The sequence below is a fragment of the Protomyctophum parallelum genome (assembly GCF_964188405.1).
Source record: "Protomyctophum parallelum genome assembly, chromosome: 18".
In the NCBI taxonomy this organism is placed as follows: Eukaryota; Metazoa; Chordata; class Actinopteri; order Myctophiformes; family Myctophidae; genus Protomyctophum; species Protomyctophum parallelum.
Genome location: NC_139716.1, coordinates 21561097 through 21849454, shown reverse-complemented (window position 1 = coordinate 21849454; position 288358 = coordinate 21561097). Strand labels below are relative to the sequence as shown.

The window sequence follows — 288358 nt, the reverse complement described above, 5'->3', positions numbered from 1 at the left end:
TTGATGTATGCTTCTGTAGAGCCACACCACGGCCTGTCGGCTTGCATTAGACATGCAAGTGTGGGTTCACTGTTTTATTGTGTTCCGTCTCTATAGTCTAAGTAATCTCTACTCTTTTTTGATGGGCAACGATGAGCTTATATGGGGCTGCTGGGGCACCTGTGTTAGATATGAGGACTGTCATCCTAAATGGTGCACACTAGAGATGCGCAGATTGCGGTTTTAGCCGTGCTTGCCGCAGGTGGGCCCAGTTCGGGTGGATTTGGTTCAATCAAATATAATTAATTAATATTGGAGATAAACCGCAGGTGAAATTATGCTGGAAATTAATGACATCTATCTATAGGCCTATTATAGCTTTTAAAACGCACAAAATGTCGGCGGGTGTGCGTTAGTAGTATTTTAATTATCTTATCATACATCACATTCAATCACAGCCAATCAGATCTTTATATTCCGTGCTACATAAACACACAAAGCTGTGCATAGGAGGGGCTAGCGCCCAACAAAAAGTCCAGTTGCGCATCTCTAGTGCACACACATCAATATCAGCATGGTATATGTACAGTATATATCCCTCTATGTATCAATTTTGTATCCATTTTGACCTGATTCCTCAGGCTTGAGGAAGGTCGCAAGGTCCTTTCCACATTGTATATGCCTAGTCATCATCGCACCTGCTCCAAATTACCTACCAGGTGTGCGGAAGTCATCTCTCTATTATTAATGAATGAACTGACATCAGCGAGGAGTTGTCTTACTCTAACAGTCACAGTGTAATGCTGTCACCTACATGTACGTATGTATGCCAGCTGTAACAGTCAGTGCACGGCTGCCTTGAATGTCTGTAAACCGAGAGGTGTGCTTTACATTTATCCAGTTACACACCATTTGAAGAGATCTTGGAAGCCTCATTTCCCAATTTAGCTCTCAGCTCCTATTAACTAACACCAGTGATTAAGAGAGTAGTTTATTTATTTTTAATTTGCACTAATAGTGTATCTTTTCAACAAATGGAGCTCTGGGAGAGACTAGAAGAGAAACGCAATAGGGAAGAATTCATTGCACAGTGATATATTTATACCATTTTCATAATGAAAATAAATCAGAATTGTCAAAAAGGTTTAGGAATATCATCAAGCCATTGCGATGTGAATGCAACATCTGGACTGTTAAATTGGCAAATGTTTAGTTAGTTTTCCTTTGGTCTCTATGAAGCTATTGCTTTGTTCCTTTTGTGCAACAGACTTTTGGAAGGAGTTGTTGCGATATGGCACGATGTGTTTCCTCTCTGAACTTCTCCAGACCTATACTAAATAACTGACAGATGTTTTGTTGGACCAGCAGATTCAGCTGATCTGACCTGTGGCATCTGCTGAGCTGGAAAAAGCTTCAAATGTGACCGACCAGGAACAAAGACCAGCAGCTTTAGTTTTCAAAGCAAGTCCCTTAAGGAGATCGATCACAAAAAAATAAAAAGCCAAGTCATGTGTTTGTTCCTAGATTGAGAAGTTTAGCAAAATCACTGAGAACAGTCACAGGGCAGTGACTGTATGGAATTATACTTGCTGATGGCAATGGAGTGGGATTATGTTTGTGGATTGCATTGTATTGTTGAAAGCAGTCAACGGGGGAGTTTAGCATTGCTTCACTTTAATAGCAATGATTGCGTAGACTTAACAATAATTTAACTCTTCAGAGTGTAAAATGACCAAATGGACCTGTAACGATCCATTTGGTTTCATTTTAGACTCTCAAGAGTTAAAGATCTTACAAACTCCATCATTTAGCTAAGGACCACCTGGAAACCCCTCAAGGACCACTGGTTGAGAAACACTGCCCTACAACAAAGTAGTGGTAGTACTAGTGACCTCGGTTATACAGGCTTAGTATACAGTACAGGCACAGTAAACTCCTCTGTGTTCATTGAAGTCTGAGCGTGCCGTGCAAGAATAGACCCAAATGGGCCTCATTCAGGCCTAAGGCCGATTGTAAAAACGCCTCTAAATCCTGACCTAAGGTTTCTGAAAAACTTCAAATATTGATATAGCAGATTTTTTTTTTTTACATTTTTGAATACTGTACATACTGTACAGAACCCAAATATGGGTGCCCGGCCTGAGGGGGTAAGATACAAATAGGGGTTCCCGCCCAGAATGGGTTAAGTAGTCCAGAGTTAACCACATTCAACCTGGTGTCCTCCCTATTTTGGGCATCAGCCTAAAATAATCTACAATGTCACAACACAACATCATTGCAGCGCGTTGTGAGCTTGTCGATTTAATTTCGACACGCAGCACACCATTGTGCGACAAAGTATAAAAGAGGGCTTAAGTTAAATCAACACTGAGGATTTTACTGTTCATGTTTGCAGGCTTTCCGGATGTTTGCAGAAGTCTTTTACCACTACTCCATTAATCTTTTTTTTGCTGTTGGGTTTATGTAATATTATACATGATGCAGTTATTGCTTGTCATGTCTGTTGACCAATTAGACATGCACACAGTATACCTTACATTGTTGGCTTGCTTTTTTAATGACAACGGTAGTCCCTAGACACTAGACAGTAAATGTATATTGAGCTTCAAATATTGCTCAAGTAGAACTGTTATTGTATTTCATAGTGAATTGTGAATTTGACTCATTAAGATTCATGGCAGCCAATAGTCAGCCCGTGGACTGTCTGGGAGATATGTTGACAAGTGACAGATGACTAGTCTTCACATTGACTAGCGCTCACAGCAGGGATGCCATCATGGCACCGCCACATGATTATTGCAGAAAGTATTGGAATTGCTTTCAGTAAGATGGCTGATTCGCTGACAACAGTGGGAAACGATCGTGTCAACACTAATGACATTTCTTTGATTTCTTATGGCTTTTCTGATGACGAAAAGAAAATATCGAGGGGGAAAGTATTGAAACAGCAAATCGACACACATGATTGGATAGGGAGACCAGCCAACCCTGTTGGCTCCTTTTAATGACTGACCAGAATAAAAATGGAAGAATCTACTGTTCTTGGGACCAATTTTATTCTACCGTAGTATTAGCCTATAGGCCTACATATAATCTGTCAGTTCTTATTGAGAAATATGGATTACCCTGAAAACTCAAACTCATTCCTAATATGCTTGGTATTTGTTCCTGACCTGTGGTTGCTCAACAGCCAGATCTGACGTACATGTACAAGTTTGTTTATCACCCGACAAAAAGAGCATCTGTCTCACAGCGACGACCGCTTCAGCAGAACAACAAGCATTGTGTTGAAGAATAATCACACTCTCTTTTCGTTTTTATTTGAATCTCTGGAGAATTAATTATGGTGACGTTGGTTTTGCTCATTAATTCAGCTGTGATTAAACTCAACCAAATGCACAATGGTGAGTGGAGAGAGTGAGGGCAACGAGGAGTGACATGCGAGGGCAGAGTGCGAGGACAGCACAAGCATGAGAGATGGACCGATATACCTAACTTATGCTCCGCCGTACGACCAGAAATGGCAGCTCCATAAGCTGCTATTAGGGATGCTCCGATCCGGGTTTTTGGGACCGATAACAATCACCGATTTGTTTTTCTCATTATCGGCCAATACCGATATGTCCGATACCGATACTGATCTTGTGAAATGTTGCAAATTTTAATATTTCCAAAATTATTATGTCAAAACCAATGTCAAAACTGTTCCTGTGTATGTGGGGAGGAAGGGGAAAATGTTTAGGCCTGTCACAACAATGCAAAATTATGTTCTACTATATATCTGATTGACATTTATACCACTTAAATGTGTAAAAGATCAGTTTCTCCAGATTGGGTAAATTGCCGATCACAGATAGGGTAAATGCCGATTACCGATCAGAGTGAATATTGGCCGATCACCGATCGCTGGCCGATTATCGGAGCATCTCTAGCTGCTATTTCTGGTCCATGATGCCGTCATGAGACAGAGTATACAAAGACGGAAGAGAGAGAGAGACAGAGAGAGAGAGAGAGGGGGAGGCAGTCATCAAAATGCTAATGCTTCATGGGATATTTACCGCAGTGTTAATGTAGTTTAAAGCAGGTTCTTTGTCCTGCACCCCATCACCAGGGCACTGTTGAGCCCTAATAAATCAGCCATTAAAAGCTGATGTGACTGGAATAATACATACCGGTACGCAACATACGTAATCTGGGACTGTCGCTCAGCCACATTTGGAGCATTTATGAAGATGCTGCTCAATGACCCTCTAGGCCTAGCAGAGGACAGAAAGCCTAATGTGAAAAAGTGTCATTAGACATGTCACTCAACACAAGTGACAGCATGGGATGTCTAGGTCTGGTTTTATCCAGTGTATTTGCTGATGTGATTATTTTAAATAGCCCAAAATATGTTGTGGAAAGTTATTCAAGCCTGCTACTAATTTGTGGAAGAATAATAATTTCCCAAGCTACATATTCTGATAAAACATTTGTGTTATTATACCTATAGCTTGAGGTTGTCAATTGAAAATGGTATTTATTTTATTTGTTTGCGTGCATAACCGAAAGATTAAGGTCGTGACCCACAGTGGCCTAAATGGCATCTCTTTTAGAGATGGGGGTGAGTTCAGTCATGCAACAGAGACTTGGAGTAGAGTCTTCTTTGCCTGGTAAGGAGCCAGCTTAGGTGGTTCGGGCATCTGGTTGGGATGCCTCTTGAGCGTCTCCCTAGGGATGTCCTCGATGCACGTCCCACTGGGAGGAGACCCGGGGCAGACCAAGGCGCAGTTGGAGGAAAATAATTAACTCACTGGCCTTGGAATGTCCTTGAGATCCCCCAGGAGGAAGTTATTATATAATGTTGCTCTGGAGAGGGAAGTCTTGGAGCTCTCTGGTGTAGCTGTTGCCCCCGCGACCCGACTACGGATAAGCGGTTGAAGATGGATGGATAGATGAATGCGTGCATGATATGTTTTAGAGTAGACCCTCCCTTGTGTAAGCCTATGGGTGAATGAAAATTGCAATGGACAGAAACGTTAAAACCATCAACTCCATTGTCGTCTACAGAGGTATATTCACAAATGCAATGCCATTATACCATGCTGAAGTAACCATATCTGGCTCTTCTACTGATATGAAATGATTATAGTCTCATGAACCACATTTCAACAGAATTCCTCTTCTCTCTCTCTCTCTCTCTCTCTCTCTCTTTGTATTCGCAGAATAGATCGTGGTATTCTCCTCTGGAATGTGATGGGCAGGATTTGTAAGGTGCCTCGCTGAGAAAACGTCCAAGAAGCATACACATTCACCGTGAAGGTATGGCAAGTCAATCATCTTCAAAGGATGTTTTTGTACTGTAATCTTGTTTTTTTCCCCCCCGTCCTCAGAAATTGCTAGAGCCATGCGTAACCAGTGTTAAGCTCGCAGCATTGCCTTCCTCCACTAGTCAACATGTTATTACAGTGCGGTACACTGTGCACTGATCTAATACATCAACATAGAGGAAAAATACCTGACGGCAGAGACGGTCCTGTCTCATTGCATATCATGAATATGCTATGAGCAAGAGAGCCTAACATTAAACACACAATGAAGTCCCCCTCACCGCATCACACACATAATACACAACACAAATCCTGTGTCGAGAGGATTCTACATTATGATAATCAGACGACACTTCCCAACAATGCCTTCTTTGACCAGAAATGGCAGACCTATAACAACATGTCGCTTATTATTAGATCTGCTACGATATTCTTTTTTTGGCTTTCGTCTTTTTTCTTTTTATTGATAGAGGGATAGATGAAAGTAGGCTGACAGGAAATGGGGGAGGGTGACACGCAGTAAAGGCCGTCGGGATCGGGAGTCGAACCCGTGGCACACTGCCAGACTGGATTACCAACCAAGGTGCTGGTTTGCTACTGTCAGTCCATTAATGCAGCATGGTACGATCATAACGTTGGTAATATCGGCCCATGTCTCATGCATGTCTCATGCCATCCTCTCTCTCTTCTCTTATGTAAAACTCCCTGTGAATGTGCCGTTTCACGCGTTCCGTCTCCATGTTCCCGAAAGTGGTGGCCACGTTGAACATCGACAGATGAGTTTCCCTCATTTAATGAAGCGCATTCATGCAGACCATTTGCCGTTCTTCGTGTGCACTATAGGGGTGTTTATATGAAAACGATCTATAGGGTGGTGTTCATCCTCCGACGCGGAAGCTGCGGGAGGTCGCCGGCGCTCCGTTAATTTGTGCCATCAGTGACAAGAAGGGGTCTCTTTGTTCGGTCACCATGCTCTATGCACCAAAGCATGTTTTCTTTTCCATCCCTCATGCAAATTAGGTTTTCAGTGTAATCATGCAAACGCACAGCTGGCTTCCATTTCTCTATGTCTACAGTACATATACACTAGTAACACTACATTACTCCACCCCCCAATAGTCATTCTGTCCTTTCCCTTCAAACTCTACTGTACCTCTCTCTCTGGAGCGCACACACACACACACACACACACACACACACACACACACACACACACACACACACACACACACACACACACACACACACACACACACACACACACACTCTCACTCTTTGGTAGTTGCCGTGCTGGGTAAAACCGACCCCTCATCAAACTGTACTGCTCTCTCTGTGTGGCTGCATGGTCCCTCCATCTCTCTCTCTCAACCCCCTCCACTCCACTCCACTCCACTCCACTCCATCTCGGATGGAGTCGCTAGCCTCGATGCATCCCGCCGTGAGCCTGGATTCAATTCAATTAGGGAGATTGTTTGCCCTCCAGAGTCTACCAGAGGGCTCTGCAGATGACTACTGTAGGTAGTCTGCCTGCTGAGGATAACCTCCCACCCCCAATACGCACGCACACACACACAGTACACACACACAGACACAACCCTATTTTCATTTACCCCTTTACTTCCCACATCTAAGCCCCCCATAATTCCTCTACCTCTCTCTCCTCTGTTCTTCTACCGTCAGCACCTTAAGGGGGGGTGTGTGTGTGTGTGTGTGTGTGTGTGTGTGTGTGTGTGTGTGTGTGTGTGTGTGTGTGTGTGTGTGTGTGTGTGTGTGTGTGTGTGTGTGTGTGTGTGTGTGTGTGTGTGTGTGTGTGTGTGTGTGTGTGTGTGTGGCCGATGAATTGACTTTGTCTCATAACCTACAGTAGTGCAGCACATTGGGAGAGGTGAATTATTATACACTTTTATCACACTCTCTGGTTCCGCTCATACGGCAACACCTTGTATGACTGTCTCCTGGCGGCCGGGTTAAAGGACTGAGACAATTTGCAATCCCAGTCAGGGATCGTATTATAAACCCGCGTAGCGTTCCCAGTTGATGTGAATTACTTGGCCCTCTCGGGCCAATCATTGTTCAGCATGTGTCGTATGAAGAAAGGACAAGGAAAGCTGCTGACTCTGGTGATCGTCGTGTTCGCTGCAAGGTGAAAATAGAAATGTGCTCTCATTTGAATAACATTGAGAGCAGTGGGTGGTACAGTAGACGTGTGCTGTGTGCTGGCTTGTGCTTTTTCGGATTTGACGTGTAAGTCTTGCCACATACACGGAATATATAATAAAGACCTTTATCCTCCTGTTCTGCGTAGAAACATTCGAGTCTTCGAATTCGCAACCCGCTGTGAATTGGTACCGCTGCCACTGAGAAGTGGCACCTTGTACAATCAAAAGCTGTATCAGTGTTGAGGGATGTCAAATTAATTAATGGATGTAGATCGCTTCTGTGATAAAATGATCTTAATGGATCCTGACGTTGGAATTAAGATCTCCATTTGACGCACCTTCTCACTTGACGTGTGGTCACTTTGAATCAAGTCTGATCTATTGCAGCGAGGTGGGTCTTTAGGGAAGGTGAATAAGTAGGTGGAACTTTGGCCAGACGGGTTTGTTGTCATTGCATTGTCAGTGACAAGGTTAGGCAAAGGTTCCATGGGGATTCCTTGTCCACCAATTGAAGTCATGGTCATTGTTGTTGTTGAGCGACGGTCTGGAGGTTAATCTATCAATCAGAATCCCTTACTCAGTCCCCTTCAGTCCTCATTCCAGCCCGGTCGGAAAGTGAAAAAGCTTTCCTTTACACCCCTCCCAGAATGCTTTGCATACCCAACATGCGTTGCCCATAGCATCAGCAGTTCAAGGTCCGTTTGACCACAATGGCCAGTGATGACATTGGCCCTGCCAAGATCGGGTTCTGTTATGTTAGAGCTCCGTGCTTTGTTTTCACAGTCCCCCTATTCCGCCCGGCCCGCCTCCGAACGATGCAAAACGAGTCGTTTGAATGGAGAGGGGAGAAATCCATTTCGCCGATGTCAGCAGTGTTCTTGGATTTGAATTCCGCCCAGAGGTAGTTGACTTTGCAGGTCTTTGTTGGTATTTGGGCTAACCAAATGATAGGAAATGAAGCGATCAGGCTCCATAATATCAACCAAAAGACAAAGCCACTAATTGTATATTCTAAAAGCCATGACCACAGCACAGCACCAGTGCCAATAAATCTCTATCCTATACTATTGCTTGACAAAAACCAAATGTAGGCCTATTTACTTTCTGTGTAAATTGACATTAGTAATCTTGAAATGGTTAAAGGAACATTCTGGCATCAATACATGTAATTGTATATGCATAGCTTTGTACATAAACAGGCCAGTTAATGGCTTTATTTATTTATTTTTAGATTTAACTTCTGTTAACTTCTCCAAAGTCATTAAATCGTTACCAAACCTACCTGAATAATTGAGTCAATGTTGGGCCAAACATCATGCTGGAGTTTATAAGCCATGGATGTTTACTAACCTTAGCCTAATTTCATTCGTAAATCAATCTTCTCTCCGGGGTCTATTTTCGGCTAAACGGTTCCCATCAATCTGTGCTTTAAAAATGCATTGAAATACAAATAACGCAATTTAGTTTTTAAGATAATTCTTTGCATCACTCCTGCTTTTTTTTTGTGACAGTGAAAGATACAGGAAGGGCGAGAGAGAGTGTAAAAAGCTGGCAATGGCCTCGGGTCGGATTAGAACTTGGGTCAGCTGTGGGAAGGATGCCACACAAAACTATAACTTTTTACAAAATATAATGTTTAGCCTGTTTTATTAACTCTTTTTTTTGAGTCCCTGGAAAATAATTCTCCTACCGTGCTACTGTGCGCTATAGGGTTGTAGCTATCGATTATCTTAACTATTATTCTGATAATGATAATGCCATCTAGTCTTTTTCACTTCTGTTGTTCCACGAAGGAAACAGATTTTGGCTACTTGTGCCTGCCTTGTTTATTGTAGATTTCAAGTGGCTATCATCAATCATAGTTAAAAATCATAGCATTCCGTTCTGTTTGCTCCTCTTCTCCTAGGCAATGGTGCTTGTTCAGCGTGTGTGTGTGTGTGTGTGTGTGTGTGTGTGTGTGTGTGTGTGTGTGTGTGTGTGTGTGTGTGTGTGTGTGTGTGTGTGTGTGTGTGTGTGTGTGTGTGTGTGTGTGTGTGTGTGTGTGTGTGTTGTGTGTTGTGTGTACACCCAGCACAACCCCTCTGGCCTTGCTGTGTTGCTTGCCAGGCTATTACTGAAACGAGGCCTGCACCACTGTTCCTTAAGCCTAATATACGCTCCGACGGAGCAGACCTGTAAGCTCACAAAGCACTGCGTATACGACGCTGCGTGAGCTTGTAGGTCGGCTATTCTAGGCCTGCGACACCGACCGGCGTGCGGCTAACGTACGAATCGGGCTTTACCCATTTCCCGTTTTCTCATGTAAGCCCTGCCTCCTCTCATGCAGTATGCATGTCTTCAGTGCTCCCTGCCGTATAGTTGCCTCAGATTCGCCTCGGATATATCACCATACAAGCAGATTTTCATTTCTGCACCAATGCGTTTTTATAACCTGCTGCAAAACGGCAAACGGCATTTTCTCCCATGATCTCTAAAGGCACAATTTGACATGAGCTGAGCTGCATGTGTTCGTTTGTTCATCCATGAGCACATTCATGCTAATCAGTAGATCTGCTGTTTAGTTGTAGTCGAGGTGCTCGTCAGTGTTAACGTCTGCGTCGTTGCTAATCCTGTGTAGTGATGCGACAGTTAATCAAACTATTTTGGGGTAAGAAATATGTTAAATGTTTCCTCTAACCCATTCTGGGCGGGATCCCTTTTATGGTGTTTTTAGAGAGCTTGTAGATCTGCTATTTTTGAAAAATCATGAAAATGTGGCACAAATCTTTGAATATATATATATATAACGTTTTCAACTCAAATCTTTGCTTCTGTCCCTGGAGCAACATATTTTCAGATGGGGGTCGGCGGCCAATTTCATATAATTTCTGGGATCCTCCATGAAATAGTTTGAGAACCACTGGCACTGACATAGAAACATAGGTTTTTCAGAAAACTTAAGTTAGAAGACATTTCGTAGAATCGTCGTTGGGTATAAATGGGTTAAATATATAGCAGATCTACAAGCCTGAGCTTATAGATCTGCCATTTCCCCTATTTTTCTTGGACCCTATTAAACCCGTATTAAACAGGGCTTGTGGTTAATCAGACTAATCAGTTTAGTCGACTCATAAATAATATGAGTAGACTTGGAAATCATGAAAACGTGCCAATATTTCAAACCAATGGGTGATAGAAGTCCCTGTTGTCCATATTTGTGACCAGATTTGACTGAGAGCCTGCCATCGTGCAACCTCCAACTTTTCACCAGAGGAGAAAATCGACATGTAAATATGAAATAAATGTAGCTAGGTGTAATCCACAGAAGTGAACCTTTCAAGCCTGTTTTCTCAACTCGCTGTTTTCTGCAAGACATTACTCTATAAGCCATATCTCCAAAACTGGTGGGTCAAACTGAACAACCAATATGTCAAGTTGAAGCTATGATTCCCTGACGATTTTAACAGTCTATGGTTGAGCATTACTTTTTTTCTTTTTTGAAAATGTGCTATTTTTTTAATTGATTTGATTCATCGAAAAAGTAATTGCAACCCTGATCCTGTGTCCTGATTGGCTGCAAACGGTACATAACAAACGCTCTAGGAATTTGCTATTTTTATATGTGCACACACACACACACACACACACACACACACACACACACACACTGAGACGTTGTCACAGCACACCGCCTCCAAACGGACAACGCTCTGCAGGGGTGGGTTCTGCTCAGCTTGACCGGTCGTCCTACAGCCCACCTCCAACTGCGACATCCCCCCAAGTATGACCGACCGACAGGGAGGTGGGGAGGGTTATTCGTTGGTATAAAAAAAAGAAAATCGATTTAGATTAAGCTATCCCTGCATGGGGAGGACGGGACGGGACGGGACGGGGAGAAGGAGAGGTGTGGAAAAGAGACCTGTCACGTGCCCGACTGCTCTTCTGATACCCATGTTGACAGGTTGGGTATCTTAATAACACAACATCCACACAGCACAGCACTAGCTGTCTGACTTCTCATCGTCTTTGGCTATTTCTCTCTCCTTCTCTCTCTCTCTCTCTTCCCCCCTGTCTTCCTCTCTCCTCCCTCCCTCTCTCTCTCTCTCTCTCTCTCTCTCTCTCTGCCATTTATCCTAATGCAAATGAACAGGACGACTTGTTGATGGCGATTAGATTCTAGTGCCCGTCATACCGCTGGGGGCCGTGCTGATATCATCTGATATGACAGAGGAATCTCAAACCGCCATGGACCTCATTCTATCCACGCTGTTGTTATTCCAGCTCTTATAGGCGTTGGCCGAAGACATCTTGTAAACGGATAGGACTCGACAGTATAGTACGCGGAGCATGGGCAGTGATGTGACACTTCACACCATCATTTTGTGAACGCCATAACCCGTAGATGTAATTTCAACCATTCTTCCGAAACAAAATATTATAATGTCCAGCTGTGTGTGTGTGTGTGTGTGTGCGCACGCGTGTGCATGCGCCTGTGCATGCGCGTGTGCATGCGCGTGTGTGCGTGGGGCTCCTAATTAGCCATGTTTGATATGCACAGGCAGCAGGCTTTACCGGTGAGCCAAGATCTCTCAGGACATTAAGGGGAGAGGAGAGAGAGGAGAAGAAGAGATTACTGCTGGTCTTTTTATAGAGGATCGCTCCATCTTGTCTTTTTAGCTCACTCATTAGTCCCAATCCCCCCCCCCCCCATGCGCTCTCTCTCTCTGTGTGTGTGTGTGTGTGTCTCTCTCTCTCTCTCTCTCTTGGCAAGAGCTCTAGACGACATCCCAACACTTTGGCAAGAGGCCTGTGTTTCAGTCGATCAGTTAACCAAATATGCCATCAGTTAACCCACCCTTCCCATCGCCTGTACCACTACTTCAAAAATCACTTTAAAACTGAAAGTGAGTCAGAGGGGAATGATTAGAGCTCGTACGATATATCAGTGTGGCCAATATATCCACCATTATTCTTTTTATTATTTATTTTAAATAATTTCAGTATCAGCAATTATGTGGCATATACTGTATGTTTCTGCCACTTATACTGTAGAGACTTTAGTGGTTCCATCGAATAAAGTTCAGTTGTGCAAATCAACGGATATGTAGTCGGATGCTCTTGACAGTGGGTTAAGATAAGTTGATTAATTTACTGCCAGAGTTTTTGTCACCACGATGTTCCGTTCTTTAGTTATTGGTGGTTGAATATAGCTTGTTTTATTTTATTATTATTTTAAATCCTATAATATTAGACTAAACCGGCTTTTATTTAGATCACTTCATTTCTGGTTGTCCTCTTCTTCGGACGTCCTAGGATCACTCACAGGTTGTGCAAGATAGCCCTCTATCTTAACAATAAAACACCAAATGACGTATATGTGCACCAATGGCAGTCAATGAGTTCATTGTACTCAATGAGTTCATTGTAACGGTAATCGAATCGAATCAAACCGCTTGGTTTTTTCGTTGTTTTTATCGGTCAAAAATCTAAATCGGAATTGGGCCCAAAAAAGTATGGGGAATCAGTCCGGCTGTCGAAGATTACATTAATGTTACTGTGTTGGCAGCGGTGACTATGGAGACACTGCCCCCCCACCCCTCCACCCCCCTGCACCTGTGAATTCCCATGTGGAACTGGACGTGACAAGCAGCCGCACCCCACTGTAAGTAATCAGGAACTTGTCAGATTTGAAGGGTCCTCCGCCGAAACCGAAGGCCAGCTTCGCCTGCGGCCGTCCAAGATAAATTAGGACCCGTGTGGCTCAGAGCATTACTGTGGATGTCGAATATTTATGGTCGGCAGAAAGGCACCAAGGGGATCCCGTTAGTGCTCATCGTTCCTACTGTGCATTTGGCAGTGAAATGGTTGTTTTAACCCATTTTGGACTGAGGTCGATTAAAAAAAAGGCTTCTAAATCCTAACTTTTTTCTGAGAAACCCATGTTTCTATGTCAGCGGTGCTCAACCTTTTTCATGTCAAGGACCCCCAGAATTATCTCTATTGGGCCCCCATCTCAAAATATGTTGTTCCAGGGACCCGCCAGAAGTCAATATTTTAGTTAAGAATGTTCGCTATATTTAACCATTTGTGCCACATTTCAAAAATAGCAGACCTACAAGCTCGCTCGCTATGAGCTTGTAGATCTGCTATTTTTCAATAGCTAAATTATAACCTAATGTCTAAAACACCAAAAGGGGTTCCCGCCAAGAATGGGTTAAGTGAAGGGAAATAGAATCCCAACTGTGCAGGGCCGCTCCCAGCCTAACCCCAGCCCAGTTGCGTGGTGGAAAGCTTTCAAGGCGCGCGCGAGCGAGCCTCCCTCAGGATCTGGGATTACTCTGAATAGCAGAAGGATGCGAGCCGGGGTCGTGTTCCGTTTTCCCCACGCGGGTCAAAACTTCTTGATGTTGATTAATCCACTTGGCCGCCAAACGCTCTCTGCCGTAGCCGTCGTTCGGAAGGGGAAATTTCCGAGTCTCTAAAAGATACAGCTGGAGAAGATGATGGATTTGCAGCTGGTTTTCTGGAGCGAGACAGAATACTTCCCTCTTGTCATCATCAGCCCCCCCCCCCCCCATGTCTGCCCATGAGAGCCCTCAGGGTCCCATCGTGGGCGTCTGTCCTCCTTAACGACGGTGGCTTTAAACCCCGGACAGGGACGGAAATCTGTTTCCACCCGCCCTGGAATTTTATTATAAACCCCGTCCCAGCAATAAAGCCAGGAATTTACGACGTCGTTTTTAATTAGAAATAATGTCTTGTAGGGTCTAAGTGATGGATGGTTTAATCAATATATAGACTGTGGCTGGCCAGATGACGAACGTGGATATTGACAGCTTGCCGAGTAGCCTAACTTAACACTTTGTCTTTCAAAGAAATATGTTGTGTTTTCTTGAGGAAAGGGAACTGTTTCCTACCTCTTATGTAGTCCATGTCTCTCTCTCTCCCTCCCTTCATTTCATTCACTCGTCTCTGTCTTCCATTTTATTCTGACTTGATAACCTGTCGACTTTTCTCAACATTCAGCATTTTCTCCAGATTGCGTCAGCGTCCGCTGTCACACGCTGCATTTAGACAAATAATTATTTCTCCCCAGCGTTGTGTACTACTTTTGTTTTCAGTTTAAATAGAATAAACTGCTGAAGGTGGGTTTCAGTGAATGGGAACTGACAGGCTGGGGAAAGTTGAAATTCTCCAAAGGGCAGCGAATGATTTTCTATGTTGTTCATGAGAGAGAGGGAGAGAGAGAGGGAGAGGGAGAGAGCTAGAGATGAAGTATTTTCAAATAGAATAATTGAATAAGAATGTATGTACTCTGTGGATGATCTGTGTACAACACCAAAATGGATAAGAATGGAAATAAGTCCCTTGGCAACTGCAGTATTGTTCCATGACTGGCGAATGGTGACAGGGCTGCCGGTGCACGTTTGTGCATCAGATGATCATCCGCAGTTACTTTGCTTAATATTGTAATCACGATTATTAACTACTTAAACTCAATATGGTTGAACCATATTGCCCTCAGGGCTCTGTACTAGTGTATTGTATTATGTGAAGGCTTGTGACGCGTAATGAGCTTCCCGATTCGCTATTTCCAGCAAAAGCTTTCTCCAACAATAACGATGCTGCATGGGGTTTATCTTTGGTGGAAAATGATGGGTTTTCTTTTTTTTCTATTTTCTCAAATTGCTATAATGTTTGGTGCTCATTGCGCTTATCAGGACCATGCTGATATGGTTGCCGTCTACTAGATTATTATGTTTTTGCTCATTGTGCAGCATCGGACAACGTCTGGGCACAGTTTTATCTCCCAAACTCTCTTCATCAAACAGCCATTGTGCAGCATTGCACATTCCTGCTGTAAAAAAAAAATCAGACTTCTCAATGCACCCAACCATCCCAAATGGGCATGAAATGGGTCTACAGTACTCTGTATACAATGACACTTTCATTTGATACCACAGAGATTGCATCCTGATGATGTGTGTGGGGGGCTTTATAGGAGGAGTGGGCAGTTACTGAGCCCATCAGTGCAATGAACTACCTGCTTACTATCAATATTTGCATCCTTGCCTTCCGTGCTGTCTAATCCTTTTGAAGCAATCCCTACCTAAATCAATACACATTTCACTGAGAACATCAGAAAACAGGAATGGAAAACGAGAATAGCATGAATCAATCTCCCATATTATGTAATTGATGCGTGAGGTATTAAAAGAAATCTGTAACACAGAAATAATATATTTGAGATTCTAAGAAAAGAATAAAAAGTGTTGGTTTGAAGTTATATCACTGTAAAATGATGAGGCGTCTGATAATAATGGCTACACGGATTGGCCTACTTTGAGTAACAAAAGCTTGTGAGCAAATTGAGTGCATCATCTATTCCCTACCATCTCAAATTATTTTCAGTAAAGGGCACTCTTTTTTTTCGTTATCAAATGTTTTTTATTTTAAGACAAAAAACACAATAAGACACGTTAACATCATAAATGACTTAAAGAAAACAAAACACATATAAAACAACACATAACAGCAAAAGCAAGAAACACAAAAACAAACAATCCCACCCACCCCTCTCCCCCGAGACCAAAGATGCCACAAAATGTCATTACTCCTACTACTGTGCAATGGAAACAAAAAATAAATAAATAATGATAATAATAATAATAATAATGATTAAACCATGCCCTTAACCAAATCTGCAATACCAGACCAAATCTCAATGTTTTCCTCTTTTGCACCATGCAATCTTGCTGTAGACATTTCTAGATACATGATGTCTAGAAAGGTCAAAGCCCATTGGCGAAATGACAATGTATGAGGCGGTTTCCAGTGCGAAGCAACCATCTTCTTTGCGGCCGTTACGCCAGCAAAGAAGACACGAATACGGGTGTTATTTAATGGCAACTGGGATACATCATTTAGTAAAGGGCACTCTTGTCAAAATGAAAACCATTTATTGCAATGTGTTGTTTTTGGTGGTGTGGCTCTGCCTCGATTCTCCATAACAATCTATGCAAGCGTCAGACCCACTAAACTCTAAGCTCAGCCTCACAACTATGAAGCAGAGCCTAAATATACACATCTTAACCACTTAAACCCTCTAGTTTTACATGAAATGAAAGTTTTAAAATGGTGAAATAAAGGTTATATGCCATATATTATATTTTGTAAAACAGTCCTAAGTTGCAACTGTGCTTTTGTCCGTCTACACCAAATTACTTCTGCAAAGATAGTCGATCTACAGTACAATCTCGATCTGAGCTTATACATTCACAGAAGGAGAAGAGACTGGAGCAGCACGGACATTTAGAGCCTTTTATTAGGTGCTAAAGTATACAAAGACTTTACACTTTAGCAAAACGTTTTGACCTTGCGGTCTTCATCAGAGTCAAATGATTCTGATGAAGACTGCAAGGTCGAAACGTTAGTCGTTTTTGTATACTTTAGCACCTAATAAAAGGCTCTAAATGTCCGTGCTGCTCCAGTATCTTCTCCTTATGCAACTCATGTCCTTGTACCTGTGAAGCACCGGATCAGCCGTTTCAGGCTTGAGGCGCGTTGGTAGACTCCCTTTGTTCTTATACATTCACACTCACAATGAATGATATGATATGCTGGCATGGACAAGTCCTAAATGCTATTACTGGAGACTGGGTGGAGGTGGAGGACAAGCTGTCATTGTGGTAGTGGTCGAGATTATGTTGAGTACAATAAGAGTGAGCGACGGTCAGCTTAAATAAACAGCGTAGTTGTTTCATTAAGATCGTGAACATAATTGTGATTGGAGTGGAGGGCGTATGAGGAGCGTGGGACAGGATCCACTTCCCTCTGTGGCTGTCTGAACTACCACGATGCTCCCATTGTTGTAATGGGGAATGTGGTTAGCCACTAATATGTAGACCACCTACATAAACCAATCACTAATAGGCGTGCACACACACACACACACACACACACACACACACACACACACACACACACACACACACAGGCGCGTGGCCGTGCGCGCACACACATCTCTCAACATAGTATCCCCTCTGTTCCAAGACCCACCACAAGGTTCCTTTCTCATTGATTAGTGTTGCATTCACTGCCCCGGGCAGGTAGAAAGCCATAATAATGACTTTATGCTTTGTTTCCATGGCCTCTGGAATAGAATAACCATGAATGCCATTGCTATGAGGCCCTCCAGTCAATGGTTAACTGTTCTGCAACAATTCGGAGCATTCGGAATCTGTCACAACTGACCGCACTCTGGTTAGATCTCGACCTGGGTAACGTTTTCTTAGCCCCTGCCCTCCTTCCCTCGCCCCCCCCGACCCCGGTGCCCCCACCCATCCCGTCCTCTCCTTTTGCCGGCTTGTCCTCGCTTATCTGCCTCCTTTGTGCAAGCTAAGCCTGTAGATAAGCAGTATTGGGCCCGGGTTACTCATGTCAGTCTTGTTCATTCATCAGGATCCTCCAATTCCCGTCAGAAGCCTTTTTTCCCCGGGCAGCAGGTGGCCCGTGTCGCAACACGGAGGGCGCGGCCCGGCTCGCCAAAGCAAACACAGACATTTAGTCACCCGCCGCCGCTTTTGTACACAGAGTGTGTCGGTAATACCTCGCAACTGGATGCATACACACCACTAATCCATCAGACGGTGGAAAACATTCCGCTGTCAGGTACCATTGTTGAGATTAGCCGCAAAGTCCGGCATTATTCATCTGTTGTTTTTTCCCCTCCGTCTCTTATTGTTGACAGACTGACAGGTTGAATTTAAAGGATATAACTCTTACCGGGATGTTGAACAACGGTTATCCGGAACGACTGTAAGGTGTGCAGGTTTTAGCGTGTGGGTTGGTTACGCATTTTTGGGAGACATGTGTAGCTTCGGGGGTTTCACGGCAGCTTTCTCTAAATCCTGTCCCAGTTGTTGGAAGTACATGATACAGTATTATGGGAGATGGGGGACGGGGGACGGAGGGGGTTGTCTTACCTGGGGAAGGAGTAGTAACAAACCTGAGCAAGACTAATGCCTTGAGACCCTGGCTGGTCCTGTTCACAAGAACAGGGTCACAGCCATACATGATCTCTGTACCTGGCGGTTAATTAGGAATTAGAACATGGCATGACCCTGAAGGATGTTCTCCACGGCTTGAATAATGAACACCTGGAAATGTGTGAGAGAGAAAGACGAGAGCGAGAGAAAATAAAGATATGTTTAGCCAGAACACGAGTCATCCTAATAAGACTTTGAGCTCATGTGGCCTTTATAATTAAACACCAGACCAGATTCCTTTTGTCAGTTTTTATCCGTGTAATTATTCATATATCAGATGGCTTTTGAATCTACAAGAGTACCGTGAAGAGAGGAGGTGTAAGCATTTCTCTTTGATTTGATTCCTATCTTGGCATCCATCGACTATAATAGATAATGTGAATTCACTGAAACAGACGGAGCTTTGGTTTGATGTGATGCAATCCAATGCAAGGCAAGTCTAATTCAGATTACATTCGATATTATCAAACAAAATGTATTTGTAATTTTGTATCCAAATCATTTTAAATGCAGTCATTTGGGATTTTTTTTTATAGCTGTCAGTTGTAGTGTAGATGTAAAAAAAAAAGAACTAACCCTCATTTTATTTAGTCTTTTGAACAGTCAAAGAAAGGGGTAGGAGACTAGGAGCGCACACCAATAGTGGGGAGGTAGTTCTTTTGAACAGTCAACACAGCAACCATTACATTTGAGAGGATATGTGATGTCTTTGTGGTCGGGTGGAAACCTTGTACGTTCAAAACTGGAAATATCATTATTTGTTCATTAATACTTTTCATTAAACCAATGAAAATATTAAGAGCTTTAATACTTTCATTGGTTTAGTAGTAGTAGTAGAAGATGTACAAGCTCACGACGCAACATGTGAGCTCGTAGAGCGGCTATATTTGGTACTTTTGCGCTACCACTGTTGTACAACAAGGTAGAAAAGGTAAAAATAAATAACGGCAAAAGAAATAACGGCATAAAAATGTTGAAATGTGTTATTTGGCTGACAGCAACGATCTGAGGAAATGCATGAGAAATGTGAGGCATAAACAAAGCTGTCCAGGCAGACGACTAACCTGCATGTTTGCTAGACGTAGACCGTTTGCTCTCTACATCCTATAACCTGGAGGGACGTTTGACCTGCAATTCACTAGTCCATTATAAGGCCAACCGGCCGACCAATGCTGTAACTTCATCACTCACTCACTCAGTCAGTCAGTCAGTCAAAGACATGTCGGTTCAATAGTGCTGCTTCAGCCAAAATATACTCCCATTATTTATTTTGGGCCATATCCTTCCTTCCCTCATTTGCAAGTTATTGTGGTTTATGCGGATTTCATCTTTTAATTAATGAATTCATTGTCAGGGTTTTTTTTCGCCTGACAGTGGCGAGATATTGTTCTGGTGGTTTGACACTGCGTACCTCTGAGTCTGGACTGGATTACGGTATGCAGGTTATTTTATTTTCCAGCCTGCAATATCATAAACATTTTGGCCCAATGCCCTGATTTGAATCAATCCGTTGTTAGACTTCCTCCCCCCAGGGATTGGGTGTGATAGAGCAGCTCGCGAGGCTACAATATATTATTATATTTCCGACTGCACTTGCAGGTCACAGTGCGGTGCAGAAGATGGTGTTTTTCCTCCTGTGTGTGCTAACGCTCCGGTACACACAGTCCCTAGATGCAGTCTGGCAGGCCCAGTGAATCATCTTCCCGTCACAGGTGCAGGAAATACAACAGCGGGATTGGCAGTCCAAAGGTGGCATCTGGCCTATTGCAGAGCGAGAAAATTATTTCTTTTTCATGCAAGACAGGGAAAAAAATGTATCAATTTCCCTGGTAAAGAACTGACACTGTAGATGACATATAAATATTTGTGAGAGGAATGTAAACGCACGCTCAGTCAGTCAGAAGCAGGCTTCTTGCATGCGTCAGGGACCAGGTTATTTGCTTGTTTGTTTTCTTTGTCTGTGTGTGCTTGCCTGCGTCTATTCTGGCTAGTGGCTGCGAGTCTATCCCTTCTTGTCTCTTGTGCACAGCGCACTGAAAACCATTCATCTGGGCTTGTGTGAGGAGATTGTTGCGAGGGCAGCTGATCAAAGGAAGACTCCTCAGGGCCAATGAAGTCTCGGCGCGAGCAGCAGATGTTTCCCCATCTCTGTTAGCGCCTCAGTTAGAGCTATCCTTATTTAACCAGTTTCTGCTAATGGCCCTCTCCACTGTTGGATACACCGGATCATTTTTCCGCACTCTTTTGTGTGCTTGAACACGGGAAAGGGCCAGGGATATCTTGTTCCTCTGCATTGCTCTCTCATTGTGCTCCTCTGCTGATTTTTGGCCGACAAAACCCTATTCACAGTAATTGGGTGTGAGTGAAACACTTGTGCTTTGCCTATTGTCTCTTTCGGCATATCCCCACATTCAGGACAGAAGCTAAGCAAGCCAAGACAGAGGGCATGAAGAGCGGAGAGAAATGAGTTGGAAAGGAAAGCAAGGAGAAATGAAAAAAGATCAAGAGGGAGAGAGAGGATGTGTGGGTAACTAGTAGAGAGGAGCATAACAACAGCAATGGAAGCTGAAGAAAGGAGCTGTGTGTCTAAAGTTGGGGAGTACTTGAAGCATTTTCTTCTTTTCCTTTTAAAGCAAGTGAGATTTGGAAAGAGATGGCTTGAGAGAACATGATGGAGGGTCAAGAGAATAATGAGGTGTACGTGAGCGAGAGGAGGTACAATAGTATGATCGAGCGAGGGGTAAACTTTCGTTTCTCAAACCTTAACAAGTCCAGTTGGCATCGCAACACATCCTCAGCTCGTAGATGTGCCATTTCTATTTTTGAAAGAAGAAAAATAAATCGTGTAACCCATAAAACGGGTCTGCGACATCATGTGGTATAAAATGGTATAAACGTTGCACACACAGCAACATTCACTGTTGATTTCACTCTTGAGTAAAGAAATTGACCCTTATATACAGTACTCCCAGAGTTACAGCACAGGGGACTGATTGAGAGATTCAGAGGCCTAATTGTGCCACACCATCTGCCCGTGTCAGGGAACATGCCAGCCATGTGAGCCCTTCCAACAGGCTCTCTGTAAAGCATATGCATGTGTGTGGATGTGTGTCCCTGTGTGTTTAGGCTTTTCACACTCTTGTTTGTTATTTTGCCAGTACCTTTTGGTGTAGTATGAAGTCAGATCTCGCTTTAACGAAAGGACTACACGGTACTTGAAGCATTATTTTACTGTTTCACTTCCCCTTCAGTCGGCTGGCAAACAAACCTGGATCGCAAACGAAAATACAAAAGGATACAGATGCAGTGGTGCATATTGAATTATAGATGAGATTCAGTAGATTGCGACAGCTATTCAAAGACTTGTCCTGTCAGTGAGTGTGTCCTAAATGAAAGTGCAGTCACCACAATATGCCAACTGCGTGGTACAGCGAGCAGATATAGAATGGTTCTCAGTTGAACGGTCAAAGCCAGGAACGTGCACACATAGGCATCAAAGGGGGCTTCAGCCCCTGCCCTTTTACCCGTCTGTAAAACAAGTGCCCTCTCCAGACCACGGATGCAGCATTTACTACATGGTGAAAGAAATGCAAATGCCACACTCTTTTCCATGCCATGTCGGAAGGCAGCATTCAGGAGAATAGCTTTTTTTCCCGAAGTCTCCTGAACGTGAACCCAGTATTTTGCGTTGAACAAATTTGTTTAGAAATCCAGGTCGTACACCGCATCTCCACTAGCTAAAGAGTGCTGGGTTGCGCCCCGAAAATAGCTGATCTACAAGCTCTCAACGTGTCGCACTGCAACGCGTTGTGAGCTTGTAGATCTGCTATTTTAGCTATTTTTGTCCAAAAGTGCCTTCTTAACAGGATTTCAGCCCCTGCCCCTCTAACACTCTGTGCACATCCCTGCAGGTCAAAGCCAATCAATTTATCTACTGTATGTCCCCACTATAGAGATCCCATAAAAATAAACTATTGCTATGGTTAGTTAATCATTGTTTGACAGTCTTTATCATAACATTCTTCAGAAAATATTAGCGTTGGCCCTTTTTTCTAGAGCCTGGTCAATATTTTTGTTTTTCTGATATTTAAACCCATGGCATCCCTATTCTGGGCATGAGTTATTTTGTTGTGGGCCCATGTTGTGGGCTCATCTTATTTTTTTATTTTTTTAATAAAATAACATTCTGGTTGTTTTCATGAAGTGTTGCATCGAACATGATTTGTTACGATTCAAAATGTTGATCTCCAACCTGCATAAGACCTCTGTGACACATTATCAGCGCAACATGCCAACAATATCAAACAGCCTTCCCAGACTCTGGAGGCAGTCCAGAGTTGCGGTAGCCAGGCTAGTAAATAGTTATTATAGTCCACGGTGCGTTTATGTGACTTGTATTCGGTTGTTGCTCTATTAGAGGCAAGCCTCTTGTCGCCACTAGTCCAACTCCATAGCTGATATGTATTAACCCTTGGCCTTAAACCTACATTTGATCTCTAATACATCTGACAGGGAGGAGGACAGATGACTCCAACAGCATGCTGTGCGACCACACTCCCAATACATATGCATGAATAGTCTTCTATGTCCATCTGCTCTGAGTCGGACCACACATCGAGTGGGGAATAAAGCTGCGTAAGGTGGTCTTGTAGGAGAATGTTCGAGTCCGATCATCTTTCCAAACAAAAGAATAGGAGAACTACAACGGTTATCATACACTCATGGATTGATAAATATTCAGTGACTTACTAATTTAACCACTTAACCACCCTATATACTTCATTGACTGGGGCTATACCCAGTGGTCTGTACTTGGCACCCTTTTTTTACCCTCCACATTAAATCTATTCATTGAAAATTGCCCATCTACAAGCTCACAACATGTTTCTCAATATGAGATTGTAGATCTGCTATTCTTTGCGGAATGTTCATCTATTTTCGCCCAATGTTCGCCTATGACGCCCAGAATAGGGACACTTCATATGTGTCCCTATGTGGTTCATATGGCTCAATACACTCACTTTATTTTGCCTACAGTCTCCTTAACAACAGGGCTGAGTGTTTACAATCACGGCGTGGTGGTGACAAATTCAGCAAAACAACTAATAGGTCATCAGACAATCACAATCAAAGGGTGACCCCTCTCACCCTCTCTCAATGCAAGTGCCCTTGAGCAAGGCACGTGACACCCGACTGCTCCTGTGGAACTGTATATGAGACTGTGCTTGTACTGGGAAGCTCCCAGGAGTGCATGTGTGTAACTGTATGCGTGTGAAGCAGGGCATTGCTATAAAAGAGAACCCACTCTCAGTCTCGGCAAACCTACCCTTGATAAATAAAGGTAAAAAAAAAGTACCATCAGTCCATCACAACTCGGCACAATGCAGAAAAGAGACAGAAATAATAGGTTTCAGTCATCAATTTAAAAAGGTATCAGGTGTTATTAATATCTTTACTTAAAAGTTTATAGAGCTTATCTGACATTGGACACTGTTTATCTGTGAGAACACAGGGTTTGTGTGTGATGTACTAAGACATGTAACGTACCAAAACAAAACTGATTAAGAGCATCACATGCCTGTACTGCAGGGGTAGGCAACCTTAGGCACCAGTGCCAACATTGGCACAAAGGAGGGTGATCACTGGCACACTGGCAAGTGTGTGAGAGAGTATTTTTGGTTTTAAATAAACTTTTAAAAAAAATGCAGTCAAATAAATGAAGTCCCTCACATTAGTGTGTAAATTACATCCTGCATTCTACATTCATTAAAACTGAACTCTGCCCTGAGTCTAAAAAAAACTGGTTGCAGACCCCTGCTGTACTGAATAGTGAATTTTCTGAGATTTTCCAGCAGCTCTATCTTTAAAATCCAAGTGAACTCTGTTGTTTGCAGCGAAAGAATATTTAACAGCCTTATTCATTGAGTTATCAAGCCACAATATCCGCGGCTTGCGAATTTACATGAAATCCTCGTAAATGTCTAACAGCCTTCCAAGGCACTAAACAAGGCAATAAAGTAATGCATTGTTAATTTATTTGCCAGACTAGTGACTTCACTGGTGTCAATCCCGAAGATGAATTTTAGAATATGAAGGCTTGAGCGGTTGTTGCTTATTATCATACATAAGGGATATATCCTTTACAAAGTCAAGCTTTGAGTGTAACAACATACGGTATACAACAAAATATCCTACCCATTAGACAAAGCTGGAGCTTGTCTGTGCTGCTCAGAGTCAGCACTTCACACATTAGTATTACATAAAGTACTTCAGAGTTCAGAATATTATCTCCAATATCCCCAAAAAGCTTGTTTATATTTAGTGCTTCTCTCTCTCTCTCTCTCTCTCTCTCTCTCTCTCTCTCTCTCTCTCTCTCTCTCTCTCTCTCTCTCCTCTCTTCTGATTTGGCCTCCTCCTCTGATGAGGAACATTGGCATCCGTCTCATATTCTGCATACTCATATCCCCAAGTCCCTCTCATAATTATTATTCAGTAGATGCATTACTTGGCACAAAGACAAAGTTTTGCATAATTTATGCAAGACCGTCATCAATTTTTGAATAACGACCTCTGCAGTTTCGTGTGCTTTTAGCTAAATAGACTCACTCTGGCCTTGAACATAAACCACAAGAATAAAATGTTATTTATACATTTACCTAAACTTTGAACCAATAGCTCAAGTTATATATTTCAGATGTATAATGTCCAAGTCAAATAAAATGACTCAGATTTTAATTCTAAGCACCCACTATTTGAAATAGGGCTTAATGGTTAATTCATATTTTATTTTGTTAGTTTGGTTGCAAGAAGTGTAGTGGAGTGCATTTCTATATATGAAATGTTGTCATGTGCTTACAAAAATAAATACAAATAAAAATACTTATTACAGTACCCAAGTAAATGCACATATTCTCCAGCACTGCTTGAAGGTATAGCTGCATTATTTTCACATAACAGAGTGGGATATGGAGCAGGAGTATTAAGGAACAATGTAGTTCCCGTGAGACTTTACCCCAGGGCTCCCTCTCAGGAGCTCGGGGGCTGCTTTCTGTGCAGTGCTCAAAGCAAGAGGTCCGCTGAGAGAAATGGGAGGGCCGTCTGTGTTAGTTTTCCACATCCCTGTGATGATGCACAGCCCTATATTTATAAGATCCTTAATGAAGAAGAGGGACAACGTAAATAGTATCTCGTTATTATGTGCCACTTCTAAGGCAGCTGTGTGGTCCATATTATTTTCCATTCCCCTCCCCGTAATCTAAGACATAAACATTTTTTGTCCCTCTCCCTTTCTCCCATTGTATCGTTGGTTAGGATATCAACTGTGTGCGGTTGGCAGGCCATTGCAATATTGTTATGTTGCCAAAAAACCCAGGGATGGGTATTCAGGTGTAACCTTTTCTGGCCTCTGTCTGTCTACAAATGCGGAAACTAAGAAATGTCGGCTATGCTGTAGTACTTCTAGTGGAGATTCAGTGGAGAGAAAAATCCCCCGCACTCCGCTAGTAAATGACTATAGGCTGACTGATGTGCTTTCAGACCCTTTGTTTGACCTTTACTGTCTGCAGTTCCAGTTACTTTATAACAAAAGACATGCCCTTTTCTTTTCCATTATTTAACCCGGGACGTGATATTCTTATAAAGCTTGCCAAAGCCATATTTCAATCTCCCTAACATATTATATCTTGATTACATTAGTGTAATGGAATGGAACATTTTTCCGTATGGTGGCTGTTTTTAATCTATTTCTACAATTATGATTTGATTCCTTGTTCTGGAGCCCTTGAACGAAGACAAGCATTCCTTTTAATTTGTTGAGCCACATTTTTTGTCTGACATTTGTTGCATAAACCAAAGAGATTCTCAGATAAATCTTCAAATCTGCTGCTTTATTACATCTGCCTGACTAATGCATTAATCGTACAGAAAATATTTACCACACTGCTTTTTTTTCTTTTTTTAGACAAATTTCAAGCAGTGCTTGTACCAGTTATTTGGGGGCAGCAAATTTAGATTTAGTAGTTTAATACATTTTTTTTAGTTTTAGTCACCTGGAATGTCTTAGTGTTAGTCTAATTTTAGGCGACTAAATATCATACGATTTTAGTCGACTAAATGTACAGTTGATTTAGTCGAACAACATGTATTTTGGCAGTGTGTTGTGTGAGCTTGTAGATCTGCTATTTTCAGCATGCAACTAATTGTAAAATGACTTATAGTGGATCTCTTGTCCACTAGTCCCTTCCTAACATTTTAGTCTAGTTTTTATTTGTTGATGAAATTGTCAATATATTTAGTCCTAGTTTTAGTCATCATAGCTTAGTTTTCATTTAGTTTCCATTTAGTTTTCGTCAGTGGAAAAAAGGTAGTCGACGAACATTTTTTGTCTTAGTTTTAGTCGACGAAATCAACACTTCTTGCAATACCTTGCAGGTGGAGAACAGCTGATATACAGCGTTGTTCACATGCAGATGGAGCTCCTTTTTTTCTTTTTCTTTTTAAAGATATTTTTTGCGGCTTACGCCTTTTTTATTGTTTTTTTTTTTGAAGGGACAGACAGTAGGCTGACAGGAAACGGGAGAGAGATGGGGGAAGACATGCAGTAAAGGCCGTGTCGGGCTCGGGAGTCGAACCCGCGGCACACTGCGACTGGATTACCAGTCGGGTACCCAGACGGGTACTCTTAAGAGTGCTATCACTTTTCTCTTCATGCATGGCAAACGTTTCCATTTAAACCTGCTGTTTCTAACTGTGGAACACAATCAATAACTCCAGCAGAGAGAGTTGGTAACCACCGTTGAGATGAGGAAAGAAAATTATGTTCAGTTTGATATAAAAAGGAAGTTATCATACCATACCGTGAAGCTGTTGAAAGGGTTTATATTTGACCTGTAAAGTTGTTTTGCTTCCTTTTCTTGGAGACAAAACCTTTGTTTGAACTGAAACTTAAGTAGGCCTATCTCCAGGGTGTGGAGAGTTACCGTTTGGAACGACAACTCTGTATAACTTAAGGGGTGTGCCAATGACTTATGTTTTTTTGCCCAACTTTTCAACATTTTATCCAGGACAACAGATCAATACGTTACACTTGGTTAGAGGCCCCTGGTGATATATTACTCGCCCCTGACACGTGCCGTTGCCAGGACTTTCTTCCCTTTTTTTCTTTCCCCCCAGGCAGATGAATTCATAAGCTCTTGTGGTGAAATGTATCGCACTTCCAAACCTCACCTCCCAATGCGGAGGCGGGGTTGAATACATACATATTAACAGTGAATAATGTTTGGTCTGGGAGGGAGTCCTCTGACATCTCACTGAGTCCATGCCATCCATTATTGTGTTGTCAGATTTGAGCCTAACCATCTATTACAGTCCATAATACGCTGATGCCAGGACAGTGATGTAGGACCCTGCATACCCAACCACATTTCTCATTGAGCTTCACATCAAGATAAAAGGATGTGGCCCCAGTTCTGCATCTACTACTACTAGAACTACACCCAAGCAGCTCTGCTTAAATGTTTACGGTGAACCTACAAACAAACCTTGTAGATTATGGCATAACAGAGAGCAAAAGCGGCAAAATATTTGATCGGGACTTTTTTTTACTGCATGATCAAAGACCAAGCTGTCTAGAGAATGTATATACTATTACTAACTGTATAATCTTTGTATCTATGTACAGTACATCTGTCTCCTCAAAAGTAGACCAAACACTGCTACATAGCGTCATGAAGAAGAAATGCCTGAAGTGAAAGTCATGAAGAATGCGAAAGTTGGGAAAATAAATGAATAAATTAAATTGGCATTCACAGAGGCTGTGTGTGTGTGTGTGTGTGTGTGTGTGTGTGTGTGTGTGTGTGTGTGTGTGTGTGTGTGTGTGTGTGTGTGTGTGTGTGTGTGTGTGTGTGTGTGTGTGTGTGTGTGTGTGTGTGTGTGTGTGTGTGTGTGTGTGTGTGTGTGTGTGTGTGTGTGTGTGTGTGTGTGTGTGTGTGTGGTTGCTGCTTTCTCAAGAGAAACATTGCTGATTCTGAATGTGGACAGGCATGGAGCCTTATGGGACTCAAAACACAGAGCACTTGGTGTTAAGTGCTTAATATTTCATTCGTACATGATGTCTGTTGTATGTTTAATTCATTAGTGGCTAGACCTAGGGTTGAAGTGGTTAACATATTATGTTCCTACTTCCTTGACTGGGGTGCCCCAGGGATCTATCCTTGGCCCTCTCCTTTTCCCCCCTACACCAAATCTGTTCACTCTCTACTGTATATTTGTTAGATCTGCTAGATCGCCACACGTTGGTCCCAGAATAAGGACGCAAGTGTGTTAAGGGCTTAACATTTCATAGGGAGCAGTATGGGTTGGTGCCCCAGACTGTGTCTTCCGTGAGGAGGACACAGCCCACGGTAAGGCCTTTAGGAGGGCCATTCAAGCTGCAAGCGGAGCCTGCACTATATTAAATTAGGTTATTCTTTTTTGTATTTTCGGACTGACAAATCGGTTTTTTAGTTCACACACACACACACACACACACACACACACACACACACACACACACACACACACACACACACACACACACACACACACACACACACACACACACACACACACACACACACACACACACACACACACATATATATACATATATATATATATATATATATAGTGTCTACTGCATGTTTAATTCATAAGTGGATATACCTGCTCCATAATATGTTAATGGTCACAAGTATGAATATTTTACTTAACTTGTGTTACATGGGTTATGGACGGTGATGCCACCATAGAATCGTGTAGGATTCCTTTTCTATTTGATTTGCTATAAGAAGATGTTGGGGTTAAGTGGCTATAAGCACACATTTCATTATTTATTCATTAACATTGATTTCTGGCCATGCCTGAGTGTTTTTCTTGCTTAACTGCATGGAAACATCATACAGTATAGGATTCTGTAGTTCTGCAGTTTGGTGAAAGTGATTTTGACCAAATCTTGACCACTTAAACCCTCTACTCAGACCTTACAACTGTACTGTTCTTTTACACTCTTTTCCACAAATAGCCCCAATATTCCCTCCAGAGTATGGATGCTGGGATTTCATTTCAAGTGGCTAATAAGCTAATTGTACTTCCAGTATGTGCTCTGAAGTTATATCTGCTAATCGTTCCACAATTTTACCGGAAACATCCGGTTCTCTACCTATACCCAATTCTCTCTAAATATCCAATTTGTGCAACGGTTTGAATGTCATGAAATGTCATAAACCTTTTGCAACCCTTATTTTCCAAAGACATTATGCAAGTCGTTTTACAATTTACAATTTACAATTTACAATTTAGGCATTTAGCAGACGCTCTTAATCCAGAGCGACTTACATTTAAGCAAGAACAAAAGCATGGGAATACATCACATAAAAGCATTTATCATGAAACATGCGTAAGCTAAGAAAGTAACAGTGGGATATCTATATAATGAAACTATACATACACTATACATATAAACTATACATATTTACTACTATGCTATACATATGTATATGGCGTGCTATGACTATATACAATACAATTATAGTGCTGTCTACATAACATGCTATAAGTCTGTGTCAAATGCTATCTAAGCCAACTTTACAGTGAAGAGGGCCTCACAGTCACATACACACGCACGCACGTGCGTGCACACACACACACACACACACACACACACACACACACACACACACACACACACACACACACACACACATATGCGTGCGTGCATGCACACGCTGCAAATGGGGTTGTTTAGATATCAGATGGAGCTCTGCCTCTGCCTCTATGCGGATAACACTGACATGCAGCGACCTAACCACTTAAGCCCTTATATACTTCATCGTACGATGAATAGTGAAAATAGCCGATCTACAAAACTCACAACGGATTGCAGTGAGCTTGTAGATTGCCTATTTTCACCTATTTGAATTAATGAATAAATTCAGCAATCTGGGGACACCAGGGTCAATGTGGCTAAGCGTGAGGAACTAGGAACAGTGGCCTCTGGGCGTTTTCATCACACATACAGACATCTTCACACGGCTGAGGTGAGAGAAACGAGGCGCAGAACAGTGCATATTCTCCTCATCAGTCATCTCACAAGACAGTCCCTCCGTCTGGAGCGAGAGAGCATGAAATCCATTACACATTTAGGCTTGTGACTACACCGCATTCTGAATGAATGTTCTTCAAAGCAGGCGAGCCGTCAAAACGAAATCCATCAGGGAGAAATTTCCCCATCTCCCAGGCCCCCGTTGTTATGAAGTGGAAATGTTTTATCAAAATGGCAGAAATTCGCAAACTAATTTACGACGTGTTTGTGCCTTGCCCATATGCTGTCCATACCGTCAACCTTCATGATCAGAGCATTGCCCGGTCTGGTGGGAGTTATTTTTTGCTATCTGTTATTCTAATGATCCTGAGTGTGAATGTTTTTGCATGCACAAATTTGCCCTGAACTAATGATATTGTTTTTAGAGCAACAAGGGGGGAAAAATGCATAAAGCTCTCAGCCCAAATGGCTGCACTCGCCTACATTATCACACAAATGTACACCATTTAAATTCACTAATTGGTTTGGGTACCGTCCAACCAGTTTGCACAGGATAATGCTTTTATTTCCCTATCTGCGGAGCAATGCTGCTCATTTGATTTCATTTTATAAGTAGGCATAAGTGCAGGGTTTGATGAAACCCCTTAAATTCAAGATAATGCCACGTTTTTTTTGGAGAAAATGCCAAGCCCCTCACTGGTAGAAGTGGGGCAAAAATAGCACCTCTAACAAGCTGCTTTCAAGCTCACTTGTGAACTTTTATATCTTAAATATAAACTGAAATTAACCATGACCATTCTAACTATGTAAATTCTTACTATTCGGCACAAACTTTGTGCCAATGGATATATGGGGTAATAAATACGAGCTCCCCAATCAATGTCTAATGTTATTAGACTTGCCAGCCTGGCTGAGGTATCAGCTGTGTGTATTGGACGTCTGTCAGTGTATAGACACACACCACGCCACACTGCGCCCAATGGGCTGAGACCAACTGGCCCAGGAGTTGCATGCCAGATTCCCCCAACCAGGCCCACAGATTCTCCTTCTTCATCTTCACGTCGGCTGCCAGCAAGTCACGAGAGAGATTCCTGGCTTTGCTCTCCCCTCTCCCCGGCAGTCATCCTACAGAGGCGAAACTTCTGAAATGAATTTCCCCCCTTCCCATGGCCAGCTTGAACGGAGAGAGGGGCGGTAGGGCTGGTGGAGATGGTGGCTGAGGATTGAGTTTCTGAGTTTGCTTTAAAGATTACCCGCACCCACCATCCTCCTCCTGATGGCCTGTTGTGCAGGCGGACTAAGATTCCCCTGTCAGATTGATGCAAGGGAGAAATGAGGAGAATCGAAAGAGAAAGGCCGGAGGCTGAAAAAGTGCCCCTCACTCTGGCTTTGGGCACCCTACTATGACAGGGCGCACAGCGGCAGCCAATGGGACCCTCCCCAAGAAATAGGGTCCATATTGTTCCATGGGAGAGTCAGAGTTTCTGTGCGAGGCTTGATCAAAGGGGCTGGTAGACGGTGGAAAGAGGGCCTCTCTGAGATTAGTGACACAAAATGTTTTGACACGGATGCCACTCAGCTGCCACACAATCCTGGATCCCCCCAAAAAAAAACGTTTAAGTGAGACCAGATGGGAAGGCAAAGGAACCTACTGCTATACCGGCACCATTCTTTTTGTCTTGCAGACCCTTTGCAAAAACATCCTTTGGCACAGAGGAGCTGACGAGAAATCTGATTAACCACCACCAATGAATAGAAGAACCAGTGGAATTTCAATGCTAATGTATTTCATTCCGGTGCTGTTGTTGACGGTACGACAAGTCCACTTTGACTAAGGATAGTTTAAGGTTAATGGTTTCACATTACTCTTAAAAGGAAAGAAGTTACAAGCTGACTAGCCTTTAACACAGCCCCGGACATTCTCCTGGGCCAAATTAAATACAGGTTGTTCTCAAGTCCTGCATTGGTATGCCTTAGCACAGTATTGATCGGACCAGGGCGGCCTATGCCATCAAGCGAGAGTCTTCTGTTATCCTGTCGGCATAAAAAGGGGGCAATCTCATTAAAAACCTACTCTGCTGCGAGTAGGTTTGCAAAACGTCCACACACTGTGGGGCCTTTGGTGCTCTCGAAAGTCAAAAGCAATCATTGACTTCCTTGCTTTCAGTCTTTTCTGTGGAAAGGGGCGGAGAGGTGCTTGAGGCCATGACATAAGTGAACGAATAACATTACAACAGAGGGCAATTAGGAAGTGGACCTGGGTCACAGGGCGAGAGCATTTCAAGGTGTGTGTGTGTGTGTGTGTGTGTGTGTGTCTAGTGAATTTAAGTATAGTAGAATTTGCAAAATAGACATTGTAAGGACAATTTTCCTGTTTATTATTATTTTGGTTGGAGGGAGGGAGGGAGGGAGCAATTCAGTGACTGGAAGTGCAACCTTATGCGAGTGCCTGAGTGAGTGAGAGAGAACGAGTGAGCTATTGTTTGTGTAAGAGCATAATTTTGGAGGGCAAGTGGTGTGTGCACTTCCTTGTGTATTCTGTATTCTATCCAATTTCCTGACTGCCACACCGCACTGCATCGCATACAATATATCTAGGTGCTTTACTGCTATACTCACACTGTAGCTCATCTTAATGCTCTGTCGGTTTACCGGTATATGTTCTTAGTCATCCAATAAACGATTGACAGGCCTATTTCCTCACTCAGACAGTAACCAAAGTCCTTTTCAGAATAAGATAAGATAAACCATCATTGACCCATTCGTGGAGGGAAATGCAGGTGTCGCAGCAGTGGAAGTGCAAATGGAACACAGGAGAGGTATAGGTACGAGTAAGAGTTGAGCCAAACCAAGACGAATAATAAAGATAAAATCTAAAATAATGCACTTCTCCAGTGTATGTACAGTAAAGCAATACATAGATGAGTGTGAAGAACGAATGTATGAATGAATATACATAATTATGAAAGGATAGGTGCAGTCTATCAACAATGAGTATATGGGTGGATATACACTGTCCTTTCAACACTGATTATTATGAAATGTCTGTCTGTCTGTCTGTCTGTCTCCTCTCCTCTCTGTCGCTCTCTCTCTTTATCTGTCTCTATCTGTGTGTATACAGTGTACGGTAGTTTTTTTGGGCGAAATGAATGCTGTGCTTCACCACACAAAAATAGTGCAAATAGCATTTCTACAAGCTATCTTGTAGAGCCGCTATCTTTAAAATCTTTGAAACATTACAAAAAAAAGGACCGGTTTTGGACATACATGGTTTCCACCAGACAGCAACGATATTTACTCTCTATCAACAGTATAGCCAGTGAATATAAGTACAGTCTCAGACAGTTATCCTTAACAGGCCTCTGTCAAAGTTGTACAGTGAACATCCTAGTAGTCCTAGTATGTGCAGGTGTACCGTGTATGCGTTCACACGAGGCATATACAAAGATGCAAAGATGACAGCACATTTGTCGCTTTGTATATATATCTGTTGCTCACACGGTCGTTGACGTCATCACGCACACGTCCGTAGTGATGTGTATCGGAGGTGCGGCGCCCGGGGGAGAAAAAACTAAAACAATACAGCATAGAGTCTCCTATTGTTTCCTATGCATTATATGAACTTTATTACAGGCTCGTGGCCCACAGGGTAAGACAGTACATCACAAATACGAGAATACAAAAGAAAAAAAAAAAAATACAGTACATTTACCCAGCCCAACAGGTTACTACTCTAGGCGAGGCACTTATACCAGTGTCCTCTGATGGTAGAAGTGTACCTTACAGAACTACGGCCTGGGTCTGTCAACTGACCAATGAGTCCATTCAGTGAGCGATCCAGCCTGCTCATGAATTTAAATGTCAAGTTCCTCAACAGAGCCATGAAAGTAGTGAGTCCCAATGAACAGAAAAGCCCACTGGCTCTAGTGCTCCTTGGTTTTTTTAACAGTATACGAAGACAGTCATTATAGGCTACTTGCAGTTTGCGTAAGATTTCCTTCTTGTACTTTACCCACAGTGGAGCTGTGTAGAGAGGGGTGCAATAAGCTCTAAAGAGGTTTACCTTAACATCCGTAGTACAATGGTGAAATTTACGGACCAACATGTTGGTTTGTACATAAAGCATTCTCCTCTGTCTAAACATGTCCTCGTCATCCTCTAAGGTATCTGTTATGATATGCCCAAGATATTTTGTAATTTTGGACACACCCATAATTTGACCAGACAGATGAAAGGCAGGAAACTTAAGTTCCAGATCTTCTTTATTATTTATATGCATAGGAAACAATGGAAACTGGCTAGAAGAAGAAGACACCGCTAGCTAGTTTTTGTCACTCAGAACAGGGTGAAAAAAAGCAGGCAGGGGGAATAAAACATTGCAGCTATAGTTGTAGCTTTGTAGCTTTGCATCTGGAAGTTGAACGCAGCTCAGCTTCAGTTTGTATCTTTTGCAGCAGCTACAAATGTCAGATTTGCTTCGTAGCTTCACGTTGCTGGCTTCCATTAGCAATGAATGGTAGATCTATCTTTGCATCTGCCCGTGTGAACCCACCAATAGTCCAAGCAGGAGTCAAAGGTGAGGTCAGTGAGAGACTATAGGTCAAGCTTGTTTGTGGAGCCTGAGGGCTACTGGCACAATAGACTGGTCTATTATAGCCGGCGTTTACATCTTGCATCTGTATGTACAGTATGTGCATGTACGCCCATGCATGAGCTTATATGGACCACATTTCTGATCACAAGGCGCCTGAGGCTTGACATTCGCTAACTGCATCTTACTGTTATGTGGCTGAGCCCCCTAACACCCCCCCCCCCCCACACACACACATACCCCCCCCCCACACACTTGGATTTTGACAGGTTGCCTGCTGAGCCAGTCCCAAATACATTTTCCTGCTCATCTGTGAGCCATGCCACAAGGTGGCGTGCGTGCGTGCGTGCGTGCGTGCGTGCGTGTGTGTGTGTGTGTGTGTGTGTGTGTGTGTGTGTGTGTGTGTGTGTGTGTGGTGTGTGGTGTGTGTGTGTGCGCTTCACGCGACTCCCTGAAGCGTATATCATGTGCATGAAAAAGCAAAACCATGCGGCCTCCCGCAACGTCTCCTTCACCACCGCACCGTGCCACAGATGTACTTCATTTACATTCTGACATGATGCTTAGAGCAATCGCACCTCCCCCCTGCACGCCATGCAAAACACGGCAACATGACACTCTCACTGATGGCTCCAAGACTGGTGTCAATGTGATTCTATCTCTGTGGTCGGCCCTGTTCAATTCTCGGAAAGCCCTGCGTTAGCAGATTTGTACTTCAGACTAGCTAGTGCCTTAATGTCTTAATTAGCGGTAGTCGGCATCATGCATGAAAGTACACCGCTACTTCCTAAATGGCTGTTTCAGTTTGTAAATAGTACGGCTTGGGTGTCCCGGCTTAGTGATTTCCAGTAGAGCACATGTATGCAGCCTATATGTCACTTAGGGTATGTATCCCATTTCATGCTATATGCCGCTGCATGTACTATAAATCTTGAATCACTTTTCGCCATTCACTGGATATTGTCACAAGAGCTTTAAAGAGGTGCATATTGTAGCTGATCCTTTTGTACCAAAGCTCACTTTGTGAATCGATTTGAATTAATGTCACGTAATACTTTTATGGACAGAATGAAAAGCAGACTGAGTAAGAAACTGTTTTCACACACAAGAAAGAAAAGAATGTGCAAAACCTTTCAGCTCAGATAGTTCGCCTGAAATCAAAGTCGATATGTTTACCATTTGCATTTCAAATTACTAAGATGGCCTTATTTGGTAGATTGGTAAACCATTTTCATATCTATATAGCACCTTTATCCAAAATGCTTTCATAATGTGCAATACGTTCATCAACACACTCTTACGGTGGGGGCAACCATGCAAGGCACCAGCAGCTAGGGCTTCAGTGAGTCGAATCGATCCAAACCGCCCCTCTGCTGCCTGAGCCACAGTCCCTGGTTCCATGTTGAAGTATAGAACATTCTGCTCCTGCTCTATATCCTGTCTGCTATTTGCAACTCATGACCAGACCAGACATGTTGAGCCCAGCTGTGATTGGTCAGACCTGAGCACATTCACCTCGACAAGAGAGGGTAGTATTGCCGTCTCTGTCCCATGAGTGTTCACCAACTCCCAGACCAATCCGAGTCCTCATCAAACTCTCATTCGAAGTGGTCTGAAGAGTAGCCACTTCCTCCTCTACTTGTTACTCCTCGTCTGACACCTCTCTTGCCTCTGGCCTGGAAGAACAAAATTTCCAATTATAGATGATTATCTCTGAGCATTTTCTGATGAGTTGGGTTCAGGGAGGAAGTGAGGGGTTGGCAACCCCAGTGATCTTAGCGTGGGGTGTGACTTGAACCATAATGATTCTGGAAATGGTTTTCAGGACTTTGGCAGCACTGCCAGCTGTTTCTAAGATAGATGATTCCAAGTTGTGTATGGGCTCACTTGACCAAACCTAAGGGGTACGTAAGAATGACCTGGACTTGTCAGAGTTTAGCATCATCGTGAGTACAAGTACTTCCTTATGCGCGATGAGGCGAAACAACACTTTTGTTGTCAACACAAAAATTCAGAATTGTTTGGAGAATTACAGTACACAGTACATACAGTAAAGTATTTTTGTCGATTCAAAATCGGTACGGTTTCCCTTTTTAAGGTTATAAAACCCTTCTAGTATTCATAAAGTCACTTGACAGCAACTTTTGAACTTTGGGTTAAATAGGCCTTTGCTCTTCCTCAAGCATTCTGTTCACCGTCCACAAATTCATCCTTGATGACTTATTGATCAGCCAAAAGGCAGGTAATTGGGGTCTTGGATTATTTTATCATTTTGAGAAACATTTCAAAAACCAACATTTTCTGGTCCATCTCTGATCTGAGCCCTTTATCTTTTCGTTTGACTTTGACTTCTTTCTCCTTTCACTTGACTACTAAACATTACAAAATGCTTCATTCATCGTCTCGTCTTTGATCATATTTCACCCATTTTAACCTCCCTACATTGGCTGCCAATCTCTTTTAGAATGTATTTAAATTTGTACTCATTACGTCCAAGGCCAGGTCGGGTCTCGCTCCTTCCTACATTTCAGATTTTCTTCCCCCCCCCCCCCCCTATGTGCAATCGCGCAGTCTGAGATCCTCAGGCAAAGCATTTCTATGTATTCCAAAGTGCAGGCTAAAGACAAAAGGAGACCAGGCTTTATCAAAGTTCCTACACTTTGGAAATGCCCTGTCCCTAGATAAAATCCTAAAAACTCAATTTTACTCATTTTAACTCTCTAACCCTAGCTGTTAGCATAAACCCCAGCTCCAGGGGCCAGCGACCTACAGTCGCAATAAATAATAATAATATATTGTAGACAAAGCTTTTTGTTTCCTTTTTCTTTTTTCTTTTAGTTTTTTTTAAATCTTTCTGTGGTAGTTGGTGCAATTCCATGACAATAAACGCACGATGCAGTGGTGGATGATTGAAATTGTGGTGAGAAATGTTCCCTCCCCTAAATTCCCCTTCCCTGAGAATGTTCCCTTCCCTGTTACTTTGTGCTTTGTGAATGTATGCCACCACCTCCCACTCATTCAGTTATGAATTGAAAGTGCGCGCGCGCACACACACACACACACACACACACACACACACACACACACACACACACACACACACACACACACACACACACACACACACACACACACACCTGCAGTTATTAAATCTCTCTGTCTCTCTCTCTCTCTCGCTCTCGCTCTCGCTCTCGCTCTCTCTCTCTCTCTCTCTCTCTCTCTCTCTCTCTCTCTCTCTCTCTCTCTCTCTCTCTCTCTCTCTCTCTCTCTCTCTCTCTCTCTCTAATTGAACTGCAGAGTGTAGTCCAGGTGGAACTCATTTGAATTCCCTGGGGTCATGACCACTGTGGTTGTTCGTAACACAGTCATAGCCCTCGTTTCCAGACCATTTACAACGTATTCCTGTTATTGGTAACACACATGCTTTAGTCGTCATCATGCTACCCAGATGTACGCTAGCAAATAAATGGTACGAAGAAAATGTAGCACAGATATGCATGACATTGTGGGGCAATAAAAATGAACAAATTATGTTTAGTACTGTATGCTGCATGATTGAATCGCATCCTTCATAAACACGCGCGGCGTAGTCGCATCGCTACAACATTTACCCCTTGCAAGTAAGGACTCCAGCAGGTGACTCGAGTCTCTGGGTACAGTATCAGATAATGATATTGAAATGCATGCACTGCTGGGAACAGTGTTGTTCACATCGGAATAGTGTAGCTCGTTTCGGAGGCTGAGCTCAGATTGCTTGTTGCTGAAATATTTTCTCTCCCTCTCCTTGCCTTCCCAGATCCGGCAAGGGACTGAAGGGGGTAAAAACAGTATGCAAATGTGATTGGAGGGAATACAACATCATGGCAAGAAATTAAGTCCTCAAAGTCAAAACGGAAATAAAGTAGCATTCAGTAGCATTCTTTAAGCCTCGGCCTTTAAATATTGCTCAAGCTCATTTTAGGTTGTACCCAAACATCGTATCGTAACGGAAGTAATTAGGGAAATAGGTGAGCTTTGTTTAAAAATGTATGTGACCCATATGTTGTTTTCTTTGTCAGCCTTTGGAGCTCGGTTACAGTGCTACCTGTGGTTTTCAACTGACTCTTGACCATATGCTGTTGATCCTGATGACTGATAAGAAGTTGACATAACCACTTAAACATAATTTACCAGAGTCCCTAGGTCCCTAGGTCTATACAAGGCCCCAAAATGGGGCCACTCGGCTTTATGTGGTTAAGAATGCCCCTCATCATTTACAAATCAGCGGTATGTATACACGGCACCAATGAACACACACACACACACACACACACACACACACACACACACACACACACACACACACACACACACACACACACCCCTTACTGGACGAACATACAGTGCAGTTTAGTTTTCATTCCAGATCTTGAATCCCAAATCAAGCACAGTGTGGGAGCGGGCAGACTTGGCATGCCAGTAGTGTTGGTGCCAAATGGGCACAGCATGCCAATCGCTCCCGGTAGGTGATTAGTGGCCAACAGGTGAGGTTGTCATGGTAACATGCCTATACCAGCCACTATGATATAATGACACTTGAGTACATTGGAATTAAGTCAACAGTATATGCCTCAAACGCCTCTCTCTCTTTCTCTCTCCCTCCCTCCCTCTCTCTCTATTCCTATCTCAATCTTCCTCCTATTTATCTCACTCATCTCGCTCTCTCCCCTCTCCCTCTCCTTCTCTCTTTCTCACTCTATCACCTCCCTAACTCACCCTCACTATTCATTCTCAATCCCTCCTTTGCAACCCCCACACCCCTGCCCCATCTGTCTCCCCACCTATTTTCTTTCCCTCTTATGTATTCTGTGCTATATATTCTCTCTCACGCGCACACATTCTCTCCTCACTCGCTTTCTGAGATCCATCGGTTCCGCATTGAGGGGGGGAGGGGGGAGAGAGAGAGAGAGAGAGAGAGAGATTTGAGCCTTGCCTTGGCCTTGCCCTGGCTTTAAACCATGACTCTATCTGCATTTATTCACTAACTGTATGTGTGCCTGGCCTTCCATTCCCCTCCCCGTTGAAGCAGTGTAACCCACCCCATTTTGTACCCCCACATAATATTTGTAATGGTAATACTTTTGTATTTGTTTGCCAGCTGTTGTTTTCTTTCTATATGGCTCGCTCACTAATGGACATGTGTGTTTCAGTTGTCGCATGGTTGGAATTCGTTGAGTGTCAGGGGACATTGTAATTTCTCTAATATGCGTGTTTGGGAGGGCCACTGTTATTTAAGCAGTCACTCACACTCAACAAGGCTGTCACGAAGCACCATTCAGAAAAGCGTAAGGGCTAAAGTTAGGGTCATTATCTGTCTGTCAGTGGCTAGCTGTCTTGAGGGCCTTGTGTGAAAAAGCAAATGAGTGCAAAGTGAAACGGCGAGCCCCTAAGGATCCATACCATGCCATGAGAAAGTACCTAACGCCTCCTCAGAGAACCACATTACCGTAACCTTATTTTGTCCTACCTTGTAATACTGGAACGGCATCGTTTTGAAAATCCAGTCCTATAATAGCATACAGCATATAATGCAACAAAGATGGCAGTCAGAGGGCTTGCCTTAAACACAATCAGGATTGTTTAAGAAGCAGAATAATTGTGCTGAAAGAAATGTATTTGAAGGTAGACTGTATTAAAAAAGGAACAGGGCCTTTAATCATACTGGCCACATTTTATGATGTGGGAGTTCATCAATCAACATGTTGAAGACAGCGCGCTTGATTCATATTAAATTTATGCATGACCTGATTTGCATAAACATTGTGTCTGCCTGTTAAAAAAGAAAATATGAAGCCCTCCCTATAGTCCCTACTGTCTTGATAAGCATCTAGACATGGAATGTACAAAAATCTGAGCCATGCTATTTAACCCGGGCAATATGATCCCACTTCATTACATAGCGTTATGTGGGAGGGATTCACACAGGCGTGACGTGTAACATCATACTTAGCTTGCCCCCATCAGATAACATTGAGGGTCGGGTTTCACTTTGTCGCGCTGCCTTTGTGTAGCCTATAGCGTCCCTTCTGGATTCATGACAGACATCTTTGGTTTCCGTATAGTGTAGGTGAGAGGGGCTGACGTTAGGCGGTGGCACACATCTTAGATGTCAGCAAAGATAGCTATCTCCACAGAGCTGGGTCGGAACAGGTGTTGTTGTGTCTGACTTTGTAATGATATCGAACATTTAAAGGAGCATTCAGTGATTTGGGTGATTTGGAAAATCCCCCGGTCCTCCTCGGTAACAAGATGTGCACATGCACACTACAGTGACAGGCCAACAGCACACACACCAAGGCCCGCCCCCGCTAGATCATGATTGGCAGAAGGCCCCTCTCTATCCTGATTGGATGAAAGCTGGGCCAAAATCGAGACAGGGAGGAACTCCTTATATGGTCAGCATATATATGGTCTCTATAGTAGAGAGGATTATCACAACAAAACAAAAAAAGTGATATTTGAATTAAGTGAAATCACTGAATATACCTTTAAGGTGTTTGCAGACTGCTGCGTCTTCGGACCCGAATATCGCGTCAATTTGCAAGGACCGCAACGGAAAAATGCAGCTGTGTGCAAACTGATTTATACGATCTACAAGCTCACGCCTTGTGAGTTTGTATAGATCGGTTATTTGCTTTGTAAAATGCTGATTCTAGTTCCCAGACAGACATTTTAATTGGCCATTGCTTGTTGTTGTCGACTTGTGTGGAAGCTATTTACTTGGAGATAAATACCTTTTAATTTAACTGTAAAATGGATCGTCACAGGTCCATTTTAACACATTTTACAGTGTTGGTGTTCAGTGATGCTGTTACACGGTGTTGCTGACGATCACGGTTTGAGAGCCAGTGACATGCAAACCAGTTATTGTGTATTTGAATATGTAAAGCTTTTGTAAAGCAGTTCCATTTGCCATACCTAATTTAGGTTTTTATCCCCTCTCATAGCCCAGAGCTCCTCAATGAGGTGATGAGGTGAAGAGGGACTTAATAGTTGCAAGTAAAAAAATTACAGAGGATGTTTAATGGCCTTATATCATCTGAGTCATTGAATGTCTCTAGTTTGAATACAATTTAAGCTGTCCTTGGAGTGGTATTGTTGTGGATTCTAGCTCTAAAGCAATCATCATTTTAATTTCCTATGAACCAAATAAACAGGGCTTCTTTTAAAAGTTATATTAACCAACAAAAGACGAGGGCACAATGCCAACCCCAGACATAATGCCCTTCATTTTGTTTCGCTGGCACACCTGACAGGTGCCTTGGAACAGGAGGCTGTTTTTATTTAGGCCTAGCATTTATTTAGATTTCACGCTGAGCCCCTCCTGAGAAACAGCTAGTGTTTTGTTGCGGGCGTCGTGTCATTGACAAAGCACAGCAGCTCAGAAAGCCTAATTGCAACACAGCCCGTTTGACTCTCTCCTAATATCATGCTACTTGTAGGAGAACAAGGGAGTTATCACTGTCAAGTTAGCAGGAGGTGTGTAACGGTGAATATCCAAGTATAATTATTATTTTTGTTTTGTTCCTTTTTTCGTTGAAATATTCTATTTAGCCGTGAACCGGTGCACCCATGAGCACTTCCAGCGGGGGGAGGAGCCGGGGGAGGCCTTATTATAAAGGAAAATCAATTAGCAGAGTTCATTATCTAACCGTGTTACTTGAATATTTAATGGAAATGAAGCAATGGGTGAAGAACTTGACCGTGTAGAGATCATAATTTGAATAACAAATGGATGATCTATGATCCATTGACTTGATTTCTTTGTGCTTCCCCAAATCTCCATCATTTTTGTTCCAGTTTCTTACCCCCAAGACTTTCACCGATGATGAGAAGGGAAGAAAAAAATATACATAAAAACGCTTTGTGTTTGAATGACTACCCTTGAAACATCAGTGCCATAGTGTATCATAAGACTTACTTTTTTTTGGCAATGCTGGGCTGCAGTTCCGTCTTGTACTACTTTTTTTTTCTGGCTTGAACTAGGTCCAAGCCCTACTCATAAATATGCATTTTATGATCTGTGTTCTTTTGCCGCTTGTGGTTTGTTCGTGTGCCTAAGCTCACACTTTTTCTTTTTTCTTTGTTTCCCTTGTTTTTTTTTGTCAAGAGCAAATTTAACTACTGTGATACAGAAGTGTTTCAGTGCCAAGTGATAATTTCTAAGCAACGCTCGTCGTGCAAGCGTACTTAATGTGAGATACGGTGGAGTCAAATACATAATACACGGCCGTGCTCACGCACACGCACAGATGCCGCTCGAGCTCTGAGACACAATCTGTTACGCCCACACGCATACACAGAAACATAGACTTTTGGTTCCACAGAGCCAGGACGGCATTGCATTGTCATTGTCTTCTATCATACGCCCATAAGCCCATGTCTCCGGCTCCAGCTTGGTTTTGCTGTGTTTTTGTGACCCATTTGGCATCAATGCCCTGCAAAAAAGGCCAGTTGTCAAAGCTCAGGCTATGTGAAGTGTGTGATTCATGTGATGTGAATCTGTGATGGTGTCTCCTTTGATATAGCCCAGAGGTTCCCAACCACTGGTACTAGTACCACTGGTGGTACTTGAGCCCCCCTCTGGTGGTACTCAGAGGAGTCGCCCCAAAAAAGGGGAAAAAAGACAAAAGTGGAATGAAATATTTAGTCTCCAGCCGTGCTGAAATGAGTATGACACGGACAGCACACCTAGCTGTAAAGGCTCATACATAGTCTGGATTTTCTGTGGTGGGGTGACCACCGAACTACAACATGACGTCACGAGCCGCGGTGAAGAGCAAACCACCGCCACCGCTCCAGCCCTTCTCTCTGTTTTTACTCACCACCGCTCAATGTTATTTCGCGGTGGTCGCGGTGGTCAGCTCACCACCGAAAATCCAGACTATGAATAGGCCTTTAATGTAGAAGATTTGAGAACGGATTAATCACATTAGAAATATCATCAGTTGTGCTGCTTAGTGATTAGACTTTGAGTTTTGTCAGAGCAGCAGCATTATTGGCTTACTGTAGGAATGGAACAAAAAGGGCAGGTCTACGCTCCTGTATTTTAACATCAGTTATTATGGTGGTACTTGGAGAGACAAATATTTTCTGAGGTGGTACTTCAGTATAAAAAGGTTGGGAACCAATGATATAGCCTACTGTATACTGTATCTAGAAACTGGGTTTGTATGTTTGTGCTGTATCTATGTCGTTGCTGTCGGGTAGAAACCTTGTATGTCCAAAACTGTTTCAGGAAAGAAACAAGTATTTAGTCACAAGCTCTCGTTAAATACTTTTCTTTGGTTCAATATTAATAAAACCCACAGACGCACTTAACCATTTTCACTATAATTGTGTCTAAATGAGCACAAAGTAGCAGCTCTAAAGGCATTACGCCATACCTGGCGAAGTGAATGTGAAGATTCATGAAGACTGAAAGGTGGATTATAGTTGATTATCTGCATGTAAAATCATATTTTGATTAATTTAATCTCTCAGTTACACCAACATCGTTCTTTGCTTTTGTAATTGGACTGGAAGGCCACCCTATTACAGACATCTTATTCTAATACGTTGCCCGAGAATTCTTTCGGCATTTCGTCTGTCTGTTACCAATTTGGAAAGTGTCTCAACAATAAGCGTAAGGGCCAATTTGCTGTCTGGAGTCTGGACAGCGCGTTTGAATTTCATTATGCCACCGCATGTGTCTTTTCAAGTGTTTTGGAATAACATTTGGACATAGTTCTTGTCAAGTCGGTCCAAATTATCTGATTTCATGCCGTATTTCCTTTCCCTCCCCCGGAGCTCTCAGGGCGTTTTAATAAAAAGTGCCGGTCGCTTTTGAGGAGGATATCTCCTCCATCGAATAATAACAGGCTCTCTCACATTGCTATGCATTGGTCCTTAAAAGCCCTGCAACCACGTAAACATTGTCACTGTCGGGCAGAAACCTCATATCTCCAATTGTCAGTGGTGTAAAAAAGTAATCAAATGTTTTTACTTATGTATGGATATCAATACTGCAATGTAGAAATACAAACATAAATGATCTATAAGTGTTGTGAGCTTGTAGGTCAGCTATTTTCCCTATTTAGAGTTTGTGAAAGTGATGTGTGTGTGTAGTTTTCATAAATGTGAAGATTATTAACAAGAGCTTGTAACTAAAGAATAACTACATTGGATCGTTTGGAACACAGGCAATTATTTTCCTGAATAGTAAAACTTTTGGACATATGAGGTTTTTCCGACAGTGGCGGTATGAAACATATAAAGAATTATAGACAGGAGTGAATGTAGTGCTCGGTTGCCAGTATATTGAAGCTGCGGCACTGTACCGGGGCCTTGGCTTCCTGCCAGGTCTTTGCTGATGACTACATCAACCTCTTAATAATCTCCAAATGTTCTGCTTATGCGGTGACGGCAATCGTGATCAGCTTGCTGTCTTTCTCTCTACCCCAACCAACAACCAGAATTATGCCCGTTCAAATCTGATTAAATGTGGAATCTTCTAAATCAGGATTAACCACATGAACCCCAGTTTATTTTGGGACACTGGGAATGTCGTAATAGGCGTCTAGATTGTCTATTTTCCGCAAAGAGATGTGATGTAGTGAGGAAAAACGAGGGGACCATTATAGACCGCAAGGAGACCTCGGCTAACAAAAGGCTATAAGCCGTATACAGGTTGCTCCGCGCCATTTTGGAAGTAGCCTAGAAGTAGCTAGATGTAGCCAAAACACCCCAGAGGGGATCGACAACAACGGGAAGTATGATTACTTCTAACGCGACAAGCGACGGGACCGTGATGGGCCATCAAAAACACAATCTTTGGTTAGAATTGGAAGCATTGATTTAGATCAAGAGTTATTCACGTTTTAAGCTTTTTCCTCCCATCCACTAAAATGGAGGGGGACCACTTTGGATGACGTCCCAACCGGAAATGTTGCTTAATAGATGCTACCAGCATGTAGACTGGTATGCTCCGTTATGATATGATTAAAGACGGAACTTTTGATTAATCTCCGTCCTGGGCGCGGAGTGGGAGGTCCTTCCAAATCAGATTTTTATAATCAGGGATTTTTATTTTTATTATAGGATTAAGAGCCATATTATGAGATGGCCAAAATATCATTTCATGTTGTGCCAGAATGCAGTTTTATCAAGCTAGGAAGGACATGCACAAACATGGGATGAAAACATGAATTGGTGTAGAAGATTTAGTCAACGAGTGATATGTCATTAGAATTTAGCATTGGCTCTTTTATTGGTGCCCATTCGGTTTGTCCAGCTGTGTAGGCACTGCTGTCCTTTGCTTTGCGGTTTGACCCCCCAGATTGTCTGACGTCCTACAATGGAGTTATCTCCCTACAGTAGTGAGTGGAATGAATGCCTAATGCCTTTCCAAGGGGACATTGGTATTGGGCACGCTCTTTGAATGTCATCATTCATTTTGGACATAGATATTACCCCAGATACTGGTCAATACCAGATAATACAGAGGGTTTGGATTGCTGAATCACCAAAGCTTATACTTAACCATAATATGATGAGATGGTTCTGATGTGGGATAATCATTGACTCTCATCTGGCTTACTACAGGACTGTTGATCGCTCATCCAGTATGTTCGTACTTTACATAATAGCTCATGGAGATGTTAAACCTCTGTAATGTAGTATTTAGTGAACAATGCACCGATCGGCACATCACAAGTGTTATCTTTCACAACAGCCACGGGCTCATGTAGCATACGCGAGACACATTTTATGTTAACTAGCTTGTCGGTGATGTCATTCACTGGTGTCTGGGTGTGCACCAGAGTAGGCTCTCATGAGCTTAGCCAAGGTCAAAGAGACACGTTTGACTCATGTAGCCGAGGGAGTATCCATGGCAACCATTTTGTTGTGTGGGCTGTTTTCCGGCATTTTCACATGTACTTACATTCACAAATCACGCTAGAGTGATGCCAGATTCTTGGATCCGATCCCAATTTTGGAGAGTCCTAGACCACGATTATTATGTTTGGCAAAATCTTGAAATATATTCGATTCCATTTGATTCGTTTCTGTTTGACAAGATTTCACTATAAACTAACGAACCCATACAAATAAACACATTATATTACTTATAGATTGATATATCAGTGGATTTCTGATTCTAAATACATTCACATTCTGCTGGATCTCTGATGGCAGTTACCGTCAGATCTAACAAAAATATACATGCATGCAGGGACGTGCACACATATACATCAAAGGAGGCTTCAGCCCCTGCCCTTTTACCCGTCTGTAAAACAACTGCCCTTTCCAGACGATGAATGCAGCATTTACGGTGAAAGAGATGCAAAAATGCCACTCCTTTCCATGCCATTCCGGAAGGCAGCATTCGGGAGAATTGAAAAGTCTTCTGAACTTGGAACGTAGCATTTTGCGTTGGGACAAATTTGTTTAGAAATCCATGTTGTACACCGCAACTCCAGTAGATAAAGAGTGCTGGGTTGCGACCCGAAAATAGCTGATCTACAAATCTTGTAGATCTGCTATTTTTGTCCAAAAGCGCCCTCTTACGGGATTTCAGCCCCTGCAGCTGTAACACTCTCTGCACGTCCCCTTATTCACATACAGAAACATGGACCACAATGATGTGTGGTTCATTTCCCTCCCTCAGTGGGGGGAGGTGACACTTCGACGGGCGAACGACAACAACAGACGTCCATAAATGCGTATCTGCGGTTTTGCAGTCGTAGTGTGTGGTTGATCACACCCTCTGTGGGTTTGGCCGACATGGGAGCTTGAGAAACTTGTTTGTCAAGGGGTGACAATTTACAAGATGACTTTATTTGTCCCTAGGGAAATTTGCCTTGGACATAACGGCTGCCACATAAAAAAAAAATACATACAATTAGAGTGCAGTACAGTGCAGACATGAGTGCATTCAAGTACATGCAACACGGTCCCTCATTTCACACGGTTCTTGTGTCCTGAGTTTTGGACAGTGGTTCCCAAAGTGTCGTCCGGGGACCCCCAGGGGTCCTTGAGGAGAGTTCCAGGGGGTCCCCAGCTAAATGATAATTAGGAACCAAATGGACCTTTATGGGTCTGTAACTCTGAGAGTGTACAAATGGACAATTGGACCCTAATGGGTCCATTTGTATCCATTTGTACACTCTCAGAGTCAGAGTTAAATTAACTTTGATTTTATAATACACATTGGGGGTCCCAGAGATAGAAATGCCATTAAATGGGGGGTCCGTAGCCTATAATTCAGGTCAAACTGGGGGTACTTGAAATGAAAATGGTCGAAAATCACTGCTAGAGCCGTAAAAACCTTCTCTTATGGGGGTCCCTGGCATATATTTTCTAATGGGGGTCTGCTGGCTAATTAGTGTCAATTTGGGGGTCCTTGACATGAAAAAGTTTGGGAACCACTGGTTTAGGAGATTCACTGACGACTAGGGATGAAACCTGTTTTGTATCCACATTCAGGTATCTTTTCCTGTATTTAATTGGAACCCAGCAGAGTCTACCTGAGGGCAACGGTTCATATCCTTTGTACATGCAGGAACGTGGGAAGGGGTCAGTCTCCTCAAAGAGCTTTGTGCGGGAGGGATGTGCTCCCTCACCCCTTTCACTTTCATCGCAACTTCAAACACGTGCAAACTTTAATGAGAGCATGATGAAACAATGATGCATTTAAAACGTGCCTTTTCTTCAGAGAACGAGCGGTAAAGGTCTGCGGTTGCCTGGGTGGCTACACGGCACAGCGCTCCACAAATAATACATGACAGCCTTTATTGTGGGCTCGAGAAGCAAGTCCACTGTTGTTATCGTGATTATTCCCTGGGGCCATTTGGCCTCTGGGCTGTGACATCATGTGTGGGTCTGACGGTGTTGTTTTTAGTTTTTAGTCCTAGTCGCTTGAATGGTTTTCATTTAGTTTTAGTCACATTTTAGTCACCTGGAATGTTTTAGTGTTAGCATACGATTTTAGTCGACTAAATCTGCAGTTGATTTAGTCGACTAAAATGTATTTTGGCGGGCCTTGATAGTCGTAATGTTTTACACACACGGCTATTTTCAGCATGCAACCAAGAGCGCCCCCTACTGTAACTTCACACAAGTGTGATTCTTTTTTTTAATATATTATTTAGATTTTAATAATGAATTGAATTTGACCTAACCAGAAGAATGTTCTTATCTGTTCCCTCCTCCATAGGCTTTGGACGCCGTCATCCAGCCAGTGCAGCGGGACCCACGGTGGAGGGTGTTGTGGCTCACGCCAGCATCGTCTGACCGGACCCCTCTACTGGGACTAGATCGGGCAGTGGGCGGTTAGAGGAGGGTGCCATGTGGACCGCACGCCTGCTCCTCCTCGCCAGCCTCTTTGCACCAGCCGCTCTGGGTAAGTCTGGCTCCCCGGAGCTGGCACACAGTTGTGTGTCTGTGTCTGTGTCTGTGTGTCTGTGCGTGCGTGCAAGAGATTTGAAGCAATAGCTGAATCTCAACCCACATACACACCATTTTCATTTTCTACATTTTGTCAGCCAATGATAAAAAGCCTTGCACTCTGGAGCCTTGTTGTACTTGAGTCTTCAGTCAGTGTCTCTGCTGCTGCTTCTCTCGCTAATTAGCGGTTTTTAACAAACTCCACTCAACTTTTTTTTCCTCCCTATTTTTCATCTCCATTCTTTGCTTCAATCTCTCTCTCTCTCTCTCTCTCTCTCTCTGGCTTCCTATTTTTAGATCTGTCTCTCTTGGCTTCGAGCTCACTCTCCTGGCTGTATAATATGAACTGAGCCATTAACTGTATGTTGGGTTCCACTTTTCTTTTCTTTTTTTCCTCTCCTATTTCTTTGGGTGGGGGTGATGGGGGTGGGGTGGGTGGTGGGGGTGTGAGAAAAGCTCTCAGGCTTTCATGGTGTCACTCATTACGTTAAGAACAGGAACCCTCCATGGTTTCTCTCCCATTAGCCGTGTGTGTGGAGTGTAAAGTCAATTAAGGCATTTTAATTCTGATTTAAAAGAAGTCAATGATGGAGGTGTGTGTGTGTGTGTGTGTGTGTGTGTGTGTGTGTGTGTGTGTGTGTGTGTGTGTGTGTGTGTGTGTGTGTGTGTGTGTGTGTGTGTGTGTGTGTGTGTGTGTGTGTGTGTGTGTGTGTGTGTGTGTGTGTGTGTGTGTGTGTGTGTGTGTGTGCGTGTGCATGTGCGTGTAGGAGGCCAGAGGGGGTCAAATTCAAGTCAGCGTTTCGATGTTCACAGTATTGGGAATGGGGCAATGGTCCATAAATATGCTAATTACACAGCTAAAACCATTAGTATGGGATTTGAAGCTAATTGAATTGTTTTTTTCCCCACTTCTTTGTGTGTGTGTGTGTGTGTGTGTGTGTGTGTGCTGTGATATCCTAAGGAGTGCATGGTGTGGTGGTTGTGGTGGTGGGGGATGCTGGGTGGGCTATAGCTAGCTTGCACTAATGAAAACAATAAGCCACATTGACGCCATTAGTTCTTCTTCAATGCTCAGCGGGAGCGGGTCAGGTGACAGCCATGTGTCGCTGTGGTCCTCCTGCATCCACGGGGGACGGAGGAGGTTGACGCCGATTTACTTCCCTGGTTAGAGACCTGTGGGGAGATCACAATATATATAGGTTGCATATTTAAACCGCAAAGTGCTGTAGTTGTCTCTCAAATTACACACACCGGGATAGGGTTGCACTGAGAGCTCTGACACCTTTTAACGTGAATTACGGCACTGTGCATACATAAACACACGAACACGCTCGTTCGCAGATTTAGATTAGTGATTATCAAAAGTATTAATCAGAAGTCATATATTCTTTTAATAGCATATCTACTGCATCCAATGTGTTCTTTTTTTGCAAATATCTGTTTTAACAGGTTAAGTAACAAATCCGAGTACTTCTTCCACTACTGGTTTGCTGCCTGCCACCACTCTCCTCATGGGATTTTGCTCTATATTGAGATGTTGCCTATAACCTCCTGTAGGCTATGTTGCCTGAACACCCGATTAAGACGTTACATTGCATAACCAATTCGATTATCTCTCCCAGTCGTCTTGAGATGCAGCAATCCCCTTTAACAGGCCGTACACGCTGCAGATGCTGAACGCGGACAGGGCCAGATGTTGCCAGTGATGTCTATTTTGGGATGTTAAGCCATGGCGTGTCTTTGTGTGTGCATCTCCCTAAGAGTGTTGGGAGCGGGTACTCTAGGGGGATACTGGCCTACTTTGGGATGGTAATCTAGAGGTCCCTTGTTTCTCCATGCGCGCGCATGCACATGAGGTGTGTAACATAATATGCGTTAGCATTCTTATACAGATGCCTTTCCTCACACACAGGGCTCCATTTTCGTCACCACTAAACCCCTTATACTTAAACTTCTTTGCCTATTTTTACTATTTTGAAAAACATTTTTGAATAGTTCAACTAGCCAATCTACATTGACACGTTGTGAGCTTGTAGACTGGCCATTTTAACTATTCAAAAATGTTTTGCAAAATAGTAAAAGAAGGCAAAGAAGTTTAGGGATAAGGGGTTTAGCAGTGACGAAAATGGAGGCCATAATGTTCACACCATTTGCACACACGAGCGCACGCACGCACACACGCATGCGCACACACCCACGTGCGTGCATAACTCATGTTACAAATAAAGTAACATTACTGTAAGTAATATTGCTATTTGGCACTCCTCTCTCATATGAGATATAATATTACATAAATATGAATATTGCATTCGCTATTCAAATTAATAATCCACTTATTACGTCATCAATGACCTCTATCGCAAACATTAGATTAATCCAAATGAATCGAAAGCACATATTCTTTAGTCTGCACAATATTCATTGCAGTAACAATGTTTTCATGTGTCACAATGATCCGACACATGCGACAATCAATTTAAGTGTGTTTATTTTGGACCTGACCTGTATAGTATTTGTGTCTTGCCTGTATCGATTTGATCTGTGGAGAATATTGGCTCCATTAGTCAGTTGTCAGCTGCAAAGGTGCTCTTACATCTTGCTACAAATAACATTAGTCCAACATGGGATGTCAAAGTAAGTCCAAAATAGTTGTTTGTAGACTCCGAGTCCACAGAGTAATGCAACAATTTAGTTTTTCTGCTGCAACAAGATAAAACTATTTCCGTTCTTTTCCTGTCTGCTTATTGCAATCGTTAATACAATAGTGAATAGTGCACTGGTAGGCAATAGGCGACGATACTATCTGGCCTGGCTTTTTAGCTTGTAAATAATTTACGATATCTGCCTGACAGTCCCACGCATATATATATATATATATATTTAAAACATATGTTTATTGATTTATTTTACAGTACAAAGAAGTATTTTCAAAACAATTGACATATATTTTTCCCCCCCACATCCCCATGGCAGCACAAATACAAATAAAATATTATCACGAAATGTTTTGACAATAATAAATACAGAACACAAAAATAAATAAATAATGACAAAACCAAAAGGAAAATAAAACACATTGTCCCACGCATATTTAGGCTATAATGTCCACCTGTACACGAAGAACGCTTATTGTAACGTAATTGTATCCATGTGAAAATGGAATCTTGTGTTTCACATGCCTGAAACAATGGACCGCTTCTCCCCCCGAAAAGACCTTGAACAATTATCGGCTCCCGTTCTATGAAAGAGATCTTGTTTCTTATCTCTGTTTTTGGAAAAAGGAGTAAGACTGTCTCCAGATAAAACATTCCTTTAATGTTTGTTCATTAAAGAAAATAAGAAAGTAAAAACACATAAAAAGATGTGGTCTGTACAATATGATCATAGTAGTATTTCTATCTGCAGATGTAACACACTGGGTTGTATCGGTTTTCCCTATGCAGTCACTTAACTTTTATAGCAACACATTTATTATTGCAAAGATTGCCACATGTGGCCCAGGCCGTAGCGTAACGGTCTGGGCACCGGACTGGTGATCCAGTCGCGGTGTGCCGCGGGTTCGACTCCCGGACCCGACACAGCCTTTACCGCATGTCATCCCCCCATCTCTCTCCCGTTTTCCTGTCAGCCTACTATCTGTCCCTTAAAAAATCAATAAAAGGCGTAAGCCGCAAAAAAATCTTAAAAAAAAAAAAAAAAGATTGCCACATGTTCCGGTTCTTAAATTAGCCATTAATTATATTCGGCCCTGAGGCCGATCTTACTTGCCGACCCCTGTGATAGTACTGATGGCTGCAGTACTTGCTGCTCCTGGGTCAGTTGTGTCTGACCGCCACTTCCAGGCATCTTCTGGAGACCAAGAAAGAGACCTAATTTGTTTGGTCGGCTAAGTTCCAGGCATCTTCTGGAGACCAAGAAAGAGACCTAATTTGTTTGGTCGGCTAAGTTCCAGGCATCTTCTGGAGACCAAGAAAGAGATCTAATTTGTTTGGTCGGCTCACCTAAGCATTATGCCATAAATCTCCTCCTTCTGACTGGTGGTTGTAGCCTACTGTGTACAAAGAAGCTAACGCACACCAAAGTCCTTGTAGCGGTGCCGGCACACGGGAGAAAACTGTAGAGGAAATCTTGAAAAAACAAGAGGGTTACCGCACAGGCCAATGCCAATATTTTATTAGGCCACAGGTAAGACAAAAATGAATCCAACGTTTCGGCGGTTAAGCCTTCATCAGGGAAAAGGGTGGTTGTAGCCTACCATTAATTTTTACTGGTCATGATTTCAACAACACCTGGAATGTTTTAGTGTTGGTCTAGTTTTAGTCGACTAAACATCATAAGATTTTTGTCTACTAAATCTACAGTTGATTTAGTCGACTAAAATGCATTTTGGCAGGCCTTGATGCCATTGTAATGGTTGATTTACACTTGCTGAAAATAGCTGATCTACAAGCTCACAACGCATCGCAGCGTGCCGCGTTGTGAGCTTGTAAATCTGCTATTTTCAGTGTAAAATGAATTATACTGGATCTCTTGTCCACTAGTCCAGTCCAGTTTTAGTCTAGTTTTTATTTGTTGACGAAATTGTCAATATATTTAGTCTTCATTTTAGTCGTCATAGCTTAGTTTCCATGTAGTTTCCATTTAGTTTTCCTCAGTGAAAAAAGGTAGTCGACGAACATTTTTCTTCTTCGTATTAGTCGACGAAATCAACGCTGCAAGAAAGAGACCTAATTTGTTTGGTCGGCTCACCTAAGCATTATGCCATGAATAATTGTCCAAATCTCCTCCTCCTACTAGTCATGATTTCAATCCCCCCAGTCTTTTCATTCCAGCAGCAGGCTTTATGAATTAGTCTCTAGGTCTGTGCATTGTTTCTGTGCATCCCCACCGTGCTGTAATAGTGTATTAGATTAGTGGATCAAGCCCTGAGAGTCTGTGCAACTGAACGTGTCGTGCATTCTCAGCAACTACTGCAGTTGCCTTCTGGGCTGGCCCTATAGTCTTCACTTGTACATAGTCTTGTACCCGACTGTTGCACAGTTTTGTCCTGAGAGGAAACTGAAGAGACAGACACTCTGGGATCATCTTGACAGGGTCAGGAGGGGTGTGTGTGTGTGTGTCTGCGTGCGTGTGTGCCTTTTTGAATAAATGCAAGGGATGTGGGACTATAGACTAACTTGTCAGCGGAGATACTGTTGGTGAGTATAGGAATAAAAGAAATGCAAGTGAGGAGGAATCCTCCTCATCACGGTAATATGGAATAACAGTGGAAAGCAGTGGGAAATGCGTGGCCCACAGCTAAACAGCACATTCATCATATGTTTTCTGTTGTGCGCGCAAAGTGCCCCCAGGATGGATTAGTTTATTCATACCATTCTGTGGAATCAGAGACACATACGGCGTAATGGATGACACCCCACGGACCACTCCAGGAGACCGAAGCACGAAGCCTGCATGGCGAAACATTTTTCATAATCACAGGCCAGTGCATGCATACTGTACATCACAGAAATTTTTGCTATGCCGATGGAGTGGGGGTGTGCAGGGGCGGAGGTGAACAGACAGTGAGGTTGTGATGTGCACACGATCAGTACATACGTGTACGCATTTGTGCTGTTGCTCAGAACAACGTTAGGTAATTGACCACTCTGCCAATTACATTCAAGGGGCCACCCCAACTCACTCAATCACTTTGCTGTGACTCGCTGTTGCTCACTCGCTCAAATATTCAGACGGGAGCGCTCTCTTGCTTTGCCGGCAAACGCGTGGTGTGCGAGCAAGTACGTGCACCGTAGGAATGAATACCTTGCGCTGCGCGGTTGGAGCTATCCATCACGTGTATATGCTAATGTTAGCGCTGGCCTACCGTATGGCGTCAGCCAAAAGTCTGGTATCGGTCTCAATGTTCCCAGTGTGTGTGTGTGTGTGTGTGCGCGCTCGCCCGTGTCATTTTATTTGATCTAAAATAAAGCACTCTCTGCGTGCCCCTCTAGGTTCATAAGCCTGTGTGTTTCTATTCCATTTCATTTGCAATGACAGACAGGAGACTATAGACTCATTTAGAGATGCGGTACATTATACAGAAGATAAACACATTTTTGTGAAACCGTAACGTCATTTATTTATTTCGTTTTTTAAAGGTGCAGGTTAAGTCGTGCTATTTCACATTATGAGAGAAGTGAGTTCGTAGCTCATTTGTATACCCATTAGTCATTACCGGTCCGGTATGAAGATGTGATTTCTGCAGCCCACAGGAAATGTGAACTAGTTTTAGTAGCGGATGGTTTTCCATTGTATTCCTGGCAGACTTGAAAATAACCCAATTTTAATGCTTGAACAGAAGCCTCTCTATTTCCTTTTTATTGGTAATAGGTTCTGCTTTTCCTCCCATATAGGCCAGTCAGTGTGACTGAAAACAGATAAATTGCACTGCGGTTATGGATAATTTACTTCATTTCTAAACTCTCCCTCAGGGCCACCTCCACAGCTGTCACTTGGATGCCAACTTCTTCCATTATCTGCCTGCTGAATGCAAATTCAAAAAATTGCTTTTTGTCATGTGTAACAGTGTTTCCGGATAGTTCCGCATAATATTGTCTGTTCACATGACCTACTTTTTTTTGGAATGATCATTTTGGGCCGTAAACTAAGATACAGCGATGATGTGATGTGTGCTTGTTAGGGGTGTAACGATATATCTTAACCCATTCTGACCTGAGATGAGATTCATGCGAGGTTTCCACTGGACACACACTGGTCTGATTAACAGCGATACGATACGTATCGCGATACATGGTTGACGAATGATGATACGAATACGATACATGGGCGATATTGGTTAATTATGGCGATACGATACGATTCAATGCTTTGATATCGATACAGTAACGATTTAGCAAATGCATTAAATATGTGTGAATATTGTGGATGGTGCAGGTTTTTTCAGGGAAATATTTATTATTATGGATATGAATATCAATCAATCAATCAGATTTTATTGTCACTTCCACAATAATTATATACACTGGGCATACAGGGGAGCAAAATACAGTTCTATACAAATAAGTAAACAGTGATTCTCTGGCAAATAGATGGACATTGTATTTGAACACATAATTATGGACAAACCCACGCCTTGACATGAACACAGAGAATACACACATATATCGATAGACCAAGTGTAGTCATATGGAATGGAAAAGTAGTTAAACCATGGGAGTAATGGTGATTTTAACAAAAAACGAAATAAAAACTTGTTTGAGTATGAAAAAAAATGTATGAGTAATGGTGCAACATCCACACAGAATGTTGCACGGTGATGAAGCATCAAAAGCATCGACCTGTTTGAATGAATCATGAGTCATCAGATGAATACTGTAGTTCCATGTGAAATACTCTTGAACCAAAGAACCTAATAAATACTGAGATGCTTTTCCCAGATACTGTATCTGCACTGAATCTTCTGAATTAGCGAGTGAGTGTCCATACAGTATGTACTGTACAGTCTGTAAATAAATGCAGTGTAAATGTCAGTGAATATATGAAAGAATATGAATATACATTAAGTCGCAGTTAACTATGGAATCTAGCATTTCCCTGTGTGTGTGAGTGAGTGTGAGAGAGACAACAGGCCTGAAAATTAAAGCCCGGCCTCATCAAACCCTGTACCCTCAAGAGAATGAAAGCCCGGCCTCATCAAACCCTGTACCCTCAAGAGAATGAAAGCCCGGCCTCATCAAACCCTGTACCCTCAAGTGAATGTTCCCGCTTGTCACGGTGCGACAAAATTGGGACCCAAATGCAGAACAGACAGACAGGCAGGAGCAGAGCTTAGCAGGTCAAATGAACAGTGATAGAAACACACAGGAACAGGACTGGAACATGACACCATAAACAACATCTATACTCAATGAACACTGATATAAACACACAGGAACAGGACTGGAACATGACACCATAAACAACATCTATACTCAATGAACACTGATAGAAACACACAGGAACAGGACTGGAACATGACACCATAAACAACATCTATACTCACACAGGAACAGGACTGGAACATGACACCATAAACAACATCTATACTCAAGCAGGGAACACAAGGAACTGAGGGTTTAAGTAGACACAGGATAACAATACACAGGTGAACAGAACTAACACTCAACACTGGGATTGGCTGGGAGACTAACAGGACACAGGTGGAGAAAACAGGGAGGTGAGACAAGACCAGGGGGGCAGTCAGACAGATATTTAGTGAAGCCACTAAGGAAATCGTAGTTCATATAATGGCCTGTTGTGGCGCTGTCATTGGACCCAGAAAAACCCATATCCCCATAGAAGTCCATGTATTTGGGCCCAACTTCACCTAGACTGTATTACCTTAATAAACATGGTCATTAATACTTTCTGCTTCCAGTCACTAGTTTAAAGTCTCATTTCTCATGTCATAATATTGTTTTTGGAAAATTATGGTCCCATTAATTAAAAAAATTACCATAAAGACGTGTATGTTCTGAGGGGCGTGGCTACCGTTACAGTCTATGATCGGGATTCCCCTCCCACTCGAGTCAAAATAAAAACCAACGGAGAAGAAGGGGGGACGTCCCGCCTCGTTGTCTGGGCCAGCCAATGGCCAGCTGGGCCAAAACGGAGCCAGCCAATGGCCAGCTGGGCCAAAACGGATCTAGAAAGATGGCGACTTACAGTGCAGGAATAACAGGCTTCATTTTACGTTCATGTTAGACCCGGGGAACGCTTTGTCCATATTCTTTACAGTCTATGGACAAGACGGGCAAACACCACTAGGCAGAACAGGAAACACTAGGGCATGACTGCATAATAAAAGTACACAGATCATAGTTCATGACAGTACAGTTTGTGACACTGTTCTGACTTCATCAAACCCTGTACATTCAAGACATGCTCCTTATATGGCCAGTGCAGAATTCATTCCATGTTGTTCTGACCAAAGCGCCAGCGCTCGTCCAGCAGTCTGCCGTCAACGAGGCGTGTGAATATGATAATTAATACTATATAGCTTCAACAGTAATAATGCGTTTTTGCAATCCACTATTCCTTAAACTCAAATTAAATGTTAGATGCTGTGTAATTCCTCTAGTAACTTGCATCCATCTTGCATTGCATGCTCGCATGAGATACGAGGATCTCCATCTCTTTTTAAGCTCTCCCATAATGATGAACAAATCGATAGCTGGTTGGTACTGTATACAGGAGGAGTGGAAAAGTAGCTTTCGCTGCTCGTGGCGCCCGTAGCCAACCGCCTGCCGCTGCCAAGGCGCTGTCAGTACTGCAGCCCGAGCGAAACGAATGACGGCAACATTATGCATTGCGCCTAGCTTTCGCCCCACAGGGTTAAATACCTCTGGAAGGTTTTATAGGTGTTCGTGCCGGGGTGCCCACGTATATCTTCTGAATAAATGAATTAGAGGGCCCTATCCACCCACCCGGGTTCCAAAGGCATAATTTGGTAAGCGTCGAGTGATGCCATTTAGAGTGGACTCGCGGCCGGCCCAATGGTGTTTAATGAGGACAGATATTGACAGCGGGGGTCAAGTGGTGGTGGATGTTAGTTTACATTAGGGCTGCATAATTTGTGTGGGTGCGCATGGCGTGCTGATGCGTGTACGGTGCCCGGGAGGCCTGGAAGGAGAGAGAATTACAGCGCTAACCTCTAAGTGCCAGCCCGAGGGGCAGCAAGGGTGGGCGTGCATTGTTCTGCCCCTCTGCCAATGGCAAGGGCCGAGGAGTAATTTGAGGTGTGGGCGGTTCATGCCGTGAGAGTGTAAGCAAGGGCAAATGTGCAGCGGGACAATAATGGAAGGCCCACGCTTTAGTTCAATTTCCACAACTAATTGCGCTTCCTTTATTCAGAAGGCCACGGTAGGAAATTGTACACCGACAAGATACAGTACATGTTTTATCCCATGCCAAGTTTTCTAAATCCCGATTCATCCTCGCTATGCATTTACACAATGTGACATGTTTGCATTCTGAGGACACAGTAGGTGTTATAAAAAGTCGTCTGATGAAAACATGCCGCGCGGCGATGTTATGCACTCTGCTTATGCAAATCTCTGAGCGTTATTGGATCGTCTGCCTATAAGCCCAGTCTCTGACATATGCTTTTCACATTCATTGACGTGGGTGGTAGGATCAGGGAGGAGAACAGGACAAGGCTGTCCTTTATGTTGCCTACTGCATGACGATGTGTCACTGTGGTGGGCTGCGATTGATTGTCCAGGCCTTGCGGCCATCGTACACACTCCCTAATTACATGAATTACAGTGTCCCTATCTGTGGTTGCCACATTTGATAGGGGTTGGGCCCTGCTTGCGTTGTATGGCTTCTTTAACCACAGTCTGTTGACAATCATCCATATAATACAGGGATTAAAAAATAATGTTTTTGCTTCTGCAGATAAAAAAAAATCAGCAATGGGTAGAACGCTCCCCAAAAGAATGTAGTCTCTGTGACACATCTAGGGGCCGTAATCTGCATTCAAAGTTGTTTCCTAGAAGCTTTGTCATTTTGGGAGCGTTCTACCCATTGCTGGCTGTCTGAATACCAAAAAAACTAAAAAATAAACAATTTTGACATATTATTGCTTTATAGCAGCTTTAATTAGATTTTTATTATTACTTAAATGTTTTGGAATTCTGTGTGATATGGAGACATGGCGGTCTCTTGAGCTAGCATAACGTGCTGCCATGCTAGGCCGCTGATACAGCAACAAACGGCAAAGAGCTGCATTATTTTATTTGTTCCCTTTGTGCTTCAACAGCAAAAGCCAAAAGGCAATTTACAGTAATGCGAAACATCAAACGCGTAACGACGCCCTATACGCTGAAAATGAGCTACCCAAACCAAAAATGCAGCACCTCCTGCTACACAGTAGCAGGATTTTAAATTGACAATGAGCTACTCCAATCAAGTGGTCCTCTGCTTCCATGTGTTTATTGTACTGATCATAGCCCTCTGCTGTGGGCTGAATATATTTCACAGGGACAATTGGGGGCATTACTCCACTGTAGAGAACAATGGCCACGGATATACCTTTTATGTGACTCAGAGGACACTTTGAGAACAATATGCTTCCTTTTCTTTTACCAGCAATGGGAAACGAAAAAAAGGGATTAATTAGTAATCTTTCAATTCAATCTCTCTCTCTCTCTCTCTTTCAGTCTCTCTCTTCCCCTCACTCGCTTTCTTTCTTTAATTTACCACTCAAGCTGTGTGGAAAAAAAACTTTAAGGTTTAAGGTCTAATTACATTTGCCTGAAACTACAGTTCACCAAAGCAGCCAACCAATTAGCAGCAACACAGTCTGCATCTCTCTCTCTCTCTCACTCTCTCTCTCTATCTCTTTCTCTCTTTCTCTCCGTCCCAATCTCCTTCCCCCCTCCTCTTCCCCATCTCTCCCTCTCATCGAATAAGCGAGGCGTGCTCGAGAAGCACCCGCTCTCGACTGGGTCAATCGATATACTGAGTATTGTAAAGTCTGCATTTGGAGCAAAGGTGCAGGATCAAATGTTACTGTGGCACAGATTAGCCCACGGGACCTCCTCCAGGATAAGAGAGGATAGGATAGGAGAGATGTGGCGATAAAGGTGTGGAGGGTAGGAGGGGCTGAGGGGGTGTTTTGGGGTGGAGTGTCAAGGAGGGATACTGGAGACGGGCCTTCGATATGGCCTAGTGGCCTGCCCGGGCCGGGCCGGGGGGGAATTCAATACTAGCTATTGACAAAAGACGGCCTCCATTGTGGGAGAACGGCGCCCTCCGTCGGGAAGCGGTTCCATTTCCTTATTAATTGTGCTCATTAGAATAAAAGGAATGAGGAAGGTTTAGAGAGAGTTACAGTATAGCTTTATACTCAAATGGACCTCTGGAGTTAAATTGTCACTTGAGATTTTGCAGTGCATGGTTAAAGCACCCGGGGGAAGTCGTAGCATTGGCTGGCAGTGGTGACTGGTGTATGGGCTGAGGGTTATATACAGTAATATGCAGTGGTGACTGGTGTATGGGCTGAGGGTTATATACAGTAATATGCAGTGGTGACTGGTGTATGGGCTGAGGGTTATATACAGTAATATGCAGTGGTGACTGGTGTATGGGCTGAGGGTTATATACAGTAATATGCAGTGGTGACTGGTGTATGGGCTGAGGGTTATATACAGTAATATGCAGTGGTGACTGGTGTATGGGCTGAGGGTTATATACAGTAATATGCAGTGGTGACTGGTGTATGGGCTGAGGGTTATATACAGTAATATGCAGTGGTGACTGGTGTATGGGCTGAGGGTTATATACAGTAATATGCAGTGGTGACTGGTGTATATGTACGGGCTGAGGGTTATATACAGTAATATGCAGTGGTGACTGGTGTATATGTACGGGCTGAGGGTTATATACAGTAATATACAGGATAGTAACTATACTGTATACCTCGCATACACACACGCTGCATATCGAGGTACACACGCACGCACACACACACACACACACACACACACACACACACACACACACACACACACACACACACACACACACTTTTCTCTCGTTATCGTTCTTCCCAGCCCTCATGCTCATAACACTCATTACCTGCTATCCAGTGCTCTGCAGCCTGTGTGTGTGTGTGTGTGTGTTGTGCATGTGCATATGCATACAGTGTGCCCTCACTCCAACAATCCAGCTGTCAGCCGCCGCATAGATCGTCAATTTAATCCATTGATGGATCGGCTCCTCACATGCCCATGGGAGGGAGAGAGAGAGAGAGAGAGTGTGTGTGTGTGTGTGTGTATGTGTGTGTGTGTGTGTGTGTGTGTGTGTGTGTGTGTGTGTGTGTGGAGACGCACCAGGCATGAGCTGGTTCCACCCCTACGTATGGGGGGGCTGGAGCGCATCATATAGCGCATGCGCCATGCGCAGCACTATACGCATCAAATGCACCACTAGTGCCTGACAAACAGCGCCTCTAGTGGTGACTTGACCAACGTCATGACACCCTACAATTCCCATAGCCGTACAACGGTTACAACGGGGTTGTTGTGTGTGTTTCATTTTGGTCTGTCAAGCGTACATGATGCTACACATTAAGGTGTATGCAAACACCAACGCTATACACCTGTACATGCATGTCCAAAACATCACAAGCTCTTGTTAACACGCACACACGCATGCACGCACGCACGCACGCACGCACACGCACCATCACACCAAGGGGCCACATGTCAGATAAGATGAAGAAGCCAATGAATTATTGCCATTTGGACGTCCAATATGACCTTTACCTCACTGTTAGTCGCTTTCTGCCGTATGGATTTTCAAGGCCATTCTGAGCTTTGTTTATGTGATGCAGCCGTTTCTAAATGGTGGACACAGGAGAGATGCATCACTGGTCCTCTGCTCTGCTCCGTGTGAATGTCGCTGCTGTCGGGTCAGAAACCACACATCCATTAACTTTGAATGTTTTTATATCTTCATCATACGAGATTGTTGCACAAAAGTGACAATGGCATATCTACGAGCTCGTAACGCGTCGCGTTGTGAGCTTGTAGATCGCCTGTTTTTCAATTCTTTTTAATAATAATACAAAAATAAGGACATACAGGTTTCAACACAAAGTGCTCAACCCCACAGTGGGGCTGCTCAACAGTGCCACTTTAGGTCACCCAGCGGTATTGCAGCTGTCTCGTACCCCAGTCTGACAGACAGACGTAGATACAGACATACACACACAGCCAGTCATCGGAGCGGTACCGTTAGACACTGCTCAAAAATCTATAAGATCTATATCTACAAGCTTAATGTTAATGCACTTTTCCCCTTCCCTAAAAATGCAGTGGAGTGAAGGTCATGTGTATACAAAGATCCAAACACCCAAGTAAAGTTGATACAAAAATAATGTTCTTCGTTGCTGTCCACCACTGGTCTCGTCCCAATTAGGTGAGAGAAAGCATCACGGTTAAGATGCCCATTGGAGTAGGTAATAATAATAATAATAATAAAACTTTATTTGTATAGCACCTTTCATGACATGAAATGCAGCTCAAAGTGGAGAACAGAACAATGGAGAATAAAAGAAAAGCAAGGCAACGACATTGAAAAACAAGCAGTAATGCAATACAGTGAGGACATGAATAACAAAAAATAAAGAATAAAAGATCAATTAAAAGCAATGTTGTAGAAGTGGGTCTTGAGCTGAGCTTTAAAAATGTCTACAGAGGCTGCCTGACGAAGGTACAGTGGGAGCATGTTCCATGCCGACGGCACGTAGAAGCAAAAAGCTGCTTCCCCGTATTTTTTAGTTGCCATTTTTTTAGGCAAAGCGAGCAGGCCAGCAGTGGAAGACCTTAGGGGGCGGTTTGGGACATGTTTAGGCAGGCAGTCATGTAGGTAGGAAGGTGCGAGACCATTGAGAGCTTTATAGACAAGTAAAATAATTTTTAAATCAATCCTAAAAACAACCGGAAGCCAGTGCAGTGATGCCAAAACTGAAAAAGGTAGAAAATGCCCCTTCATCCCCCTTCCGCCCTCAAAAATCCCACAGAGATCCTTCAGTGTGATTGGGTCAGGAAGAGACAGAGATCCTTCAGTGTGATTGGGTCAGGAAGAGACACTACAAAAGACCAACTATGTCAAGTGAAAATTGCAGGTGTACATTCCCCGGCAGAAGCACCCCGGCCCCTCCTTTTCCCCTTTCAAATTCACGTGTGTGTGTGTGTGTGTGGAGTCAGGCAGATACACATGCATGTATATATGTGAGGCACATGCACGCGTACGTTCAACTTAGTCGCGCGCCAGCGCACGTACACAAGCGCACGCATTCAGACTCCGTGATCACTGGCCCGCGCTCAAAGGAAGGTGGTGGTGGGGGGGGGGGGGGGGGTTTTAAGGGCTGGGAGATCCTTTTTCACTGTGATAATGCACTCCTTTCTGCCATCCGAAACAGGCCGAGGGTATAGGATTGAAATAGGAGAGTTGGGGAGATGGGGGATGTCATTCCACAGCACCCACCATCGCAGCATGCCATTTCTTATAATAATGTCGGGCCCAGTGGGGGTATAGAGGCTTTGACAAACGCGTTTCTGCAGTCTCGGCATGCCGCCGCATGCGAGATCCTTTTGTATGTGGTGGTATTTATAACAAGTGCATACTGCATATACCGGTATATCTCTAAGCGCAATGCCCACTGGGCCCCCCCAATGTGTGCTTCCAAGAGATATTTTTGTCAGGAATTTGCAGTGGGGCAATTTGTCGTTTCAAGAAACTGAAGCTTCTTTGTCTCACCCCTTAACAAGTTGGCAAATAAACTCAAGATTGTTTTTGTGGTGGTGCAAAGTCTGCCTCCATGCTGTGTTGTTTCACACGTCACAGCTCCACACCTGCTTGTGTCAAACCATGTGTGGCGTGTGACGTTTCCCTCCGGGTCTCATATTCCTCATTTCCTGCCCCTTTTTTTTTTTTTTTTGTATTGTTGTTTTTTTTTAGAATTCCAAAATGTCAGGTTCTGCATCATGCATATCCCATTCTGTACTGAGGTTGATAAAAAAAAGGCTTCTGAATCCTAACATTTTTCTGAAAAACCCATGTTTCTGTGTCAGTGGCGCTCAACCTTTTTCATGTCAAGGACCCCCAGAATTATCTCTATTGGGCCACGGACCCCCATCTCAAAATATGTAGTTTCAGGGACCTCCCCAGAATCCAATATTTTAGTTAAAAATGTTCGCTCTGAAATATATATTCCAAGATTTGTGCCACATTTTCACGACTTTTCAAAAATAGCAGACCTACAAGCTCGTAGCGCGCTATGAGCTTGTAGATCTGCTATTTTTGAATAGCTAAAGTAGAACAGAATGCTTGAAACACCAAGAGGGGTCCCGCCCAGAATGGGATATTCAAAGTCGATTATCTTCCGCACAATAACCCTGCTGCGTCTGATTACCTGACATTTCGAATTTGGAGGCAAAACGGCATCAAAGGAGATCATCCCTGCCTATGCAGCGTGTCTCGGATGTAGCGTAGCCACCCAGGCTAATTGCCCCGGCGTTGGCACTGAGTGCGTGTGGGGAATGCGATTAAGGCTGATTTATACGGTGTCGCACGCCGGTGTCGCCCGGAAATAGTAGATCTATAAGCTTGCAACACGCCGCGGTGGCGAGGCGCTGTGAGCTTATGGATCTGCTATTTCACCGGCACACGCCGTTATACGACGGAGCATAAATTGGACATTATGCTGCAGTGCTCTGTGGGCGGTTGAGGAGACAAATTGTCACTTTCATCCCCCCCCTCCCCTCCCACACACCGCTGCGATCTTCGTTTCCCGAGCGCCTCCTTTCCTTTTGTTTGCCGTCTCCCCTTGGGTTCACAACCGCTTCTGTCTCTTTTGTTATTTTTAGTATTATTATTTTGCAGCTCCTCCAGCGTTGCCTCTTTCCCTCACAAAGCGGCCCTCATCACCACCTGTCTTTCTCAAACACCTCCACATCTCTCTCTCTCTCTCTCTCTCTCTCTCTCTCTCTCTCTCCTCATTTTCTCTGCTCTTTCTTTCTTCTCGCCTCGCCTCACATCCATCCCCCCCCCTCACCCTCCAACCTCCAATCCATCTGCCTCTCTCCTCACATCTCTACCCCCGCTTCCTGACTGGCAGTCTGTCACTGCTAATCATTAGCGAGAGGCTCCGTCTCAAGCTATAGAGCAATTAGCTGCACAGCCACTGTGGGGGGGGGGGGGGGGAGTATAGAACCCCACCAATACCACGCGCTTGGGTCCGATACCGATCCCAGTGTTTGGAGAGTGCTAGGCCACCAATTAAGGATGCTATTACGGACCGGATACTGTGCAAAATTTTGCATTTGATGCATATTTCTCTTACAGATTTGAATACATGCAGCAAAAAAAATCATAACATTGGCACATCCATTTCCATTTCCATTGTCAAAAAAGTAAATGAATTGGCCAATATGTCGGCCAGACTGATATGATGTATCAGTGGGGCTGTGGGAGGAGAGTGCAGCCACACATTGCCCGTGTCAGACATGTGCAGTATATAGGCCTGCGGGGGGAAGAAAATCGCATAGCCTATAACGGTCCATATAATAATAATAATAATAATAATAATAATAAAACTTTATTTGTATAGCACCTTTCATGACATGAAATGCAGCTCAAAGTGCTTTACAGAACAATGGAGAATAAAAGAAAAGCAAGGCAACGACATTAAAAAACAAGCAGTAATGCAATACAGTGAGGACGTGAATAACAAAAAATTAAAAATAAAAGATCACTTAAAAGCAATGTTGTAGAAGTGGGTCTTGAGCTGAGCTTTAAAAATGTCTACAGAGGCTGCCTGACGAAGGTACAGTGGGAGCTTGTTCCATGCCGACGGCCCGTAGAAGCAAAAAGCTGCTTCCCCGTATTTTTTTGTTGCCATTTTTTTAGGCAAAGCGAGCAGGCCAGCAGTGGAAGACCTTAGGGGGCGGTTTGGGACATATTTAGGCAGGCAGTCATGTAGGTAGGAAGGTGCGAGACCATTGAGAGCTTTATAGACAAGTAAAATCATTTTTAAATCAATCCTAAAAACAACCGGAAGCCAGTATAGGTAATATAGGTAAGGTAAGGTAAGGTAAGGTAAGGTAATTTTATTTATAGAGCGCCTTTCAAAACAGTTGTTACAAGGTGCTGTACAATAAAATAAAAGGAATAAAACAAGAACATCTCAATCAAAAAATAAACCAACAATGAAATAAGAAACAGAGCAGCAAAGACAGTATACCTAGAAATAGATAAGATAAAACAATACATAGAAATCACTGGAGCAAGCCAAAATGTTGGCGGTACAAATGCGTTTTCATATAGCCTATATACGTATAGCCTATATATAGCCTATATCCTCCATGGTGCAGTGGTTAGGGCCGGGGGTTGGGGTGGTATTGTAGCACTCGGGAATCGACTCAATCAGCACCCTGGCCCCCTGTAGATGTTGTGTGAAAAGCATTTGCGGCCCCAAGGGCCAAGGGGTGAGTGGAGGCTACAGAGACAATGACAGAACAAGGGCTGCACTGTGCGTGTGGTTGAAAATTGCCTGCATCTCTTGAACAGAGTCACGTTTTGTGTGCATTAGTGAATGTACCGCATAGGAGGTGTGCACCCCAGATACTAGTACGCTTTACCCCTTAGGGGAAAGACACCCCCCCTCCCCCAATGCATTATGTATGACAGTGAGGCATGCATACTAACACACACGTTCTGTGTGTACAAGCATGCACAAACCCCAAGAGAGGGAACAAAAAAGACGCGGTGGGCCGGTTGGCAGTTAAGCACATACAGTTCCCCTCCTAATCTGCCGCGCATGATGCCACCCTGCACAACGGATTGCCACACTTGTTCAGCGCCATCCCTCCCCGCGATCGCACTGATATCTATAAGGCATTCTAATCACTGTTTGGGGTGGGAACGGTCAGCTGTCTAATCCATTAGGAATGGTGTCACCTCCTTATTAAGCTTCACAGCTACACCATACATGCCTCCTACTACTTACACACCCTCCAGTGCCCAAATAGTCATCTAGGATCAGTAAACTAGGAACCTATCATCCAGTCTAACAGTATCGAATATCTGTATATTGAAACTATACTTTTGATTGATTGATTGAAATATTTATTAACAGTTTGCAGAATTACAGTACATTTCAAGCACAAACTCAATACAAAGACTGTTAACTGTGAGTGGACGACCCAATTAAGCATTACACTTGTTTACAAGAGGGTCCACCTTGTTCAATTCATCAAAACATTTAGAGACGTACACATAGACACTTCTATATAGTCAAAGAACAGAACAGGAATTCATCATGAAGGAGGTATACACACACACACTATATAATTCCAGATCAGTGATGACCTGGCATCTATCTACACGCCATGCTATTTGAATAGCATATTTTAGTCTTTGCATAAGCCTGGCAAGTGTATACTGCATATATGAATTAATAAAAATAGAGAGAGCAAAAATATATACAGTAGGTCTATATTATACACACACACTACATCCATATCAAACAGATTTTAAAGTACAAGGACATTTTTTGTTAATTTAGTTGGAATATATTTATCGCACAGATTAATATTTAATTTATATTTTCCTATGCATGAAATCCCATTTTAAAATGTGCCACTTGAACAAGTTCTTGTTCTTCATTATGTAAGTAAACACTACAGCTCAAAGCCTTAATTGGTATTAATTCATGCTTTTTCCCCTTCGGATGTTCCGCTGCAGTAAAAGTTACATTAAAGGACAACTTCACACCTTTTTTCAACCTTATCTCCATATACTGTAGCCTGTGGGTCCTCACATAACTGCAGAGAGTGTTAGAGGGGCAGGGGCACGTTTGGACAAAAATAGCGAAAACAGCAGATCTACAAGCTCACAATGCGACGCATTGAGAGCTTTTAGATCAGCTATTTTCGGGGCGCAACCCAGCACTCTTTAGCTAGTGGAGATGCGGTGTACGATATGGATTTCTAAACAAATTTGTTCAACGCAAATACATGTGTAAAACGTTCAGGAGACTTTGGAAAAAAAAGCAATTCTCCTGAATTCTGCCTTCCGGCGTGGCATGGAAAGAAGTGTGGCATTTGCATTTCTTTCACCATAGTAAATGCTGCAACGGGCAGGGGCTGAAGCCCCCTTTGATGTCTGTGTGCACGTCCCTGCTCACTATCACACTAACAGGACAGTACCATTTATGACTTATTCTGTCTTTCAGAGTTGTGCTGTGGGTAGCTTTTAAACTGTTTTAGAAACTCCATCCTCACTCTTTTGGGATAGTTAACATGCAAAAATAGAAGCCACATCAAAAGTTTGAAATCATCATTGTCATTAGTGAGTGCATTATATTCTCGAACTATCCAAAGGCAGCCCACATGTGAGATCCACTCACTGTGAGAAGATGGAAATGGTACCTTCCGGTCATATGGCAAAGTACAGTATATACTGTAAGGCCTGACGTCAAATGTATATACATCATCATACATCATCTCATGAACAACTGAATTTATGTGATTGGTTGGTTAAATTTACGTCTCATTTGGCCCCTCAAAAATGCCCCCCCCCCCCTGTTTGCTTACAAATTGAACCCTGGTACCATATATATTATTATTATTATATAGTGAGTTAGAAAGGGCTTAGGAGACCTGGCCTTCCTAAAGGAACATTAACAGTTCGGTTATTCAAATGCGATAAGTCTTTGAGCACCCAGGTTCATATGGGGACACTTTGGACTGAGCTTCCATTTCATGCCTGCCATTCACTTAGAGCTGTGCAAATGGCAAGGAATTTGAAGGATTGTGTCATTTGTCTCTACTTGCCACACCCTCCACAAGTTCCAAACGAGCATGTTGCCACATATTCTTGCACAGCCTCCGACACAATTGGAGATTGCATCTCTGGATTTCATCAACAACCAATACGTGGTTTCATGCAAAATGTATTATCGTCGTATACACATTCTGCTAGCTCTGGGTTGAAAAATACACTCAATTCTGCCTCAGCCACCTACAAAAGACTGAATGTACAATTGAGGCGCCATCAAAAGTGTGCAGTACAGTGGTTTCTGGTATTTCATTTAAATGCTGCAGCGGCGACTGATTAGGGAGGGAAAAATCTATTTTTATTTTACTGTCGCCTGAGGTAAACAAACCACAGGTGGGAAAAGTCACTCTCTCACACACAATATCACACATACACACAAATACAGTTTAATCATCGCTGTCAAGAAACCTACTACTTTGCACACGAATGTCAATAGAAATTGATCTATTGGATATTACGACTTCAGTTTCAGTTTTCAGTTTATTTCTTATTTATAGTGCAACATCACCCCAAGGGGTCTCTGTGCACTTCACAACACTTTCAATTTTGTTTTGATTGTATTGTTCCACTTTTGTTCACAATGAAAAGTATGAACAAGATTTGATCCATTGGAACTCATGTTATTTTTTTCCCCATTTCCTCTACAGCAGCGGTTCCCAAACCTTTTTGGCCTTGCACCCCCTGTTACCTCCTGACCTTGCTGACGCACCCCCCACATGGAAATATAAGTTGCATACGCTATATAGAGACATATATTTCCTATTTATCCATATATATGAACCTGAATATGGCATATATATGCAGCATAGGCTATATTCTGCATATACTTTCCATATATAGGCATAATATTTTTTAAATAACATAGCACCACCATAAGCCTTTTCATGTCGCGCATCCCCTAGAAGGCGTTCGCGCACCACAAGGGGTGCACGCACCACAGTTTGGGAACCACTGCTCTACAGTAACATTTACCTACATACAAGGTTTCCACCCGACAGCAACGATGCATACTGTACAATCACCTGTCAATACACAGCACGGCGTACTCTATCGATCATATTATACTCTGTGACACAAAGCATGACGAGAAGAACATCACAACCGTGTTGGACCCGCAGTGAATCATTCACTAGTTTATTCTTGGCGGTGTCACTATTGACATAATTACAGCAAACGGGGCCCTTGGAATCCATTCCGACACAGCCATATTGTCCTGGTTCTCTTATTTATAATAACAGACAATGCTTATTTTCCCCCCATGGGTCTTTCTCATCAATTCATGTTGTATCTTGTGTGGAAAGCCATTTATCTCACGGAGGAGGCTGCGCAATGCCCGTCGGTTACCCGGGCAACGAGCGAGGTGTACTGGGGTGTGTGTGCAGTACAGTATGGGGCTGTTGGATGGACACGGAAGACCCAACAGTACGTTACAAATCCATCTTCTCTGCATTTGATGTATTACCTCATGTCACCCGTGCTTACAAAGTCACTCTGGATTAGAGGGACTTTTCTTTTTGTGTGTCAGTTTCTAGGTTTTTTTGCAACCATACTGTAGGTCGCATTTTACTATGAAAACCTGCAAAACCTGTCAGTCCGTCACGCCTTGTGACACGCTCCATATATGGCCAATGCATATATGATATATGACCTCATCAAACCCTGTACACCCTGCCCCCGCTGCCACCCTTGATCAAATCACTCAATGCTCCTTTACATTGATTAGTCTGATTTACCACTTACCCCTATATTGTGCATTGTTGTACAATGGCGGTGCGCAAAAACTGCCGAAACAGCCCATCTAAAGGCTCACAATGCGTGCATTGTGACGCGTTGTGAGCTTGTATATCGGTTATCTTGATAACTATTGTTCTCTACTTTTTTTAATAATCCATCATTAATCATGAGGCAACATTTGCAGTAATTTTGACGACGTGTTGTGAAGTCATATAGCCCAGCCCTAACCTACTGTACAGTACATGATGTAATCCAGCCATTGATGCTTTGTGAGATGATGAAGTAACTAGTGACGTAACAGATTACAGTAATCCCCTTCTGTTGACCATGTCATGTTGCTATAAATCATACCGCCATAACCACTCCAACTGATCATGCACGTCATGCACAACAATACAGTAGTACAGTATCGATTCACAATACAAGCTGTTGTTGATAGAGCTTCATTTTAATGTAATACTGTATTGATCATTGAACATTAACCTAGTATTGACATACATACAGTACATACATACATACATACATACATACATACATACATACATACATACATACATCCTCCTACTTCTACCAGTTTGTAGATCGGCTATTTTCAGCAAAGAGAGTAATGTACTGTAGAGGGAAAAAGATCCTGGTCAACAAAGTATACAGTATATTGTTTAAGTAGTAAAGAATGTCTCTCGGCAAGTTACGCACCTGCTAGCTAGCTGTTATTGATTTAACAGCCAACATTGGAATTTGTTGGAATGTATGCGTGCATAGATTCTTTCCCAGTTGACACTAGCGATGGCCGATACCACAAATCTCAAAACCAGACACTGCTTGTAAAAGGTTTTTGTTGACAATCCTACATGAATGGTATTACTGTAAATGATCAGACTTCTCCCTTTGATTTCTTTTTAATAACAGCAGTCGGCAAAATAAGATTGTTAAACAAATGTTCGGTTAGGTATTATACTTCAGCAGTCATTCTCAACTGAAAAGAAGTGGGACAATAAAATACCTTACAGTGCAATGTTTGTTGGGAGTAAAATAGCGACACGTTGTGAGCTTGTAGAAAAAAAGCTGTCCAAATACAGACACGTTTACTAAGTATATAGACTTTCTAAAGTCATGATTGATTCCCCAAAATAAGGAACAAAGTGATCCCCCATGTCAGTTCAATCAAGGACACGTCTATTAGTTACCAAATAAGGGATATTCAGTTTTCCTAAGGTGTGTGTGTGTGTGTGTGTGTGTGTGTGTGTGTGTGTGTGTGTGTGTGTGTGTGTGTGTACATGAAACGGAGGGAGAAGGCAGAAGGGAAACAGTATTTGATTCTTTCACTTGTTGACCTTAGATACACATTCACTTTCATAAGAAAAATCAGACCAGTCTGAAGTGAGTGGTACTGTACTGTACTATACAAGCCCTCGTCCCTGGCTATGTGTGTGACAGCCACACACATAGCTGTCTATAGGAGTGGTTGCACCACTGAAAAACATATACATTTTGATTAACCATTTTAATGCCCACATTTTAATGTGGGCAAGGAGATTTTACAGTAGTTCAAGTATTGATACTTCCAGTATCGATACTACATCCCTAGTTGACACCTTATGCCTGGTGTCATGAATGTTAAGCAACCTCCATTTTGCGATGGCCTGTAGTGTGGATACATGATTTTTCACTGCAGTTGGCATGGGTTCAGGGTGGTAAATATAACCATGCTCTCACCTCTGTGTTGTGGGCGGAGTGTTGCTGGTTGATGTTGTGTGGCAAAGCTAAAACTTGCGAGAAGGACAGCAGTGTTTAGTTTCGCTTTTTGGACCTCAATTAAACTGTGTCAACACGAGGGGCATGTGGAGTCACGCCGGCTGTAGAGTGTGTCTGTGTACTCATGTTGCTATACTTTTGAGGGCCTGCCCTAATGTCCCCACAAGTATAGTAGAATTTGAGAAATGGACATTGTGAGGTCCATTTTTCTGTTTCTCACAATAGAAATGGTTGCTTTATGGTTGTAAACGATTTTTACAGGCTTACAATTAGGAAGAGATTGCGGTTAGGATTTTACATTTAGAGGTCAGGTTGGTTGGCGTTTGAGTCTGATTTATATTTGTTTACACGCCGGTGTCACACGCCATAAATAGATGGTCACATGCTAATTTAACTCTTGAGAGTGTACGAATGTGGACCATTACATGTACAGTATACTAATGTAACCAAATGGGGCCCATTCTCAGAGTTACAAAAGGCTCCATTCCTTTAACCCATTTTGACCTGACGTTGAAATAAAAAAATGTCTTTTTTTAAATGTATTTTTGAAAAACCTCAAGTTTCTATATCGGTGGTTCTCAATATTTCATGTCAAGGACCCTCAAACATATATGAAATTGGCCGCTGACCCCCATCTGAAAATGTGTTTCAGGGACCACCTCCCAGAAGCAAAGATTTTAGTTAAAAACGTTCGCTCTGAAAGAATATATATTCAAAGATTTGTGCCACATTTTCACGATTTTTCAAAAATAGCAGACCTACAAGCTCATAACATAATGTTTACAACACCAAATGGGGATCCCGCCCAAAATGGCTTAATGAAATTAACACGTTGCTGGTGTTATTTGTAATGAACACTGGCGACACAGTTCAATTTAACCTCAATAGTGTTTTAAGAGCCGTAACTGAGGAGAATCGCTGAAACACACCAAAAGTTGGAGAGCGTAATTGACCCCAAGAAACTATTGATACAATTTGCACACTGGAGTGGGTTTTTAACACAAGACCTTGAATGGGGAAGAGTCACTTCCCTCAATTCAACTTTCTGGTGCTGCGGCTCTGCACTCAATTAATTGAAGTAGGGATTCATTAAGTAAAAGAGTTCGGAAAAGTCACTTCATCTCTTGTATTGAGCATGTTACTCAAGTCTTTATTAGGCCAGCACTCAGGCCACATGTTTAACATAACATAACATAACACAACAAAACACGTGTATATAATTCACTGCGTACAGTAAATGCAGACTTGCTGTATTATGCATATCTTCCTCGACTAGCAATGGATTTATTATCCTCTCAGCATGGCAAGTCCCTTATTCAGCTGTAAACCACAAAATTGTCCACTTTGCTGTGGAATGAAAGCGTGGCTTTATGCTCCTGTGCGGTCCTCCTCCCTCTATTAGCCACAACCAACCAATACCCGCCGCCGCCGCCGCTGATCTGGCATTCTGTCTTGTCCCCCCTCTTGTAGCACACCCTGGGCTCATTTGTTAATGCCAGGGAGCTAATTTCCCTCCAGGCGCGGTAGGCAGCCTGAGTGACAGGTCGAAGTGCACGTGTTTGGGACTCACCACCCCATGGAGCGCCATCATTTTCTCCCACGGCTGCCGGGGCGTGTACGATGGGTCTTGGTGTGTTGCCAGTTGATGTGTCCAAGTGTGTGTCGGGTGGTGGATGCGAGTGGAAACTAAATTAATTGCACCTTCATTTAGCATGTTGAATGGGTTTCTGTGTCCCTGTCATGGCGGCCGATGCTAATTGCACTTATAGCAATGCCATTGGTCAAGTGTCAAAAAGCCATGGGGCGGTTGTGAAGTTTGTCAGGCTCACAGTGTCCGTGGTCTACCCGTAGCTTCGTTGATTCGTCCCAACGGAAAATGACAAATGGAAATTGAGCCTTCATTTTCTATTTACCTTTTGAAAGCCCACACTGTCGTGGGACACTTCCCAAGAAGATAATGGATTTCACCAACTACAGTACATCTAATGGCTCTTTATATCCTATAAACATTGTTCTATTATCGTGGCACACTTGCATGAACTGTTAGGATAGTTATTTTCCTACTTGGTTCCTGTATCACTTTGTGATGTATTGTTTGAAAGTGTTTTTGGTTGCCTCAGGCAATACTGTATGTAAAGTTAATTTACTTTGGATGGGGGAGCAATTTTCCTGAAATGTATCTCACGTTACGATAAATAATCCCCCATGCATTATTGAAAAATGGCATACTTTTCAGAGTCGCATTTCGATGAGCAAACATTTGCTCCAAGCTCTGCAAAATAGCCCACCACAGGTTATTTTCTTCATTTAAAGAAATCGAATTCTCTGAAAAGTAGGAAGGGTGCGTGGCAGACCTCCCATCTCTCTAATCAAATAACGGCATCTAGATTCATGCGCTAATTAATCAGCGGCTTTGTTTATGTTGCGACAGTAAGAGAAAGAGGTTAGAAAGAGAGACATTTGATATGTTGAATCAGCACTTCCTCTGTCTCTCTCTCTCACTCTCTCACTCCGTCTGTCTCTTTATCTCTCTCTCTGTGTGTCTTTCTCTTTCTTTCAAGCACCTCACCCTCCCTTTCTCTTTAATTCAATTCATTCTGAGTTCATGAATGCCTCCTCACTCTTTTTTGTTTGTGCTGTCCAAGGCCGGAAATGAGCCTGCCTCCATGGAATGAAATATACATATATATATATAATATATACATCTCTTTGTGAGAATAGTCCTCAACATTAGGTATTGGACCCGTGTTGGGCACAGTTCCAACTTTGCAGGCGGCCTAATTGCAGCTTTATTGGGAAATTATGTCTGTCAGCTTATGCACTTCACACAAGGGATGCTGTCTCATTTTGATAAGCTCAATCGTCAAATCAAGTCAAACTCCATTAGCGTAGTGCATTTCACGAAAAGTGAATGAGCCCCACCGGAAGTGCGTGATATTTTTATCTGTAGAAGAAAGTATGTCTGTCTGTCTGTCGAGAAAATAATAATAAGCAACAAGGGAGGTATATACACTGTTCATCGAAACACCTGAATAAAACTGTGCCTGACTTTCCAAGATCAGCCAATGCCACCATTAAAACTCCTCTTGCGTCCACTTCTGAGTAATATTTAAAAGCCCCAGTGAGTGCTGGCATTTTCCTACTGTCCATAATTCTTTTCTTGACCTTTGCCGCAACTTTTATTGGAGAGTAATTGAGCCTGTTGTTATCATTTGTGCCCTTGCTGTAGGTGTCAGTTGATTTAGAGCAGTGATGTAATGTACTCTAAAAGATATTCGGTCCGTTTCCCCACCCAATTTCATCAAATTCATTTACTTTTCCCCCCAAAAAAACTAATACATTTCATCAGCGGCATGCTTGTCAGAAGAATTATCCAGGGAGAATCGGCAGTGGATTGAACATATTTTTAGACGTGCTGCACCAAAAAATAGCCTTCTGAAGAATCCGGCAGTTAGGGGAGAAAAGACAAGAGAGCAGGTGGACGCCCGTGAGATGAACACAGGCGTCTAGAAAAGCAGGACAGGACTTTCAATAAGACTCCATTAGGTGCTTTTAGTTTGACAGCTCTGTTGATGAGACGAGAGGCAGACGGAAGTTAGACGGGCATCACGACGGGTACATGGGGAAAGGATGCTGGCATGTGACGAATATGAGCCTTATCAATCACTGCCTCCAGGCACAAATGTAATTACACCGTGAATCGTCGACTAGACTGGTAATCCGAGACACCACTGGCACGTGCTCTCTTGCTTACATTAGAGGGATTACGGGTACAGAGGGTTAGAATTGCAGCACCTGCTATTGTCTGATTTTTTTTTTTAATGCAGCTTTTGTGGAAGTTGACCAACACGAATTGAGCCTCTTTGCCCTTACAGGGTTACAGGGTTTGTCTGCGGTGTTCCCAGGTTACAAATGGATGCCCATGTAATGCTTTTTTCATTTGACAGCGGGCCACCGTGATCATATTTGTTGCCATTCAGGGGCGAACAGCGGTGTCATATTATAAATCATTAATAAGACTTTCCGAGGGTTTTATCTTTCACCACACGTTGGCGATGCACCTAAATGAGCCCAAATCTGTATATGCACAAGGATCAGTATCACAGAAACGGGACTCGCCTCTGTCATAAGCATTTTTCTTTCCCTTCACCGTTTACTCCACTTTTGTAATTTAGCCTCGGTGCACCTACCGTACCTGCCTGTCATGTCGTCGTCGTGTTCTTTTTATTTTGCCTTCCTCAGCCTAAAATACATTTGATTTGACAAAGACCAATAGTTTTCAGAGAGGGAATAAACGATCCCATCATGGGGGGGGGGGGGGGGGGGGGGGGATAATTGATATCTTTCATCTCTAAGCCTGGCGGCAATTATTCAACAGCCTGATGTTCCAATGGCGTGGCCTTCTCAGTGTCGGAGCCCTGAATGATTTATGAGATGAAACGAAATGACACAATGTTGTGGCAGTTTCTCCTAATATTTTGTATTTATTTTTGGTTTCCCTCGCCGCGTCTTGTAGTGGTACAGACTAGAGCAGACTCACTGTGAACTCATGGACTGACTGATCTGCAAAGGGTGACACACAGAAACAGCTCTCATGAAACGTGTCTCCACCCTCACAATTTTCTTTCAATTTGAGTTACTATGTTTTGCTGGGCACCAAGGTGAATCACAGCAATGCCTAAGTGTAGCAGCATTATAGCAGCATTGCACATTATTGTGAATGTATTGTCAGTTTTCAACGCACGCACGCACACACACACACACACACACACACACGCACAAGCTTGTGCACACACAGGGCCAGTCTATCTTGTCGTCTATGATAAATGATGGTGGAACACAGTGTCCAGAGGGGGCTCCCCCAACACAGACACTTGTGTGAAAGGGTGTTTATGAAAATCCATAGCTGTCGCTGCACTACTACGGTCTCTCAATGCAACGTTTACGTTTCCTGCTCGTTTTTCATTTCCACGGTAAACAACATGGGAACTCCTTGTGTTGTGTGGTGTGCGTGCACACACTGGCGTGGTGTGTGTGTTTGTGTATTCATGTAATATGCATGCACTGACTTGTGTTGCCTAGAGAGGCACGTGCATGGGTGTGTGAATAATTATGTGTCAAGGAGATGGAAAACAGAAACAGACGGACCGGCAGTCGATGCTTAGTCTCATATCTCTTGAGTCTCTGCAGTAAACAACAACATCGATATTTTGCCTGCTTTGGCTGGAGGAATTAAGTGGCCCCTTTTGAAGGGCGACTGTGGCTCAAGAGGTAGAGCAGGTCGTCCAATGATCCATGGGTCGGCGGTTCGAATCCCGGCTCCTCCTGTCTACATGTCGAAGTGTCCTTGGGCAAGACACTGAACCCCAAATTGCTCCCGATGTGCTGGTTGGTACCTTGCATGGCTTCCGCCGCAATCGGTGTATGAATGTGTGTGTGAATGGGTGAATGTAATGCACAATCTATGTAAAGCGCTTTGGATAAAGGCGCTTTATAAATGCACCATTTACCATTTGAACCCCATGCTGTCACCTGCCCTTGTTTTAAAATAGAGCATCTCGTATTGCAGAGACAGCCGAAGAACCATGTGATTGTTATGATTCATACATTACACATTCAGGAGGGATGTTATAATGACTTGGATCAACCATGCGCTCACTCTCTCCGTCTCTCTCTCTCCGTCGAGTGCTCTCATTTAATCTCCCTCTAAAGAAACTGCAAAAAGAAAAAAAGCTTTGATTCCATGTATTAATTTATGACCAGCAAACTCTTTTGCTATCTTCACCTCCCTCTATTTGTCATTATTTCTCTCTGTCTCTCTGTGTCTCGGTCCGCCACCCGTGCCATCTGGGTCCCCTGTGCCATCGCTCTAGACCAGGGTCGGCCAGCTGCTTGCATATGTCTCCATGTCAGACCTTTTTGACACTGACGCTGCATTAACATGGAATCAGGCAATCAATATTTACAGTATATTCTGTTAAAATTGCCAAGCGATGGCCTCTGCAGGGGCTAAACATCTTTATTTTGAAGCAACACTATAGAGCATCGCAGTCCCGCCCCCTTTCATGACGACGCCAGGCCCAGGAAATGGTTTCCAATGCATTTTTCCCATAGACATTTCAAAACCATATTTATTTAAAGACCTTATAAGCGTCTTACAAAGCCAACTCTTACAAAGCCAACTCTTGACAAATCATCACAAAGAAGAAAAAAAAAAAAAAGGTGTAACCTGCCGTTTTCTTCTTCTTTCTAATTATTTGTTCAGCCCGAAAAATTTTGTTTGTTGTCATGATTTGTCACGACAAGAGTTGGCTTTGTCCGCGGCGTAAACGTCTTTAAATAAATACTTTCTGAAAAGTCTATGAGGAAAATGAACGTGGATTTCTTTTCCGGGTCTCTCGAGGGGGCGGGACTGCAGTCCCTTTAACACTAGAAGGTCTGAGAGGTCATTTTGACCGTTGAAGTTTATTATCTTTGCCCATGAAGCTTTCAGAAGGTTCCCCTTCCATGAGCATCATCATCCATCACCATTCTATCATCTCAGAAAATCTTGACATCTGAAAAAAAATCTAAATGTGAATTTAAGCACATGCAAATTTAGCTGATTTAATTTTTTAAACTTCTGCTACAATTTGTGGGCCATGTGAGGATTTTACGCACAAGGCATTTTACTTCCGACTTTTCTGTGTTGTGTTGTCACATCTGACACTACTTTCTCTCTGTTTTCTCCATATAGCTTTCAGTCGTGCGCCTATCCCCATGGCGGTGGTGAGGAGGGAGCTGTCATGTGAGAGCTACCCCATCGAGCTACGATGCCCGGGCACCGACGTCATCATGATTGAGAGTGCCAACTATGGTCGCACGGATGACAAGATCTGTGACGCCGACCCGGCTCAGATGGAGAACACGCGTTGCTATCTGCCCGATGCGTACAAGATCATGTCTCAAAGGTAAGACACACACGTCTTTTGCTTCCCAATGTAATCGTTATGCCAATTTATTCATTGTCGCTGTTGTATCCTACTGACATACGCACGGGAGTCCTACTTCTCTTGGTCAGGTTTCAAGTTTTAAATGGGTGGCCATGGATGGATACAGCTATTCTCCTCAGCCATGGGAACTGGCTAGGCCTCATGCTCAACTACAGCACGTGTATTAGTTACTAAAGACAAGGCGGCGATCCGAGCACTCAAAAAGTTAAAAATGAGGAGTGGGTAGGATAAACAGGATGTACCTTGTTTATAAAAGTTAAAAGAAGCCGACATGTTTCGTCTCTAATAAGTCTTCATCAGGGCAAGTATGAGTCTCATACTTGCATGGCAGGTTCGTTCAGCAGCAGCCATGTTGTTTCTGCTACGAATGCTCTCCTTGTGTCCCCTTCAGATCTGGGAGAATGATCTCCACTTGGACCCCAAGTGGCACAGAAGGTTGAATAATACCCTCCTGTTGGGAGGTTCTTGCCTGCACTTTTCCTAGCACTTTATATAAACGCTGAGGAACTTACTTTTTCACATCCAGACAGGCAACAACCAAATGGTTTATCAAATCAGCCAACAATATCCAGGCAGTGTAACGCGTAACTTGCATTCCCTTGCAATCAAAAATAATTTGAGCATTATTATCTTCTGTGATTGATTGATCATATTTTCAATCATTGCCTCATCCCAAATGCCATCTTGTATGCCACGCACTGGGGTTCAGGGCATACACAATCACACATGTTGTTAGGACAAATGAGCAGCGCCATTTTTACAGATTTGCTGATGATTGCTGCATTTCATTGTGCAATTTGTAAAATAGCTTTGCCATTTATTGAATGAATTGTCTTCTTCCCCTGGATGGAAAAGGATCTTCGACAGAACGAGGGGAGAATAAGACATTGTGATAAGTGCTGTTGTACAGCACCTGACATCAGTTGAGTGGAGATGGAATGAATTGCGTTCTCTTGAGAGGAGAGATGCATTTCCACTTTAAAAATGGATACTTAATATGGTGGTTGCCCTAAGGGCAACCAGACTAGTAATTGCAGTACTTTATTATTTATATATTATTCCAGTTATTTATTATTCCATACACTTTTTAGGGTCCTGTGGGCCAGGACATCATTATCATACATCATCATCATACAGACCCAAAGCTCGAAATTGTCGGTGCAACCACACTTGCCGTTACCCAGAATTGCGCCTTTCTAGTATTTGTATTGATCTCTTAAACTCTGAAGTAAGCATTTCTTTCTATTGTATGTGAAATACGACTGTTCAATTTTGAAATTCCAGTAAGTTCTGTATAACATCCGACATGATTTATCATAAGGGCGTTGATAGACTATTCAGGAATACGAATAGTTGGGATGAATCCAAATTCAGGTGTATTTTCAAATCTTTCCTTCTCTTGATGATAAGTGATACGTTTATAAGCTGTATACTGTCTCTCTGTTTTAAGTAAATGGATAACATTTACTTTTCTGGGGAATATAATCCGCATGAGTGTAATCCCACCATGCCTATAGCTCTAAATTCATATGAGTCATAAATTTACCTCCGTGGAAATCAATGTACATTTTCAATGATTTGAATACATTATCTCTTATTCGTGTAAATAAATAATCTCCCTGTGAGCTCTGCTGCCAGATATGAGTGTTTTGAGCAGAGTTATGGCTATGCTGTGCAGAAACCCCGGACATGGAGACCTATTTGTCAGGGCAGACAGAGTGTGGGCTTGCTGCACTTGGGCAGTGATTTAGGGATATAATTGATTGCCAACATTAAGTTAATATACAAGTATCGGGGAATCAAGCATGCGGGTTGTGATCAAGACAAATACAAAGTGCTCATGTCTGCAGACTAATTCTGTGCAGAGGACTGTACGTCTTGTCTCCTTTTGTTGATTTATTGCAGCACTTGGAGCAAAATGACGACCCCTGTCTCTGAGATATCATTCTCTGCATATACCGTACATTAGCTTGGAATGATCATCACCATGAGGTCAAAACACCCTTGAGCCACGGAGTGGAGACGGGCTTTATCTAAATTGCTATACGGTGTCGGCATCCTGCTATTATTTCCCAACCTAATGTTCCATTTTGGATGTGATTCTCTGAGAATACTAATGGGATCCGCGGTGCGTTGTGTCTTGCTGTGCAGTACAACAAAGGTGAGATAATCACTGGCATGGAAAAAAAGCACCTGATTGAGCAGGGTGTTTGTGTGTGTGTGTGTGGGGGGGGGGGGGGGGTGGTTGTCAGATCATTGATCCATCCCGTAGCTACAGAGTTCTCCCGCCGCCCACTCAGAACAGAAAGCCTAGCGGGAGCGAATCAACGGTTCCTGCAACTGTCAAGAACACAAACCTTACAAAGCCCCTGCAGGGACACAGTGGGCCCTTTTTAGCCTCACGGTGGCCGACTGGTGTGACCGGTGCTGATTCAACCGGCTGCTTAAAGGTGACTGTGGCATAATTCAGAGCCGTGCCGCTTTGTGTCTTGGGGGCGAATCGGAGAGTGGATGAAAGTTGTGAGCAGAAGGAGGTATCAGAGTGCAGTTGGTATTTGTGGCTAGGCGAAACAGCATTAGCATGCAAAGGTTAGCACGACAACGAACAACAACCCCCCCGCGCACCAACCGTTGCAACGGCGAACTGTCACAGCTGTTGCTAGGAAGTGGTGGATAAGCTCATTAGGGCTTCATAGAAGAGACAAACAAAAAAAAAAACACAAGAAAACAAGCCATACCCTCTGAAGAGAGTATGTGACTTTAGATTATTATTAAGGCTGTCACACGTTGAAAAGTCGGGACAGAAAAGCCGAATCAGCTGGCATGTTTGGGCTGTGGATCACATATAGTTTTTGTGAAATGACAAAAGGATGGATCGCTCACGGATGCTATGCTAACTCCATACTTTAATGTTTTTTTTGTTTTGTATTCTCCACAGGCTCCATTTTTGATCTGTGTAGGCTGTGTCTTATGTGAACAACATTGGCACAGTATTTAGCATTTTCTGGAGGAGGAGAAAAATACATGACAAGTGATTGAATTCAATGTATTCACTGTCCCTGTAATTTTCAGGCACTTGTTCCTATCTTATTCATTTGGTGTGGTTTATAGTGAGTGAACATCAGCATGGGTGCACCCTGCACAGCCTACAGTACAGTATGCATCCATGGTGCAGTTTTCTTCCCCCCATGTGTGATAAGTCATCTTCCATGGCCATGGCTCCTATGCCTCCTCCCCACACCCACCCACACCCACCTCACAAACTTTTCCTCCTCTGGGATTCATTCCATGTTTTTTTCCCTCTCCCCCAGCCAGTTCTAGTAAAGGGCATTGTACGGCAGTTAGCTTTCACATCCCATCAGAAGAAGAGCGGGGCTGCAGCCGGCTTAACCCATTTTGACGTGAGATCAGATTCTAAACATCCTGACAGTTTTCTGAAAAAGCTATGTTTCTATGTCAGTGGTTCTTCGATAAAAAAATAAATAGCAGACCTACAAGCTCGTAGCGCGCCACTCGGTGGAGCGCTATGAGCTTGTAGATCTGCTATTTTTCAATAGCTAAAAGTACAACAAAATGCTTTAACCCATTTTGATGTGAGATCAGATTCTAAACTAGAAAAAGTGCCCTTCTGGGCACAGGTCTCCACCAGGATTCTTCCTCAGCCTAGTGGGAATATGCGTGCACAGTCTCATCGCAATGGGACGCTGCGTTGAGGAGTTGTGGCGATTTGTACAAAGCGGGCTACTCCTGAAAACTGTAGGAGCCAATCGTGGCCAATCAGGATGGAATATGAGAAATCAAACAAACCTGTCTTGATCACATGACTATGGAGATCATGTGTACCGATTTGCGTGAAATTTGGATAAAATCTGAAGGAGTAATAATAGAAAATGTGTTTACATATGTCGGCCTCCTGGTGGCGCTATAAAGAGCAGATGTGAAAAATTCCAGACAAAGGTTTTTCCTTGGCCTCTAGGGAGTTGGCATACAAAGTTATCCACAGATCCGTGCAGTTAGAGGTAAAAACACTTTTCGTCCAGTTATAGCGCCACCTTGAGGCTGAGTTGAAATTGTTCATGTGGCATTTCGTCCTCGGCCTAGTGGGAATGTGGTTGCACAATTTCAGGGAAATCACGCGATGTGTTCATGATTTGCAGCATTTTGTTTGAAACTGAGCTGAACTGAACTTTGGAAGCCAATGTTAACCAATCAGGATGGAGTGTGAGAAATCTGAAAGACCCGTTTCGTTGAATGGCTCTAGAGAGACTGTGTACCAATTTGCGTAATGTTTGGACAAAATCTGTAGGTGTACTGTGCAAAAACTTGTTTTGCACAAAGCGGCCTCCTGGTGGCGCTATAACAGGCCGTTCTGGAAAGTTTGGGGCAGAGGTTCATCGTTGGCATCCAGGGAGTGTGTGTGCAAAATTTGGCATCGACCGTGTGGCCGAGATTAGCTGCTCACGGACACACGGACGGACGGACACACGGACACACGGACGGACGGACGGACACACGGACGGACGGAGTGCAAAACATACTCTCCCCCCATGCCTTCGGCCTGGTGGAGACAATAATTATGTCTTCTACATCCTGACAGTTTTCTGAAAAAGCTATGTTTCTATGTCAGTGGTTCTTCGATAAAAAAAAGACCTACAAGCTCGCGGGCGCGCTATGAGCTTGTAGATCTGCTATTTTTCAATAGCTAAAGCATAACATAATGCTAACACCAAAAAGGGTTCCCGCCCAAAATGGCTTAAGCCCCCCCCCCACCCACACACACACACACACACACACACACACACACACACACACACACACACACACACACACACCTCCTCGTCATCAGCCACTAGAAGGAATGGCCATTTTATATTCAACAACGAATGCCCAAAGCCTTACCCGTTCCAATTTAGGTCACTCGTACGGTATAAGGGCCTGTTAGGTGTGTGCAGAGCTCCTTTAGCAAGGTGTTTGCTTCCATTACGGCCTTTTAAGCGAGGTCTAATAGCGCCCTCACATCTGAATGATAGCTTGCTGCTGAGCCGGTGAGTGCTGTAATGCATCTCAAAATGAAGGCTGTCTCCCACCGCGCTGTGACAGGATGAAATGAATGGCTCTTAGTCATTACCCATTCCCGCCTGCGTGCCTCTGCCATTATGCTCCTGCAAGGAAAATCCAGCCGCTGCTTGAAGAGCACGTCACCTGTGCACGTCGCTTCATCGTGGCGAAGGATGCTGTAATTGAAGCTGTTGACATCATCTGCCGGTGATGGTGTTTCACACAGTGACCAGATGTTATTTATTTTTTAAAGCTCTGCTCCCCTATCCATCCGTGAGTTCTGTACACTTAACTATTTCCATGACTGGCCCCCACCATCTGTCCGGCACCCGTAACCTCATGTCCCATCCCATTGTTTCAATTCGCTAGAGAAGCTGCGCGAAACGCGACTATATCCAACGACATTGCCCGCTTTCCGATCAGAGGCCCAAGCAAACTGTGTTTCCCCAAGGCATGGCGGCCTTCGCGGTCGGTAATTACATGCTATATCAAAGCTGTATATCACGCGGCATCTCCGCAAAAGTCAACGAGCACCTACAGGGACAGCTGATAGCTTTGTGTCAGGCTTGTGCATGACCCCCAAAGCATAAAGCGGGTCACGGCGGAGACTCCCCGCGCTCTTTGCCAATTGTCTTTTCTCTGCACCCCGCCCCTCTTTCACTCTATTCCATTGCCTCCCTTATTGTATTCCCACATTTCTCCTTCAGTTTCCATATCGCTCAATCACCCTGAGAGCCTTACACCTTTTGATTAGCTGTTTCTATAGTGTTTTATAGTGCTATAGTGTTTAGACTTGTTTTTTCCTTCATCTCATGTCACCTTTAGGTTTAGCCTCCTTTCATAGGGAACTTGCAAGGATTTGACGGTTTGTTTTGTAAATTCTGTACATTTCTATACGTGGGGGATTTCTAACTGCTGACCTTGTGTAAGCACTAGGCGGTTGACAACGTGCCTGTTAATGAGTAACAAGCAACCAGGTCATTATCCACATTGACACATTTAGTGCACAAACGCTTGAAACAAATGAATCGTCCTCTGCCGTAATAAAGTCGTGATGACAGAGGGACCAGGAATGAGGGAGAGATAAAGGCTAATTGTACTTTATCGCATGACTGTGTTGCGTGAAAAAAAATGTCATTTTTCAGTTGGAAGCACATCACTTTTCCAGAAAGGACACGGTCGTGCAACAAATTATAATTATGGCCTTAAAGCGATGTCGAACTTTGGTATGACCTTCAGTTATTAACTACCTGATGGAAGTCAAAATATTGTTGATAATCTGCTGCGTCTGTGATGGGGGAACCTGAAGTGATTCCTTTATCTCATTGTATGTGTGTGGTGAAACAGGTCTTTACAAAATCAACCTTTTAAGATAGACATAGACAAACTCATTTTATTCTACCAAAATACTATATTTCAAGAAAAAAGTCATAGTAGTAGACCACGTATATGGTGCACACACCCGACCATGTGCCATTATGTGAAATAGATTTGATCATAATGGAAGCCATGTTGTGAGCTTGTAGATCGGCTATTTTCACTACTACTTAGACATTTGTCTTCTAATTTATGGAATTTCTTGTTTTTGTTGATTTCTTCTTGAAATTATACTGGCCTTTTTGGGATTTTATTTTTAATGTTTTGAAATAGCAGTAATTAAAAACAAAATGTAGGAAACAAATAAAGGGACCCATAAAAAATGACCCAGTGTTTGGGAACCAGTTGGTATACTACCCAAGATTCTACCAAAATGCGACACCGCTCCAAGAGAGCTAAAACGAGACTGGAGGATTCCTTACTTCTTCTCACCAGTGGTCTTTTCCATCTGGTCCAGGCCTCATTATCCTTGGCATTTGACCTGATTTCAGAGTAGAAGGATTTGATGAGATATTTAGCTGAGGGAGAGCGTGGGGGGGGGGTGGGGATTAAGTGGAAGAATCCCCCTTCACTTCCTGCGCCCATCCTCAGCCAAATCCCCTCATCTCGAGCGGGATGCTGTGTCATGAGAGAGGATATTTAACTGACAGGAGCATGAGCAGACGTTCTCCCTGCCTGCCTCCATGCATTCTTCTGTTGATCAGTGGTGGAAAGAGTACTCGCATGTTTTATAAAAGTAGTAAACCTTGCCATGATCTGGATAAGAAATCAAAAAATACTGCTCCAGTGATTAGAAATGTATAATTCAAAACATGCTCCTCATTGACTTCGATTGGTGAAAGGATGGCAAAGTTGGATAGTCTCAACGGGTGCGTTTACTTGCTCCAACACCGTGAAAACTATGAAAAAATGAATGAATACCATTACCATCAATTTAAATAATTTACTAGTTTCACTCAACAATAAAAATCAGTGCATTTAAATTCATCACTTTCGTACAATACAACAATAAAATTACCAATTTATAGTAGATTGTAATTCAGTGATGCAAGGACACTTGCACGATTATAAGACAAGTAGCCTACCAAAAGAAAATGCACAATAACCAAATGTACCCTAAACCAAAACGAAATGCCAAACAAAATATAATAATTAAACCCCCCCAAGGGAAATCATGAAAGAAACTCCAAACAAAAAAACACAAAAGAAACACAAAGAAACAAGCATGTACCTCACACCGCTTTAGGGCTGTATGAACCACTTGGACCTCAGGGCACATCAAACAGTCATGGTGCTTCATCAATGGTCAGGCACTGTCAAACAATATAAACAACTTCAGTGTATATAGTTCACTAAAACTGTGTCTTACAGGCAACCTTACTTAAAGATGGAGTGCCGTGATTTTTTTCCACCCTAAAACATGGTCATCAGGTCTTATTGTTTTATAAGGAGGTATAAGTAAAAATAAATAAAAAGTATTTGTTAAAATGTTGTTTTTATGTGGGCACGCCCACCAGTTCATTAAGTATGCCTGGTTTGCATGGTGGGTGGTGATCCACCTGAACTGAAGCCGCATGCACAGCTGTAATTGTATGATAAAGGGGGAGGGGTTAGGGGAGGGGCTGATTGTGTGATGACACTATATTACTGTTTATTTCATTGGCCCGTATGACTGTCAAGGGTTCGGCCTCCAGGAAGAAACCCTAAATAAGTTAATACACCATTGCACACATTCATGTCTAATGAAGTACTGTCACCTCATAGACACATGAAAAACTGGAAAAATACAAACATCACGGCACCTATACTTTAGCTATTGAAAAAAACAGATCTACAAGCTCATAGCGCGGCACTTACGAGCTTGTAGGTCTGCTATTTTTCAAAAATCGCGAAAATGTGGTGCAAATCTTTGAATATATATTAGTGAACGTTTTTAACTCAAATATTTTCTTCTGGTGGGGTCCCTGGAACAACATAATTGTGATGAGGGTCGGCGGCCAATTACATATAATTTTGAAAATGTTTGAGAAAGACTGACATAGAAACATGGGTTTTTCAGAAAACTGTCAGGTTTTAGAAGGCATTTATAGAATCGTCCTCGGGTCTAAATAGGTTAATTGAGTACAGTACAAAATGTGTACGTTGCATAAAAGCAATTAAACATTTCATTTCATGCCTTGCTGTGCAGTGTAACAAAAGACTGTAGTGCAGCAGTGAGTTTCTCCTCCTGCTCCCGTCCATCTGGTCCCTCTCGGGCAGAGACAATGTATTTTTCTGACCGGAGCGATATGCGGACGGGATCATCGAGATATTGAAGCTGTGCCACAGTGAAAATGTAAACAAAAGCTAACAGGACTATAACTCGAAATTTTTATGGAGATATCATAATTTTTGTCCCGCTGCTTCCGGTTTATCGTTTCTGCTTGAGAGAGACCAGATCCAGGCAGGAGGAGGGAACTTTTGAACTCAATACTGCTGCAATTTGGCGGAGTCAGGTTAACTTTCCACCACTGCAGTTGATAAATCTACAAGCAAGGGGAGAACTATAGGACATCTGAGATTTGTCTAGCTTAATTATTTTGTGTTTATTTCTTTCAGCTTTCAAAACTCTTTATCCTGAGAGCTGGCGCTTTTCACCACTTACCACATCACAGTCTGTTGCCATGCATGCTTTTCTTCATACAGTAGTAGGTGACGAAAGTAGCAGCTCATAATAAGGCTGCTGCGCGTTATGGTGAAATATTGTGAGGTGCGATAAGCTCGTTGGAGTTTCAATGGTGATATATATGAGATGTGATAAAAACTCAAATGTATTATTGTAAGTGTGTGATTTCAACGTGTCTCTCATTGTATTTTGTACATGCTGACCGAACTGTTCTCAGTTCTCACCTTTGTCGACAAATAGTGCTGTCACGCTACTGGAATGTCTTATCATCGATACAATATTACCTAGAAGAATAAAGAGCATCATTTGAGGGAAATTAATATATATTTTGTACTTGAGGTATGACTTGAGGTCATTTGCATTCCAATAGACATTAAAACACAGAGGAAATGGGGGCTGTATAATTGGCCTCATACCACTGATTATTAGTGCTACAAATTGTGTTAACAACTTTGTTTGCTAATGTGCTGTACTAGCATGGCTAGCATTATTCACAAAGAGTGAACACTACTGTTTTGTCTCTGTGCGATGTGCCATTCGTCAAGCTAAATCAAGATGGAAAGATCGTAAGAAGCACAACCTCTTGTTTGTTAATCGAAGTCGGTGAACCTGCAATTAAAAAAAGCCGCAAACTAAAATAACACCTAGACCAGACCCACCAACTATTCTCAAATGTAGCAATCGTGATGAGTTGAGTGATGAGAGCTGAGGTAGTGACACCATGAGTGAGAGGCGGGACTGCTCTGTGCGTGCATGCGGGCGTGCGTGAAAAGTAACGTGACATGCAAGTTTCCAGAAGGACATGTGTTTTACATAGGACAATTAAAAAAACGAGCTGAAAATCGGACTTACACAGTACAGAAATTTTAATTTCTGATAAAAGGTTCTGATATCACCGATAACATCATCACAGAGAAGACTGCAATCGTCTGTCTAATACACATCTTAAAATTATTGCGATTGCATTTGGCTAGTTTGAGTTGCAGTTGCGGTCAGGAAAGTTGCATTACAGAACATAAATAAATGATCATCTGGGCATAAAGACAATTTCTGTTCCAAGAGTAATTGGTTTGTTGGAGTCGTTGGTGTCATTATACCAAGTGAGTGAAAAGTCCTCTGGCTGTGTGCCAGTGTATTCAACCATACTATTTTAAGGAGATGGTTTTCAGTGTTGTACAGTAACAGTAAGAAAGTACATTTGCTTGAGTATTTTGAGTATTTCCTTTTTTAGGAAGGGAATAAGTACATTATGAATTAACCTTTGTCTTAATAACTTAAGCCCTATTTCAAACCTAGTGAAAATAGATGATCTACAATCTCACAACACAGCGATGTGACAAGTTGTGAGCTTGTATATCTGCTATTTTCACTATTAGTGATATTTTTGTACATTTGTACTTGTGAATAGTGAAAAGTTTTTTTTTAAAGCAAGTAGGCCTACTCCAGACCTTTTAGGTCAAGTACAAATTTGACAGAGAAACGCCCTGGAGTATCTGACTAAAGTACTGGAGTTGAGTACTTCCACCACTGATATTGGGAGAGGGTTTTATTGATCATTAAAGAAGGCAACTACTTTACTATATTTAAGTATTCAAAATGCTTCTGTGCCATTATTGTAGTCAGCAAATAAATTGACAACCCTCTTTTTGATTTGTTAATGTTTGTTGGCGTGCCACAGGCCTGCTTCCTCCGAGATAATGATCATTGGGTATTACTCTTGAATCGCCCAATTATACTTTTTTTTCTTCCAAAAACAGTACATCTAAGTGTTAAAAAGCTGTATTTATGTTGACACATCCAACAGCTCATTAAAATACTGGATTCAACCTTCGTCTCACCAAAGCATTACTCTGGCTATACCTGGCTGTTTCTGCTGCCAAATGGAAATGAAAATCTTTGTAAACCAGTGCTACTCAAACTTTTTTTATTTCAATGACCCTCATAAAGGGTGTGCAAATGGAACCAAATGTACCCTTATGGGTCCATTTGGTTCCAATACACACACCCTCAAGGAACATTGAGGGTCCCTGGAGTCTACTTTGACCACCACTGCATTTCAACACTTTCTCTCCAATTAGTAAAAAATGGCTTCACAACAACAAATAATATTATAATGATTTATATAAAAATATTAATAATAGGGCTTTGCACTGATGCAGTGCTTGGGCTTTAAAAGGCTTTTTTACTGTACATAGTACATACATGGATTATCTAGAATTCCACATTTTCTTTTGTTCATCATTTCATGCATGCATGAATGTTTTTTGTGACACAATTCAATAGAAACACACACACACGTACAGCAACTGCACACATTTTAACCACATAATGGTCTAGTTATCTAATGTCAAGTAATGAAAACAAATTGGTAGCACTACTTCATAATTATTGTAAAAGAGTCTCTGAGTTGAAGATGGCAGAGGCAAATTTCTATTTTAGTTTGAATCATCATAGTCTCTTGAAACATTTTCATTTAGTTTGAGTCACATTTTAGTCACCCAGAATGTTTTATTGTTAGTTGTCTAGTTTTAGTCGAATAAATATCATCATATTTGAGTCGACTAAATCTACAGGTTATTTAGTCCGACTAAAATGTATTTTGGGTGCCTTGATGCCGTCGTAATGGCTGATCTTACACTTGCTGAAAATAGCCGATCTACAAGCTCACAATGCGTGGCAGCGCAACGCGTTGTGAGCTTGTAGATCTGCTATTTTCCGCATGCAACCAAGTGTAAAATGACAATACTGCATCTCTTGTCCACTAGTCCCTTCCTAACATTTTTGTGTAGTTTTTATTTGTTGACGGAATTGTCAATATATTTTGTCTTAGTTTTAGTCATCCTAGATTAAGTTTTCATTTAGGTTCCATTTGGTTTTCGTCAGTGAAAAAAGGTAGTCGATGAACATTTTTCGTCTTAGTTTTAGTCGACAAAATCAACACTGGTTGACACAGGGCTTACTATGCCAAACAGACCAGAGAGCAGTGCTGTCGTTATCCATGCATAACCCTCAAAGCCAATCCCCCAGTGGCTTCCCCTTGTTTAAAGTGTAACTCCCCAAACAATGGATGCCAGATGAATTCATGCATGACTTTAATGTGTGGAATATGAAATACCAGCAAGCATGTGGTGCCTTTATTCCGCCTTACAGAGATTCTAATGGATTAGTGGTTCAGGAGATCTTCATATGGCAACTGTGCTGCCAGGGTTAGGATATGACATTAATATGCATACCTGCACAAAAATGCCTGCACGTGCACACTGGATAAAAAGTGTCGTTGGAATGCACATTTCAGTGTTTAGTGCACATTTGACATACCGTACATTGCATGTCAAAGTTCCCCTGCTGTGTGATTCTCCTTACATTTGTAAAGTAGATCTGCATTTCTTACCCTGCGTATAGTTCGTTGGGATAAGGTAATTTCCGCCGAGGAACAATGGGCGTGTTGTGCACCTGACAATTACGGAAAGGAAACATGATCATTGAGCCTCTGCATTGAAATAGTTGTGTGCTGCAGAAAAACAAATGGACAAAGAATGAAAGGAGGTCCCTACTGCATTCAGTCAAGTAATCCGAGAGAGGGTAATAAGTAAAGTAAAGCTTTGACAGAAAGACCAGAGGAGAAATAACTCCCATCTGTGATAGCAAACATGCAAAGCAATAAAGCACAATTCAGAGTTCCTCAGATGAACTCGGCTTCTGTTTTCATCTTTTGTTTTCTCAATTCCTCAATGTTTTTCTTTTCTCTCCCTCCAAATTTATGATATACGTCCTGTTGGATGACATCACCTGGCACTCATTATATACCGTCCTCTCATGTTTCAGCTCCGCCTTCTCCATCGCCGGGTTTGATAAGAACCTGCTGCATTCCCATTCTTGGCCCAATTATGTCCAGTAACTGTACGGGCTTGGCAGACTTGTACGCTTCCGAGGCTGCCTTGGGTCTCCTGACCCGGCCCTTTGTGCACCAGAGTGTGTGGTGATTAGGTGGAGCACAAGACCCACGGTGGAGTTGGGTGATGTTTTTACCAGTGTGCCCATGCAGAGCAGATTCACTTCTCTCAAGGGATGGAGATAAGAGAGAATCCGATTGGCTTCAGCCGAGGCCGATGGTTTGAATCAACCGTAACCACGTACATTTTGGGGTTTCTGAGCTGGATGCCCCACAGGGCATTATTATACACCAGCAAGTTAAATCATAATGCAGACACAGAGTAATACAAAAGTTTGAGTTTTTTTCTTTTTCTTTATTCTTGGCTTGTTTCATGTTATTCCTCAAGAAACATTTATTTTTTAATTAATAGTTCTGGTGGCAGGTGAAACACAGGGAGTTGTAATGTAATCAAAGGGGGGGAAGCCTCAGCCCATTTGCCAGACAGGGGAGTGGGTCTCACTTGGACGAGCCCAAACAGTAAAGAATGGCTCTAATTCAGACAGGAGCAGGTGGTTAGTTGGCGTGCAGGGAGCAGATTCCTCGCTTCTGCACTCGCTTCACTTTCCTCCATCTGATGTTTGCCTTCATCTGCTCATACATGTATAGGTGTGTCATCGTCTTTTCATCTCCCTTATTCCATCTCATTCCAGCGTCGTTTCTTAACACAATCTTTGCCGCGAACGCGGGACCTCTATTTTCTCTCCACAACTCGCCTCTGCCAGAACGAGGGAACTCGTCTTTCTTTAATTTAATTTAAATCCAGTAATTAAAAATAATATTTCTAAATATATTTATTTATATTTTACTCGCATGTTAGACAGCCTACATACGGATCCGACGTGCACGCGGGCACGCATGCTTTTTCTGCTCAAAATGAGACAATCTGGGATATTTAGGACCTTATAAAACATGAAACAAGCTAAGCTAATGCTGATGCTACCGCCGGGCGATGCTGCTCCTCCATGCGCAACAACAACAGCTGTATGGGGGATACACGTCCTGGTTTCTTCTTCTTTGGTTTGACACACATTTTCCTGGCACTGACCACAGTCTATGGCACTGACCAAGCCCCCAGTAAGGCTATCCAACGTTGAAGCTGCCACTACCTACTGGCGAAAAGTGGAACTGCAGCACGTTCATGGAGGTGGACGGACGTTCAGTGACGTCACGTGCATAACGTGCGTCATCCCGGACCTCAAATTTGAGGTCTGGAGTGGCTTAACTTCCGCTCACTCGAGCCATTGGGTTATAATTATACTTCCGGCAGTCTTCCAGGTGCTTCAAAACACCACTGAGCAACTTCCATCGAAATGAATGTTTTCCCTGCTTCAAGCAACGTGAGAGACAAATTATACTGACCTTTAACAAAATGAGCTTGCTTTTCATCTCTCCTCCCAGACGGAAGAATAGGAAGGGAAAACAATCATGCTGATTGCTGAGTGATTCATAAATCAAATTATTACTCAAGTTCTTTTTGGCTTTTTTTCGACTCCCAACCTTTTGACTCCCCCCTGCCCCAAGTATCACTTCGTGCTGTTGGAAAGTCCTTGCCTAATCACTTCACAGTACTGATCAGAACATGCTTTGATTGAAAATTATGAAGGAATTGTACTGTATACACAGTTAGCATGCTTTTATATAGAATCCATTGTTCTTGAAAGTAAAACATTTGAAATCTTGTTTAAAACCTGCCTACCGATGATGTCACTGGTAGATAGGTTTATGAACTGAATTAGGTTGAAAATGGATGAAGTGGTCTTTTAATCATTTCTTCAGGGTAGCGTACAGATTCCGACCAAGTGTTATGGAAATCCGGCAGAGTCTATAGCTAAAAGTCGGACTTTGACCTTGATTGTGACCTTGGGCTTCTTTGACCTTAACCCACAACTTGATACATGTTCTAATTGAGCTGTAGTTCATTTGCATGTCAAAATACATCCGTGTGGTTTTATTCAAGCTCGTCTTTGTACCGTTTCAGACGATCGCTCCCTCTCCACGTCTCTGCTGCTATGATGCAGTGATGGTGAATCATTCATGAGCACTGCACAGTACACCTTCCTTCCAATATGCAGTGCTGCATTTGGATGGTGTTGGTTTTGTTTTTCTCCCCCACCGTAGTGCTGTGTTTATGTGCCTGTAGTAGTGTATACTGTATGCATATGTGATTTTCTGTATGTTTATTTATATTTATGTTTTTGCTTCCCCGAGTGCTGGGCGTTGAAGTCATGGAGAGGTTGCAGTAAAACGAATGAAAGAAATGCCTCCAGTCGCAGCTCAGCTCTCTTATGATGAGGCACTCATACTCTGCTTCTCTTAATCCTCCAAATCCTGTTTCTTTTTTTCTCCTTCTCAATTACTATTATATACTTGGAATCCTGCTTCTCTGGGGCTCTCTAGGTATAGTAGCTATACGTATCTATTACTGGGCCTTCTTTTTATTCAGTGCCCTCTTTCCCCTCTCTTCTCTCCTTCTCAATTGTTTTCTGATGGGCTTAACCCATTCTGAACAGGAACCCCTTTTGGTGTTTTAACTAAGCATTATGTTATACTTTAGCTATTCAAAAATAGCAGATCTACGGCGGGGTGTGAGGGTATGTGAGGCGGGGTGTGCCACCTGTTTGCTTCGTAACCTGGGCAGAGAAGTCAAGAGAGTGAGACGATGAACAGCCTCTCTATTTCCTACCTACCTCTCTCTCTCTCTCTCTCTCTCTCTCTCTCTCTCTCTCTCTCTCTCTCTCTCTCTCTCTCTCTCTCTCCTTCTTCCGACACATGGTGGACCATTCCCAAAGGCTCTGTCTTAACCAGGCCTTGTCTGGTTCACCTCTGGGTCACCAGTCTACTCCTTGCTCCCTCCACTCAATTCTGGCAACAGCATGTACTTATAATTGTGTTTAAGATGTCAGCGGCACAGGTTTCCCCCAAAGTAACGCTTTCCAGACATGGCCATAAAATGGGATGAGAGTGTGCGTGTGTCGTGGTTAGAGAGGTGTGATTGCTTTCGCAGACCTCCAGAGAGCCCTATGCCTTGCATGCTTTTATTTTAACAATCTCTTTTATGGAGACAGACCTGGTTTAGAATTAAATGGATTGGATGTGCGTAAAAAAAACATTTCCGATCGTTTCGGAAAATCGGTGCCCTGTTTTTAAAGCTAATAGATTGACCACATGAACCCTAGTGTCCCTATTCTGTTGGGAATAGGGGTGTAACGATATAGTAACTGCATCGAAAAATCGATTTTATTTTCAAGAATCGAAGTATATCGAAATGAAAACAGCAACATTGACTATGTATCGTATCGTTTTGCAATGCAAATAATCGGTATCGAATCGTTTTGCTATGCAAATAATTGATTGTATCAATACTACATTTTTGTGTGTGGTATTTAGCAATTTTTTGAAGAAAAAAAGGTTTAAAATAATGTCAATGTATTGTAAATAGTTACTGTATCGATTTAAAATCATTGAATCGTATCGCCATAATGAAGCAATATCATCCATGTATCGTATGGTCAACCATGTATCGTGATACGTATTGTATCGCTGTTAAAATCTATCGTTACATCCCGAGTTGGGAGCATTCAGTGAAAATAGCAGATCTACAAGCTCACAACCTTTCACAGCGATATTGTGAAAACAGGATAGGGGCAAGCTCTAAGTGGTATTGAACAGATGCCTGTGTTTGATCACAGGCTAGTGGAGTCTGCTGCCCTCCCATTGTCCATGGTCAGTAATATGAAAGGGGATGCGGGGACTTGTATCAATCTGAATGCTGGAGAAACACTCCCCTGTTATAAATGTTTCATAGTGCAATTGCATAATTGTCTCCACCAGGCCGAAGGCATGTGGGGAGAGTATGTTTTGCACTCCGTCCGTCCGTGTGTCCGTGTGTCCGTGTGTCCGTGTGTCCGTGTGTCCGTGAACAGCTAATCTCGGCCACCGTTAACCCGGTCGATGCCATATTTTGCACACACACTCCCTGGATGCCAACCATGAACCTCTGCCCCAAACTTTCCAGAACGGCCTGTTATAGCGCCACCAGGAGGCCGCTTTGTGCAAAACAAGTTTTTGCACAGTACACCTACAGATTTTGTCCAAACATCACGCAAATTGGTACACAGTCTCTCTAGAGCCATTCAACGAAACGGGTCTTTCAGATTTATCAGACTCCATCCTGATTGGTTAAGATTGGCTTCCAAAGTTCACAGGAGTGCTCAGTTTCAAACAAAATGCTGCAAATCATGAACACATCGCGTGATTTCCGTGAAATTGTGCACCCACATTCCCACTAGGCCGAGGACGAAATGCCACATGAACAATTTCAACTCAGCCTCAAGGTGGCGCTATAACTGGCCGAAAAGTGTTTTTACCTCTAACTGCACGGATCTGTGGATAACCTGGTGGAGACCTGTGCCCGGAAGGGCACTTTTTCTAGTTCATTCTGATCCAGCCCGCATGCACACCGCTGAATATTCATATACGATTGGTAGCACTTGAACTTTCTAATAAATATTTGAGTACGTTATCCATAAAATACTTACTTTATGTGCTCACAAATTGATTATTTTCTTGCCGATAATACATTTCCATCGATTACTTTTTGGATTTAATCAAATTAGCAAGAAGCATATTTAGATAATCGATTTTCCTAATAATGATATCGTGTGTAAAATAGGTTTTACTGAAGTGGTTAATGAGACTAATCAATTTAGTCATGTATGGTTATCCAGGGTTAGATGAGGTCAGTGTCAGTGTCATGATCTTCATATATGGAGATGGCCATATACAGTATGGTTGCGTGTCACGAGGCGTGATGTGACGAGGCGTGAGCATATATGGAGACGTGATGTCACAAGGTGTTACCATATATGGAGACGTGACGTGACACACGGAAATGCAGGCTTTCATAGTGAATGTGATCGCAATGAAGAAAATCTGCTTCTCGAATATTCTATTAACTATATCATGAGAGCAAGACGAGAAGTCAGTGAACATTTCTAAAAGTCAGTTTCAATATTCCTTCAGTTAATTGCCTAGCACTGCTGTACATCTCTCATCAGCGTTAGTGGGATATCTTTGGCTTTCCTAATAGTACAGTGTAATTCATACCTCGAGCTGCATGGCTTTTACAGTCAAATCTAATCGTTTTCCTCCTGCAAGATGCTGTACAGTACATATTCAATAACATGCATACATAGGCATATCTGACATAGACTTCCTCTTCTGATGCTAAACATGGCTCGCCTGCATTACCCAAAAACCCACTTTCCTCCCAGAGTGTGCCTCCCTCCCGTCCGCCCGGCCAGGCCCCGGCTGAAACTCAGCAGCACAGCAGTTCTCTCCGGTGGGTTGCATCGGGGCCTGGAGTGGCCCTCTCCTCTCGGTCCCCCATACTTGGTTGTGCAAGCTAATTATGCAGGGCTATTTTCTGACCGGGGAGCATGTCAATATGGCACAGTGGGAGAGCGCTCGCTTTCCTCTGCGCCACATTGTTATTCATGAGTGTTAATTCCATCAATGGCCTCCTCAGCCACTGGACCGTGGCCTTCTCCCTGACAAGGGTGGGGTTTGTTGCTGCTGGTTGAAGAGCTTGTTGCCGCCTGGCTGAGTCCTGGAATGATAAAAATGTGTCACGTTCTGTCTCGAGGTTGTGGGCGTGTGTGTGTGTTTAGGATTTTTGGCAAAAAATGTGCAGCTATAGCAGTTTCCCAATCCCCGTTTTTATAGGGTTGTGACTTGTGAGTAAATATTCTCCCCATTTTTTCCCCCCTTTTTTTCCTTTCTTTTTTAAACCTTTCCAATTATTTTTTTCACAAACTAATTTGACAATACAACATCTTATAAGCTTGTAGATCTGCTGTTTTAACTATTTTTGATCATACATGTATAGTTTTAGGTCTCCCTCTGGGGCCTCGAGCTGGAAAGGTTTGGGAACCCCTGAGCTAAAGCAACTGGCACAGGGACGGGTGAGGAGTGGATGAGGTGCAGTGTAGCAGGATATAATGGAGGAGCATGTCATTCTTTATTACCGGTCAAGGAAATAGTAGTAGTAGTCCGTAAGTATTCCTGGACATGATGCTAGTATGCCCTCAGATCTTACCCACAACCCAATCCTTCATGCTGAGTTTCAAGCAGGGAGGCATTGGGTAGCAGTTTAATAGTCATTGTAATGACTTGGCCAGGGAAATGAACTCACAATGTCAGGGCGGACACTCTAACCACAAGGCCACTGAGCTAGTTACTGTGGCTGGTTACAGCCCTAGTAGTCTGTACTAATAGTGAATAGCCTGATATTATTCATCAAAAGTTATATGACTAACTTCGGTTTCATACATATTGAAGAGTCTGTTAGTATAGGCGATGGTTGCACAGTGTTTTCATTTGACATGATGGCTTCAGAAACGCAGTCTTTCTGAGCTGATATAATCATTTATTCGAAAATGTAGTCCAGAGAATGAAAAAATGAAGCTTAAACCAGAGAATGTTGTTTGCCAGCTTGAGACTTGTCTGAGACTTTGCAGTGTATTTGAACCACTGCTTCATCACATCGCTGCTTGCCCTGCAGCGCTGCTTTGAAAAACACAAGAATGCCAATATTGTTCCGCGTGCCTGACTGAATGCGGGAGGGCACACTCACACCCAACAAGGCATGCAGAACAAAAAACTCAAATTCAATGTATAGAGTAAGAAAGAAAGAAAGAAAGAAAGAAAGAAAGAAAATACAAATCTGCAAGGACAATGTGTCTCTGTAGCAGACCTTATCTGGAAAGAGGAAGGTGGCAGGGAGAGAGTTAGATTGTGAGGCAGCATTTTAGAATCACAAAGCTACCGAGACAGATGTGTTGGAGTTGGAGATAAATAGATGCTTGCATCCAAACGGGCCACCACAGCCTCTACCTATTACCCAGACAATGCCATTGCCTCTCTATCAGATTTTGCTCCCATGTCACCTTGGGAAGACAGCGGAATTAACGCTGTGTCCGTGGCTCCCTAAATATTGTTATTTACAACAGCGTGGCTGGGACATATTGTGGTGTCTGATTAGGTACGTGTCGTGTACGTGGTAGGGCCATGAATTAGTTTTGACAGCAAAGATTAGGCATGTTGGCCCATGGGCTGCCGCCGCTGCTGTTGTTGTGACCGTGGGGCGTTTTCATCTCAGTGTTAAAAGTTTTATGAATGCCAGAGGACAGACAGTCCCTGTGCAGCTGGACAAAAGGACAAAAATCTTGTTGTTCTGCGTGCGTGCGTACGTGCATGCGTGTGCGTGCGTTTGCAGGCATCCCAGAATGTATATGATATGAATACCAGAGGGCAGCTGGACAAAAGGCCCTGTTATCTTGTCAAATCTTGTTACAGGTGTGTGTAATTTCTTACGTGGTTGGGTGGTTGCGGGCCCCTTTTTAGTGCTCTGCGATTTTACTTCAAATAAACATCACAGTTATGTCAGACTTCTACCTAGATTATAATTAATAATGACCAAATATTTGTACTGAATCTTTAAGCGGGCGCTAGCCGCTCTTATGCACAGCTCTGTCTGTCTGTCTGTCTGTCTGTCTGTCTGTAACTTTGCTTAATTAGCTCTCTGCACTCACTACTATACAGTAAATATAATGTACAATTTGTAAGCCGCAAATTTGAACATACATCTATTACCTCTGAATGGATGTCTTATGTTCAGACTATTACCAGTGTATCTGAGGCTGATATTATGTACAGTGTCAGCTAGACAGAACATATGGGGGTCATATGGGGGTGATATTGTATATAGATGGGAACATTGTATTGGTTTACTGCTGCTAAATGCTCCTACAATGTCCAAGGAGCTGGACAAAAAGGAGTTTTACTATCATGTACCTGTTCACAAGACATGTACACAATGCGTAACAACGAAGATCACCTTCACCTTGACCTCGACCAGGCTTGTTTGTGGAGCTTAATAGCTATGGCTACAAAGGACTGACCGAGAAGCTTTGTTTTGTGTGGGGGGACGATTAATCTGTGGAGGAATGTTCTCCTTGTCTCCACTAGACATTTGTCGCTGTTGGGCGGAAACCTTGTACTGTATGTCCAAAACAACGGTTCCCTTTACATTATTTTAAAATAGTGAAAATAGCCAAACTACAAGCTCATAACGCGCTGCATTGCAAAAATATGTAAGAAAACAACACAAAACAAGGAAGTGAGTTGATCAAATAGAATCCATTTTCGGGTACTGCTAGTCTCTTTCTAGCTCAAATGTTTTCAAAAACATCTTTGAGAGCAATGTTTAGCTGTAAATGACAGTGTTTACATGGCTGTCATGTTGGAAACGGCAGTAAATCAAGTGGGCCGCAGCCGCGCAGCTGGTGCTCAGAGGATTTGATTAGGCTGTTATAGAGCGGAGCGGTCTGTAACAACACACCGGTGAATTCAGCGATTGACCAATCAGAATCAAGCATTCAACCAAGCCATGTAATAAATATAAATAAGACACGTACTGACTATTACACTGACTACTGCTATAGACATCCACCACCAGGCATCCTGGTTTGGCCGGGATTGTCCCCGTCTCAACAAATATCTCTGAAACACTCAAATTTGGGTGTTTACATAGACGTTTATCACCTTCTGTTCTGTTGCAAAGTGCAGTCACTAGTTTTGCTAAGCACTACAATAATTGTCTTACATCCTGAAGAAAATGCCATGTTAAAAAAAAAAGACAGCAGGGATATAAAATCTCATTTCATATAGTCAAAGTTTGCTAAAATAGCTGAACTACAACGAGTCATTTTGCGACACGTTGTGAGCTTGTAGTTGTAGATCTGCTATTTTGGCTTAAGTGATAATGGTCCCCGATTTGGGTGTTTGAAAATAATGTAAACCAAATTAAGGTACATTTGGGTGGGCGGCAGTGGCTCAGGGGTAGAGTGGCTGGATGGTAACCACAAGGTTGCCTGTTCGAACCCGGGCTCCCCCAGAGTTAGTGTCGAAGTGTCCTTGAGCAAGACTCTGAACCCCAAATTGGTCCTGATGTGCTGGTTAGTGCCTTGCACGGTTTCCGCTGCCATCGGTGTGTGAATGTGTGTGTGTGTGACTGGGTGAATTGATCCACAATCTATGTAAAGCACAAGGCGCTATATAAATGCACCATTTAAAATTTACATTTGGAACAACCTAAAGGAATGCAGGGAGTCCCTGGACCCTACTTCTACCTCAAGTTCTCACCTTGAGCTCGGGTGTTCAAATGCAATATATTCGGGGATAAGAGTCTGGCTAGAGATTAGCGAGAACAAAGCATATTTTGTTACACTAGATTGCATACAGTATACAGTGCATGCACACATTGAAGCCAACGTGCCATGCAGAGTGCAGTGTGCACTTGTCATGTCATATTGAAGGATATGCTACTAAATATAACAGTATAACAGTAATGTCATGAAACAAATCGAGCAAAAACCACGCTGTTCTTCTTTTCCCCCATTTTGCACTCCCATCCCTCCGGTACTAGAGCAGTATCTCGAGAGGTAGCCTGGGCACCATTCCATTTCGGGTTTATGAACCGGTCGGGAGCGGATGATATCGCTACGTCATGTTGTAGTATTGTTTTGTAGTCATCAATCTTCCGGAACTTCCTTTTCCCTCAAACCGATTTTTCTCAATAAAAGCTGCAGGCTATGAGAGCTTTTATTGTTATTCTTCCGGTTTGAGGGGAAAGGAAGTTCCGTTTGATTGTTCCTGCCTGACGACTACAAAACAATACTACAACATGACCTAACGATATCATCCGTTCCAGACCGGTTCACACGGCACTTTTGGAACAGAGACCAGGCTTTCCTCTGAGGTGGAACGCCTGCTGAGGCGAGGTTACTCTAGAGGCATTTTTTGTATTGAGGGAGAGTTAAAAGGACGTCCTGGTCACACCTGACAAATTTGACGGGGCATTGCTGCTGCATAGGGTGAGCAACAACGATACAAGGGCCGCCTTGTCACCTGTGCCAGCGCAGGAGAAGCAAGAGAGCTCTGTCACTGTCCCTACTTCCCTTGTTCTTAGTCGTTCACCTCTCTTGAACCTCTTTGGTCTGTCAAAGCTGCGAAGTGGCTGCATGCAGTACAATATTTTACCAGATTGACCCTGCCGTCCTCATTTTGGGTAGGTTGTTGTAGTTGAAATTTCATACAAATAACCTAGGCCTATAAGATGAATGTATACATATCGTCAGTGGCATGCACAGACATTTAGAGGGGCAGGTGCTCAAGTGGAAAAAAGGGCACCTTGTGCAGCGTGAGGAACCGGCCGGTTGACTTAATAGTGTGACATTTATAGATTTTGGGGCACAAATAATATGTTAGAAGCTTTTTATCAAGAATTGATCATTGTCGCCATGGTCCACATACTGTACAGTGTACACTGTACAAAAACAAACAAACAAAAAAAAAACCCCCAAAAGGGTTGCTGTCCAGAGGGCAAAGGGCAGGTGCTCTAGCACCACCTAGTGTCTATCTGTGCACGCCACTGCATATCGTATGCCAGTGTTCAGCGAACATATGGCGATCTACAAGCTAGTACTGCAGATCGATTGCCTATATCCATTGCATGACGCTGTTAAAGTTAAAGTTGAAGAGAAATGAACTATGAGGAAATTTTACTTAGCATGCATATTATAAAGTGGTATATAGGCCATTCTTGAACATAGTAGTAAAATATAATGTATTTTTGCTCTTTGTAATGACACTGATTCATTTCAGACCTCAGCCTGATGCAACTTTTTGCAGCTGCTTTCGGCTAACTCACAGTAGCCTACCGTGCAGTATAAGCCACCACTTAAAAAACCGATACAAATCATATATTAAATATATAAAATAAACAAATAAATCCATATTTTTAATTAGTTACCGCTGCACCTAATCCAGCCCCTCTCAAGTCCTTTAAAGCCTGTTTTCCCCAGCACTCGCACTCCACATAACAAGTATGTCTCGTTGGGTGAATTAAGACCTTCATGGTCAGTGAATTACTTTCCCCTCACACTAAAGGTACGCACAGTGAGCGAGGGACCCTTGGGTAAATCGACGTCTGGGAGACAGCAGCGCTCAGGCTGGCCCAAGCTTTTAATCCCAACCGCGGATCCCTTGCAGGCAGTTCCTTAAGACCCGAGGTGATTTCCAGCATGCCAATGCAGGGCTGGACCCTTGCCGAGCTATTGACGCCTGACCCCGCTCGGTATCGAACACCAAGGTTAGTTGTAACCCCCTCTCGCCTTTCATTATTGAGATGTGAATGAGGGAGGTCAGGAGGTGGCTCCCATCGATCTGTCAACACGGGAATATTTGATTGTTGCGTGGAAGGATGGCTTTGCCAAGAGAAGTAAGGCTCTTTCCCGTCACGATAACAAAGGCAGCCATTTTGAGTCTGGAGAGCGTTGAGCGTTGAGCACATAAATTTGCAGGGCTGTCAAGTAGCTGCTTGAGAAAGAAAGAAAGAAAGAAAGGAAGAAAGAAATACTTAAACGTTGCTGCTTTTATTGTGCTATTTGTCTTTAAGAATTATGAGAGTGCACCGCCAAAGGGATTTCTTCCCCCCCCCCCCTGTGGCTCATACAGATATATAATAGATTATTAGTGGGTGTTATTAGAAATGGCTTCCATCTCCTCTTTGTTGGCACAAAGTAATTAGCTTCTCTAAAGAGCCACTAAAAGCCAGCTTCTCGGGGTGACTGTTGGTGAAGGAATGCGTTTTTGTCAGTGGCTTGCTGGTTGTGGGGAGGCCTTTGAAAGAGGAAAGTGCTAGAAGTACACACACGCCCAAGTCGGACATTGGAAGTTACCATGGTGACAGCAACTGGAAATGAAAAATCTGAGCATAAAGGCAGACCTACATGCGCGTGTGCGTGCGTGCGTGCGTGCGCGCGCGCGCACGTGTGTCGCACGTACGTGCGTGCGAGTGAACAAGAATTTCTGTTCACAACTATCGCTTACAGTTTAATATAATGCAGGTGTTTTTTTTCTCCTGTTTTTGGACTATTCACTTGTGCTCAGTTAGATGAATCGTTGTCTGGATTCCTTGGCCAAATGCGGGGATGGACCTTGGAATAATAGCCCGGGGCTGGGATTAGAATCTTTGTGTTGACACTGTGCATCCCCATAGCGTTCCCTCCACTCCAAGCCGCAGCAGTCGCTGCTCTTTGTGCGTAACAAACGCGACTTGATACTTTGAAAAAGTCAAACGAATGGCATTTCTGTATCTCTCCTACCCCCCTCCCTCACTGTGAAGCCTGTCACAGCGGTGGCACTATTGAGTGTCTAGTGTGGAATCTCAGGCTTGAAGAGGAGCTCTTGAGTTCGGCTTAGCATCTCAACAGGATGGGTTTCCAAAAGCTAACCCCGGTCAGCATCCCTGGGGTACCGTCAATGGAATACTGCAAGATGGATCCCTCTGTGCTGTTAGAAAGAGTATATTGAAAGCATGTGTGCGTGTGCAGTGTGTGCACAAGTCTTCCTGCAGTGATGCTGGTGTGGTGACCACACAAAACACACAGCAGTCAATTTCGCCATAGTGCCATGACGCACGCACGCACGCACGCACAAAGAAAGAAAAAAGAAACCGGATCCCGCTTCACACCTTGCATGTCAAATTATCGTTTCCCCTCGAGATGTGACACGCTAATACATTCATCTGACCCCGCTTATGAAAAACACAATGCAATCCCCACCTTTACAGTGTGCCGCTGGAATGAGGCTTAGCTTAAACTGGAGCCGCTGCATGTGACAGTCCCGCGGGCCTGGCGGGATAAATCAAGCGTCGGCAGGAAGATAGGGAGCTGCATCATTTATTGGCGAGAACAGAAAAATTCATCCTGGAAATCATAAATCATTGTCCAAGTGAATGAGCCTCTCCTACCAAATAAATCGATTCATGGGGATATTTCACATTTCAATCCTGCCATCTCCCTTATTTGTAGGCACCTGGAGAGAGACTGTGGGCGACATCATTTATATGAAACACACACAGGAATTAAAAGCTCATGCTCTCTGACAGATATTTAAATGATTCCGTTTATACATTCTGTGTAATACATTTTTAACAGAAGGCTTTGTTTTTGCATCTGGTTAATTTCAGTGTCAGCGGGTTAGAGTTATTCTGTGCACGTGTGTAAATTAATTTGCATAATATATATTCTTAATTGTGTTGTTGTAAATGATTATGCTTTAATACAGCAAATACTGGAGTGTTAATATATATCTGAAAGATTAACAGATTCGACTGTGCTTCCAAAAATCACCGGAAAGTACTTCCAAAAACACAAAACAAACAAAAAAGGAAAATATGTATGACTATGTACTGTATTAGGAACCACTGCTGTAGACGGTATTCAACACAAACCAACCTAAATCACTTTGGCTCCCTGCAGCTGTTCTTGGAAACGTGGTGCTGTCTAGCACAGTGGTTCCCAAAGTGGGGTTCGGGGACCCCCACAGGTCTTGGAACCAAATGGAACCTTAATGGGTCTGTAACTCTGAGACCCATTATATAGACAGAGTATACATTGTGGTACGTATATATACGGACCTGGGATATGACGACACCTAGAGTCAAGGGACGTACGTATATACAGACATGGGAAAGAAAATTAAATGAAGGTCCTTGAAATTACACGGGTTGAGAATCACTGCTAGAGCCGTAAAAATCTGTCGATGGCATGTCTTTTCAAAATGGAGGTCCGCGGGCTAATTGGTGTCAATAGAGCACCGAAGTCCTGACGTAACTCGCTCATCCCGACGATTCCCCTGGTTCGCGGAAGTAATTTCTCTATGGAGAATAACATGGGGTGATCTTAATATCGTCTACTATAAGCGTTGTGGTCCAAAAATAAACAAGCTGTCTCGGCGTTATTGTCTGGGAGGCGTCTCTGTATCGTTTGCAACACTCATATAATGATACAGTCTGCTTCTAGCGAAAATGTAACTAATTCAGCAGCAGTAACATTAGCGTTTTCTCTCAGTCAGTTTATTCTTCATATCCATATGAGTGAAGCGGCCGGGGTGACATGTTTATTTTTCAAACACAGTTCTTATATGAGGCGATCTAAAATCGCCTCAATGGGGATTTCAATGCAACTAAACAAATACATGAACCTGGGGACTGACGCCCTCTACTGAAAGTGACGTCAGACTTCGGTGCTCTATTTGGGGGTCCTTGACATGAAAAGGTTTGGGAACCAGTGGTCTAGCAAACCGGCTCACGCTTCCACCATCTTTAAATGGATACGCCATTAATGGAGATGCGTACAGCCTTCAGATTGATAGACCAATAATGTATTATTTATCCTGGGGGGGGATTCAGTCGTTAATGACGGTTAATATTTGAAAGATAATGCATATTGTACAATTTAAGCTGTCAATCAGTTATGAATGGATATACCGACCGAATATTTAAGTGCACACGAGGCTGATTTGTGTTAGAAACATATGCACTGACATGCTGAGGAGGAGCTGCAACGCATTCATCCTCTTAGGAATGTATACAGTATGACATACATTGTACTCACTGTTTCGTTTTACACTAACGGAAATGAGGATTACTGACCTTTAAGAGACATTTCTTCGTCTCCTCACATCACCATAAATCCCTGTGTGATTAAGCTTGACTAAGGTTGTAAGTACTGTCATAATAAAAGAACAACAATACAATGATTGACAAGACTTTGTTTATTCCCGGACCCTGAGTGGTAAATTACAATGATGAAAAAAAGTGCTTAACGAGTGTAACCACTGTAACCCGAATAGCCAGGACTGTTAATAAAATATGAAGCCATAATTTGTGGTGATGGTAGGGCAGGCAACAACGTTGTCCCTGACTGATCAGCCCGACTGATATTCTGTTCATGTAATTTGATTTTTTGTTAGTGTGTAATTTATACCACGTAAAACTAAGATTAATCTTGCATGGTGCAACCAACCAAAGACACAGCTTTAACTACCACTGCACTCCCCACCCCACCCTTTTTTATGGTTTCTTTGATTGCTTTTGCCATTGGTTCCTAGTTCAGGGCAAGAAAAACAAAGTATTTTTTTGTATCCAGTTCCCGAACCAAATTTTATGGTTCTGAACCAATTATTTTCAGTGGACGTAGTCCGAACAGGTACTAAATTTGGATTAGCGGTTAAAAGAGGGCAATGGCAATGTTGGTTAAAGAGTAACTCTTTCTTTGATTTCGGAGCACTCTATGACAAAATTGACATAGTAAAGTCTCCTTACTACGAATTCAACCAACCCCAGTTCATGCATGGTCAAAATTAACTAATTTCCTACCAGGCTTTAATAGTTGGATGTTTACAGTTTTTAAACTGTCTGTTTTAAACTTGAGATAGGGCAATCACCTCAGAGACATCTTACACATTCATCACCTATCAAAAACCAGGGAAACGACCCCCCCTGAGGAAAGGATTAGGTGATATATTTTACAGATTCTCAGTTGTCACTGTCAGCCCCACTCCCCTCTGAGAGTAATCTATGTTGCTCTGATGCTCTCTATTGTTTTAAATTCATATCTCATTCATACTGTGGGGTGAGTCATGAGTGGATATATTGACAGGACTTCTCTCATGTCTGTTTTGATTAGCAGGATAGCCTGTTTATCATGCTGTATGAATTCTATCGCAGTGCATGTAAGAAGACATAATTTACATACTGTATCGCTCTGTGTTCCAGCTTTCTCGTTTCTAATTGTTGCCGCGGCACAAGGGAAATGATAGTAATTTGAATTTAAAAGGCAACATTATTCCAATATACAATAGAAGTGCTGTAGATTTGTTTTAGTCTGAGGACTGAGCACGAACATAGGGTGTCGATAATAAATTATTCATGGGAGTTTCAAGACTGGCTATGGGGTTGCATTCGCCTGCAGATGAGCCTGTGTGTTCGTGTGCAGTATGTGTGGCTAGTGGAGATTGTTTTTTAATACAGACAAAACCAGCACTCTTAGACATTAAAAATAAATATGTTCTAAAAGTCAAAATGATTTAGAAGTTTAAACAAAATAGTGCCGCTTGCTGTCTAATGAGAAACACAGTTTATTTTAAATCCCTCGAGGTCGATGATAGAAAAATAAAATATATCTACAGTTACTGTAGTTATTAGAGTATTTATAATGGACACTGTATATTTAGAGGCAGTGTTATTTTGATGGGTTTACCATTGCCCTTTGGAAAATAAAGCTCTTAGAAGCCAGTGGCTGTTTTCAAAAGACAAGAATACTTGCTATGGCCAAGAGACTCAATCATCTCTTTACTTGGTACCAATTATACGAAAGGGTCTAGTGAATGACCCTGTCTGGCACATGTCCAGGCAGATTAGTCATTATGTAAGACGCCTACTGTATTTAAATAGTTTGTTTTAGAAAATTCAAAAGGGTGAAGGTGAACTGTATTTATATGATCTCATAATGTCGTTTTTATTCTAGGATCATGGTATTACATCTGTGGTTACAGGCTGACAGCTAGGGTTTTGTTGATTTGTCTCTAAAGAAGAACATGAATGTTCTTGCATTCTTTAGTTTGGTTTTGAATAATGGCTATGGAAATGGGAAACAGGAGATAAAAGCAATGGTGGAGATTATATAACATTGTTTTTATTATATAAATTCATCTTCGTTCTTGTGTCCTATACAGTACTTTACATTCAAAGGAACAGCTCAGATACTGTATACACAGTATGACGGGGCACACACCTCACCAGTGCTGGCACTACTCTCTAGATTGGGGGTGTCTATTTAAAAGCAATATCTTAACCCAGAGACCAGATTCTATAAAATGTCTTCTAAATTATGACATTTTTCTGAAAAAGCCATGTTTCTATGTCAGTGGTGCTCAACTGACATAAAAATATATGTAATTGGCTGCCAACTACCATCTGAAAATATGTTGTTTCACGGATCCCCTCAGAAGCAAAGATTTGTGTAAAAACGTTTGCTCTGAAAGAATATAATATATTAAAAGATTTGCAACACATTTTCACGATTTTTCAAAAATAGCAGATCTACAAGCTCGTAGCGTTTTTTGAGAACATATAGAAACAGGGTTTTCAGAAAACTGATTTAGAAGGCATTTGTAGAATCGACCCATTGCAAGATGCTGTACTGTCATCAACCCTAAGCCTTTCCAGCCCGTCAAAGTGAGCAGGGGTGTGGTGGGTTTGGGGAGTGAGGCCAAGTAGTAGGCTGACCAGTTTGTTTTGGGAAGTCTGGAGCCTTGTTTTAATGGCCTTTGAGGTGCTGTGGTACCAAGAGGTGTATGCATAGTCGACAGCCCTTACTAGAGTGTCACTTGTTTAAGAGTTTAAGTTCCTAGGTTGTTTTGTTTAGGGTGCTTTCACACACAAAGTTTGCTTAGAAGGTCCGGATCAGGGACCAAATGTTTACATTTCTAAACACACTCACACACACACACACACATACAAACACACATAAATAGTGAAGGCCTTAAATACACACACACACACACACACACACACACACACACACACACACACACACACACACACACACACTCACACACACACACACAGAGACACACACACACATACGTACACACACACACACACACACACACACACACACACACACACACACACACACACACACACACACACACACACATTGGACATTCCAATGTTCTAAATCAGCACAGAGTTACTGAGAAATGTAATCCTACTACTAGCATTGGAACATCATAGCCACGATTCAATGCCAACGTTTGACAAAAGCAGTCTTCCTCAGGGTTATAACAAGCCTCCAGTCGACATTTCTCAGTGACTGAATGGCAGTTTTCTACTATTTGACAATAACCCTGATGAACCACAAATATACAGTAGAAAAGCAAACTATTCCTTTCATAGTCGTGGACTTTATTCTGTTGCCATGTAGTATACAATCCCTAGTATAAAAGATTTCTGAGTGGATTCTTCATCAGGTTCATGAAACTGCGTCCCCTGTGGTGCCTTTCTTTCATCTTTCATCATATATACCCTCAGACTTATAGCCCGAGGGGCTTTTTCTTTTCTTAATACCCAAAGGGAATGTCTATGCTGTGCGTGAAACCTTTTTTTATCACGTCTTGTAGTTTCTGTCATCATTGCTGAACACGTAGCCCAGAATGTGGGTTCATTGTGAGTTCAAATAGTCTAGAGAATGTAGAGATGGCTATCGTGTGTTCCTGGGGACTTCTTTGGATGGTTTACTTAGTGATGGCATAAAATACACAAAGACCACATGACAGACCATAAAACCAATCATGAGCGCCATACGTTCTGCACGACTCAATAAGGCGGAGAACTGCACAAATGAAACAATTCAGAGAGGGAGAAATGTTTAGAAGAGCATCGGCTATATTTGTCTCATCCATCACTTCAAGCTATAAACCAGGCCAACCCCTTGTGTTCCATTCCAAAATATGGTTTCAGTCATCGCCTTGGAGAAAGTGCCCACTCTTGCAAACATAGAGGAGCGAGGAAGAAAATGCATATGTTTACCAGTCTGAGCGTTTTCCTCGACTTGAATGTCTTGGACCTTTGCCATGACAAAAGGCCCCACTACACATCTCCATATGTTGCCATCCTTCCAGAAGGTCTGAAGTAGAAGAACGCAAACACTGAAGAACTCAATGTGGTCTAAAATAAATGACTACTCGAGTCCACTTTGTGTTCTTGTCCTTCTTTGCTTTGTTTTGACGTGCTGTCGCCTCAGGATGAAATGCAGCTTATCTTCTGAATACAACGTGGTAGAGATGGGGGATTGTATATAGCGTAAACAGCTATGAAAGCCACTAATCTGTGTTGATGTCTAAGGGGGATTATACTTGGAGGAAAGGAATAAAAAAGTGGGTCCAAGCTGCTCAATTTCTGTAATCAAAGAGAAGCTGCCAGGGACAGTGTTCGTGACCTTGGTCTGACCGTTTCTAATGACCCTGTTGCTCTTTTCTAAAGCATCTGCACGTGTGGTGGCAAGGACAAAAAAGAGAAAGAAAACCCTCAACCCTCAACCCTCCCACCCATACTGCTCAGTGACACCGCATACTATAGAATGAAATAGTAATAATAATTTGAAAAATGGAAAACATCTGAAAAGAAAATGGCGTACAGTCAACCATATCAGTGGTATCCTGTCTATTAATTGTTTCTACTCAAGTAATGGACAAGGGGCAGCCAAACCTTATCAAATTGTCTCTCCCTGTTCCTCAGGAAATACCTTATTCTCTCAAGATGAAGCGTACTAGTTTGTGTGGTGGCATTCAAAGTCACACACAAAAATGGAAGGCATATCAGGTTTTGTCGCATGTACTGTAGTGTTTGCATAAAGCATAATCATTAGATGTCACTTGATGTGTTTGCGACTGCATTTTTCCGCCGTTTAGCTGATTCCATCCCAAACAGCCAAGTCAGCAATAGTTTATTGTCATCTTTAATATGCAATCATCATCATCTCTGCGGTGACAATCCACATGAATCATTCATAGGCCAAGGATGCGTGCACGCGTGTTTGTGCATGCACACTTTAGACAATTTGCGTATTTGCATGCACCATGGGAGTTTATAAGCGCTTGAGAACAGTGAGACCCCTTCAGCAATGCACTTTAAATCCTCAACGCCCACAATCACGCCTATATTTACAGTATGTTGTTTGCATTCATTCCCCATCTATCTGTTTCTTGGCTTTTTAATCTTCATTGAGCCTCCCTTTGTGTCGTTTGGGAACAAATGGATAAAGAAAACATGTCATCAGCTGTGCGGTGATGAAGACTATGGGGATTTCTGTGATAAATGAATGTGTGGATTAATTGAAGCCATGATATTAGTGTGTGTGTGTATGTGTGTGTGTGTGTGTGTGTGTGTGTGTGTGTGTGTGTGTGTGTGTGTGTGTGTGTGTGTGTGTGTGTGTGTGTGTGTGTGTGTGCGCGTGCGTGTGCACTTCCACAATAATGTATGGACTGGCTATGTACTGCATATACTGTGTGTACAGTAGGCCATGTCTTCATCCGATGGTTTCAAGTTTTGGTGGTTCATTTGATAAATTAGAAGTAGGGATGCACAATATTATCTGTAGCATAATCGGAATCGGCCATATTATCGTTAATTACAATGCCATATCGGTATCGGAACGCTCTCAAAATAACCCTGATTATTTAATCGGTTTTCACCAGCAACAAATAAATACAAATTAAAAATGTAAAAACTCATCAATGAGTTCAATATAAATCAAACGTTTCTAGTACCTCTAGTCTAGAACAAAAGCCAAATCAAATATGATGTAAAATCTTAAGTAAAATCATTTTTCTACATTTAATTTGTGTACTGATCTCATTCAGTTGTGAAAACAGACTATAGGCTATTGATTTATTTGATTGATTGATTGATTGATTGAATACTACCCATTTTGACCTGAGATCAGATTCTAAAAATCCTGACAGTTTTCTGAAAAAGCTATGTTTCTATGTCAGTCGTTCTTCGATTTTTGAAAAATAGCAGACCTACAAGCTCTACAAGCTATGAGCTTGTAGATCTGGTAGATTGTGGTCCTCTGTATAATATCGGAATCGGTCAGAATCGGTATCGGTAGATATGACCCTGCAAATAATCGGACATCGGATATCGGTCATAATTTCATATCGTGCACCCCTAATTAGAATAATATCAGAGTTCATTCTATTATGTTGTTTTTAAAGGTTTTCATATAGACTAGCAATTTGCAAACATCAGAGGCAGCGTGTGACATTTTATGGAAATAAATAACTGCTTATTGGGATTAATTTGTTTCTATCAGCACTGGGGACATCAAATGAGTGATGCATACAGACTACAGAGGATAAATAATTGTACTTAAAACAAAGTCTTAAGCAAATTTTACCTCGACGCAGCATATTTAACCAACTATTGTCAGCGTTCACACAAACACATTACAGTGGAACCTAAGCTGATAATTGCTCCAGTATCTTCATGAAGCAGCCACACTAAAGCATTCAGCAGTCATTTGTTTTGAATATCGAAACAAAAAACCTTGCATCTCCATATTATTTGAGCCCCCCCCCCCCCCCCCAACAAATAGGAATGCCCGGTTGAAAGTGGTTTGAACTCCCTGTGTGTTTTATAAGCATTTAACTGATGAAATGTATTAACAAGAGCTTGTTACTGAATGGTAACTATTTAGGATCACCGGTTATTTTGTCCCTTTCCTGAAAAGTAACAATTCTGGAAATGTAAGGTTTCTTCCCGACAGGGATGAGGTGTTTTGATCATCATTGGACCATAGGGGGTCGTGTCAAGCTCTAGCAGTGATTCGGAAACATATTAATTTCATGGACCCCTAGTTTCACACACATTATGCTACGGACCCCAGATTTAATAGCATTTAAATTTCTGGTACCCCAATTTATATTGTAAAATCACTGTTAATTTAACTCTGAGAATTTAACTCTGAGAGTGTTTCATTTGTCCACTCCCATAAGGGTCCATGTGGTTCCTAACTCTTTCTAATTGAGCTAGGTACACTCTGGAACTGCCTCAAGTACCCCTAGGGGTCCCCGGACCCCACTTTGCGGAACCACTGTGCTAAAGACCATGATGTTCCACCATCTTGTATTTCAGTACTTTCGGGTGGAAAACTGGAAACCTCTTATGCCCAAAAGCGCTTCAATAATAGGAGAGATCACACCAATATGGAATAAGCTAATGTTTATTATTTTGGCAGCAATTTAGCAAGCAAAATGGCGAACGTTTATAGCAGAAGATTTTGGCGATTAGACTTCGATTGCATTTATCAAATAAGATTAGCTTTTAATAGGGAGAACCCCCCATTGGAGCATTGGAGTCTAGACGCTGGTGGTGGCAGCTGAGCAGATGAACCTCCTTCCTTCTCAACACTAGATGACAAGGTGGTGTTGGGGGTGGAGGTGGGTTGCTTGTTGCAAACTGAAAAGAGAATGGCTAAGTGTCAGAGGCAGTGATATTTAAAGACGCAGTCTAATCACCCGATTGGCTGCTGCAAAGTGCTTGGATTTGTGAACAGATTTTGACAGTGTGAGAACAGAAATGGCGAGCTATGATAGGCCGAATGAAAGCGTTGGTTAAGATCTTCCTTATTGAACCTTCGCTAAAAGCTACATTACATGGAAATTGAAAAAAATAAACCTGTGTTCCAATGGCTTCAATGTATTCTTTTTTAAACATGTTTATTGATTTTTCTTTACAACATAGCAGACAATTGTTCAAGTCGCTCCGGTCCGAGTCCACGTCGAGTCCCAAGTCATTTGGTCCCAAGTCCAAGTCGAGTCCCAAGTCAATCCAACCCTCAGGTCCGAGTCCCAAGTCGAGTCCCAAGTCATTTGGTTCCAAGTCCAAGTCGAGTCCCAAGTCTTTCTGTTGTGGGCAAGTCAAGCCGAGTCACAAGTCGAGTCACAAGGTTGTGTCAAGTCTAGGCATGCCACGGTATGAGATTTTACAGTACGGTACGGTGCCGGTATTGATAACCTATACCTCGGTATTCCACTGTATTTATATTAAATAAAAATCAATAAAAAAAGATTGCCCCCCACCTATGTCTAGTGACTACCCCCACCTCCTTATAAGCCCTTCTTTGTTCTCCAACTTGCAGGCCTACATATCTTATTTTTTTATGATAATTTGAATTTTGTTATTTGTCATGTAACTTGTCATGATTATGAATTGATTACCCAGGACCGAATGGAAACAAGACAGCAAGGACTTTTTTCAGTGATCCCTTTGTGATGTGTTTGACTGTACCCTATACTGATTACATTTCTGCCAATAAATTATTCAATCAATGAATCAATAGATATTCCCCACTGTATTTCACTGTACTATGGCTCCCCCTAATGGCCGTTTTGTACCCTTTACGTTTTAGCAGATGTAGTGCAATCTGCACATGCTCACAACTGTCACTGTGTGCCTCCGTGTTGACAGTAGTTCACTCTTATAGTAAATATGTAAATATGGAATATACAATTGGATCTGGGTGTCTTTCAGCAACACTAACTCAAAGGTAGGAAGCAACTTTTCAATCTACTGCAGCTGTGTGGTGAAAATAAATGTTTTGCCTTATTCTGCGAGTGGAGTTGCTTTGCATATGCGCAGCATGCGCCGCCCACCGACGCTGTATTAAAATACCGTATGCTCGGAAACAAAACAAGTCACGAGTCATCTTGTCTCGAGTCGAGTCGAGTCGGGAGTCATTGGCTAGCAAGTCGGAGTCGAGTCTCAAGTCTCGTTTGTCTTTTACCTTCCAAGTCCGAGTCGCAAGTCGTCAAATATGCGACTCGAGTCAGACTCGAGTCGAGTCACTATGACTCGAGTCCAATTGTCTGCAACATAGTATTTTCAAAGCAATTATTCACATATATTTTTCCCCCACAACCACATGCATGGCAGCACAAATACTAAACAAAAAAAACACATTACATACAGTTAAACAAACAAATGCACAATGTCCCACAGTTCCCTACCCCCACCCCACAGCTGACTACTCTAATTAACCACTATACATCCAAAGCCTCTTCAATATCACCTCGCTTAATGAAGTCCAAGAACTTCTCCCATATCTTATAGAATACAGCAGGTTTCTTCCTAATTACATACGTTAGTTTCTCATGTGCCAAAAGCCAAATCGTAGGGGCATTGACATTCTTCCAACATAGCGCAATTGAGCGTCTGGCCTGTAACAGGCAACGGTCATTATTTTTGAGTGGTGCAACCACTCCTACACTCTAGGTCGTCCTCAGACGAGCCCTCCATCGTCGTTTCCAGTCATCCCGATTCTCCATACATCCGGCCAGTTCGTTGGTACTTTGCACTCCTGCATCGCTCTTGAGTACATCCACGTATGTTAGCGTGGGGCGTCCTCTGGCTGGCAGTTCTTGATGCCTTTGGCAGTGTCCTGCTAGTCTCATTCTCCTGGCTGCTATTTTCTGGCACACTCTTGGTAATCCCTCATACAGAGTCTTGTTAGTGACATGTACAGTCATGCTGATGTTAAGCACTGCACGCAGCATTCTGGTGTAGCACCCGTCAAGGGACTTCTGCAGGGTTGGCTTCAGGGTCCAGCATTCACTGCCGTATAGGAGAACACACTCCACTGTTGCGTAGAAGAAGCTGAGTTTGATTTGTCGGGGGAGATTGGAGTTCCATACACTGGTCATGCCATTCAGGGCCCTCCATGCAAGTGCCTTCCTCACTTTCAGATCTTTCTCGGTTGAGTTGACCCATGAGCCCAGGTACTTGAAGTCCTTGACTTCCTTCAGCACCGTGCCTCCTGTTGTTGTGAGAGGTGGATGTTCCGGTGAGATGTTGTAGGTGATAACCTCAGTTTTCTTGGCATTTAGCCTAAGGCCAACTTTGGTACACTCCAGCTCCACTCTGTTCAGGAGTTCCTGAGCTTGTTCCACGCTGTCAGAGAGCAGGCCGATGTCATCTGCATAGTCCAGATCTGTCAGGACTACCTTGGGATGTCGTCTTGACCTCCTTGGTGTTAGGGTGAAGCCAAGATCCTGCTCTCGTCCACTGATGGCTTTCCTGAGTGCATAGTCCAGGACTATGATGAAGAGGAAAGGGGCTAGGGTATCCCCCTGCATTACCCCTGCCCGGATATCAAACTCCTCGCTGTTACCATCTGGGGTCACCACCTTGGCCCTTTTTCTTGCATACATGGACTCTATTGCGCGGAGCAAGTTGGAGGGGACACCGTAGGCCTGAAGGATCTTCACCATTGTGCCTCTGTGAATCGAGTCAAACGCCTTTTTGAAGTCGATGAAGCAGAGTACAGCAGTCAAGTTATCCTTCTTCACCTCCTCAATCATTCTCCTCAGTGCCAAGATCTGTGCTACGGTAGTTCTCCTACAACCAGCTAGCAATGTCCGTGTGTATCATGTATCATGTATCATGAGCTCGGTTCACACAGGTGTGATTTTTTCTTTACTATTTAGTGTACAATTTAATGGATAAATACTGAGTATACATAATTTAGAACAAAGAGGAACCTGATGTAATCTGAGAGACATAATGGACCACAGACCTACAGAATGTTTTAATCTCCTCACATTCCCATAAGCAATGGAATAGTGTACCTTTATGTTCACTACATTTATAACATGAATCAGGAATGTTTGGATCGAATTTATTTACTTTCTCCGGGGTTATATAAGTTCTCATTATCCAATTATACTGAATTAGTCCTAATCTAGTATTGATAGTTTGTGTTTGTTTCAATGTAGTTATTAATTAGTCCCAATTTATGCTCTTGATAATTATTGTAATTGTTTCAATAGCAAAAAAAGGAAAACATTAAAAACAACAATACAGATTGATATTCTTTTAATTAATAAAATGCATCACCATAACTGCTACGGTATGCAGTGTGTTGCATTCTCATCTTCCCCACTCATGCCATTTAAACCTGAAATCTTGCAGCTGTCTAATCTGTTCGCAGCAGATTTTTAAACCATCAGTCAAAGACATATGGCCCTTATAGCAAAACGACATGCCAATGTTTCCTCAAGGTCATGGAGATTTATTCCACACCACCATTGAGCTTGTAGATTGCCTATTTTGTTTGCTATTCTTGTGGGCGGCGGTGGCTCAGGGGTAGAGTGGCTGGATGGTAACCACAAGGTTGCCTGTTCGAACCCGGGGTCCCCCGTGCTTTCCGATGCCATCGGTGTATGAATGTGTGCGTGAATGGGTGAATTTAATGCACAATCTATGTAAAGCGCCTTGGATAAAGGCGCTATATAAATGCACCATTTACCATTTGTGTTCCATGGTTGTACAAAAAAGGTAGGGTACCGTATTCATTTAGGGGGGAAAAAACAGACCTACACGGTTTATGTCTATGACAATTTGTTTAATTTAATTTAAAAAATCATTGAGGACGTTTTTTGTTTTTTGTGTGCCAGAACAAGAGACAGGCAAAATGAGAAAAGATAGATTATGCGTTGCACAGCTGGTAAACATAATGAATGAGGCCTGCAGTGGGCGGCAGAGAACATCACTATAAAGTTTAATGGGTCCCAACAGAGGGACCAGACCTGTCGGTCACTTTCTCCCTCCCTCCCGTGCAGAGAAATACAAACTACTAACACCACTGTGTACTCAGCCCATTGACCTCCCTGACACACACCCTGACACACACACACACACACACACACTCACACTCACACTCACACACACTACACACAGAGCCCAGGCTAAAGTCGGCTGCGAGCGCCACTCGTCAAGTCTCAAAGCACATCCTTTTCTCACCTCGCCTCTTGAGGCAATCTAATAAAAACAAACTACTTTGTAGCACTGGGGGACAGAGGGAGGGTTAGGAGAGATAGATAGATAGATAGATAGATAGATAGATAGATAGATAGATAGATAGATAGATAGATAGATAGAGGAGGGGTACGAGGTAGAGAGGACGGTATAGGCATGAGAGAGAGAGAGGGGGGGATGGGGGGATTCTTTCACACATCTAGGAGGGCACTCAGGACATGTTTGCTCCTTATAAGTGAAACCAAATGGAGAATTGGCTGCTCAGGGAGCGTTTCCCCTCAGACTATAATGTGAACTGTGAAAGACGTTCACCCAGGTCCCCACAGGAGGATGCCATTGCCAGCTCCTTTTCTTCTTAGACTAACTCCAGGCAAAGTTCCTTGAGGGGGTCGTCTGTGAGTGATCACTCAAATCCGTTCTGAATGCTGGAGGGAGACTGCAGTAACGGCGTCTGGCTGCGCCACAAGGATATTTTGTCTCAAAGCCATGTATTTTATTTTTTATTTTTTATTTCAATCGGCGCCAGTCCTTCCGTCCAACCGGCGGACAATTAATTTATTCTGATATGAATCAGCCGATGGATTGCTGAGAGGGTACACCGCTGTGTGTGCACACCAAATCTCTTTTATTACCGAGCCGGTGCGGGACCAAATACACGCGCCTTCGACAGCAGCTGCTGCCGTCCCTGTCACCGGAAAACATGAATTGCTTCCCCCCCCCCCCTTTTTTTCTCCTCTTCTTCTTTTTCCTGTGTCAGTCTGTGTGGACGGTCAGCAGACTGAAAGGACTCAACCCACTTATTGTCATCGGTGGCAGCGGTGGGCTCAGCTGGCGATTATAGTGATTACAGTTTGTGCTTACATGGAGCTCTGGTGCTTTGTGCCACATCGCCCCACGTCAGCTGGCAGTCTGAGCTGTAATCTGCCAGTTATAACAAACAGGAGGAAAAGGGCAATGATGATGCAGGCGAGACTGGGGTGTGCGTGGGGAACAACAAAGATGGTCATATTTCACAATTATCAGCAACTCATGGTTGCGATTGTCTGACTTCTCTCTCCTTCAGTACAAATCTGATTGGATACAATTTGTAACCTGACTTGAACATTTCTTTTCTGTTTATACTAAAAAGGAAACACCTTTTACGTTACTGTATAAAGACTATAGCAACTGAGTTGACTGGAATTAATTGAATTGACTTTATACTACGCAAGTACTGAGCAACATAGCATTGATTCTAAAGGTTGCAAAAAGTTACACGTCTATAATTATTGCAGATACATTTTAAATAACTGTCTCTGAGAAAGGAGTTTATCACCAGTTTAATGTTTTATTATCATTTTTCATTTCCCCACTGATTTACAGCTGCCAGCAAACCAGATAAATAACTATATTTTTTGCTGGCACAGGCTCCTGATTGCCCTCTGTCACTTTGCGCCCACGGCACAGTGTCCTAGACACGTGGGCCAATTATTAATTAACATATTTGAATCATCCATTCCTTGCTAAGCCATTTCCCTCTACCCTAAGTTCAAAGGCCTCCGTTGGAGCCAAGTGCTTGATGAAATCTTGATTACGTCCTACTTGGTAATTGCAAAGTATTAGTGGCACATGGTGTGTGCTATTGATTCCCTCCTACTCTGCAATTGATTAGCAATTAATTCATTTAACAATAATATTTTTTTCTCAGTTTTTATTTCCATCTTTTATCCCTGCCTTCAGCATCACATGCTAAAGGGAAGCTGATATGTGGCTGCTGTATCCACTGAGCAAAATGCACAGTGATGCTATAAATGGATTTTGAATATGGGTCAAGATAGATGTTAAGGCTGGGATTAAGAGTGCACACCCCACCCATGCTGATGTTTAATCCCTCCAAGAGGGAGTTATTACCAACTGGGATTTCAAATCCCCCATGAGACCCTATACTCAAACTCATCCAGCACAATACAAAAAAGATTGATATTTGGCATCTGAAAAGATTTTATGCCATTTTTGATCATATTCATTTAAAAATAGACTACTATTAGAGTACTGAGTGACCTGTATGAAGCAAGAGAGAGGTATGTGTGAATAATCACAAGCAATCAGTTATGCATCCATAACTCACAGATGGACTGTGCCTGACATGTTATGCCGTAAACAAGTGTGTTCCTGTGTGTTTGTGTGCAGGCTCACGTCAACATATACGTAAACAAGTGTGTTCCTGTGTGCTCGTCGTGTGCAGGCTCACGTCAACATATACGGGCGACGTGTGCAGGCTCACGTCAACATATAAGGGCGACTCGGCCACCTCTCACCAGTTACATCCCTTCGATTGACCTCACTTTCTAATTCCATCTGACACTCCATCTTAACTCCAGTTGTCGCCCAAGCGATTACAAAGCCCCCGACCCCTAAATGGAATAAACCAGAGAGGGCAGTGAAAGGAAAGGGGATCTCGAGATAAGGAGGGGGAGCCGCTATAATTGTTTCCCAGCTTCATAGGATCGACCCCTTATTTATTTGACTGGCATTTTACCGCTGAGGAATTAACTCTTCATAGGATGGGACAGGCCCTCGGACAGGTTTGCTGACCGGCGTTCTCACCCCGTAATCTGGGTGAGTGAATGGTGTGCGGGAGGGGGGGGGGGGGGGGGGGCTGGGGCGGAGGGGGGGGGTACGGGAGGTCGTGAACCCATAAAACCGGGATGGGAGCCGCGCGTCAGACCAGATCTCATTAAGGAAGCCAGCTCGAGATGAGATGGGCCCTTTTCGCTTGTCTCTCACTGGGGCGATTGATTAGCTGGCAGCCAATCAATGTTAATTAAGGTGTAGGGAACCCTTTAATTGTGGCTTATGAATCATTGTGTCAGACCCCGCCTTGACCTTCCAAGACCTACACTGTGAATAGCCTTGCTGTAGAATAAATACGTTTTATATATGGCCAGATAATGGCAGAGCATTAATGGCTTTGGATTTGCTGGAAGCCGGTGCATATTATAGTCTGTACCTGGTTAACAATAGGCCTCATCAAGGCCCTATCCACAATGTGTCTGGGGCTGTAAGCTGAACAACGCCATCCCAACAACCATCCCATTCGGTGCAGCTGTGGCTCAGGAGGTAGAGCAGGTCGTCCAATGATCCCTGGGTCGGCGGTTCGAATCCCGGCTCCTCCTGTCCACATGTCGAAGTGTCCTTGGGCAAGACACTGAACCCTACATTGCCTCCAATGAGTTGGTCGGTGTGAGCTTGCCACCATTGGTGTGTGAATGTGGGAAGTGAGGACGCTGGCGTCGACTGTTCGCCGCTTCACCTCCCAATGTATGAATGAATGAACCATTGTAAAGCGCCTTGAGCACTTGGAAAAGCGCTATAAAATGCAATTCATTATTATTATTATTATTATTATTCTGCTTTACCTTATGCATGCCATATGATGAGCTCAAGGAGATCAATACCTGTCAAAAATGTTCCGTTAATGTTGTGAGGTATAAGTGCTGCCGTTATGGCCGCGAGAGGCGCATCATGAATGCGAAGTGGGCCTTTGATTGATGACTGCCAAAGGTAAAATGGCAGACGGGGACACTGCCGGAGCCATAATTGTGTTTTTAATGAAGACCCCCATTTCACATCCAGAGCTGATTTTGCACTCGGTTGACTGTGTCTGCCCCCCCCCCCACCCAACCAACCATCCGTTACGCTGTAATGGCCGGCCCAGAAATGCTGCACGCCGTCCAAGCCGTCGCCGTCGTCTGTGTGGCCGTGGCGTCCAACTCGTCTTCCTTGGCCTGACGGAGGATCTTTACTGATGACAGCTCGGCAATCACTGTTTACTGAACCTGAAAATGTGTGGACTTTATAATCTCTGCCAGCGAAGGCAATCCTTTCGACTTCATTAAGCAGCCGCTAAACGGTTGGCTGATGTGCCGTGGCATGGCGCTTCTGTGGGCTGGGATTGTGTTTTGGGTGCGATCTTGTATGGTTTAATTTGACCTCTCACCTCTGTCTTTCAGATGTAACAACCGCACGCAGTGTGCCGTGGTGGCCGGACCGGATGTCTTTCCTGACCCGTGCCCCGGAACTTACAAGTACCTGGAAGTCCAGTATGAATGTGTGCCCTATAGTACGTATGCTTTTAATTCTCTCGCATTCTTATTATTATAGAGCTTCTCTGAATGTCATGTTTTTTTTCTAATTATGCTTAACATGACCATTTCTTTAACAGAACATGTTATAGAAACATTATACCACAGGTCGTTTCGAGGAAGCAATCTGATTGGTTGAAACAGTCTTCTAGCCGTGGATCAAACCAGCACTGTTCACCACCTGATAAAAACAAAGAATTCAGCTGCTCTGTTTTCCCAGAGCGCTAGCAAACTCGGTGGCTAGGCTAGCTAGTTTCTTGGGACATTTGTGGTCGTAGTGACTACATATGTCATTAAAAGCGATTTTCTTAGTTTTAAGGGTAACTGTTGTATAATTGCAATATTACAACGTGATTATTGCCACTTCAGTGTTGCTTGCGGAACTCGACTTCGTCTCATTCCTTACCGCATCACTGTCGTGGCAATAATCACGTTAAACCACATCCTCTCATGTAATATTGCTTAATTCTCTCCCTTTTGGAGAATGATGCCACTTCGTTGTAGCATTGTTGTGTTCTGAGGCAGCGGCGCGTCTACGAACAATGTCTCGTCTGTAATTAATGATAGTGCATTGTATGACATCACAACATCCTTTTTCAGCTCTATCCGGAAAGAATGGTCGCTGGAAGACACTCCAGTCTGATCATTAGCTTATTTTTTTGTATTCTTCTCCTTTATTTTCCCCCATTATGTGTCTAGAGTTTAGACGTAGTGTAAAGCTGGCCTTCCATGTTTGCTTTGTTTGATTGGATGTTAATGCTTCCTTTATCTCTCTTCAGCCTGTGCGCTGAAAATGATAACAGTATTCTGCCTTACAGTATTGTGCTTTTTTTCGTCATAAGTAATATCTTCAATTGGTTTTCGGGTGTGCACAGTGTTCAGGATTTATTATGTGGATTTAATATATGTAGTAAAATTACACTTTTATTGAGCTTCGCCACAGGATGAGTCCACTGTTATCCACAGCAGTCACAGTTTTCTACAGTTACACAAGTCATTATACCTGTAAAAGCCTTTTTTTTAATATATCTTAAATTGTTTATACCTCACCACTCACCAGTAATAGTAGCTTAGCTCTACTATGAGGCACTTGGCGTTGACATTCTGTTGAGCTCATACAAGTCAAAACACTGTCAACTATTAAACATTATGAGCTTGCATGGAGAACCCATTTAAAATTAAACAGATTTGTTGTGCTCAGTTGGACACTACTTACGGCTTAGCCGAGGTCTCGCTAAACGAGGGCTTCTTGTTAATCACTTAAGCCCTAAGGTTCCTTTCTTTTCATAACCTCAGCTCTCTAATATTATACTTGGTCACCACACAAAGTATCTTTTTTGCCTGAATGTCCACGCCAGAATAGGGACACTAGGGTTCATGTTGATGACCTCTCTTCCAGGCCAAGGCTTCATCCATTAGGAATGGATTACATTCGCATCTTCGATGTATTTACAAACTCTCAACTTCCACAGAAAGTGGAAGTAAGGAAGTATAGGCAAATATAATCATCGCTTTACAACTAATAAATACCTGAAGGACATTTCAGTCAGTGCTGGTATTCACTCTGATTGTAAGCACATTTCTAGACAGTGCATTTGGAAATTAAATTGCTAGAAGATGCTGAAGTTGTGCTACCATTCACTTACTGTAAGTAAGTCACATTTATTTCTAGTGGACATACAGTACCAATTGAACATTGGTAAATTCAATTTAAATTGAATATCACTTCTTTGTTTTTGTTCAGCTGAAATGTATTGACCTTGGACCAGCCAACAAATTACTGCATCATGAATCCATTTTGCGTGGTAATGAATGACCTTTTGAAACACACCACAGAGCATGAGTCACGTACAGTATACTGGTGTTTGTTCTCTACAAAATATCACAGACGCTGAAAGGTCAATGTTAAGTGATATAAAATTGCTGATATTTAGTATTTGGGTTTCGTGGGAGCAGCTTACTGGTGCTCATTCCACTATAGCACTAACTTACTTTTATTTATTCGTCATTATGCGAATATCCCCCAATTTTCACATCTCACATTTGGACAATGAGCACCTATTATGCTGTAGAGACAAATCACTTATAGTGACTAAGTACCCAAAGGGGTATAAACAATAAGAACAGATATACAATTAGTGTAATATCACAAAGGCTTCACTCACACCTGCACAACAGATTGTTGTGTAGCTGATGCATGAGACTTGTTGACTGATGCAAGCTCGCAATTCCTTTCCAATGGGAGTCACATGGTTTGACACAACATTTTTGTTGTATGAGGGGGAGGGGGGCAGTCGAAACACAGCCGAAAGCCGTACAACAAAAATGTTGTGTCAAACCATGTGACTTTCCCTTGACACTTACCCTTTGTTTACATCTACCATGCAACATTGTTGTATGCTAGATGTATAGGTGTGAGTGAGGCCTTATATGGCATTGGCTGACCAATTGAAACACTTTTAAACCCATTTTTAATGGGTTTAAATTCTTAGTTAATTCTTTGCTTGCAATTACTGCACTTTTGCTCTATTTTCTAGGTTATGTTTAGTCTTTGCACATGATCTGCACTTTTATGCTGATATTTGTCCACAATGTGTGGATTCAGTAGAGCGGCGTTACTATCGGTTACACTCCCGTTGTTTCTATTTTGCTCTCTGAGAGCCTGCAGTGTATTGCGAGAGGCAGTGCAGAGGCGTTCAAATTGGCAGTGTACGTGACTGCACAGGCGAGCCATCTTGCCTGGATGTCCTATGAATTCAGACACTTTCCAAATGAAGCAATCAGATCAGACCCTCCTCGATGGGAGCGAGATGCATTCACAGCTCTTAGTATTTCGTCCCTGCTCCGGTGGAAACCTGTCTGGAAACGTATTATTATTATTAGTAGTAGTAGGCTAGTATTATTATTATTAGTAGTAGTATTAGTAGCAGTAGTAGTAGTAGTAGTATTACATTTTAATTGTATTATTTATTATTAATTTAGGAGTAGAAATATCTAGATAAATAAGGTTTCTGAGCGACTATAACGATTTGTTGGTGCATTGCACGCATGTGAACCAGTAAGACGCCTGAGGGTTAGAAGCGACCTCGCTATAAAGGGCGCATCCGCCTCGTTGAGGGCAGACCGCTGGCGCTTTGGCATGGGGGGGGTCAGATCAACATGGAATTAATTCTCTACTGGCCATATAAGGAGCATGTCTTGAGTGTACAGTGTTATGACCTGGCTCTTAGGCCATAGCAAATAGGAGGAAGACACACGGCTGTTTAAAAGTGTACACAATGATATATTTAAATAATTTAATATAACATAAATTAACTTAAATATGCATCAAACAATACTAAAGTAGGGTGTGTTAATCAGTATGATCAGTAGTGTAAGTTAGTGGTTGTGTGGTAAATGTAATGTGGGGTGTTGCTGGCTGCAAACAAATGCTGCTGCTCTCATGGACACACCCAGCCTTTTATAGTGGACCTTGGGGACACTGGCCAGGTGCTCCCAATGCACCTGATTGGCAACACAGCAGAACCTGTGGGAAGCAAAGACATAGGCCTAAACCACAGGAGACTACACATTACACATTACACAACCACACAGGCCCTAGTAGGCCAACTACAGGGGCTGTGACAACAGGGTTGATGAGGTCAAATCAACATATGGAACAGGTCAGCTCCATACAGTATGGAGATCTAAGGGTGGTATAGGGCCCAGGTAGGGCCGCGCCTTAAGTTTTGGGCCTGTTGAGAACTCTAGTTTTCGCTGCACTAACAACTTTGGGGCAGGCCCGTCTAGAGTTTGAATGGACAGGTGGGCCTGTTGAGAACTTTATAGTTTTCGCCGGCTGCCGGGCGCAGCTGCACTAATAACTTTGGGGCAGGCCCGTCTAGAGTTTGAAATTTGACTTACAGGTATACTGTAAGTCAAAGGGGAGACATAGAAGAGGAAGGATGGATGGGGAAGGATCAACATATGGAATGTCAGAACAGGTTCTGAAATGTATCCATATATGGAGATCTAAGGGTTTGAGGTCAGATGTAGAGTTGCTGGCCAATAGTGATGACTGATGACATCAGGGATCTCCATATATGGGCTTAACTGCGACAGCAGTCTCAGAGACAGGGTCTCCACATCTCCATCCCTGATGATGTTTGGGTGTCAGGATAGGAAATGCCTCGTTCTAAGGTGACTGCTAAACTCAGAGTTATATTGAGAGAGCGGGGGGTTATACTGGTTCCAGACATGGCAATTCAGCGCCGTTTGGCACCGCCGCCCACTTTCCGAGTCAGGATTTGAGGGTATAATAAGGGAAGCAGCCACCCATGACACTTGTCCTCCAGCAGTGAAGTCAGGAAAACGTATATTGACAGTTGACACAGCGACTTTGTGTCACCAGTCAACATGTGCAGCGGACTTGGCAAGAGCCCATCCATCGATTTGATCGTGATATCACCATGACAACCAGCCAGCAACCAATAAAGCCGTGATCATGGTCTAGTGTCCACTGACTCGGTCATAGCGGAGCACATTCAGACGGCCGTCCCCTCGGGCTATGTGATCTAAACTCTACACTCTGCGGGAGATGGGAGATCCAAAGGTCACGGCAGTGATTGGTGAGTGAGTGTCGGGTCGTTTAGACATTCGGAGTGCTTGAATGGTCACCATTTGAAGATTCAGAGCGCAGCAGAGCGCTTACTAGCCACTCCATTCTGAGTGCAAAGTCGGGTTGTCTGAGCGTCTGAACAGCGGTGACAAACGATGACTGAGAAAGAAATGTGATGGTTGTTTGTTGTTGTTGCTTTTTCACATATTGGCCACTTGTTTTGCTAGTCATATTATTTGTCATCATGCATATTATATGCTGCTATATATCTTTGTAATTCATATATATATTGATGTAATTCACATTTTAATACTATTCATAATGTATGTAATGTTTTCATATATGTCGAGGCGCACTTTCACAATGTAATGATTTCACATTGTGCATGCATGATTTCCCCCACTTTAAAAAATGATACTACACCCCTTTATCCCATTTTGGGCGGGAACCCCTTTTGTTAGCATTATGATATGCTTTAGCTGTTGAAAAATAGCAGATCTAGCTTGTAGGTCTGCTATTTTTGAAAAATCGAAGAACAACTGACATAGAAACATAGCTTTTTCAGAAAACTGTCAGGATGTAGAAGACATTTTTAGAATCTGATCTCAGGTCAAAATGGGTTAAAAACCCCTGTGTACGTGTGTGCACGCACACATGTACACCCATCCTCTTCTCCACCCTCTCTGTCCTGTTCCCCGTCCCCCCTTCCTGCAGTGGACGTTTTCATCTGTATTCTGCCCTAGGAGCTGATTCTTCTCTGTCAGGATAAGTTACAGCCCTCCCTTCCATCTCCTCATCAGACAGCAGAATTGCACCATCAGATCCGCCTGTAATAGCATCAGAGAGAGAGAGAGAGAGCGAGTGTGTGTGTGTGTGTGTGTGTGTGTGTGTGTGTGTGGGGGGTGCTAAATCGATGGACACGTCACCATGGAGGAGATATTGATTTTATTAATTTTGCAATTTGATCCGCTCCATCAGTCGCAAAAAAAAAAAAAACAGGTTTATGACAGTGTTATGCTTGGCTGATTGTTGGGTAATGCCAGCCATCAGGGTTTCATTCAAGCTGCCGCACTTGAGTAATCATTACATGCGAACTGTGGGGGGTCTTTTGTATGTGGAAGCATTGGCGGGCTGAATGAATAATAAGGCTTCACTGAGCTTAGATAGATATTATTTTACACATGCAGCACTTCAGAGCGCCCAGACTTGAACCAATAGCTAAATCAGATGTGAACGTGCTTAGCCTCTGGGCCCATTATAAGGTGCATCTGGAGAGCCACCATCGTCTCATGTCACAGTGCTCAGTGTTGTTTTTGGCAGCACATTTTGCTTTTAGTTTTAGTCATAGTCTCTTGAATAGTTTTAATTACTTGCGCAAGCAGAGCGCGCAAGTAATGTGGTCGGCCTGGTCCATTTGTCGTGACAGCAAAAAAAACGTTCCGCCATTTCAGGACCCCCCCAGAAAAACATCAAATCTGTGCCCGTATTGCTGGACCAATGATGACGAAATGACCATATCTCTTACGTCATCATTTAGAGCTGGTCATACACGTATTTCTTATGTCATCATTTAGAGCTAGTCATACACTCTAATAGCTCATAGCTCTAAATGATAACGTAAGAAATATGGTCATTTCGTCATCATTGGTCCAGCAATACGGGCACAGATTTGATGTTTTTCTGGGGGGGTCCTGAAATGGCGGAACGGTTTTTTTGCTGTCACGGTTTTTGGACCAGGCCGATCACAGAATACCGCTAATCAACTTACAACTACACACTTTATACAGTATAGAGTATAGAGTATATAGATATATACTGTGTATGACTAGCTCTAAATGATGACGTAAGAAATACGTGTATGACCAGCTCTAAATGATGACGTAAGAGATATGGTCATTTCGTCATCATTGGTCCAGCAATACGGGCACAGATTTGATGTTTTTCTGGGGGGGTCCTGGAATGGCGGAACGGTTTTTTTGCTGTCACGGTTTTTGGACCAGGCCGATCACAGAATACCGCTAATCAACTTACAACTACACACTTTATACAGTATAGAGTATAGAGTATATAGATATACGTATATAGTATATGCGTATATACGTATATAGATATTGTATAACTGCTCTCAGTAATGACGTATGTAATACAACATTATGATTCTGGAATGTATAAAAGTCACAACGTGTCAAAAATGTTACCATAATTAATAATATTAGTGTGGTTTGCAAAATTAAATATATATCTAAGTATATAATTATATATGCAATAACTAAGTTATAATATCGCAAGAAGCTCAGTCATTTAACACTCTCTGAGAAAGACGCAGACAGACTTGGCTATATCAACAATCCAGATCATTTGACACATCCACGGGGGAAGGCTAGAAAAGGTAGCTGGGGTGACTCTCAGCCAAAGACTCTCAGCTGCACAGTGAAAGAAGGAAGATATTGAAACCAGGACTCAGTTAGCTGGGGTGACTCTCAGCCAAAGACTCTCAGCTGCACAGTGAAAGAAGGAAGATATTGAAACCAGGACTCTCCGAGGAACTCTCAGCCAAAGACTCTCAGCTGCACAGTGAAAGAAGGAAGATATTGAAACCAGGACTCAGTTAGCTGGGGTGACTCTCAGCCAAAGACTCTCAGCTGCACAGTGAAAGAAGGAAGATATTGAAACCAGGACTCTCCGAGGAAGACGCAGACAGACTCGGGCATATCAACAATCCAGATCATTTGACACATCCACGGGGGAAGGCTAGAAAAGGTAGCTGGGGTGACTCTCAGCCAAAGACTCTCAGCTGCACAGTGAAAGAAGGAAGATATTGAAACCAGGACTCAGTTAGCTGGGGTGACTCTCAGCCAAAGACTCTCAGCTGCACAGTGAAAGAAGGAAGATATTGAAACCAGGACTCTCCGAGGAACTCTCAGCCAAAGACTCTCAGCTGCACAGTGAAAGAAGGAAGATATTGAAACCAGGACTCAGTTAGCTGGGGTGACTCTCAGCCAAAGACTCTCAGCTGCACAGTGAAAGAAGGAAGATATTGAAACCAGGACTCTCCGAGGAAGACGCAGACAGACTCGGGCATATCAACACTCCAGATCATTTGACAATTTCACACGGAAGCCTGTTGTAAACACAGATCTAGATCAATAGGACACCTCCACAACGAAACATACAGAAAAACAATGGAACTATCTACAGATATACCCCTTTCAGTTCAAGAGCAAAGAAAGGAAAGAAAAAAACGTTTGGAAGAAAATAAGCAGAAGAAAGAAGAAAGAAGAAAACTTAACAAACTAAAGAATACACGTAAGAAAGAAAAAGCCAGACAAAAAACCCCAGACAAAATCAAGAGAAATCACAGGAAAACAACAAAAGAAAGGAAAAAACATGACGAGGAAAAACGAAGTGAAAAACGAATGGAACAATATAAAAACGAAACCTATCAAGAAAAAAGAAAACGACTTTCAAAAAGACATGTTTCATATATTAAAAAGGATCTGCGGGGTAACAAGAAGATACAGAATGTTAAGGACAACAACAAACGAAGGACAAAACGTTGGGATATAATTAAAAAAGAAGTAAAGGATGTGCTAGAAAATCAAGCTGAACTGACAATTAAAGAAATGGAAGAAAAACGAAATGAAGAATTGAATATACATAAGACGAAAATCACGGAGAGGAGAAGGAGAAAACAAGAAGAGATCAACGGAAATAAATCACTGCGTTCTCAAAAAATGATTGAAAAATTCCAAAATGCAGTAAAAGAAGGACCTGTTTACGTCTGTACATGTTGCCACAGACTTCTATATCGACAGACTGTCTCAATATTTAATGAGATAAAATACGAGAGACAGCGAAATGCCTTCACGACTGACGACCTATGTCGCGACGTATATTTTTCCGTCGCAACGTATATTCGAGTACGTCCTGGCGTAAATATCAATTCGTCCCGGCAGAACGGACTCGTCGCGGCTATATCTACCCGTTTGCGACCTAGTAGTTTGACTATTCTTTTACGTCGCGACAGAACGGGACACGTCACGGCTATATCTACCCTTCTCGACGTAAAAGGTAATTCGTTGTGGCGTGTGTGGACTCGTCGCAACAGAACGGAACTCGTCGCGGCTATATCTACCCTTCTCGACGTAAAAGGTAATTCGTTGTGGCGTGTGTGGACTCGTCGCAACAGAACGTGACTCGTCGCGGCGTAATGGTTGACTTTGTTATATGCCCGGTGCGCGGTGCCCTGCGCGGTGCCCTGCGCTGCCCTACGCCCACCGCGTGCACCTTGCCGGTCCGCCCTGCGCCCTGTGGCCTGGCACGTGTGCACGTGTGCCAGGCCACCGCGTGCACCATGCCGGTCCGTGGAGCCCTTCGCCGTCCCCAGGCGACCCTGCGTTCCAGAGCTGTCACATGCCCACCGAAAATAGCAGATCTACCAGCTCCTCTCCTACATACGGGATGGCCCGACCCGCGTCTGTGGACCCCTGGGGGGGTGTGTGTGTGAGCGTCTGAGCTCCTATCTGTGTGCCTCCCCCCCCCCCCCCCCACCCCATGTGGACCCTTGCAGGGGGGGGGGGTCGGGGGGGTCCCCCTATGCACTTTGTGTAGATGCTGCGTATCGCCTCATACTGAAAAAATTACTATTTTACGCACAGCGCAAGGCAATATGTGATTACGATCGTCCTTCTGGGGGGGGGGGGGGGGGGGCTGGCCTACACAATAGATAACCTACCCTGGCCAACACAATAGATAACCTACAAGGACATATGAATTTAATTTATATACACGGCTATATTAATTTAGCCGATCATCAAAGCTCACCGCGCTCGTATAGCGCATTGACTGTCTGTCTGTCTGTCTGTCTGTCTGTCTGTCTGTCTGTCTGTCTGTCTGTCTGTCTGTGTCTCAATGACTTGCCTTAGGCGGATAATATAGACTACAAGTACTTTATTAAAGTAAAGTAAAAGAGTTCTCTGCGTCGTAGCGCATGCAGATAGGCAGATAGGGGGGGGGGGCAGTTCTATAGGCAAGGGCAGAAGGTTCCTATAACGACAGTGGGTGCGTGCCCACCTTAGAGTAGCCTATATATTTTAAGGCACCCGCCCCGCAACTTATTATTATTGGCTTATTATTTTGCCACCAGCGGAGTTGACGGTTGACGCCGTTGTCTAGTATAGACTATAGGCCTGTGCCAGGATGATTTTAAATAAATATGTCTCTGTCTCTGCGTCTCTAGAGCTATAACATATATACTGTAGCACACATCATGTGTGACACATGTGCACACACACACACACACACACACACACACACACACACACACACACACACACACACACACACACACACACACACACACACACACACACACACACACACACACACACACACACACACACACCGAGTACTAAGTATAAGTAGCATATAGGGTACGGCTCTAAAAACATTAAATACTGCGGGAGCATTACACTAAACAAAGTTGGATTTGTACATTGCAGAAACGTAACATAACGTAAGTGTTCTTATTATTGTCCGTCTGGGTTTTATAATGCAGTGTGAGTCCGCTCCGCGATAGCCGATCTGCAAGCTCACAACGCGTTGCGCTGATTGACAGTGCACGTGCAGCAGCTACTGTATAAAATTATATTTAAGTAGGCTACTTTTTTGTGTGACGTCTGTGTGTTATTGACTTCTTGTTCCTTAATGTGCAGGTTTATCAGAGCGATATAGTGCAGCTGTGAGTGAGTAGGCCTATAGCTGCTGCTGCTGCGTCCGTGCACCAATAGAGCGACCGCGGCAGCGGCACGTATGAAATATTAAATAAAAATATGTTGGGCTTCCGGGCGTCCGTTTCTGGACTGTACCAACGGGCTTAGGGCCGGACGGTCCCTTAACTCCACGGGCCCCTATATTTTAGGCCCGTGCAGGGCTCTAGTGTGTGTGTGTGTGTGTGTGTGTGTGTGTGTGTGTGTGTGTGTGTGTGTGTGTGTGTGTGTGTGTGTGTGTGTGTGTGTGTGTGTGTGTGTGTGTGTGTGTGTGTGTGTGTGTGTGTGTGTGTGTGTGTGTGTGTGTGTGTGTGTGTGTGTCGCATGCGTGCGTAAAGTTAGTAGGCTATCAGAAGCAGCAACCATGCAGAGCTATACCAATCAGATTAAATAGGCTATATGCCTTAAACGTTTGACAAGCAATATTAAAAATACAAATCCACAAGCTCGAAAACCACCTGACGGGCCGCCCAAACGGGTCCGGGGACCCCCGGGCGGTACGGGTCACCGTGGACCCTTGGGGATCAAGGGGGGCCACGGGTGTCCACGTTTGCGGAGACGCTGCCTTCATATTAGCCTACTTAAATAACAAGCAGCTGATCTACAATTGACAATTTGACATGTCATTGCGTCGTATTCTGTCTTTCTTTCACGCACGCACGCACGCACGCAGACATGTCACAGACCACCACATAACCATATTTGTATGGCCATATCGTTTATAGGCCTTATAGCTGAATAGCGCCGGCCGTCGGGGGTTCATTTGGTTCCAACCGTCCCATTATGGTCAACACTTATGATATGCTATTGCATTCTTCCAACTAAAGATTTAAATATTAATCTGAAAAAATGACATGGCACGGACTGGCTCAGAAAATCTCCCTGCATCATTATATCAAAACCAGGCCTATACTGAATGTAGGCAATTGAATTCCATGACTTTTGTTTCAATCAACTGAACTAGACCAATAAAATAGTAGGCTAGTATTTATGTTTTTCGTTAATAATAATGCATGCTAATTATTATTGAACGGTAAGTACGCTGGTATGTATACGCTATGGTATACACTATAAGCTTGTAGATCTGTTTATTTTAAGCATGCCGCCGCATTCTGTCAGAATCTCGTGTGTGTTATTATTGAACCATTTCATTTCATGTCTGTCTGTCTGTCTGTCTGTCTGTCTGTCTGTCTGTCTGTCTGTCTGTCTGTCTGTCTGTCTGTCTGTCTGTCTGTCTGTCTGTCTGTCTGTCTGTCTGTCTGTCTGTCTGTCTGTCTGTCTGTCTGTCGGCATCTGATCTACAAGCTCACGCATCGCAGCGGACAGCGGTTGATTATCGCTGGGCCGCAGCGGGTCTATATCGCCTAATGTATCATACAGCGAATGAAAGCAAACGTGTGTGTGTGTGTGTGTGTGTGTGTGTGTGTGTGTGTGTGTGTGTGTGTGTGTGTGTGTGTGTGTGTGTGTGTCGCGTGTGCGTGTGCGTGCGAACTTCATGACAGTGGTGCAGCATTACATTGTATTTTGATTTGAAATAAATAATGATGAATAGATGTCTATACTGTTGCTTGTGTGTGTGTTATGCTATAGGGTTAGCTGGAACACACGCCCTGTATGATCTGTGGTGCGCATCTACAAGCTCCAAGTGTTGCGTCCACATGCAGCGCGTTGTGAGCTTGCAGATCGTCGGTGCCCCACTATAGAGAGATGGTAGGGTAGTGCCCAAGCCTATTCCTATATGATCTGTGGCTATATTAAAGGCCTTTTATGTGATCTCACATAATGTGCGAGTCAGAGCTAACGTTACTCAATGATCATTTGCGTCTGATTGATATCACAGCACAGCGTGTGCTGAGAGAGAGAGAGAGAGAGAGAGGGGGGGGGGGGGGGGTATGCTCCGTTCATTGGCTCTATATGCCGTGCGAGACAGGATGATTTTAAATAAATATGTCTGTCTCTGCGTCTCTAGAGCTATAACATATAGCACACATGTGTGCACATGTGATGTGTGTGTGCGCGCGCGCACACACACACACACACACACACACACACACACACACACACACACACACACACACACACACACATACACACACGAGATTCTGACTAAAATAAACAGATCTACAAGCTTATAGTGTACCTTAGCGTACATACCAGCGTACTTACCGTTCAATAATAATTAGCATGTATTATTATTAACGAAAAACATAAATACTAGCCTACTATTTTATTGGTCTATAGTTGTTTGAAACAAAATGGTTGCTGCTTCTGATTAGTTACTAACTTTATTAGACCAATTTAAAATAGTATTAGATGTTTTTCGTTAATAATAACTTATGCTAATTATTACTGAACCATTTTAGATGTTTATATTTCACCAACAGGCATGATAATGCATTTATACTGCATGGCAGAATAGGCCAGTGGCCACCGGCCGGCGCAGTACGGCACAATCACAGCTCAGTCCATTTTAATATCATAGCGCAATTCCATGTTTATATACATCTGCTGGTGGGGGGTGCTGCTATATGTTGATTGCCCATTTGTATAACACATTATATAATATAGGTGCTTGTATGGTGCGTGTATATAATAGGCCTACATTTAAATGACCACATTTAACACACACACACACACACACACACACACACACACACACACACACACACACACACACACTAGAGCCCTGCACGGGCCTAAAATATAGGGGCCCGTGGAGTTAAGGGACCGTCCGGCCCTAAGCCCGTTGGTACAGTCCAGAAACGGACGCCCGGAAGCCCAACATATTTTTATTTAATATTTCATACGTGCCGCTGCCGCGGTCGCTCTATTGGTGCACGGACGCAGCAGCAGCAGCTATAGGCCTACTCACTCACAGCTGCACTATATCGCTCTGATAAACCTGCACATTAAGGAACAAGAAGTCAATAACACACAGACGTCACACAAAAAAGTAGCCTACTTAAATATAATTTTATACAGTAGCTGCTGCACGTGCACTGTCAATCAGCGCAACGCGTTGTGAGCTTGCAGATCGGCTATCGCGGAGCGGACTCACACTGCATTATAAAACCCAGACGGACAATAATAAGAACACTTACGTTATGTTACGTTTCTGCAATGTACAAATCCAACTTTGTTTAGTGTAATGCTCCCGCAGTATTTAATGTTTTTAGAGCCGTACCCTATATGCTACTTATACTTAGTACTCGGTGTGTGTGTGTGTGTGTGTGTGTGTGTGTGTGTGTGTGTGTGTGTGTGTGTGTGTGTGTGTGTGTGTGTGTGTGTGTGTGTGTGTGTGTGTGTGTGTGTGTGTGTGTGTGTGTGTGTGTGTGTGTGTGTGTGCACATGTGTCACACATGATGTGTGCTACAGTATATATGTTATAGCTCTAGAGACGCAGAGACAGAGACATATTTATTTAAAATCATCCTGGCACAGGCCTATAGTCTATACTAGACAACGGCGTCAACCGTCAACTCCGCTGGTGGCAAAATAATAAGCCAATAATAATAAGTTGCGGGGCGGGTGCCTTAAAATATATAGGCTACTCTAAGGTGGGCACGCACCCACTGTCGTTATAGGAACCTTCTGCCCTTGCCTATAGAACTGCCCCCCCCCCTATCTGCCTATCTGCATGCGCTACGACGCAGAGAACTCTTTTACTTTACTTTAATAAAGTACTTGTAGTCTATATTATCCGCCTAAGGCAAGTCATTGAGACACAGACAGACAGACAGACAGACAGACAGACAGACAGACAGACAGACAGACAGACAGACAGACAGACAGTCAATGCGCTATACGAGCGCGGTGAGCTTTGATGATCGGCTAAATTAATATAGCCGTGTATATAAATTAAATTCATATGTCCTTGTAGGTTATCTATTGTGTTGGCCAGGGTAGGTTATCTATTGTGTAGGCCAGCCCCCCCCCCCCCCCCCAGAAGGACGATCGTAATCACATATTGCCTTGCGCTGTGCGTAAAATAGTAATTTTTTCAGTATGAGGCGATACGCAGCATCTACACAAAGTGCATAGGGGGACCCCCCCGACCCCCCCCCTGCAAGGGTCCACATGGGGTGGGGGGGGGGGGGGGAGGCACACAGATAGGAGCTCAGACGCTCACACACACACCCCCCCAGGGGTCCACAGACGCGGGTCGGGCCATCCCGTATGTAGGAGAGGAGCTGGTAGATCTGCTATTTTCGGTGGGCATGTGACAGCTCTGGAACGCAGGGTCGCCTGGGGACGGCGAAGGGCTCCACGGACCGGCATGGTGCACGCGGTGGCCTGGCACACGTGCACACGTGCCAGGCCACAGGGCGCAGGGCGGACCGGCAAGGTGCACGCGGTGGGCGTAGGGCAGCGCAGGGCACCGCGCAGGGCACCGCGCACCGGGCATATAACAAAGTCAACCATTACGTCGCAAACGGGTAGATATAGCCGCGACGAGTCACGTTCTGTTGCGACGAGTCCACACACGCCACAACGAATTACCTTTTACGTCGAGAAGGGTAGATATAGCCGCGACGAGTTCCGTTCTGTTGCGACGAGTCCACACACGCCACAACGAATTACCTTTTACGTCGAGAAGGGTAGATATAGCCGTGACGTGTCCCGTTCTGTCGCGACGTAAAAGAATAGTCAAACTACTAGGTCGCAAACGGGTAGATATAGCCGCGACGAGTCCGTTCTGCCGGGACGAATTGATATTTACGCCAGGACGTACTCGAATATACGTTGCGACGGAAAAATATACGTCGCGACATAGGTCGTCAGTCGTGAAGGCATTTCGCTCCACCTGTAAAATACTCTGATTATGTTAAAGAGAGGAACAACCTGACAAGATTGGTATTTGATCTAAAAAACAGAAAAAGAATACGGGGAAAGAATGAATGGATTTGTTCTACATGTAATAAAAATTTGAAAGCTGGTAAACTACCCAGTCAGGCAGTGGCCAATAATTTAATACTTGAAGATGTTCCAAATGAACTTCTTGGTTTAAACTCGATGGAAATTAGATTAATTGCTCAACGTATTCCATTTATGAAAATGGTTGTCTTACCAAAAGGAAAACAAAAGAAGATTGTTGGTCCTGCAATCAATATTCCTAGTGATCTCACTCCAATTTGTACTTTACTTCCAAGATTACCTTCTAATGCACAGATACTTTCTTTGAAGTTGAAAAGAAAATTGACCTATAAAGGACATTACATGTATCAATATATCAGACCAGAACGAATTATAAGTGCATTAACTTGGTTGAAAGATAATAATCGACTGTATGACAATGTTACATTCAAGGATGATTGGGAAAAGGAATGGAAGACGTCGGATTCGGATATGTGGGAAGCCTTTATAACTGACCCTCAAGAAGATAAACTTTACAAAACTAAACCTGGAGATGTAATCGAAACACCATTAGTAATATCAAAATCAGATAATCCTTTGGAAGATGATGATAAATATCCAGTTATTGATGAAGCACATGTCAATTATTATCGAAAAAGGGGTTTTAACGTTGTTAATGTTGAAGGTGATGGAGATTGTTTGTTTAGTGCGGTTTGTTATCAACTGAATTACCAAAATACAAAAAAGATGAATGGAAAAGAATTAAGAAAACTACTTATTGAATACTTCGAAAAAAATACCACAAAATATGGAATACTTTATGCTAATTTCTTAAATAATGAAAAGAAGGATGAAACTCAAGATTCGAACCAAGATGTCCTATGGAAACGTTATCTGGATGAACTGAGAAACAACGCCTGGGGTGATCATATAACAGTTCAAGGTTTAAGTGAAATGTTGAATTATAATATAGAAATATTTACAACATTATGGAAGAACCCGACAAAAATTGTTCCATCAACTAATACTGCAGATCAAAATATGTGTATTGGTCTCATCGGGCAATTACATTATGTAGCCTTGAGAAAGATACATGAAGAACAAGTGAAGGATGGAAATAAGTTTGACAATGACTACATAGATGACCATCAGGAGGAAAAATATCGTAGTTTACAATACGAATCATGTCTTCAACCAGAAAACTTGGAGACTGAAAAATACACTTTTTCCTTAGCACCCGGAGAAAATGGAAAACCTTTACACTTATTAGACGATGACAATTTTGAAGTAATGGCATTTCCTAATCATTACCCAACCGGAAAAGTTTCAGGAATCAGACCTGTTAAATTAACATTTCGACGATACTTCCAACAACGCCTTTTAAATGTTGACACAAGATTTGCCAAGGATGTTGAATACCTACTTGCCAGTCAGTATGGTGTGGAGTGCAAACAAGTATGTGACAGTGCATCGATCATGTTACGACAGACGAAAGGAAGAGAAATTAAAGGTCTAACTATGAATGCAGGATTTAAAAAAAAGAAATATAACGTTGAAGGATTATTGAGAAAAGATCATGCTTATAGATTTCTGAAAGATATAAGAGGATCTAATGTATATTGGCAAAAGACACTATATGATCTGCTGGGTTATCTACGTCAAAAAGATATACCCGCCGTTTTTTTGACGTTATCATCAGCTGATCTCCGATGGCCGGAAGTTATACAGATCATTGCTCAACAACATGAAATCAATCTCACCACTGAAGAAATAATGAATATGAGTTTTGAGGATAGGAGCAAATGGTTAAGAAGAAATCCTGTGACTGCTGCAAGACAATTTAATTATAGATTAGAAACCTTTATACGAGATTTTATAAAATCTAAATTAGGACCACTAGGAGAAGTTATCGACTTTGTTTTCAGAATCGAATTTCAAGCAAGAGGTTCACCTCATGCTCATAGTATTTTATGGATCAAAGATGCTCCGAAACTAGACGTAGATGACGAGGAAAAAGTGAAGAGATTTATAGATGAAATCATAAGCTGTAGTTTACCGGATGAAAATGAAAAACCAGAGTTAAGTAAATTAGTAGAAACATTACAAACACACGTTCATTCATGTGCATGTAAGAAGAAAGGAAATTGTAGATTTAATTTTCCAAAACCACCAAGTCCCTTAATTATAATTGCAAGGGAAACAGATTCGGATGAGGATTTAAACCGAGCACGTACTATATTAAAAAAAGTAATGACATTTATACATGAAGACCAACAACCAGAGCATATGCAGTTGAATGAAATGTTAACATTACTAGAACTTACAGAGGACGAATACAAAACAGCTCTAGCCGTTTCAAAGAGAGGAAATACGGTTATACTAAAAAGAAGACCAAGTGAAATATGGATCAATAACTACAATCCCGACATTCTTATGGCCTGGAAAGCTAACATGGATATACAATACATTACAGACCCATACGCTTGTGTAATGTATGTAGCCTCATACATGATGAAAACCGACAAGAACATGGGACAACTATTAAAAATTGTATCAAATGAAAGCAGAGACATGGAATTCAAAGATCAAATAAATAAAATAAAATCAGTATTCCTCAACCATAGAGAAGTTTCAGCACAAGAAGCAGCATACAGAATACTGTCAATACCTTTAAAGAAAATGAGCACTAAGGTAATATTTATAAACACAAACCCTAAGAATTCTCGGGTATCAATGATGAAGCCATTGAAAATTATTCAAGAGATGCAAGATGATGAACAGGATATCTTTTATTCTAATATTATCGAAAGGTACGCTGCAAGGCCAGATATATTAGAAGATATTTGTTTAGCAGAATTTGTTGCTAATTACAATAGACAAACGAATGACGATGACTCAATAGAAGACGTAGAAATTGAAAAAAAGGAAGAAAACCAAAGAAATAAGTTCATAGTTCTAAAACATGGACTCGGTATTATGTACAAAAGATGTAAAGAAGCTGTCATTCGATTTCATAAATACAATAAAGAAACGGAAAAGGAAAAACACTTCCGTGCTGAGTTAATGTTGTATTTACCCTGGCGAAATGAAGAGGATGATCTAATAAGTAAATACAATAATTATGAAAATCATTATAATGCCAAGATTGATGTCATTTTCAAAAATGAGAAGAAATACAGTATAAATCCAGAAGCAATAGATGCAGCTATAAGGAACCTTGAAACTAATGGTCCACCGGAACATGCTTGGGAAAATATCGCTCCTTGTACGGAACACGAAGAAATACTTATACGAAAAGAGGATGAAGAGACGGAACGAGAAATAAGTCAAGAGGACCTGGATGCTAACACAGAACTTGTATCTAGCAAACAAAGACACTACACAAGGGATCTTTTCAAACAAGAAGTTAGGAGAGATATATTATCTCATCAAGAATATTGTAAAATGATGAGATCATTGAACCAGAAACAAAAACAATTAATGGATTTCCATCGTCAATGGTGTAAAAATACAGTTATTGATTTAAAGGAAGGAAAGAAAACTGTCCCATATCACATCTTCCTTAGTGGATCAGGTGGGGTAGGAAAGAGTCATCTTATTAAACTGATCCATTACGACTGCATGAGATTATTCAAAACAGCCAACTTCATACAACCTGATGACACTATTTCTATGATTACGGCATCAACGGGAATAGCAGCTTTCAATATTAGAGGTGTGACACTCCATTCAGCTTTATCTTTAAAATCATCGAGATTTGGAAATTCTTTCTTACCACTGAATCAAGAAAAAGTAGCATTACTAGAAAATTCCTTACAAAATCTGCAATTATTAATTATAGATGAAATTTCTATGATTGGTGCAGACATTTTTCTCCAAGTACATAAACGATTGAGTCAAATTAAAGGCACAAATGTTATGGAAAATGGCTCAAAGGTACAAGAACAATTTGGCAATGTATCTATTTTAGCTGTTGGAGATCTATTCCAATTACCACCAGTAATGCAAAAATACATCTTTCAAGGTACAAGTAATGCAATTGCAAATATATGTGGTAATGGATGGGATTCATTTAAATTGTTGGAACTTAATGAAGTAATGCGCCAGAAAGATGATTTGAACTTTGCTGTAATGTTGAATCGAGTCAGAGAAGGAAAAATAACAGATGAGGATATCCAACAGTTACAATCAAGAGAAATAAATGCTAATGCTGATAATTACCCAGAAGATGCACTTCATGTGTTTGCAGAGAATAAATCTGTCGATGAACACAATAACTACAAACTTGAAAAATTGAATATTACTATTTATCATATAAAGGCAGAAGATAGTAGAAAAGATAAAGACACACGACTATTTGATCTGGATTGCACAAATAGGAAACTATCACAAACAGGAGGTTTACCAACTACACTCAGTATAGCAATTGGTGCACAAGTGATGTTGACTACTAATGTAATGGTATCTGATGGATTAGTCAACGGTATCAGAGGATTTGTTGAGTATATTGACTTTGGGAAAAAAAACACGTATGTTACAGTAATACTCGTTAAATTCCAAGACAAATATGTTGGTCTTAATGCGAAGGCTAATAGTACCTATAAAAAATATCCAGAAGCAGTTCCAATTTACAGACATGAAGCTATCATTTTCCATGGAGGCAGAAAAACAGGATCAACAAATAGATTTCAATTCCCGTTGACATTAGCTTGGGGATTAACTATTCATAAGGTCCAAGGTTTAACTATACAAGAGATTGTCGTATCTATGAAGGGCTCACATTTTAACCCGGGACAAGCCTATGTAGCATTCAGCAGAGTAAAAAGGATAAAAGATCTATATATACTTGACTTTAATCCTACGAAGATCAAAGTAGATAAGAATGTAGAGATAGAAATGATACGATTACGACAATCTCCTCTTGAAAATCCTAATATACGTAAAATAACTCAATTACCATTAAAACATTCATTAAATATTGGATTATTGAACGTCAGAGGTTATCTACCACATTTAGAAGATATAAACTCAGATTCCCAACTCGAAATGTTGGATCTAATAGCTTTTACTGAAACACACTTAAAGAAAAATAATAACATTACTTTTAAATTAAAAACAACGGACACGAATTACAATACAATGAGGAATGACAGAGAAAAAGATATAGGTGGGGGAGTTATGTTTGCTATAAAAGAAGATATTTCCATTGAAAGAATTCCAACTGAAAGCAGGATATTAGAGAAAGTAGAACATATATGTATACATGTAAAAGATAAAAATCTATATATCATTCTTATGTACAGATCACCTAAAACAGACCTTTCAAAATTAAACACATTTCTCGAATACATGATACAGTACATATCATCTCCGACTTCTGCAATTTTGATAATAGGAGATTTCAATGAAAACCATAATACTGAGATAGAAAGAAGTATAAAGACCTACATGTCAAAATTAGGCTTTAAACAATTAAATACAAATCCAACTACAGATTACGGAAATATTTTAGATCATGTATATTTTAACAAATGTGAAAGTATTATTATAGAAATTGAAGTTAGAGACACATATTACTCTGACCATGATTTAGTATTAATATCACTATAGTCTAACATGAAATAGATTTAAAATTAAAATTACATTTTTAATTCAGTTTATATACTTTTTTTTATAAGCGTTTTTTTATAAGCGTTTACATACATAAATTAGATAGGTAGTAAATAGTTACACCTAATAATTACACATTTCAAATGTTCCTTCACAGAGATATTGAGATTCCACCGTTTACAGAAAAAGTATACTGTATAACATATTTTAATTCAGTTTATATACCTTTTTTTTTCAACACATATAAATGATTTATTTGTCTCTGAAAAACAAAAAATGGATCCAGAATATATCTACAACAATAAAACAGTATTTCTTATATAGATAGAAACTAAAATCATACTTAATACTAAATGATTACATGTATAGTAGGTAGCAAATAATTACATCTAAACATTAATCATTTCAAACGTTCCTCCACAGAGATACTGAAATTTGGCAGTTTACAGCGGGCGAAAAGATTACATGCGCGCTCTGCTTGCGCACTAGTTGGCCATTTATGGCCTACTAGTGTGCAACAAGCAAGTATGCACTCGACAGAGTGCAGTTCTAGTTTAGTCACATTTTAGTCACCTGGAATGTTTTAGTGTAAGTCTAGTTTTAGTCGTCTAAAAATCATAAGATTTTAGTCGACTAAATCTACAGTTGATTTAGCCGAATAAAATGTATTTTGGCGTGCCTTGATGTCGTCGTAATTTTTACACTTACAACCAAGTGTAAAATGACTTATACTGGATCTCTTGTCCACTAGTCCCAGTCTAGTTTTTATTTGTTGACGAAATTGTCAGTATATTTAGTCTTAGTCATCATAGCTTAGTTTTCATTTAGTTTCCATTTAGTTTTCGTCAGTGGAAAAAGGTAGTCGACGAACATTTTTCCCCTTCGTTTTTCGCCTTAGTCGACGACATCAACACTGTCACCTACTTCATAGTGCCAGAGTGGTGGTGGGTGCATGCTCCCTCATGCACTTTGCAGATTAGCAAGATTCCCTCCTGGCTCATGTGGCGCTCCAGGCCTTTATGATGACTCATAAACATGACTCTGCTCCGATAGCTGACATCTGCTTCTGGCCCGCCCTCTCACCTTGACTTCTCCACACCTCGCCGGAGCGAGATGCTCCGTCTATTCTCTTAGCGCCTTATTAAAACGTCTCCCTCTCTCTCCTCTCTCTGTAACTTTCACTTTAACAAGCAGGTTCCCTCTCAAAGGTTGAGCTCATTGCGGGTTCAGAGCCACATGTGTTCGTCTCGAATCCATCTGGATTCCGAAATATTTTGGCAAAGTGTCGTCACTGTCGTGCCACAAAGACCCTAGTCCAACAAATCTGGGTTCTCCAGACTTGGCTCGTGTTTTATTATGAGACCTTTCTGTTGGTTACTATAATGTCCTGCTGTTGCCTCTCGCAAACCGCCTCCCTCCTTTCCCCCCGAGTATTATGACTAATTAGATGTGCCTTTGCGTGCTGTTTCCATAGCAAATCGACCGACCTTGATCCAGGCAAACGGTCAGCTCTCCCCACCACCCATTTTCCAATATGTGGGGGGGGGGGGGGGGGATGCTTTTGTGTGTGTGCTTAATTCACTATGCACAGGGGGTACATCAGTGCAGAAAGAGGTGGATATGGCAAAGGAGGAGAAATGGAAACGGGAGGAGAAAAGTCAGTGAGAGAGAGAGGTGAAATATAAGGGAGATGTTACTAGCAGATCTATTACTAGTGTACAAAACATCTCGGTCAGGCAGAGACTTTATATACTATTATATATGTTTATGTTCTTTTCATCCAACGTGTGGCTGCCGTGGACGCAAATCTATGTCATCTGGTGTTTTCAGTGATTATGCTAGACAAGAGGGTGCTCTTCAGCGACGTATGAATGCTATGACTTTGAGAGAAGAATTCAACTGGAAATTACCTAAAATGTTCCACCCCATGTTATCGGCTATCTGCGATTTTTATCCCAGATTGCAGTTTTGGTAAAAAAACAAAACAAGCTATATCCAACTGCCGATAACTAAAGAACGGATTGCAGATTTTTACATCCGGTAGATAGAAGAGGCCAGCTTTTGTTTACATCCTGGGATCCGTGGGTCAGCAAAATAAGGTAAAAACGTTGGCGGTGGCGGATGAATGAATTGATACAGGGCAGTTGATTGTTAATGGCCTACTTTGTTGTACAAGAGTGTCAAGCAAGTTAGCAGAGATGGAATACTTGTAGAGAGGCTGGGGAATTGGGAATTGGCTTCACTAAATTGGGACTTGAAGGGGAGAAAAAAAAAAAAAATTGTCTTGAAGGGGTATGTTTTGCATAATAACAGTCTTTTCATTATGTCTGCCCACGATCTCTGTGATCTCTGTTATAAAACGAAAATAAAATGATTTTGAAAGAGTGGCAAGCCAAAGCTCTGAAAATAGCTGATCTACAAGCTCACAACCCGATGGTAGATCGGCTATCATCATTCTTTTCAAATGTTTTTAGAATACTAAAAAAGGCACGTTTTTAGACAACCCCAAAGCAGCGGTATACTGTAGTTCCCCCACTGTTTACAGCTAATATAGACAATGTAGAACCGTACGCGGCACAGCAGGACGAAGCTCAGCCCTGTCAGATGCGCCGGGAAGCCAAGCCAAGACGTATAATCATGCAATCAGGCCTCTGATTTGAATTGAATACGGTAATCCTTGACGATACATCCGCGGCAACCTGCCAGTCAATTAGCCATGTTTTTATTTCCCACATATCTAATTGGTTTTTAATTCATTTCGCATGGCTAAGTAATCAATCTCTAATAGCACACCTAACCAGTTCAAGCGGACCCTGATCGAATAAGAGGGCAGATTGCTTTGGCACATTTCTGCCCAGCACCTGCTACCAGCCGCCCCCAGTCCTCTGGCACTGGCAGGCGAAACGGTGAAATTGATACTCTACAACAGGGCCATCACTTACAGTGCAGCCTGAGCATAACGTGGTGTGATTATGGAGCCCATTACGCAGTGGTCACACCCACAGTAAACACCACCTGTGTGACCAGGATGCCACTTCAAGGCCTGTATAGACATGATCATTACCTGTGAACCCTCGTCGTCGTGTCTATTGGTTCAAGCTACTGTACTTCAATCGAGTTATATTTATATACTGTACCGTAGTACTAACTGAAGCTTCAACTGTACTGTCTGTGCGTGCGTGCGTGCGTTAATACAATAGCAACTACTGTGAAATACTTTAAATGCATCACACGCACATTTGCACGAGCACACACATACACATTACACACACAAATACATTTGGTTCGGGACACTACCTCCATCAACTGCAGACTTATAGAGGGTATGTGCGATGGCGTGTGACATCATCATCATACCCGGAAGTTATGCGGGGACGCAATTAATTTTTACTTTTTTGGCCTTTACAGCCCATACTGTACATTCAAACAGAAGTCCTATCCGCTCCTATCCGATTGCATTAAACAACGTTAAATGACACATACCCTCTATATTGTTTTAACATACTTCACCATACAGACTGGTAACATAAAAAAAACTTCCCGAATTACAGCTTTAATAATTATCTTGTTTCAGGTATTGTTGAATTGTGACTCATAAACACGCCAAACGTACAAACATCCAATAATCCCCCAACTGTTGTTTGGCACTTCGGCCTGCTGTTTTTTCTATAACCGATACAGTGAGCCTGTGGATTGGCTGTTTTCGCTATTTTGGAAATACAGCTTACGTGGTAAGCCACTTGAGTTGTTGTGGTTTGTATCTGACCTTATCAGTAAATCTGCTGAGCACATCGCACAAATAGTTCAGTGATTCTTTGCCTCGGAGTTCTCTCGATAATCTGCTGTCATAAGCCGTAGTGCAGGGAATCCCACAAAAAACTCCACACACACACACACACACACACACACACAGCGCCACTCCTTCCACAGCAGCTAGCGCCAACGAAAATTAGGCCGCTCAACCATAGGCAGAGGGGATGGCTTTTATTTCTTCCTTTGCTACCTGAGCGACCAGATGCCCTGCTGTCCATACATGTGTGAAGGGAGCCGTTAATGCCACCTCATCACTCAGTGCTATATCTGACCACGCCGTAACCCCACCGTACCGCACACCACTGCTTACACTTGATTTGTGGCACCTGAATGCCTTCATACTGCAGAGATCACAGGTTGTCCCTCAAGGCCCCGGCGGGGGGGATATATACTGTATATATAATACTATTAATACATACATACAGGCCTTTGTCACCATCCAAGGCTCCATCCCTGAAGATGAAAGGGCAAGTGTACTCAAGCCCGCGTCAGACGTTGTATGACGTATGGAACTGAAACGTGGGCCCCTGAGGGTTGGAGCATGCAGGAGGAGCTGGACAGAGCAGAGATGAGGATGATTAGATGGACGTGTGGTGTGTCACTGCAGAGAGAGAGAGAGAGACAGAGAAAGATGAGCACATAGCCGAGGCAGAGGGTGGGAGTGGATGTGGTGACGCAGCTGTCGCACAGCTCACAATGCATTTCCATTGGGAGTCACACGCCGTTTGGTGACACAACCTTGTTGCATGGCTGTCTTCTTCACCCCCCCCCCCCCCCCCCCCCATGCAACAAGGTTGTGTCATCAAACCACGTGACTCCCATTGGAAATGCATTGCGAGCTGTGCGACTCACAGAAGAGACAGGAGTCACAGGACACACCGAGGAGACAGCTGTGTCTCAGGTGTGAACAGCCCCTAAATAAGCAAGCAAATGACAAAGATGTCCAGGACACACTGACACGGCATTAGGGCTGACCTCGATTAGTCGAATAGTCGACTAATTGATCGGAATGGGTCTCAGTCGACTGACCACCTCTTAGTCGACTGAGCAAATGTTTTTTCTTTTTTTTTTTGCCCCACATTTTTTCAAGTCACAGGCAGTGGCACATTGCCACACAGGCAGACACACTTCACATGCACATTGGAGATTTGAACAGTCAGAATGTTCAAATGTGTTTATGTCCCCCACAGACCTAGTGGAATAATACAATATTTTTGTATATTTTTGTAAATATTGTATTTTTATATACAATTTTTTTGGGGCAAAAAAAAACTATTAGTCGACTAACAGCAAATGTATTCATCTATCAGTCGACTATACAAATCCTTAGTCGGGGACAGCCCTACACGGCATAGAGGTAGTATAATAATAAGAAATACATGGTTCCAGGAAACGGACAATCATGAGGATTTTCTTTTATCCTATTATTTTTCCAGTCGAGAGGCGCGATAATTGCACAGGAAAGGGCTGTGATTACCAATGTGGATAAATTGTGCGGTGCGAAAGAGGTGGATGTATAGACATGTGGAAATGTTTAGCGTTTTCTTTTGGTGTCACTGAAATGCTGACTGTCTGTGTCACTGTGCATCATGAGTCAGGGTGTGAGAGCCACATAACACACACACTCACTCACACATGCGCGCACACACACATGCACGTGCACACACACGCACGTACAGTATATAGTACAGTAACATAAAAAGATTTAGCTCTTTGGGGTGTTGAGGCCGTTCCAATTAGCGATTGATCTCCTTGGGGGTTCTTTTTAACATCTGACTACTCAAAGCGCTTATTCCATTTCCTGCTCTCTCTTCTGTCTATGTGTAGTTCTGTTACACACTCTTTATTCACTCTGGCTCTCTCTCTCTCACACACACACACACACACACACACACACTCCCCCCAGTTCCTTGCTTCTCCTCTGCATTTTCAAGGTCCTTGGAAATCAAGACGTGTTTTAGGAGGAACAATTAGGTTATTTCTGTTCCAATTGCGGCCACGCTCCTCAAAAAAAATCTATTAAATTTTGTTTTCTCCTGTGTTGGAACTTGTCTTTCTCCCCTCATGTCGGCCCCCGGTCTCGGGTGAATGCCTTGGTTGGATGGGCGCCAAGTCCTTGCACCTGTCCCTCACACAGATAGGGAGGCACGCACGTGCACATACGCTCACAATGTACATACAGTAGTACGTGCACACACACACTGAGCTTTCCTGCAATGTCAAGGTTATGAGATAGCATATAGCTACTTCCCAGCAGGAGGGAGAGAACGAGAGAGACAGAGAACAGACGATGGGAGGGGAGAGAGAGAGAGGAGAGAGAGGTGGTTGAAAGAGAAAATGGGGGCATTTGAGAAATGGAATCTGTAATGACAGTGGCTGGCAGTGTAGAAGAGCAAAAGCAGAGAAATTATAGAAGAAATGTGGGATGAGATAATAAAAAGAAAGAGCGAAAAGAGTGCGGGGAGGGAGAGATGCGACTGAAGCCTGGGTGACCCCTCCCCCCATATTTAAGCTCATGCTATTCAAAGCCCTCTAATTGGCGTCATTAATTTATAAGCAAGTTGTGGGGTGGGGTGAGAGGGGAGGTGTTGGGATGGGGTTCATGGGTATAGGTTTGAGTGTGTGTGTGTGTGTGCGTGCGTGCGTGTGTGTGTGTGTGTGTGTTCATGTGCGCGTACGCGTGTGGCCTACCTTTGAGAGTTAAATCACATTCTGGATTTTTCTGTGTAGGTTCAGAGAGAGAGAGAGGGAGAGCCGGGGTGGAAGAGGGAAATATGACCAAAGAAAGAAATAAAAAATTTGCAGCCACTGTACCATGAATCTCTATTAGCGGCTAATAATACCATTCGGACACCTCTGAGCCATTAGGGTGAAATTGAGAAGCGTTAATTATTGAAATAAAGATCCATACGACTGTCACTCACTAGACAGTGGTGTGGTGCAAGAAAGGCCCCCATTGTTCAGCGCTATAGGAAGTAATGTAGGCGGTGAGAGGTATTCCAAGTGAGTTCAGAGATTAAAATTATGCTTTGAAAAGTATGCCTCATTTGAATAAATACAGCATTGTTGGCGTTATTATTATTATTATTATCATCGTTGTTGTTATTATTATTACTATTATTATTATTATTATTATTACTATTACTATTACTATTACTATTACTATTATCATCATTGTTGTATAGTAGGTACAAGCATACTGTATGCAAATTGCCTCACAAATTGTCTATGCAAATTGCCTCACAAATGACCGTATAGGCGTATACACGTGTAAAGTGAATCATGGAACCGTGCGCTGTGCTGCAATAATTACATACCAGCGGTATAGCACACGTATGTGGCTATGCTGGCAGGTGTTTTTTATACACAACATGCCAGAGCGTGTTTGCAGTGCCATCTCTGACGGTAATGAAGGTTAGCTGCATGCGGTTATGGGCATAATTGGACCAGGCAGTAACTGGTATAGTTCTCTCAGATACAGTACAGTAGATATGGGTACTTGTGTATGTGGGGTTTATTTGATTCGATACGGCAGCATGGCCAATTAAGTAAGAGACAGCAGAGCTGTGTGTCCGCCTCCAACTTTGGACGTCTGGCACAGAGCCCGACCGATTGGCTGGCTGATATGTCATTATATAATTAGACTTTTTTCATAGAGCCGATGTGTCCCATTCAGTGACGTGCACACATAGACATCAAAGGGGGCGTCAGCCCCTGCCCTTTTACCCGTCTGTAAAACAACTGCCCTCTCCAGACCACAAATGCAGCATTTACTATGGTGGAAGAAATACAAATGCCCTCCTCTCCTTTCCATGCCATGCCGGAAGGCAGCATTCAGGAGAATAGCTTTTTTCCGAAGTTTCTTGAACTTGGAACGCACCATTTTGCAGGGAACAAATTTGTTTCTAAATCCATGTCTTACTCTGCATCTCGCGCGGTGATCTACAAGCTCACAACTTGTGAGCTTGTAGATCTGCTATTTTCGCTATTTTTGTTCAAAAGTGCCCTCTTGGGAGATTTCAGCCCCTGCCTCTCTAACACTCTGCACGTCCCTGGTCCCATTCATTATTTTTTTACCACTTGGTGTTAGGGATGCACCGATCCGGCTTTTTGGCATTCGATACCGATTTCGATACATGGGGGTCCAGTATCTGCCGATACAGAGTACCGATCCGATACCCCCCACAAAGAAACGTAATAACCTATTAAGCTGTATGCCTCACTGTGTGGAGTCTGGAATCATTATTTTGTGTAAGGCAACATCAAGGCTTGACTTAAACATTACTTTCCCAACTTTGTAAAACAAAATGTAACAAACACAGATATAAATGCACTGAATTATTTATTAAATAACTGTGCAACAATTAGACCAGGTTAATGTGTGAGCAGGCTAGCCTGGCTGCATTCCACATGTTATACTGTCAATACTACACTGCTGTGTCACAGAGGAGGTAGAGTTGTTTTCATACTGTAATTACACATAATTATCGGATCGGATAATGGATCGGCCACCGATCCGATACCCGATCTAGAATTTTAGCCTGGATCGGCGCCGATCTCCGATACGAGTATCGGATCGGTGCATCCCTACTTGGTGTCCCTATTTTGGGCATGTCACTATGGCTATTTTCAAAATATGTTTGAATAGGGCTTAAATCCCCAGGATTGAGCCATGGTTCGGTGTCTGTAGTATTTTTGGTGTTGGTGTTGCATGCGACTTCCTACAGTACTCAACAACAGAAACAGCTCTGCTAGACATTTTATTTTTTGCTGTATGGTTCTTTGTACCTTTATTGCAAGTGAAATATTCTCTGCTAACAGAAAGTATTTACAGTAGCTCATATGCAGCAGCCTCGAGGCTGCAGGTGTCTATTGCCAAGCAATAACAGAAAGCTTCTAAGGGACTATTGCATTAAACGAAAAGCCCAAATAACGTTTAACTTTAAGATGAATGCTTTGGAAGTACAGAGTTATTTATTTTTATCCTTGGCAAGCAGCTGTTGGAAGTATATGGCACAAGTTGAGAACACTGTCGAACACTTTAAAGGGATATTTGGGTCATTTCATCGTTTACTCAGGCTAATGGCTAATGTGAATTTAATTGCTTGATTCAGTATAGCTGCCCCGCCCCAAACCATTGTAACTTCTAACTCCATTTTAACCATGATAGATTCATCAAAAATACCCATCCTTTTTTCTGGTGACTCCTAGAGGCCTTCCTAATACGTGATGAGAACGTTTTCTTTTCATTTACTGTTTTCATATATTTCTAATAATGTTTTGGGTAAAAAGCAGGAGCAAGAGGAGGCCTAGAGGACACTAAAAAAATATAAAAAAATAAATGAAATGGTAAATGAAAAAACACAGCCCCCTCACGTATTAGGAGGGCAGTATCAGTCACCATAAAAAATGGACGGGTGGTGATTTTGATTAATCTGACATGGTTAAAATGGAGTTTGAAGCTACAATGGGTTTGTTATCGGAAGGGGGCGGGGGCAGCTAAAATGAATATCAAATATCTAAATCAAGAATCAAGCAATTTAACAACTGTCTGTGGTGTTCACATAAGCCTGAGTAGACGATAAAATGACGATAAAGGTAATCAACGTTTTATTTTTATTCTTCACACTGCAAATGCACACCTCAATGTTTATTGTGATGTCCCACAGCATCGTTCAGTGTTGTTGTGAAGTTGATTACACAGAAACACGACGGCGAACAGACGTCACCCCCATTATCACCCGTCATTACTGTAACACAGTGCAGTGAGAAGTCTATATTTCTTGTATTATGGCTTCACATAACCTCCATTAGCAGGTAATGGGGAAAGAGCCGGATGCCTTTGCCCTTGGCCAATATGAAAAAAAGCCAATGATTTACCTTTGGTGCGCAGTTATACCGCAGTGGATTCTGGATGCATAGACACATGTGCACAGCTCCTCCCAAGCTGCACATGTGCTGCACTTCCTCCTAGCTCAGGGCCGCAATTTATCCAGTGTTCTGGAGCCTCAGACAGTGCAGATGCGTCATCATCATGCGTCACCATCAGTTGTACACGGTACAATGGGCTGGTTTTTTTAGTTTCTTATTTGGGCCTGTTTTGGAGGCCTGATCGTCTCCTCAAATACTCTTCTATTCTATCCCTAAAAATGGTGTCGTCGTCCCCCCCCCCTCTCTTCATATCATGTTCTTCCTCAAAAAATCCGAGAGAGAGAGAGAGATGAGAGAGAGAGAGAGAGAAGAGAGAGAGAGAGAGAGAGAGAGAGAGAGAAGAGAGAGAGAGAGAGAGAGATGAAGAGAGAGAGAGAGTGAGAGAGAGAGAGAGAGAGAGAGAGGAGATGAGAGAGAGAGAAGAGAGAGAGGAGAGATGAGAGGGAAGAGAGAGAGAAGTAGCGAGAGAGAGTAGAGTGGAGATCGAGAGAGAGGAAGAGAGAGAGAAGAGTAGAGAGAGAAGAGAGGACGAGAGAGAAGAGCAGAGAGAGAGGAGAGAGAAGAGAGAGAGATAGAATGGGGAGAGGAGGAAAAGGAGCGGATAGTGAGAGAGCTGAGTGCTTTTTGCGGACTCAATGACAGCCGTGACCAAAATCGTATTAGTGTCACAAAGGGGGTGACGGAGCAGGGTGGAGAAGCCTTTCAAACGAATCAATTCTCGGTTCTCTCTGCTTTCATACTCTTCTCCACTCTTCCATGCACCAGTGCAACACCAAAGGATGCATTAATATCTGGGCCACATGCAGTAGGTACAGCAGCACGGGATTGCACATGCAGATTAGACACACCAACAGACCGACATACGGAAACAACGGTCGGACATGCGCTACTCCCGTGCTGGTGGTTTCAAACATGTAGCCTTGGTAGCCAGGCTTTTTATCTTCTTTCACATTGGGCTCAAAAATGTAAGCCTGGTGGGGCGGCGGTTGGCTCAGGGGTAGAGGTGGCTGGATGGCAACCGCAAGGTTGCTTGTTCGAACCCGGGCTCCCCCAGAGTTAGTGCCGAAGTGTCTTTGAGAAAGACACTGTACCCCAAATTGCTCCTGATGTGCTAGTTGGTTGCCCTGCATGGGTTTCCACTTTCCGCTGCCATCGGTGTATGAATGTGTGTGTGAATGGGGTGAATTGATGCACAATCTATGTAAAGCGCCTTGGATAAAGGCGCTTTATATATGCACCATTTACCATTTACCATTAAGAAACGCATTGGAAAATTTGGCATACTTCTGGTCCGTTGGAACGGTCTACTGCAGGCCAGCCCATAGAAGTCCATTGAAATTCATTTGTAGTTAGCCTACTTTTAAAATAATACCAAATGAACTGAAGACTATATTGATTTGAATAAAAATATGTTTCCAAAAGTGTCTTTACGTGACCGTATATTTCATGCGACCACTTTGACTTGAGTTTTACGATGCCTGCACTTTTCACAAACGCAGGTATGTGACATTGAAAAGGACAAATCAAACCTATGGGACACTTTATTGGAACACAAAAATAATCGCTAATGAACCAGTGAAATTAGGGTATTTTATGATTTCTCTCGGTGTCTCATTTGGGGGCGTGACATTTGTAGTCCCCGTGTGTGTCTATTCTCCGCTGTTTTCTACCGAGGAGGGGGGGGGGGGGGGGGGGGCACTCAGATCGCTGAACCAATAGGATCTATCGCCGTGATCTCGCCGGCACCCGCCCCTCTAGACCAGAAATCATCAACACACAGGCTGGGCCAGGCTAACAAACATGTAGCAAAACGCCAGGAGCAGTCTGAAGGGGACAGCTTGACCTTGGCTGAGCTTGACATTGGGTTGTGTGATGTCAAGAGAGCCCATGGGGGTGGGATGCATACCCATTGATGCCACAGGGGGCATGGGTGGAAAATATACTCAAATGTTTTACTTAAGTAAAAGTATCAATACTGCAATATAGAAATACTTACAAGTTACAAGTACAAGTCCAGAATTAAAAATGTAAAAGTACAAAAGTATTACTCATTATGTCTCATTTCAAGTTTTCAAATGTCTAAAAAAATATTTTGAAAATAGCAGATCTACAAGCCCACAACGTGTTGCATCGCGACACGTTGTGATCTTGTAGATCGGCTATTTTCAAATGGTTGAAATGTACTGTAGCACTGAAGTGGTTTCTGTCCATTTTGTAATAATAATCAAAATCTACAAAGTAACTAACTAGTAACTTAGGTTTTCAAATAAATGTAGTGGAGTAAAAGTACAGTATTTGGATCTGAGATGTAGTGGAGTAGAAGTAAAAGTACTGGACATTGTACTCAAGTAAAGTGAAAATAACATTTTTTTTTTTTTTACTTAAGTACAGTGCTTAAGTACAGTGCTTAAGTAAATGTACTTAGTTACTTTCCAGCACTGACCTTGACATTGTGTCATATCCGCTTTGCGTTGGGTGGCGTCAAAGAGCCCATCGGAGTGGGATGCGTACGGGGGGCACTTACATATGGGAATGTCAGGGATCTCATCTCACCTCCCCGGCACAAACCCCGCTGTATGATGCCTTTTTCTATAGATCATTACCCTCTGTCCCCCATGATGCCGCTGTTCTAGCACTCGCTCAATCAGGACCGCCAGCCAGCCATTCCCCCCCACCCTCACCCCCCCCCCCCCCCCCCCGCAATTCCTGTTTCATAGCCCTGTCGTGTGGGAGGTGAGGTGAGGAGGCGTCGGGAGGCATTGGGGAGGTTCTGTTGTCATTTCAGTCCTTATACTGTAGGTCTCGATATCGTCCCGGTATATTGACAGTGTTGAGTCTTGATTTCGTTGCAGTTTTACCATAATGACACAGAGTGAAGCACCTCTACCTCTCCTGACATATCCTGACCTCAGTCCCTCTGTCATTTTGTCATTGGCTCGCTCACCTCACCTTAATATTGCGCTCTACCTCTCATAACCCTCCTTCTCATCTTTCAACCTTTGCTCTCTTACCCTCCTGGCCCTCCACTCCCCATGCAATCATCCCCTTTCACCCCTCCTCAACCCTTCCCAATGCCTGTCTCTGGTGTTCTCTCCATTTGGAAGCCCTGGTAACAGAGGTTAATCCTCTCTTATTAGAGCTAGGATTATTCGGAGGAAAGGGACAGGAGCGGGCATGCCGGGCAGATGCCTGGTTCGCCTGTCGGTAGCCCCCACCAGCTGGGAGACACCAGTAAAACACATCAAAGGGTGTACAGCCATGTTTGCACTAGGCACTGTAGCACATAATATTGTATAGTGCCGTGTGTACAGTAGCAGTTAGTTTAAGTACACCGTCTCGGGACTTCATTGTGAGTGCCTAGTGCTGTAGGAAGGGGTGAAATTTACAGTGTATTTGTGCTTCTCTGGCAGCTGTAGACATAACATTTAGAGATAGGCAATTTTCCAACACACTGAAAGCAAATGTCACTGCCCGGTTCACTCGGGCGCCATCTTGGAAACGCAGGCAGTAAGTTCTGACTAACAAGACTCCTGTCTTTTTGAAAGAGGAGTCATATAAGTCTAACGTTCCGAGTATTGCCATCCACTTGTGCATTGTATACAACATGGAGTGTTAACAGTTTTCACAGTCAAACCTTTTTACCCCCACATACCAAAGCTTGTATGCACGCGCCACTCACGTTGGTGCCTATACGTTCTGTTCAACTTTAATATAATATTAAATCTGTCTCTTCCCTACAGGTTGACAAGAGAAACTGCACTTTTCCCCTCCTTTTCCAACACTGAATTCTGCGCGCGTCTATTCCTAACCCCATGTTCTTGTGCTGTTGCTTGAAAGTTAGCTGGAGAGCATACTCTCCAATTATCACTAATCATTAAACTGTTATTTATTTCTCTGTCTTTCTCTCCCCCTCATGGCTAAATATAGAAGTGGAGCAAAAAGGTAACTAAATGCCAACTTCTTTACTTAACGTGGGTTTTCCATATGGGCACGTGCTTCTTGGTGATGGGGTTGCTATGGCAACGTGTCGTCTGATTCCTGTTCATCGGTGTGTGTTCATCGTCTGCTTCATCAAGGTGGTTCCCAGCATGTCTTTCATGGGGAAAATTAGACCATCAGGGAGGTTGAAAGAGTAAAAAAAATGAGCAACTATCAATCAAATAAATGCAGGATATATCGACTAACTATCAATAACTAACTACTGTAACTGCATTGATAACTATCAAGGCAGCATTGTCGGAAATATTGAACACAACGCAGGACCAATGTATCTGTCTGTTAAATTGCTTAATTATATAACAGACCAACAGCTTTATTACAATATAGCTTTCCTAGCTTAAGAAATAAACCTATTATTAATAACCCAAAGTTATTCTGCTGTTGCTTCCTCAGCTGCATAATATTAAAGTAGAGGTGTATACTATAAAGAGATCAATAGCTTGTTCAATAAGGTGTCAGCATTTTTGATTATAGCTCTTAACATGACGAGGGCTATAGAGCCTACAGGGAATCGCCAGTCAATACTGGAGAAAGATCATAGATATTAATATTCCTACTAGGCATCTTATCTGCCCTGCACAATGCTGTGTTACAGAGGTCTGGGTTTGCACCACTTCCCCAGGGCATTGTGTTTCTATAATGCAATATTTTCCCTACCGGGGGAAATTGTCACCAAGCCACATTGCAGCAAGTTAACTTCAAAGATCCAAGGTGAAATGTGCAATTATTGAAATGAAAAGGCAGTTAAGAATCTTGCTATGAAACATATTCAAACCAACTTTTTATCCGCAAGCTGTTAATGAACAAACTATTATCACGTGAATGCCGAAGGGAAGTAAGGTCACAGACACATTGAAACGCAGCACAATAAACAAAAATAAGCACATACTGTACATGCATAGAGAAATCACACTTTAATAATCACAATCTATGCCACATATCAGCTCCCAAGTGTAGCTAATATATTCAGAATATCATACAGCGTGTTAATGAAAAGTAGGAGCGTAACAATGCTTTTATAGAAACATTTTGTCAGGAAGTTCCCCATGAAAGTCATCATTGTTTTCTGTCATTCACGCTTCCATCTCTGGTGTGCTTACATCAGTTATAAATGCATCAGTGAAAGCATCTGTGTCATTTTAGACGTTATTTGGCTATTAAAAAATAAAGTGTTTAGAAGTTCAGAAGCCATTTGTATAATGGATCTTAATGGATTATTAGTTTAGGCTTTATTTTCGAAAGATAGCCGTTGAGCAGCCCAACTGCCGAGGTGCGTGCCGAGGCGCGATGTCGTACAGCATGCATCATGCCACATTTCTCACATGCAGAGGTAGACAACATGTTTAATCTCAAGTGATTACAGAGGAATGGTAAAACCACAACCCTCTCTCCACCTCTCTCCTTCTGAGAACGCAGCATTTCACCTCCGCTAGACGGATCTCCGGATAGGACCTGTCAACGCTGTGTCAGGCTCCCAGCCTCTGTCTGAACGAAAGGAGCTTTCACGCGCATGTCACGCTGTGTGTGTGTGTGTGTGTGTGTGTGTGTTTTGGTTGTTGTTTGTGATGTACTCTGGCCTACCCCATAACTCAGACCTCAAAAATGTCGTCTTAATCCTTTATCTTTATTTTCCACCAGCCTTTGAGTATTAAGCGGAGCTCTCGGCCAAGGGCTCTTTCCCCACCCCCAAAACATTTCGCCTTAGCAATTGGCCACTTTTGACAAAGCATTACCAAGATCTCTTGCCAATATTATTTGGCAGAAGAAATCCTAATGTATCAGTAATAGTGTTATTGTTAACTGCAGCTAATAGATATTGTACGGTAGACCTTCATACCTTGCTGTACTGCCTCAGTGAACGAGGAGGCTACTTATATACAGACATATAAGCAGACATTATGCTCCCTCATTGGCAAAGCCTCGCTTTGATCGTCTCCTCTGGGACATATAAAACTACCCTCCCTTTATTTAAAATTCATATCAGAAGCAGCCTTTTCTAAAGCTCTTCTGTAAAGATGGGAAGCTTTAAATTGACTTAGAGATCCAGTAGAATCCATACTCAAATGTAATCAGCCCATCCACTGGCCTTCATGCAGTTTGCATGAAGTAATTAGTTTAGTGTGGCGGAATAGTAAATCATGCCTCAGACAAATAAGATCTGAATATGGCTGAAATAATGGGAAATAGACTCATATCATTACATGGATTGAGTAATCACTGTGTTTATGCCCCGGTAGGGGGCAGCTGCTGCCAATAACCACAGTGTACCATTTATCAAAATCTTGTAATATTGGGTTTGTATAATCTCTATTGGCTGTCACGAGTCAACGACTTGTGACAGAATATTTGATATGACTGAGTGGATGGAATGATATGGTTACACTGTAGTCATTTTCATACTATACACTGTCCTGGCTCCTCGGCTATTCTGGAATTATATTTTGTTAGAAGAGAAAGAGGCAATATGACTTGAGTGTTGATGAGATTAAGGTGTGTGTGTGTGTGTGTGTGTGTGTGTGTGTGTGTGTGTGTGTGTGTGTGTGTGTGTGTGTTGTACTGTAGATCTGTATAACATTTTGCATCACATTTCCCCCCATCATGTTGGTGTACATGTGCTATTATTCTGTATGCTAATTGTCATCAGGGTCAAGGACTGCTGTGACACATGTAGTGGATTTAGACTTGCATAATTACAAAATATGGAAAAAAATAAGTGATTGCAATTACTGCACACCTTCAAAGTCATGATGTGTCTGAGTCAAAATATTAGTTATTTTGGAGGCAAATGGTAAGGATTACGTTATTGAATTTGATTTGAGTAGAACCGCCTCAACCCTGATGAAAATTACGCACGGCAGCTCAACCTCTTGACCCTTTGCATTGGACAGGAATGAGCTTCAGAGCTGATCGTCTTTGCATTGTATTGTCTGCAGTATAACACCTCACTGGCTCCTCTTGCATACATACCAAAGTAACTCTCTGCTCTGTCTTTTTCCCATTTTTGGCTCCTCAGTATTCCTGTGCCCAGGGCTTCTGCGAGGGGTGTACCAGAGCGAACACCTCTTTGAATCGGACCACCAGTCTGGAGCCTGGTGCAAAGATCCCCTTCAGGCTTCTGACAAGATCTACTACATGCCCTGGACGCCTTACCGCACAGACACGTTGACCGAGTACTCCTCCAAGGAAGACTTCATCGCCGGAAGACCAACGACGACGTATAAACTCCCGCACCGCGTCGACGGAACAGGTTTCGTCGTCTACGACGGGGCGCTTTTTTTCAACAAGGAGCGCACTCGCAACATCGTCAAGTTCGACCTGCGGACTCGCATCAAGAGCGGCGAGGCCATCATCGCCAACGCCAACTACCACGACACGTCGCCATACCGCTGGGGGGGGAAGTCGGACATCGACTTGGCGGTGGACGAAAACGGGCTGTGGGTTATTTACGCGACGGAGCAGAACAACGGGCGCATCGTCATCAGCCAGCTGAATCCGTACACGCTGCGCGTGGAGGGGACCTGGGACACGGCCTACGACAAGCGCTCTGCCTCCAACGCCTTTATGATCTGTGGAATCCTCTATGTGGTGAAGTCGGTGTACGAGGACGACGACAATGAGGCAACCGGGAACAAAATTGATTACATCTTCAACACAGAGCTGAGCAAAGACGGTTTCCTGGACATCCCTTTCCCAAACTCGTACCAGTACATCGCCGCCGTGGATTACAACCCCAGGGACAATCTGCTGTACGTGTGGAACAATTACCATGTGGTCAAGTACTCCCTGGATTTTGGGGCACTGGACAACAGACTAGGTAAGCTTTCTTTTTTTGTATGTATTTGCATGTCACTAATGTGTGTCAATTTAACACAGTGGCTTAGTTAAACGGTAAGGATTTCACTGTAAGCGATTCAATATCATTACCAACCAGCTCAGTGGCCTTGTGTTTAGAGTGTCTGCCCTGGGACTGGGAGGTCGGGGTTCGATCCCCAGCTGGGTCATACTAAAGACTTTGAAAAAGTGGACCCAATGCCTCCCTGCTTGGAATTTAGCATCAAGGGTTGGATTGGGGTAAGTCCCTGCTAGCGTCATGTCCAGGGGTTCTACTTGTACATCAAGCCGCCTCACGCTACAGAAACAGGAGAATAGGCTGCTGCCCTATGGGCCTCATGGCCCAGCAAGGCTTACCTATTGATTACCAAGGTCCGGTGACATCCGGGATGGTAGACCTACTCAGTCATACGTGGTTGATGAGTGGCCAGATTAGACATGCTCATAGATTTGTGTGTGCAGTTGAAAGATAATTTAAGAGAAGTAGTTTGACGGCAGTGGTCCAATAACTACCCAGCATAGTGTCCCAGACAGGCGTTAATGAAAGATCTCTGAAAGATGTCTGATTTAACATATACAGTACTTGCTCGGTTTCTACCAATAATCAAAACCCAATATATATATTTTTTTCCTTCCTTTTTTTCGCAAACTTATTAGTTAATTAATATAACAAATTAGGCCAATCTCTCAGTCAAATCATGCATGATTCCACGGAGAGATTGGTAGTCGTCGAATCAGACTCCCTTGATCATCGAGGTCAGGCCTGCCTATGTACACACACGCACGCACGCACACACACACACACGCGCACACACACACGCACACGCGCACACACACACGCACACGCGCACTGACAGACACATACACACAGCCAGGTTGTAATAGACCCCTCTATCATTGTAAGAGAGTTTTGTCTTGCACTCCTGTTGTGAAGAATGGGCTGACCTCCAAACAGCAGTCAAGGACCCGGCCCGGCTCCACTGACGGGCCGGGAAAGGAGGTATAGATGGAGCTGATGAATAGCGCTAGTAAACTGATAAATAAAGCGGATGGACGGAGTAAATGAACAAATAAAAAAGGCAGATAAACAGAGCGGACCCGAGGTTGAGTGTGTGTGTGTGTGTGTGAGTGAGTGATTGAACGCATCCCTGCATGAACAATGAATCATTCAGGTTGTTCCAGCTGCCCATCTTGATTATGGTTGAATTCTCCCTGTCCGTATTGTCTCATTATGATCTCTTTGTCCGTAGTGCTTGTTAGGCACTGCCAGACATGCACACACGCTCTCTCTTTCTCTCTATACTCTCTCTCCGTTCCCCGAACACTTCCTCCACACCTCCCCCCCCCCCCCCCCACACACACACACACCCATGGGCCTTCAGTGCATGATTTGCCGCAGGATATGAGCACCGGAGCAGGAGAGCCACGCCTGCGGGCCTACAGCTGGGTCCTGGCGCCGTGTGCGATAGCTCACGGTTCAGGGTGTAGCGCACGCTACAGTGCATTCGGCAGCGGGGAGTTGAGAGGAGATCTGTGATGGTTCAAAGATGTACATGTAGTCTAGTGTTTGGATGATTAGTTATTGTGCGTGGCTGATGTGAGATGCTCGCGGAGCCTTCACTGACCTTTAGACAGGAGGTTTTTTTTAAATATTTGTGTCTGCAAAGTTTCCTGCGGATCATGCGCAATCCCCATAAAGTTGAGAGGGAAATGTCTACAGTATACTGCTCATAACTTTTGAACACGGCTCCACCAAAGCCGGTTGGCAGGATGTTAAAATTAGGCCGCACCAATATATCATCACAGAGGCCAGACATCACATAGTGTATCGTATTACTTTAGTTTAAACAAAACTACCTCATTGGCCACAAATTCCACAATTCTATAATCAGTGTAATGCGGCGGTCCGATATAGTGAAACATCCCTCCTAATAGTTGTCACAGGACTAAGAGCTGAAAAGCCCTTCGTGTGTCCCGTTGTGGTCATGCTGCTGCTCCAGTTTCATGGCAATCTGGCCATTTTTATTATTATTATTATTATATACAGTATCTACTATCTAGAGGACACTGCCCCACCCCCAGCTATTAATTTCATTGAAAGTTGCTGACCAGCGTTTGACTTGAGCACCGAGCAGGCGCACTATGGGTTTCAATTAGCAGAGGAGTTTTAAATGCGGAAGTATTGCAATCCCACCAGGCGACGGCAGCTTCACTGTACTATCGTGGTTCTGGGGGCTAGGTTTTGGCCTACAGGTGGCTCCAGAGGAACGGCTATGGAGTCACCGATAATCAGTAGGGTCCATCCTCCGACCTCCGGCGTGCTGCCATCAGCAATTATTAGCTGAACTTAACTCCATTATTCTCCAGTCATGGAAAAAACGTAGCTCACGAGCAGTGTTGATTTCGTCGACTAATACTAAGACGCAAAATGTTAGTTTTTTCACTGATGAAAACTAAATGGAAACTAAGCTACGATGAGTAACACTAAGACTAAATGTAATGACAATTTCGTCAACAAATGAAGGACTAAAGGAAGGGACTAGTGGATAAAAGATCCAGTATAATTCATTTTACACTTGGTTGCATGCTGAAATAGCAGTCGCACTGTGACGCGTTGTGAGCTTGTAGATCTGCAATTTTCAGCAAGTGTAAAATCAGCCATTACGACGGCATCAAAATACATTTTACGGCAGCCAAAATACATTTTAGTCAACTGTCAACTGTCAACAATCAACTGTCGATTTAGTCGTGATTTTAGTCACAGTCGTGACTAAACGTGACTAAACTGTCGAGATTCGTGACAAAAAAAAAAAGTTTAAAGTCTGATTTATACTTTGTCATATGATATAAATAACGATAATGGGTCGCACACACCAAGACTGCATTTCAGTAATTTATTCTTGCATTTTGGACAGGAGACAAAACGTTTCTGTGGAGTGTCTGAATGTAAGTTCCTTTTCAAGGAGTGGTGACATAGTGCAGGTGCATGTAATCACCGCTAATCACCTCACATCACACCCCCATGGGTGATCACAGACTGGAATTGGTAATAATGTTATAAAGTCTGGTAGCAATCAACAAAGTGACTAGCAATTACATCTCATAAAATATACATTATACAAAGCAAAACGGTTTCGGAATTGTTTTAACAAAGCAGGTCGCTGAGGACATCAGGCTTTATTTTTGCAGTTCATGAATACTTTGTCATAGTGGCAGCTTGTTGTCTTTGCTATTTTTGGTGTGCAACACTGTTGTACGACCAAGCATTAATTAAGCCTTAGAACATGATTATTTGCAGCTGTCTGAATTACCCGACAGCTGTACTTGTTGCTGTGGCTTCCTGGCCTGCAAAGGTTTGACCTTTTCCAACCTCACTCCACTCTGAAAAGAACTTTGGGCCTGCGATGTCTAACTGTATTCTTGCTGACACACATAATACAAAACATCATAAAACAACAGTACGACACTCAACCAGCAGTGGTGCAAAGTAACTTAAGTATACAAGTAGCCTAAAACTGTACATTTAAAAATGTATATATTATTATTTTCTACTTTATTGGAGTAGGCCTATTTCCAGTTTTCAGTACTTCTGCTCCAATACATCTCAGAGACAAATATTGTGAAAACTTTAGTTACTAGTTACAATACGACACGTCAGGATAGATGTGCAGAGAATGTTAGAGAGGCAGGGGCTGACATCCCGTAAGATAAGAGGGCACTTTTCTACAAAAATAGAGAAAATTGCAGATCTACAAGCTCACAATGCGCCGCGCTGTGACGTGTTGAGAGCTTGTAGATCTGCTATTTTTGGGGCACAACCCAGCACTCTTTAGCTAGTGGAGATGCGGTGTACGACCTGGATTTCTAAACAAATTTGTTCAGCGCAAAAAATGCTGCGTTCAAGTTCAGGAGACCACTCCACCACTCCACAACCCACGGGCATGCATATAAGTTTGTTTGTTTGTCTCCAACACCTGCTTTTGTCTAATGCTGGCTAGAAGATAGATTCACGGCTGACGGAAATACTGTATGGTTGGTTGGTGATCTCTGTTGTTATGCCATTCATAAAGGGATAAAGAGAAAACTCATTTATTTCTCTGCACTTGGTGAGCAACTCAAAGGAAGACTTCAAGGTTGTGAAAGTGCTGAGCATAAACCACTGTTGGGGAGACATAATTGCTGTCAGTGTGACAGATGCCATAGTCTTTTAACCCATTTAGGCCTGAGGACGATATAACAAATGCCTTCTAAATCTTTCTGACATTTTCAAACATTTTCATGTCAAAGACCACCAAAAATATATGTAATTGGCCACCGACCCCCCCCATCTGAAAATATGTAGTTCCAGGGACCCTCCAGAAGCAAAGGTATGAGTTAAAGAAAACCGTTCACTGTGAAATGATATATATTCAATGATTTGTGTCACATTTTCACGATTTTTCAAAAATAGCAGACCTACAAGCTCGTATGAGGTTGTAGATCTGCTATTTTTCAATAGCTAAAGTATAACATGATGCCCGTACAGATTCCCGTACAGAATGGGTTAAGTAAGCAGGCTGCTTTCAAGGTCACACAATACATGCCAATGTCTTCTTCCATGACAACTGCAGCTGCTGTTAATTTAAATTCATTTGTTTGGCCTGGGGCGGGGCGGGGGGGGGGGGGCACATATAATGTTCATATCATAAAAGATATCCTTGGACTTGTCTTTGTGCCATTCATGCACATAGTTTTTCATAATTTGATGCAGTGGTGAGTAGGACATACATTTCTCTTCTAAAAAGTGAAGGACAAAAAGTATAATGGGTAATGAATGTGAACACAATTAATGAAGAAATGCAAGCACTAGAAATGAGTTTGTTTTGAAACCCTTTAGCTTCATGGCACACATGGGCTTGTCTCATTTCGCACACACGCACGCACGCACGCACACAAACACACACACACACACACACACACACACACACACACACACACACACACACACACACACACACACACAATATATATATAATATTCCCCCAATAGTAACGAATGGCCTTTCTCAAAGAAAAAAAAAAGAAAGTATAACCCCATCGCCTCACTTTGTGCCCGTATTATGTACTGTTTTACTATCAGCGGTGGCATTAGAAACACCCAAATGTGCTGATGCCATGATGCCCTTTAGAGTAGTAGTCAAGACCATGTGCCATTACTGCCATAGATCGCTTAGTCCTGTTTCAATCAGACTACCATTAAATATGCATTTCATGTGGAAAACAAACAAAGTAAAGACATAGTAAGCAGTAGAGAAAAAGACTAGAGCTCCTACGAGGCTGATGCATGGCCTAAATAGTAACACATTCACAATACTGTATTTAAAATGAAAACAATAACCCTTATACTGCTATACTGTACTGTAGGTCTCATGCTCTGTAGATGTTTTTTCATTCACGTCCTAGCTTCATACTGTACAGAACTCTGCCCTTAAGGCTGACTTGAGAAATCATACACACTCTCGGCTTCAGACTTCAGACTTTTGTGTCCGCCACAATGAGCAACACTGACCGCTCAAGCCTGATAATCACAGGCAGCCACTTGAGGAGAGAATTTGCCCTGGTCTCAGATGCCTTGGTGTCTGCAGAAATGGTCACTTTGTTGTCAGAGGCGGTGGTGGACAAAGTACTCAACCCCAGCACTTGAGTCGTAGATATTACGTGGTCAAATATTACTCCACTACACGTTAAAATTACTCTGCTTTGAACTTGCTCCCTATAGCGCTCCCATGGCCATTAGCCTTGGAATGTACATTCATATCATATTGTCGCTGTCGAGCAGAAACCTCATATCTCTATATTCTATTTTCTTATATAAATGAATGCCCTACGCGATCGTATTACAGTGTCAAAGTATCAGATGCACAAGCGCAAAATGCTAAAAGTATCCTATCTACTTTATCTATTTCTGAATTTGAATCCTGAAAAGTAACAGTTTCGGACATCCGACAGAGACGTTAAGAAAGTATTATCTGTTTATTCATTAAGATTTTTTTGTATTGATTGTAAATGGATCACTATGCTCTCTACCAGTAACCTCAAGCACATGATTTACCATTATGCTGCATTGCTGCCATCCATTGTTCGACCACATTCAAAAGGAACATATCGTACTGTGTAGAATATTGATCACACGAATTGGCCAATGCGGCAAGGTCAACTGAAGCCTCGGTACGGTATCTCCGTACTTCAGCTTTCAGTGTTTTGTGTTCTGGATCAGGGACGTGCACACATAGACATCAAAGGGGGGCCTTTTACCCGTCTGTAGAACAACTACCCTCTCCAGACCACGGATGCAGCATTTACTACATGGTGAAAGAACTGCAAATGCCACTCCTTTGCTTTCCCCCCCCCCGAAGTCTCCTGAACTTGAACACAGCATTTTGCGTTGAACTGATTTGTTTCGAACTCCATGCCTCAACGCGTCGCAGCGCGACACGTTGAGAGCTTGTAGATCAGCTATCTGCTATTTTCGCTGTTTTTGTCCAAAAGTGCCCTCTTACGAGATTTCAGCCCCTGCCTCTCTCACACTCTCTGCACATCCCTGTTCTGGGGAGTGAAATGTGCCTTTAGGCCCCGGGATAAAGGAACCTTTGCGTTCTTGTGCTATCAGCATAGAGTGAGAGGAGGAGGAGGAGGAGGAGGAGGGGGGTGGGAGGGCTGCAGGATATGGCACAGTTGGTGTCATAGATACCCTGGTCGTTTTAGCATGCCTGTTATCTTGCCACATGTTGCCATCTGGCCAGGGCGCCGTGCCAGCGCAGAGATGAAGCAAGCCCGAGGCGACGCCGTCGACCTTCATACAACAACTGGCATGTTTTGAGAGCCCCGGCTCAGTCAGCAGTACAGCAACACAGATCCACTAAATTGATTACGAAGAGGGCTACGAAAAAAAACCACACAGCTATTATTGCGTTTGCTCCAAGAGAGATCGAATTTAGCCCATACCGTCAGAGGCAAAACCTGTTGTTCTTTGGACGGCATAGTGTACACCGACTGCATGAAACAAATTGACTGGACCGGGACAGTAAACACTGCAGGGTTGCATACTTATCTCTGGCATCTGCTGTCCAAGAGCTGTTAGATTTACAGTACAGCGCCGCCCGTTCAACAAATGGGAAGATACAGACTGTCCAAGAGGAGAGAAAAGCCAAGGACACTAGCATGTTATGTCATCAATTACCTGGAAAATCACCACTCAATATAGTCCACTATACAGTGAGGTTCCCATTATTTAGATTGTACAGTACAGTACAGTACAGTACAGTACAGTACAGTACAGTACAGTACAGTACAGTACAGTACAGTACAGTACAGTACAGTACAGTACAGTACAGTACAGTACAGTATAGTATAGTTTAGTAGACTCATCTTTCATCACAATGCACTGTGAAATGACATACCCAGTCCCTACCCCCCCCCCCCTCTCTCTCTCTCTAAACTGATTAGTTAGATTAGATAATTATGTAATACTAGCCCTTACCCGTTGTGAGATATTGCCCCCCCCCCCTTGTGGCCGTGAGGGGTACTGCACATTTTTTATTCACTAATAAATTCATTATTAATTTATAATTTGTTAAATTGGAAAAAGGGCTTCGTTAAGACCTCCATATTATGGTCAATGCCTGTGTGAAAAGTGGGAGTGATTGGTGCAGGCGGTGAGGAGATACGGCAGTGTTTCTGACAGACATTCAGACAGACATTGACTGAATTATAGTATGATGATATGATTATTATATTATTATTATTAAGATGCTCCACCAGCTGAGGTTGAGGCTGTCAAGAAAATCAGGAAATTGCAGCAGAGAACGTACTCTAGTCTAGACCTACAATAAACTTTTCCATTTTAATTTAAACTGTAGGATTTTACAGCTATTTTAGACATTAGCTTTATCTTTTGTTTGTTTGGCAAGATATGCAAACAGGACCAAGCCAGGTAACAGCGGGAAATCGTATAGACAGCAAAAAGCCATCGCCTTAATGCAAAAAAGAAAGAAAAAAAACTCAATAACATTCACAACCATCTGTTAATAAACTATACGGTATTTAAATAATAAACCTTTCCATTGTCTTTATCCTGCAAGGTCACTTTGCAGTGCAAAGTAATGTCATTTTAATCGGTAGCACAGCATCAGCAGGTACCACGCCGTGTCATCTCTAACGCTATGCCAGAAAAACATATTTTGCACGCTGCACCAAAAACCTTCTCCAGTTGGAGCTCGCTTGCAAATGTAGGCTCCATGGTTATTTGCTCCCTACATGCTCATTACATGGCTGGTGCACTCCTTGCATAGGATAATCATTTCCAGGGCAAGGGTGCTGACACAACTGGGTCTAGGGGTTAGGATTACAATAGTCATTTATTTTTCCAGCACGCACGCACGCATGCACGCTTGCGCACTCACACAAGCATGCATTCACGTTTGTACACGCACGCACACTTGTGCACGCACGCACGGTCAGTCTTTCTGCAGAAGCTCTTGGAAACACAATGGGACTTTGTTCATAATGCACCTTGAGATGTTTGGCATTCAGATATATGGAGCGATTTAGTCCATCCCGTGCTGCTTGTTTGACTGAGGCACCGTGGCGTAACGGTAATATGCTAGGGTGTTGTATCTTGTTACGCTGTACAGTTTTAACCCATGACGACCTGAGGCCCATTCTATACAAATACCTTCTAAATCGGTAGTTCTCAAACCTTTTTGGCCGCGGACCCCCATCTGAAAATGCTTTGTGCCATATACAGTATATATATGCACTGACACCGATGGTTTCCGGGTTTTAACTGCTTCTCATCATATCGCCGTGTCGGGTTTCCAAAACCATTATTTTTCAGGAAATGAAGCACCTCCAGTTTCAATGGATACATTTTAGTTATTATGTAGTCACAAGCTCTTGTTTCATCAGTTAAATATATTAACCACAGACAGACTTAACCACTTTCACTTATACTTGGAAAATGTTTCGAAAACAGGCGGGGTACAGTACAAGTTCAGTCACAATTGCCTGCGTTGCAATAAGATCGGGTAATATTTCTCTACTTTTGTGCGACTATATGGAGAATTAATGTACGGGAAGAAAGAAAAGGGCTTGAAATATGGAGGTTTTCTGCCCAAAAGCAACGATAAGGCTCTGGAATGTGAACAGAAAAACAACAAGCTAAAACTTTGGCAATTCCAGTAGGCGAGCTCATGTTTCAAGCAGGCCCAGGATATGGCATGTTCATTTTCTCCAGTCAAGAGTCCACCGTTATGCATCACATGGCTTTATCTCCCCCTCCCTCCCTCCCTCCCACCCACCTACTGTACCTCTGACTGGCCATACATCATTGGCTTTGCCGGCTCTTAGCTTGATCTCGAAATCATACAGAGACCACCTGTGTAGTGAGAGGACTGGCAGCCGATTCCTCAATTAAGGCCAACATCCCCATCCATCCATCTCAGCATGACACGCACAGAAATGAGGAGAAAATGAAGAGGGTGCACAAAATATTCAGAGGCCCGTTTTCCTGCAGAGACCTCCAAAACTGGAGCGTTTAATTAAAACCAATTGTTTATACAGTAGGACCAATATTGTAAGTAAATTAATATACTGTATGATGATAACCCTTCCACAAATTTATCACACATTTAGCAATTTTCAAAAAAGGTACAAATTGTGCGTGCGTGCGATATGCAACGACAGCACGTCTATTGTGCATTCAAAATTGGCCTAGATTATGTGTGTATTTCTATACTCTAAATGTACCATATGTACCATATTTTTATTTGCATAATTTGGATCTAAATTTGTATTCTTGGTTTTGTCACAGTGCTTTGTGTGCATAATCTGCATATATATGTACATGAATACAGCATGCATAAAGATGAGACAGAGCATTATAGCACACATTTGTGTGTGTGTGTGTGTGTGTGTGTGTGTGTGTGTGTGTGTGTGTGTGTGTGTGTGTGTGTGTGTGTGTGTGTGTGTGTGTGTGTGTGTGTGTGTGTGTGTGTGTGTGTGTGTGTGTGTGTGTGTGTGTGTGTGTGTCTGCGCATCTGCGCGCACGTGCCTGCGAGAGAAAATGGAGCAAAAGAGTGTGTGTGTGCAAATGTCATTTAACATTTGTGTGCGACTACATGTGTGCAGCATCTCAATGCCACTTGTATGCTGCTACATGGCTAGCGCACGTCTGTACCGTGTCATTTGACTCGCGGCACAGTATGTGCCACTCCGAGGCCTGTTGTCCGCGGGCGCGCACACATACATATCAGTCCTGTGCATTACGCTTCTCCGCGCAACCTCCATAGATGCCCTCTCCAGTCTCGGGGAGCGAGTCGGGGGGATGAGAGAGAGAGGGAGACGAGGAATTAATTGCCAAACAATGCATAGCTCCCATCCATTACGGGCTCTCATCATGTCAGATGATATCGAAGCATTACCGGATGTCTGGCCACATAATTTACCGCACATCCCTCCACCCCATCTCCTCCCCCCAAACCCCCCCCCCCCCCCTCTCCCCGCCCTGCTGTCACCCTCTGACAGATTTGTGGGCCTGCCACAAAAGGCCCCATTAAACGGCAGGAGTTTTATCATCATTTTCTTCCCACTCATCCGCCCCAGCCTCATCCCCCAGCATCCCCCCCCCCCCTTCGCCACATGAGGACATGCGTCGCATTTTTGGGGGATCGTATGACATGAATGCGAGCGACAAGCTAGACCGTGGAGTTGAGTGAGTCACGCCATAATGAAGGGAGGGATTGAGACTGAGGAGGAGAGCTTAGAGACGGTTATACTGTACTTGGTTTTGTGGCGGTGTCGCACACCAAAAATAGCTGATCTACAGTACAAGCTCACAACGTGTTGCGGCGTGAAGTCAAGCCATACAGTCCACTGTATATACCTTATGGAAAGGTTTAACTCCATGGACGGCTAGCGTCCCTTTTCTGTGCCTGTCGAGATTCTGTGAAAATAGCATGTCTTTAAGCTCACAACGTGTCACAAATTCACAACACGACGCTTTGTGAGCTTCTAGATTGGCTTTTTTCATCTAAGAGATAATGATGTTGCCAAGTATAGACCCTTGGGGGACCTCGGTCAACTATGTAAGTATATAGGGTAGCTCATGGCTTTGAAATTTCCGATCCTTTTGTACTGTACAACATCAAAGTGAAAAAGAAAATCAGGTGGTGAAATGAAAAGAACTCCAAGGCACTACTCCGTTCACCGGCGTTCAGTATAGATAAAAGCACATCCATGGTTTGATGGCAAAGAAAAATGGAAAAGCAGATAACCAACGCATTTTGTCCCTAAAGGCCCTCATCAGGGTTTATTAGTTATGACACAACACGTCATTATATAACGACCACAAACTGTCAATCATCAGTACATTATCTCATGTACAACATGCAGATACTATTCTTGCACCTTAATGTCTATATAAGGAACAGTGCACACCAGCTGCTACTGTATGCTCATGCACCATATGTCTAAGACCTTGTGTACATACTGTACTGCACGGATGGATATGCTATGTGACAGGGTTGTCTGTAACATAATTGCACAAGTTGTCCACTGGAACAATGCAGCATCGATGCAGCATTGTCAGGATAAATGTAAAGCTATTTTTTGAATCACTCCAGCGTTTACATTTATAACGATTTGAGGGCAGCATGTCCTAATTAGGCTGCACTGTACTGTAAACTGCATGCCTTGGCTTGTATGTGTGTGTGTTTTTTTTATTGCAGTGGAGGTGAATTACTGCTCCTATCAGAAGATGTAAGCATGCATGAAGGTATGAATGCGGTTCAAACATTAACAGTGGGAGGTAATTGGGTGCAACACAAGGCTGGTGGTAGTCGCTCTTTCTGCCCGACGCTTCCTCATATTCACCCGAAAGCCCTTTTACGTCTCTTTTGATCTGCAGAACTTTTCTTTTGAGAGCCTGGCTAGCCCACTGTCTGGTGCAGAAATGATTAGTCACAAACCAGATTCATTTCAAAACAGCGTCGGCTTCTTCCCGGAGAGGAGTGAATAGGTCTTATCTAATTGTAGAAGCTATGAGCCCTGGGATGCACAGAGAGGGGCTAATTAGTGAGGAGGAATGGATGCTTTGAAATGAAGCACAAAGCCCTGCATGTGTGGCTGGAAACCGGCTTCATGCGTCTTCGCAGAGAGGATGTTGACGACGCAGGCGGGGCATGGAGTGTAAAAATGATGAGTCTTTTGCGATGAGAGGATTGTGTGAAGTGTAGAGGGAAGCATCCTCTGTGTTTTCAGTGGATTAAGATTCATAGATTAAGATATTATATTATATACGTAGATGACCAGTGTTTCTCAGTGCACCCCATGTAAATAACGTTTTCATCCAAGGCGCCCCTGAATTACTTATACGTTATAGCACCTTACATAATAAGGGTACATGTAGTTCCCCCCCTAAGGTACAGTATATCACGAATAAAACTTGAGAGAATAAAATGATCAACGCGTCGCAATGTGACGTGTTGTGAGCTTTTAGATTGGCTATATTTGGCAAAGAGATATGGTGTATAGATCGAAAAAGAACGCACCATTTTGCTATCTATAATTATTGTAGTATCCCGACTTTGGTGTAGAAAGTCAAGTACTTGAAAGCCATAATTAAGTAAAATTAAACATATCTTACTTGAAAGTGAAAATGAAAGTCACCCATAAGTAGCGTGAGTGTGTGTCAAAATGTACAATAAGTGTCCAAAGTACAAGTAGCATATTATGAATTTGGTTATAAATTATTTTTATATTATTATTAATTCAGTCAGTACATTGTGCTTTAATGGTACAGTATGTTTACATCAAACTACATGGGCAAAGCCAAGCACTATTAAACTGTATGCATGTTCCCATGGATAAGGAAAGTATCTATGTGTAGTGTGCTGTATTGCACCTATTCTTTAACTCTATTTAGACTCTGCAGCCAGTTTGAATTGAGCTACACCTCCATTAAAGTCAACTCGTAGCATTTATCTCTCTTCTAAAAGACCCAGGAACTCCGAATTACTGGACCTTGAAATGGAAAATCTGAAGCCAACGAGACCGAGGGAGGAAGGCAAGCATCATCTGCGGTCAAATTTTCAATGCTGTCCCTATGCTGTTTTATGCACCTATGCACTCCCGAGCCAAGTTTTGTCGTGTTTTTGTGTGTAAGGATACAGCAGACTGCCTCCCGGCATACCAAACTCCTGTCCCCATCTGTAACTAGCGGGGAATGTGTCCGTTGAACTTAGGTGCAGGCTGGCTTTCCAACGCGACTTTCAGAACTGAAACGTATCGTTTTGTGTTTTGTTTTTGAGGGGTGCTAGCTTTGAGGGTTTGTGTAAACACACAAAAGTGAGGACACAAATTGTGATTGGCCAGAATGAGATGATAATATATGATGAGGACTAAATAACGGTAGTGGGTCGCACACACCAAGACTTCAGTTAGAAATATTTATTGCATTTTTGAACAGGGACAAACGTTTCAGCTATCCAGCCTTCATCAGTGTGTCAGAGCCACACTGATGAAGGCTGGATAGCCTTATTTAGCCTGGACTACTACTGGATAGCCTTATTTAGCCTGGACTACTACTGGATAGCCTTATTTAGCCTGGACTACTACTGGATAGCCTGGACTACCGTTATTTTGATATGTTTTGAACGGGTAGCGTACCTACAGTCAGAGTGCGGTGGTCACATGAAGAGTAATTTAGTCTATGGACTTCCATTGAATGGCATTTCTATCTCTGAGACCCTAATTTATGTTGTAAAATCAATGTTAATTTAACCCATTCTGACCTGAGATCAGATTCATACGAGGTTTCCACTGGACACACACTGGTCTGATTAACACCATCGCTGGTGCACTTGAACCCCAGGTGGGAGGTTTTGCTTTGCGCCCACGAGTCTGCTGACAAAGCAAAACACAAAATGTCCTCGTATTGTCTACAGGGCCATAGTACACTGTGGCTACGGTTTAGTGTACGGTTGTGTGTGTATGTGTGTGTGTGTTTGTGTGTGTGTGTGTGTGTGTGTGTGTGTGTGTGTGTGTGTGCGCGCGCCTCATGCTAAACTTTGGACAACTTTCTGCGGGTCTATGGACCTACAGATCATGCCATGTATACGGTGATGTATACATTATATATCGTGATGGTGCTGTGATTGCAATTTTGCCCACCCACATTTCCCTGCTCGCATATTAGCCCCACAGCATTAAAGAAGTTATGATAGCTTTTTTTTATCATAAAGGCACTAAGTGTATCCCCTGGTCTTTGATGTTAAGATGCTTATACAGTAGGTACCCCTCTATCTCTTAGATATAAGCACACTCACGCCTGCTGTATAGGGTATGATCTGTGAAGAAGATAGTCTAAAGGTCCCTATAGTGCACACAGCTGCATTTCTCAGATTTTTACCTCCCATTTCCGCATTTTTTTTCTAAAAAAAACGTGACCTTTATTATGATGTACTCAAGCCTATTGACTACACAGTATACGTATGTACACTTTTACATTGTCATGTATAATTGTGCAAATAATTTGTACATGATAATACAAAATCAGACCCGTCTGAAGTGAGTGGTACTGCACTGTTGACTGTACTGTACTGTACTGTAAAGCCCTCCTCCCAACAGTGACACTTGGTGAACAAACGCTATAACGCTATATTTCCGTGCTTGGACACAGGGACAGACACGGGGACACAGCCACACACATACTGTAAGGGTATTTTGGGTATCCACCAGTTCAAATATGATTATTTGGGGGGGGGGGGGGGGGGGGGGCTATTATGTACATATCTTAACTGGCCAGTCTGCATGCATTGTAAACTAGAGGCTTATCACATTCCACACAGATCAACCTCAGCGCCGCCCCACGGTTGGATCACCCTGATGACGATATCCAATTGCACTGGTCACTTAATGTGGGCCACAACATTACCCCGGTGCAATTTCACTAGAAGTGAAATGAATGGCACACTCCTTGGGGGGGGGGGGGGGGGGGGGGGACAATCAGGAAAAGTGTGATGCCTAAATATCTTTTTATTTATCAATGTAAAAGTAGGATATAAATACATACGTTAACACTGATGCCCTGCATGTTGTTATGGTCCATGGGACATCGGTGTCACCACTGATGCACAAGCACTACCCCCCCCCCCCCCTCCCCCTATTCACCAGCACGCCAGGGACCAGAATACTTCAAACCCAAACAATTAGTCAAAAATAGAACTACAAAACGCGTGTTAGAGATTAAACAACAAATAACAACCAGAACCAGCAACTGCATTTACTTAATCACATGTGAAAAATGTGGTTTACAATATGTCGGAGAAACGGGTAAAACGATAGGTACAAGGCTGGGACAACACAGATACAATATTAACAATGGAAAAAAGACAACCACAAGGTTTGTGCAACATTTCATGGCTCACGGCATTGAAGCTCTAAAATGCGCTGGACTTCAACACAATCCCAACTGGACAGTAGGACAAAGACGTTTAAATGAAAAACAGTGGATTAAGAACCTCAACACGGATTTTCATGGAGGCTTAAACATGCCTAAAATCAGATCTTGAACACAACAAAAACTTAAACTCAGGATTAAACTGGAGAAATCTAAAAATGATTGGATCAGACTTCCTTCGGATACATGGCGAATGCATTTATTCCTTGCATTGTGCCTACACATGTTGCGAGTTGCGGTCGCAACATGTGTAGGCACAATGCACTGAAGTTTTTTAATTCCCCCCCCCTATTCTCAGTGGAGCTAAAGGAGGCATTGTGCTCTGTGGCACACGCATGTATTGATGGCTGTAGGATGATGACAGTGTTTGCGGAATGTTTGTGCGGTAATGTACTGCATTGGCAGCCGGTGAAAATGTTAAATTCCCATTGTTGCGTGCGTGCGTGCGTGCGTGGGAGAGAGAAAGAGAGAGAGCAAAAGAGAAAGTGGTGTGTCTGTATCTGTATGTGCGGCATATTGTCCATGAACTGCTTGTTCATTAATTTACTGCTATACTTTTTTGTCATGTTCTTTATACGCGTCTTTGTAAAAATATTATTGGAAGTTATTAAAATATATTTTACAACTGAATGAGGAATGAAGGCCCTGGCGTGCCTTTGGGATATTATTGTTATTAAACGTGAGGCTTGTTAACCTCCCACTTTATTGATGGAGTCTTTCTGCTGGGATCCGGCGAGCACAACATCAAACTCCTCTTTGTTTGTTTGTTAGGGAGAAGGAATACTTGGTTAATCCATAGTGTTTACTGTGGTGCCAAAGGTGGCCGAAAAACTAAGTACTCAACTCCAGTACGTGAGTCAAAGTAGATAGATAGATACCGGTACTCCTGGACTGGTCAAATATTACTCCGCTAACAGCTAATCTCCAGCACCGTTAAAGTTGGCAGGATTGGCCCTTTTGAAACAAAAAGCCTCAAATCATGAACGCAGCGGGCAATTTACGTGAAATCTTTCACAGACTTTCCTACTAGGCTGGGGAATATATCCCACCCTTTTCACATTGGCCTGTTATAGCATCACCAACAGGTGGAATTTAGCAAAACACATTTTTGGAACAAATCAAATCATCCAATTGCCATAAATGGTGTAAGAAATAATGGCACCCTTTTCACATTGGCCTATTATAGCGCCACCAGGAGGCCACAACCTTACCTGGCCTGGTGGAGACCTGTGCCCCGAGGGGCACTTTTTCTAGTTCATAATCAGCTTTTTCCCTTCCGTTCCTAGCAATGTAGTGTAGTCAAAATAATGTTCAATATTTGTCTTTGACATGTGATGGAGCGAAAGTCTTAAGTATCAAAAAAATACAATTACTCAAGTTCAGTACAGATACTCCAAAAGATGTACTCGAGTACAGTACTCGAGTAGACTTTAGTAACTTGGTTACTGTCCACCACCGTTTGTTTGTTAGTTTGTTAGGGAAAAGGAATCCATAGTGTTTACCACGGCAGCATCCTATTTAATCAATCGTGTTTGTTGTTGAGTGCTAGTGACTGTTGAGAACGGTGGGATGTCAGTTGTTCCTTGGTGCGACCGGCCTTTCAATAACTGTGGCACGAACCACTTACTTACCTTGTGCTCTCTTGTTCTGCAGATTGGTTCCAGGTAACACTTTGCCTGTGAAACATCATGTACAGATGATACAGTATGTGTGTCAGTGTGCGTGTGCTTCTGGTGTAGGTGGATAGACCTTCATCGATTCCCCTGGAGGGAAATCCAGTTGCCAGACATAGAAAGTACTAGATAAGATAAAGCAGATACAGGAATAACACCACAAAAAGCAGTATACAGTTGTATTGTATAACACATGTACAATACTGTAGCTTGCACTATGCAGTACAAGTGCACAGTGCCATAACAGTTTCTCGAGTACAATCAAATACGCACATGCAAAATGGTACCATAGTACAGTATATTATGTTCTGATTATAACTATTCTGCGACTGTATAGTGTATTCATGCGCTTAATAGCGTGCCTTTATGAGCACTTCAAGCAACGTGTCACATTGCTCTAGTATGAATTTTATTTATATAGGACCAGAATTGAAAACACTGACGCCGGTAATCTAAATTCTGCCGATGTGTGACATTCATTAAACCGGTTCCACCTTAAAGCTGACCCTCGTTAAACACTGATCGTCTGCACTCTAGTCTGTAGATCGGACCCATTTGTCATTTTCTTTGTCATTTTGATTTTATCTACACATTAGCAGCGAAACGACGCCTGCTCGGGACTTTCGTTCCTTCTCTTCCCCCCCCCCCCCCCCCCCCCCGCCTGCCATCCCTGACGGGAACCCTCCTGGGAGCCTCTCCCAGCGGTATGAGGGGCCGAGCAGATGTATATGCATGACCTTTTAGGAATGTCGATGGAGCATATTGAAGTATCTCGGCCTCCAATGTAAAAAGCGGCGATAACAGATGCACGGGTAAGAGTGAGGTGGAGGATAATGCCGCCCTCCTGGGACGTCCTCTCCATTGATAAAGCCATTTAAGTGGCTCTGGGCTCGCCCCGCCGTTTGCCGCTGTGCCGTTATGAAGAATGACCTTTTCCGTTTGCCCCCCCCTTGCTCCTCTGTGGCTAAACTCGGCCCACACGTTCATAAAGCCCATGGCTAAATTAATTTGGGGCCCTTATTTTCCAATCAGGGACACTGGGGAGTGGGGTTTGACGGGGACAGAAAGCCGGGGTAGATGGATGGGATGATGGATGGGAGCGCTGTGTGCATGTGATTTATTCTATTTGAATGGGAAAGGGAATATCCAGTTGCATGTGTGTGTATACGTGTGCATCTCTGCGTACCTGTGACGACTGCACAGTATTGAGTGACTGCTCCTTTGTGTGTGTGTGTGTGTGTGTGTGTGTGTGTGTGTGTGTGTGTGTGTGTGTGTGTGTGTGTGTGTGTTTGTGTTTGGAAATAGCGCACTGAGCGCACTGCAATGCAAACTAATAGGCTGGCGAGTGCGCTCCGGTGCGGTATTTCCGAACGCGCCCACTTTCTCAATCTTTTACATGTCAAGAACCCCCAAATTTATATGCATTTATTTGGCCGTGGGTTAAACAGATGTTGATGCTATATTATTATTATTAATATTATTATATGCTATATATATAATTTAGCTGGGGAATCCCTTGAACTGGAGATGGAGAAATAGTCTGCACACTGTTGTGTAGCTCCCACAGGAAATTGGTAAGTAAGGATGACAATGTTTCGACCCCTTATGGGTCTTCGTCAGGTAATATACATATAGGAATACCTGACGAAGACCCATAAGGGGTCGAAACGTTGTCATCCTTAATACAATTTCCTGTGGGAGCTACACAACAGTGTGCGGACAAATTTCTCCTTCTCCAGGAGAAATGTTCAGCACCTGAAAGTTTTTTAGAGATGTGCATACTTTCCTTTGGATTCCGACTCCCTTGAACTTCCTCAAGCTCCCCTGGGGGTCCCCTAGCTCACGTCCAAAAGAAAATATTTCACCGGAAGACAAAATATGTTTTAGTTACTCCACTGCGCCCTTTAGAGATCTTAGGAAAATCCCATTGGCCAGATTTTTCCTTCCGGTGAAATTATCTTTTATGGCCAAAAAGTGTATTTTAGATGTGAGGTGGGGGGCTCTGAGTGGTCCCACTAAGGAAAGTAGGCTTTCAACTCCTCTAAACCGTCTTGTATTGGTGAGTGGTGAAAGTGTTGTTCCTATTTTTGCAGCAGTCAACAGGCCGTGCACTAGTCTGTCATGCGTGTCATGCGTTGAAAGTCCCATGGCGTTAAGGAGACGTCCTTCTAATCTAAAGCTATGGACCAGAACTAGGGGTCCCCGGACCCCACTTTGAGAGACACTAGTATTGAGTGACTGCTTCTTGTGTGTGTGCGTGCGTTGCGTGCGTGGTCAGTGTTGTGTTCAGTACCAGCGTATGTGTTTGTGTGATGCTAGCGCTCAGGTAAAGCAACGCCATTAGCAAGAACCCCCTGGAGTGCAGCCACGGGGGGTATCCAGTCCACAAATCCAGGAAATCGGCGTCGCAGTTTGTCCCCGTTGACCCAGAAATGGCGCACACAGCTATAATGCTCCGTTACAGAGCCACACAGGGTGCCCTGTAGTCGAAATACGGTCTGCATTGAGCCTGCACAGCCAGATGCCTGCGTGTGCGTATAGGGTCGGGTTTTGGCATTAGCGCAGCCAGCGCTATGTTAGACATGTGTGCCCATTAGGGTTGCCAACCGCCCAGTGAAATAAGGAATCATCCGTAATTTGACACACATAATATGTGTGTCAAATTACGGATGATTCCTTATTTCACTGTAATATTATTACAAGTTCAAACAGCTCATATACTGTCCATATACTATAATACGTACCTGTACAGATTGTTAACCACTTAACTCATTATAAAGGACTTCTTTAACGCCTTTTTAATGAGATCCCGCACCGCCAACGCCAACTTTAACGTGTTAATTAGCACTATATTTAATGATAAAACTATAAAGTTGGCTTGCCGCTAATCAAAGCTCCCCTCGAGTGGCAGCTCCGTGTTCGATTGCTTCCCCTTCAGGCAACAATGCATTGAAAAAAGGAAGGTGGTGGATGAGGCCTTTCTAGGCCTTTTTAAGAGTATTCCATTTCAAATCGCGCTGTATAAATACAGCGGCTGTGTTTAGTGGCTCAATAGCTCTTCGCTAATCCGATCAGCGCGACCACCTTCACCGTTGTTGTTGTGGGTGGAGGAGGAGGCCGTCTTCGTCTATACGGCCCAATAGAATGGTGGTGAACGGTGGCGGTTGCTGAACTATCGGAGTTAATGCCTCTCTAGGCATAGTAACTTACATAGTAAGTAGTTGTCTCTGTACTTTTGAACCACAATGTTATGTCTCTTTGCCAAAAGAGAACTGCTTGTAGAACTGCAATAATAATATAATTATAATATAATAGATACAGGCAACATTTATTTTAATATAATTCATATTCCATGCAGGTAGTGACCCTAATGCCTCTCCGCTGCCAGCTTCGGCTTTGAACCACCTCCTCTTAATCAGACCAGTGTGTGTCCAGTGGAAACCTCGTATGAATCTGATCTCAGGTCAGAATGGGTTAAATTGACACACGAGGAGAGACATGAAAATAACCCCCTGCGTGTATATTCTCTTTTCCTCCCCTGCGGCTCCACCAAAATAAATGTCCCCTCTTTGAGACACATAATGAGCTGTGACTGACTGCCAAATGGGAGAAAGACATAATGCTCCAGATCTAATGCCTTGTTTTATACATCCACAAGCCCATGTACTGTACAGTACAAGCTCACAACGCGTTGCATCACGACATGAGCTTATAGATCGCTTATTAACCCATTTTGGTATTTTAAACATTATGTTATAATTTAGCTATTGAAAAATAGCAGATCTACAAGCTCATAGCGCGCCAACGAGTGGCGCGCTACGAGCTTGTAGGTCTGCTATTTTTGAAAAATCGAAGAACGACTGACATAGAAACATAGCTTTTTCAGAAAACTTTCAGAATTTTTTAAAATCTGATCTCAGGTCAAAATGGGTTAATATGTCGGGTTTGTCACAACGGCGCACAACTATGTTTATTTATTTACTTACTTACTATTTGTTTGTTTGAACTTGTATTGCCCTTCATAATTAACAGTGACAGGCAATTGCACCACCATGGGAAGAAGGTAAATTACTAAGGTTAAATATAGTTTTGTAAACCCAAATTAATAATGAAAACATGCATTATAAAAATATGTTTAAAGGTTTTATGACATTCATTTTAATTTCTTTTTCTTTTTTCTTTTAGGTTTTATGACCTCAATTACACCCAAAAAACCTGAACTTTGAACATTCAGTGGACTTTCTGTGGTCTGAAGTTTTCTTTGGGGTTTTTTGGGCCTTTTGAGCTACAATGAAAACAGGCAACACAGTGAAACAGTGACATCTGCTGGCAAATCCCATTGACATAATTTTGCAGTAAGTGATGTCACTTACTGCCGGCAAATCAGAGCACCTGTTTGAGCCAGAAAACCCCAGATCACAGAAAATCTACTGAATGTTAAAAGTTCATGTTTTTTGGGTGCAATTGAGATTAGAAAACCTACAAAAAACAAGAACAATTCCAAAACCTTTTTTTTTATGTCACAATCCCTTTAAGATTAATTGGGGGGAAAAAGGAATGGGGTCATGATTACCTTGAGAATGCAGGCTTCATTCGACAAAAAAAAAAAAAAAAAAAAAATGACACGCAATACTGTAAGTATGGAACACTGACCCATATCTACCCACATGTGCGTCCAGATATTCATTCATCTTTGAATATATATTCTTTCAAACATTTGCTTCTGGGGGGTCTCTGGAACAACATATTTTCAGATGGGGGTCGGCAGCCAAATACATCATCATCATTTCTGGGATGCTTGACAGTGGTTTGTGAACCACTGATATAGAAACATGTTTTTTTTCTTCTCAGAAAACAGGATTTAGAAGGCATTTGTAGAATCGTCCTAAATGGGTACCAGGCCTCCTCCCACCCAATCCCCCTGTTCTCCATGTTTCAACTCCATTCTCCTCTGCCTCCTCCTCCTCCAGAGTCGTCCTCAGGTCTAAATCCCCCTGTTCTCCATGTTTCAACTCCATTCTCCTCTTCCTCCTCCTCCTCCTCCAGAGTCGTCCTCAGGTCTAAATCCCCCTGTTCTCCTTGTTTCAACTCCATCCTCCTCTGCCTCCTCCTCCAGAGTCGTCCTCAGGTCTAAATCCCCCCGTTCTCCTCGTTTCTTTTTTTTAAATATTTGTTTTATTTGGAAATAGCAGTGCAATACAGATAGCATTTTCACATATGACACACGAGCAATTCCCAAGATTTTTCCTTTTTTTTTTTTTTTTTCACCCCTCTTCCCCCCCTCATCCCCCCTCCATGTGGCTCCAACTCCAATGTAATGTATAGTCCTTTTTCATATGACATCAAGTCCACACTTAGACAGGGACAAACAGGGCAATATCACTTTGGGTTGAAACATTTCAGGAGGACAAAAAGAAAAGAGTGGGCAGAAAAAAGACAGACAGAAACAACCAACAAAAATAAAACGAAAGTATATACACTATTGCTGAGGGGGATAAAAACTGTTCTCCTTGTTTCAACTCCATCCTCCTCTGCCTCCTCCTCCAGAGTCTTCCTCCTCCGTTATGGTGTTCCTGGACACCACCACCTCCAGAACCACCACGCGGCCGTTCACCGTCACCATCAACACCGTAGCGGGCGGCGGGGGCGGCGGCGCCAGCACCACGCCGCGGAACGGCATCGCCATGACCACGCCGGTCGGCCAGCGGCCACGCACCACCTCGACCACCACCACGGCGGCCTCGCCAAACCTCACGCCGGTGGAGGAGGCGGTGCCCGGCGTCAGCAGCAGGCTGCCGCCCTCCTCCAAGCTCCCCAACATCAGGGTGGAGTACTGCAACCCCCTGAGCATGGCTGACGTCTCCTGGCCCAAGACCAGACAAGGCCTGGTAGCCAAGATGCCCTGCCCACCGGGAACTCTGGGTAACTGAGTCTTTTTGCTTTTCATTCCTATTCCTCCATTCAGTGTTGTTTTTGGCAGCACGTTTTAATTTTAGTTTAGTCATAGTCTTTGGAATGAAACTTAATTTCGTTTTTAGTCACATTTTAGTCACCTGGAATGTTTTAGTGTTTTAGTCTAGTTTTAGTCGACTAAATGTCATGAGATTTTAGTCGACTAATTCTACAGTTGATTTAGTCGACTAAGATGTATTTTGGTGGGCCTTGATGCCGTCGTTTGACGCCGTAGTTTTATTTGTCGACAAAATTGTCAATATATTTAGCCTCACTTTTAGTCATCGTAGCTTAGTTTTCATGTAGTTTCAATGTAGTTTTCGTCAGGGAAAAAAGGTAGTCGACAAATTTTTTTCGTCTTAATTTAGTCGACGAAATCAACACTGTTCAACCCTATTATTATTACTAACCAACGTGTAGCCATGGATGTCTCAAAGCACACAGAGGAGACAACTTTCATTCACGTGAAATGGAGACATACAATGATAATGAACTGTATTTATAATATAGCACCTTTCAAAGGTTCCAAAGTGCTGTACAGAACAAGGTTAAAAAACGACATATACCTGTAGCAAGTCACAATCAAAAGCTATATGAAAACGAGAAACACAAAAAAACTAAACAAATAGCAGCAATTGCATATGTACAATCACCTATAGAAAGGGGTAAACACTCTGTGTAAAGGTGAGTTTTTAAAAGTGACTTAAACAAAGGCACAGATGGTGCTTTAACCTTACATGCAACGGCAGAGCGTTCCATAATCTAGGTGCCCCGTACTGCAAAGGCCCGATCTGAGGATGCCTCAGATCATCATGAGATTTATGGGGATAGCCCATTTTGGGCTTTATACAGTATGTAATGAGTAAATGGTAAATGGTGCATTTATATAGCGCCTTTATCCAAGGCGCTTTATACATTCACCCATTCACACACACATTCATACACCGATTGCGGCGGAAGCCATGCAAGGCACCAACCAGCACATCGGGAGCAATTTGGTGTTCAGTGCATGTCTTGCCCAAGGACACTTCGACATTCACAGTCGTAATGTTGAAGTCGCATCTGGCGCTCACAGGCAGCCAGTGGAGAGTCGCACGTACAGATGTAATAATGGTCCCGTTTCTTAGTGTTGGCAGCAGAATTCTGAATTAAATGTAGGCGGGATGTGATTTTCTTTCTAAGGCCCGGACTAGAGGGAATTGCAGTAGTTGAGGCGTAATGAAATGAGGCCATGTATGATTTTTGGATGAGCTCTTAAACCACGTGAATCCTAGCATCCCTAATTTGGCCATGTCATGAGGTGAATATTCCATGAAAATATAGGCTAACATTCAGCAAAAATAGCACAAAAATAGCACATCTACAAGCTCACAACACATGCCGGGGAGTTGTGAGCTTATGGATCTGGCTATTTTTGCAGAATGTTTTTTGCAAAAATGCTTTTTGCGATTTTGTGAAGGGCTGTGGGGACAAAGTATAGACCCCCGGGGTACCGCAGTCAGTGAAGTATCTAGGGTTTAAGTGGTTAAATCCATTTCCAAATGGAGCCGCACCTTTAACATGATTAATCCCCCTCCAAAATACCCTTTGACGTGCCCCCGAGTGTGAAGCCGGAAGCTTCTCTGGCAAAAATATCGGCGTGCTCCTCTCTCTCTTCCCTCTCTTTATTAACCCATTCTGGGCGGGGACCATAGACTGTAAAAAATATGGACAAAGCGTTCCCCGGGTCTAACATGAACGTAAAATGAAGCCTGAAATTCCTTGCACTCTAATGCACTGTAAGTCGCCATCTTTCTTGATCCGTTCTGGTCCAGTTGGCCATTGGCTGGCCCAGACAACGAGGCGGGACTTCCCCCCTTCTTCTCCGTTGGTTTTTATTTTGACTCGAGTGGGTGGGGGATCCCGATCATAGACTGTAACGGTAGCCACGCCCCTCAGAACATGCGCGACTTTATGGTCATTTATTTTATAAATGGGACCATAATTTTCCAAGAAGTATATTATGACATTAGAAATGAGACTTTAAACTAGTGACTGGAGGCAGAAAGTATTCATGACCATGTTTATTAAGGTAATACAGTCTAGGTGAAGTTGGGCCCAAATACATGGGCCTCTATGGAGCTATGGGGCTTTTTGGGTCCAGTCCAGCGCCACAACAGGCCATTATATGAACTTTCAGGAAGTCCCGATTTCAAAAGAGGCTTCACGAAATATCTGGCTGACTGCCCCCCTGGCGGGTACCCATTTTGGTGTTAGCACTATGTTATGCTTTAGCTATTGAAAAATAGCAGATCTACAAGCTCATAGCGCGCCACCGAGTGGCGCGCTACGAGCTTGTAGGTCTGCTATTTTTGAAAAATCGAAGAACGACTGACTGTCAAACTGTCATTTTCAAACAGACATTTTTAGAATCTGATCTCAGGTCAGACTGGGTTAAATCTACAGTACAAGGCTGCTGCCAATCTTCTTGTTGTTAGACGTCACGTGGAACATTGTGAAGCTCTTCACGGCTGATTGTCTGCTGCCTGTGTCTAGCGCTGCCGTGAGCCTTTTGTGTTCGCACGCCCCTACAGCCACTCTGTTCTCTCCCCTCATCTTCTGTCCTCCCCTCCCTCCTTCAGGCCTGACTCACTGAAGCACAGCTAAAGATAGCTTCACGTACGTCGCATCTACAGTATACATGTTGGAGGGCTGGAAACGAGACGACGTGGCGCGCGTGTCATGCACGCACGCACGCACGCACGCTGCACTCCAAACACTAGATCTCCCACATTCTCTCTCTCTCTCAGAGGAAACAATTAGTGTAATTAATTCACACTAAACACATTTGCGCGGGGTGCTCTTACAAGGGCTGGTGCACTTTATGTCGTTAAAGGCAGCACCTCGTTTGTTCTCTACCCCCAACCCCTCCCCACACACACACACACACACCCCTCTCTTTCTTCTTCTCTCTCTCTCTATCTCTCTCTCTCAAGACACTTTTACAGAGAGATCCTGCAACAATGGTGTGAACAACAGTCATTAACCCATTCTGACCTGAGATCAGATTCATACGAGGTTTCCACTGGACACACACTGGTCTAATGAACCCATTCTGACCTGAGATCAGATTCATAGGAGGTTTCCACTGGACACACACTGGTCTGATGAACCCATTCTGACCTGAGATCAGATTCATACGAGGTTTCCACTGGGACACACACTGGTCTGATTAACCCATTCTGACCTGAGATCAGATTCTAAAAAAATGTCAGTCGTTCTTCGTTTTTTTCAAAAATAGGTGGCGCGCTATGAGCTTGTAGATCTGCTATTTTTCAATAGCTAAAGCATAACATGATGCTAACACCAAAATGGGTGCCCGCCCAAAATGGGTTAATGAATGCTTGGATTTTTCTATAAACGCTAGATTTGATACTATTTCACAAAATACCAAGGTGAAATTGATTGACAACATACAGTAGCAGACCACAGTCACAGAAGCTCCGGCAGCGAGGCTTTCACCTTCACAGAGCACCACATACCTGAGGCGTTATGTTCAACTTGTAGATCGGAGGTTTTTCAGCTCGTGACACCATCGTAAGATTAAGTTTAAATTGGATGTTAAACGGCTTCTTTGTTCTGAACTATAGGCTTAACAGGTAGTCTTACAACGTCTTACAACTCTCTCTCTCTCTCTCTCTCTCTCTCTCTCTCTCAATTCAAATCGATTCAAAAAGCTTTAATTGGCATGAGAAAACATACATTAACAATGCCAAAGCAAAAGTGGAAAAATACAACAACAAAAAAAAAAATATATAGGCATATGTACAATTGAAAGGGAATCTCTCTCTCTTGTCAAGTATTGGCACAATGAATGACAAACGAAGAGAAATGAATAATAATGCTTCTTGTAAAGATAATTGGGTGATGTGAACATCACAGGGTTTCTGTTGGCAGGAGGTACAGTACAGTGTGTCTTTTTTAGCAAAAGTACTTGCAAATGTTGATGTTAACACTAACTGGAAATGTATAAAAATGGGAGGGAAAAGTGGAGCTTTTATGCATCTGCTGTCTGCACATTGCAGAAAACGTGCTTATGTTACAAGAAAACAAGTCTTAGTTTTTTCTTCTCTTTTACATTTTTGTTTAAAAAAACAAACTTTTTATCGAGTCACCTGATCAGGTTTTGGAAATGACATCATTTTCCTGAAATGTGTGGCTTGAGATTTAACAAATCTGTGCTTGAACAGTTGTCAACTGTTATCACAGAGTGGTTGATATCTATTTCTCTTCATCCCTCACACTCGTGCACACACACACAGACACAGATATGAAGCACTGTGCACGCACGCACGCACGCACGCACGTACATTCACACAACAAACCCCACAAAAACACACATACACAGTTCATTAGCGGGCACCGCCATGGAGACCTCTCTAACAGCCATCGTCGGGCCTGATAAGAGACACATATGCAGCACTTCCTCTCTCTCTGCACACCCTTCAAAGCCATTAGTCTTTTTCAGACGTATCTGCCGTACAGAATGCAGATGTATGACTTTCCTCTGCTGCTCTTTGAAAGTTCCTCGAGCTCGCCCCTATCTGACTCCATCCATTCACCCCCCACTATTCTGTCTCCTATCTCTCTCTCTCTCTCTCTGTCTCCCTCTGTCTCTCTCTCCATCTGACTGTCTGCTAGCTAATCCATCCCCCTTCTGTCGTCCTCACGCCTTCCGTTCCGTCCTCTTCTGTCTAGGACACACTGAGCCCCATATCTTAAAAACCCACCGAATCCGTCCGATGGGGGACCGCAGGAGGTAATGATGTGCCAGTCAAACTTGTTATCAGTTGGCGCTGGTCGTCCCACTGAGCCAGATGAGGGCATTCTAAAAGTCAGCGTGTTTCCTCACAAGCGTCCCCTGACTTCCCTTATATTATATATTCTTTAAATAAAATAAAAAAGCTGATCGTTTTGGTACTGTAAGAGTCTTTTGGCTTTGTGTAATTGGATGGCATTCAAAGCAAAATGCAAAAAATATCTGTGTTATAAATCCAATTTCTTCCCATTTTAAAGCAATAATTGCTTTAACATTGAAGATGATTTATTATATTAGCAGAGCCCTGCCATGAAATAGTTACAGTACACAGTAAAATCCTTAACATTAAAAGAAGAACATTAACAGGCCCATTATGGGTCCATTTGATTTCATTTGTGTACAGAGTTAAATAAACACTCCTGTATGTGTTCAAAAGGCTAAAGGTCTTTACGCACTGGGGGCAAATATTTAACATGATGTTGATTCATTCGTACAGGTTGATGACTTTGTTCGCGATGAAAAACCAACCTAATTCCGAATAAATTGTGTTGTTTCATCGCCTCGTGATAGTCGTGTTCTACTGTGTGCATGTACTCACTCATGACAAAAACAGCAGTCAGAACAAATGTATTTTAAAAACCGAATGAATCACACAAACCGAAGGAAAGAAAGAAACGCTTGGGGTGCGTAAGGACCTTAAGATGGCTTAGTGAGGTGACGGATGCCCTCAGAGGATCGCCGCCTTGGTGAAGAGACTGCTGACTGACAGTGGACCATAATGTGACAAGCATTCTGTTCTCTATGCTTGTCAGATTGGTTTATTCACACTATCTCATGCTTTTTCATGTATAAGGTCGACACAGCGAGGTCAGACAGCCTCTGCAGCGGTTGGAAGCTGCCAATTGACCATCGCAGCTGACATGGAGTTTTTGGTGTTTGATCATTACAAGTTTTTAACTGACAAGATAACACTTTGTTCTTCTCCCTTTCAACTTGTCTGCAGTCGTTTTTTTCTCTTCTTCTAATTCATTTTAATACCGGATATAAATTCAGACATGCATTCAATACGTGCTGCATCATGGTGCCTGTGGTCAAATAAGAATGAGATCTCGACAAGGCCTGACAAGAACTGACACACAGACACACACACACACACGCACACGCACGTGCGCGAGCTTGCGTGCGCGTGCGCGTGCGACTAGCCCTGGTCCAGCGCTTACAGCGAGTCTTTCTCTGACGCCCTGTGGAAGTCCCTTCAGCAGCCCTCAAGCGATTTTCTCACTCCTGTGCGAGTGTTTACAATTCCCAGCAAATAAACAAAACGACGTAACTAGTCACCGACACAAATCCTGCTAGACCTTAAGGTAAAAGTCTATTCTCGAAGCGTCTCAGGTCCCCAGCTTCTCCCTAAAATGCACTTTGTGCCATTTTAATAACGCAATGCACCCTGAATTTACCAGGCAGAGTCATTTCTTCTACTACGGCATTTCCGGGTTTTGCCTGCGCCGATCTGGTTGGATTCATTTTATTTAATGATTAAAATAGTGCATTTTAGAGAGAAGCTGGGGACCTGAGACCCTTCCCAGCTCCGAGAATAGACTTTTACCAAGGTCTAGCAGGCTTTGTTTCGATGAGTAGTTAGTTACGTCGTTTTGTTTATTTGCTGGGAATTGTAAACACTCGCACTGGAGTGAGAAAATCGCTAGAGGGCTGCGGAAGGGACTTCCACAGGCCGTCAGAGAGATACTCGCTGTAAGCACTGGACCAGGGCTATGCCCTAGCGTGCGTGCGTGCGTGCGTGCGCGCGCCCACACACACACACACACACACAATACCAATGGGCTAGTGCCATTAATTGACCTTTTCTAATGAACTCCACTCTGTCAGAGATAATTGGAACTTGGAGTTTGTTGGAGTTTTTCTTGAGTTGAACTGTCAGACATACTTAATGCATGCAGACACTGTCTGACTTTTAATGATTAAACACAGCCGCCGTCTGGGTTACCTCAGCCCGGCTTCAAGCACCACCTCAAGAAATGATTTAATTTCATCATGACGGATGAAACGATACTGCCAATTGTGTCTGCGCCACCATTTCTTCTGTGAGCTTGGAATGTGGTACTTTTATGAGCGAAATAACACAATTTGCATAATTTCCAATCTTCTAAAATAACAGGAATCTAAAAATACATTACTTGCAGGAATTAAGATGTTTGATGTGTGTTGTGTACCTCCAGGGAATAAATTAACAGAGCATATTACACGCACACGCACGCACGCACGCACACAAACACACACACACACACACACACACACACACACACACACACACACACACACACTGCATCTTTTTCCATGTTTGTGTGACGCGTTCCTTACGGACATGGTTATGCCACATACTCATACATGTTGAAAAGATGAGGAGGACTAATGTCCCTAACCTGCAGTTGATCTTTCTTTCCAGGTGTGGCCCTGTATGCCTGCATGGGTCCAGAGGGCTTCTGGGATGCCCTGGGTCCCGACCTCAGCAACTGCACCTCGCCCTGGGTCAATCATATAAGCCAGAAGGTAGGCTACAGTACCATCAATGCACAAAACAAAACACAAATTGTGGTAGTACTGCATTTCCTCATGGGTATTTTTTGTTTGTGCACCGAAAGTGAAAGAATGTGTCTTTATTAAAAAATGCCACTGTTCAGATTTGTATGCATGGCTCAGAATATATTATAGGAGTTAAGTGTTGAAGAATTGCCTCTTTTTCTTCTCTTTGTTGAACCCTCTCCAAGGCGGAAGGTTAGAGAGTTTCTAACCTTGTGTTGTATCCGTTTCTAATAGAAACTGATGAGTCAAGGACAATTCTTAGTCGTAATGGGCTGCAGAGTTGTTGTTTTATATAGAGATGTATTAACTTATTTTGGTGCATTTTTCTTTTCACCACTGGAAGTTAATTCGTTGGATTATTGTTATGTAATGACTGGATGTTGTATTGAATATGGAGTGCAGGCAGGGTTATCTCTGGGACTGGCTGTTGAGAACACTGTGTCTGCATGGGCTGATTGAACCGTAATGGACAATAAACCATCTGCATAAGCAACATAAGTTTGAGCTTTTTATAGCTTCCCTTAGGCTCCCTTTGTACTGTACAGCAGGAGGTTCTCAACCCGTGGGCCGCGACCCCTCAGGGCGTTGCCACATTATTTTGGGGGGTCCCCAAATTATTACAAATAAATATATATATATTTTTTGCAACTGAATGGCTGGAAAATTGAAATAGTTTACTTACTTTAGTAGGCAAAAGCGGTGAGACCCCCTGCTGTACAGCATCTCATCTTGAGAGGCACGTTCCTGCAGTGCACAGCCCTGCACCACGCAGTCTGTGTTTTAAATCTATAACGCAATCGTGTTGAAAGCAGGGGACGGTTACTGGGCCGATAGTAAACAATGGCGGCTCGATCGCCGTTAATGAATTGCAAACCCCATGCAGGGCCCCGAGGCGCGCACGCAGTAACACGTACGTACCATCTACTACAGCTCAGCCCACGCAGTAACACGTACCATCTACTACAGCTCAGCCCACGCAGTAACACGTACCATCTACTACAGCTCAGCCCACGCAGTAACACGTACCATCTACTACAGCTCAGCCCACGCAGTAACACGTACCATCTACTACAGCTCAGCCCACGCAGTAACACGTACCATCTACTACAGCTCAGCCCACGCAGTAACACGTACCATCTACTACAGCTCAGCCCACGCGGTAACACGTACCATCTACTACAGCTCAGCCCACGCTGTAACACGTACCAACACGTACCATCTACTACAGCTCAGCCCACGCAGTAACACGTACCATCTACTACAGCTCAGCCCACGCAGTAACACGTACCATCTACTACAGCTCAGCCCACGCAGTAACACGTACCATCTACCATCTACTACAGCTCAGCCCACGCAGTAACACGTACCATCTACTACAGCTCAGCCCATTAAGCAAAAGGCAGTTTGCAGATATAGATTGAGAATGCAGGGAAGACAGGAGAGAGAGCAAGTGCAGTATGAGTTGCAAATCTACGCAGCACGATGTCATTTGATTGAGCACTGCAATAAAAATCCACAGCAGGACCAGTGTTTGGAAATATTAACTACAGCAAAATGCCTCTTTGCCGAACTCGATATACTGTAGAGTCACTTCTACTGTTGACATTCTGTTGCCTGACTTGGGAAGTGATGAACAGACACTGCATTAATTATTAATGAAAGCGTTTTTTTTTAAAGCCATGAAATAGAATGATACATACCAGCAATGTGCCCAGCGTCCCTCTTTGTTGCTGTGGAGACAGGTAGATGTTATGCCCAGACTGTCGGCAGTGGCGGAAATTCTGGTGGGCAGTTTTTATTCTATTTGCCTTCATTTATATACTAGAGCGCTACCATGTTGGGCAACTGGCACTGGATGCAAGTTGGAAATGCATACCTAGTTATTATGTCTCTGTCCCTTTTATGCAAATATATGGAGTCATTTGTCAGGCATGCCCAAATATGGAGTTTATGCAGATGTCAGAACACATTGTGATGTCAGAACAGGCCAGCTCCATATTATGGAGATGTCCAGCTTTTGTGCTGGTTATGGACAAACGGCGATACGACAGACTTGACACCGGACACTGCACTCCCTGTGGGGGTGTGGAACGCACGTGTCGAATTTGAAGTCGGTGCGGTGAACGGTTCTCGCACACACACACACACACACACACACACGTACGACGTACGTACTGTACACACAGAGATGAGGTGCTTTTATAGATACTAGAGAGGTGCCTGTGGGGCCTCTACAGTGGTGCCCGTTGGGCACTGGCCTATTTGGAATGATGCAAGTTAGAAATGGATGCCCCACCCAGATGTTATGTCTGTGTCCCTTTTATGCCCGACGTCAGATTTCTGTATGCGTCTCTCTGTGTCCCTTTATTCCTATATGGGGTTCTGTGTCAGCCATGCCCAAATATGGAGTGTTGGGATGTCAGAACAGGCCAGCTTATGGAGTTCTGTGTCAGCCATGACTAAATATGGAGTGTTGTGAGGTCAGAACAGGCCAGCTCCATATATGGACCCTGGGCAGGGGCCCAGTCCAGAGCCTGGGCAGAGGACTTTCTGTGGCGGTTATGAGCAACCGTGGTGGGTCGGACCGACTCGACACCGGGCACTGCACTCCCTGTGGTGGTGTGGAACGTGTGTGTCAATTTGTCGGTGGGTTCTCGAGTTACGTGGATTACAGACGTACAGAAGTATACACACAGAGACTTGGCACATTCATAGTTAGATAGATTTTAGCCGCTTTTCTGTCAAGTCATGAGGTGAATCTAGCAGAGGACGTACAAGCTCACAACACGACACACTGAGAGCTGTTATAGTAATGTTTTGTGAACAGATTTGGTGTAGAGTGAAACAAGTACGGTATAGAGGCTTGAGGGAGCCCAGTCAATATGGTATATAGGGTTTAAGCGAGGTACTGTACAGCACAAGTAAAAGGCAACACACACATAATGCACACGCCACTTGTCATTGTCTCTTTTGTGGTGCTTGGAATCAAGTCCATTCTAAAGAAGATGGTAAACACACTTATAACCTCTGCATTTATTTAGTGACATTACAGTCACAAGGACCTTGCTCAACAGTGGCGTGCACAGACATTTAGAGGGGCAGGTGCTCAAGTGAAACGCTGTGCAGTGTGTGGAACTGACCGGTTGCCTTAATGGTGTGAGATTTATAGATTTTGGGGCATAAATAATATATTAGAAGCTTATTTTTTTTATTTTTTTAAGGGCACATTGCTGTCCAGAGGGCTATGGGCAAGTACTCTAGCGCCACCTAGTGTCTATCTATGCACGTCACTGTCTCTTGCGCAATGCCATCTTGAGAAACAACCTTGTGACTGAAACATCAAGCTTGTCTTTAAGAAATCAATACAGAGACAGTTTGTACGTGAATTGTAGCCTCTTACAATATAAAAAAAAAAAATTGCACTTATCAGACAGTGCAATCATTTAATTAGGAGACTATTAGTGTCTTCATTCTCTTGTGAAAATTCAAAAGAGAAATTAAATGCCAACCGGCATGGTTGATGGCTGACAAAATATGTGCCTTTGTGACATTGTTACTCCTCTTCCAGGTGGACATGTGTATAGAGGGTCATCATCAAACCCGGAAGTTATGCAGGAATGCCTACTGAGTGGCAAATAACTACTTTCTGGCCTTGACAGCCCATACATCCAAACAGAAAAGTCCTATCTGATTGCATTAAACGACATTAAACAATATTAAACTCACTTTGCATGTTGCTTTGCCACTCGATGTGCCATTCACTTTAAGCATGCGCATACCCTCTATTGTAATTCAAAACGCCAGGAGACACAATGTTACAAACTGCATAGAGCTTTAAGGGCAAATGGAGAGTCTCATTAGCCAATAAACTCTGTTGCTGGAAGCCCTAACCCTGTAATTAAATCAACTTAATGGCACAGCACAACTAACCAATATGTCGAGAAGAGGAGGTATGATGCACCATGAACCTCTCTATTGAAAAACAACAACAGGGAGAACATGGGTGGGTGTATACTGTAGACAAGAAAGTGAGACAGTCGGTCCTAATTCTGAGAGAGAGAGCGAGAGAGAGAGTGAGAGAAAATAGGCAATTTAGTACATGGTGAAAAAATAACATGAAAGATTGGCAAAAATAAATGCCTCAGGATCACTAATGTGAAACAGGTTAAACTAATCATTGGCGGTTTCGTCGCAATCCTCGTCAGAGCCAAAGCAGTCACATAATATACTGTAAGCTTCCTATAATGTCAGAAAAAATGATTATCAAACAGACTCCATCCTCTGTGTGTGTATGACATATGCACCACTTCCCCTAAGCAACAGCGCCATCCATTCGTTTCATAATGGCGAAACGCTATCTGGGGAAATTCTCTCAATAGTTGACTTTATAATTGCTTCCAGATACGGTATTGGCCCTTGTGTGCTTTCACTTGAGCACCACCACCTCACTTAATAATTGCATGCAATATAGTGAAGCAATCAGTGAACGCGTATCAGCTGAACGGCATCTGTTTTAAAGCACTCCACATTTGTATTTTGCAATTTGTCATATTTTCAAATTGTGTATTTTGAGAGTAATGAGGCCACGCCAGATTGAGTCGGTAGGGATATTAGGCGTGTGTACATTTGCAATTGGTTGCCGATGAATGTTTTGAAGCCAGCAATCACGACACATTGGGAGTTTAGTGCACATTACATTAGAGCATAGCCTAAATTATACCTCGTCATACGCCCACGTCTGTTCCTGGACTTCAGCGACCAGGGTATAAATGTGGCTGTAGACTGTAGAATCATCCTGCATCACTTATGCAAAGAGGGTCTGATCCATTTTCCAAGTCACGTAACGTTTGGTGTAATCCCTTCTAACTCCAGATAAAAGCCGGCGAGACCGCGGCGGTCATCGCCAGGGAGCTGGCGGAGCAGACCAAGAGTCACCTTCAGGCGGGGGACATCACCTACACGGTCAAGGCCATGGTGCAGCTGGTTGACCTCCTGGACGTGCAGCTGAGGAACCTCACGCCAGGCGGCAAAGACAGCGCAGCGCGAAGCCTCAACAAGGTGCTGAGCCCGTTTCATCATTTCAAGAGGCACTCGTTTTAGCCGTCATCTCTCCCTCCCCTTCAGAAGTGGTGATCTGACGCTGGCTGACAGGTGTGATAAACATGAGCTGCAGGGTTGCCAACGTATTGCCTCAGCTATCCACAGTGTTCAGATCATCACCTGTGAGGGAGCAGGGATGGAATATATAAAGATAGGATGTTACCTGATTCGACGTTGAAGAGAGGGCCACCCTGGTGCGCCTAAGTTAACATCTTCATTAGAGCCTGGCCGATATCTCGGTTTGGCCTCTATATCGGTCATTATTTGACTTTTTTCAATTTAATTATGCAATTATGCAGCCTGCATCCCAATCATTAGCCTATGGTAGATTAAGCTCACAACATGTCAAAACATAGATCTGCTATTTTTTTAATCAATCAAAACATGACTTTTGTGTTGTTTTCTGCTTAAATACGTAAAATGGTGTAGATTAGAAACCTAACACAAAAAGTTCCACTTTCTTGATAACATTGCAGTCAAAATATTGGTAAACGGTTGTCTAGGACTCCAAAACAGGGATTGGCATTGGATCCAAATCTGGCATGGGTCGTGCTATAAACTTACAAACTCTGAAAGTTGTGAGACTCTTGGAAGTGTATAAACATGTCAAATGACTTCAATCCAGTCAAGAGTGAACAGTGGGTGTTATTTTAATGATCCCACTCTTCGGCCTTCCACTGTCAGATAAAATGATAGGTCTCTACATTTTTCATGTGGTTTGTTGCCTAAGAACAGAAGTCCTTACATTGCAGGGGATTTGTTATAAGCACAGCCCTGCTGACCATCCGATGTAGTATCATGTATCACTTTCACTTTTATATAGTTTGATATCTTATTCTTTTGTATGTCGTCTACACTGTATGTTAGCCTTCTGCAAAGCCCAATTCAACACTTTGATTCTTACTAACGGGACAGGGGAATATATTTCACTGGATTCTATCCAAGCTCATGGCGTGCAGCTTTTCACTTTCTCTCTCTCATTTTTTTTTGCTGCAGCTCCGAGCTAATGCAATTATTCCCCAATTCGCAGCCGTGCACACCGAAGGGGCACAGAGGCGAGACAAGCTAAAATAATACATTCTGTCTGCCGAACAGCTGACAGAAAAGCAAACATCAGTGAAATTCAAAATGTCAGACGTTAATTTGTTGGAGTGGCTTCACTTGTAGTGGAACAAGAACACCTGTTCCCGGCTAGCTTTTTCCGCCTTTTATTTCATCACCACGGCAGACACAGATGTCCCCATTGAGATTTTACTGCCAGTTTTCTCCATCGAGAGGAAGGCAGTAAAGATGGCCGAGGGGGCTCCAAAGAGAACCTAATGAACAAATTTGCATTGACAAGCACCTAGAGTTTATAATTACTGATAGAAAGACAAACAGCATTGTAAGGTTTACAGTCAAATGAGAGAATATCGTTGTGTGATCAATACATTTGATCACACAATGATACTCTGATGAGGAATCAAAAGCAAGCAGGTTGCTAGAAAAAGATAATAAGGCTTCAAAGCTCCACAATGACAAATTACAATTGAACATGTCTTGTATCATGGCTTTCTTCTGTCCTGTCCATCCGCAAAACGACCATGGTCTAACATGGCCTGATTCAGAACTCTTTTGCTCTCTCTCTTCTACTGACATCGACTGGTGTCTTAACCTCTGAATTCAATCATTCTGACACAATCGGCAAAGAACTAAGCAAATTAAAGATGCCTTTGATAGTGGAGCACAATGCTCTCTGTCGGCAGACAAAGACACGATTGAGTTGGCAAACGGCAAGATGCTCCATGCTGTTTCCATGATCAAAGGCTAGCCTGCTAACGTAACGGGCACACTTCCATGAGAGTGGGCTGTAATGTGGACCAAGAGGCTCTTTATGGGATGATTGTGCTCTTGGTGGTTCAATCCATATTGACCTCCACATGCTGCCACCAAGTATCCCCTAAGCAACTCCTGAGCAGCTGGTTTGTTACTGACTCTACCTTTCGACATAACGTTTGTAGAACTTAGATAAAGTGGATCATTCCAAGATAATTTCCTCTAGCCAGCACACTGAATTGGCCTGCAAAATGTCAGTTATCCTCATTTAAGCTAAGCTCTCTTTTAGCATTAGCCGTCCTGCTGCAGTGACAGAGGTTTCTAGGTTAAATGGTCCACAAACCCTCACTGGTAATGGTAACCTTGAAACTCCACTTAAGAGAGCAGCAGTGTCTCACAGGCCTATTCCCACTTGGGCTGTGTTAGTCCTTTTGGTGCTAATTAACACAAGCATCTCTACGCTAGTTTTCCTAGATATGGCATAATTAATGTATATGTGGCTTTCTGCACAGTTTATGTAAAATGAGCAGCACTTGTCTTAATGTGTAAGAGACCAAGTCGATTGCATCTTATTTGCATTTCAAGCCACTGGAATTGTTCTTGAATTGTTGGTCTTTTTTGCTAATGCTTACATTTCTCTTGGGGTTTGCAGCTCCAGAAGCGAGAGCGATCTTGCCGGTTTTATGTCCAGGTATTTGGATTTAATCTCTGAACAAAATGTTCCTCATTTTATACCCCATCCCCATGTCTCCACTGTGCATCATGCCTTGCTTGTCACATCTAACCCCCATCCTCCATTTGAATGGTTGTATCTGAAATTTGACCCTTTAGCAATATGGGGGAAAAAGTTGCAATGTCACTTAAAATGTATAGCACTCTTTCTTGACCACATCCTGTTTCTCCACTGATGTTAATGTTTCGTCAAAGGGTCAGATTTCATTGACGCCATGTCCACCCATTTTACTAAATACTTCACTTACACCATGCATGAAAAGTGTGTTCCATTCTGCCTGTTCAAATGTTTTTGACCTTCCTGTGGAATTACCCCTCCCCGTCACACACACACACACACACACACACACGCACGCACGCACACACGCACACACGCACACATAAAATACAGTTTTTATATTGTAGAATGCTGTCTCAATTGTTTTCAGTGCCAAAATTATCAAGGTAGATAACCTCTGTATTTTTGCATACAGTATACTACATGCGGCACACAATTAAGAGCTGTGGTCAACGATAATCCTGTAACACACACACACTGACATGCACGCACACACACACACACACACACACACACACACACACACACACACACACACACACACACACACTGTGAGTAATGGGATATGCTTAAGAGTAAAAAAGTGACCTCATTATACCCCACCGAGTCACACAACTCTAACTCTCCATAACTTCCCAGTCAGCCAAAACTCAAGAGTGTTGTGGCTCTCCGTGATACATAATGTATATGTGTCCCAATTTATGTGAGTCTCTCTCTCTCTCTCTCTCTCTCTCTCTCTCTCTCTCTCTCTCTCTCTCTCTCTCTCTCTGTCTCTGTCTCTCTCTCTGTCTCTCTCTCTCTCTCTCTCTCTCTCTCTCTCTCTCTCTCTCTCTCTCTCTCTCTCTCTCTCTGTCTCTCTCTCTCTGTCTCTCTGTCTCTGTCTCTCAGTCTCTACTCAAGCCATTTCTCGAGCTACTGAGTAGTTGTGTTATCTCTGGGTTGTCATTTAGCTGTCATCACAATCACGTCTACCTTGAGGAGAGAAGTGCAGGGGCGAGCTGACATCCCCTAGCTATCTCTCCCACAGATGGCTCCCATAAAGCGTCGCATTAGAGCCAGATGTTGTCTTATATGTATGCACCGCAGCATTCGTGTTAAGCAACACGTTTTCTGATTGTTTTGGATTCCTCCGAGGCATGTTGGAAAGCCACTTAAATATGCATGGTGTGTGTGACTGCGCACATGGCAGCCGAGAGGAATACTGTACAATGCGTGTGTGTTGTTGGGGTGTTGGTGGAACATGTTGACATGGATATTGATTTCTTAATGGCTTGAATTTCCAAGACGATGCACATTTTTTAGGGAACCAATATTTTCAACTACATGTTCCCCCAGGTGAAGGAGTTTAAGTATCTCGGGGGATTGTTCACGAGTGAGGGGAGGATGGAGAAGGAGATCAGCCGGAGAATCGGAGTGGCAGGGGCGGCATTGCAGTCGCTGTACCGCACTGGCTCAACTCCGAAAAGAGAGTTGAGCCAGAAGGCAAAGCTCTCTGTCTACCGAGCAATCTTCGTTCCCACTCTCACTTATGGTCATGAAGTGTGGGGTCATGACCAAAAGAATAAGGTCGCGAATACAAGCGGCCGAAATGAGTTTTCTTTGACGGGTGGTTGGCATCTCCCTTAGAGATAGGGTGAGAAGTTCAGTCACACGAGAGAGACTCGGAGTAGAGTCGCTGCTTCTTCGCCTGGAAAGGAGGCAGCTATAGGTGGTTCGGGCATCTGGTTAGGATGCCTCTCGGGCGTATCCCTAGGAAGGTCCTCGAGGCACGTCCCACTGGGAGGAGACCCCGGGGCAGACCAAGGCGCAGTTGGAGGAAATACATAGACTCACTGACCTTGGAACGTCTCGGGATTCCCCAGGAGGAAGTCACTAATGTTTCCCTGGAGAGGGACGTCTGGAACACTCTGGTGGAGCTGTTGCCCCCGCGACCCGACTCCGGATATGGGGATAAGCAGTTGAAGATGGATGGATGGATGTTCTCTCTTAAGAGTTTCAAGACAAATGACCACTGCAATAATATTCCTTAATGAATTGGCAGTGAGCTACATTTTTTAAATTTAAATTTGTTAATTGGAGTTTGAAACTCCTCAAGTGTGTGTGTGTGTGTGTGTGTGCTTCCGTACTTCCGTCCGTGCGTGCGTGCGTAACTGCGTATGCTCGCGTGCGTATGCTCGCGTGTGTATGCTAGCGTGTGTATGCTCACGCATTTGTTTGCACAGCATATAAACTATATACTTTCTAGATGTACATCAAGTATGTGCCACCACCTGTCCTACTGACCCCTGCTCTCCTGTCTGGACTGACAGCTCCAAAACAAAAGCCATGAAGCACTTTTGCTTGACGAACTGGAATAATAGAACAACATCTGCCGCCTTCAGTAAAGACAAGCATTGACTGCATGTGTCGCCAGGCTCCCTAATCACTTCCATTGATTAGGGGAATGGGGGCAACATTTTCTCCTATGCCCAAAGACCATCTTCCCCCCCTCCTTCCCCCCCGGTGGTCGATGTAAGTGCATGGGATTAGTGAAGGCATACAAAACAAATGTATGGAGGTAAGAGCCCACGGCTGATTTCACCGCCGTGTGAAAGGAAAATGAGCAGAACCTTGAGAGACCACAATGGAGCTCCTAATGGCGCTCTGTGCCAAGCCGTGCGGGCAGATCTGCCGCGTTGTGGCGCATTGACGGGTTAGTGGGATCAATAATCAGGTATGCAGTGGCGGTAGTAAGCATGCTCGTTACCCCCAGCAGTTAATTGGTAGTTTGGAGGACGAAGCAGGTGTTTGTTCTATAATGGAGACGAGAGGAGACAGTGGTGCATCTTCTTGAATGAGGGCATCTGTCTTGTTTATGCACATTGGAGTGCAGACACATCAGCAGATACGAACAAACGTGCCATCGCACGTCTGCTGATGTGTCTGCATTTATGTATCCATCTAGACTTTCAATGCAAAAGGGGTTCATTGTTGCGTTCCAATTGCATGTTTATGCAGAATCCAACCTGTAGCATAATTAGCAATCTCATTCTGCGAGATGATGCTATACAGGAGACATAGAGCACCGAAGTCTGACGTCAATATCAGGAGGGCGCAAATCCACGGTTTCATGTAGTTTTTTTTTGCATTGTAATCCCCATAGGGGGGATTTTAGATCGCCTCATTTAAAAAAAAAAGAAAAATAAACATGTCACCCCGGCCGTTTCACTCATATGGATATGAAGAATCAACTGACTGAGAGAAAACGCTATTGTTACTGCTGCTGAATTAGTTACATTTTCGCTAGAAACAGACTGTAACTGTCACAAACGATACAGAGGCACCTCCCTGACAATAACGCAGAGACAGCTTGTTTATTTTTGGACCACAACGCTTATATGATTATGAAACGATTTTAAGATGACCCCATGTTATTCTCCATAGAGAAATGACTTCCGTGAACCAGGGGAATCGAGGGGACGAGCGAGTGACGCCAGGACTTCCGCGCTCTATTGTTTAGTTACAACTCCGTGTTGATTTCGTCGACTAAAACTACCTCGACTACCTTTTTCCACTGATGAAAACTAAATGGAAACTAAATAAAAAGCTGTGATGACGAAAACTAAGACTAAATATACTGACAATTTCTGACAACAAATAAAAACTAGACTAAAATGTTAGGAAGGGACTAGTGGACAAGATATCCAGTATACTGTAAGTAATTTTACACTTGGTTACATGCTGGAAATAGCAGATCTACAAGCTCACAACGCGTCGCAGCACAACCCGTTGTGGATTTGTAGATCGGCTATTAGTATAAGTGTAAAGTCATTCATTACGACGGCATCAAGGCCCGCCAAAATACATTTTAGTCGACTAAATTTCCTGTAGATTTAGTCAACTAGACTAGACTAGACTAACAGTGAAACATTCCAGGTGACTAAAACTAAATGAAAACTATTCAAGGACTAAAACTAAAATCAAAATGTGCTGCCAAAAACAACACTGACTGTATCCTTTCCTTACCGTGGTTATTTGTAAACAGTGTCTGCTTCATACAGCAGCTAATTTGACCGTGGTTTGGCCATTATACAGACGAGACAGTAGACACCATTGAATTCTCTAACACCGGAAGCGACTGGGAACTTTCCCCTGATCTCTATTAAATGCATAAAATGCCTTGTGCTATTTGAAATTGAACAAACATGATCAAAAATTGTGCCTGTCCTTCTGTGCCTTTTGGTCGTATTGGCTACAGCTTGTTTGCGAACACTGACATCACAGTTGGCCAATTACCGCGCTTATGCCCACAGTGGGCCAAACTAAAAGTCAAATTACCCTGCTCAAAAATTGCCGGTGCCTTCCGGGCCAGCATGCATTGTGATCATTGTTTGGCGAGTTAACAAGCAAAGGGTGTTACGTTTATGTTATGAGTTTCCCTGTGCCCTCCTATTTGATGTCAGGCTGGGTATAAAAATGGATAGAAATTGTAACTCCTGCTACAGTCGGGGTCATAAACCAGGACTTTTGTGGAGTACAGGGGGGGGATATTGGGCTCTGACCCCTCTTTGAAATAACAACCCCTCCTGTGACCAGTGGGGAAGTATTTTGAGTGTGGCAATGACCTCAGAGGAGACTGTAATGAGATTATAAATCTTTATTGGGAGCCAATTTGTTAAAAGATGAGGTTTGTTAAGATTACCACAGTCACATAGGGACCTGTATCCTCTGCAGCTGGCCTGCAAAGCACAGACCTCATAATGTGAATGTGAACACAGCATGTGGAAAATACAATCAACTATAACTGTACAAAGATTAACATAATATTCGCTGACTTGCGGCTCTGAGTCGCTATATTTTGTTTGAAATTGTAAAAAGAATTATACGACCTTACATTTTGCCAGTCATGTTTACACACCGCCTCTGGCTTTTGTCCATCCTTCAAGATTGGATTTTCACTTTTGTGTGTATTTACTTCTGAGCCACAGCCCATCAACATCAATAGAAAAATGAGGGTTTGATTGATTGATTGATTGATTGATTGATTGAAGTATTTATTAACAGATTGCAGAATTACAGTACATTTCAAGCTCAACTCAATACAAAAACTGTTAACTGTGGTCCACCATTTTCAATTCATCAGAACATTTAGAGACGTACAAATATACACTTCTATATAACCAAAAAACGGGAAATCATCATAAAAGGAGGTATTGTGTGCTGGCTGTTTTCTCACAAAAAAAAGAAAAAGAAAAAAAGAACAATACGAATCAGCTATCAGCTATACAGGAAAAAAACAAATGTATTTGTTTGTTCTTTTGTTAATGTTTTTTCATTCTGAATCTTTGAGAAGCCTCAGACGCTTTGCCAGTCTGTTAGAAACAAACAGTCCACTTACTGGAATTGTGTTTTGCCCTGCTCAAACACCTGCCCTCCTGCCGGGATGAGAGGGAGCGCCCCCGCGGTGCACTCAGTCCACCTCGCCACCTTTTAGAACTAGCGGACTATCCTGGATGGGAGCGGCTATTCTCATACCATACAGCGACCGCCTCGGTCAGGGTGCCGAGTCGTGCTGGCAGAATAGAAGGGTTTCTTTCGGTACCTTCCCTTACAACCCTGAATGTCATCAGCAGCCCTGAGGTGCTGCAGGCTTTGTCATCGTTAAGTGTCATGTTTTGTTGGGGATCCTCAAATAGGAAAAAAAAAATAATAATAATAATAATAATAATAGCACTGTGACTACCAAGTGAAATGCCTTCGATAAAGAAGTATATGAATATAAATAAAACTTCACCCACACACACACCAAACGAGATAGATAGCCGACGCAGAGAACAAGACATCCCACCTTGTTTGCTCGGTCTGGGTTTTTTTATCTCCCCGCCCGCCCCGTGATGAAATCTCACCTCAGGCGAGACAAAAAACGACTGAGAGAGAGAAAAAACGAGCAGCGGGTGTGAAGAGGAAGTGAGGTGGAAGGGAAGTGAGCTCTGTGAAAGCCTGCCAGCCCAGCCAGAGGGTGAGGAGAGAGAGAGAGAGAGAAAGGAGAGGGGAGTTCGTCGACATCAGCCAGAATCAATTCTCCCGACCCAGAGTTCATTTCATCAATCAGCACACACAGGTTGTGCTGGACGGGCGCCGAGCTTACACTAATACCAGCCCTCTTCCTTCCTGTCTCCTCCACGGTGTATAAATGGCCCGCATGATGCAACGCTTCTCGCCCAGCCGTCATTTCCATGTTCCAGCTGGAAACATTATACTGTAGCAGCAACACGAGCCCACAATTAGCATTTCCTAGCGTAGGAAGAAGGGGAAGAAAAACAAAACAAAAAAAACAGGATATTATGTTATATGTCTGTTTGTTTTGAGTCTTTCAGTAGGAGGAAGTAATGGTAAACAGCAAAAGAAAAGAGAGAAAAATCCCACATAGCTGTTGGGTAGTTTGAAGTGGAAGTATGCTGGTACTTATGACAGATGGAGTAGCAGTGTGGATACAGCTTTAAGCCAGTCAGACTCTATTGACTGCAGTGAATGGTGGTGGCAGTGTGTCTGTCGCTCACTGGAGGGAGATGAGAGGCTTTGGTTTGAGGTGTGTGTGTGTGTGGTGTGTGGTGTGTGTGTGTGTGTGTGTGTGTGCGATTTAACTTACAATAAAATTCTAAAATAAAATATTGGAGGTGCTGCGTTGCTGCAATGTTCTGTGACCATCCTCTGGCAAGGATGCTTTGATGATTGATTTGACCTCTATGGACCTCTATGGTTTAACACTATTAATTGATAAAATAGACACTATTGGGGCATTTGTGGTACTGTACAACATTGAGAGCTAATTGAAAATACCTCGATCACATTTCTCCTCTGTATCCTGGGGCATTTCCTTTTAATTCACAGTAAAACCTGGACAGAGTGTTAATTTAACTGATACGATTTTGCTCACCTCGATTCTCTGCAAAAGGCGGTGTGTGTCGTCTCTCAATGACATCACGGTAGAAGCCCCAATTGTTCATGGACACAGCCTATAATTAGGTTAATGTATTTCAAATGCTATTTTTTCCCCTCACATTACCATACTGCATGGTCTCAGAGGCACATGGGAAATCACCCGTATTCAAATAGCTAGATATACCGTTGTGCCCTGTTACTGTAAATCACATTTGTTTCATAACATTCAGGACTGTAAAAACACCAAAGTCATATATATTCCAAATGCATAACGATGGGCAAAATCTATAGTCCAAAACAAAATAAGAATATAAACAACCATCCCACTTAACCCATATAGTATAAAACCCTAGTGTGCTTATTCTGGGGCGAACATTAGGTGAAAATGTACAATCTACGATGTGCACCCCCTGGCCAGGCACCCAGGGGCTGAGATATTCAACTGGGCCGCGTGAGCAGTGTTGCCAACTCTCCAGTAACGGAAGTAGCTACTGGCTCTTCGGAAAGTCTCTAGAAGTCGCTAGGGGTGGCTATGCGCACCTAGCGACTTTTTAGCGTCCCTAGCGACTTTTAGGCGCCTCTAGCAACGAAAATATGGAGCCAGCCCAGCACCATTTCCTTGCTCTGTGCACAGAACCGAGCCGAGGAAGCCAGACGCGCCGAGCACTTTAATGTTGCCAACTTAGCGGATTTGAGGCTGAGAGAGGGAAAATTAAGAAAAAGGAGGGTTTTATCTCTGGCGACTGTCAACATGATTTGTCCTCAATTCACCAGAAAAAGTAGCTAGATTTCTCTCCAGAAGCTTTTCACTAATTCAGACGCTAGGGGGGTTTGGAAAGAAGCTAAATATGGCGAAGAAACCGCTAAGTTGGCAACACTGCGCGTGAGTCGTGTGCACTAGGAGAGCAAGTCTCATTGAAATGAATAAGCGACCATTTAACCTGTACTGTGCACTACAGTACCTCATCCAGTTATTTTAATACATCCAGGCTGGCTACACTGCCATACTCAAGACTTTACTATGCACACTGTATAGCATTGAGAGTTAATTGAAAATGCCTCAATCAGATTTCTCCCCTGTATGCTGGCACAGAGGGGTTATTTTTTACTACCCAGTAAAACCTGGACTGAGTGTTAATTTTACTGACAAGATCGACCAGCTTGACTTTCTGCATAAGGCAGAGAGTGAAGCTGTCTTCTCTCTCAGTAACGACATGATAGTAGTATCCCCAATTGTTAAGGCACGGCCGCACGCAGCCTTTAATTAGGTTAATGTAGCCTATTTCCAAATGCTATTTTCCCCCCGCGCTTTAGCATACTGGCTGTTCCGTCAGACCGTCACTGCATTCAAGGTGTTTCCTGTTGCTGTAAATGTATTCACGCCATACAGTAAAAAAAAAAAAAAGTGTAGCAAGATACTGTGTACACATAGTAATATTCATAACATAATTTTTGACATACAGCCAATAAAGTAATGAACTTAATATCAAAAACAGGGTTCCGGCGAGCTGCCCCGTGTCCGAAACGGTTGAGAAATGACAGAGTTCCTGTGTACATTACAGACCCAGGGACAGACATACACATACACATTGCTACGTAATGGAGCGCTTAGGCACCGCTCAAAAATGTACCATTACAGCCAGGTTCATTTTTACACTAAGATTTCACAGCGTACCTCTCTGCCTTTGATATGCTTTTCCTTTTGTCTGTTGTGTTTAAGAGCCTCCTCTGTGAAACCCTGCAGTCCCTTTCCCCCGAGCATCCTTATTCCATTGTTTAAAACAGACCTACAGTAGAAAATATGGCAGCGCCTGGAGAAAGAGAGCTCCTTAATTGAGAGTGAATTGACCTCTGCCGCTAGCTTAATGTCAAAAGGTGCGATTGGAAATTGGCTGCAGATAATGAATAATTACATCATGCAGTGGTTATAGGATGCAGTGTGTGGATGTGTGTGTCTGAATGAGTGGACGCACGGGTAAGTGTTCATGCACGTTTAAGCACACGTGAGCGTGTTGCTGTGCATACAGTGTTGGTGTGTCCGCACGCGTGTGCGTTTGTGAATGTGCATGCATGTGTCAGTGTATTGTATGTGGAAGTGTGCATGTGTAGTTGTGGATCTGTTTGTGTATACACGTGTGGATTAATTTGTACCTTTGCGTCCATCCATGCGTGCGTCCATGCATGTGAGTGTGGCTGAATATGAGAGTGCAGGGTGGGTTTTGCGCCAGCTGGTCCTATTTGATATCCTCTTCGTCGCAGCTGGTGCCAGTGAGTTGAATGCAATCAGCCCCCCTTCTATTGTTTCAGTTATTTTCACTATCAGATCGATTTGAAGCTACAACATCACTTATCACGATAAGGTAATTGCAGGGCCATTATGCTTGTGTGCAGCAACTACAACACTCTTTAATAAGCACCTGATACTTTTGTTTCCTGGGCCGTCCTGGAATGCACTTTGAGATGTTTGAGCGACTCAGACGAAGCGTTATTTGCCCTTTGGTTTCGTTCCCCCGTGCTGTTCTGGAGTTATTTCTGAAACTCCTATTCCCTTTCATACTGCATTGATCATAGAGGGAAACTAAGCATCCGGGTTCGTGCATGCTGATGTATTGATGTATACCACATTAGGGCTGACCTCGATTAGTCGAATAGTTGACTAATCGATCGGAACGGGTCTCAGTCGACTGACCACCTCTTAGTCGATGTTCATCAAAAGAAATATACAAAAATATTGTATTATTCCACTAGGTCTGTGGGGGACATAAACACATTTGAACATTCTGACTGTTCAAATCTCCAATGTGCATGTGGAGTGTGTCTGCCTGTGTGGCAATGTGCCACTGCCTGTGACTTGAATCGCACAGTGCGCTGGCCTGATAGACTCCAGAATCTCAATCTCACCTGCTGTGCTCAATCTGGCTATTTTTTATTATTATTTTTTTGGTCGACTAACAGCAAATGTATTCATCTATCAGTCGACTATACAAATCCTTAGTCGGGACAGCCCTATACCACATTAATTAACCACATACAGTAACTCAGCGTCCCTATTCTGGGAGGAACATTCACATTTCAGATATTTGATGTAGACAGAAGAAATGGGAACAGGTATAGTAACTCAGCTCCATGCATTCTACTAAAGGGCAGTCCATACTGTCTCCGACCATCGAACTTTTCGTCTGAAAGCTCCGGTACAACTACAACATGACGTCACTCGCAACTTCTGAAACGCATTCCTCCGAATGTTCTGAAAGCTGCACTCCCATATGTTTTTATTTTCAATTCTTCACAAAATACACAGAACACCCGTCCACAGCCCTCCCCCCTCCCCACACACAAACCCACATACATAGAATACAACAAAGCATAATAACAATAATAATATTATACAAAAAACGTGAAAAACAAACTAAAAACTAAACTAAACAAAACAAAAAAAGAGACAAATCTACTATACAGAGAAAATTGTTTCCGGTAGCAATCGATCCAGACTGAGATAGCTATAACAATACTGATACAGGTAAGGACAAAGTCTCCAACGCCTTGAACTTCTCAAAATATATGTAATCTTCTCAAGAGGGACACAACTGTTCAATTCTGAGAACCATCTTGTGATAGGGGGGGGGGGGAGTCAGACTTCCACGTTATTGCAATACATTTTCTAGCAACCCCGAGTGCAACCTCTATACATTTTATTTTGTGTCTACCTAAATTTGCACTGATTGCACTGAAGTGCACTCCCATATGTTGTGACTCGCCGAACTCTACTTCGGAGAAAAAATTCAAGTCTGATCTTTCCGACGAAAAGTTCGGTGGTCGGAGACAGTATGGACTGCCCTTAAGAATATCGGCTTAAGTTGACCGGGGTCACCCAGGGGTCTCTACTTGGTCTCCTCCTTTTTCGCCCCTCTACACATATTTTAACCCGGCCGTTTTGACCTGAGATCAGATTCTAAAAATGTCTTCTACATCCTGACAGTTTTCTGAAAAAGCTATGTTTCTATGTCAGTCGTCAAAAATAGCAGACCTACAAGCTCGTATGAGCCTGTAGATCTGCTCTTTTTCAATAGCTAAAGCATAGCATAATGCTAACACCAAAAGGGGATCCCGCCAAAAATGTGTCAACCAAATGCTATTTTAACCAAAATGTCCGCCTGTCATGATGTGCACAGAACACAGACGCTATGGCAGAATAAGACTGACGATGGTACAATCATCAACTATCAACTAGTGAATGAATAAATGGGAGATTTAAATGCTTGAAAGCTTTGGCTTACATGTAACATTATCAGACACCACAGCATCGGAGCTGATTCAAAGATACTGCATATTACTGTAATGTGCTCATCTCTGCAGTAGGCTATCACGTATGTTTTCATGCTGGATGTTCCCCAGAGAATAGGGATGCTGAGAGGCTCTTTGGAAGGCTTGATTTAGTATATCTTTTTTTGAAGGGCCGAAAGAAAGGATGACTGCATGTACAGTACGCTGGCTTTTGATCACTATGACATGAGAGGTTGAATGTCAAGAGGGCTGTGATCCATCAAATGTAGAATTAGTCTTTATATCCGTCCTTTGTCGTCACACCCCTGTTCTCTGCGGAGCATGTACATGTTAACAGTATTGCTGTTGCGATCGAGTCACGTGTCGAAATGGCTAATGGGTTGGAATTGGTTTCTCATTTCATTTGTGGTATTCTTACCGGTTTTGCTGCCCTGAGCAGAAGTCCAAGGAGGAAGAAATGGTTTTGCATGACCAATTAGTATTCCGTTCATAAATCTTGCAAATTGGCATTTTAAAATCTTTAATGGCTCTCAATTTGTCATCTTGTCTGGAGAATGTCCTCGTTTCTTTCCCCCAGCTTATCGGCTCCAACGTTGTTGCGGGGAGATTGAGGAAGGCATAATCGTGGTTAAATGCTCTTAATATGCAACAAAGCTTTCATCTGAACGGCCACCCAGAGCCGCGACAGAACAACACAAACATGGTGCAACCTTTGACTTGGGAGCCTGAATTTGATAACATGGGGATATTTTTGGTGCACTAGGAAGCACATTTATCATTCCAAAGTCGCCTGTAGTCTTGTATAAGGAGTTGCTTTTTTCTTCAATAATTCATGCTTACTGTAAATGATGTTTTTTTTCCTCAAATGAATTACACCTCAAATGCAACCTAGCCATACTGTGCACCTTGATCAAACCTAATCATCGTCATCATCAAACATTATTGGTACTACTGCAGAATGATAACTTCATCATATCCCCCCCCCCCCCCCCCCCCCCCCCCCCGGTTTCCACAGGGATTTGAATACAGGAACATGTAATTCGTGTAAAAATGGAAATGGAATTTTACAGGGTTTACCATGCCACAGTAGTCCCTTTGACCAGGCCAGCTTGTGTCCCCTGACTCGGTCCTAGAATAACCTTTCTTGTACAGCAAGGAATTAATCCATTTTGGGCGGGAACCCCTTTTGGTGTTAGCATTATGCTATGCTTTAGCTATTGGAAAATAACAGATATACAAGCTTCGAAGAACGACTGATATAGAAACATAGGTTTTTCAGAAAACTGTCAGGATGTTGAAGACATTTTTAGAATCTGATCTCGGGTCAGAATGGGTTAAAATGGTGCCGTGTCCAGTTTACACTCAGAGTTAAATGAACGCTTGTGATTTTACTGCGCACCACTGATCCACATGTTCATTTCTCATTCTAGTCCCATTAGTTTTTCATGGCTCACTCACCACCCTTCACTCCTACTCTCACCCAGACAGTAATGGTCTCTTGTCCCCCTCCCAGGCAATGGTGGAGACGGTCAATAATCTGCTCCAGCCTCAAGCCCAGTCGGCATGGAAGGAACTCAGCACGGGGGATCAACTGAGGGCAGCCACCATGCTGCTGGACACGGTGGAGCAGGGGGCCTTCGTCCTCGCCGATAACCTGCTGAAGACGGACATCGTGCAGGAGAACGCCGAGAACATCCGTGAGTACAGGACAGTACAGCTCCAAGGGTATTCACAGTGTGTGTGTCTGTCTGTCTGACATCTGTGTCTTTAACCAAGTAAAACAAGGTTCAAGGTCTTTATTAATGTCCCAGAAGGGCAATTAGGTTACAGCAAGAGTAGTGGTTTAAAACATACAAACAATACAGGACAACAACAGACATGAGACACCATAGCATAAACAGAGGACTGGACGCATCTAGTGCAGGTATAGAATCAAAGATAAACTAGAAAAAGTGCCCTTCCGGGCACAGGTCTCCACCAGGTTATCCACAGATCCGTGCAGTTAGAGGTAAAAACACTTTTCGGCCAGTTATAGCGCCACCTTGAGGCTGAGTTGAAATTGTTCATGTGGCATTTCGTCCTCGGCCTAGTGGGAATGTGGGTGCACAATTTCACGGAAATCACGCGATGTGTTCATGATTTGCAGCATTTTGTTTGAAACTGAGCACTCCTGTGAACTTTGGAAGCCAATCTTAACCAATCAGGATGGAGTCTGATAAATCTGAAAGACGCGTTTCGTTGAATGGCTCTAGAGAGACTGTGTACCAATTTGCGTGATGTTTGGACAAAATCTGTAGGTGTACTGTGCAAAAACTTGTTTTGCACAAAGCGGCCTCCTGGTGGCGCTATAACAGGCCGTTCTGGAAAGTTTGGGGCAGAGGTTGATGGTTGGCATCCAGGGAGTGTGTGTGCAAAATATGGCATCGACCGGGTTAACGGTGGCCGAGATTAGCTGTTCACGGACGGACGGACGGACGGACACGCGGACGGACGGAGTGCAAAACATACTCTCCCCACATGCCTTCGGCCTGGTGGAGACAAAAATAAGAATGGCTACATCAGAAAAAAGTGCTAGGATATAAAGTGCCGGCATAAAGTGCATGTTTCAGGATATCATCACCACATTACATGTTACTGGCAGCGTTGACTGCACGAATCGAGGCAGGGACAAAGGAGTGCTTATATCTGTTGTTTTTGACAACGGGGGCACCCAGACGACGGCCCCATGGCAACAAACCCCTAGAAAGTTGCAACTGTACTTCGACGCCTTGTGACACATTGTTAGCTTGTGGATTGGCTATTTTTGGCGAGCGTTCCACCCAGAATATGGATGTCCTTCAAACGGTTAAATGGGTGTTGGGGTTGCCTCAGTGGCTTGCCTGTGTGGGTTCTTGAAGCATGTGGTGTCAAATGTATGTTTCATTTGTGATTTAAATGTTTTGTTTTACATTTTAGGACTAGGCTACAATATATCACTAGTAAATATTCAGTTTACTTCTGAAATAGTTGAACCAGAGCAGCAGCTTAATTAAATATGATGGATTCTTGTTTTAGTATTTCTTTAGTCTTGTTTTTCATTTTCCTTGTCAGAAAAGGGGCGATGCCGTATGAAATGCCAAACGACACGTGCGAAAAACACATTCAAGTGTGATTGCTTTTTATCGCGTGTGATGGAGCCAGTGTGAACAGAATTGCAGTGCATTGATTGGTGCTCAGGCTCCGTTGCTGCACATACGAGCTGGACAGATGGAGAGAGCTGTGTATTGTGACATTCCCAGTGAACTATAGCTCTTAAAAGACGTACCTCACTGAAACCTCAGGGCTCACCCAATGTTCGATATCGTCGCAGTCGGCTGGAAACCTTGTATCTCCATAATTATTTCTTTCATAAGTCAATGCCGTACTTTGTTTTACAGCAATGTAGCACAAAAGCTACAAGCTTGTAGTGTAGATCTGCATTTGTAATTAAGTGGTGCAACCAATTCATCAAGGAGATATGCGTCTGTCTGTCCCTGGCTGGGTCTGTCCGAGCACGAAAATAGCGTTTGGTTTGTTTTCTGCGCAACAGTGTCACTGTTGTGCAGCCTAACACACACACACACACACACACACACACACACACACACACAGTGGTACAGTACAGTACAGTACAATATTATTTTCCACAGTTTTGGAATTACGAGGTTTCTGCCTGACAGCGACGATATGTCATCTGGTGAGACCTCAATCGTCTCATCCATCTTCGGCCTTGTCTGCTGTATGGGGGGGGGGGGGGGGGGTTACAAAGATCACCGTATAGCCATTGATCCACTGTGCTCACGTATTGACAGTGTTGCTCTCAAGTCTCTGGTACAAGTGTGAAGGTCACTGGCTAAGAGCTGTTATCCTTGCGGGAGGCCATCTGTGGCGGTCATGGTTAAGGGTGACCCCTCTGTCGGCGGTCACCTATAAGTTGACATAATTATCTCAAATGGCCGTGTTTATATTCATGCCACTCGTGTCCAACAGTCCTACGGATAAGGGATCGATGCTCATTGCTCACGTCTATCAGGGGATAAGTGCATTCGTTGGCAGTTGAAAGCAGACCCTGGAACTCTTTACACACACCCCTTCCCCCTGCAAGCCCCCAGTGGCTTTTTTTTCCTTTTTTTTGCACAGATCATCCATGTTTTATAGGTGTGTGTGCGCATGTGTGCGTGTGCGTACGTGAGTGTGTCTTAATTGGTCCACAGGGGTGAAGGAAGGGAAAGCAGTTTTTTATGACACTAATGCGTCTCTTAGCTGGTTACATCTGTTTGTTGAATTGTGGGGTTTGGAAAATCAGCACTTTCACATTTCTAGCCATTTGCTGAGCACAGTTTTCAGTTGTTGAAAGCATTGAATGAAAGAATGGTGCAAACGGTGCACACACACCACCACCACCATCCTCTATACCCGCTAGAGGATCGTGGTGGTGTGTGTGTGTGTGTGTGTGTGTGTGTGTGTCCGTGTGCGTGTGTGTGTGTGTGCGCGTGTGCGTGGTGGTGTGATGTGATGATAATGTGTGGATGTATGATCTCTCCCTCTTCTTTTAACGGTTGGGATTTATATTTTTTTTTAAGGCTCCAGCTACCATGGCAACCTAAGAATATAGGTCCTTTCTGACTCGAAACAAGACAGTGAGTGTAGGGATCGTAGTAAGAGAATTAATACAAACTGAATTTATTATATCTGGCACACAATTCATAGGGGTATTAAGGTGATTCTGAGCCTGTTCGGAGTGTGTGTGTGTGTGTGTGTGGGGGGGGGGGGGGGGGGGGGATATGAAACGATTGTTGCTCAATTCAAGCAGGGATTTTCTTTTCCATATGAAGAGGGATGCAGTCTGGGTGATCATGTGATATGCTGACATGTTTACTAGGCCCCGTGCTTTGTCTCCTGCAGTCTCTCGTGTCATCCTTGGCAGTTAAATGAGGACCAGGAGACCATTAAAAACACTGGTGACCACTGCGCCAGATAATGATATGATTCATCTCTCACAGGAAATTCACTGCCAAAACCAAGGGGCTTTGTTTATTTATTTCGCCGTGGATGCAGCTTGCACTGTATAGGTCTTATACTAAAAATATGTTTTAACCATTTTAGGTTGTCATATGTGGGGTGCATTTCTTTTCCTTTTCAAATGAAGGAAGATGTTCTTTTATCCATTATCTATGCATTTTTTATGCTAGCTTTTGTCCACACGAGTGAGCATCACTCTCCTCTTGCTAATCTTTCGGAAGAGATTTCTTCTGATTTAGTGTGCTATTTATCGCAAACCCGGCTTTAAAGGTATAGAAAGTCTTTGGCTGCAGGAACATATTTTCCCTGAAGCCAGTCTTAAGCTCTTTCACACAACCAAAATGGGTACAAAGAAAAATGACTGCCTCGAATCAAAAGGCAGTGCCCAGAATCCTATAGGAATGGTGTGCTATCTAGGGTATTGTCTCAGCTACGTTGAATGGGAATGCATCACCCCCCCCCCCCCTCCCAAAAAAGAAAGAAAGAAAGAAATCCTTGCCGTTGCAAAATCTTGTTAATATATATGCGTAGGGGTTCCTTTTGTTTAAAAACTGAAACTATGGAAAAGACTGGATTTGGGGCTTGTGGAACAATTAAACCATTTTGAGGCAAAAGAAAATGAGGCACTGCACCACTCTGACGGATTGTGCAAACGGTTATCATCTGTTTCCACAGTGGGAAACCACACTGACATCAGTGTGGTTTTTATTAGTAAGGAGTGAGGACATTTTGTTATAATGCAGCCGCTACACAAGTTAACAGTTAATTACATAAACCGGTAATGGTATGCAGCAGATTTACACAGCTACAGCAAGGCGGCAGACCATGCAGAGTAGACTGTTGTTTTTCTTTTGTTTGTTTGTTTTTCTCAACCACATGAACCGGCATACTGTATAGTATCTATTCTGGGGAGAACATTTGGAGTGATTTGGTGTTGAGTTTGACGGAAAAAAAGCTGTGAGTGCAGTTGCAACTCGGGACTAGAGGGTTTAAGTGGTTAAACGTTGGTATTTCATGGAATGGCCAAAGTAGCCCCAGGAAAGAGACCTGCGTGTGCATGTGGCAATATCCATGAGACCTAGAAAGAGAAAAAGAGAGTTTGGTCAAAAGATGAGGCGCAGGTCAACATTTTGGTCGCTGCTAAACATGTAGACACATTTCTGCCGCGCTGCCGCAAATTGTGGATAATGTTCCTAATTGAGTGCTTTCCCACAGCAGGGTCTAAAACCAATAATTGAATACCTCCGTCATTAAGCCCAGTGGTGGACAAAGTACTCACCCCCAGTTCTCAAAGTCAAATTTGTATAATTTTTTAATTTAATTTTTTAAAGCTCAAGTATTCCAAAGTGCATGCTTTTGAAAATACTTATAATACTAAAATAAACATAAAAAAAAATATATATATATATAAAAATAATGAAAAAGCACCCTTTTCTTTCTGACTTGCAGTGGAGTAATTTGCTGTGCAGTTTGAATGCAATCCGACTGCATTCAAATGGCACAGCAGAATTACTTCATCTCAGCGATTTTGAAATAAATGTGACATATACTGTAGTGTATAGGAGGAATACCTAGACCTCACCTCTTCTTGAGTTTGAAACGCACTCTCTGTGTTGTTGTTTATTATGAAGCACAGTCTCATCAAGCCATTATCTGTGATGGAACGAGTGCATTTGTTGAAGGCTCGCCTCCTATCAGCAGCTCATTTTCTCCTGCCGCATGAGTCTTTGAACCATAAATTAGGAGCTCAGTTTCAGACACAACAGCTGTTAAGCTGCGGCAGTGGCCTGCTCATTCATCTCTATCTCCTCCACATATCTCTCGCTCTTTCCCTCCAGAAAAGAGCTCACTCTATGTGTGCAAAGAAAAGCATCTGCTTATAAAAGTAAAAAACTAGGAGGCTGAAAGGTGTGCCAACGGCCATAGGCAGCGGGTGAGCCTGACGTTTGGGAAGGCTAATATTTGACCAACCAGGATTAGCCGCATGATGCGCATAGCAAGCTCTGTTTATCTGTCTGTCTCTCTGTTACGTCAGTGTTGTTGTTTTTAATAACGTGGTGTGCAGCCAGCGACTTCACGCACCTGGTACACACAACACCAGAAATGTGTTTTGAAAGCTCCAATGTGGATTATACCAGCTACCATAAGGTATAGCAGTGGGGCATGGTTTCCTGGTTCCACTGAAAAATCAGCCATTTATTTGTCCCATAGAGATTCACTAAAATATATTAATCAATTATTTTAAGTTAGTTCAGTTCAGTTTTCATTTTCATTTCTTCACAGAATCAAAGGTTGTATGGTCATGATTCACCAGGATCCTGGATAGCTTGTTTCTAGGCTTCTTAAAATAATTGATTATACTGTAAATATTTGTGTAAATCTCTATGGGAAAAATGAATGGCAGATTTTTTTCAGTGGAACCAGAAAACCACACCCACTGCTATGCCCTTTACCAGACACATGCATAGCGTATATGAACCCTGCATAGTACGCATGTTGTTGTATTGTATTATTGTAGTGACTGCAGCGACAGTGACACGCTATACTCCAGCCATATCTAAAATCTAAAATATGCACCTTAGCTAGCAGTAAATTTGGGGAGGCTAGCCTCCATTATTCGCCGCCCCTGCCAACGGCTCTCTCCCTCTGTGTGCGCTCGTGCGTGCGTGCGTGTGTGTGTGTGTGTGTGTGTGTGTGTGTGTGTGTGTGTGTGTGTGTCTTCTCACTGCCCTACCTGAATTCCTCCCCCATACTCAATGAAAGATTCATAGAGCAACACTGCTAACCCCCACGATCACAGTTGAGAGAGCCGAGAGGCATGCGATTCCTCAAAGCTGCATGAATCAAGAAGGGTGTGCTGATTAATGTAATCAATTACAGCTGTAGAAAGGCTTTTTAGGAGGTCTACTGTATCTATAGTTGATGTTTACAGGTAGGCTCATACTGTGAGGCAGAAGGAGGTGAAGTGTGAGGCCTGGAAGGCCACTTATAGTCATATTCTGTAGGATGGCTTTATTTATTTCAAACATTTCACTGGCATTATTGTTCATAACTTACCATTCCAGATAAACGTATTGTGTGACCACTTCCCTAAAATCTGCGAGTGTCTGCCTCCTGCATTACTGCCAGATATTCAAATATAGTGCTTGCACATGAAATGATGCTCGCACATGCTTATGTCAGACAAACTAACTGCAGCAACACACGTACACATGTTATTCGTATTGAATGCCCTCCCAAATATTGTCCTTTCCTTATGGTTGTGTGTGTGTGTGTGTGTGTGTGTGTGTGTGTGTGTGTGTGTGTGTGTGTGTGTGTGTGTGTGTGTGTGTGTGTGTGTGTGTGTGTGTGTGTGTGTGTGTGTGTGTGTGTGTGTGTGTGTGTGTGTGTGTGTGTGTGTGTGTGTGTGTGTGTGTGTGTGTGTGTGTGTGTGTGTGTGTGTGTGTGTGTGCGTGTGTGCGTGTGTGCGTGCGTGTGTGTGTGTGTGCGTGCGTGCGCTGCGTGCAGAGCTGGAGGTTGCCAGGATGAGCACAGATGGAACTCTGCCTGACCTGAAATTTCCACAAACTGGCGGCCAGGGCAACTCCATCCTCCTCTCTGCCAACACCTTGAAACAGCATGGGAGAAACGGTGAGTATGGCCACATCCTGAATGCAGCCCTGTCGGTCGGAAATTGTAAAAAGTACAGTTATCACTGTTACTTTCAGAGCACAGCATGACATTCAGTTGCAGAGAAATTCAGTTGAGAAATAAAGCTTAGAGCTTCAAGTGATTTTAGTGACTTTAGCTGTTGAAAAATAGCAGATCTACAAGCTCATAGCGCGGCCACGCTACGAGCTTGTAGGTCTGCTATTTTTTTTAAATCGTGAAAATGTATAGAGCACCCAATGGTGGGTTGCGGACCGATTTTTGTGGACCGTGAGTGAATATCCCCTCTCCTTTTTTATACATCTCAAGCTGAACTCTCTTGCGTAGCTCGATGACCTGAAACTGTATGTCTGCTGACAATAAAAAAGACTTTATGGCGGTCCCTCATATAGTGGGACGCTATCAGGCTTGGTCTTCAAAGCAGTGGGTGAGCTCTGGTTCTCTCCACCATTCAAGTTCATACATTGATTTGTGATTTCACCATTTTGTTATCAGTTGGCAGAAATGTCTGATTGTCTCCGAGACTAAGACTCCAGAGCCCAGGCAGATCATTATGTAGCAGGACTGGCTGGCAGATCTTTCCTTGTCATCTCCAATTGTATAGTGCACAATATATTGTATTTTCCTCTGAGTGAGTGGTCTCAGGCACGGCGGGGAGGGGTCTTTCTTTCCCATCTGTGCTGAAGAAGTGAGAGATGGGAAAGAGAGCCAGAAAAAGAAAAAAGAAAATGTCTGCCTCTGCCTTTGTCAGAGCTTCAGAACAGGAGTGATAACAGCACTTCACCGATGCCGAAGTCGATTTTCTCAAAAATAGCAGACCTACAAGCTCGTAGCGCGCCACTCGGTGGCGCGCTATGAGCTTGTAGATCTGCTATTTTTCAATAGCTAAAGCATAACATAATGCTAACACCAAAACGGGTGCCCGCCCAAAATGGGTTAAAATGATGAAACCTTTGTGATGCATTAGAGGCAGTGCTGTGAGAATAAACTTGCCTTTCTCTTGTCAGATAATGTTTTTTTCCCTGTGTGTTTAGGATGAATATCCAATCTTATCAAATCGTTTGTCCCTCCTTTGTCCTCTCACAGGAGAGATTCGGATTGCATTTGTTCTGTACAAACACATTGGAGCGTACCTGTCAACTGAGAATGCCAGCATCAAGCTGGGTAGTGAGGCCTTGGCCACCAACTACTCTGTCATTGTCAACTCTCCGGTCGTCACAGCCGCCATCAACAAGGATTCTAACAAAGTCTACTTATCGGACCCAGTCATCTTCACCATCAGGCATCTGCAGGTACACAGACACCCAAAGTCAAAAAGAAAAGCGTGTTTTGTCACAGACAAACACGTACGTACTCTGCCCACAGTCAGGCAGATGGGAATGTGTACACAAACAAACCCTGCACACCACATTTCTTGAAATAACTCCAAAGCCCTGCTCGGCTTTCAGAAAGGTCCTTTTTAAGTTTCTCTGCCGCTTAAGCACACCTTAAATCCACAAAACACGAGGCCTGAAACAGAGAAAGGAAGATAGTAATGTTTAGAAGTGCAGTTGAAAGAACAGATGCCAGTGGAAAACAAATATCTCAATAGTGGGGGGTTCATAGTTGCTCTCTTTGTTGATTATGTTTCAACAAATAGAAGGCAGAGCAAAAATCTGTTGTATTATTGATCGTCCATGGGGTTGAGCTGTGATACCTCCCCTCCCCTACCCCCTCCAATGTAGGCCGTGGTCATAGGTGATAGGAGACCACTGAAGGAGAAAAATGAATTTAGCAAGGACACAAGGAAAGGGAAAGAGAGGAAATGGGAAGTGAGACTGACAGGCTAAAAGTTTGGTCTGGCTTTTTGAAATAACAAATGTCAGGTGGATGTGGAGTCGGTTATTTCCTGTACCAGCATGACATATCATTTGTTGATTTGGACAGGCGGTTCAGCAGTTTTATTGTCAGTCTAATGTCGGGGCTCTGCAGTTTTCATAGCCTTTACGTGCCCAGATGGACTAATCTAAATGAAGCAGCTGCCTTTTTTAAAGAGTTGTATGCATTCTGGGGCTCCTTGCATGGGCTAGAGCGTATTTAGGAGAGGAGTAAAGGACTGAAGAGTTATAATTCCAGTGTGCCAGTTGGCCATAAACATAAAAAGAAATCCTCAATACAGTTTTTGTAACATGTGTGCAGTTGACCCTTGTTACATGGAGTGCTGCAGAAGTGCTGAGTGCGTGCATATACAGTAGATTGGATTGAATAGAAGATCTTATCCTACTTAGCCCAGGTGCATCCAGTAGAGTTCGCCCTTCAAAAGGAACATGAAATATGTGGAATCGACTGTACGGCGGCTTCGGTTATTATTTCCACTTGCTCCTCACAATTAGCCGCCCTCTCCAGACGCAGCGTTTTGGATCACTGCTCTTTTGGGATAGTGTCTGTCCTCTAGTTATTGTTTCGCTTCCTTGCTTCAGCACTTAATGGGACTAATTAAAGTCATTAATGGGACAGAGGGTCATCTCGCTGCATGCGGAGGAATACTGCAGGAACTTGCTATAGCTTCGCTGTGTGAAGGGTAAACTCAATCAGCGGCACATTTTCATTCACAGAGGATAAACCTTTGACTAATTACCCCCGTCGTTAATTTGTGATACTCCAGAAAACCAGCAGTCCCCGCAGTTTAATATAGTGAGACCGCAGGTGCTTCTAACCTTGGAACCTGGGAGACAATGTTTGGGTCAAGAATTGTATGCTTTTATTATATATAGAAACGGTGAAGAGAGAGAGTGAGAGAGGGGGGTGGGGGGTTGGGTATAACATGCAGTAAAGTGCCTCCGGTTCGGATTTGAGAGAAGGGCCATTAGCCGCCTTATTATTGATATGGTATATGCTCTTACTCAGTGAGACACTGCGGTGCTGCAAGATGAGAGGTTTTCATCAGCAGCTTTCTTCTTATTATACTATACTATACTGTACTATACCTATGCGCCTTTTGAGTGACTGTTATAAAATGGACAACGAGATAGCAGGAAGGTTGTTTAATGTTTAATGGATGCATTCTCCCAGAGAGTTAATGGGGAAAAAAGGGGGAAAAAAAGAATTGCAGCCATGATTCTGTTTAATGTTGTACGAAAAGTCAGCCTATACCTTCGCATGCAGACATGCACCTCTCTCTCTCTCTCTCTCTCTCTCTCTCTCTCTCTCTCTCTCTCTCTCTCTCTCTCTCTCTCTCTCTCTCTCTCTCTCTCTCTCTCTTAATCATGGCATTAATGTTGCAATGTAAAGAATAAGCCTCTATATATAAGACTTTCTCTGTAAACAGGAAAGTGAAATCAGACAGTTTTGAGGCTGCAAGATTAACTGGAATTAACTTCATCCGCCTCCATTTAACCCGGCTGGGGTCAGACCCAACAACAACTGCAACATGAGTCAACTTGCAATCAAAGCTTTATTTTTCCCCCCTCTCCTATTAACGTCATTGTGTATGATTTGCGCACACTAATTATTTGCAATGTTGTTTACCTCCTTCTTCATATACAGCAATCTGAGGAAAACTTCAACCCTAATTGTTCGTTCTGGAGTTACTCCAAGCGTAGCATGACTGGGTTCTGGTCCACACAAGACTGCCGCCTGCTCGGCACCAACCGGACACACACCACATGCTCGTGCACCCATCTGACCAACTTCGCTGTCCTCATGGCCCATGTGGACGTCAAGGTAAGATCATTGTTGTAAACTCTAAGTACTGGACCCTCGTCTGGTTTGACAGACAGGCGGGGTGGTGTGTGATAATCCGGTTGAAGGATTCCTTCGGTACGGCGACTGTGGCGGTGGGCCCGGGAGAACAATAACGCGACACGAGACAGTATCACGCTAAAGGTTCACAAAGTTTATTACACAAACAGGAACATAATATAGTGCTGGATCGTAATGACGTGACAACAAGATATGAGTCATAATAACATGCCTACTGCGGCAAGGCTGACCTTGCTGTCGCTGAGATGTCTCTCGTAGCCTAACTATAAAGTATGCTACAGATCAGGCAGTACACAATACATATCAAGTACACTGTGTCTCACGTTCAAGTACACAGACATGGGCGATCATGATTATAACAATCATCTCTGTGGTTCAGGTTCAGGTTCAGGTGTATTTGTCATTTGAATAGATACAGAATATACATACAATGAAAATTATTTTGCTCAGAGCACTCTCAGTCTTACATACACACAGGACATAAACAAACATCTATAGTGCAAGAAAAGACAAAAAACAAGAAAAGAAAAGTGCAAGTGAAGTGAAGTGCAATACAGTTCAAGGTCAGCTGTTCAGCAGCCTGGGGGACTGCCTGGGGGTAAAAACTGTTACTGAGACGGGTGGTACGAGATTTGATGCTCTGGTAGCGTTTTTTGGAAGGGAGTAGTTTGAACAGGGTATTTGCGGGGTGGCTGGTGTCTTCCATGATGTTATGGGCTTTTTTCATACAACGAGTGGTGTAGATGTTATGGAGACTGGGTAATTCTGTAGTGCCGATGATTTTAGCTGCTGTTTTAATGGTCCTCTGCAACCTATTGCAATCCTTAGCGGTCGTGTTACCGTACCACACTGTGATACAGCCAGTTAAGACACTTTCAATTATACAGCGATAAAAGTTCACTAGTCCTTTTGTACTTAAGCCACATTTTTTAAGGCGCCTCAGAAAGCGCCTCAGAAAGCCTTCAGTCACTGGTGTGTTGAAGGTGGGGTGTTTATCATATACTGTATGCAGCAGGGATGTGTACAACGAAATTAATCTGTTGGCATCAATCCAATGCAATACAAAGAAATGGTCATATAGTACTGCAATAGTTGTTAGTATTGGCAAGAGTAAAAACAGTAGGAAAAAAACAGTTTATGTACAGTCAGGAGTTCATATGTTGACCTGGGGGGGGGGGGGGGAACAGACTATCGTTTGCTTAAAGAGTTCAGGAGAATGATGACTGAGGGGAAGAAGCTGTTTCTGGATCTGGTGGTTGAGGTCTTGAGGCATCTGTAGCCCTTTCGCCTCTGTGAATGGGAGGGGTGGAACAGTCTGTTGTTGGGGTGGGAGGCATCCTTTATGATACTAAGGGCTGTATTTTGCGTGTCTTAAGTACCAGGTCTTATTCCCTAACTTGAGTAAACTAAAGACCTGGAGGCGTGATCAATGCTCTTTGGCCACTCAGAATAGCCAAATGGCATTGATCACGCCTCCAGGTCTTTAGTTTACTCAAGTTAGGGAATAAGACCTGGTACTTAAGACACGTAAAATACAGCCCTAAGGGCCTTAGACCGGCAGCGCTGCTTATAGATGGACTCTATTGTTGGCATTGAAGAGCCCATGATACGCTGCGCGGTTTTCACCACCCTCTGCAGTGTTTTCTTTTCCGCAACAGTACAGTTGCCGTACCAAGCTGTAATGCAGTAGGTGAGTGTACCCTCGATGGTACAGCGGTAGAAGTTCTCCAGAGTCTGGTGGGAAAGCTTAGCTTTCCTCAATCTCCTCAGGAAAAAGAGACGCTGGTGGGCCTTCTTTATCCGGGAGGAAGTGTTTTGTGTCCAGGAGAGGTCTTCCGATATGTGGACCCCCAGGAACTTGAAGCTGCTAACACGCTCCACCTCCACACCATCGATGAGGATTGGAGCGTGCTGCCCCCCTCTGCTCCGTCTGAAGTCCACAACCAGCTCCTTTGTCTTGGAAGTGTTGAGGGCGAGGTTGTTTTCTGCGCACCACCTCACCTGGTGTTGTACCTCCTCCATGTAGTCTGTCTATAGTCTGTCTTCCGTTGGTTGAGAGAGACCAACACAAACACCGTAGCAGACAAATTGCACTGCAGGACAGGTGGGCTTGCTGTATAGCTAGCATTCCTAACTTCATAAGATGGCTGTTATATACCGGTAGACATGGCTAGATATATTTGACAGACATGATAAGGAGTAGAGCGAGAACTAAAGAAAGGGGGCACAGGGGTGAGATCACTCATCACTGTGCTGTTTGTGTGGATTGGTCGTGACAGAGCCATTTCAACGGCACTTCTCAGATAAACGGGATAAAGACAGGTGGTGGAAAGTCACCGGCCGAGAGAGCAAAATGACACGGCGGTCCAGATTGGTGACAGACGATTTAATTACTTCTGTCACAGGAAGTTGGAGGGCAGGGACGCGCACACATAGACATCAAAGGGGGCTTCAGCCCCTGCCCTTTTACCCGTCTGTAGAACAACTGCCCTCTCCAGACCATGAATGCAGCATTTACTACATGGTGAAAGAAATGCAAATGCCACTCCTTTCCATGCCATGCCATTTATTTTACACAGTATTTTGCGTTGGAACAAATTTGTTTAGAACAGCTAAGAGTGCTGGGTTGGCCCCCGAAAATAGCTGATCTAGCTTGGTCCAAAAGTTCCCTCTTATGGGACTTCAGCCCCTGCTCCTCTAACACTCTCTGCACGTCCCTGGGTGGAGGGCTAGGTTGACGGGGTTCTCTCAGTATCTCATGGTACCTGAACAACCCCACCCATCCGACCCTTCTTCTAAGTGAGTGTGCATAAAGCACTCTATAAGGGCTGTCCTACTTGGCTGCGAGCCATACATGCACAAGGCCTAGGACTGTCCTTAATCCTTTCTCCTTTGCCAACCCCTACTCTCCCTTTCTCCCTCTCTCTCCCTCTCTCTCTCTCTCTCTCTCTGACGCACACACACAAACATACTGTGGCATATACTGTGTACAGTATGTAACAATGCCAGCTTGCACACAGAGATGCACACGTGTGCTTATGCAAGGACACAGAAACAGGGTCATTGATATACTGTAGGTTCTGTGAGTTCAGAGGGGTCTATAACAACACTACGCGAGTAGATGCACTGTCACTCAGCTGCATGACTCTCAGTCTCAGTAAGCTCACTGCCGGCCCCCGAGTCGAGAGACTGAAGAATGGGGGCCTTCACAGAATGAAAGGGAGGATGGAAAAGAGGGCAAAATGGACGTAAAAGGATCGCTTTCAGTCAAGCCTGTCCTCCGCATTTTGGAAACCCTAGGCTGCCTGCTAAACTGTCCACTTTTCATCCGATGAAAAGTGGAAGGTGGCTTTCGCCCCGTTTTCTGCAGTGATGTGCCTTTTTGTCCCCTTCCCTCTGTTCTTTGTCTTTCTGCTCGGATGCCGTAAGGACAGCTGGTCGAGTGGCGCCACTGGATGCTTGATACGGAGGCATTTTATTTGACAAACTGTCATGACGTTCTGTCTGAAGACACAAAGTGAATAGAGGGAGGGTTAGAGACAGAGAGAGAGACATGCAGTAACAGAACTAATCGCATAAATTGGAGTGACCGTGTGTCTTTGTCTCCTTGGCAACGAAACATACCCATACGCCATCTCTGCATTGTTATTACTCATTACCCTCTGAGCAATATATTACTTTTTAACCTTGTTTATTCCATGCTGCCATCTCTAAAGCAGATAGGCAAGCTGTAATTAGCCTATACCATCTTCCCTTTGGAGGACAGAAGCGTGTGCTATCGCCGCCATCTTTCATCTCATTATATTTGTGGCCGTTGTATGTAGTGCTCTAATCAGGAATAGTGCTAGTGCTGGGGGGAGGGGTGGGTGCAATCCATGCCTCTGCTTTTGATATCGCCTCTCTGGACATACATTTTGATATCGCCCCTCTGGACATACATTTTGATATCGCCCCTCTGGACATACATTTTGATATCGCCCCTCTGGACATACATTTTGATATCGCCCCTCTGGACATACATTTTGATATCGCCCCTCTGGACATACATTTTGATATCGCCCCTCTGGACATACATTTTGATATCGCCCCTCTGGACATACATTTTGATATCGCCCCTCTGGACATACATTTTGATATCGCCCCTCTGGACATACATTTTGATATCGCCCCTCTGGACATACATTTTGATATCGCCTCTCTGGACATACATTTTGATATCGCCTCTCTGGACATACATTTTGATATCGCCCCTCTGCAGTCATTAACCAGAATATTTAGTACAGTATTGTAGATATACACCCTTTAACCCATTCTGACCTGAGATCAGATTCATACGAGGTTTCCACTGGACACACACTGGTCTGATTAAACCCATTCTGACCTGAGATCAGATTCTAAAAATGTCAGTCGTTCTTCGATTCTTCAAAAATAGCAGACCTACAAGCTCGTATCGCGCCACTCGGTGGCGCGATATGAGCTTGTAGATCTGCTATTTTTCAATAGATAAAGCATAACATGATGCCAACACCAAAATGGGTGCCCGGTCAGAATGGGTTAAGATCTACCAATTTATACATTGAAAACCTCAAGACCCCAAATTTCTTTCTCAAACTATAAAGCTTCCTTTGGACAAGTTAATTATCCACAGTTCACTCTCATAGCGACTAATTATGTTTTAAGCCAAATATCAATATAAAAAAAACAATAATCTGTGGATGTTGGCAAAACCTCCTTAGTAAACCCTTTCTACACCATGCACACTTTTCACTGGTATTTTGCTGGCAAATACATAAATGCAGAATATCTTCAGAGCTTCGTAGATTCAAAGTAATGATCTCACTCGAAGCAATTTAAGCAGAGTTTCTGCAGACAATACTAATAAGGCGCAGACTCGTTCACAGCAGCTGATGTCAAGTGACTCAATCGCACCACCCCTCTCCCACACACGGACAACACACCACCCACACAGTGTTTGTGGGCAGGCGTTTGTTCAGGTAGCAGCCACAGAGACAGAGGGACAGGCGCCAACAACAACAATAAAGTGCTGTCACCGTCATCTGTCTCACCACTCAAAACGCTTTGTTTGTGCAAATGCCAGCTGCCTTGGGTGATGGGGAACGATCAACGGCTCTTTTCAGACTAGATTCTGCATGCCGCCTGAGTTGAAGGACCGCCGATGGCAATGCAAACATAATTCAACTCGTGGATGGCAGCAGTGTATACGTGTTACTTTGAGATTGAGTCTCTTTTTGTGTATATCTTAAATAACTGTTGATGTTTTCATGCCGACACGTAGACTTGCCCGGAGACATCGTGTTTCAGGTCGTCTCTGAAACCTTGTGAACGCTCAGAACACCTTGAGTTAATTTAATGACGCATACATCCACTTTATTTTGTTGAAGTGATTGAGTGCGTGGTCAGAGCTCAAGCTCACTGTGACCTTTACCAAACCCGTTCATTAAATTCCTTCTAAAGTTCTTCATTCACTACATTTATAATGAGTCTAGACAGAGATGTATATGGCAAATGATTGGCGAGGTTGTACAGCTTCCATAACTTAGTATGCCTGCTTTAAAAGTTTATGTTTGCACTCTTATCCATATTCTGTTACGGATTTAACTTGTTCTTATTATCATTTTTTTCTTTTCATTTTTATTTTTTTACATTTCCCTTGTCCTAGTTCTTTCCACAAGTGGCGTGAGTGGCAGTACAAGGACTTTGCTGCCCGAAAGAAACAATTTAAATTGTAACCTTGAACTGCTCTGTTATTGAACCTGGGGACAAGCTGTCATTAAGGCTGCCTGGAACCAATTGACATTGTATGGAAATACATTCTTTTCAAGTCCAACTTGAGAACCATCGACATAGAGGGGATTTAGGCTACTGCAGATTTCTAAAAGTGATGACATGTCTGGCCGACTTGTTCTTGCAGGCCGAAAACCCTAAACCCAGGATCATCACTTCTTTCGCACGGCACGGCGACCTATAAATATGATCTCACAGCTGTGATGATGTCATCTCGTTCTTTTGTGTATAGATGTACATTTAGTTAAATACTGTAGTTGAGTACAATTTTAAGGTATTTGTACTTTACTTGAGTATTTCCAATTTCCAATATTTACTTACTACTCCACTACATGTCGGAGACAAATATTGTACTTTTACTCCACTACATTTATTTGAAAACATTCAGTTACTAGTTACTTTGTAGATTTAGATCGTTATTACAAAACACACAGTAACCACTTCAGCCCTATAAACCATGTTGGCCATTTGAAAATAGCAGCTTTGTTGATCTGCTATTTTCAAAAGATTTGTATACATTTTGAAAACTTGCATAAGGAGTACTTTTACTTGTGGGGCTTTAAGTACCTTTTGTTGCCAATACTTTTGGACTTTTACTTTTAAGTAAATTTAGAAATGTATTTCTGCACATTCTGATATTATTGTGGACCCTACGTTCTTTTCCTGGGGTGAGCTTTTAACCCATTTTGGGGCGGGAACCCCTTTTGGTGTTAGCATTATGTTATGCTTTAGCTATTGAAAAATAGCAGATCTACAAGCTCGTAGCGCGCGCTACGAGCTTGTAGGTCTGCTATTTTTGAAAAATCGAGTCGGGATGTGGAAGACATTTTTAGAATCTGATCTCTCAGGTCAGAATGGGTTAAGGCTCCCAGGTGACTGGAGCTCCTAAAGGCAGCTAGCTACTCGTTATTGAACCGTCTCCTTTGAATTTAAGCCTGTCATTTGTGGAAGCTAGCCCGGAGGCCATCGTGGGAGCACCTTTTAAATGGTGGCTGAAAGCAGCACAGAGTCTGAACTCGTGAAAGATAGACCTGCCCCAGTTCCACCTGCAGGCCATTATTTAGTTGGTGGTGGGTGGGTGTGTGTGTGTGCGACTGTGCGTGCGTGTGTGTGCGCACGTGCAGCGCGCTGGGGTGGGCTAGCCCCTGGGAAGGATTGAAGTACTAGTAAGTGGCAGTACTCCCCACTGACTAGCAGGTATAAATCAATGGCCTTCTCCCGATGGATGATTAACACATTCTGACCTGAGATCAGATTCTAAAAATGTCTTCTACATCCTGACAGTTTTCTGAAAAAGCTATGTTTCTATGTCAGTGGTTCTTCGTTTTTTCAAAAATAGCAGACCTACAAGCTCGTATGAGCTTGTAGATCTGCTATTTTTCAATAGCTAAAGCATAACGTAATGCTAACACCAAAACGGGTTCCCGCCTAAAATGGGTTAAAGGGGTGACACTTGGGCTCCATCCGTCAGTGGAGCTACATGTCCTCCAGAGCGTCACACCGCCGCCATCGTGGACCGGGAGTGGGACGCATACATTGTTTATGTCGGCACAAATCATCGCAGTTCGGGCAGCTTGTATCTCCATATTTCATATTTTTTATGTTTTTATTTCTCCTTCATATATTAAGTCTATTTCATAGTTTGGGCGTATGACGGTTACTAACGGATCCACAAGCTCACAATATCATGACGCATTGTGAGCTCTTCGCTAGAAAAAAACAAATTGAAAATACATCAGATAAAAGACACAAGTTGAATGTCTGTGGGGTTTATAAATATTTAACCAATGCAAACAGCTTGTGACTAATAACTACAGTGGATCCTTTGAAATGCAGGTAATGTTTTATGGATTTCCTGTAAAGCAACAGTTGCTACAAAAGATTTTGATAATGAAAGTACTAAATTAACCCAGACGATGTTGAAAGTGCCCTGTGTTACGCTGACCAATACAGAGATCTGTCCGCTACAAGGCCACCTAAAAGTTCCACAGCTCTCTCATTCTATCAGCGTTATCAGAGCCCGGAACATGGAACGACAACATTAGTTACATGTGCTGAATGTTAACTCCCGCCAGGCAGCTGGAAGCTCTCCCACGGCCCCCTTTAAACGTGACGAATGGGCCAGCACCGCCTGATTCACAGCCGCTCCCTCATCCCCGTGCAGATCATAAATCCTTGAGCCATACCGTAGGTGAACTTGACACACGACACCCTGCAGCGAAGGCTGCTAGCCCTATATACCACAACGGCGATCCACCCCATACACGCACACCATATTTCACGAGTCAAAGCCCTTCTCGGGAGGCATGCTCGGGTCAGAGTTATGCATTTTAATTGGATTGGCTTTGTTGGACCGCACGCTGAGAGCAATTCTTTTGAGGTACAAAGGATTGACAGAGACGTCCTCGTTCGTTCCACCCAATCAGCCCCTTAGGAGTCGCCCGAGAACCAGTTAAAGGGACTTTAGCTTTGGACACAGGGTTTTATGGTAATTAAGTGTGTATGATGTGATGTCAGGTTCTGATGGCCCGGTTAAAAATGGTATATGAGTATATGATCTTAGAAGGCTGTTGTCATGCGTGTACTGCTCTGATCCCTCCCCCCCCCCCCCCCCCCAGACTGCCTGACTGACTCAGAAAACCCCTATTTTGTGATACCGAACAGTGCCAAAGCCAATCTCGTGAGGCATCCATCTGGAATGAAAAATATGTGTGTTTAACTCATTCTGGGCGAGAACCCCTTTTGGTGTTTTAAGGATTATGTTATACTTTTTTTAGCTGATGAAAAATAGCAGATCTACAAGGTGCCGCGCTACGAGCTTGTAGGTCTGCTATTTTTGAAAAATCGTGAAAATGTGGCGCAAATCTTTCAATATATATTCTTTCAGAGCGACATTTTTTAAGTCAGATCTTTGCTTCTGTGGGTCCCTGGAACAACATATTTTCCGGTGGGGTTCACATGAAAAAGGTTGAGAACCACTGACATAGAAATTTGGAGATTTAGGAGACATTTTTTTAGAATCGTCCTCAGGTCTAAATGGGTTAAGAAATACGAAGGGGAAAAAAAAGAGAAGAGAACGCAGGACAGAGATTGGAAGACAAATCGAATGTGCACAAGCATGGCGTGTCCCCAGTAAGTAACGTGTATGACTCGGCAGCCACTGCGGTGACACGGCGAGTGAATTCTCTGAGCAAATTACGCTTTTGGCCACTTTGGGGACCGTTATGCAGGTTACTGCTGTATACGGTATGTCAGCGTGCAGGTTACTGCTGTATACGGGCCTGTCAGCGTGCAGGTTACTGCTGTATACGGTATGTCAGCGTGCATGTTACTGCTGTATACGGTATGTCAGCGTGCAGGTTACTGCTGTATACGGTATGTCAGCGTGCATGTTACTGCTGTATACGGTATGTCAGCATGCAGGTTACTGCTGTATACGGTATGTTAGCATGCAGGTTACTGCTGTATACGGTATGTCAGCGTGCAGGTTACTGCTGTATACGGTATGTCAGCGTGCAGGTTACTGCTGTATACGGGCCTGTCAGCGTGCAGATGACATAATTTGCTGTCCTGCCTGTGCAAAGAAAAAAACCTAACTTTCTGGACCACAATGCGGCCGTCGCGCATCTCCCAGGACAAAGGAATCGCTCAGCAGCCACGCATCACCCGCGCAGATGGATGCAGATTTCCCTCCACCTCCGCTGTCCGTCTTCATCTCTTTCTGCCTACATTTGTCTTTTCTCCTTTCCCTTGACTCTCCCTGCCTCACTCTCTCTCTCTGTTTCTCTTTCTCTTCCTTCATTCCTTCCTTCCTGTATCTCTTTTTTCCCTTTCTGCCTCGTTCTCTGGGTCAGCTGGCTTCATTTGAAGGTGAGGTTGTGATGGATGGAGCCTGCAGCAGCCGCTGCACAGCCCACTAGCCCACTACAGACCTCAGGGGCCCTCCCGTCAGCCCCGTCACAATGTGGCCCAGCTGGTGCCACCCACTGCGTCCGCCGTGAGACACACGCACAGCCTGACTTCGTTGCGCACCGGTGTTGCAGTGTTTAATTCACTGGCAAAAACTATGACAAAAAAATGACGGTCGACTACCTTTCTCCGCTGACGAAAACTAAATAAAATCTAAATACAAACTAAGCTATGAGGACTAAAATTAAGACTAAATACTGTACGTATACTGACAATTCTGTCAACAAATAAAAACTAGACTAAATTGTTAGGGAGGGACTAGTGGAGCAGAGATCCAGTAGAAGTCATTGTATGCTTGGTTGGATGCTGAGAGCTTGTAGATCGGCTATTTTCAGCATGCAACCAAGTGTAAACTCAGCCATTACGATTTTTCGATGCAGTTACTATATCGATACACCCCTAGTTGTGAGCTTGTCAATCGTCTATTTTCGGTGCCCGACACGATGCAACCAAGTATAAATCAGGCATTATGTGTCACACACACGCACACACACACGTGCATACACACACACACACACACAGACAGACACACAGATAGCATACACAAACATCGACAGCTGCTGCCCCCCTTGTGGTGGTGTGGGTAACGAAGAAATGACACACCCGCGACTACCTCCGCACGTCTCCCCTTTCCATATACGGATGCACATCTGCATGCTGCAAGCGCACCTCCGCTCCGCAGGGCACCTCGCCACCCCCCCCCCCCCCCCCCCCCCTTTCGTCGGGTGTGTATACTGTATATGCAACGGTTCATCAGGCAGGAAAATCAAAAGAGTGCGCTCCCCAGACTGCATCCAGAGCGCCATGGCTGTTATCCTACCACAGCCTCCTAATGATCAGCAGCATCTGTTAGCCCCTCCCGAGCCAAGCTGCCCCGCTAAACAAGCCTTTTGTGTGTCACTTCATAGCCCCGAGTTTCCCCCATCGGAACTCTGCTTTTGCGGGGTGAAGGGGGGGAGACACACTGCCGTGGATGTTGATGAGTCCTTTCCTCGCCCCCGTTGCAACCCCAAGCCCCCCCTCCCATCCCCCCCTCCCTCCCACCGACACACGCAGTGTTGCTGACTATGGTCAAAATGTGATTTAAAGCAGCGCTTGCTTGCTCGGGAGAGGAGGTACCGGTATATGCCTCTTTTTTTATTTTCTTTCAACGTAAGCAAATATTTCCATGTGGGTATTCCATTTTATAGCCCTGAGTCACACATTATTTTCATAGAGGATACGAGAGTATAAAATCTTTAAAGTCAGGGTGGAAAGAAAAAGCCTTACACTTACAAGCCTAACACTTTTACATCATATCCCTATATGCTGTAACTATTTAAACAATATATATATATTTTTATTATTATTATTATATCTTATTTCAAAATCCAATAATGTTTATTCCTCTAAAACAGCGGTTCCCAAACCTTTTTGGCCTTGCACCCCCTGTTACCTCCTGACCTTGCTGACGCACCCCCCACATGAAAATATAAATTGTATACGCTATATAGAGACATATATTTCCTTTTTATCCACATATATGCACAATTGCACACATACAGTATGAACCTGAATATGGCATAATAAATATGCAGCATAGGCTATATTCTGCATTACTTGCCATATATTGGCATAATATGTTAATATATTTAAAATAAAACCATAGCACCACCATTAGACTTTTCATGTCGCGCACCCCCTAGAAGGTGCTCGCGCACCACAAGGGGTGCACGCACCACAGTTTGGGAACCACTGCTCTAAAACAAAAAGAATGTGCTTACATTGGCTAGAGCCAGCCAATTTAAACCAATACTAGCACGACATTCACGCATCCAGTCAATCTTCAACTGTCATTCTCCATTTGTTATGCCACACTTTTCAACATTCAAATCAAATTGCTCCCGTTATGTCCCATGGGGCTGCCTGTCCTATTTCACTGAGAAATATGCCACGACACGGAAGTTAGATACTCTCCAAATCCCGTTTCATCTGGAGTGGACTAATATTGCAAGTGGCTAAGCTGAGCTTCCTTCGTATCTCTCGAACACAGGCTGATGGGTCCCTGTCCAGGCTATGGGCCTATGGTGTGGTCAATTTAGAGAGAGAGAGAGAGATGAAAAGAAAATGCAACACAACACAACTAATACAGTACTATCCTCTACAATAAGTTTTGCCTAATAATATTATTAATATTATATTCCCAGCAAGCACGGTCAGGACCTGGACGAATCAGTGACGTCTGGTTTGGGGCCAGATCAAGTCAAACCAAGACTAGTCAGATCTGGCCCAGAATATCACCTGATTTCAACCAACATACATTTTACCCACTAAGACGGACGTCCCTGGATGAATCAGAGAGAGTCTGATCGAGGCCAGATCAACTTAAGTCATATCATAACTAGTCAGATCTGGCCCAGAATAAGCTATATTATTTAATCTGGTGAAGACGTCCTGGAAATGACGTAAAGATCATCCCCGTATGGGCTGTGATCTGGCCTTGTCCTGAACGTCATCGGAGTCACTGGAGGACGTCATCATTACGTTATCATGACGTCATTTGGCTTGCTTGGTTTGGCTGGCTCCCTGCAGGCTATGGGATGAGTGTACTGACCAATTCCATCGTCAACAATATGGCACAGCCTTTCCCCCTGTGGTTGTTGGGGATATTACATCTAGTTGTCATGCCTTCAAGAAGAGGCTGAACAAACATCAGTATATGACTGTTATCTGACAAATAACTTTTATTAATCATAATAATAATAATAAAATAACTATTCACTTGATTTGTCCTAGTTAGACAACAACAGAGACGGACACTGACTCTCTACACCAGTAGTTTTCAACCTTTTTCATATCAAGGTCCATTCAGCATGTGAGCCACAGACCACAGATTTAGCCTCTCAGACCCAAGACTTGGAATAAATTATCTTGTCATCGTTGGTAAGATTTGGTCCACACACAACCATTTGGTCCACAATCGTAGGAGAAATAACAGGCAAACTTTGATCAAAATAACAATTCTTCTACATTCTCTAATTGTGGAGACTTCTGGTAAATTAAGTAATGTAGATGTTTAACAATAATTTAACTGTTGAGAGTGTAAAATGAAATGGGTCCATTTGGTTTCTTTTCACACTCTCAAGAGTTAACGATCTATAAGGGTCCATTTGGTTACCAACTCTTCTGCCACATGGAACCTCCTCAAGGACCACTGGTTGAGAACCACTGTAACCAGCCTGTGAGCTCTCCTGTCTGGCACTGATGCTAGTAAATGGTAAATGGTGTATTTATATAGCGCTTTATCCAAGGCGCTTTACATATATTGTGCATTATATTCACCCATTGACAGTGACACACACATTCATACACCGATGGTGGTGGAAACCATGCAAGGCACCAACCAGCACATCAGGAGCAATATGGGGTTCAGTGTCTTGCTCAAGGACACTTCGACACTAACTCTGGGGGAGCCCGGGTTCGAACTGGCAACCTTGCGGTTACCATCCGGCCACTCTACCCCTGAGCCACCGCCGCCCCATAAATTGTAGGGGCCATCGGAAGCTCACACTGAACCACAACTCCGCTTGACATGAATATTGATATTGAATTTGGTTTAAACCGGAAATGTAGCCATTAAACATCCTAACTCTGACTGGGGAGGGATTCTGGGAGATAGGTGTGTTATTGTCTAATGATCACTACATCTTGTGAAAGAAGAAAAATAAAGGTTGATAGGCCTATATATATGGACAATCAAAATAAGATGGAAATATTTCATTTTGATGTGGTGTTGTAATTAAACTTAATGTAGGCCTATAGTTTATGTATGGCACACTGACTATCTTGAAAATGAAAACATGGCACTCCATGTCAAAAAGGTTGCCAACCCCCTTCTTTCCACCGTGGAGGTGAGTTAACAGCACACAGAATGCAGCTGGCAGGTCATTGCCAGCCAGAGGCACCAGAAGCTCAGGCCCCGTCAAGTATACTCCTGTGGGAACCAAGTGACAGCGAGAGGAGGCAGAAGACATCATAATGTTGGGGGCAGTGACAAAGGACAGTGGAACGGAGACCTCATATGTTGGGGCTAGTGACAAAGGACAGAAGACCTCATGTTGGGGGTAGTGACAAAGGACAGAAGACCTCATATGTTGGGGCTAGTGACAAAGGACAGTAGACCTCATATGTTGGGGGTAGTGACAAAGGACAGTAGACCTCATATGTTGGGGGTAGTGACAAAGGTCAGTAGACCTCATATGTTGGGGCTAGTAACAAAGGACAGAAGACCTCATATGTTGGGGGTAGTGACAAAGGACAGAAGACCTCATATGTTGGGGCTAGTGACAAAGGACAGAAGACCTCATATGTTGGGGGTAGTGACAAAGGACAGAAGACCTCATATGTTGGGGGTAGTGACAAAGGACAGAAGACCTCATATGTTGGGGGTAGTGACAAAGGACAGAAGACCTCATATGTTGGGGCTAGTGACAAAGGACAGAAGACCTCATGTTGGGGGTAGTGACAAAGGACAGAAGACCTCATATGTTGGGGCTAGTGACAAAGGACAGTAGACCTCATATGTTGGGGCTAGTAACAAAGGACAGTAGACCTCATATGTTGGGGGTAGTGACAAAGGACAGTAGACCTCATATGTTGGGGGTAGTGACAAAGGACAGAAGACCTCTTATGTTGGGGCTAGTGACAAAGGACAGAAGACCTCATGTTGGGGGTAGTGACAAAGGACAGAAGACCTCATATGTTGGGGCTAGTGACAAAGGACAGAAGACCTCATATGTTGGGGCTAGTGACAAAGGACAGAAGACCTCATATGTTGGGGCTAGTAACAAAGGACAGAAGACCTCATATGTTGGGGCTAGTGACAAAGGACAGTGGAACGGAGAAGGCCAGTGAGCTCATGGCACAGCAGCAGTGGTAGAAAAAAGTACTCACGTTGTTTACTTAAGTAAATGTACTTAGTGACTTTACACCACTGCAGAGCATTGTGTGCGGAGCAGCCTTTTTGAAAGCCTGGCTAAGGCTGGCCAAGTAGTCTGAGTAATAATAGCAGTCTCTGGCTTTTGTGTGTATAGTCTCTCGCATGCCTAAAGCCTGAACTTATTTGTTTTCCTCATATAGTGAGATGGTACCTGTCGTGTGTGGTTCATTTAGTATTCAGCGATGTAATCAAATCTTGAGTTCCACCCAAACATTTCTTGAGTCCCAGCAGGGATCACTGTCATTTTGAAGGCAGGGAGAACGGTAAGCGGTAAATCCACTCGTCATTTTCTTCCCCTTTATTTTAAGTCAAAGCCCAGTGGACCGTAAAGGAGGAGGATTCCTCTGGGAAATTAAAGAATGTAAGGAAGCTGACCAAATTGTTTTGGGTGCAGTAATTATGTTAAGTTAATGCTTCAAGATGTCACTCTCTGCTGCTTTATTCCCAGGTTTTCCCATATAGACGTTTTCTTAAGCAAGTGCCATGTTCTCTACCTACGACTTGACAAGCATATCTCCCCATTCTCCCCACACGCACACACACACACACACACACACACACACACACACACACACACACATTATTCTTTGGGTGTTTACTGATAATTAAGGACAGTGGAGAGGAAAAGTTGAATACTTATCTTGAATAATTAATATATTCTACTTTTACCAAGTGCCAGCTGTGAATATGCTTTGGGCTGTGACGTACAACACCGTTTTGGACGTGACATGTTGACAGCTTTTGGCTGTGTCAACTAAAAACTTGTCCAGAGGACATCCATATATCTTTGCTGATCAAGCAAAATGGCCATTTGCAATCTTGTGATGAGTGCATAAGAGATTGATGGGCCCTGTGGGTGATGCGATGGAGGCTCTTTAATGAGATCTGTAAAGGAGTATCGTGGTTTTGGACGGCGTTTCTAACTTTGACGATTATCAATAAGAAGATGTCCCGCTGGCACACGTACAGCAAAATCTGGAATGTTATTAATTGAAAGTATGGAACACATGCACCCGTCCCATACGGGTGTGGATCCACGTCCAGACTTTCAGAGATTTCAACGTGCATGTGTCTATACTGTAAACCTTTGACCAACTCAGCTCTGCACTGCACTGCAATGTTCTGGGTACGGTGCTGTCAGCGTTTCGTTAACAAAGACACCACCAAATGCCACTATGCACCAAACTGACATTTCAGGGTGTGTTGTTGTTGCCTTTTGCATCTTTCTTTCCCCAAGTAGCACGCTGTGCACTTGGCTTTTACGGCTCGATGTAAATTCTCTTTTCACGGCTGCAGTGGAATTGCTGTCGGTCCTTATCCCCCATAAAGCCATGTATTTATTGACGGCGGGACACTTTTTAGTGCCCGCAACTGGCCATTGTGGCAAATTACTCTCTGAAAAGAGGAACATTGTCTAAAAGCAATGATGAAATTGATTGACCATGTTGCAATTTAATGGTATTCTCACTGTGCTGGTGTCAGACACCTGTGGCCCCCGTGCCATTAATTGGTTTTGTTACTGACAAAGGAAAAGACGGGGGGCTTTTTGGATTCATTCATACCATCTAATTAATTTATATCTGCCACCTGTGGCTTGCTATGTAGCGGGTTATTGGAGGGGTTGAGGACAACTGCTGCATGAATAAATACAAGGGTTGAGGGTTGAATGTTTGTTTGTGTTTTGGTGATTTAAAAAAATAAAGTTGTGTTTTTAGTACCAGTAAAAACTTGTTTGTATTCAGCTGATATTTTATTTATAATATGATTTTTATTACGTGCCAAAAGAGACAATTCCATTCCCCACCAGCAATTAGCTCTATTTTTATTTTTTTAGATGTCTTCTTTCATCTTTTCTTTCACTATACAACCCTATTGGACTGGCTGAAAAGCAACCACCACGCTTCGGTGTCTCATCATGACCTCATCTTCCCCTTTGTTGTCATTGTGGCATGTTTGATGTTAATAATAATAATAATGGCCCAGGCCGTAGCGTAACGGTCTGGGCACCGGACTGGTAATCCAGTCGCAGTGTGCCGCGGGTTCGACTCCCGGACCCGACACGGCCTTTACTGCATGTCATCCCCCCATCTCTCTCCCGTTTCCTGTCAGCCTACTGTCTGTCCCTTCAAAAATCAATAAAAAGGCGTAAGCCGCAAAAAAATATCTTAAAAAAAAAAAATAATAATAATAATAATAAAACTTTATTTGTATAGCACCTTTCATGACATGAAATGCAGCTCAAAGTGCTTTACAGAACAATGGAGAATAAAAGAAAAGCAAGGCAACAACATTAAAAAACAAGCAGTAATGCAATGCAATACAGTGAGGACATGAATAACAAAAAATAAAATATCAATTAAAAGCAATGTTGTAGAAGTGGGTCTTGAGCTGAGCTTTAAAAATGTCTACAGAGGCTGGTACAGTGGGAGCTTGTTCCATGCCGACGGCCCGTAGAAGCAAAAAGCTGCTTCCCCGTATTTTTTAGTTGCCATTTTTTTAGGCAAAGCGAGCAGGCCAGCAGTGGAAGACCTTAGGGGGCGGTTTGGGACATATTTAGGCAGGCAGTCATGTAGGTAGGAAGGTGCGAGACCATTGAGAGCTTTATAGACAAGTAAAATAATCAATCCTAAAAACAACCGGAAGCCAGTGCAGTGATGTTATTGCATTTGGGTTGCCTTGATGTGACGACAACGGTGCTGTTCTTCTTCCTTCCTGTCCTGTTTTCCACAGAACACAGACCCTGTCCACGACATGCTGCTGGACGTCATCACGTGGGTGGGCATCCTGCTGTCCCTGGTCTGCCTGCTCATCAGCCTCTTCACCTTCTGCTTCTTCCGGGGTCTCCAGAGCGACCGCAACACCATCCACAAGAACCTGTGCGTCAGCCTCTTCATCGCAGAGTCGCTCTTCCTGGTTGGGATCAACCGGGCCGACCAGCCAGTAAGAGGGGGAGGGATGATGATGATGATGAATTAACCCATTCTGACCTGAGATCAGATTCATACGAGGTTTCCACTGGACACACACACTGGTCTGATTAACTGTATTCGCGCCACATACAAATATACTCGTAACCCCCAGCTATGGGACGTTATCTGCCAGCTACTACGTACATGCTCGTAAAGAAAGAATTAAGACCTGAGAAGTCTAAAAATGTCTTCTAAATCTACAGTTTTCCATATCAGTGTTTCTCAAACTATTATATATCAAGTAGCCCAAAAACTATCTTATTGGCCACCGACCCCCATCTCAAACTATTTTGTTCCAGGGACCTCCCATGAGGCAAAGATTTGAGTTAAAAATGTTGTCGCTGTGAAATAATTTATATTCAAAGCACGTCACTCGGTGAGCTTGTAGTATAAAATAATGGTTAAAGTGGTTAAACGCTAAGGCGACACAGATGCATAAAATCTGTTCAAATAAATTGTTGTAGATTGATAATGGTAAAAAGGTAAAAATCTTTTCATCACATTTCGTTGCAGCCTTTCTGGTACACCTTATTCTCTATGCCGATCTATTGGGATCCTACAGTGATTTGACCTAAATTTGCACAATCTGACTCACAATCTTTAAGTACTGCAAACTGTGATGTTGCAATTTGGCCTTGCATAAACCTTGATAGAAATATTGGGTTATTAATGTCCATTATAATCAAGGATGGCATCAGGGCTGCTGAGTGAAGTGAATCGGAAAGCAAGTAATTTGGAAATGCTAAGAGGAACCGTCCATCAGGCTCGGTCGGACCTGGCCTATATTCCCCGTTGTGTCTGTGATTATGATGATGGAGCTATAAATTCACTTTGCACAGCTTTCATCTTTGGATGGCCTGTTATGCGTGTGAAAGCAATGTATTGTTCATTCACCTCCCAACACTTGTAATCTCTTTGAAGTGTAAACGCTGTTTTGTACAGCTATACAAAATGGGAGATTTTAGCAAGATATGGCCAATTATTATCATACAGAATTGCTGACTTTTAGTACTTGTGTACTACGTTTGCAGAATGTCCATTAATGATGCGAAGCTTATGTAGCTAGTTCAGGCAGACAACTCGTGAGCGCGCCTACCTGATCAGTCTCATGCACTCTTTTTTTTTTTATACTGTTTTTATTAGGCATTTTTTGTATATGACAACTTCAGAATATCCTTGACAATGATAATGAGTTATTCAGTTATATAAAATGAAAGATAATGACAGGTAATGTAAATTCCACATACAATACACAATAAAAAAGATATATAAAAAACAAAAAACTGTTAAACAATGACAAATGTGAACAGACAAACAAAACAAAGACAGGACAGACACTCTTGCTCTCAAACTTTCCCAACACGTTGTTGTAAATTAACTGAATTACAGACATTTCTTTTTAAATGAGAAAAAATAGAATAAAGAAAAAATACTCTTTTCTTTCCAATTTTCTATTATGTTATCTATTGTGTAGGAGGGGTTAGCGTGCACCTATTGAAATGGTCAATGAAGGGTTGCCATGTCTGGTAAAATCTATCTTCACTCCCTCTCAATTCAAACTTTATCTTTTCCAATTGTAAGTAGTGCATAACATCTTTCATAAGTGTAGTGTGAGTGGGAACCTGTGCTTGTTTCCAATTCAACAGTATCAGTCTGCGAGCCAGTAGAGTCACATATTTTACCATGTTATATTGGAAAGTAGACAGTTTGACCCCTGACTCCCATAACTGCTGTCAGTGGATCCGGGTCAAAAGGTCTAGTCTCATGCACTCTTTACCTGATCAGAGAACGGCTATTTAAACCTACCTGTCTACCTGCTCATTCCTGGCTTCTCTCCTGCTGTGCGGACGTACGCCGCTGCTACTGTCTCACTGCCTCGCTCGCTGCTAACCTGCTGCTCATGAAGTTTTAGCAAATCCCACCGCCTCCCCAGCATCCACCTGTAGGCTCTGTTTCTAGACCCCCCTGCATGGGGCTCTTATTCATTCCCTGTAATTCTATTTGGCTTTATAACTTAACTAAGATGTTAATGTTACAGGGAATGAATAGGGACAGAGCCCTGACGCCAATCTATATGCTTCATATATCTATGCTCAATTATGCTCAATAAATATATATTCTAAATTCACTCTAAGAGTTGTCTGACTGAAACATGAATTGTGCGCTGTCTAATAGTGTCGTAGGCGGGTGAAATATGTCACCTCTACTGCCATGCTGTGCCGGTACAGTACATGAAACCACGTGCCACATGGCCTAATGAGACTTTGATTGGCCTTGAGAGAAAACTGCAGGATCTATTGTGCAAGTACGTGTTCCATCCCTGATTATACAGTTGACAGCAAGTACGTACGTACGTACGTGTTCCATCCCTGATTATACAGTTGACAGCAACACAAACATGCTATGGCTGCTTTTAACCCAAGGAGTGTATTTTGTGCAAAACTAACGCTTGGAATGGATGCTACTTAAAGCAAAAGGAAAGTTTGACATTTTTGCCTGCCATAGGATGTTAATGGTAGGGTCACAGCCGGTCAGCAAGTGGATTCATGAATGTATCTATATAGACAATATTTTAGGCCAGTAAAAAGTCTATATACCACATTTCCCACTTTAAACAAAAGAAGCCTGTCGGCTGCCGGACTATAACATTTTATGGATAATTATGATTCACAGAAAGAAATCTTAAAGATCACTCTCCTGGACTACAATTAATGTCCACTGAACCTTTTAGTTATTTCATTGAATCAATTTCTGTGACAAAATACCCCAGTTATGTTCAATTGTGCCAATAATTGCGTATAATTGCATCAGGCCTGTACAGAGATGCACTTGCATCAGTGTGCGTGTGCATGTGTGTGTGTGTGTGTGTGTGTGTGTGTGTGTGCGCGCGCATGCGGACGTGCATGCGCAGGGTCCATAATGCAATGCAGTTGGCTCCAACTTGCTATTGACTCCAGTTCTTCATAAAGCTTTCTGTTTATGCCAGCCATGGCAAACAAGACCACATGGCCTTGCTGGCTGTAGCATCCATTCGCCAATCACTGCAGGCAAACATCCAACCCACAGATTTGCCAAACAAAGCTGGCCCAGACTTAGCAATGCTAATTGTCGGAGAGGCAGAAAGAGCTGGTCGAGGTCAGCGGAGGCTGCTAAAGTCGTTATTTCTCGGCAGCACTGTGCTCTGTCACCGACGCTCTGTCAGTGACGCCGTGCCCTGGAGAAAGGCTGTTAATCCTTTATGACGGCCGGCTGAATGCCTCAAATGTGATTTCATGAATTGGAACTGATGATTGACGATATGAATCTGGCTCTAACCGACAAACTAATCTCCCCTGTCTTCCTCTCTTTCTTTCTCTCCTTGTGTCCTCGCTCTCTCTCTCTTCCTCCTCCTCCTCCTCCTCCTCCTCCGACAGATTGCGTGTGCCGTCTTCGCCGCCCTGCTCCATTTCTTCTTCCTAGCGGCGTTCACGTGGATGTTCCTGGAGGGCGTGCAGCTGTACATCATGCTGGTGGAGGTGTTCGAGAGCGAGCACTCGCGCAAACGCTACTTCTACCTCGTGGGCTACGGGGTCCCCGCGCTCATCGTGGCGGTGTCGGCCGCCGTCGACTACCGCAGCTACGGCACCGACCGAGTGTGAGTACTGTCTGTCTGTCACACTATAGATCGAGGCTTACCCTAAACACTGTCTTTAGCAGGGAACGGACCAATGTCTGTAAGCGGGGGGACCAGAACACTGTCTTTAGCAGGGAACGGACCAATGTCTGTAAGCGGGGGGACCAGAACACTGTCTTTAGCAGGGAACGGACCAATGTCTGTATAGAGGGGGGGGGGGACCAGAACACTGTCTTTAGCAGGGAACGGACCAATGTCTGTATAGAGGGGGGGGGGGGACCAGAACACTGTCTTTAGCAGGGAACGGACCAATGTCTGTATAGAGGGGGGGGGGACCAGAACACTGTCTTTAGCAGGGAACGGACCAATGTCTGTAAGCGGGGGGACCAGAACACTGTCTTTAGCAGGGAACGGACCAATGTCTGTATAGAGGGGGGACCAGAACACTGTCTTTAGCAGGGAACGGACCAATGTCTGTAAGCGGGGGGACCAGAACACTGTCTTTAGCAGGGAACGGACCAATGTCTGTAAGCGGGGGGACCAGAACACTGTCTTTAGCAGGGAACGGACCAATGTCTGTAAGCGGGGGGACCAGAACACTGTCTTTAGCAGGGAACGGACCAATGTCTTTATAGAGGGGGGGGACCAGAACACTGTCTTTAGCAGGGAACGGACCAATGTCTTTATAGAGGGGGGGGGACCAGAACACTGTCTTTAGCAGGGAACGGACCAATGTCTGTAAGCGGGGGGACCAGAACACTGTCTTTAGCAGGGAACGGACCAATGTCTGTAAGCGGGGGGACCAGAACACTGTCTTTAGCAGGGAACGGACCAATGTCTGTAAGCGGGGGGACCAGAACACTGTCTTTAGCAGGGAACGGACCAATGTCTGTAAGCGGGGGGACCAGAACACTGTCTTTAGCAGGGAACGGACCAATGTCTGTAAGCGGGGGGACCAGAACACTGTCTTTAGCAGGGAACGGACCAATGTCTGTAAGCGGGGGGACCAGAACACTGTAATGCTGTAACTGCTTATCTGTTGCCCCAGGAGGAAGAGCTGTCCTTGAGCTACCTTAAATTACCTCAAAAGATCCCATGAAATGAGTTTAGTGATGGACCTCTCGCCACTTCTGCAAACACGCCAGAAAATATTGTGGAAGGGGGGAAAAAAGCGATTCCTACTATGCTGAAGGGTTACAACATTTTTAAGTGGATATCTGGATGTGGCATTTTGAGTGAACTTTGCAGTGTGTTTGGGTGTGCATTGTTGATGTGGCAGGTACTGTATGATATGTATATACATCTTGCTGACTGAATCATAGTGAAATTGTCTGGACTACCACTTTTCTGCGAACTTTCCAGAAGTCGTGTGAGGTTTCACCAACTACGCTAATGCAGTACACACACACACACACACACACACACAGACTCTGCAACCTGGGAACATTAAATCTGTATACAGTACTTTTATCCAGTCCACTTGTCATGATCTGACCTCTGCGTTCCACTCCATGAGCTCTTTAAAGTGGCACTGTGTGGTTTCCACGATTAATTTGAATTTCTGAGTTTGATGAATAAATAATTTTGATTTTGCAAACCAGATGACTGAACACTTTGTGAGACCAACTCTTTAGGTCGATGTGGTGGGTCATTAGATTCCCTTTTCCCTTATCTGACCTAGCACCAGAGCAACAGACAAATAGTACAGAGATGTTTTAGTAATGCCACGTTGTTGTTGTTTTATGATTTCCAAACCTTTTTCCACTTAGCCCGCCTTGTCTGTGTGTATCTATGGTTTGGCTCCATAAGCCTCTCCTGCAGCGATAACTCCATCATCAACTTTTAATGATGCCGAACAGTTACTCAAGCAGCGCACTTGTGCTGAATTGACATTGTTTTGACAGTGAAAAATGCTAACTCCAAGAAATGCTGGATGAACGTTGGGCTATTGCGGTTAAGGCCTTCAGCATTTACAGGGAGGGAGTACCCAGATGATTGGACCTGAGAGGAGACCACAGAGATGGGCAGAGTGTGGAAACGGATGTGTGTGATTGAGGGATCTGTTAGCCGAGGAGATGGAAGGATGTGTGTGAGGGATCTGTTAGCTGGAAGGTGACCGAGTAGACAAACACACGAGAGCGAGAGGGGCAGAGAGAGAGATGGATAGAGAGAGAGAGAGATTAGCCATGAAGGGAAGGACAAAGAAAAAACAGGGAAGGACAAAAGAGACAGATTGGGATAGGGAGACAGACGGAGCTATAGGGAAACGGTAATCTGTATGCATTCTTATATTTCCTTCAGAGGTGAGTTGAGAAATCTTTTACATTTGTCCAGCTCTTTCCCTCTGAAATATAATCCAGTCTGGGTGAATCAGTGTCATGCCACGTGGACCCTCCGTAGCTCCCGTTCTAGTCTCGGGTTCATCTGTATCCCCAATCTGAAAATAAATAATGAAGACCGGCATCAGCAGTTTATTTCCCGAGATGTTTATCACACGGGGTCGTGCACTGGCACACGCAGACACGCGCGCAATGACACAGACATCGTATGCACACGGGCGCACGCGAAAGCGCAGCCATTAGAGAGCGTGTTTGGAGCCATGGTCTTTGGTTGATGGATGAGGCGATAGCTGCCACCACCTGAAACACAGCATCATGTGAATAATTAAAGCCCTACCACCGGTGGAACAATTATACACAAGCAAGGCGGTGAGGGATGGGGAGAGGTACGTGGTGTGACACCGGGTGAGGAGGGGGAGAGGTACGTGGTGTGACACCGGGTGAGGAGGGGGAGAGGTACGTGGTGTGACACCGGGTGAGGAGGGGGAGAGGTACGTGGTGTGACACCGGGTGAGGAGGTTAGTTTCAGTCATAGTCTCTTGAATAGGCAGCTTTTTGCTTCTACGGCCCAACAGCCTGGAATAAACTTCCATTCGAGCTCAGACACGCACCCTCTGTAGACATTTTTAAATCTCAACTCAAGACTCACCTCTTCACTCTTGCTTTTAGTTGAGTTTTAATATGCACGTTCCTACTCTGCCCTGACTGATTGCTGCATGTGGTGTTTTTATTTGTTTTTATTTATTTTATGTTCTTATATTCAATTTTGTTCTTTGCCATTGTTCTATCATTTTAACTACTTGTGTTTTATTGTATTATATGTTTGTGTCCTGCCCTGTGAAGCACTTTGAGCTGCATTTATGTATGAAAGGTGCTATACAAATAAAGTTTATTATTATTATTATATTATTAATATTTTTCATTTAGGTTTAGTCACATTTTAGTCACGTGGACGAAATGTCGACAAAACCAACACTGGTAGGCTATAAGGTCAATTCAGTCACGAGCCGTGTTTGCATCTGCAGGCTCACGTGGAAAGAGACACATTATGGCTGGTTTCTGTCTGAGTTATAGGCCCTGATGTCATCGTTTTATTCATTATAGTCAGTTATAATATCAGGAGTGAAGCTACATGAACATGATGTGGGTAAAGATAAACCCATGGACCTGAATGCTTAAGGAAGGGTGCTGCGCTGTAGCCTCGAGGGCAGAGAAGAAATGTTGTGATCAAATGTGACTTCACTGCAGCCTTGGCAGATATACGGCACTTTCAACCTGCTTCCAATGTGAAAGTCTCCCATTGCAAGTTGTAAAGTGAGACATTTTCTATACGGTGTTGTTCTAAAACAAGTAGCCTGGGCAGCATTCCTTTTCGGGTTTATGAACCGGTCAGCAGCGGATGATATCGCTACGTCATGTTGTAGTATTGTTTTGTAGTCATCAATCATCCGGAACTTCCTTTTCCCTCACACCGATTTTTCTCAATAAAAGCTGCAGGCTACGAGAGCTTTTATTGTTATTCTTCCGGTTTGAGGGAAAAGGATGTTCCGGATGATTTTTCCTGCCTGACGACTACAAAACAATACTACAACATGACGTAACGATATCATCCGTTCCAGACCGGTTCACACGGCACTTTTGGAACAGAGACCAGGCTTTCCTCCGAGGTGGAAAGCCTGGTGACGCAAGGTTATAAAACCTAGTAATATATAATTTTATAGTTGTGATTTTCTGATTTCCTATGAAATGGGAAAACAAAATGCAATGCGATGCTTTCTGTGGCATGCAGCCACAGATGCTCAGCCATTCAAAATGTAAAGAACTGGGGAAGAGATAGATGGAGGCTTACCCTAACTATGCCATAGATAGAGCATGACACTTTGCTTGCCCATTACTCCTAGTGGATCGGCTCATTGGCCAAAGAGAAGAAGACAGGTTCAACTGTGTGTGTGTGCGCGTGTGCGTGCATGGCTTTTCCATGCAAACGCTCTCTTTGGGCATAACTGAATGAAAACGTTCAGTAAATGTAATATAGGCTAGTTTTAGCAAACTCAGAGAGACAAAGTGTCTTGTATCGTCGATAGGCACAGTGGTATTTCAGTTTCATTAAGCTGACAGGAATACACACACATGCTCGTAAGAAGGTAGTGTTAATTATTGTCATAGTGTCTACGTGAACAAGCTCTGATGCGCCTTGACCGCCTTCTTCCATTCCCGGCAGAAGATTGCTGTTTGAAGGCACAGTGCACTACACTCGACAAGAAGCAATAATGGTCTTGACCTGCTTGGCCCATGCACTTCACATTTTCTTCTTCTTTCGGTTGTTCACATTACTGTATGTACGAAGTTACACCACCGTCATATAAGAACTGCTATCTCCCTCATAAAGAAGCTGTCTTTTGCATAATGTAGGGAGAGCCATAAGGAGAGAAACATCAAAGGAAAGAAACGGGTCAAAAGATAAATCTTCTGTAATGTAAAAAAAGCATGAGGTACGGCAATATTGTAGGCTACTTCTCTTACTACTAATAACTACTGACAATAACAAATAAAAGCATGTCTGAGATCTGAGAGCACGCACGCACAGTCACACACGTCACATGCACACACACGTGGATTAAATGATTGACTGGGCAAATTAGCATCGCCAATGGGGGGGGGGGGGGTAGTGCATCTCCGGCTGATAGGTGAGAATGGGTTTGCCGAAGTGCTAATGGAGGGACCATTGAAAAGAAAACAAAGGAGGCTTGCATGCTGTGCTATCATTTGTTTTTCTTGTTTTTTTGCCCCTTCTCTTCGAAGTTAGACTGGGCAAGCTGTCTAAACTGACGCTGGTGACACACACACACACACACACACACACAAACACACACACACACACAGGGGCACGTAACGCTTTCTCTCTCGTCTCATGTTGATTCAATGTAGTTTGCAGCGCAGTGAGGGAACTCAGGCAAGGCGCAAGACTCCTGTCCTCTCTCTTAAAAGTTTCCTCCCATAAACTTCACTTGAAAAGTACGTTTAAGAAACTTAAATAATTATGCCAACAGCTAAAGTTTGTGTGTAACGCCAGGGCTCCACTGGGCGCGTCTGCGTCGCGTTGCGTCACGCGTGCGTGCGTGCGTAAAAAAACGAACCGGTTCAATTTTATGGTGACGGAGACGCGACGCAACGCGGACAGTGGAGCCACCCTCCATTGATTAAAAGGGCACATTCCCGACGTTGACGGAGACGCGACGCAGACGCGACGCAGACGCGCCCAGTGGAGCCCTGGCGTAACGTTGTCCGTCTGTAGACTAGAGGAGCCTAGTTCCATGCAGAGAGAGCTCCGCCTCAGCCAATCTGCATTGCAAGCCCACAATGTGTTGCTGATGCAACACGGTGTAGGCTTGTAGGCTAGATCAGCTCTGTTCCCTGTGCATCTATTAAAAGGGAAGAAAGTAAATAGCGTGCGACAGCGTGTCTGTGGGAACCGAAAATTGAATTATTGTAATGGCTACCCGGTACCCAAGCGCGTTCGGTTCGGTACATGCTTGGTCCCGAGGTTCGGGACCGACCCCTAGGTACGGTATAGATTTAGTCTTATTATGTGCTGCTAGTGACATAGTATGATAGTCAACATACAGAACCTGTCTTGTAAAGCCAGTCCTTTTTTTACGGTATAACAATGACTCAAAGAGCCATTTGACTACCCACGCGAGTGCCATTTCTGTGCACGTGTGAGTATACTGTAGTATATTTGTATGTACCTCTGTTCTGCAAGCCTCCTGTTATCTCTTTGGTACCAGTGAAGGGGAGAGGACCTGTGTCAGGTCCCGGCAACACCAAAGGAGCAGTCGACGTTTGTTGTCGTCTCTCATATCATCTCTCGCTTCAAAGAAATGTCAACAGGTACATGGACATAACGTACAAACGTGGACCAGGCCAATCTGGCTATGCCTGCTATCGGTGTGACCATGTCTGTTGGAGGGAAAATATTACAGCAAGAAAAACATTTCCATTTTTCAAATGTTTCTGAATGTTGAGCGGCCAAACATATGTGAAAATGTATTGTCCATGTTCGTTCACCTATGTGTTGTTCACCTATGTGTCCGCCTATGTGACGTTAATGAGCACCAGTATGACTATACTGCTAATGAGAGAGAGAGAGAGGGGAGGGGGGGAGTTGCACCACTCAGTTCACACAGGTGTGATTTTTACTTAAAGTTGAACTTTGCCATTATTTATAATGAACACTTCTGGTGTGCTGCTGGTGTGTTGTCGACACACAGCACGCATTGGGGAATTATTACTGTACTAGAGCGGTACTGGCCTACTTGGAACGATGCAAGTTGGAAATGCGTGCCCCACCCAGTTATGTCTGTGTCCCTTTTATGCCCAAATGTGGAGTCTGATGGAAGAATGCAGAACATCCCAAGGATTACAGACGTACTGTACGCACGTACAGAGACTTTGTGCATTTGTAGATGTCAAATGTTGTCAGGTAGGTGTGGGATGCCCCCGTGTTCGGTGGCCGACCGTGTATTGGCTCCTATAGTACAAGCTTGCTGTCTGGGAGCTCAGTGTCTGTAGCAGTGACCAGCTTTTCCTGGCTGCCATCTTCTCGCTCACTCTTGGTATTGCATCCTACTGCAAAAATAAAGTATTCTTATCCTTTATAAATACAGTATTTTTTAAAAGATGAACATAAAGAAATACAGTACAGTACCAGACAGTGCACGCATCCGCCTCGTTGACGGCAGACTGCTGGGCGAGCGATGGCGCTTTGGCATGTTGGGTCAGATCAACATGGAATGAACTCTGTAGTCAGATGTAGAGTTGCTGCGGCCAATGTTGATGACATCAGGGATCTACTGCGACAGCACGTCGCATTTACTATGACATCAGGGTCTCCACATCTCCATGCATCCCTGATGATGTCACATGATGTCACGAGACCTGGGCACCATATATGGTGCTCGACCAACACACTCACACTGATGGTGCCCGACAAACACACTGACGGGAAATGCACGATTCCTTAGTTATCTGCGACCTTCAGTCGCAATTATAGATTTCTGGTTATTTGCGAAGCATTCAGTTTTGCCACAATTGAGGTGAGCCCCTGTAACAATTCAGATTGCTATTCTATTCTCTAATTGAACAGTTGAGTCGAATAACCATCGAAGTCCATAATTTATTCTGACCTCACACACAAAAGGCCTATCTGCCAGAAGCAAAGATTTGAGTTAAAAAGGTTCACTCTGAAAGAATATATATTCAGAGATTTGCGCCACATTTTCACGATTTAAATAAATTAGCAGGCCTACAAGCTCGTAGCACGGCACTCGGTGCCGCGCTATGGACTTCTTTATAGACTTCTTAAAGTACATTACCTAATGCAGATCCATTTTTGGTTCCATTTCACACTCTCAAGAGTTAAAGATCTGTAAGGGTCCAATTGGTTACCAACTCCTCCATCATTCAGCTATAGGGGACCACCTGTTTTCCTCACTGGTTGAGAACCACTGGCCTGGATGGATGATGACAATGTGGCTGTACTGTATGATCTGTAACTCTTCCTGGAGAGTGTCTATCTACTGTACTGTATGTGATGCTGCGGCGGAGATTAAAAGATGAATTATTCAGCTGCATGAATCAAGTGCTCCCCCCCCCCCCCCTGAACTGTACAGTTCCTCTGCTATCAGAACCATTCCATTGGACAGATCAAGGGTGGGTGAAGTGGGAGGTCAAGTGAGCCGGCATGTCATTTCAATTATTGACATAATTGTTTTGACGTTTGGTACGGTCGGCGGTTAGCGTGGAGTCGGCGAGCTGCCTCTTTGTTGAGTCATTAATGCCCATGTCGGTGTCGGTCCGGTTCCACTGTGGCGATGCAGTCACGATGACGGCTGAGAAATAATAGATTTGTCCATAAATGATTACCAATTACTAATTTAACGTGTGAATTGGACGAGTTGGGAATATAATTGACTTTAACCCTTGTTAAGCAGACTAGAGCAGTGGTTCCCAAAGTGGGGTCCCCAGGGGTCCTTGAGGGAGTTCCAGGGGGTAATGGTAATGGGGGTAACTGGTAACCTGTCAGTGGGGAGTGTTGGCTGGGAGGAGGAGTAGGACTAAGGCCCTATACGTCCTCTCTGGGGGGAGGGGGGGGGGGGGGTACTACCTGTCAGTGGGGAGTGTTGGCTGATGAATGAATATCAACATCATAATACATCCTAAAAAAACACTTTGTTGGAAATAGACACTCATGCTTTCCAAGGTGTGATTTGGTGTAACTACCTGTCAGTGGGGAGTGTTGGCTGGGAGGAGGAGTAGGACTAAGGCCCTATACGTCCTCTCTGGGGAGGGGGGACGTAACTACCTGTCAGTGGGGAGTGTTGGCTGGGAGTAACTCTGAGAGTGTACAAATGGAACCAAATGGACCCGTTAAATTCATTTACAATATAAATTGGGGGTCCCAGAGATAGGAGATAGAAATGCCATTAAATGGGGCGACTAATGCATGTCAAACTGGGGGTCCTTGAAAACGTTTGAGAACCACTGGACTAGAGAAGCACTCGCACAGCCGTAGCGATTTTTCATGTAGTGCAGTCTACATGTTGCAAACCTCTCAACCCTCCCAGTAAAGCTGAAAATCCCCTCTACCTCAGCCTCAAAACCCTCACGGATAGCCGTAACTCTTCCTGCCCCTCATGGAAGTACTCATTCCAACGTGTCACTCCAACCTCACAGTTGATGTATGTTTATCCTCCGAGCAGGACAATACAAATCTAACCTCAACGCTCTGTCCCTTTCTCTCTCTCTCTCTTTCTCTCTCTCTCTCTCTCTCTCTCTCTCTCTCCCTCTCTCCCTCCATCTGTCACCTGCCATCCTATGACTTCCCCTTGATAATCTCTCTCTCTCTCTCTCTCTCTCTCTCTCTCTCTCTCTCTCTCTCTCTCTCTCTCTCTCTCTCTCCCTCCATCTGTCACCTGCCATCCTATGACTTCCCCTTGATAATCTCTCTCTCTCTCTCTCCATCTCTCCATCTCTCCCCCGTCTCTTTCTAATTGCAGTTGCTGGCTTCGTCTGGACACCTACTTCATTTGGAGTTTCATAGGACCGGCAACCTTGATAATTATGGTAAGCATGCCCCCCTTCTGCTCATTAACCCTACTTAGCCTGCGGGTCGCCGCTTAAATGGTCCATGGAGATCTCTCTCTCTCTCTTATTTTTTTCCCTTTTTCTTTTAGCTCCCTCTCCCTCTCTCTCTCTCTTTCAATTTCTATTTCAATTTCAAAAGGCTTTATTGGCATGATAAATATGTTTTACATTGCCAAAGCATACATACAACAAACAAAAGTCAATAAACATCCCAACAATAATGAACAACAAGCAATACAGTAACAATGAAAATAAATTAACAAACATAAACATAACAGCAACTTAATGACCCTGTTCAGACAGATATACCTGTCTCTTCTGTCCACTGGCTGTCCCTCAGTTGATGACAACTCCATACATATTTTGCTGCCAAAACTGTGCATTTGGACTGTTCTCCCAGAACATATTGGAGTGATGAGTTATTAATGGTGGATTCAAATTATTTATATTTTTCTTTAAATTTAGGGAAGAATGATTCTCTGATGTCTTTATACTTGTCGCATTGTAACAGAAAGTGTAGTTCCGTCTCCACCTCCCCTTGAGAGCAGAGTGAACACAGTCTGTCTTCTATAGGCAGCCAGTTCTTTCTCTCTCTCTCCCCCTCCCCCCTCCCTCACCCTATTGAGAATATACTGTATTCCACGTGGGGTACAGAGACGTGAGGAGAAATGTACTTCATCGACCATGGCACTCACTGACTTAGATGGTTTGGGTGGTGGTGGTGTTGATGGTAGGGCGGGTGGTCTTGAAGTAATCCATGCAATATGATTGATTTTGCTCCCATTCCGACTCCCACTCGATCACTGATTTTTTTCGTCGCTGTCGGGCATAATAAACCTCCCCTCTCCATGTTTCAACTTTTCATGGTTACTTTTCGTCTATTAATGCCCTACTTTGTCACACTACACAGTGTCACACAAAAGTAGCTGAAATAGCCGATCTATACACTCACAACATGTGGCAATGTGACGCGTTGTGACCTTGTAGATCTGCTCTTTTTACTATTAAAATAAAATAGAAAATTCAAGTGAAAAGTTTTGGACAAGGTTTCCATGCGACAGAAACATTTTGTATCTTCTGCGTATAGTGTAAACTAGTGCTTAAGTGTACAAAAACACACATGCATGTGCACGCACAAACGCATGCACGCACATGCACACACGTAAGCAGCAGATACTGTATAACTAGGGCTGTCCTTGCCTGAACAAAATGCTCAGCTGACAAATAGTTCTGGGATTTTCTAGGCTATAATCACTTAGGGAGCCATCTCGCAGCACGTTTCCTCCGGCGAATTAATGCAGTCGTGTAAGATAAGATAACCTCTGTGGATAAAATGTTTATATAAATTAGATCTAGTAGTGTTCATCCATTGCCGTTGTGGTGATGCCATACTTTATATATACTACATATAATTTGCCACGGTTGCGAGTCATAGAGCATGAAAAATAAAATGGATAAAAAAAAGCATTAATAAATGTATCATAACGTAAGCAACTAAAATCTGACAGATTAATCAAGTGAATAGAAACGGGAGAATCTTTCTCCCGACCCCCATAAACGAGTACTGTGGACTGCAAAGAGGCTGGCACGCACGCACGCACGCACGCACATACGCACGCACGCACGCACGCACGCACGCACGCACGCACGCACATACACACGCACACACCCACGCACGCACGCACAATTGTACAGTTTCTACCCCAGCTTATAGATGTTGTTTCTGAATGCAAACATGCATAATGCTCTTTCATGCTCCAGTTTGGGCTAATCACTCACAATACACTCATCCCTCCATTCCTTCCATTCCACTCAGTCAGTTATTTTTCTCTAAAATTCTCCCACAAGAATATATCTATATGGGTATAACAACAAATAATGGTTGGCATAGGGATCCAATTCTCCTGCTGTTGAGTTGGATGGAGGGTAAGTCAAATTGGACAATTCTTATTTTGTGGTGGCAACTGATTTTTGGAGGGAGAAATACGGGAGGAAAATAGAATATACTGTATATATATCCTATGATCCCACCAGTGAAACATGAGAGCACTGGTTTTACATAATGCAATGTATTGAACAGATGTTGGACAAAATATATGGCTGCCATAAGCCAAAAATGTTGCGTAGTAGTTTGTAGTCGGTTTAAACCATTTCAAGGTTTAAACCCTTGAAAACTACCACAATGTGAAGACACAAATTGTTTAATAAGTCATGGATGATATAGAATTCTTTACCTTTTTTTTGCAGAGGGTCATTTTCTTTCGTTCTTTCTTTCTTTCTTTCCTTTTTCAAATACTGGTTTTCTGCCTGCCTCTCTCTGGCATATACAGCACAAGTCATCTAATGCATCTGTATACATAATTCAGTATCATTGCAGTTCATTGCACAACATGACCATCTGAGAACCCAGCAGCTGGGTGAATTTCTTAAACTGATTTCCCTCACAGAATCAATAAGGTCTTGTCACCGTTCACGTGTTGACAAGATGAGGAAAAAAGACCCACTCAAAACGCTGTAAGATTGCAAAACACATTGTGTACTGTAGGTTAACGCAGCCGTGTGAAAGCCACAGTGGTGATTATTATTATTTTCTTTTATTATCTTATTTTCTCTAAGATCACTGCCTCACTGTTTTACAAGCCGAACGAGCCATTGAGCAGGATTACACACCTGGAAAAAGTAGCTGCATTTTCAAATTAAATTGTATCTGGAAGAGGGCTCTTAATTGTGCAGTGAGGTTTAGCCAACGCTGACTCCATTTTGGTAATGTCTTATAAGGACTTTGAAGAAATAATGTAAACATACGCAAAATCTAATAATGAAACTGATATAAAATTTATGGAAAAATGGTCTACGTGTTGTTGACATGTACAGTAGCGCCAGTTATTTCCTGTGGTTGACTAAGAACATGATGAGAAATGTGTTAATATGGTGCAATAGAAAAGTTGTCTTGTGCTGCTTTCTTGCCTCAGTGTACTGCGTACTTTATGTACAGTATGCAAATCCATCCATCCATCCATCAAATATTTCAGGAGTACCTTTGTTCAAATCCACATTGTTTGGGGGTTTTTTGGCACAGAAAACATTACTGAAAATATACTGTATATTAAAGGTATATTCAGTGATTTCACTTAATTCAAATATCACTTATTTTTTTGTTTTGTTGTGATAATCCTCTCTACTATAGAGTGTGCTGACCATATAAGGAGTTCCTCCCTGTCCCCAGTTAACCCCTGGGGGTCAAAAAACCTTAGGTTTCGTTTTTGACTCTCTATCCTGATTGGACGAAAGTTTGGGTCCCAAGGCAAAAACGAAACCTAAGATTTTTTGAGTGAAATCACTGAATATACCTTTAAATACATATTTTGCAAAGAAAAGTACTGTTTCATATGTCCATAGAGTGATAACTTATGTTAAATAAAAAACACCTTTTGTTAAATGTTCTTTCCCTACATAATATCTGGACAGACTGTCATGGATGCAAACCGTAACTGTTTGGTGGAGGCATATAACCGGCTGCATTTTTGGGTTTATCTGTGCTACAAGAAGTGCTACGAATTTAATTAAACAAGGGCTGTTCAAAAGTGTCTGAACCTCTCTCCCCTTTCTGTCTCTCTATCTCTCCATTTCTCTGTCTCTCTCCACTTCCCTTTGTCTGTTTCTCTGTCTCAGCTCAACATAATCTTCCTGGGCATCGCTCTCTACAAGATGTTCCATCACACGGCTATTTTAAAACCGGATTCCGGCTGCCTGGACAACATCAAGTAAGAGCACTCATCAGTCAGGTCCCCATTAGAAACGGAGTAGTTTGGCTTGTATAGCTTCAGGTCACAGTTGGAAAGACTGCTTCAAGGCAGCAGTGACGAGGGTCGGCTGGTTCGGTTAATCACGGTGTAGAAGCTCACCTTGTGCAGACAATTTCTCCCTTCTTTTTCTTCGTTCATTTTAATAATCGAGGCCCTGATTTGTGTGATACTTTTAGTTTACTCCACTTTCCAGGCCAAACAAAGTGTTTTTGAACTCGTAAAAATAAAAGAAAAATAGAAATAAAAAAAATCCAACGAGCCCATGAACATCTTGCTCGGGGCTTCCCGGAACCTGAGCCCTGCAGGCAAACACCTCTGCGTGATACCTGGAAGGTTGAGGACAGGTTGTGTCAGCTCTGGGTTAGAGTTAAGACGGGTCAGGTATTCTGCAAGGGTGTCCATCATTATTATCTGAAGAGTTGTCTGCAATGGGGAAAGGCCAGGAGACAATCTGCTGGCATAATTAACCCGGCGTTATCTCCGTGTCAGCATAGTGCCGATGAATATTCATATTGTGTGCATGTGTTCATGCGTCACTGCGTCAGGGACGTGCACACATAGACATCAAAGGGGGCTTCAGCCCCTGCCATTTTACCTGTCTGTAAAACAACTGCCCTCTCCAGACCACGAATACAGCATTTACTACGGTGAAAGAAATACAAATGCCCTCCTCTCCTTTCCATGCCATGCCGGAAGGCAGCCTTCAGGAGAATAGCTTTTTCCGATGTCTCCTGAATTTGGAACGTAACATTTTGCATTGAACAAATTTGTTTCGAAATCCATGTCTTACACCACATCTCCACTAGCTAAAGAGTGCTGGGTTGCACCCCGAAAATAGCTGATCTACAAGCTCTCAACGCGTCGCACTGCGACACGTTGAGAGCTTGTAGATCTGCTATTTTCGCTATTTTTGTTAAAAAGTGCCCTCTTACGGGATTTCAGCCCCTGCCTCTCTGACACTCTCTGCACGTCCCTGGCATGCGTACATGTACATGCATACTTGTGTGCCTTTCAGACTAATACTGTATGTGTGCCTTTCAGACTATAAATTATGAACTAGCTTATAAAACTGGATATAGGATGCCCACTAGCTAGTTTATGAGAGCCAGTGTTGGTACATAATATATAAAGGACAAATATAAACCTGGGGGAAGGTAATTTGCATTGTCGATAACGTAGCGTTTGGGCACACATCCTCTGTGCATTTAAACTCTATGGAAGTTCATGGCTGCTGCTGCGGTTTAGCTATTGTGTGCCCTCCAATTCCACTTAAAAGATGGCTTGGCTGGGACAAGCAGTCCACGTATTGACCTCTCGTTTCGTCTGTAAAACTGACGTTTAACTTTGTAGTCGAGCAAGTAGTATAAAATTCAAAATGACAAGTTTGACATTTTATGACAATGAAAATCAGATGAAGCAACCTCACTTCAATACTACATTGTGTAAAACATTCATTGTGCCGATTTGGAGATACAGGCCATTGAAAGCAGCACATAGGAGTTGGAGCCACATGGAGGGGGGATGAGGGAGGGAAGAGAGGTGGGGAAAAAAAAAATCTTGGGAATTGCTCGTGTGTCATATGTGAAAATGCTATGTGTATTGTACTGCTCTTTTCAAATAAAACAAATATTATTAAAAAAAAAAAAAAAGCAGCACATAGAGTGCAAGTGGATGCAAGCGCATCTTCAAAATGTCACACTTACACTGGGATGCTAACGAGAGACAACTATCGATGCGATCCGATCAAAACATGGATTAAAGAATATAAAGCCTAGAAAACGTAGGCTACGCTGTTGGTGGGCTGCCAGACTAAAGTTAATCTACGCTTCTAGGGGGGTTCTGTGTTTTTAAGCCCTGGACACGTTGTACAATGACACCGCGTTTTTGGCCATCATGTGCGACCCGGTCTGCCCTGTTTTTATTTGCACTTCACTCAGGCCTTAAAGCCTGAATTACAATTGGTTGTGTGCCGGCATTGCACACTGAACACGGCAGATCTACAAGCTCACGACGCACACGTTGATGAGCACACACACACACACACACACACACACACACACACACACACACACACACACACACACACACACACACACGAGAAATCAGTTAGTTTGGCACTCTGGCTGGTGCACTGAAGCTAGCTTTCCAGAGGATGTGTGCTGTGTGAACTAGCAGTGACATCTCTTCCTGAATGGTAATCTATGCTCTGTGGTAGGTGGGGGAGACCGAGATAACTGCACTCGACATGGCTAGTCGAACCGTGTCCTCAGATCAGTTAGCACTGCAGTGGCACTCCCAAACTGCTGTCAGCCTCCAGTATAGCAATGGAAAAAAGACCTGATCTGGAAAGGGCCGGGTTCAGCCTGCCTACTTGGACTGAGTTCAATCAGACAAAGCCACTCTTTTCTTTTTCTTTTTCTTTTCATTTTATGCTTGATTGCACTTGGGTGTTGCACTCTGAAAATAACTGAATTTATCTGTTTGAGTTCTTAGGAGGTATGTTCATTTTTAGATTCTGACATTTTCAAGCACTATCGCATACCAAATGTCCATTGTGGGCGGGATTAAGTTTAGCCATCTTCAAGTAATTGATTATTTGCTTGCCACCAAGAGTACCTGCAGTATGTATCTTAATTTGTATCTCTCGTCTGGTTCAAATGTTTTATGATATTTAGTTGACTAAAACTAGACTAAAACTGAAACGTTTTCAGATCACTGAAATAAAGCGAAATTACATTTTAGTGTGTTGTTGCAGATGCATTGCTTTTAGTTGCTCTTCAGAGAATATTGACTGGTGGAGCTTGTATGATTGACCACAGTGGCCTCCCACAGTCCACTCCATGCTAAAGACCTGACCTCTCCACCCTGAGTCCTCTGTGTGTTCTGGAGACTCTGTGGAAGATGACCTCTCCACCCTGAGTCCTCTGTGTGTTCTGGAGACTCTGTGGAAGATGACCTCTCCACCCTGAGTCCTCTGTGTGTTCTGGAGACTCTGTGGAAGATGACCTCTCCACCCTGAGTCTTCTGTGTGTTCTGGAGACTCTGTGGAAGATGATCTCTCCACCCTGAGTCCTCTGTGTGTTCTGGAGACTCTGTGGAAGATGCCACACTGACCTGACCTCTCCACCCTGAGTCCTCTGTGTGTTCTGGAGACTCTGTGGAAGATGCCACACTGACCTGACCTCTCCACCCTGAGTCATCTGTGTGTTCTGGAGACTCTGTGGAAGATGCCACACTGACCTGACCTCTCCACCCTGAGTCCTCTGTGTGTTCTGGAGACTCTGTGGAAGATGCCACACTGACCTGACCTCTCCACCCTGAGTCCTCTGTGTGTTCTGGAGACTCTGTGGAAGATGCCACACTGCGTGATTCTTGTTGGCGCTCATTCATCTGGCATCTGAATTCTCGGGCCAGGGTCCATCATTCAAACGCATGCACGCGCACGCACGCACGCACGCGAGCACGCACGCGAGCATGCACGCACATTGCAAGTTTACTATGTTTGATCATTATTTTAACAATTAAATTAAATTAACCCTGGCATGCCTACTTCAGGCTGATTTGTAAAAAAGTATAAAAAATAATAAAATAGTGTAATTCTCGGGCCAGGGTCCATCATTCAAATGCACGCACGCACACACATTGCAAGTTTCTCTTTCTTTCTTTCTTTCTTTCTTTCTTTGTGGTGCTGCAGTCAGGGTTGGGATTTGGCAATCCCTGCTTCTGGTCAGATGGATTTACTGTACATACACACATTTACTTTTCTGATATGTTTGACATTTACTATGTTTGATCATTATTTTAACAATTAAATTAAATTAACCCTGGCATGCCTACTTCAGGCTGATTTGTAAAAAAGTATAAAAAAGCATAAAATAGTGTAAATAGCAGATCTACAAGCTCACGACTCATAAGCTTGTAGATCGTCTTTTTTGTAATTGGTATACAGTAAGCTATATTAAAATCTAAATCTACGCCCTCTGTCCTTTTTGCTTTTACTATTAATTTAGTTTTGTTTACAAATCAAGCCCTTTCTGAAATCGTAGCTATAGAATAGTATCTAGCTATCTGTGCTGTTCTGTGTCACACACAGCAGAGGAAGTACTCCATCCTTGTGTTGGCTTGTTATGAAGATGCGGTGGTTATGGTACCCATGGCGATAAGCATCATTGGGTACCCAGCGAAGCTGTGAACACGGCGCATCCTATATCCATGCCTCTTTATGTCTGCAGCTGTATAATGATCTGACCATTAATTCTAAATGATCCCAACATTAAATAAACTCAAAACTACACGTTGTTATAAATGGGAGATATTTATCAGAGGAAATTGAGTTGATGGTGGCTGATGGTGGCTCTTGGTGGCTCTTAGTGGCTGATGGTGGCTCATGGTGGCTCATGGTGGCTCTTGGTGGCTGATGGTGGCTCATGGTGGCTGATGGTGGCTCTTGGTGGCTCATGGTGGCTCTTGGTGGCTCATGGTGGCTGATGGTGGCTCATGGTGGCTGATGGTGGCTCTTGGTGGATGATGGTGGCTCATGGTGGCTGATGGTGGCTCTTGGTGGCTGATGGTGGCTGATGGTGGCTCTTGGTGGCTGATGGTGGCTCTTGGTGGCTCATGGTGGCTGATGGTGGCTGATGGTGGCTCTTGGTGGCTGATGGTGGCTCTTGGTGGCTGATGGTGGCTCTTGGTGGCTGATGGTGGCTCTTGGTGGCTGATGGTGGCTCATGGTGGCTGATGGTGGCTCTTGGTGGCTGATGGTGGCTCTTGGTGGCTGATGGTGGCTCTTGGTGGCTGATGGTGGCTCTTGGTGGCTGATGGTGGCTCTTGGTGGCTGATGGTGGCTGATGGTGGCTGATGGTGGCTCTTGGTGGCTGATGGTGGCTGATGGTGGCTCTTGGTGGCTGATGGTGGCTCTTGGTGGCTGATGGTGGCTCTTGGTGGCTGATGGTGGCTCTTGGTGGCTGATGGTGGCTGATGGTGGCTGATGGTGGCTGATGGTGGCTCTTGGTGGCTGATGGTGGCTGATGGTGGCTCTTGGTGGCTGATGGTGGCTGATGGTGGCTCTTGGTGGCTGATGGTGGCTCTTGGTGGCTGATGGTGGCTCTTGGTGGCTGATGGTGGCTCTTGGTGGCTGATGGTGGCTCTTGGTGGCTGATGGTGGCTGATGGTGGCTGATGGTGGTGCGGTTCAACAGAATACTGGACTACTCGCCCCGGTGCTTGCCCGTTTTTCCTCCCGGAATTTTCCCCAGTGAGGGGGATAACTTTGTAATATGCTATTGGCTGTTTGTATTCTTTTTGGAAAAATATAAAAAGATACTCCTGTGGAAATGCTATATTATTTGACTTATATTGAACCTATAAACAATTTAGTATTATTTAGTATATGTAAGGTTTTGCCCCCTCAAATGGTACCTCGTCAGATAATCCCCACATATCCTACAACAACTTCTGTGAACAGACTTCACTGTAGTAGCTTTTCATAAATTATATTTGTACTTAGGCTGTTCTGCTGTCATGAAAGTTTATAGTTAGAGAAATTCAAAGTCCAGCCGTCTGCTGTCCAGCCTCTCCCACCCCTCACTGGGGAAAATTCTGGGAGGAAAACAGAAACGGGGCGAGTAGTCTTGTTACCGTTCAACACCAGTGTAAAGTCACCCAGTGTATACAGTACGTGAGATCCACTGAGCTTAATGAGGTGTTCTCTTCTCTTCATCTATGTGTTCCCCATTAGTGTTTGATGTCACGCTTTCTGTTCAAATTGCATCATGCCACTTTGTTTGAATATGATTATGAATGATACATGATCTCTCTCTCTCTCTCTCTCTCTCTCTCTCTCTCTCTCTCTCTCACACACACACTCTCTGCTCTCATTATTTCACTTTCTAGCTTTTCTTTTTTCGTAGTGTCTTCATTTTATTTTAACCTGCCTTATTTTTATTTCATGCTATGTTTATACAGTATGTATTGTTTGTTATCTTTCCATTTTTCATTTTCCCCTCTAGCTACCGTTATTATGATGGCTGTATTATTGTGGAGTGGCACTGGTAAGATTATTCTCAGCGGGAGATGTAGAATAGGGTAGATGTTGTGTTTGATGTGTGGTCTGTTGTTTTCCCCTTTTCCCCTCAATCTCAGACACAGTCAGCTAGCTGACAGTCTAATGTTTGATACACAGTTCAGTGTTGTGGGAATTGGTGCACATTGAACACGAAGACTTCAGCGGTGTAGGGCAAGATCTGTGGACACGATGGGTCTTTTGATGAGCATTTTGATTGGTAGAGACCCCGTTCTAAGACCAGCTGAGAAATGTGTGCTAACCGTACTGTACTGTGGCTTCATGGATAGAAATGTAGAAATTTTGTAGAAATCATAAGCCTTCATTGAACACTTTCAGGACATTTTAACGCACACCCTTTGGTTAAATGATTAACACAACTGAGCTGATTTTTGCCTATACATTTTTGCCTCTCCGAAAATAGGCAGCAAAACTGCCTTCATGAAGACCTTACGCAGGCTTAATTGACCAATCACAATCTCCAAAATTGGCAGCGATTTGACACAGACGTAGAATCCCTTCCTTTTTTTGACACTTCACAACCGTTGATCTTCTGCATGCATTCAAGGGCCTTTTACTCAGCAGGGATGCCATTGAGAAGTGGCATCACCCACAGTGGCATTCAACATTTTCTTAAGATTTATTTTATTTTTAACAGCGTGGCTCTGCAGGAGTGTAGCCATCTAGAGTACCGGTGTGTGTCTCTCTGTCTGTGTGTCTGTATTTGAAAATACCAGCACAGTCGATCTAATGCACAAGCTCACAATGCGTCGCATTAATAAGACAAGTGTTATTAAGTTTTGAATAGCTCTATATTCCGACAAAGATTTGCTATAGAGTGCTTGTTCAGTAATATGGGTCTCATTTCTTTTTGTATCTATTCAGGAGAGATAACTCATACAGGATATAGAATGAACAAGTGGATTTGAAAGTGACGACACAAAGAAATGAAATGAGCAGACAAATTTTAAACGGGTGCATGCTTTTGGTTAGACATACTGTACCTTTGGTCCGATATCTCAAACCCTCACCCTAACCCTAACCTCCCACGGGGCAGCACACCTAAACCTAACCTTAACCCTCACCAACCTTAATCTGGTCGTTTTAACGCACCCCTCACCAACCTTAATCCTGTCGTTTTAACGCACCCCTCACCAACCTTAATCCGGTCGTTTTAACGCACCCCTCACCAACCTTAATCTTTTTTTCTGTTTTACTAAATAGTAAGTTTAGTTTTAACCCCAAAAATACATTTTAAATGAAGCATTCATAAGTGGACTTTAACCGCTGGTGAATAAAACCTGATCTAAAAAGCTCTGGAGCAGGTGAAGCCAGTAGGGAGAAAGATCACCTCTAAAGATATAAATATTGATGGGTGTTAATAGCATCCAGGCGCTCTGCAGAGCCTCTGGACCGTTACAGTACAAGGAGTGCATCTTGTAAGAGAGTCGTTATGCTGTTCTGTTGGGAGGATGCCAAGCGCACGGCAGGAGTCACGGCTCTCCCAAACTCGTTCCTGTGGTGATATCTGCGATATCTCAAGAGGAGAATATGCCGGGCCAAGTGAGCGCCGGCCCACTTCATATCCTGTCCTCTCAGATGCATTTTGCTTTGACCTCAGGCGTCTCCAGTGCTGGACAGAAACGGAGTACATTTTACTTAAGAGTACTGCACTTGTTTTGAGTATTTGTATTTTGGGACCCTCTCTTCACTCTTGACACTTTTTGACTCCACTACATTGCTAGGAAGTACAAATAAATTAAACCCTTAAGCCTTATTTCAATTGTAGTGAAAATAGCCGATCTGTATAAGCTCACAACGCGTTGCCGTTATGAGCTCGTATATATCCGCTACAGTCACTATAGTTGATATTTTCTGCGCTTTGTAATCTGTAGTTTTGAATACTTACGTATTTTTAAAAGCATGTACCTGTTGGTTTGTAGTGGAGCAATATTTGACCAGGAGTATCTATACTTTGACTCAAGTACTGGGTGGGGTTTGAGTACTTTTTCCACCACTGGGCGTCCGCCGCCGTCCCTCGTAGCGAAAACCGCTGCGAGTTGGAGGTCAACAGTTTGTTCTTCTCTCGTTTTTTGCCCGCTCTCTGCTTGTGTTTGCACGTCCATTCGGGGGGCAGTCGGTGTGATGAAGTACCTCTGCTGCCAGGTCATTAAGACAGCCCTGGGAAAATTATGTTTAATGGTTGCCCCGGTAATTTCATAAATCATTTATTTTGTCGCACACCTGGCCCATTTATAACGGCTAAAATGCTAAGGTCTGCCAGTATTTATGAGGGGAGCAAGATACTTCCGTGAACTCGGATAATTATGCTACACCTGCGACACGCTTACAGCAACAGAATCTCCTCCCAAAAGCTGTGTGTGTGTGTCTCCCGCACACACGCGCGTGCTGGAGAGAGGGAACAGAGGGGTGTGGCTTTTACGCTTGGATGCAGATGTTGTCATTGATCTAGTGAACACAGCGTCTTGGATGCAGATGTTGTCATTGATCTAGTGAACACTAGTGAACTAAAATAACCCCTCTAACTCCTGATTTGTGGATTGATTTGACTTCCCCTTGTATTTGTTGTAGCTTAGCTATATGTAATAGACCAGTACATTTCATGTCATTTTTTTAGTTGATTTTTACTTTTTGGGGGGGTTTGTTTTTATTTACTATTATTTTTTTATTTCTCAGCTACCAGGACTACGAACCTGCAATCAAGTAAGACTAGAACTGGACAGGCTTTTCTTTTTTTTGTTCTTCATAATGCCATGTTTCATTGAGACCTTCATAAGAGCCAATCAAGGACCCCAAATCCATCTTGCAAGTCCCTCTGTGTCATTAACATGACGTATTGTAGAGCAATCCGTCATGTTGAAGGCTGCATTAGTGTGCTTGTACAGCACAGCAATACCATATCATATCTTAGCTACATACTGCAGTAGACAATGGATGTGTCTCACTCGTTACTCGTTAGCTTTAAGTGACAGCTGCTGTCTTCACAGTATTCTCTAGGCACGGCGACACATTTAAAAAAACATTAAAAGCATTGAGGCAAAGTGTAAAACATTTTTACAAAGGCACATTTAAATATAATTAAAATATGTCTTAAAGAGTTAAATAGAAACTAGTACCACAGACGAAAAACAGTCTAAGTCCGAATTTCATTCTTACCCCTCCACGAAAAGGCCTCGTTGTCCTGAACCTTTATCTATCATTTATACATTATGGATCAATAGTGTGGACTTAGACTGTTTTTCGTCTGTGGCATTCTGTTGAAAGAAGTTAATCAAAAGCATTTGAAAAACTACAGTTTTCTGGGAGTTTGTTGTATTACAGTCTCTATCAAAGAGACTAAAATGATAAAAGTTTAAATAAAGAATTGAAGTACTTAGGAATTAACAAAAGGCACAGACAAAAGAGATGCAAGAGATTAGCTAAACTAAATAAACGCTATTAGAATAACTTTGCCATAAAATGATGTTCTCAGAAATGATTTAAAAGTAGACACTACCTTCTCTAACCGTAGGTCTGCAGGAAGGGTGTTCCAAAGCTTTGGTTCCTGGCTGCAGGGGGCAATGAGGCGAGTTTTAGGAACAACCAAGACAGTGACAGTCCTTAGAGTCCTATGAAGATCTCAGTCTGCACTCAGGCTCTTGTGGGACCAGCAGAGCTCAAATGGAACTAGGAGACTGGCCTTGCAAGGCTTTAAAATTCATCAGCAAAATTCAATTCTGAGCTGTAACAATCTGAGAACTAGTGCGATATGATCTTGGTATTAGTAAGGACTGGAGCGACAAGCAACTGTAGCTGTCTGAAATAATTTTTGGCAGGGAGACCCATAAACTAAAGATATACTAAGTCTACCGACGATGAATGCATTGACATGTTCTGCCAAATCCTGCCATGACATAAAAGTCTTTAGAAATGTCATGTAATATTGCATTTATTTATTTTTTATTCCCTGTCTTCGTTGACATTTCTGTCTTTAACTCAGTCGAAAGGTTACATGCTGGGAGAAATAATAACTACACATTTGCCAACTGCCTGCGCAATGACTCTTACAGCTTAATATTAAAGAATCAGGGGACAGTAGTCATGATTTTATATGCAGTCATACTGAGCAAATAATATTCCAAGTTCACTACAATGTTCCTTTTCAAACATCTAACCATATAATTTGAGAATAATAGGATATGATATGAAATCATAGGCAGAGGGAAATAATTATGAACCAATTGAACCCTAGCATCATTATTCTGGGACGAACAATCGGCACAAATAACAGATCTACAAGCTCACAATGTGTCTTGTGGCAACATGTTGTGAACTTGTAGATTGGCTATTTTCCCCACATATTCCCACCACTATTTCCCACCATATTTTCACCATATCCTCCCATGTGTTCCCATTCTTCAGTAAAGATGTTAAGCGTTAATGTCTGCTTTTCCAAATGTTTTTGTTGAATCCCTTACTGGGCTTATGAGTGTTGGAAATAAAGCGTTTCCTTTTTAGAGTTCAAGCAAATTATTTGTCTTTTAGCTTATCTGGGGGTTTGCAGTTTTGTTCTGGCCTTTGAGTCTCCCACGTATCTCATACCGTATAATATTGGTTTCTACTTGAAACAAATTGCTGTTATATTATTTTAGGTTGTGCGAAGGGAATAGGAAATATGTAAAAATGCACTTACAGTATAATATTTCATGGATGATGCCAAGCCGCTTGTGAAGAAATACGATACATTCAGCTCGAGGGCCACATATACTGTAGCATGATGTTTAAGTCATGTATGTACAAAAACATCCTGGGAAGGAATTGGGGGTTATCCTAATGTTATATCAAAGCTACATTTTGCATTGTAATGAGACCGCAAAACTGCAGCTCTTTCTGTCTTGAAAAGCTACACGTAGTCCATGATCTCTTGAATAGCTTTTTCCTTGTGCAGGAAGGGAATAATTTAAAAGAATAAGCAAATCCAGGCAGTTTGTACAGCGGTTGTTTTACTGTATTTCAGGTCGTGGGTGATTGGGGCCGTTGCATTGCTGTGCTTGCTGGGTCTGACCTGGGCCTTTGGCCTAATGTATGTCAATGAGAGCACAGTGGTGATGGCCTACCTCTTCACCATCTTCAACTCCCTGCAAGGCATGTTCATCTTCATATTCCACTGTGTCCTGCAAAAGAAGGTAAGGATTCAATTACTTAACTTAACTTAAAGGAGCATTCAGTGATTTGGGTGATTTGGAAAACTCTAGGGTCCGCCCCGGTAACAAGACGTGCACATGCACACACTACAGTGGGGGGGACACGCGACAGGCGTCAAGGCGTGTACCGTGCAAGGCCCGCCCCCGCTCGATCATGAATGGCGGAAGGCCCCTCTCTATCCTGATTGGATGGAAGGCTGGGCAACCTAGCCAAAAACTAAACCTATAAGGTTTTTTGACCCCCAGGGGTTAACTGGGGACAGGGAGGAACTCCTTATGGCCAGCAGGATTATCACAACAAAACAAAAAAATAAGTGATATTTGAATTATGTGAAATCACTGAATATACATTTAAATCCTATATTGTATGTCATTAACCGGGTCCCGCAGGGGTCTATCATTGGCACCCTCCTTTTTCCTCTAGTCTAAACCATATCTCTTCACTGCTTTTTTGGGACTAATCAGAATCTTGCATCTAAAACCAAAAAATCAATCACAGACCTGGACGGTACGCAGCTGCATATAGTTGATCACATCAAATATCTTGGCCTATGGCTTGATTCAGAACTCTCATTCAAATGTCAGGTTGATAACATTGTTAGGAAAATAAACTTTAGCACTGGTACTCTCTCTACCATAACAGAAAATGTTTTACATTTACAGTCAGACCAGATCAGTCAGATCAGTCATATACTGTATTATGGATTATGCTGATATCAGACTGCATCTAAAATTAACCTACTTCCACAAATTCAATATACAACCGTTTATGCAGATTTGTCCTCGGCTGTCCATATTATTATTATATTATATATGATAATATTATTATATATCATATATATATTATCATATATATATTATATATATATTATGCACCATGTCTAGTAATATAAGTTGACAGCAGCAGTGGTTACAGTTCATCTTTAAATGTGTTACTTTTAATTATCCCCAGTGTCTCAAACAGTATATGGAACATTTCACTTTCACATTTCACAACAGAGACATTGTGCACAAGTTTTCTTTGATGTTCCAACAGTATCTTAACAGTTCACTTCAAGGGAAAAGGCCCGCTCTACTCAGACAGTCCTAGAAAGGTGCAGGCGTGTGCTGGGTGCAGATTCAAAGAGAACATATGGAAAATGAATAAAATCCGCACTCTCAGTCGAGTAAGAGTCTTTGTTTAATAATGATAATGACAAAGCCTCGACTGAGAGTGCAGATTTTATTCATTTTCCAACAGTATCTAAATCAGTTTACAAACAATCCTTTACGTTTAAAGCTCCTTTTGACTGGAACAATCTACCTGTTCTGTCCTATTCGGTCAATAACCTCAATGGTCAATTTCTAGGGATGCACCGAAAGGGAAAGTTTGGCCGAAAACCGAATACCGAATATCCGAATATGATTAATATTATATATCTTTTTTTCCTAACATTGCTGTCTTGGCCGTACCTTAAAACTACCTGATTTATGGCAAAATAAATGGTTATGGCAAAACTTAACTTAAATAATAATCACTATTATGGGTCCATAAAACATTTATTCAGCTCTTTTGAATGCATTAATTGCATACACTATTCGGTGATATATTTTCTGCCTATTCGGGCCGAAACTGAATAGGCCGAAAATGAATTTTTAGACATTTTCTGCCGAATATTTTCTGCGGCCGAATATTCGGTGCATCACTATCAATTTCCCTGAGTTGTATGTTTTATATTTATATATTATGGGATTAGTAGTATGCTTTTATTTCATTTTATTTTTAAGTGTGTGCGTTTGTGTGTACGCGTGTGCATTCATTCGCAGGTGCGCAAGGAGTATGGGAAATGCCTGCGCACACACTGCTGCAGTGGCAAGAGTGTGGAGAGCTCCATAGCCTCTGGGAAGAGTGCTGCAGCAAGGGCCCCTGGCCGCTACTCCACAGGGTCACAGGTACTGACAACTTTTACACACGTGTTTGTTCTGGGACTGGATCTTTCCTTTGTTCTAATCTGTTCTAAACTAAACAAATTGCAAAGGAGAGCTTTCTGGGAACCATGGGCTCTTATGTTTACGACCCATAGTGCTACTGCACGATGACAATTTGGTACACAAACTGGGGAAGCAGCTGTAGCTCAGGGCTTAGAGTGGCCGGTAGAGTGGCCGGATGGGAACCGTGAAGTTCGATCCCGGGGGGGGTCCCCCAAAGTTAGTGTTGAAGTGTCCTTGAGCAAGACTGAACCCCTAATTGCTCCCAATGTGCAGGTTGGTGCCTTGCATGGTTTCCTCCGCCATCGGTGTATAAATGTGTGTGTGAATGGGTGAAATACAATGCACAATCTATGTACAGTAAAGTGCTTTGGATAAAAGCTCTATGTAAAAGCACCATTTACCATTTACCAAACTGCACAGTCAACGGTGCATTGTCAGTGTGATATATCACAAATTAAATCCTAGTTTTGATTCTTTGATGTTTTATATAAAGTCAAAATATATAAAGAAACGGAATTCTGAGACACAATTGTGTCAGCGATGGCTTTCCATACAGTACAGGTATGTTTCGCGGGGGAATGACGTTCATACTGTACATTCACTGGCATTTCCTTTGTCTCTACAGAGCCGAATCCGTCGTATGTGGAATGATACCGTCAGGAAGCAGTCGGAGTCCTCTTTCATGACTGGAGATATCAACAGCTCAGCGTCGCTGAACAGAGGTATTGGGTCACGTTGCAAACACAATGCTTTAGTAATAACCCAATAGTACCCCAATTTCACACACATTTTGCGAGAAACTGTGGTTGAAGTCAATCAAGGCCTCCATTGACTTCACTTGTCTGTCGCCCACGTGCTTGACGACGTTTGCTTTTATTGATTTATTTTAGTACTTTTAATATAGAAGCTGCAACTGCTCCGCCCACTACTTACTGAACATAATGGGCCATGTTAGCTTGAAGTTATTATTGATCGCTCATTTCATTTCAACAGCACTGGCACATTTTCATATTGGATCTTTAAAATGTGTGTGCATTGGAACTGTTCAGCTAAAATAGATATATTATTATATCTCACTAGGTGATCATTTTGTATACATTTTGCAAAGATTTCTCATGGATTGTACTTTAATGTCCGGGTGGCACAGGGCTAGGGGTAATGTTCTTGCCTAGCACCGCGGAGACTAGAGCTGTGTTTCAATTCTTAAATATAAAAGGGGACAGCAGTGATAAAGACTACTGTACAAGCGGTAATCAGACTATCAATGTCTTGAGATTTTTGAAAGGAAATTCAATGCACCAGCACGGATCTGAAAAGACATTTTTTCATCCTTTTCTAGAGGTTAGGTATGAGAAATTGTGTCCCAGATTCATTTTATTGTTCATCTCGAGCAATTCAACGTTGTGAAACCATTTTTAGCAATCTTTGTAAACTTTGCAAGCTTTAATTCACCATAATCTGACAGCAGCTGAGCTGGCCCCGTGAAAGGACTTCTGATTCACTTTGAGTGACTTTGAAAGGAAAATAAATGCCAGGCTCCCCAAATCATCACATCTGCATGAACAGCAGATACCACCCTCTCTTCCATCCTTCACTCTAGCCCCATCCATGGCGTCTGGCGACAGAGGGATCCAGTACTCTCAACATTTGCTCTGCAAAAGCACTAATGCATTGTTATTATGATGGGTGAAAGTTTGACAGCACGAATCTCAATAATTAGGCACCTTCAACATATGGGAGCTTTTATGGCAAGGAGGCTGTGTTGTTGCGGAAATGGGTCGAGGAGTTGAGGAGAAGCGTAGATCTTTCACCAAGGACTTAGGAAGAAAAGAGGAGAGAGAGGAAAAAACCTTATTAATGCAATTTTTACACTCTGGATCTGATAGTAGAAACGCTCAAACAGGCTCGCGATACATTTTCTGTCATCTCGGGCAGAAGACGCATGGCCGCCCACTCACATGCATTGCAACGATCAGATGCAAACTGAACCGCACCTCACTGTTATTATAGGATTATGTGTGTAGTGGAGCATCTCTTTCTTCCTGACTTGCCTTTTTCAACCCTGTGCCTCTCCTCAGGTGAAGAACAAAGTTGCAGTTGATTCTCTTGAGAGGGAGTCATGCAATCTTCTTGAGTCAAGAATCTTGACAGTGCTGTAATGTTCACACTGTTTACAAGTACAGCTGTATAACCAGTAATTATGAATGGCAATAAATGAGAGATCTGCCACTGGGAGAACAATTTATCAATTCAGAAGACATTGGTGGTATTTTTGGAATGCTCTGTAATTAGGGCAAGCAACAAAATAAAAGAAGAAATAAAAAGGGTTGTTGGTTATATCAAAGCAGTATTGCAATAAATACCTTTATTTAACACCAGTATCACCAGTCGTAGTAGTAATAAGGGTGTTTGCGTGCGTGCGTGCATGCGGATGACAGATGCGTCAACTGATCGCAACATCGCATGATCGCAACATCCCCGTTTCAAATCGGGACGGCGATTTGTGTTACATTTCCTTCAACCCTCTGGTCCCATCTCGAAACACTCTCCTGTCTAATTCACACACAAAAAGTGCCTTAAAAATACAATAACAACTATATTCTATTGGAGAGATATTTGGAATACACTGGAAATGATCTTGGCCTCAATATGGTTTAGTCAGTCAGTGACAATCCAACTGCATCATTCATTTCATCAACCCTGAAGGCTGTCTTCGTCAAGGTGTTGAAGAGACAGTCTCTCCCTCCTGCTGCTTGTTGCAGGCCATCTATCTTTCCATATCTCTCTCTCTTTCCATCTCTCTCTCTCTCTCTTTCCATCTCTCTCTCTCTCTCTCTCTCTCTCTCTCTCTCTCTCTCTCTCTCTCTCTCTCTCTCTCTCTCTCTCTCTCTCTCTCTCTCTCTCTCTCTCTCTCTCTCTCTCTCTCTCTCTCTCTCTCTCTCTCTCTCTCTCTCTCTCTCTCCAACTGCACACATGGCTATAGTGAAACTAATTGGTTTCATATCCCTGTACCTATAGGAGCTGTTTTGGAACGATATCCACCCAGATAGCTCAGTAGGCTATAGGAAGTTAATGCAAAAAGGCAGATATGTTTTGGCCTGATTCTATTTCCTGGCATGGCACGCAATGAAAAAGACAAAAGAAAATATGCGACTCCACACACTCACTTGCTGTTTACAAGCAATAAGTAAAGACATAAATATAACTTAATCACAGCACGTCAAATCGAAAGGTTCTTTTGTTAGTGATAATGCAATCTGGAAGCCGATGAGTCATTTGAGCTGCTGCTGACAGGAATAAATATAGTGCCTTGTTGTTTCCTTTGTGTAAAAAGTCCCAGTCGAGTGGAAAGCCATTCGGTGACCATCTTCACCCGAGGAGGACATTTCAGCAATATTACATAAAGGAATATAAACAAAAAGAAGTCTCAAGTGTGTCGAAAATCTTCAGCAACTGTTGCTAGTTTGGCATTCGTCATCTTAACAATTGTATTAAGCACAGGAATCGAGAGCATATATACCAGTAATTGACCAGTTTTTGACACGGTGGCCAAAAGGATTGTCTCGAGTGATTATCGCATTATGTCCTGCTTAAGTCTAGTACAGGAGTGTTAAATGTCTCGCTTTGGCTACTGTACTGTACTGTATGTCAGTGCTCGTCCACAATGTCGTTGCCTGTCCGCTAACGTGTGTGTGTGTGTGTGTGTGTGTGCGTGCGCTGTCTGAATGAGTGAAGCACAGTTAAATGTTCTTGATACAATGCTGACAATGTCATTGAAAATGTAATTAATCAACCAACTGTTATCCCGTCTGTCCCATTAACGACACGTCAGTCCAGCTTTGCCACTTCCTCAAGCAAAAAAAAACAACCTTTCACTAATGATCATGTGATCATTTGAATGTTAATGGCTGTCATTTTGCTCAGCAGCTGCATCTCTGATGTATGTTCGTTTTCTCTCACGGCCGCTCTCTAACTCCACCTCTCTGTCTCCGCTGCCTCCTCCTGTCTCTCTGGCTGGCTGCTCCAGGGGCTATGGCTAACCATCTTATACCTAATGCACTCCTGCGTCCTCATGGCACTAACCATCCCTATAACACATTGCTTGGGGAATCGTCCGTCTATAACAACCCTCTGGGCATGTACAACACGCAAGGTGTGCAAAGCCTCTTTTCATTCTCTTTGTCATTGAAGGGTAGGGCAATGTTTATCTGCTTCATCTTGTACGACTTTGAGAGCCTTTTTAAAGGGGTATTTCACTTTATACTCATCTTATCCTATATATTGCAATTGAAAACATACCAGATATGCTCATAGGCAAGACCATGGCTACCTCACTACGACTCAGACATAACCATAAACAAACCTGATAGGCATATTATGTGGAGATCTGGTTGTCCAAAGCGACAGATCCAACTGCTTTGCCCATAATGATATATCATGTCCATAATATGGGAACGACTCACTTCAAACTCGACACATCCGGGAGGGCTCAAGGGAGTGCGGTGCCCAACGCCGAGTAGTTCGGACATGGGGTTGTGCAGAACCAACAAACCGACCGATATGGCCATATACTGATGACATCAGGGATCTCCATATATGGACATAAACGAGACATGGACTGACAGATACAGAGATCTCCATATGGGCATAAAAGGGACACAGACATCCGGGTACTCAGACAGACACTAAACACAAACTGATACGTGAATGTGCTCCCAGTGTGCATTTCCGAACGCATCCTGTGACTCAGACATATCGGTTGGATCAGTGGTGCGCTGTAGGTGTGAGGGCCCACGTACTGTAGCTTCCCAAACGCTAGATGTATTATAAAATATAAATGTTGTGAGACACCCCCTTCCTACACCCAGTAACTTGATATACTGTATATATATATACAGTATATATATATATATTGTTCTTCTAATGCGTGACGGGGGCGGTGTTTGTTTAGTGTGTGTGTGTGTGTGTGTGTGTGTGTGTGTGTGTGTGTGTGTGTGTGTGTGTGTGTGTGTGTGTGTGTGTGTGCGTGTGCGTGTGCGTGTGCGCGTGCACGCACACACACAGCCCCCTCATGCATTAGCAGGACAATGTCAGTCACTATAGAACCAGGGATGTGTGTTTTCAATAAGTCTAAAATGGTCTAAATTATAATATAGTTATAATTATAATAAGTCTTATAATTGTGTATGAGGTTACAATGGGTTTCTAACTTTTTAAAGGAAGCAGCGTGTCTGATAAAATGAATCCTAAATATCCAAATATTGAATCAAGCAACTAAAAAACGTTGGGACCAGAGTAGACCCCAGAAATGACCCCAGAAGTGTTTTAAAGTGAAATACCCCATTAAAACAATACTAAAAAACAAGAAAAACATTTTATGCACTTTCTTTATTTTGTATATGGGGATATAATGGAAAAACACTGCCCTAGTTCTCAATCTGTTTATCACAAAAGTCCTACTGCTGTGGTTCTCAACCTTTTCTGGATCAGGGCCCACTTCATGGCCCACCCATCTGGCCAGCTTATAGTGGTCAGACGGGTGGGCCCTAGCAACGTGCATTTTCAGAACATGTTTATTTCATTTCTATCAATCAACCGATTCCTTTCCGGCTTGGATCAATGGAACATTACTTTTTATTATTATTATATTAACGTTATAAATCAATAAAAAGGCAATTATTTGGGGGCCGACTTGCAATATCCTCACGGCCCACTAGTGGGCTCTGGCCCACAGGTTGAGAAGCACTGACATTCAGCACAGCGCTGTATGGCTTTTAGATGGGGGTGTATCTTGGCTTCCAGTGAAGCTGTGCTGTTCAGTCACAAAGTCATGAATGCCACTTATTATACAGCAGGTCGTTTTGAGGAAGCAATCTGATTGGTTAGAAACCAAGCTTCAAACCACATTTTTTCAACGCCTAATCAAAACAAACAATTCAGCCGTGCTTTTCTCTCAGAGCGCAGCAGACTCGTGGCTAGGCTAGCTTCTAGTTTCTTGGGACATTTGTGGGCGTAGTGACTACATCTGTCATTGAAAAATTATTATTCTTCAGCGATTCTCTTAGTTTTAAGGGTAACTGTTGTATAATTGCAATATTACACTCGAGGGGGTAGTTTAACGTCATTAATGCACTTCTGCGTTGCTTTCGGAACTCGCCTTGCGGGCGAGTTCCTGCAGCATCGCAGGCGTGCATTAATGACAACCACCTCTCGTGTAATATTGTAACAATAAACATATAAAAATACATCAAATCGGAAATTAAATTAAATTAAATGAAATTTGGAGCCAGATACACCACCAGTCATCTGTTTCAACTTTGCTCTAATGTTGTCGATGAAGCTTGTGTGCCATGTCTTCTGTCTATCTGTTGTTTTATTCTGTTTCTTTTCAGTTGTGCCACATTATTGTATGAGATTTTTTTTATTCAAAACCCAGAACGAGTGCCACTTTAAAACTCAGCAGCAGAACACAAATAGCAAAAATAAATATATTGCAAGTTTAGAGAAGAAGCATTTGAATAATTCAGCTATAAATAAGTTAAATAACTTCCTTGAGACTTATACAATAGACAATACCTATATTACCTAATCATTATTTTGCAGTTAATTTGTGAGCAGCTTTACAGGCTTTTAAAGGCTTTACCAAGAAAAAGTCTTAATATTAAGTGTATCTTATCCAAAAGAGTCTGGTTTGATCAAACAATCAGAGTTTATCCGTTTGGCTGTTAATGCATACAAATTTTAATTCACATCTCAGCTGTCATTATCAGTTTGCACTAACTCTATTCTTGATAGTAACAATATGTACACCATTTATTTCAGTGAACTTTAGATATTCATTATTTAATGTCTTGACTTATAGCACAAGAAGTTAAATATCACTCACCTTCACTGAGTCTTTGAGGAAACATCTGTGGATATATCTTGACACTTGAGGATCTTCTGGTTTAACTGCTAAAATTATGTATCGCAGATTATTTTGAATCCACTGTGTGAATAATTTCTTTAATGGATTTGCTGTTGTTGGGGTCTGTACGCATACTGTGCATGGGGACACAAACTACATTACATTAGCATTTTCTATGCGTGTCTCTTCTACCTGTCACTGTTATGCTTATTCTGTTTTCTTTTTCCTTTCCTTTCCCTCATGCGGTCCCTAAAAGATCCGTACAGAGAGACAAGTATGGGAGTCAAACTAAACATTGCTTACCAAATGTAATTGACTTTGGTTTTTACTTTCTTTTCACCCTGTGATGACAAAGGGGTAATGCAAACTTCCATTCATGCAGCACATTTCAGACATTCCCTTTAGAAGTAATACTATTTTTGTAGCAAAGGCCCTCGACATTTCAGAGACCTGTGAAATTCAATTTAAATTCCAATTCGGATAACACTGCAGTAAAGTTTAACTACAATTTTACAGATTTTCTTTTAACTGGATGCTATTTCAGAAACAGCAAAATCCATTGATCCTTTTGATACCAGCCTATCCTGACGATCCAAGCATTCTTTGTGACCTCATCCTTTTCTAAAGGCACATCAAAGCAAACCGCACATTATTCTCCTCAGTTTATTCCTGCTCAGATCTACAGAACGTAGGTTAGGTTATAGAATTTAAGCTTGAATGATGCATCTTGAAGTGAGAAAACTCTGATGTTGATGCATTGAAATCCATATTTGCTCTGCATGAGAGAGAACAGAAAGCCCCCTTTCCCTCATAATGCAGCTATCAGAAGTGCCATATTTTAATAAATTGAACGTTGGATGTGGAAAGACATTCATTTTGGACAGTATACAGTATGTATAGTTAGAATGCTCATATGGCACAAAATGGCTGTGGTCCAAAAGTCAGGTGGTGGTCTAGTTTGTCACTTTGAGTGTTACGTACATGCATGGCTTTGGTTTTGTCCTGTGTTTTGTTGTTGTGTTTGAACTTTACGTTGTTGTGCACATACTATGTGTTTGTTGTCATCATTATTAACCTTGGTTGTGAACCCATTTGGTCATTTAACACTATGAACAACAACCACAAAATACATTTATAAAAAAGTGTATGTTAATATACACAACATATGCACTATTACAGATAATGTTCATAAACCAAATGGGGCCATACATTATAGAGTTTGTGTTTTATATAACTACAGATCCCATTTGTTGCTGGGCATGCATCATTATCATCATCCCTTACTCCAACCTTAAACCAACCCTGTGCCTGTCATTCCAGAGGGAATCCTGAACAATGCCCGGGATACAAGTGTCATGGATACTCTACCACTGAATGGTAGCCACGGCAACAGCTACAGCATCGCCAGTGCCGAGTACATGAGTGACTGCGTCCAGATAATTGACCGGGGCTATAACCACAAGGAGACCACCCTCGAGAAGAAGATCCTGAAAGAACTCACCTCCAACTACATCCCCTCATACCTCAACAACACGCACGACCGCTCGGCCGAGCAGAACCGCAACCTCATGAACAAGCTGGTCAACAACGTGAGCAACGGCGGCAAGGACAACAGCTACGGAATGGGCCTCGGGCTGCAGGGGCTGGCCATGAACGTCTCCCTGGGTCTGGACGACCACTCCACCTTCGGGCCGCACCACGACGAGGGCCTGGGCCTCGAGCTGATCCGCGAGGAGTCGCACGCCCCCCTGTTGCCCCAGCGGCCTCCCCCGCCCCTGCCGACGGGGGACAGCCTCCACAATCACCTCCACCAGTCGACGGCGCCCCCGCTGCCGCTGACGCTGCCCCACCATCCGTTCTCCTCGGCCGCGGCGACCTCCTCATCCCGCCGGAGAATCCCCCAGGAGAACAGCGAGAGCTTCTTTCCTCTGCTGACTAACGAGCACACCCAGGACGAGGGCTCGTCTCCCAGCCAGAGGGACTCCCTGTACACCAGCATGCCCATGCTGGGTGGCCTGCCCAGCCTGGCCTCCGCCGCCGCCGCCGACCGCCCCTCCAAGGACGCCAGCGGCGCCAAAAGCCCGGAGGCCGGCACGGACGACGTCTACTACAAGAGCATGCCCAACCTGGGCTCACGGAACCACCTCCACCAGCTGCATTCCTACTACCACCTGGGGCGGGGCAGCAGCGATGGATTCATAGTTCCACCCAACAAAGAGGGTATCTCTCCCGAAGAGGCCGCCCCCCAGGAGCCCTCGCATCTGGTCACCAGCCTATAGAGGCCCAAACACACCCCCTCTTAGTGCCCCTTCTCCTATCACCGTGGTTCTCCTGGTTTCCCCCCTTTCTTGTCCCGTTGTCCTGATCGGTTGTTGCCAGTGGTAGCGTTCTTTTTTTCTTTTTCTTTTTTATTCTGTGTCCCGGTGACTGAAGCAGAGTAAAGTGACTCTGTTCGATTGCTATTGCTGACCACAAACAGAATGCCTACTTGCTACGTTGGTGGATTAATATTTGACTAAAATTGGTTAGACATGCAGGAATCTGTCGATGTTGTGATTCTCTTTTGTAAGAGGCTCGGACACCATGTGTGGATCGATGTGTTTCGTCTCAGTGTGAGAATAGACAACTACTCCATTTGGGATTTCTTTTTTTAGGTCCCTGAGATTTTGTCTGACAGTCCAAAGGAACTATAAATGCTCCCAAAACACGCACGTGCGTGCGCGCTCACACACACACACACACACACACACACACACACACACACACACACAATCCCGCTTACTACTTGATGTGTAGAGTACACCAGAACAAACGGGACATTTAAAAAAGACTATTTTATTATACTTCTGTATCCATATTCGCTTTTTTGAAAGATTTTCTTCCTCTTTGGTGAGTTGCAGCAGATTTTTGTTTGCTGAACTGTCCCTGCAATGAACTGATTTTGATCAAACAACCATGAAGGAATTCTTGGCTGTATGCTTTGGAGTTTTTATTTTTTTGGTTAGTTTTTATTTTTTTGTCTTTTTGTTTGTTTTATTTTGCTGTAATAACAGTTGTTAAAAAGAGGGAGAAAAAAAAACTAATAACAGAGAATTATCAGATATTTCTATGTAATTGTACAGATACTAGCATTGCACATAATAGTATGCTTTTTTTCTTCTTTTTTTTTTTTTACCCAAACCCTTTGTCTCTGTAAATGTAGTGTTAGGAACAGTTTTGTTCTGTTTTGTCTGCCTTACTGGTTTTCTCATACCAGTCAGTTTTTTGTTGTTTTGTTTTGTTCTGTTTTGTCACTTTTCTGAGAAACAACAGCGACAAAAATAACACACACAAAAAAAAGAAATCATAACAAAACTTTTTTTTTATTTTAAATATCTTTTGGTGCATATCCAACATTGAGTTTCAGACTTCATTTGATTTGTGGTTTGATTTGTTTTTCACTGTATAGATAGAACTCTGATCCAGTGATTGTTGCGAGGACCATTAAGGTAACCAATGAGTTGTCCGGCCGTACGATGCACTCTGCATCATTCATTTTCTTTTGGCATTCAGCAGACGCTTGTGTTTCTCACAGAGAGAGAGAGAGAGAGAGAGAGAGAGAGAGAGAAAGAAAGAGAACAAATGGAATATTGATGAGCACTAGACACTTGTACAAAAAGAAAAGAACAGAGATAGAGAGCTGTTTTACTTATTAAAGAAAGAGCTTTTTGAGTGAGATAAGCTGGAAAAAGTGTTTTTCTTTTGCTTCCCTCGAGGGAAAAGCTATTTATTTATTTGTTAAAATACAACAATAAAGCAAAAAAATGGACATAAAGAAATTTAGCAGGCACAGATCAGTTTTCATCATTGGCTATTATGGCTTTTTATTTATTCCTTTTTGTATTGTTTTCCAAGTTGAATGACCTCATAACTAATATTTGTTGTAACAGTGAAACTTGTTTGCCAACAAATAAATTACTGATTAAGATTTATCTTCTAGTTATGGCAAAGGTTCTGGTGTTTTGTTTGGGTGTTGGTACACTTAAGGCTAAAGGTCTTTAAATCATTCCTTGATCACCGGATGAGGTAATAATTCATCCTGGTAATTATGTCTTAATGTTCCTCATTAGCCCTCTTGTCTGCTGTGGGACAAATGCCTATTGGAACTTCAGCCAAAAAAAAGAAAGAAAAAAAAGTCCTGTGCTCAGTGCTGTGTAAACATGGTTCTGCTTTTACAGAAAATGCAGCGATTTCATAAATGTACAGTAATAAATGTTTAAATATCACCCGTTGTGTTAACCTATGTACTCTCATCTCTACAGAAATAACACACATTCTGAACAAGAACATAAACACTCGGCAAAGGAGCCGCGCAGATCCTGCTGACATTTATGTCGTGGCACCGGGCGTGATGACGGGCAGGTATGATCCGTTCTCTGAAGAGCCTTTTTGATCGTGGCATCTCTTTTCTCGATGGCGATACACTCATTCCAAACTCCAATGCACTCTATAGGGCAATGCTGTGCATGCGGTATCGAGGTGCATGCAAATTGCAAAGCTCTTTTGTCACGTTTCCAGGATAATATGAAAAATCACACCCCAGTGTGACGTGAGCGGTGCCTTTGATGAGTTTATCTGCAGCACGCACCCACTATCAAGTACATGACATCGTAGTAATTTATTTTGCCATCGACTTGAATGGGAATTGGAGGCGGGATTTTCTTTTACACAACATACACACAGTCACTTGTTGGAGCGGTTAGCACCACTCAAAAAAAAACAACTAGAGGGGTCTAATAACAGTGTTGCTTCCTCTTGGTACTATGACTATGGTGATGATATTGTATTGATCACTAATTAATTAGTAATAATATTAGTAGTTGGGGTATGTGTCACTGTCCTAATTATTAGGAGAAGTGGCAAGGTGGAGTTAAAAGGGATTCTATAGATGAATCCATGGAGAAGTGCCCTGTAGGCCCAGGTGTAGCTAATTGTAGGCCAGGTGTAGCTAATTGTAGGCCAGGTGTAGCTAATCAGTGCTGAGGTGTGGTACACCTCAGTAAGGTCACCCCTCCCTCTCATAATGATGACATCAGTATTTGCCCAAATTGTGTAAAGAAATGCACACACACACACACACACACACACACACACGCACACACACACACACACTCAAAATGTCAAGTCTGTCATTATTAATGCAAATTGTATTTTTAATACATTTTATGCATCTACATAATGCTGTAGCTGTACTACTGTTAGGTGAAGTTATCTACCAACACAGTTTCAAACAGAATCATGGTTAAACTGAAATGGTGTACCTGCAGGTAGGTAAATGCAAGATTTTGCTCAATGCTTGTGATGGTTGCTGAGATAATTACACCTAGGCATAATTATCTAAATTGTCATTAATTATGATGACTAGATGAATATCACTTTGTAAAAACAAGTTCAAGGCTACAATTAATGTAGTTTTAAGGGCACAATGGTTTAATCTCAACCAAGCAGAGCAGGCCCTGGGCTGTCACAGCACGTGCTAAGCTGGTGACTGATTAACTGTAATCACATTTTAGAGTTGGATATCAGAATCTTTAGCAGGAAATCACACAGCTAAAGAGCCGGTTCACAGAATCCCAGTTAAGCCAGTGTTCTATGGTAATACACATTCCACAGGGACAAAAATGTTATTGAATATGGAGTCCAAGGTTTTCTTGAAAGCTGGTATGTCTCTTATAATAAGACAATATTTGCTCATTATATTTTGGCATGCTCTGTGTGCCAAGCTGACTGTAAAGCAAACTCAGCCCATAGCTCGTGCAAATGTTTAATGATTGACGGGGGGGTTCTGGGTTTGATTTGTTTGGCGGATACCTCTGCTTTTGATACCTCCTCTGGTCATACATTTTTTTATTGACATTATGTTTTATCCCTGCTTCTGGTCAGACTGCATTAAATTCATACTGTGTTGTAGTGAACATTCATTTTAGTAGTTTTCTTTTCACCGGCTGCTTTAGCTGTTGGTTAAACACAGCATGAAATGTAGACGACCTAGTCATACTGAGGACCTAGTCATACTATCCTGATTGGCTGCCTTGTCTGCCTCCTCTGGCCAATAGGACAGCAAGCAACTGCATGAACACCGCGACTAATTCTCGTACCAGTTGCCGTGCGCTCCCCACCCGCCTCCCCGGTCTCGACAGGAGGACAGCGCGAGCTGCGAGCGGATTGGAGAGAGAAGAAAATGAATCCGCAGCATGACAGGCAACGCTGAAGCGGCACAACCATAGAGTTATAAAGGGCACAACAAGCGTTAAATAATATAGTTATATATAGGTCCAGTGCTGGTTGATGTGTTTGTATTCAGCGTTATACTATTACTATTTATTAGAGAGCGCCAAAGTCCTGCCGTCACTCACTCATCCCCTGGTTCACGGAAGTTTTTCTCTATGGAGAATAACATCTTAAATCGTCTCATATAAGAATTGTGGTCCAAAAATAAACAAACAATATTGTTGGGGAGGTTTCTCTGTATCGTCAGTCCTTCATTTTTGATACAGTCTGTCGCGTGGTCGCACAAAATGTGTTATCTATTACATTATCATACATGGCTCAGTTAACATGTGCTGTTTGCGCTATGTGTTGTGTATACATCTTTTAAACTTCATTAACGAGCGGACGGACAGCGCTTGTTTATCATCCTATCCTTGTTCATATAACGCCATTTAGGTCGACATCATGGTACAACTTCATGTTGTGATAATAATATAGCAGCAGCAGTCTACTAATACTATGCTACTATAACTTCATCATAATATGATATATTTATATCCTTGTTTAAACATTGATCCAACTGGGAAGTTTTCAGCTGTTACAATCATGACAGAATCACAGTTTGACATTGTCCAAGCCGTTTTTCGTGCGCAACAGATAAACAACTCACTCGTTCCGTTAATTGTGTTCAGGTCGGGCCGCATATCCCCGCCAGAATACTGATGATACAGAACCATATATTGCTGACAGGTGGAAACCTTGTATGACCAAAACCATTCATTTAAAAAATATATAATAAATAAAATAGTTAAAATTGCCTATCTACAAGTTCACAATGCATCATATTCATATCTCGACATGTTGGGAGCTTGTAGATCTGCTATTTTTACTGTGGACCACCACCGCCACAAATATGAAAGCACCCCGAACAGTCAGGTTCCATTATAAAAAAAGTCCATTACATTTTTTCCCCTAGACGAGATTTTCAAAATTCTTAGCTGATAATTATAGTAATGTCCTCAAAATGAGAAATTGGTGCAGAAAAATGTCCATGTATTGCGGCGAAATTGGCGCTGGTTAAATGTGAAAGCTAGGGGGTGGCAATTTGGCCCAAATGCCCCTGGATGTGTGGCTGGTTTCATAATGGCCCACCATGTCACATTAAAGGAGCTAGTGACGTGGAAGGGGCCCTGCAGTCTAACACGCCGCTTCAAGATATGCGTACGGCCGCCTCGATCACATCACTTTAGATCTATATGGCGTGGGTGGTGAGAAAGCACCGTGGTAATCACTGACGTATCAGTTTGACTGGCATTTGCAAACTGGGCAGACTTAATGAAATGTGCTGACGAAGTGACTGTGGGCCCATATACACTTTATTAATGTGTCATTATGCAGGCTCATAAGATCCTCTCCCCAGGCTTTGATGCCATGCACGTAGGCTATGCTTGCAAGGCACAAAACAGCTACTCCTAGTAAACACTTACTGTAGTATATTGTCTGTACATGCGCTTCAATCTGAAGCCATGCCAGCTGCTTTTGATATTCTGCCCTATGGTCATTACATTTTTTTTGTGTCAGACTTATACCGTAAGAATACATACATTTTGTTGATTATTATTATTATTTTAGGATGTTAACCAAAACCCTGGCATCCATATTTTGGGCACATTTAAAAAAAATGTATTATTATTATTTTTATTTTTTTATTACTAGATCTTGGCTAAAACACATTGCAATACAACGTGTTGTGACCTTTTAGATCTGCTATTCTCGCTTTTTGTCGGGGAAATGGGGAATTATAGGGCTTAAGTGGTTTATATATATACATTATGAGAGCCTACAGTTATGTTGTGACAAGCTGATCAGTATGTGATATGGTATGTCGTTGCTATTGTATTCTTTCAATTTCTGACAATATTATTCTCTGATTAGTGACACCTAGATGGAGATATCGATTCTAGTGGCAAGGCTGTCGGCACTTTAGATTGAAAAGCTTAATTAGTATAGGTTTCCTGTTCACCTCTCTGACCACAGAGTAATTATTGTAATTGAGAGTAACGAGAGAGTAATTGTGTGTGTCAGTGCCGTTAGAATACCCCACTAGGTCATCCCAAAATAAATAATCAATACATTAGGGCTGGGTCTGTACTTACATTGTAGGCGTGCAACCTTTTGGACATGTTGGATAACGCCGCATGCCACAGATCCTCATTCTAATGGCACACATTTGTCTCCGTGCACTTAAAACTCTGTTTATTTTCCACTATAAAATGGCGTGTATGAGTGAATGTAGCCATCTCTAACTTTCAAATCCCCTGAGGAAGTTCTCGCTGGCAAGACGATCCCCCAGACGATCTATGTGACTAGAGATATCCTTGCTGCTGACAGCGAAGGGCAATGCACCCCCCCTCCGCCCAGCCCCCCAACCCAACCCGCATGCACCCCTGGAGCTTTACCTCCCTGCCATCTATCTTAATGCACTTTATCTGCTTACTGTTGACTCATGCATTTATTAATCTCTGCCACTGGAAATAAGGCACCTTAAGTGTTGCTTAGCAAAACAGTGAATTCCTCCGTTTTCACATGCCATTGAAAAGAAACACACAACTGACAATGGTATTCATCTATTATATCAATGCTGTCGGACAGAAACCTCTTTATCTCCATATTTAAACTTTTTGTGTTTTTTCCGTAAATTCATGCCCTAGGCCTACTTGATCATACTACAGCATCATACAAAAGTATCATAAGTAGCAAATCTGCAAGCTCAAAACGCCACGCAAAGTTATGCGTTTTGAGCTTGTAGATCTGCCACTTTATCTTTTGTTTTTATTTTAAACCTGCAACGTCACGGTTTTGGACATCCAGTATGAGGTTTCCACCCGACAGAGACAATATTTATTTATTTTCTTTCTTTCTTTTTTTTACCAGTTTGATTGCTGTGACAGCAAAATTACATGAAAACATTTGAGAAGCATTATGTCCAGGCCTCGCTAGTCGCCAACACACATGCTATTGAGCATAAAATGGGGACGAGATGTTCATTCTCTTGTCAACTCGTAAATAACACACAAAGGATGGCTGTGACGGCTATAAAGCAATTTGTTTCCAGTTATAAATAGCTCTTATTCCATCCTATAGACAG

The 288358-nt window shown here is 43.1% G+C and overlaps 1 protein-coding gene across 1 annotated transcript; it reads left to right on the top strand.

Moving 5' to 3' along the window:
- Positions 1–49461: 49461 nt before the first annotated feature.
- LOC310875820 (adhesion G protein-coupled receptor L3) lies at positions 49462–282932 on the top strand. Its single transcript, XM_083789211.1, has 21 exons — positions 49462–49566; positions 80230–80443; positions 123802–123911; positions 161519–162319; positions 185052–185426; positions 192719–192822; positions 197728–197913; positions 200423–200461; positions 213279–213462; positions 220313–220435; positions 221540–221745; positions 223979–224155; positions 241677–241886; positions 245329–245549; positions 254926–254992; positions 258686–258777; positions 267577–267603; positions 269897–270065; positions 271890–272015; positions 272680–272776; positions 280282–282932. The coding sequence occupies exons 1-21, from the start codon at positions 49512–49514 to the stop codon at positions 281238–281240; spliced, it is 4542 nt and encodes a 1513-aa protein (XP_083645337.1). The 5' UTR covers positions 49462–49511; the 3' UTR covers positions 281241–282932.
- The last annotated feature ends 5426 nt before the right edge of the window (positions 282933–288358 follow it).

Coding starts and splice junctions, on each gene's coding strand:
- LOC310875820 (XM_083789211.1), top strand. CDS start 49,512: ATGTGGACCGCACGCCTGCTCCTCCTCGCCAGCCTCTTTGCACCAGCC. Junction 245,550..254,925: donor AGCTACGGCACCGACCGAGT/GTGAGTACTGTC, acceptor TTCTAATTGCAG/TTGCTGGCTTCGTCTGGACA. Junction 254,993..258,685: donor CGGCAACCTTGATAATTATG/GTAAGCATGCCC, acceptor TCTCTGTCTCAG/CTCAACATAATCTTCCTGGG.